The sequence below is a fragment of the Epinephelus lanceolatus genome, chromosome 21, assembly GCF_041903045.1.
Source record: "Epinephelus lanceolatus isolate andai-2023 chromosome 21, ASM4190304v1, whole genome shotgun sequence".
In the NCBI taxonomy this organism is placed as follows: Eukaryota; Metazoa; Chordata; class Actinopteri; order Perciformes; family Serranidae; genus Epinephelus; species Epinephelus lanceolatus.
The window spans coordinates 11,260,194-11,472,063 of NC_135754.1; the positions used below are offsets into that span (position 1 = coordinate 11,260,194).

General features: G+C 40.7%; 2 protein-coding genes across 2 annotated transcripts; one reads left to right on the plus strand and one right to left on the minus strand.

The window, feature by feature from the left end:
• Positions 1-64,460: 64,460 nt before the first annotated feature.
• rab26 (RAB26, member RAS oncogene family) lies at positions 64,461-203,906 on the minus strand. Its single transcript, XM_033612291.2, has 9 exons — positions 203,460-203,906; positions 197,908-198,018; positions 143,713-143,754; positions 140,603-140,669; positions 115,887-115,939; positions 75,083-75,148; positions 71,973-72,029; positions 71,243-71,319; positions 64,461-64,869 (listed from the first exon to the last, which is right to left on the minus strand). The coding sequence occupies exons 1-9, from the start codon at positions 203,634-203,636 to the stop codon at positions 64,767-64,769; spliced, it is 753 nt and encodes a 250-aa protein (XP_033468182.2). The 5' UTR covers positions 203,637-203,906; the 3' UTR covers positions 64,461-64,766.
• LOC117247679 (uncharacterized) lies at positions 84,581-90,492 on the plus strand. The gene is made up of 3 exons (XM_033612290.2): positions 84,581-84,705; positions 85,412-86,508; positions 88,857-90,492. The coding sequence occupies exon 2, from the start codon at positions 85,468-85,470 to the stop codon at positions 86,491-86,493; it is 1,026 nt and encodes a 341-aa protein (XP_033468181.1). The 5' UTR covers positions 84,581-84,705; positions 85,412-85,467; the 3' UTR covers positions 86,494-86,508; positions 88,857-90,492.
• Positions 203,907-211,870: the final 7,964 nt, after the last annotated feature.

Consider the following 211,870-nt stretch of genomic DNA (forward strand, 5'->3'; position numbering starts at 1 on the left):
TACACTGTATGTCCTTGAAAAGAGTTCAGTATAAAATCGATATCACTTGTAAAGATTACATACTAAGAGTAAACAAGTGGTGGCAGAATGTGACCGGAGGAAATAGTTGTATAACAGCAGAGTCAGACATGGGCAACTGGGGGACAGAACTTCTTTCAAAGTATAAATATAGTATGAATACATTCAAAGCACTTATAAACTTTATTTTCCATATCAACAATGGATCCTTGTATGTGAAAGCTGTAGCCTGCACTGACATATCCACTGAAATTATCAGTAGTTCTCGGTTCCCCTCAGCTCTACAAATGGTTAGTATTTTTCAGCTCATTCAGTTCACACACACCATGCATTTTGAACTTTTGCAAAGCAAACTGTAACACGGGTTGGAAAGACAGGATTGAGATTTGCATGTAATAGTCTTCTTACCATTATAGTTGGTCCATGCTTGCTTTTTGGACAGAAAACAAATATCTGTGATAACAGAGCAAGACTTACAGGTAATAAATGTGGTCTGCCAACACAATAAAGCCCCCTGTTTGTGACACATCCTTGATTACAACAGTTCAGCTCAAAAAAGGTGGAAATGTGAGCCACTTTTCTTGATCTCAACAAGGTTTCAAGAAACCTAATCGGAACTGGTTCAAGAACCAGACCTTATTTGGTGGAAAGGGGGTACAAGTCTACTGGAGGAAGATACGGAACCCCAAACTGCTCCTGTTGGCTGTGCAATTGGTGTGTGAGTGTGCGTGAATATTTAACTGTGTAGCAGGTGGCACCTTGTATAGTAGACTCAGTGACCAGTGTGTGAATGGGTGAATGTGACAAGTGGTGACAAGTAGTGTAAAAAGCGCTTTGAGTGGTGCTAAACAAAAGCAAGTCCATTTACCATTCAATTACTTCATTGAAGTGTCTGTTTGGCATCAGCAGCGTGGTAGCTCTTGCCTCAGTCATTACATCCCTATTGCACAACATAACTATTTCATTACATTCAGGTGGCACAAATGGAATATGCAGGATGAGTAGAGATGGGAAAAAAGGATGCATCAAAGAAAGACCAGCATAAGAATGTATGTACATTATATGACAGCTGACAAAGGAAATCATTGTTGATTATGCAATTGCAGTAACTGCTTGCATCACCCTCGCTCTATAAACGTGCGCCTGGAAATGAATTTTTGATGCTGTTTTTTCAAAGAGAATTATTTGTAGAGAGGCCGGTACATCCTGAATTGCATGCTTCATTGCTATTTGGTGCAAGGATGACTGGAGACATCATTCCTGACATCTGACCCTCTCTGTGCACTTGCTTCTGGGGTGGTAGTTAGTGTGATGGATCAAGAGGGAGAAAATTCTGCCTTGGATGAGCCCATGTTCTTTTAAAAAAAGTAGATCTGAATCATTCTTTGATGTATAAAACAATAAAGGTGAGCATTTGTTAGACAAACAACACACACACACACACACACACACACACACACACAGAGTTACATACAGTGTGTCTGTTCAGTTTGCAGGACACACAAATGCACCTATTTCCACATACAGTATGGTTAAACATTCACACAGCTGACTGTGTTTACTTTTCCGTGGATTAGACAAGAGGACCGTGTGTGTCATGTTTTCATTCACACTATCAAACACACACACACACACACACACACACACGCACACGCACACACACACACACAGGGTCATTATGGAGTATAATTGCACACACTGTTGATATATTATTGCACTAGAGAAGGTAGAGGAGGGAAATAAAAGACAGAATGGCAGAATAGGACTGTTGATCCCTCATGTGCATCTTTCTCTGCGCTACAAACACAGTTGAGCTGTTGCCAAAGTGCTCTCAAGGGTAATCATCTCTTACGCAGTGCAACTGGATTCTGGATTTTAGATGGAGTTTGCGAACAGTAGATTAACTATGAGGTAGGAGGACCCACCTGTGCACAGATCATGTCACCAGCACAGCAGGTTGATCATCAAACTGATTCATCTGAGACACGTGCAGAGGAAAGAGTATATAACGGCCGAGCTCTTGTGTGTGTATGCCTGGAAGGCTGCTGGGTGATTCTCAAGATATGACGTCAATAACAATGCACCAATGGTATGAAATGGTATACGCTTCCTGTCTCCTAAGTGGGTGCAGTCACCTCTCTCCCCCATCCCCTCACCTCATTTTGAAGTTCTGTGAACATTGTGTAGATGGATGAAAGCTGCTTCAAAGCAATACAGAACTGGATACAGTACAAATGTTTGTGCCTTAACGTTAAAGCTATTCAAGGATAAGATGTTTGCAACATCAACGTTAGTTGGTTTTAAACTAACAGCCACTTATCAAAGATTAAACAAAGCTCTAACTAGCATTTAACAAATATTTGTCTTGAACTGTTGAATTCAAATCTGAGGGTTAGCAAGACGATTGCTTTCTGACTTCCCTCAAATCCTTACTGTTTTATTGTTAGGTGTTATTCAGACCTCTAAAAACTATGGGATGCCTATTAAAAAGCTGTTATCTGCGGTTATAAGGCTCATAGATATGGGTCAGCAGGGGTCTGCAACACTTACTGATTGCATTTACAAGTTGCCCCAGTTATATAAAATGGTACTGACTTCCTTTCTCCTAAGTGGGTGCAGTCACATCCCCCATCCCCATCTACCCTGTTGGATTTCTTTAAGTAACTGGCAAATATGGCAGTAAGCAGTGAACTACAAGATTCAGAAATGGGTCCAGGATGTCACAGATAGACTGCAGATAGTTGCAGAAATAATAAAATAAAACATAACAATAAACTAATGTCATAATAAGTACACATGTTGTATAAAAAGTCACCAATGAACAAACTCGTTCTGTTCTTTTGAGACCAAACACAAACCCACACACACCCGCAAGGCCACACACACACACATACACACACACACACACACGCACGCACACGCATGTGGTGTTCAGCACAGGTAAACACTGTCTATCAAAACAGCAGCTCGGCGACATCATTTCCTCCAGCTTCCTCTCTTGTTTACGGTCAGACACAGAAGAGGCAGAGGGAAAAAACAACCAGCGGAAGGCTCTACGTTTGCTTTCCCACAATGCCTCCGTTCCCAGAGAAAGCATTGAATCATCGAGCACATTTAAAAAAACATGACGTGATTCAAAACACATGAGCTCTCACGAAAGCACGTGAGAGAATGGTGAATTCTTATGGGTCATAACACAGTGCACATGCAGACTCACATTTAAACCCATTTCCTTTAGAGTTTGGGCACCAGAAAAAAAGAGAATTACATTTGATTAGTGACTCAGTATCTGCTGTGTATATAGGCCAGTGTTTGCTAACACATTTGTTATATCATAATATGTATAGCCTACAATCTGTCAATGTCATTCTCACAGCTTGTTGTACTGCCCCCCAGAGGCCAAACAGTTTGCTAACGCTGTTTTAAATTCATTCAGATTCAAAATTGTGACATTAAAGATATTCAAGGTTAATATGTTGGCAACATCAAAGTCAGTCTATTGATTTTAGACCATCTGCAACTCACAAAGATTTAATACAGTTTTAACCATTGTTTGACAAATACTGGACTCCACTTGTTGAATTCAAATCTGAGGGGTGGCAAGGTGATTGTTTTTCTGACTTTTCTGAAATCGTTGCCATTTTTTTGTGGATAATTTCTACCCATTCAGGCCTCTAAAAGCTATGAGATGTTAGTCCACTAAATGACCATTTTCTGTGGTTATAAGCCTCATAGTTATGGGTGAGCAGGGGCCTGCTTTACCTACTGGTAGTTTCAGAAGGCTGTTATCAGCCCATCCAATGGCAGTTACCACTTTGTGGGGTTTCACTCTCCTGAGGTTAGGTGCTAAAACGAGGCGGTTAGGTTTAGAAAAAGATCATAAACATTGGTTTCACATGGGACTCAAACCCCTGTCTCACTGGTAAAAGCCCTGTATATAACCAATTCACCACTCTTTCTTCTCTACCGTCTGCCCTTTATGCAGACTTTCCCATGAAATCCTTATCATGGGAAAACCCTTTATGGCAGAACATTTCATTTCATGGCTTGAACTAACCCTCTTATGCTAATATGTAGTGTAGCAGGATGCGACTGACCCATATCTATGACGCTTATCACCAATGATCACGACCATCTAAAGGCCTGATAAAAGTCAAATCGGCTGAAAAATATTCAAATGAAACAACCCTAGAAAGGCACGAAATTCGAAGGGCTTGCAACTCATAAACACAATACAACTTGTAAAGAGGATTGGTGAGCAAACACTGTTTCACCCTAAAGGGCCACAAGCTAACAAGGTCAGGTGCAATCGATGCCATAAATGTCTAGAGCCACTCTAAGACTGGAGCAGTTAATTGTGTGTTCACAGCTCCTGTCTAAGATCCTCCTACTGAAAGCAAGTCAGCAAGTGTGATACATATGATACTGCGATGTGACAGTGATTGAGTTCATATAAAGCTGCTTTGGGCCGCCGATGATTTTGGTTAAATAGACTAAGTCAAAATGTGGGTGTTGGGGACAGACAAATGAGCGATGGATGCATTTTAAAAAAGGAGGCCATATTTCTATTAAAAGTAATCATCTGATGACGCGACTGAAACATTCATGGTCAAAGAATCCATTAGTGATAATGTGCTCGCTCTTGTCTTTAAATACATGCGATGTCCTCACCTTCACTCAGTTTACCTGCTTGTCTTTTTCCAGTGTTAATTCTGGTCGGCCTGTCATACAGCAGACAGTCAGCAGGTTCATTAAAATCAGGAGAGCCAAGGAGAACAAAGCTGTTGCGCTGTCTGTAGTGGCAGGTACAGATAGGAGAAGGCTGAGAGGGTATTAATGTAATCATGCATTAGATATCTTTGCCCTCAACAAAAGACAAAGAAGAAATTACACTTAACTCTGGCAATGGAAGTAGACTTTTTTTTTTTAAATTGATGTGCATTAGTCAATTTCGATGGAAAATGATCAAATCAACAAAATCTGACAGTCTACCAAATCAGGCAGGCAATTCATCTGCAGATACGCAAGTTCAAAATGAGACCAAACTTTTCTATAGATGTCAGAGTTTGAGCTGTGACAAAGGCTAGAATGTGTCCTGCAACAGATGGTAAGGCTCGTTCTTTTAAGCTGAGACGTCTTCCGGAAAACTTGTGGCCCCTACCGGCCTTTGAAGACAAGTGAAGAGTCAGCAGTAAATAAATAGTATAAAACAGGATTTTCAACCATCATGAATCACCACAACCAAGAGAGATCCTTGCACATACAGTCATAAATGTGCACACAAAAATATGAGGTTAATTGGTCCAGTAGTTTGTGAGATTTGGGGCTCTAGTTTCCCGGTGCAGCGCAGGGTGGCGCAGGGTGGCGAACCCCGCACAGAGCTAGTTTCGAGCAGCGCAACCCGAGGTGCGCTCAGTTTGGTAGTTTGGCAGACCGAGGTGCGCTGAGATGGGTGTGGCGGCGCAGCAGGGGGAGATGTCGACAGATCCAGCTTGGCGCAGTGACAGTTTCGTGCCAAAAGGCTTCGCCGAAGGTGTGCTAAAAGCTCGCCAACTGAAACCAGGTCTACTGTCAGCGCAGGCAGGGCGCAGCCGGTGTAAGCTGAAGTTTGGCTGACCGGCAAACAGTGCGCACATGTCACCAAAACCTCACAGGCAGGTTTCCAGAATATCAGGCACATTAACAATGCAATAAATAGCCACAAAAACACTATTCAATGCAACTATCTGCAATCAGCACATAAATGTATCTCTATATCGACTGTCCCGTCACATCTGATGTCAGATCAAAGGGGATTGGCACCGTTTGGCACGTTTGGCACGCGTAATGGAAACCCAACCTGATTTGATTAACACAGCCTGCAAACTAATGAGTTCACATCCCTCTCAGCCAACCACAAACAGCCACAGCATCAGATAGGGAGTATATATTCAGCATCTGTCATCTTAGAAAAGCCAAAAGAAAACAAACAGAGTGAGACTGCGAGAGAGAAAGAGAGAGAGCGCCTGCGCATGAGAGAAACGCAACATTGTGGTGACCTCCTCCCAGGCTACCTTTGCATCATCAGCCTGTGGAGGTCTGCTCGCAGTTCTGTATATTCGGACACTGCGAGCTTGGACCTCCCGGACCAAAACATCAGTTCCCTCCTGGGAGAAATTTGGCTGTCTGACGCTGCTGCCATGGCAAATTGAGTAAACTCTCATTACGCCTTCGCGCGGCGCATTTAAGGGCGAGGAGAGAGGCTCATTTGATTGGTGTGATGTGTGTAAAACCCACTCCACGCCTTCTCTCCTCCCTCTTTGCGATTTGCGCCGGTAGGAGGGACGGAGGTGGGATAGAGGAGTAGCTGCGCCAGGGCACACGGTGTGCCAAACTTACAAAATCCGCTTGGCCACACACCTAGTTGGCGAAACGCACGTGTGCTGCGCCTCCGCCGCGCCCGGTCTGCGAAACTAGAGCCCTTGCTGTGAACAGGCAGATTCACACACTCACACCAGCACACACAAGACCAAATGCATGATTCCAGCAAGGATTGAGTTGCAGTAGTAGAGGTGTGGTAGATGACAGGAGCCTGGACCGGTATGGAGACCAGTATGAATCTGCAGGAATGTGTTGATGCAGAGATGTCAGCAGCAAAGGCAACTGGTCATCAAGTGTTACACCAGGGTTCCTCACAGTCCAAGTTGGGGACACCACAGAGTTCTCATTGTAGAAATGCCAACCTATCTAATATTCTTTGGCATGAAAACTAAAATAATTTGTTTTGATTTGGAAATACACATTTTTAGCATTTAAGGAAAAATATAAGTGTGTTCTTTTGTTCTGAGGAAAACCAACCTTTGGAGTTCACTCCACCTTTATTTCTACTTGGCATCTTTCAGCTGTAAAATCTTGTAATTAATTATATGAAATAAACTCTTTCTTTGTCATTAACGCAATGTAAATAAATAGGTTTATCAGCTCTAAATCATTTCAGAACATTTAATCATAAGCTCAAACTTGGGTTGGGGTTGAAATGCAGCACCCTGAAAAGCGCTCCAAGGGGCACGGGCTCTTGGGGAGTGGTAGTATGGGATCTACTTAAAAATGTCCCTTTATGATTCCCACTAGGGGTTGGAAGAGCCCCATGAACATTACAATAATTTCAAATTTTGGATAAAATCTGAGGGTACTGGGCCACTGCACATGTGGGCCAACAGGAACTTTGTTATTTATTAACAGTACTGCTGTCCCCCAGGGTCTCTGGAGAAATAACCTGGTGAAACCGTTGTTCTTTGACACTGACACTGAGGTTTGACATGAACCAAAAGCTTATTTCTGCTCCCAGAGCTTGACCTCCTAAGAAAAATATAACTAGGGTTCTGTTGTGCACAGAAGCCAACTGTGCAGCACAAAGGAAATCAGCCCTTCCATTCATCAGCCATATTTAGCATCGTAAATCAATTTTCCAGCTCCCTATCCATCCATCCCTCCATTTACCCTGCTGCCAATGATCCATTCATCCACCCATTCACTCATCTATCCATCCATCCCTTCATCTGCAACCAGTTATAAAAGCTGATCTGAGCTGAGCCACATTTTATTTCTAGTCTCTGTTCCCATTTCTATTACGAGCCTTGGCTTGTTGAGCTGGTCACTGTCGGGCAGTTCTTTGCACAGTGTCACACCACTGAAATACATCTCAGTAGTGTGGAATCACATAACACAGGACAGGAAATTGATAAGCATAGCAAATTTATCAAAGGAAGCAGTGAAGATGATCGTCTTGTTTATGTCTCAGATAGCTCCGCTGCTGTCGTCAGCTCAACTGAATTAGCACGGCTGATGATGTGTGATCCTAAAAGTCATCACATTTTGGTAGTACAACTCATTCACCAATTTGATGTCACTCCAGCAGTAAAATTACGCAAAGCATCATTTACACCAATTAACTCACGCAAAGAACACACTGATCCCCACACTGGGTGACTATAACTTACAGTAATATTTGCTAACGTAATATTTGCCAACAAGATGTACTGATAGTGTATGTACTCAGGGGTTTCTTGTAATCCAGGAGGAAGGTCGTCATCGGGTTAAGCAAATCAAGCTTATGATGTGTAGTAACTGATGTTGTTGTTTTGATACAGGGGAGGATGCACGTGCTGCCGCCTCATCCTCCTCCCTGTTGGCAAGTAAACAAACAGAAAGCTTCAATAAAACACTGCTGCTGCAGTGGTGTAGTGACGGCTGAATTGGTTTCTTTATTTGTGAAGTGTTTAATCAGTTTTAGCCCAAACCTTTTCCCCATAAAAGTGGAAATAAAGAGCAAATTGACATGGAAGTCACGTTAGGAGCACGGCATGTGCATCAACAGATAAATAAAGACAACAAACAGTCATTTGCATATAAAGGACATGAGTGGAAAACTAATGTGATAACAACATCAGCAACAAAACAAAATGACGTTTAAAGACATAATTAAAGGGGCAGTGATCAAAGTCTCCACATGTGTATGTCAGCCTACACTGTATGAGCAATAGGTAAATAAAGGTCAAGGAAATAAGACATGATTTTCACCACCTCTTTGGGGGAGAGTGTCTTCTTGCTTTTTTATGTCTACATAATCCTTCTGATACACATGCATTATAGTCAGAGTGGTAAAATGATCGTCACTATCATTTGTCTTTGTTACGTAAGACATTATACAATGTTACCACTCTCCCTTTTCTAAAAATAAATAAATAAATATTGCATTTATTTATTCTCTGGCATTTTACCTTTTCCCGTAAGAGACAATATTTTACAATGGATCTTATCAACCCATTCCCAGCAGCAGGAGCAGGCAGCAGAGAGCTCTGATAAACCCACAGTACACTACCTGCTCTACAACAAACAGCAGACTGACACAGGTAGAGACTAGGTGGTGGACATTTCAGATGATTATGGTGTTCGTTTCCACAAGAACCCTTTAGAGTGAGTAGCTGGCTAGAATCATAAATGTATTATAATAAGTAGATACAGGACGCCAAAATGACGCCTACTCAGAACAGATTTTAGCTTCCGAATTTACATTGCAGACTTTTTTTAATCGTTTATCTCAGATAGAGGAAAGTTTTACAAATATATAACCTCCATGGATAAAAATTCATATTAAAAAGTGTTATAATAAGCCTTGTTCAAAGTTTGAGGTGTCCTGTCAACTGTTTTACAAACGTCTCTTTTACAGTGGTGGTCTATAGGCCCGTTTCCACCGCAGGAACTTTGGGGTAATTTTACGGGGCCGGGGCCATTGGTGCGTGTCTCCACCGCAGGAACCACCCCCGAAGGACAGAGTTCCGGAACTTTTACGGGGGCTAAACAAGTCCCTGCCTCGGAGTAGGTACTCAGAACGGCCCCGAAAGACTCCTGGCTGGGGCTTGGGGATTACTTGGTGCTGATTGGATATACTCAAGGAGGGATGTGACGACAAAAGAAAGCAACAAAATAGCCGGCATTTTTAAAACTCAGCAGACGAGGGTTAGCTCGTTCATATAGCTTCCGCCGCCATGTAAAAAAAACTCACTAAATGGCCCGTGAAAAAAATATTTTTTTCCAGCGGATATCTTAGTTACAACATGATTGAGCTAGCAAAGCAGTTTTGTGTTGCTATGTGTGGTATTTATTCAGTTTTGGGAAATCACGATGTCTAGAAAGCATCAGTGGCTGCAGCTGACAGGGACAGCTAACAGCAGCATCAAAGCTAACATCAGGATGTCATCTGTTAAAAGCCTCCCATTGTCGGATACGACATGAAACTACTCCATTTAGCTCAATCATGGTGTAACTAAGACATCCGCTGGAAAAAATATTTTTTTCACGGGCCATTTAGTGAGTTATTACAGACACCGCTAAGGGCTATCAGCTAACGGCGTCCCTACGTCGCCCCTGTAAATGGTCGCGCAACGATTACGTCACATCCAGAGCCCGTAACTTTACAGGAACCTTCCTCGTACTCCGCTCTCTCAGTGGAGACACGGCAGCCAAAAAGCTTTATTTGTCCATTCTGTAGTGCAGAGACAGGGTTGAATGAAGCATGGTAGCAGTGGAAACAACTCAGAGAGGACAGAGCAGAAACAATCAGACTTTTATTGTGCAAGCTAACTAGCTCGCAAACAGGCCAACACGGAAATTGCTGGAGCTGAAGGTGACACTTCAGTCGGTCTGCTGGAAAAGATAGAAGGTTGAAACCTCTTAAACAGACATAGTGGAGCATTTAACAGCTAAGTCAGATATTTCTCCCAGGAGTTGGTGGAGACCATCGACTGTATATAAGGACAGATGACAAGTCTCCACTTATACCCACTGTACAGAAGTGAAGCTAAGATATCCATAATACGGCCACTGCCATGTTGCTCTGGTGACCTTATTTGAAGAGTCTGTGCAGTAGCGACCTCCAGGGTATCAAGTTTCCTGCCATATACCCGCCTGGCCAATCACAAGCATCACTGCTAAATACAAGCCCACCAATTGGCTTCAACAGTTGTCAATCGTGTTGTAAATCCCCCATTTTATAGCACTAAATAAACCCATTAAATTGGGAAACTGCGGCTCAGAGGTAAAGCAGGTCATCCACTAAGCCGAAGATCAGCGGCTCGATCCCCAGCTCCTCCAGCCTGCATGATGAAGCATCCTTGAGCAAGACACTGAACCCCGAATTGCTCCTGATGGCCTTTCAGTGTGTGAGTGTGTTAAAAAAACAACAAAAAAACAACAACAACTGAGTAGCAGGTGGCACCTTGTATGGTAGCCTCTGCCACCAGTGTATGAATGTCTTTGTGAATGAGTGAATGTGACTCGTAGTGAAAAAAGCTCTTTTAGTGGTCGGATGACTAGAAAGGCACTACACAAGTGCAGTCCATTTACCATTAACCATTTAATTGGCTCACACAGTTGTCAATCACATTATAACCCCCCCTTTTTCATAGCACTAAATAACTAATTAAATCCAAACTTAGCAGAAAAATTAACACTTACACATACAGTCGCATGAAAAACTACCTTAAGTGACAGAAACCATCTTTGGAAAACAATTATTTATTATTGAGATGTTTCGGCTTCACTTTTGGGGCGCTGTCATGTTGTCCATCTTTACATACAGTCTATGGTGGAGACCATAAAAGAGCTAAAAGAGAGTGAACACTGGAGAAAAAACATGCTAATGTTGCTCTGTGTCTGCTGAATATAATTAATTGGGGTTTTTTTGTGTGTTCATCTTTTCAATCAAGGTAATCACACTAGGCTATACAGTACAACAGCTATGTTTTAAAAGATACCTTGTGGTTTCATTCTCACTTAAATAGCACAAGTTACTGCTGAAATACAATCGAGCACAGTTGCGACATGTCATGTAGGCGGGGCAGAGCAGGAATTTTTACCCACTACACAGACTTGGTTGTGTGCCAGCTCACCATGTGCATATTGAATTTTGCCAAGTGACAATGCAGTTGGTTATGCAGGGTTTGGAAGTGTAGGTTATATTAAATGGTACTGCATAAATTACCTGGATTGTTTCATCTACATGAATGCATGCTATTTTCTTTGGTGGTGTAGTAATGTTGGGAATAGAATGATGTTATGTGTTTTACTATAAGTTGTGTTTCACTATATAAGTTTTAGATGTGTGAACAATGAGAATACTGAGATGATTTCAGCTGATCTGAATGTGTTTGCTTTGCAGAAGTGGAGAAGTACAGGAGAGGAAGAGACATGAAGTCTGAGGAGCACATACCGCAATGCTTAGATAATTAGTTTCATATATGGTAAAAAGAATAGAAAGTGATATACAGATAGTAAGGTACAGCACGTGTAGGGAGTTGTGTTGTTCTCTTGTCTTTCAAAACAGGAACCACGCCCCCACCGCCAGCGGGAAGGAGTCAGATTAACACGAGGCAGGGGCGTGGTGTGGTGAAGGAGGAAGTGGAACTGCCAATGAGAAGAGGACAACGCCTTGCGTGCACAATGACACTCTGTTACGCTCAAATATACTGGGTCAGGGAAAGGACAGGAGGTCAGACTTCGTGAACTGACACACCTTTGTTGTTCGTCAGGGACGTGAAGTTGAGACCCAGAGCTCTGTAATTTTATTCCTTTACTGCTTAATAAACTACATTAACTGAGACCGAATATCTTCTCCTATTGCTTCATTAAAGAACACGCAGGACTGAGCTCACACATAGCACATTGGAGAGTAGGATGAGACTCTTAGTCCATCAGTAACTTGAGTTGATTAAACCAGTTGAGCTCTGCTGCTGGCATGCTGCGTTCATGCCCCATGTATTTCAGCCTATGTACATAGCTGTATTGATTAATATAAAAGCGTCCAATAATCAAACCAACTTTACGCAGCAGTTGGCCAGGGTTTGTATTTCTATTTCAACCACACTTTTTTCATTCTTCACACAAATACCTTAGTCACCTTTAGACAGACAGACAACCTATGACCCAATTCATTTGAAGCATACTGACACAATTCGTCATCATCCATTTCCTCCACTTTCCCTCTCATTACAAAAATCACATCATTTCACTTCTCTTCCCCCCTCCTAATCTCTTTCCATCTTTCCCTCCATAAACTCTCCCCTTCCCCTCGATCCTCACCCCCTCCCTCCCCCGCCATTACCGTGTTAATGAGGCGAGCCGCGATTGAGCTCTGTATGTAAACAAAGAGTCGTCCTGTCAGTGTGGATCGATACAGCTGATGACTGCCGCGTGATTGTAGCAGCAGATTGATGGGAAATGACAGAAATGGGACCTTCTGCACACATCCAGGCTCATGGGGGATCATTAACATGAAGGGGAAAAAATGCCTGCATGCGTCAGCCATAGGCCGATGCTCAAATGGCCCCTTCCATCAAATGTGAGCAGGAAGTCAATGTAGCAGTCTTCTGCATTTTTAATAAAGTGTGATTCAGCCATTAATGAACTATGAATAGATTTTGGAGTGCAGTTATTATTACTGCAGTCCTTGTTAAAAAAATGACAGCTTAAGGAAGTCTTGACATTTAACAAAGATACTGCTTCACTGAATATAGTTAAGGTGACACCTTACAGGCACACCCCATTGAATATATCCTCCCATTAAGACTGAGTGTGAGAGAAGAAGAGGCTTCAACTTCTAATATTTTCCAACATTGTCACCAGGAAACATGCGTCACCTCTCTGTGGGAGACTCTCTTCAGTCCACCCAGGGAAGGAGATTAACATGGTTTTCTAATTTGATCATAGTAATTTTATAAGTCTGTCAACAAGAGGCTTCTGTAGCAGTGACGGAGGTTGTTCGCAAAGTGGTCTTTAATTTTGGCTGCCAGTCTGAGAAAGAGAATGAGTCACAGCGAGCGCAGAGCGGCAGCGTTTGATCAGCTGGCTGTCAGGTCTCTGATGAAGGAGTAAGCACAGTCCTTGATACACAAACACTAAAATAAACTCGTCAAAAATGCATTTCCCTTCCAATTATGCCTCAATATCCCAGTCATGCCTTTATTTCCGTACCCCATTTTACTGTCAGTACACTCTCACTCTCTCACCCACTGATTCAGTTGCTGACCTTATGACTTTTACATTCTCTTGCTGATGTTTTTACTCAGCCACTCACTCACTCACTCACTCACTCACTCACTCAATCATTCTATCATTCAATCACTCATTGATTCAGCTGTTCCCTTAATGGCTTTTATATTCACTCTCTGATCTTTCACTCAGTGGCTCACTCTCTCACTGACTTTTACATTATCTTTTTACTCACTTACTCAGTCAGTCACTTACTCAGTCAGTCACTTACTCAGTCAGTTAGCCAGTCAGTCAATCACTCACTCACTCACACACTCACTCACTCACTCACTCACTCACTCACTCACCCATTGATTCATATGCCGACTTTATAACTTTTACATTCTTTTGCTGACTTTTTTTCTTACTCAGTAACTCAATCACTCACTCATTGATTCAGTTGCTCACTTTACAACTTTTAAATTCTATTGCAGACTTTTTAACTCACTCAGTCACTCATTGATTCAGTTGCTCACTTTATGACTTTTACATTCTCTTGCTGACTTTTTTACTCAGTCACTCATTAACTCAGTAACTCACTCACTCACTCATTCATTCATTGATTCAGTTGCTTACTTTACGGCTTTTACATTGTCTTGCTGACTTTTTTACTCAGTCACTCACTCACTCACTCACTCACTCATTGATTCAGTTGCTCACTTTATGACTTTTACATTCTCTTGCTGACTTTTTTACTCACTCACTCATTAACTCATTAACTCACTCACTCACTCACTCACTCACTCCCTGATTCAGTTGCTCACTTTACAACTTACATTCTCTTGCTGACTTTTTTACTCACTCACTCACTCACTCACAGTTGCTCACTTAATGACTTTTACATTGTCTTGCTGACCTTTTCACTCGCTCGCTCAGTCACACATTGATTCAGTTGCTCACTTTATGACTTTTACATTCTCTTGCTGACTTTTTTACTCAGTCACTCAGTAACTCACTCACTCACTTACTCACTCACTCACTCACTCATTCATTGATTCAGTTGCTCACTTTATGACTTTTACATTCTCTTGCTGACTTTTTTACTCAGTCACTCAGTAACTCACTCACTCACTTACTCACTCACTCACTCACTCATTCATTGATTCAGTTGCTCACTTAATGACTTTTACATTGTCTTGCTGACTTTTTTACTCACTCACTCACTTTAGCCAGCCAGTGACTTCACATCTCTCTTCCTCCTGTGACCTCCCTCCTCTCTTTTTCTAGCACACATTACAAAATAAACTCACTGACTCCCATGGACCTGTAAATGAACTGGGCATAAATCTACACCCCATGGACACACACACACACACACACACACACAAACACACACACACACACACACTGACACACACGTGCAACACACACCTCAGGCCGAGACACACTGTGAAATTCACATACAAACAAACACTTTGTCCAGATTATGCAAAGACATTACGTAAACTGTATAAAATAGCTGAAAGCAAAACGTATGGTGCTTACCTACGTCAGTATCAGTTTAGTAAATATGTGGCTAAGGAGTGGCAGCAGTCCATGTTGACTGAGGAACCACATTTCTGCTGGGAAAAAGAACCGTATGGAGCTGTTACTGTGCTCTTGCATAGTGTGGAATGTGTAAACAAGACCCATATACAGAATATAGCGCTGCAATCATACAGCAACACAACAACCAACATACATACTGTCTGTTACTGAAAATAACTATCACTACACACAGTTGGATATCATTTCATGTCAGTAATGGCTGTTTCTGTGTATTTCTGCTTGTCTTGCTTCACCATTTCTCTTTAAACCAGCTGCTCGCTTATTTGCACTTGCTTTTATCTATTTGGTATGCAAGATATGTAACATTATATATTATATTTGTGGCTCGAGTGTGAGGGCAAAACTGTGTTTGGAATATACTGAGCATCCTGATGAACAGTGGAGAGGTAAATTATGCTGCGAAATTGTTTGAGGCAATTTCCTGGATGTTTGGCTACTTTTTTATTTTTCTCAGTCCAAGTGGGTCAGGCTGGGAATTAATTATAAGTGATGTGAATCCAAACTGGCATACTCTGTAAAAGAGTAAGCTACAAACTTTTCTCATCCGCCTTAAAAGCCCAGAAGGTGTGACAGAATGGCTACACATGCTTTGAACTCAAAGTTCATCACAGAATGTACATGCATTGAATTGATATTGTAGGAAAAATACAGACCAGAAATAGACCCTTTTAGGGCTGACGTCAAAATGACGTCAGTTTGTTCGCTGGAGGCAAAACACGACTGGCCTCCACAGGGCTGTAGGCTACATGTGGGCTCCACACTAAAATTGAGAGCCCTGTTGGCCGAAGACGCGGAGCATTAGATTCCTACATGAATTAACGAACGGTGTAGTTAATCACACATTCACTCCGCTCCATGCTCTGCTGCTCTGCTGCTCCGTCTCCCCTCACAGGGTTGGGTGCTCTGGATAACTGAATTGTACAGTGCTCCACATTTACAAACAGTTCGGAATGAGTATTTCTGAATGAAGCACTTGCATCATCTTCCTTCATTGTCTAAAACAAGCCAACAGAACTTGCTAGCTAGTGCTAATGAATTTCTGTGAAGAATTGTTTTGCCTCCAGCTATGCCTCACCCATCAAAAAACATCATACTTTATACTAACAGTAAAAGGGTCTATAGTATCAACAACTCGGTTTGATTTCATGAAAATCTTAAAGATTACAAGTAACAAGCTCACTCAGTGCAACAGCTTTTATACAAAACACATGGCACCACAATTTCATTTTTGTCATATAACAGCCACCAGAACTTACCAATCATATTCTTCACAGTGGTCATCCGTGGCCATGTAGCTCCTTCTTTGCTACTTTCCTGTGTGGAAAATTACATTGGCTCTTGAGGAAACGTGTGGGAGCCTTTGTGACAATTTGGATTCAAATTCAGAATGCTGATTCATCTTCTCAGCATGGAGACCTATTCAGAAAGGAGCAAATTCAACAAGCTGAAATCCATCCAAAGAAGCAAAGGATAACGAATGACATGTGCAGCATTTGTAAGGATCATTGTATGCAAGCTCGCTCCAGACTTCTCGGGGCTACTATTATGTTGTGTCACTTTCTAAATCCAGAGATAATCTTTGGGATTTAGTCAGCGGATTTAAATGAAACAGACATTGTTAATCATCTCCAAAACCTGAATGTAACACAGAAGTCAGGGGGTAAATTGTTAAATGACACGCTGTCTCTCATACTGGCAGTTGTCGTAACAGGAAGGGAACTAAGTGAATTTTTCATCACATTTAACTTTGTTCAACAGTTCCCTATGCTACAATGGCTTTTAGCTGCTTCCTGCCTGTACCAATCACCTTATCTATCAACAGCCTTTATTGTTAACCTTCTTATTGTCACTGTTTTCTCTATTGTTTTTTCTTAAAGAACTTGCTGTAGGTGGTGTTCATACAGAACACCCACAAGATGTTCAACTCACTGGACAAAGGGTGCAACAATGTGAGTCCTGGATAAATACAAGAGAATCAAAAGAAAATAAAACAAGAAAAGTCAAAAGGAGGAAAAATGCCTTTACATAACTTGACGAGACATATTCCATCCTGACTTGTTACTTAACAGATGTCTGAATCACAAGTAGACTAACATTACTGTGCATTAGACCTTGAGGGAACACTGGATGATACTATAGCCATCACTATCGAGCTCCTGTTGCATAACACAAAGTTAATCACAGTGCTGCTGACAGAGAGAACGCCCACATCTGCCAGGTGAATGGTCTGTTTCTGGTGCTTAATGATGTACTCTCATTAATTGCAAAGTTTGGAAAGTACAATCAACAAGGCTCTCACTGTAGCCAAGTGCTTCCATACAAAATCTGTTTGAACAGAAATCATGCAAAGTACAAATCTAAAGTCAAACTGAAACTAAAATTCATTCTAAATGGTATATTCTATATAGTTTAATTTATTTAACTTTTATTTATATTTCTGCAGTAATTGGGGCCCCTACATTAGCATCTCCAGGGGACATGAATTGTGGACGGGCACTGAATATAGTTTGTATGCATAAATATATACTGTATACATGCATAGATTCCTGTGATTCTCTGAAGTGTAGGCACTGTAGATAATTGACTCCAGCCCAGGTATGGCGGACTCCGCCACTAGCAATGGAAACTACTGTATAGAGGGGGATTTATAGAACGTAAATACACTGAATTGATATTGTAGAAAAAATGTAGACCATAAATAGTATTGAAAATTTTGCTTAATTTAATGAAAATCTTAAGAATTATAGCTTTAAAGTAACAGGCCCACTCATCATTGTACAGGATTGTGCTGGATTTAACAACTTTAACTTGAATGTTTCATCCAGACCGTCAAAAAGTGAGGAATCTATTCAAATATATATCACATTGTAATTCTTTCCTACGCAGTCTCTCCCAGTCTGACTTTCACCCCTTTAACTTACATTGTTGGCCGCAAATCATGCCAACACAAAAGGATAGCTTTTTTCATTGGTGTCTTGATGCCGGAAGTCACTGCCAAAGTGCCGATTTTTGACAGCTTTGGAGCGAGATTTTTTTCTGTATCTCTCATGTCATTCAAATGTTTGAGGACTTTTCTATTGAAACTAATTCAGTAAAGTGATAAAATGCTTCTTCTACTGATGACATCACTAATATGCAAATGAGTGTAGAACTTCATCTGCCAACTTTTAATGTCTTGGAAGTCATGCTAGCGACTTTCACTGGAAAAGAGTTGGCAACACTGGTCTCATTTGAGCACTCCCTACGTTAGCCCGTTACTTTGTTTTGTGATTCGTAATCATGTGTAGCCCACTACCAATGAAAGAGCGACAGCTAATGCAAGCTAGACCCCCTACTTTCTTTAACATGGCACATTAAGGCCCAATCCCAATACCCCCCCTTGTCCACTACCCCTTAGCCCTTGGCCCTAGCCCTTGCCCACTACCACTTGGCCCTTGAAATGAAGCAACAAGGGCTAGGGGTTGAAATCTTTCCCTAGGAATTGGGACACCACTCACTACGTCACCGCATCAGTTACGTTCACGGACACATAACTATTTTAAACAGGAAGTTGCGAGCCATTTACATTTCCAACCGGCATCTACAATGGAGTCTCCGGTTGAGCTTATCTTGCTTATCGCGTTTGCCGCATTCATCATGCTTCATTTGATGAACGACAGACGACAGGGGACTTCTGTTAGCTAGCTAGCTATCTTGGCCCTTGGGACAGGCCCTAAATGTGCAGGACTCAGCAGGTGTGTTAAAATAAAAACCAATGGAGAGCAGTGTCTTGTGGAAATCACTATTAATGCTAGGCTAAGTAGTGTCTACTTTTCAAGGGGAGGTTAATTACCCCAGCTTGCTAGCTTCCACTTTGGGGATAGAATTACAATCTTAACAGCGTGGCGGGTCCTCTCAAATGCTGACCATTGTAAAGGGGGCAACACGTTCTTACTACACCCTTAATCAAATGCAGCAGGTTGATCATTGGCCCTACACTTCAAATTATGATGCTCTATATCTAGGTAGGTAGATACCCCATAGCATCAGTTCTGGACAGTCAAGTGGCATGTCACATGCATAGTGTCTTTTCAAAATAAGGGTATGTGTTGTTCACAGGAAACATGATTTGGATTGTATGTATGTTTGTGACGTAACTTGAGTTCTTTAACACGTGTGGTAATGTAGCCTATGTCATGTGATACACATGTTATGTGGCATTAACTATGTGACATAATTTAAAAAAAAACAAAAAACAATGTTTTACAGGGGACACAAATAGCAGTTCCCTGGGTGCTGTTTGTTTGATCCATACACAAACCCTCCCTCCCTTTCCAGACTTTCCCGCTCTTTTTTCTACACGATTGCAATGGATGGGTTTTACTGTGGACTTAGCTGAAAGCCTTGTACATCCCACACCGACACTAAAGTGTACCTTGCATGGAAATCATGCCGACGGCTGACTTAGCTGCCATGTTTGATGCCCTGGGAATGAGAACGGGCTTAAAGACGCAGATGGCATTAATTGCTCAGGGTCACCTACATGACTGATGCTATGTGTACTTGTTGACAAAGGGGATAAAGTGTCTTTTGCTTTTAAACAAGAAAGTGCAATACATAAGCCATGGAGGTTGAAAGCATGTTAACCAGCAAGACTGGCCCTCAACTATCTGTCAAGTGCTGCCACCACACAGCCTCTGAGTATAGAGATTGTTTCCAGTTTATACCATCTTAAGTATCAGTATAGTCAAATTGTACTTACACGCAACAAATTTCAGCTTGACTTTAATGTTGTTTAGTTACTGATAAATTATTTAAATTTCTAGTTCTAATTTGGGATTAAGGTGCAAAAATGCTATGCTAAATGATGCTAAATGATTTCATCTTATTTAAACCCACAGGCTTAGCCACAAACAGATCATTTCCTCCCATCGACAAACAACGGAAGAGATTATTGCAAAGAAATTTGTTTTTGTGTTTTGATAAATAGATCAACTCCGCTATAACATATACAGTGGCTGTCATGCATGCAATATTAGGTACGCTACGTCAGCTGTTGAATTTATTTAGCATCTTCATTTTCATTATTTTCATTGCTCGGGCAAGCATTTGCAATAACCGGACCCTGGGAACTCATCTCTCATTTCCTTCGCAAGCGTGATCTCATTTTCCCACGGTGGCCTCGAGGCTCGGAAACGCTCTTACAGCTTAAAGACAACAGGAGAACAATTACTAAGTTCTACAAAACATCGCTGGGCTGGTATGCTGTGTGTGGTGTCTGTTTATCATCCATGATGTAGTCGTGACAGTGTTTATGCATGTCTGTCTATCTTGAAGCTGTGCTTTGGACCAGAGCCATCAATTACTGTCTCTTACCATAATCTACAGAGCCCGCAGCTCAGCATCTGTCCTGCTGTGAAGTCTGAGGATGGAGTGAAACAACAAGTCAATCATTCTGTTTTCCTTCAGCAGGAAAAAAAACAAAACAACACCAATAAATGCTGTGTGATAGTCCTTGATGTCGGCTTCCTGGTTGAGATGGCTCTCTTCTTCATCAGTCGAAACACTTAGCATCATGTCAGCTCCAGGTAAGTGTGTCGATAGCAGTGCAATAAAAGCGGCCCTAAAATACTTAGAGCCATGAAATTAACTTTTATTATACCACACCGGGATTCTTTTGTAATTTAAACGGAAACATAAACACAGAAAAACACGACAAGCTCTTTCCAGGTGAAAGGTACTCACTACCTTGTTTTTGTCATGAATTATACAATTATATATATATATATATATATATATATATATATATAATACAACAAAAAAAAGAAAAAAAAAGATTTAATAATAGCAGCACTGAATTGCAAATGATAGCGATTATGTCCCACAGAGAATGTGAGGGGGAGGGTGCAAAGAAAAAATAAGAAAATGCAAATACACAGCTATTTATGTGATATAGTAAGTAAAGTAAGCATTTAACTTCTGAACTACTTAGAGTTTGCACTGTGAATAGCATTTGTGATAATCAATTTAATTTTTGGATTTTAAAAAGGGAGGTTCATGACCCCACTAAAATACTTATAAATGTGAATCCAACATAATATTGGTGAAGATAAACTTGCCTTTTCATAGACTGAATTTAATTTACAGTACACATTATTGACTGGCAATCTTGCTAGCTAATGCTAAATCACTGTGTTGCACCCTGTTTTCACATGTTGGCCAATTAGCTATATTATTACTGGTATGTCAAGTGTATGGACATTCTTGTGAGCCACCATGGATTGTTTGGTAACTTTTTTGAGCAAGAGACTCACAGTCCGTCTCAGAAACCAACAGCAATAGTGTAGAGGGTAAAGCTAATGCACGCATAATAACAGCTACCGGCAAGTACAAACAAGAGAAGACCAAAAAAGTGTTCGGAGCATTATCTTTTTGTTCTAGCCGTAGAGCAAAACATCTCTTAAGCTTGTGTTTACCAAAAACCCATTAAAAAATCTTCATAGAGTTCAAGACAAGGGAACTGGGATTGCAAAAGCACTAACTCATTTTTGGGTGTTAGGACTCATTCCTGTGGCACTCAAATCTGACTCGGCAGGGCAGGCCTTCAGATTTCTTAACATGCCAGAGCGGTGTGCTCCGGGATCAGGCCCCCCAGGAACATTGTTCAGCCTTGCAACCAATTATTCCAAGTGGCCACTTGTGCCAAAAAATCTCCTGTGGCCCAAAAATGCATTTATAAAAGAGACATCTGTAAAACTATTGACAGGATACGTCAAGTCTAACTCAAGAGCAGGGCCATTGGGAGATACAATACTGCACATATTTAGCGAGCCACATTTCAAACACGTAAACCCAAAAGCTAGAGGCATATGCACCAGGCAAGCAACTCCTTTGAAATGAATAGGCACCATCTTGACACCAAGTATCTAGGTATTGTTAAAAGAATATACGATAGGGTTGTAAGACACTAAATAAGAGGGTGGCTTTTTTTCTGTTTCTAGAATGTCCAAAACAAAATACACAAATTATACAAAATTAATTGGGTTGATCACTGTATTTGCCTTTTATTTGCCTTTTTTAATTTCATTTTTTTTATGCAAACCACAAGTGTTAGCATGCCCAGCTAACTAGCTTGTGACCGACAGAACTGACCTATTGCTACTTTCAAAGCCAACAACTATATCATTAACAAACATTTGGGGGCTACAGGCTATTAATCCCTGGGCAACCTCTGTGTGGCTTTTAGGACAGAACACACAAGGAACACACGAACAATGCTAATCCTTATTTCCATGTCCTCCACGTGGACCAACACTTTTGCTATTGCTTGGGACATGTAGCTTTAGCCTCCATTTTTTAGCATTTTGCCATGTTGGTTGACATCATGTGCATGTTTAAAGCCCCCCTTCAGCTGATTTTACGTCCTGTTTAACGGTTAACATTCTTTCTTAAACAGAGATTTGGGTGTGGTTGATAATCATACATAGCATTAATCCATAACTATAGCAATGAGACTGCAGCTATAGCAGTTTGGAAATAAGCAAAATGGCACTTCAGAGCACTAATGAGATAACAATTAGCACAACACACCAATTCTGTTACTTTTACTCATTCACCTCCGGGGAGCCACACTGCTGCATGCCAGCCACAGTACACCGAAGGAAGCATAGACTTGTTGCTGAGGTCTGTTATTTCAAACAGAGTTATGGGACATCTTGGCGGTGCATCAGCCGCTCGTTTTTTGTTGTTCTAAAGTGACTTTTCAGCTTTTTGACTGAAAGTTGTGTATTTCTCAGTGTCTGCTCGGGGCTGTGGCTGCTGGTAGACGGCGCAAACTTTCATCACGTTCTAAAACTGCATTTCAGATGGTGGACCTTGGTGCGCTGTGGCTGAAAGACAGAAAAGAGCAAGTGAGAGAGATGGTCGCCATGTTGTTTTATTTCTGATGGTGGGATTTGGTGTAATTCACTGTATTGATTGCAGCTGTTCACTGCACATCGGCTACAAATGCCATTATGAAAATAAACAACACACTAAACTAAGGTCGAGGACACAGCTACACAGAGACTTTTCTATATGATGCTACGTTTATGGTAAAATACAAGATAAGTTGACTGGCTATCTTACAATGATGTTTATGATGGTTCTAACAGTACACCTGCGCAAGCTTAGAGGATGACGTATGACATGCAGATTCTGCTATATGTCTTCCTGTTTTAGCAGCAACCTTCTTTTTTTTAACTTAACTTAAACTTAACTCAAAAAATATTTGGTGAACAGTGAAGGGATGCCAATACACTGGAGGAGGGCTTTAAAACCCCTGTACATTGGTCATGTGACAGTGTTTTCAATCAATACACACAGCTAGCAATAGTTAGCTAGCCAGCTACAGTTGATAAAATTATAATAGTTTTATTTCAATAAAATTGAGTTGAATTGATCAAATTCACTGGCAAGCTATAACTTTCAGCTATAAAACCTCTGCCAGGGGAAAGGAAAGGCGATTGCTAATCCAGGAGGAGGTGCATGCAGAAGTGGAAGAGGTTCGCTTCAGCAGAATGGTGGTCATGGGCAAGCAGGGGGCTTGGACCAAGTTGGAGCACACTGCTGGCTGAAAAATCGCCTAGACGAAACTGTGGAAAATGGAGCCACACCAATTCAAGTTCCTGGTCCAGTTCACCTGGGGCCTGCCGGACTCACCTGCTTGCCAACTCTGCCAGACGACGGGGTCATTGGAGCACATTCGCTGCTGCTGCTGCCCAAAGGCCTTGGGAGAAGGTGGTACCAGTGGTGCCATGACCAGTAGCAGACACCATCTGCACTGGCATCAGCTCCAGCAAGCGGCGGCACTCTTTAAAGTGCCCCATCTCTTTTGTGCATGCCGGGAAGAAGCCTCAACCCCAAGCAAAGGCCCTGGGAGGAAGAGACACCATCACAGCCACCACACTCAGGCCTGACTGTAGTCATTGATGATTATAGTCATCAGCAAAACCAGAGACCCTACTTTCGTTTACTTGGGTGTGAATTCAAAGAATCATTGGTTATGACTCATAATGAATTTCAAGCAATGACTCAGCCACCACTATCGCTGTCAACTGCATACGTGCTGAGAATGGAAAGCATTGCTCTTCAACAGTGAAATAAATCTATATACAAATAGAACACAGCAATACTGGTATACTAGGTTTACACACTGCACAATGGAACAGCAGATTGGAAGAAGGTCATGGTTACTTTCCTTTAACAAAAGTTAACAGAACATTGAAAATGGTATGGCATGGATGTGAGTTGGTTTTATATCACAGTTGTTCACACAGAGTATTTTCATGGCCTATACAGACTTTAGGAGGGCATATAAACCATCTCACAAGGTCCAGAAGGAGATGTTGTTCACATAATGATGATGTAAACACGACTTAATAGGTTTGGTATCAAAACTATCTATCTAGCTGAGGTCTTTAGAAAAAAAGATTACTAAATCATAGCACAAATGAGTCTCATTGTTAATATTGAGCGACATTTGGGCAAACAATCTCAACTCTTTGTGGTGCCAATTTATTGTTTATAAAAACTATACCAAGGCTGTCCAGTAATAAAAGAATAAAAGAAGTCAACTAAACAAAACTTTGATAGCATGAACTTCATAGAACTGAACTGACCTCAGGAAGATACAAAGGTAAGCATATAATGGTGCATCAGACCATATTTGTAACACAGACAAATACTAATATCTGAACTACAACTAACAAGATAATCCTGTGTAGACCCTTTCAGGGCTGACGTCATGATGATGTCATTTTATTAGCTGGAGGCAAAACACAACTCACCACCACAGGGCTGTACGCTACACAGTAGTCTTAAAATGTCGTCTTGTTATGTTATTGGGAGCCAGAATAGAAGGAGTCAGGCCTCAAGAAGTTCGTCACATACCGGCCCCCACTGCCCGTCAACAAAAATGAAGTCAACTATGGTTAAATGCAATAAGAGGAAAGCACTGGATGGAGGCAATCATCAAAAATGCTCTTATGTGCAGTGCACACTATTGTTATCATGTCCACCTAATCTGAAATTGGGGAGGTATCAAGAAGAATATTGGATTTCTCGGTAACGCTAACTTTTTTTGTGCATTAGCTACTGTTAGCTTTGATAGCAAAACAAACTGGAGGAAACCATTCAAGAGTTGTCCTCCTTTGTAAGATTGGCATAGTAATAAACCACAAAGCCGGCCATCCCACCTTCAACAATCCTATCATAATCCATCCACTCAGTGAGAGCGTACGGTTCAGCCAGCTTGGTCCTGTTGGTCAGTGTTTACTTATTTTAGTAACACTCAGGGTCCCGCAGAGTGAGTTACCTGACATGATGCGTTCGTAAATTTAGTCTGACGCTCTATACTAAAATGACCGTTGATTGAAGAAACGTAGCATTATATTTCTACATCAATTAACGAATGGTCACGTTAATCACATACTTATTCCACTCAGTGCTCTGTCAGTCTGAGAGTGCCTGGACAACTGGACGGTACATTCAGACAGTGCTCTGAATTTATGAACGTTCCAGTTTGTGCCACTCCAGCACTCAGAATGAATATTTCTGAATGCACCACTCGCATCTTCTTCCTCCTCTGTCGAAAAAAGCCAACAGAACTCGCTAGCTAGCGTTAGCTAATGTCTGTTGAGAATTGTTTTGCCTCCAGCTATGTCCCGCCCACCAAAAAACATCATATAAAGGGTCTATATAACTGGACTTGGCGGAATTGAATTAGAGCGGAATGGACTGCACTGGACTGGTCTATACCAGACTGAATTGGGATAAATTGGACTGGATTAGTCTAGACTGAATTAGGTTTTACTGGACCATGATTGGGTTGGGTTAGATTAGATTTGCTGGACTTTACAGGACCAGAATGGATTAGGTCAGAATGGACAGGACTATATTGGATTGTAAAGGATTGGATTGGTCTGGACATGACTGGAATTGCTTGGAATGGTTTTGACTGTTCTTAACTGGACTGGATTTTAATAGGTTATAATGACTTAGGTAGGATTGGATTATATCAGAAAGGACTGGATGGAACTGAGTGGACTGAATTTGTAGACAAACAGACTGTTCAACAGAAAAAAGGGATACAAAGATGGATACAAAGACAAAAGAGATACAGATGTTCAAGTATTATAATAGTTTGGTTTCAGTGTAATCCATGACATTTATTGGATAGAGTATAATAAAACCTTCCTCTCTAATTTACAGTATATGACTCCTCTTGGATTACAGAAATATTGTGGCCCTTCTGTTGTCACAGTGCATCGATTCTGACGCTTCCGCTGGTTCTTTGTATTGTTGCTGATGTGGGAAATGTCTTCCAGTATTTGTATCCAAAGCTTAATGGCCTCATTCAAAGTTGATTGATATTCAATACAGGAAATAAACATTTCCTCAGTCTTTACTGGTTATGTGACTGGGCTGATGGTAATGGGTGTGTTGCAGTTGTCATTTGCACATGTGACTGGGGCAACATGAGTTTCCATACTTGTGTGCGCGCATGCGTGGTTTGTGTTGTGGAGCCTTCCAGCTATGCAGGCACATTAAGATAAGCCTCCTCTCCATTCAGCCGAAGAACATTAACAAACAGAGAGTAAAATCTCCTGCTGCGACACACACACATATTACACACACAGGCTCTGCTTGGTGTGTTTACTTTCCTGTGGAGTAGTCAGGATGGGCCACGTGTATCTACTGTATGTGTTCATCCACAGACTCCACCCTCGCTGACGTTTACCTGATAAGATGAGACAACAAATGAAGAGGAGGAGGAGGCACGGAATGGCGCACAGCAAATGCTCTAAGTAATATAATGTGGAGGAGGTATTTTATGTGGTCATCTTAATATTTATAAAGGTATTTATTATAAAAAATATATTGTTATTTGTTAATGAATGATGGGGGCAAGGCGTGCATGAGGAGCAAGGTGAGAGAGAAGCATGACGGCGAGAGGAAAACATGTTACGACATACAAAATTTCCTCCCACCCAACCCCTGCCTCTATCCATGTGACAGTGAATCACACAAAATACACAAATGATGCAAGTACCTTACAATTGTTACATTGAATACACAAGAGCAGCAACAAAAAAATAAAATAAAACCCAAAGATACAATTATACAAGTTAGATCATGGCTTAAAGGGCATTGCGTCAACAAATGGAAAGTTCAGTAAATTGTAAGAAATGCCAATTCAATAAGCAATCAGAACATCTAAAACATTCAGGAAGTAATTGAATTGGCATAATTCTTTTCTGCCCCCATCCTGTTATAATAAGTTAACACAGTTTATTCAAAAGACGTATTTGTACCATCAACTGTCTCCAGTCTGCAAGCCATGTATGCTCTGAGCTGCTCTCAGGTCATCCCAGGTTGTATGAAACACATTAGCAACACAGCTAATGAGGGATGAAAGTGTCATCTGTTGCACTGACTCTCGTAGGTCAGCACTATCATGACAATGCTGATGATGAGCCAGTAATTTGTGCATTACCCATATATTTTGAAAGGCTGTAATCATGTAACCGTTGACAGAAGTTGTCCCGCACCGTCAAGTTAGCAGGCAAGTTGGGGCAGGGGATGGGTCACAAAACACAGGACTTTTCCCCCTAGACTTTCCTCAGGAGATGGGTCATCAGAGCCATGTGAACTTTGAGTGAATTTTGAGTCATATTAAGGTACGTCCTAACCCTAACTCTAACCCTAACTCGTCTTTTCCTAAACCTAACCACAGCAACTCTACTTGCCTAAATCTACCCTTCGTAACTTTACATTAATTACGTATTGTTACATTATTCGTGAGCTGCTAATTTGTAGGATATTATATCAACTGTTGTGTGCAAGAAATATCAGCTTAAAAACAACCTTCCCCATATATTATTAGGGGTGGACACATGGGACCACTGAATATCTTGGGGTGGCACATCAAAACCAAAGCCATTAGTCTCAGGAATTGAATAATGCTGTTGTATATACCCCAGCTGAAAACTGTGTGAATATGGCGAGTTAAGGAATCGCACATAGTTTCTTATTTTACATATTACTAATTATCTAATGTGCATAGCCAGTACTGGTAAAGTCATCATTTTGAGTTCCATCACAGTCCTGTTTAATGTGTTATGAATCTATACATGTTAGGAAATTCATTGTTCTTCAAATAACAAAACATTTTTACTGGGAACAAGTTTTCTCAAGTTTAGAGGATACTTGTAGGTACTCATTTAAACACATTTTCATTCGGAGATTAAGGGACCCTTTTGAATATTTAGCTGACTTTGGGGCGTTATATAGCCCCCTCCCAGACAAGCTATACTGAGATGGTTGGTACCAATATATGGACTGCACTTGTATAGTGCTTTGCTCGTCTTCTGACCACCCAAAGTGCCTTTACACAACACACATTCACACACACATTCATACACTGTTGACCGAGGCTACCATAAATGGTGCAATTCACACGCTCTTAACACCGATGGAACAGCCATCGGGAGCAATCCTGGGTTCGGTATCTTGCCCAGTTGCGCATAAAACTGCAAACAAAGTCAAATACAACTCCATGTATTGTGAATTATTAAGTTGTACTATTTTTGAAAATTCATAGAAAGTCTTGCATTTGCATTGGGCTGCATGATACAGAAAAAACACACAAAGCTAAAAAACCCTTCTGTCCTATTCCCTTGGCATGACATTTTCTTACAGTTACAATTAATAGATTTTGCTCTGGACCATGTTGTGTTGTGGTACAACCTCTCCTTGCTGATTCGTTTGGGATGCCTTTCAATATAACGACACATTTTGGAGAGACAATAGAGCAGAGGTAGAACTGAGTGATAGATGGACTGAGACAAAAGCATCCTGTAAAATGCTGGACACAAGTTTAGGTTTGTTTCTTCATTGAGCTTGAACTGCAGCTGAATCAAATGTTCCCACTGTGGTTTTGTGGACTGGGCTGATGTGTCTACAGCACTTACTGTCAAGTGTGGATTGCATCAAGTGTGAAGAGGCACTGGGCCTCAAACTTTTGGTGTATTTATGTTTGGCGAAGCTGTGTGTGAGGCCGTTGACACCTCATAACAGTCACTGCAACAGCAACAGTGGAATCAGCTGCCAAGCTAAATGTAAAATAGACAAGCTAATGAAAAAAATAAATAAATTGGGGCTGCATTCATTTTTCTACATCTTCAACACCAGTGGAGGATTACTTTTACTGAATGTAGGTAACCTCATCTTCAGGCAGAAAAGTGCCAAAGCGTGTATGTGCTGGAGCTGGAAAAGGTGAGGGACAATACAATAGGAAGAAATAATGGGTCCTGCCTTACAGTTAATTGTTGTAATCACATATAGACATGCTGCTGCCCTGCATTTCAAATCAACTCCAGAAATGAGCTCCCATCAGCCCCTTTCACACCTTCTCAGGACCTGTATGCCATGGAGAGAGGCATTCAGTATGCCTGCTGTTTTTAACGGATGCTTAGACTGATTGGGTTTATTTTTACCATGTCCACTTACCGCTGCTCCTCTTACAGCCCGCTGCTCTAAAAGAAGGGTAGCATGAGTATGGGAGCAGGTTTTCGGGTGATTGTGCCATTATGGGGCCTCAATCCTGTGGTAAATCCAGAGAGGAAAGTGCGTTTCCTCAGTGCAGATTTAATGGCGTCTGATTCCATGGACAGTATTTTAGCCCTGTGTTGCATATGCATTTGTGGGTTGATTTGGTCCCTTGATGTCCATGGAGTCATGATGCATCTTTATGTGTATCTGATGAGGGAGCAGGTGGAGGAGTGATGGCTGCGGGGTGCTGGTGCATCTATTGGGTGAAAAAATGACTCAGAAAAGATAATACCAAATAGATGTATTGTTTCTTTCTGTTGCTTTGTAACAAGAACACGCTTGATCCACTTTTCTTTGATTCCGGTCCCTTTCATTTCATTCCTTCACAGTCTTTGTCAGAATGACCCAGATATGCTGTTTATCTTCCTTTGTCTGGTTATTTTAAGACATAATCGTGTTCCTCTTTGCTATTCCTTGACTTCTCCAAAACGTTGGTGAGAGCTTGGGCACTACATATCAACAGGGAGTTTGACACCTCTAATGTTTGAAGCTATTGGAACAAAACAAAACTAAAAAGAAAGAAAATGGCTCCCATAGTTATATTAAGGGCACAGCCTAACATAACACAATTTTTTAAGTGGTTACAAAGGATCGATCCTTTTGTTCTTCCGTCCAGTTGACCACAGTCCCACCAAACAGTGACCCGCAAAATTCTACAGAGATTTGACGTATTTCAGCAGAGTTCAGTGACAAAGAGTGTTTTTGGCAGTAAATTTCTTTGTCATAGTTGATTTTTGATAACTGAGCTTTCTGTGTAAGTCACCGAATTCAACCATATATCATCCTAATAACTGTCTTATTGCCTAAAACATAGCACTGTTTCAAACTATGTAACCATGAGGGTTAAGGTTAGCCTTGGCCTGTAATCCATCCTCACCTCCTCCATCACCATCCCGTAAACCTACTTGGCAATAAACCATTTCTGAATCTTTTGTTTGTTTTATTATGCCACCCTATACGCCTTTGATGCTTGCATGATTAAGATATTTGCTTTATATTTCATTATTTCTGCTTAATAAACTACCACCTAAATTGAATTGGTCCGATATTGTCCTTAATATGGTTTATTATCTACTGTAATGACCTCAATATCACAGATGGATGATATGTAACAGTCTGAGGGTGGACTTAAGATATTTCCCAACGGCAGGAAGTGAAACTGCGAGCCCTCTTTACCTGCTTTCCAAAGGCCAAGTCATCGAAACAATGAGAGACTCACGACTCAGCGGCTAAAGTTAGACCTGGAGAAACTCTCAGGGGAATGCAGTATGGAGCAATACCTTACAGTCGTGTACAGGCAAGTTAGTTGCATCCCTCATGCACAGTGCTGCTAAAGTTAGATGTGGACACAGCCTCGGGACTGTGTTGGACTATGAGTCACAGACTGGAATAAGTTGCTGTTTGCAGGTATGCAGACTAGAATCTCATCAGCAAAGGTCCCCTGGGGCCTTTTACCTCATTAATCACCTCTGAACAGATTCCCAGAGGAGTGTACAGGAAGCTGTCCCACATCAATACAAACACCGCCAGTTCCAAAGCACAGCAAATGCAGTTTGAATTTGGCTAGAATATGCCGTGGCATTATTATTATTACACTTTGAAATGTATATTTTGGAGTCATGAGGTTTATATTATCTTGTCTATATTATCACGGAGCTGTGGTAGGAGCAATGCTCCAAAAACCAAAAACACAAGCAAAAGTCTAAATGGATTTAAAAGTGTGTGTTTCTGTGCTAATGTTTGCTGTAAGAGTTAGCATGTCTGGCTAATTAGATTAGTTCCTACAGCATAGTTCCAAGACCAAGGAGAATATCATTAGCTAATTAAATCATTTGTTGGGTTACAGGTTAGATTATCATCCTTATCAACAAAGACTTGTAAACAACCCAGTTGCCAAAGTAAATGTTAGCATTGTACATTTCTTCAGACCACGGATGTTACATTTGCATGTTTCATATGAGGCAAATCTGTCGAAACTTTACATTTCTTTACGTTTTGTTAATGTGTGATTATGCTCAGGCACAAAAATCACTTGGTTATGGTTAGGCAAAGATCATGTTTTGTTGACAAAAATTCTGCTGGAAATAGGGCTGCCACCGACTAAGAGTTTTCCTAGTCAACCAATATCATTTACAGCCATTAGTCGACTAGTCGCCCGCATGTTTACGATTAATTTAATTATTAAATGATATATTTTGGGCGGGGCAACACAATGGTTTGAGTTGAAGGTGTGAGAAAGAATAGTATCAGTAACACTGTTAACACTGTGCTACATTACAGAGAGATACAAACCGTACTAATGAACCTTCATTAATATAGGCCTATATTTTATCTACAAGTGCACGTCACACACTAAGCCTGTAAATGACGCTGTCGGCAAAGCAGTAATGATTTTGCTAAGTGGCTAATAATGGGCATGTAGCTACTTACATGTTTCAGATGACATGTCATGTTTGTAGTCGATTAATGATAGGCAAATGTTTGCCCGCAGAATTTACATATCACTTTGGGTTCGTCCTGCACCTTCTCAAAATGATCCCACACTTTGGATTTCCTGCCCGACATGTTATTAATTAGCCTGTAAATTAACGTGACTCCTGTCTGACTGCTGAGTGTGGCCACTTCCTGTGTCTGTCCTTTCAAATTAAATTCCCACATAGTCCAGTCATATAGGTTTTGATTTATTTTGACAAGTCGCAGCTCCCAATAGAGTTTAACGATTTTTGTGTTTGTTTGTTTGTTTGTTTGTTTGTTTTCTGTGACTAAGCAACCAATGAAATCTCTCTAACATTTGGTAGACTCTTTCGGGCAGCACTAGCAAGAATTGTTGTGATGTCAATAAAAAGCAACCGGTTTTGTTGTCTTTTCTGGACTTCATGCCATCCATGATTTCCTTTTTCTCCCAATGACAAAGTCAGCTGGCTACAGTTTTCTTTTTGAATAATCTTCTTTAATTGACACTGACATGATAAGACAGTATATACCCAACCTCTCAGGGTTTACCCACTGCGACACTGTGACAGACTTTCGTTTGTAAAAGTAAATTTACAAATAATAATGTATTCTAACATGTGTATTGCTTGTTAATGACACTGACTTTTTCCTGGGACATGTAGCTTCATCATTAGTTGATTAATTATTTAGTTGCATTAATAGAACATTAATTAGCAGCTGTTTTGATGGTCAGTTAATTCAATAACTTTTCAAGCAAAAATGCTGGTGCCAGCCTCTGTAATGTAAGGATTTGCTGGTTTTCTTTGCCATTTATGGTAGAAAACAATAAACAATACAATGTTACATTCTAATAATAAGGTACAGAACATTCATCTGTGAAAACATGCTGAAACTTTGCTCTCAAGAATGCAGTCTTCCTTAGGCAGCAACGTCTGTACACAATGTATGTTTGAGTGTGAAGCAGGGTGCTGTCGAACAAGAGAAAGGATTGTATGTTCTTCAACCTCTCGTGGATGAACAGCAGTTGAAGGGAGACTCTGCGGGTGAAGTCCCACCTCAGGGTGCAGGTCTGAACATGTGGAAAATCATCTGAGGTGAGAGAAAGTCTGGCAATGCTGTGAATCACTTCACACAGACAGGACGACTGCATATGTCTGGTAATCATACAGTGTTAGTTGTCCTCCTCAATCTCCTGCCCAGATCCAGCCTTAGGTATAGACAGTTGTCATGGCAACATCTGTACAGATGGCTAGAAATGTCCATGGGTATCAATCTGGCAATCACACTGCTGAAGATGTGCGATTCCCCTTTTCTTTCATCTCCCTCTTCTCCTTCTTTTCCCCTGTCCTCTTCCTCCTCCTCTTCTACTGCTTTGTGTTTAGCAGGCAGTCAAGGATAATAGATACCATGTGAATGGGTGAATACACAAATATATTATGTAATATTTCCATTCACTTCAGAAAATGCGTAAAGCTGTGACAGGACAGGTCTATTTTAATAGTACCTTTGCTGGATTGGTCTCAACCCCCTCTTCTCAGTTGATATGCTTTTTGAATTGGTAGTAGTAATCATGCTGAGAACCTATACATTTATATGCTCCTCTAATGTGCCATCAAAATGTGAGCTTTCCACTGTTAACACTACATTATGTGGTGGTGGCACTGACACGTGCACAGCCCAGTTCAGACCAAAGATTTGCGACGAAACAAAACCGTTTTAGAATGCTACAGAGAAAAGGTGCAGTGGTGTGAACTAGCTGGTGTGAGCTCAACTCAAGCCGGCTGATGGTGTCACTTGCAACTCCGCTGGTCAAATCTCCAGCAGCTGGCTTTAGAACATAAAGCATGTCACCTGTTTCAATAGCCAGTCGGCTTGTAGTTAAGTCCACTGGTCAAGTCAAAATGACTGCAGACGGTGTGTTCGCTTGCTGCAGCAGTTGCTTCAACCCCACCAAGCCCTCTGTTTCTGTCCTCACAGTGTGCCGATGTCGGATGATGGGTTCACTGCTATGACTTGGTCTTGAGGACATCTATATATGAATTATGACGACAGGACATTGACACAACTCTTTGTGACACTAACTCATATTCACACTCTCACACAGTGTCGATGTCACAGTTCTCCCCAGTAACCTGAGTCATGGAGGGATTACCCTGTGAGAACACAGCAAACCTGTTAACCCAGAAAACAACACTGCAGTGATTCATGTATCCATCACCCCACTGAATATAAAGCACATTTCTTCTGTTGAGTTTCCAGCAGTCAGCCATTGCATCATGGCAGAGTCTGGTTTTAAAAGATCACTGGGTACAGAACACTCGAAGAAGAAAGTGATCCTTTTCCTCCATCCATTTCTGCATCTGCTGGACTTATGAATATAATGAATCAACCTGGCTGGCTCACTCGGCCTGATAGGGAAACAGGTTTACGTTTTAAAAATGTTGAACAAGCCGGTATTCTTTAAACCAAAGCCCAACTACACACAATAAATACAATAATAGTTCTCACTTTAACAATTAAATGTGATGTCTATTATTTAGGAACTGTGAATTTTGTAGCAAATATACTTGCTCAGGCAAAGACTTATGATGTCAAAAAATAAATCCCTATCCTATCATTCAGGGTCATATTACAATACAACCACAGTAGTAAAGAGCCTCAGATACCCCACACAATGATACTTTGTATATCTTGTGAGAACAAGACGTAAACTTGTGGGAATAAATCCACATATGTTGACAGATCTTGTTGGCACATTACAAGGATTTTGTTCATAGAAGTTAAAGCTGCTCTAATCAGTATTGTTTATATGAGCAATGGATAAAGTGACTATGTGAGAGGTGACACTCATTGTGACGCGCCCATAACGAATTATCATTCAACTCTGAAGTCTTTCTTTTTTTTTTAGGTATATCTTTCGGGCATTTTTTGCCTTTAATGGATAGGACAAATGTAGTGTGAAGGGGGGATGACGCACAGCAGGAGGCTGCTAGCTGGAGTTGAACCCAGGCTGCGGCAACAAGGACAGAGCCTTTGTAAATGGGGTGCCTGCTCTAACCACTAAGCCAACTCTGCAGTTGCTTAAAGCATTTTAGGGTCTTTCAGCTCATTGTTCTGGTGTTAAGATCTGCAACTTTTGATTCCCTCTCCCTGCTCTCATTAGTGCAGATTTTAGTCACAGCAGGCTCCTGTTTTCAGCAATAAAATCTATAAAAGCCCTCTGTAAGCTACCAACCCAGCAGCAAACAGCAACAGTGTTTCAGACAATGACTGACAACTTCGGAGCCTTCACAGTTTATGTAAGTATTTAAAGCTCTACTTTGAACTGATGTTAGGTAAATTTAAATACACTGTGCTAATAATGCCTCTTGTGAATGCAACACTGACTTTAACTTTTGCTGTGCGCTGTAAGCAGTTTTACTCAAAGGATAACTTTGGCATTTTTCAACTTGGACACTATTTCCCTGTGTAAATTGATCAAAAACACTGATGTGCGCTACAGTTTTTTAAAACTGGTCCAGTATTGAGGGAGTCGGCAGCGTCTGGCAGCAGTGGAATGAGCTGCAAGGGAAGCAGACAGGGCAACTAAACATTTTCACTGTATATCCATTGAAAGTGGTTATTTTTGGACACAGAGCGGCTCAGATTGTTCTTTTAAGTGTCTGAAGTGTCTCTTTACCTTAAGCAGAAGTGTCTTTCTGAAATATTACGAGATGTGTATGTGAAATTTGAAGAGAGTATAATAACTGGAGCAGTTTATAGAGAGTGCATTTTAGTGTTGTCTAAAAGATCTTCGATATCATGGATGATTATTTAACTGATTTCAAATGTCTGATTTCTCTGTCGTGGTGAAAAGGGAGCAAAGCTTTCAATTTACTGGTCCATCTATGTCCCAACCCTCACCTATGGTCATGAACTCTGGGTAGTGACCGAAAGAGTGAGATCGTGGATACAAGCTGCCGAAATGAGTTTCCTCCATGGGGTGGCTGGGCTCAGCCTCAGAGATAGGGTAAGGAGCTTGGACATCCAGAGGGAGCTCGGAGTAGAGCCGCTGCTCCTTTGTGTTGAAAGGGGTCAGTTGAGGTGGTTCAGGCATCTGATCAGGATGCCTCCTGGGCGCCTCCCGCTGGAGGTGTCCCGGGCACGTCCCACTGGTAGGAGGCCCCGCAGCAGACCTAGAACACGCTGGAGGGATTACATATCTCGTCTGGCCTGGTACCACCTTGGGATCCCCCAGAAGGAACTGGAAAGTGTTGCTGGGAAGAGGGATGTCTGGGGTGCTCTGCGTGACCTGCTGCCCCCGCGACCCGGCCCTGGATAAGTGGATGAAAATGGATGGATGGATGGATGGATGGATGGATGGATGGATTTCAAATGTGGCTCAAGCCTTTGAATTCTGTCGCTGCCATATTTATCTGTGATGGAGGCATGAAAAATGGACAAGGAGAGAGAGAAAAAGTTGCCTGTAGCCTGTTGCGCAGCTGCCAGCTGCTGTCAGCTTGCTCAATCCTGGACCAATTACAAAAACTAATGCTCACATCAGTGTCTTTGATCAATTTACATGGGTATATAGAGTCCAGGTTGAAAACTGCCAAAGTTGTGTTTTAAGAATAAAGTTATGGGGTACTTCTTCTACAGCTGGCAGCAACTAACCAACACTCCCAGTTAGAGAAAGGGGAAAAATAAAGCAAGGCAATGCCCCAGGCCCCCAAAAGACTAAATCAGGCTCTGCTAACAATAAAAGCACAGCACAGAGTGGCCGGATAAGACACAGAGTGATGTGTCATTGTATTTATAAAGAAGTCCATCGAAAATTAGAAAAAGTAGTTTGTGGAAGTCTTGCGCTGTGTTGTCAGTCTGCTCCAATTGATCAATCGATCAATTGCTCAGGCATCTTAAGACTGTGTGCTGCTCTTAATCAATGCACTTTCCCTTACTGAATCACTACAAGACACCTGGCCAAGCCAAGCTCAAATATTGGTATCAAATATTCTGCCCTCCCAAATTATTGTTAGGGACATGCAAACCTACGTCCTTGTGGTGGCTTTAACTGGAGAACCAGGTTTTATTACCATTGCATACAGTACAGGCTCATAACGGAACTAGCTAGCGAGCTCTAGACAGTGCAACATTAAGGGTGTCTCTCTCCAGGTGTTCATTTTAGTCTCTCTGTTCTTTTCCCTCCCGCTATCTTTCACCCTCTCCCCCTTTTTAAACCTGACCTATCCAGCTGAACTAGGGGCACCATCTTCCCCTATGAACTGCCCATGAGTCTCCTCCATGTTAGTCCTGCAGGGTGGCTATAATATGTTCATCTTTTCAGGTGCAAAGTTTGTTACAATAGTTAATGTTGGCTTATTAACGGTTTATGTAATTAACAAGAAAACACCTTTAAAGCACAGTGGTACATGTATATTTAAAAGTTCCAGTGCTGTTGTACTCTGTACCAACACTCATGGAATGCCTCTTGTCTAGTCATAACACTTGGTCAGAACTAACTCTTACATAATACCCTTTAAAAGTGAAATTATGTAACCTTAGTAAAGGACATTGAATCCTCTGAACAGGATATTGAATCTTATCCACAATTACAGTTTTCTCCCTCGTTTTTTTTTACAGTAGACCACCTCAGAAACTAATTTTTGATCAACAGTGGCCTTGGTCCAACAAATTTCCGGTTAGACTTTGATGGTCAGGATCAGCTCACAATATATACCTACTGAAGCAGGTTTGCTGAGATATGACAATTGAGTTTTAAATCAGATTTCCTTAATTTGTGGTTTTATTCCAGTACAGTCCATCACTGTCATACAATCACCAGAATTAAACCAAACTGAACTGATTCTGAAGCAGTCTTTGACCGAACATCGTGACTTTTTCTGTAAAGGGGCAAAAAGCGAAATCGTTTCACTGCTAGGTTGGCTGTTGTGTACTGCCTGTAGACCAAAACAAAGTGTGTCATGAGCCAGACCTCCCTCTACCTCTGCTCTCCACCCCCCCCCCCCCCCCCCCCCACTTGCCTCGTCTGTGTAGCTGAGCAGCATCTCCACAGACTATTACATCCAGACGGTCCCGGTGTTTCTTCCGCAGGCTCCACTTCACTCAGCTTCACTCAGCTGCCCGATACCGCTGCTTCTTCCCACATTAACCTGAATAACAAACCAGGGCTCGGTGCTCCAGTTGGATCCAAACGGAGAGCCAGGGCTAACGTTAGCAGGGAGGCTAGCGGAGGCTAACTGGCTGTGTTGGCAGCTGAGTGAAGTGTAGCTAGAGGGGGTCCATGTCATTGGTTCAACAGCCCATTGGTTCGACATCCCATTAGTCCGACTGTCCGCGGTGCTCAACGGTTCGCGGCGGGCGTATGGTGCGCCGCGACCGGCTTGAGGCGGAGCAGGCTCACGGCTTATGTGTTTGTCACTTTCTTTTTCATTTTAACTCACACCATGATTTTTTCCTGACCCTAACCAAGTGGTTTTTGTGCCTAAACCTAACCAGACCTTAACCACAGGGCATCATGATGATTTCGGAACGGACTTAGGAACAATGAGTTTAATATGGTCGGAACAATGGGATGTCGAACCAATGGGCAGTTCCCGCTGGAGGAAGAAGCACCGGTTAGCCCCAGTTTCACTGCAGGCAGATTCACTCGCCACAGGGGCGAGGAAATAAAACCTAAACAGCCAACTTAATTTGGCTTAGTTTAGCAGTTAGCGATGTCTTTCACTCACTCTCAGTCTCTGCTGTGTTTAGCTATTTCCCTGCTTTCCTGTTAGCCTTAGCACTAGTCGGCTGCCACGCTAACGTCCCTACTCTTCTCCGTGAGCCGGAGAGTAGGGACGTTAGCGTTAGCACTAGTCAGCTGCCAGGCTAACATTCCTACTCTTCGTGAGCCCGCGGCTCATGGCTCTGGCTCACACAGAGTAGGGACGTTAGCGTTAGCTCCTGGAGTTAGCACTAGAGCTACTACGGCTAATGGAGTAACTTACAGCTATGGAGCACTTCTACCAGCTCTTCTAGTCACTGAGCCTCGCCTCCATTTCAGCAAATATATTGCATTTATTACAGGTACCATCATCACTGAAGTAGGCAGGGGAATAGCTAAACACAGCCCGCCAGGCTGTCCGCCAGGCTACATTTTACAATGCTAATTGCAAATGTTAGCTGGGCTGCCGGGCTACTCACCTAACACAACAGTAACGCCTGACCCATTGCTGGGACAGAGCCGCTAATAACTCAAGCTCCGGACATTAACCCATGCTACGATTGTAACATTAAATTTAACTGAATCGACATAGTGACATGTGCCTAATGTTACTTTAATACTAATTAAAACAGATATTTGACTCTGCCATTTCACTTCAAAAATATGTGCTGCCATTGCTCACTGGCTGTAGCCTTCTATAGGCAGGTAGGGCCAAGGGCTCCGAGAGGGGAGGGGGATTCACATGAACGTACATGAACGCACAGCTGGACCGGCTTGTAAACAATGGGCTGGAGATCAACACAGAGAGAGGGTGTGTGAGGTCATGCTATACTCCAGATGAAATTACACCTCTAGTTCTTCACATAGCAATTTTTTAATTCCTTCAATCTAGAAATGATGAATTTTGCTTATTGCTCCTTTAAAAGCCAAACATCACTGTCCTCAACAGAGTCATCGCTATGGCCACCACTTCCATGGCAACGGGGTATATATCGCTAAAGCAACATGACCTCATTAAAGATGAAGACCGAATGTGAGCATGAGCTACTTACAATTCATGTGATGACTAAATGTGTGCATCCGTGCCGACCTCTTTCTACCTCACTCTTTCCATTGCACACTCTAACTCCGTAATAGCTCTCGGAAGTATGGTAAGAAATGATGGGGAGGATATGCAGGGCAGCCGGTTCATCTTACTGTCATATTGCCTATTATCTCAAAATTTCTAGAGTTCTAGAGTGTGATATCTTTCTCACTGACGGACACTTGGTCTGATAACTTGCTTGCAAGCAGATCATGGATAATGCTTTTCTAATCACGTACTTGCGTGCAAATAAGGCTAATGTGGTGTCATCGTGTATTATGAGTTGCCTGTGTTGCCAACAGCCATAAAGCATGGCTGAGCCGATGATGATTGCATGGGGGATAGCCAGGTGGGATCTTTCCTGTGGGTCTAATGTACTTGTGCCCTGTATGGACCTTTAGTTCCCTCTGCTGTGGCTCATGCAGTGCAGATTGACCCTTTGGGGATCATAGATATGTGGTAGCGGAAGCAAGAACTGCTTATGAGCTGGATACCCACCTCTGTGGTGTACATGCTGTTCTTTCTGTGATGGTGAGACAGACAAGACCATTTGTACCTGCAGGCCAGAATGTTGTGGCTCACTGTTTATCTGCTTGTAGTGTCTCCTCACTTCTACAGAACTCTTTTCCTCCGCACTGTTAGGTCTTATTGGATCATTTTTTTTTGCTCAAATTATTTTTAAGCTTAAAGTTACCTGAACTGACTCTGGTTAAGACTGTCCTCACCTGAAAAAACAGCGTTGTTTATTTCTTCAAACACCAATTATTACTGACATTTTCACAATCAGTGGCTTCCAGTGGTTTTGTGAATAATGCCTGTGCTCTCTTAGAAAAAAAAGTGAAATACCTGGGGTCACAATCCTGGCTGGAAAAGAGATGTCTCTGTAAAATACTAACAAAGCTCAGTGTAAGTTCAACCAGGAAGACTTGCTTTATGCTATGTTCATTTACACTTTTGTGGGCAACTATTGCCGTTCCTTTTCCCAGTTATCCAATCAAACTTCGCCACGATCTCCCTCACCCATTCACGTTGCTACTGCCAAACTTTAAATCTGTTCTCCTCTCTGCTCCTGTCAGCTCTCATTTTAGGTGGAATCGTCATGCTCTCCTCCACCCCATTCACCTCCAGTCACCTTATCCAGAGCCTAGGACAAGCTCATCAAAATCCCCCACCTCTTCACATCCAGATCCTGAGCTCCCTCATCTCATTTCATCACCACCACCACCAGCGTCTAGACTAGTATGTAATGTCTTTACCACTCACCTGAAATATATGACATCACAATGGGGTCTAATCGCCAAAAACTTCACATTTCTCATACCTAAGTGCACATGTAAATAGACATTCTTTTCTCTCAGAATAAGTCTCTCCTGATTGAACTGCTTTTCTTGCCTAAAAAGAAGCTGGAAACACAGTGACCGGTCGCCAGAAAACACAGGTTTCGTGCCTAAAAAGCCGCTGAAAACACAGCAATGACTTGCCAAATCTTAACTGATTTTGTTGTTTGTTGATCTTGAACAGTGGTCTGCAGCTTGGCAAGGGTCTCGCCTAGGTGTTGTGCTATTCGCCTCCCCCTCCACCTCCAGATGGCAAAGTCAGCTCATATACATTTACTTTACTTTAGAAATGCTGATATGATACATATGAAGCATGCACATGTATTGGTGGTTTTCAGAAACGTACAATGCCAGCATTTTCTTCCGGCAACTCTGCTACTTCAAATTTTGTTTAATGTCCATACAAAAGCAAACTTAATCACTGTGGCCACAACTGCTTATTACAAGATAATGACTTATTGAATATGCTTTAGTTTAACGTGATTCTCATGACCCAGTTGCTTTAAATATGCCTTTATTAGGTGATCTGAATGAGCTAAAATGTAGTTTAACTGTAGCTCAAGTAAAGAAGAGTCATAAAGTATATATAATATAGCAACTTTGCTAAGATTAGCCACCATAAGCTACTGGTCAGACCAGACCCCTCAAAACCCCTGAGTAATTCTGTCCTTTATGTTTGAGTACTTAAGTTATACATCAAGCAGCTGTAATTCTGTTAATAAAATATAAACTTTCCCTGGTAAAACTTCAGACCTTCGAGACTCGCATCAAAGTCTGTATTATGTTTCTCAACAAAAACTCCTCTGCTTGCACACCCCCTCACATTTTCAACTGCACAATGATGGAGGACAGTCACACAAAGATGTGTCCGTCATCACAGCAAAAGAGCTCTTGAGAAACCCAGGTGACAAGGAAGTATTTCTGAATGAGGAAATGTCTGAATGAGAGACAGGAAAGGGAAGTGAAGACAGACTGTTGATTACAAACATGTGAATTTTCTACAGAATTAACAGCCAATACAGTGAGATAAAGTCAACGATGCAATAAAAAGGAAAGAACAAGTGTAGTGCAGAAAGACATATAAAGATGCCAAAATGAAAATGTCAAGCTGAGTAAGCACGTGCTAAATACCCAGTTCATTATAATCTTGCTGATGCTGAGAGATAGAAATACATGTGCACATGGAACATCACAGTATTCTGCATCCCACCCACACAAAAATGCATGTCCAAACATAAAAATACAACCACACAGTGAGTGACTTCATTCTGTTTTCTCTTAATGTCCTTTTTGTTAGCTGAAATTAAACTCAGGGTTCCCACAATGATGTAGACAGAAAGAAGTGCAGACCATGATTTTTGAAAATAATAATAATAGAACGTCTGGTGAGTAAATGCAGCACTGAATGTAGATCTGTACGATAGTGTTTTTGTACTGGGGCTGTCAGAATTCCACTGTAGAGTCAGAGTCTTTCAACATTTAAAAACCATGAAGCTGTCAAGATGCAGCTACAGTTTACATCCATATCTGAAAAAACATGGATGTGTCTCTCTCATCTTCCCCACTGTAGCACAGATTTACACAATCAGCACAGTTTCAAGGTGGACACCCAAAATTACTGTCACCAATTCAGTATCTGACCAAATGTCTCCCCTTCTGTTCCTGAATTACGAAGTTGAGTAATGGCCAGAAAAGTGATTTTGCAGAACACTCTGATGTCACAGTGAAGTTGTCCTTTGACCTTTTGGATGTGTCATCACTTTATCATTTTATCCTATTAGACATTTGTGTGAAACTTTGTCATAATTAGCGTATAAATTCTTGAAATGGCCAAAAACATGTTTTGCCAGGTCACAGTAGTCTTGACCTTTGACCTTCAACCATCAAATCAGTTTATTCTTCAGTCCAAGAAGATGTTTGTGCCAAATGTGAGGAAATTCCATCAAGGTGTTTTTGAGATACCAGTTTCACAAGAATGTGATGGGTGAGGTCACAATGACCTTGACCTTTGACCACCAAATTATTAATCACTGGACGTGTGTCCCAAATTTGAGGAAATTCCCAAAAGGCCTTCCTGCAATATTGCAAATTTATGACTTATGGCCAAAAACCTGTTTTGTTAGGGCACAGTCACCTTGACCTTTGACCTTCAATCACCTAATTCTAATCAGTTATTTCTTCAGTCCAAACAGATGTTTGTGCTAAAAGTGAAGAAATTCGCTCAAGGTTTTCTTGAGATACCACATTCGCAAGAATGCAACTTTGACCACAATGACTTTAACCTTCAACCACCAAAATTGAATCAGTTCATTGTTGAGTCCAAGTGACGTTTGTGCCAAATTTGAAGAAATTTCCTCAAGGGGTTCTTGAGATATTGCATTCACATGGGATTGACAGATGGACAGACGTACAAAAAAATATAATGCCTCTTGCCACTGTTAAATACCTGGAGACAGTAATCATGCATGCCACAGTGCACCTGTAGTATTGAAGTCTGACAAATGCATAAGCCCTCCAATTTTGATTAAAATAGCAGACTGTAATGGCAGACAGCAAATATGTCACACATGTTGGGAATCCTGTCGTGCTTGTTGCTTCTGCTGTGGTTGTAAGGCCAGAGTCATGACGGCAGCAAATACATAAGAAAGACGAAAAACCAATCTGTTCGTGAACAACACAGACAGGATGCACAATGTATCGAAGGCAAACCAAAGTTAGACAGGAAATGCCACTAGCCGGGAATATGGGCCCTATTGTGGTCTGTCGGCAAAGTTTCATTGTTGGAAGGATAGGCATCTGGCATCAAAGATGGAAAAGGACTGACAGCACAGTCCTGTAGAAAAACAGAAAAAATGGTGCACTCATTTGCATGAACTAATACTCTGCCTAACATCATACACTACAAGAAAAAAAACTTTACATTTTACATTCAGTATTTGCAGGAGCCAAGACTAAAATCTTTCAATAACATTCAACACATTTGATTTTGTCAGAATATTAAGACAGGAAACAGACTAACTTAAGACAGCCTGCAATGAGTTTTACAACCATGGGAAATCACCTGAAAGGTCACTTTGTGTAAGACTAGTTTAACATAACTTAAGGGGAAGACACAAGACACCAGACAAGGGTATGAAAAGAGACAACATGCCCTGGTCGAGCCAGAGGCTGCCATAAAGACAGAAATAGATATCATTAGATTCCCTTCCTGTCTGTGCCAATGTTTGTTTTCCCTCCTTGCTCATCCCTATAGTAGATGATTGCATTGGAATAGAACATTAACACTGCCATCCAGAAATGGGAATGTAATCATAGGGAACATGGAGAAATTAACAAATCCAAAAATCAGGCAAGTCAACAAGGATTACAAACATCTAATAAAACCTATTTACTGTATACCTTGATAAAATCCCTATTGGGTTTTAAAGATTCAGTATTGTAGCCTGTTTCCAGACCATAGACCCCGCCCACTCAACTGAGTAGGCTTGCATCTCTGGTCTGGCATACTTCAGTGAATTTGCGATTTATCTCGTCCAAACGATGGACAGACCAATGAACGCCGGGGGTGTGGGCGGGACTAGCGATTAGCCAATCAGCGCCACGCTAATGGTGACCGCTGCAGATCCTACAGACCACATTAACGATGCTATCGAGGTATTTCGCCACTACTCGCGTTAATGGAGGACCAAATTAAGGAAGCTGCTAAACTGGATTTAACATCGATGCAGCTGGGCGTGCACGACGACGGAGACATTTTAAATGGGCAATGCTCGCTTGTTTTCGGCACCCCCGAGACATGGATACTAATGACGTCAGATCCTGGGTGAGTCATTGATCTCAACTGATTGGTTAGGGAAAAAATCAAATTCCCTCCCCCTTGTAAATCACCTTCAGTGGAGGCGATGTCAGACTGAAGGTTCTGGGCGCTTCAGTCTGACACTCAGGCTATCAGTATTGTGGATAGAATATGAAATAGTAAGTATGTCTTTTTAGAGTATAAATCACCTGAAAATAAGAATCATTGTGTTTTAGTTACCTTCGAATGAGCACTTTATTTTTGCATAGTGAGCAGGTCCTCGTTTATGGAGATCGCCATGTTCATCGCTTTGTTTCTACAGTAGCCCAGAAAGGACAAACCAAATACTGGCTCTTGATAGGGCCATTTGCAGTTAGTTAGGGCCAGTTAGAGGTGCATCTGCTATGAGCAGCAGCAGGAACACTGATTTGTAACATGAAACTGTTTCATTCAGTGTATCTACTGGTTTGAATCACCTGCTCTGTATGTTTTGGAGAGGAAGAGACCTCTACGGATAATTCGGCTCCTGGTTAAAACCTCCTGACTCTCTGGACAATGTCTGGAACAGAAAAAAGGCAAGCCCATAACAGCATGTGGTGGGCAAGCCAACCGTCTCAAGCCAAACAGTGTTGAAGAAACACTGATTAACATAAAACTGCTTTATTCAGTGTTAGTAGAGGTTTCAATCACTTGGTCCATTGTGTTTGAGAGGAAGAGACCTCTGTGGACAATTCGGCTCCAGGTGAACGCCCCATGAATGATAAACACTGAAGGAATTCTAATTGGGAGAAGTGTCAGCTGGTTGCAATATGCAGTCCTCACCGCTAAATCTTACAAATGTAACCTTTAAATCATGACTCATTGTTTTTCTAATGAGCTTTGGAAAGCTTTGATGAGTGCAGTGGGACAGAGAGGCTGAAAAGATGTTTGCATTGTCCAAACCACTGATACTGTACATTTGTACCTTATTTTAAAGCGGATTCACATGTGCATCCTGAGTTCAGGTGATTGCTACTGGAGTGTGATGTTTCAGTCAAAGGGTTTAGCAAGTAACACACACCGGCTTTCAGTTTTGAATGGTATGTCTAATGTAGAGTGTGTTTGGTGTTTTGCAAAACACTGAAAGTAGTGTTTTGCAAAAAAGTGTGAGGCTGAGAATGTGTGTATAGTTGTGCAAATTTGGACGTTTTGCTCCTTGTGTGACGAGTTTCACTAACTGTGTATTATTTTTAATTTTAGTGTGTAAGCAATGGTAAAAAAAAAAAAAAAAAAAAAAAAACTACCAACGCTGAGGTGAGGGTGTGATAGGTTTAGGCACAAAAACCACTTGGTTATGGTTGGGAAAAGATAATGGCTTTAACACCCATATTTGGTTTGGTCCGATACCACAAACACTAGTGGAAACACTGGGAAGGGTCACCAAAAAACAACTGGGGTTGTTGTTTGTTGGTCTCTACAGTCCCCTCCACCTCCTGATTATAAAATCAGCTCATATACTACATCACTTTAGAAACTTCAGTGTGCAACAACACATTCTCACTCCGACTCTGACTTTCCACATCCACATAAGACGTGCAAGGCACCTTGGGTGTGTTGCCTTTTGATGTTCTGGGACACCTTGTTAAGTTCTCTTCTTCCAAGACACACTTCTGTTTCACAGGAAATTCAATGTTTACACAGTCTCTCCCAAATTGGCTTTTTTCCCCCATCAACAACAAACACACTTGGTTAGGTTTAGGTAGCAAAAACACATGCTTAGGTTTAGGCAACAAAATCGACGTGGTTAGGTTTAGGCAACAAAAGCACGTGTTTAGGTGCAGGTAAAAAGAACAGAGTTTGGCTTTAGAATCTTACAGGACGCAAACACCTGTCTCTCGGGTAAAAGTCATTTTTTTGTTGGACCCATCCACCACTGCTCCCACCCACCCCACTCGGACTTTCGCCGTCTCAACTTTTGTCCTTGTCCCACCATGTTTCCCCCTGAAGCCGCTGTCGTAGCCGGCCACAGATAAACTTTAATAGAAACCATTATATGCTGATGTTAAAAGACCTCTTTTTTGTTGGTTTCTGATGTTGCAAGTCACTGTCTACGCTCTGGATTTCGATGACTTTGGAGTGGGACCGTGCTTGCTACATATGAAAGGTACAAATGTAGCGTATCCATGGTTTGCAGAAATGTACATTTGGAGAATATTTTTTTCTGGCCACTAGGGTGTACAGTATATGATTTTGAGAATGAATAAGCGAAGAAGCAGCACCGCATCTAAGGAGTCAAAGAACCAGCTACCATGACCCCCCACATTTTGTTAAAAGTAATCTCAATAAAATAACTTACAGTAGCCGAGGCTCGATTACAACATACCTCCAGATGCTGCTCTGGGGGGTCATGGTAGCTGGTTCTTTGGCTCCTTAGATGCGGTGCTAGCCTCTCTAGAAGGACATAAGTCTACTTTCACATTGCTGCCACTACAAATATTTTTGATGAGAAAAATTTTCAGGCGCGTGTTTCACATTTACAAATTCATGCAATTAATTTGCGTGTCGGTATATTTTTTCAAACTGTTGTTTTTGTCATGTGTACTTTCACACAGTGAGAATATTACCTAGCAAAAAAATTTCACGCCACAAATACAGGCATTACTTGGTCATATAGTGTGAAAAGACAGCAACATGGAGCTCAAACCAACAAACCAAGATAGCAAACTAAATTACACCTTTGAACCTCACAAGAGCAGCTCATACCAGATGCACTGCCTCCACTTTTACCTTTTACAATAAAAGGCCTAGACATGTACACTGTGTAACTGTTTGCTAGAGGAAACTCAAATTCACTCACAGCATTTTGTTAAAAGTAATCTCAATAAAATAACTTACAGTAGCCGAGGCTCGATTACAACATACCTCCAGATGCTGCTCTGGGGGGTCATGGTAGCTGGTTCTTTGACTCCTTAGATGCGGTGCTAGCCTCTCTAGAAGGACATAAGTCTACTTTCACATTGCTGCCACTACAAATATTTTTGATCTGAAAAATTTGCAGGCGCGTATTTCACATTTGGGGCAGCACAGTGGTGAAAGGTTCAAATCCACTGTCCAGGCAGGGGCCTTCTGTGTGGAGTTTGCATGTTCTCCCCATGTCAGTATGGGTTTTCTCTGGCCTCCTTCCACAATCCAAAGACATGTAGGTTGAGTTAATAGGTGACTCTAAATTGCCTGTAAGTGTAAATGTGAGCATGAATGGTCGTCTCCAGCACCCCAGTGACCCTGTACCAGGATAAGTGGTTCCGAAAAATTACTGATGTTAAAACGGAACGCTTGAAACAATCCTCAACCCCTTGTGACTCACAAAGCATTGATAATCTAGTGGATAGTAATGAATCAGTTCTGTACCTAAGCCACATTGAATTTAAGATTTCTTTTCACGCTTTCCCTGTAAGTTCTTATTTGATCTCAGACCATGGTTTGATTAAGTCTCAAAAGCCTCAAAACAAGCTTGTGTAAACTTTATGCAATCATTGGAGTAAAAGAGGTCAGAAGGAAGGCATGTTATAAAACACTTCACTTTGAACTTCAGTTTATTACATTTCTATATCTTCATCTTATCTAACATATCAGATTATAGCTTCCTGTATAGTACCACTATTTACGCCTCTTTATCAAGGCATAGTGTCCTTGGATTGTCCGTAACTGATCCACTTACAAATATGTACTCTACAGCTGCACATAAGGAAGTCAGTAAATACATACTGCAGACAAATTCAGTTTAGTTTGGGGACATACAGTGTGATGTACAATGGTGGCCATTCAAAGGCCCCTCTGTTACTTCATGGTGTATTTTAAGTGCAATAGGGATGTAGGGATAGGGATAAAACACGTTTTTAAACAATTTTTTGACATGCCTACAAATTTACATACATCAGAATTTTATTGAAGACCCAGACACACCAAACCAACATGCTGCATCTCCTGACGTCGCCGTGTCTTGGCCAAAAACACCGCAAAGACAGTCAACACGTTCTTCACCTGTGTGAGAGGAAATCACTCTCCACACCAGCAGATGGCGATAGTCTGTAATCCTTATTCAAAACGGGAAACCAGAAGACCACCTTGATGCTAGTTAGCCAGTTAGCACATTAACAACACAACACAGTGCTGAAAGAACAAAGCATATTTACAGTTCACCAGTGAACAATAACACAAACCATCACGAAAAATTTTTGCTAAAGAGCTTGGTGGCAAAAAAAAAAAAAAAAAAAAGTATCTTACCCCATGTATCAAGTTTGTTTTGGTCTATTCCCTCTGGACTTTAGCTCTTTGTTTATTCTCCTCACTTCTGTTTTTCTTGCTGTGCACTGCGCTCCACCAGTTCAACATGCGTAATGGCCAAAAAAAAGCAGATAGGGGCCAACGAGTACAACGGTACAGGGCACAAAACCCAGACAAAGGAGGCTAATGCTCTCCAACGGTTCAACTTTGACCAATGGCTGACCATAAAGCAAGATGAAGTCGGCGGCACCTTCATAATAGCCTACACCAAGCATGATTGGCTGGAAGGAGGTCCCATGAAACAAGATATGTAAACAGACATAGGATCTATATTTTGCTATTCTGATCACATCAGGAAATTAATTAAAATGAGACAAGGTGAAATCAACCAGTAAGTGTAAGCAACCCAAAGTTGTTTAATTATTGTCCTTTATGGCACTTGTGTCATTATTGATGGTACATTGTACAGAGGGCAAAATAACCATACAATTATTGTACGTCTGGTAATGCTGGTGGTATTTCTCTTTATTCCTATTGCCTGGAAAGCCAATGTGTCATCTGCAGTCACCCTAGATTTAACTTAAGCATACCATCTTTGCCATAAAATTAACTAATTATTGTAAGCAACACAAAATTGCTTATTATTGTACGTTATGGCACTTTTGGCATTATTGATCGTACATTACACAGAGGGCAAATTATCACACACAAATGACAGTTATCATGCATCTGGCAATGTTCTTGGCTGGCTTGTTTTTTCTTGTTGCCTGAAAAGGTTCTTATATCTGCTGCACTCACCCTACATTTACCTTCCACAAATCATCTATGGCCTTTTCATAGACTGTTCAAGCTCTTTCAAGAGGACATCCACTTTCATATATAGCTTTCACTTGAACACTATGTAAGAGTCCTTTTAGAGTGTCAGAGACCTTGGACCACATTATGACTCCCTTATGGAAAAGATAAGATGAGAAACCGCAAATCCCTGATCCCTCTTCCTCAACTCTCCACATCACCCAGGCTTTCTTATTTCATGTCACTGAAATAACTAAATTGTTCAATGACGTTGGACCACAGATGATTCTTCCCTTACCTCAGAATGTAACAATCACAAACAGTCAGTCCACATTAGTCTTCTTAAAGATCCTTTATGGTATTGGATATTGGATACACACCCAGAAGTGAAATTGTGGATCTTATCATCTCATATCTGTAAAATGATGTTTACTTACTTACTGCTAAACTAAGATATGATAAGCATGATGGGTGACTGTGGCTGTTGTTCAAGAAACTCATAGAGATTGTCACTTTGTTTAATCGCATCCAATCGCATCCAGTCGTTCTAATATAGTTTATTTAAATCTAATCCAAGTTTATCTCCTATGCATATCAGTTTATTTTAATTTAATCCAATCCAGGTTAGCCCACATGAGTCCAATCAAGTCCATTCCAACCTAGTCTACCAATCCCGTCCAGCTAAATTTGATGAAGTCAGTCTGGTGTATTCCAGTCCGATCTAATTCAGCTTTACAGTCTAGTTGTATCGGAGCCAATCTAGTGATGTATTATTCGATCGCTCTTGGTCTTGAGACCGGTCTTTAGACCACTTTTTGAAGATCTTGGTCTCATCTCGGACTCAGTTGCATTTCTGCTAGGTCTTGTCCAGGTCTCAGACAAATAGGACTCTGGATTTTATTTCAAGACTGGTCAAGACCATAATTGTGGGGACATCACTTAATTGCCTGTGTAAAAAAATGAATAAAGATAGTTAAGTTGATATCAGGTCCTCAGTGTTTGTTCAATTTTGTTTACTCATAGAAAACAAGGGGAAATTCCCACACATAGGATTAGCCTTTGTAATGCCTTTTGATTGTTTTATCTAGACATTTATCACAGTACACGTACACAAATATATATTGTATGGCAATAAAAGAGGTGAATGATGAGGAATTCTTTATATTTTTTGCGTGGGTGTTTTTATGGAAATGTGGATCTTACAGACCAATTCAAGGAGTGCCTATGGTGCATGTTCCACATTATATCGTAAGTGTGTCAACAGTGTGGGACTTGCACTGGTCTGGTCTTGATCTTAATTTGGTCTCGACCTCTCAAAATCCTGGTATTGTCTTGATCTTGATATACTCTGGTCTTGGTCACGACTTGGTCTTGGTTTAGGTGGTCCTCATTCAATCTAAACTTCTCCAGTCCAATGAATTCCAATCACATTTCAGTATAGTCTAGTTTAGTCTAATTCATTCCAATCTAATCCAATTTCATCAAATCAGGACCGGTTTAATGCAATACAGTTAAGTCCAGTCCAATCCAGCATGATCAAATCAGTACGTTTACATGGGCAGTTTAATTCCCTTTTCATTCGGAATGAAAGTTCATTCCTATTAAAAGTGATCTTTAAACAGCTCATTCGAAATGAAAATAGCCAATGCGATTGAAAATTCATTCCGATGTAAGGGGCTGGAATATTCCGTTTCTAATTCCGAATGAAAGAATTTCTCGCACTTGTATACACTCATTCCTCTTTAAGTTCATCCCAGTCTTTCTGCACATGCTCGTTTCCTTACCTTTCTGGCGTGATGATGTATATAGCATGCGCATCACAAGATGGCAGTTTCTAAAACCAAGAGTGGTCCCGAGCGGTCTTCTATCTCTCTTCATCTTCTACCTCCCTTCTCCTCCTCAACAGACGAAGCATTAGCAGAACAAGGTTGTTGTCATACTGCTGCTTCAAGAATATAAGCAAAACAAACCCGAAAAAGGCACTAAGAATGACGGCGTCAAGGATCTTGTTATCTGGAGCGAGGACTACAGTGTTTTCTTCTGGTAAACGTAAACACGTAACATCCGCCCCACCCCCTATAAAATCAGAAACCTTCCCTGCCCCAAACCTTGCGCGGACCCAAATAAAGGCGATTAAAAGGCGATTAAACTGATCTCCCGTGTAAACCCTCATTCGGAATGAATATTTCCCATGTAAACTACCTGGAAAGACTTAAATTCCGAATGATTTCATTCAGATTTATTTCATTCCGAATGTGAAGCCATCATGTAACCGCACCCAGTGTAGTTTAGTCCAGTCCATTCTTTTCCAGTCTGATCTGTAACATGATGTGATGCCAGGTGATTTCAAACATGATTGGGAAAAAAACAGGTTGAAAATACAGCAAATGAACAGTGGTTCGTATGATATCTTTCGCATTAGTGCCCCACAAATGACTTCACCTACTTAACCTACAGATACATAGGTTAGGTTTAGTAAGAGAAACATGGTGATTACCTGCTTTAAAATAACACCACTCAAAGTTCACATCTATCTCCTGGAGGAAAGTCCTATGTTTAATGACCCATCCACCACCTCAACCTGCCTCCTTATAGGGACTACTTCCTTCCCTACTCCCATCAGCGCACATGATTGCAGTCTTGCCAAATCCACAGGTTATACACAAAGTACTGGCTCATGATTATGTGGGTTTTGTATCAATTTTTTTTGCATTACTTTAGGAAAACGTACAAACAGTGCATGAGAACAGCCTGTTAGAATTACTAAAATTAAGAAAATTCAGTAATAAGTTAAATGCACTGACCACGACAGACATTCCCTGACATATTGTGTAACAACATACAGTCTCTATTATATACAGTGTATAGATAGAGACAACTATGGAAATGAACCTGGGCATTAGTGTTTTTAATTGTCAAGGGATACAGTGCTTCTTGTTAGTGTAGATGGTGTTTATGCTTCTCAGTGTTAATGCAACAAGGTCGAGTGAGTCACAAGGAGACAGAGATAGACACAGACAACAACAACAACAACAACAACAACAACAACAATAAACCCTGATGAAGAACAAAAAAACCACCCACCTCCTCGCTTTCCTCATTCTCTGATCACTGTCTTGTCCTATAAATAACCCAGAGCTTTGTCTGGTGGTGTTAAATGTAGTGTTATTGCTCCAGGCCATCGCACTCATTGTGAGCAAGGATCATTTAAGACAGCACAGGTGTAGGCTGCTGTGTGTGTATGGTGAGTGTGCACATTCAGGACGTATGATTTAAGGGTTTTTCCAGAAAGCGATAATGCCTTCCAGACCAAACTGAAGCTAAAGAAACCAGCATTGCTACACACACACACACACACACACACTTTCACACACACATAAATACACACACCACATGGCTTTGTTTGGGGTTCTCGGTCATTTTAGCGCAGTGGAGTGGACTGCTTGGCAACTAGTGACGGATGAGCACACACATACACACAAGCAGACACATGTACACTGACCACTACAGGAGAGCCATCGGGGTTATGGTGCCCTCAGGTAGGGTTAATGACACGGAGAGCAACTGGTGCAACAGATGGCCCTCACTAAGTCATATGAGCAAGTGCCATGGCTATGACTGTCTATTATTTACTTATTCACGCCATTGCACACATTTACACACATATTCAGGCAGCATGGCCACTCCTGGACCCATTCTTTGTCTTCTGCCTGCCTCTCTTTTTCTGTAGATGGAAATACAAATTGTGGAGCATTTATGTTCCTTCAGTTAGGATCTTTGTATGAATAACAAAATGTTTTGGTGAACCGAGACTATTAGCAGGAAGACTGATAAGACTGAGTCAGTATGGGACCTGCTGGCGTGCTTTATGCATGGTGGGGATCACGGGAAGAAAACGGTTGTATCCCTATTGAACCCTCTAGATCTTCCACCCTCTGAGCATTATAGATGTACCCTGTCATCAAGTTTCCATACCATATAGTTCACACAGCTGACTATACATAGCAGAGTCATTATTTGCCCTGAACAAAGAGACCAATCACTGTTCCTCTGCTGGAATAATGGTTCCCAGCATCACACTCTCTGTGTCAGTTTGATTGTGATAATTTCTTTAATCACAGCATTATTTCTGAAAACACAAAAAAGTTCTTTAACTACATATTGTTATAGGGCCTGCATATGACAGTGGTCCCCAACCCCTGTGGCTTATGATGCCCCCCAAAAAAAGCCTTGTCTGCTTGTAACCCCTTATCATTACATAAACATAACCTGACAGGTTGAGAACCATTGCTCTGTAATACAGGGCAACAATAGTAGGTAATGCAGGATCTCAACCCAGCTGGTACTGTATGGTAATAGTATAAATGTTATAACGCGTTTGCAATTATTGAAATGACCAAGCCTTAAACAGAGAGCAGTAGCAGCTCACCCCTACCCCTAACCCTACCCCTAACCCTGTTATACGTTCTTCTTTGCAACATGGCTTCAGCTGTTTTCAGAAAAAAATATATATTAAAAATTTCAAACTCAGTCCAAAAGTTGAATGTACCTTGAGTCCTTGTTCATGAAATCTTTTCCTTTTACCTTTTTTACATTCGTTCGGCCATCAATGAACAATCAGCAGTGAGCAGATATTTAGCAAATCTGTAATACAACCCTGACCCCTGCTGGGCATAATAGGCATTACAGCTTGCCCCGCCTTGGTTACAGAGGGTCACTGTCAACTTGATCATGAGACAAACAAGTGTGAAATCTTGACATCTAATTCTGTTTTGCATTCTGGAAAATGTGATAAAGTCAGTGTGTATAGATGTTGGGGTATGTGCTATGGCAGCCCATTTCCACCAATGTGATGAAAAAAAATGGTTGTGTAATTTACTTTACTGAGAAACTTTCACAAAATAATGATTATCTCAAAATGATGAGAAGCTTTCTCAAAATGATGACTTAAGTATCTTAGAATTATGATATGGTATCTCAGTATAATAAGAAACAATACTAGCACATCATTTTGAGAGTTTCTCATTATTTTGAGATGCTATTTATCACTATTTAGAAATGCTGAGTTATTATCTGAGATATCAAGCCAAGACTTCAAGATACTGAGTCATTATTTTAAGACACTTACTCATTATTTTGAGATATCAAGTCATTATTTTGAAGTGCTAAGTCTTTAATTTGAGATATCAAGCCACTATTTTGAGATGCTGAGTCATTATTTTGAGACACTTACTCATTATTTTGAAATATCAAGTCATTATTTTGAGAAGCTTTCTCATTACTTTTAAATACTAACTAATTCTTTTGAGATATTAAGTCTTTATTTTGAGAAGGTTTCTCATAATAGGACTTAGATCTTTTCTCATCACTCTGGCAGAAATGGGCTTTCATGTATTTCAAACACACATTTTGCAAATTTATGAGACAGTACTGCAACATTAAACATAAACTACACACTACTTTTGTTGCATAAAAGAGTTCTTTCGGAGCTTGAAAACAGCGTGGAAAATGTGAATAATGAAATCAATGATTAACCATTCACACTTGAAAGAATTCAAATTTAGTAAAAGTTGCAGTGCAGGTGCCACTGAAAACCAGGTCAGCATGTCTGTCATTTCCATCTAAATAAAATCATGTCACATAACACAATATGTGACAAAACATTTCAGGTCATATCATCAGGTCAGCATGTGCTTCATGTCGCCCACCTTACAACTTATATCATATTTCTGGGTACCATTGCCCCAGACTGGGACGTTTTAAGGAAACTGGAATAACTATTAGTCAGAGTCTGAGTCACAGCCTGTCTCAGTACACGCTGTTGGAAACGTTTTTTCCACTCGCAAAGAGGGACACAATAACAGAAAGAGAGAACACTAGATGGGGGCGGCAGTAGCTCAGTCCATAGGGACTTGGGTTGGGAACCGGAGTCCCCGTCCAGACCAAAATATGGAGCGTGGACTGGTGGCTGGAGAGGTGCCAGTTCACCTCCTGGGCACTGCCGAGGTGCCCTTGAGCAAGGCACCGAACTCCCCAACCGCTCACGGCGCCTCACCAAGGGCAGCCCCCTCACTCTGACATCTCCCTCTACTTTGTGCATGTATAGGTCCTGTTTGTGCATGTGTGTGTCTTTCAGACCTGTGTGTTAATGACAAGCAAGAGTGAAAACATTGAATTTCCCCTCAGGGGGAGTAATAAAGTAAATAACCTTAAACCTTAGATTAACCAAAAGTGTACAGAACACAATGGAGATTAATTCTGTCTCCATTATTTATATCAGCAGCAGCGAGAGTCAAACTGGTCCAAACTGAGAGCCTGAAGAAAATTCATTATTATTAATGAATTTAAATATAATACAAAGTATAATAATAATAAAATATAATATAAAGCCTCTACTTCTGCAGCAGTCAGTTTGAATAAACAGATCACTGACACATTAAGAAATAGCTGATTTAAGTTGAGTACAATAGACCAAACACAGATTTCAACCTCAACTGAAGACACAGCCAGGTGTTGAAGTTCAGATAAGAAATTATTAAAGTGGAGCAAATGATCTATTGTGTGTCAGTGTCTTAAAGACCTTTAATTTCAAAAGTGTGAAAGAATATATTCATTTGAACACAAGTTTCACTGACTGATGGAAATGCACTGCTCAGAAAATGTTAACATTTAAATCACACATCAGGTCTTAATGAACAAAGAATTCATGTTGAAAATCTTTACTGATGTACATTGTATAATTTGTTGAGAACAGAATGACATAACAACGGTCAGTGGAAACCAAAATCATCAACCCACTGAGGGCTGGATTCCAAATTACATAAAAAAACTGAAATCACAGGCTAATCCAACTTGTGTCAATCTTACCACTGCAACTCATAACGTGTCTCAGTGGTGTGTATGGTGCCCGCGTCCCTGTATGCACTCCCAACAACGTCTGGGCATGCTCGGTCGGTGGATGGTGTCCTGGGGGATCTTCTCCCAGACCTGGATCAGGGCATCAGTGAGCTCCTGGACAGTCTGTGGCGGTACTTGGTGGCGTCAGATGCAGTAATACATAGTGTCCCAAAGGTGCCAAGTTGGATTTAGGTCAGGGGAACGAGAGAGCCAGTCAATGGCATCAGTGCCTTCGTCATCCAGGAACTGCCTACACACTCTGGCCACGTGAGGCAAGCATTGTCCTGCACCAGGAGGAAACCAGATTCCACTGCACCAGAGTAACGTCTGACAATCAATCAATCAATCAATTTTATTCATAAAGCCCAATATCACAAATCACAATTTGCCTCACAGGGCTTTACAGCATATGACATCCCTCTGTCCTTAGGACCCTTGCAGTGGATAAGGAAAAACTCCCCCCAAAAAAACCTTTAACGGGGAAAAAAAGATAGAAACCTCAGGAAGAGCAGCTGACAATCACTCTAAGGATATCATCCCGGTACCTACAGCAGTCAGGGTACTGTCGGCTATGACATGGAGGTCTTTGTGACCCTTCAAGGATATGCCTGCATGGACAATTGTGTTAAAGCAAATGAGAAAAATGGTAATGCAATTCTGTTTTGGGTCCAATATCTTAAAGTTGTGGAGTTTAAGTTCGCAGCTTACTTGTTTTATGCCAGTGAAGTGTAATGGAATTAATTTCAGCACCATGCACTTGTGACACCACCACAAGGGTGAGAGGAGAGACATGTACAGGAAGGTTAGAAAATAGAACAGCCTACGAATATACTCTCATTGTGTCTTGCAGTGTCTCCCTCTCACCCCTGCTTCGTCTTGTTGCCACCTATTAGTTAACTGTATAAAAATATGGGGATTGACTCGCTAAAGAAGCCAACCCCAAGTGGCCATTCAAGATACTGCAGTTTTTGGCTCTTTGTTGCTGGCCTCATTTTTCAGCCCTGGAGGTTGCTGCTTGCTTTTACACTATTTTTCACGCTCAGTACCACATCACGTAAGATTAGGCAGCTAAATTTGTGTTTACTTTTCTTTATTCGCTGTTTCAAACCACCAATTAATGCATGCCTTCAGGTTTCTCTTTTGAATTTTTTTGTAGCCTTGAAGTTCATCCATGTTAAATTACACCCAGAATCTGCTGCATTTCAAACACAACATCATATACACTGTACTTAAAAACTTGTTATACCCCCTTTCTTCAAGGTTTTGCTCCATCAATGAATACATCTGCACAACTCAGTGTTTCTAAACTGTTTTTTTTTTTTTTTGGTCCACTTTCTTTCACATTTACATTTTATAGTGCCAGAATGTTTGTTATATGCATCATATTCTAATCATTTAATAACCTAATAGGTCTTAATAGCTGTTCTGTTCTTAATACTGGATTGCTATATTGTTGAAATTTATTAATCATTTGCAGAAAAGTTGGTTTGTTTTCTGACCATTTTTTATGAATATGACATGTATCATAAGTTGTAGTCATAAACATGTTATTTCCAGTCTTATCTTGACTAAAATACAGAAAACATTACATCAGACAAATTTATTTCAACATTTATCTTAAGTTTCTTTTTTACAAAGTTGGCAACAGCAATCCAAAAATCCTGGTGTATACAGTGAAAAATAAATGAGAAATACTAATCCATTTTCAGCTTGAATCTTTCTAACACAAGATTTACAGATTCAATTCTATGCAATATCTTGAACTTTCTTAAGTATGTTATTTGTATCGCATTTATCAAAAATCTTCCATGTTCCATTTTTTTGTACCAGATCTGACTAGCAAGATAAAAGCAAGATCACACCTAAATAGAAACACAAATATCTACAAATCCTGTAATCTTACCTGTACCTATACCCTGAAATGTAATTTACTTGCTCTGTGGTAACTATTCAGTGAGATCCTTCCTGCCTCAGTGAGTGTTTATGATACCTGAAACTTCACTGTGCAAGGAGGTGGGAGGGAGAGCAGACACTTTGAGGCCAGGCTGAATTAACCTGGAAGTATGATGTGTAATAGTGTGGGTGTGGAACATTGCTAAACCCTGTCTTTCAGTGGTAGAACACTGCAGTGAAAGTGCAGGGACATTTTAACCTGAGAGCTTCTCTTTATCAGCCAATACTGAGCTTGTCTTTAATTGGTCTAAAACTGTCTGATGCCATGACATTCTGTTACAGCGTAGAAAAGAGTGAAAGGGAATGGAAGATTGAGGAGGAGGAAGTGAGGAGACAAAGTGACCAGTAGAAGGGAGCAGGTCAACATTACTTAGTACGAGACGCACAAATGTCATACAGGTAATCAGAACATCATGACCTGCCGCAGGAAATGAAAACAGAAATACAATTTTTAAGAACTATTTTCACCACTGAAATATGCCTTTGCAGATGAAAATTCTTCCAATCTCCTGCACATTCACAGCACCCACTTCATGCTGAGAAGCTGAGAATGGGAAAGAATCTTTAAGTGGGGATTCACACCCTCACTAAGGTTTGAAATCCCCAAAATGTCATTGTGTTCTAGCCACACTAGCATCATTGTAAAGACACCTGTGGTGCCCAAAAGATATATCATAATTACTTTGGTGATCCTCTCACTCTCCCCTACATTACTCTAAAGTTCATGGTTTTCAGTGAAATGACTCTATTGGATGGATTGCCATAAAATTTGATGCAGACACCCATGTGCCCCTCAGGATGAACTGTAATAACTTTGATAATCTTTCGACTTTCATCTAGTGCCATGGTCAAAATGTCAAATTGTTCAAATTTTGATTTATCATTAAACTCTTGCCAAACACATAGAAACCTTAGCATGATTTTTTATGTATCTACTGCAGATAACAATGTACATGGCTCATTTACGCCAAGGGTAGGGGTGTCCCAATTCCTTTTTGCGTGTAGGGGTAGGGGGCATTACGAGGGGTAGTGGGTATGAAACTAGCCCTTTGGAGTGAGGGTTTTCAGATGCTGACTTGCCAGTGAGGGGTAGACGTTGCCATGGCTACCACCGAGCAAGAGACGGGGAAAAAGTTCATAAATGTACGTATAATTTCGCAAATAAACATGGCACTTTTGTAAAAACGTTTTCGAATAACTGTGTATTTGTGTAGAGAACAGTATAACAGTTTTTTTTATTGCTATTCACGATGTCTAGATTAGTTGACAGAGAGCTAACAAGCTAGCTAACGTAACCGTTGTCAGGTTGCTTGTTAGCTAGCTAGCTAGCTCGCACTATCTGGCTAAGTCATCTTTCCTGTTCTACAAAATTGTCGTATTTTTCACATTACAACAACACACCAGCTATTATAACTATGCTGCCTCGTAATGTTAGCTGGTTAGCTAGCAGAAGTCCCCTGTCAAAAGAAGCATGATGAATACAGCAAACGCAATTGGTAGGATGAACTCAACTGGAGACTCCATTGTAGATGCCAGTTGGAAATGTAGATGGCTCGCAGCTTCCTGTTTAAAATAGTTACGTATGCGTGAACGTAACCAATACCATGACGTAGTGAGCGGTGTCCCAATTCCTAGGGAAAGATTTCTACCCCTACCCTTCGTTGCTTCCTTTCGATGCATTGGGATTGGGCCTTAATCTTGGTTAGAGGGGCTAGACAAAATAAAGGACCTGACTCCGGCTCCCTACTGACACCAGCAGAAGAACGTACTAAAGGAGACCTAAATAGACTCAAACATGATTTATCTATATATTATTCCCCTCACCAAATGAAAATACAGGAGCAAAAAAAAAGTAGGGAAAAAGGTAATCGGAGGAATGTCCCATTTAATAATTATTTCCTTCATCCAACTTAAGGTAATTCCAGTGATGAACAAAGGTCCAATGTCCATTATTCAAAATGACAAAACAGGTACAAGGAAAAAACAATGCATTGCAAAAAAGTAGAAAAATATCCTAAAAAAGGGAATCAAACTCACCAGGGTGGAATTTAAAAAAGAAAAGCAATGCGGTCCTACTTGTTTGTTGGCTCAGTCAGTTTGGTCAAGCAATCACCAAACACAAGAGTCCATTGAAGTTCATTCTCCTTCCAATGCAGGCTGTCCACTCTCCATTACCATTCTGCTTTCCTCTTTGTCCAACAAAATGTAAAAAAAAAAAGAAGAAAAACCTTCCCGAACAATTACCTGCCCCTTTTTTCCTCAACGGCCACGCCCCTTTACCTGTGTGCACCCAATTAAGTATAAAAGACATCTGCACACACAAGATAAATTACTTATTTCCTCTGCTTTTAATATACTCATGACTTTCTTTTAAGAAAATGAATTATGGCTTGTTATGCCCCATCATAAAACAGTGTCAATTATGTAAAAAGAAAATGATTAAAAAAGGCATGCAGTAAATACTACTTAAGTTTTATTTTTCTGATCTTTTTATCTTAAATCTGTGGATACTGCTGGAAGATGTGAATTTCCCTCGGGATGAATAAGGTATCTATCTATCTATCTGTCTGGTCTGGCCGGTCGGTCGGTGCATCTATCTAAATGCATTCATACCCACCAACATCTGTATTCCTGTCCCACTGCTGATGGAGAGACGTGTGTTGCCAGTTAAAGCCATTCTTTTGTTCGCTGCTGATTCTGAGTCAGTGTAGTTTGTATTTCAATGCGTCCAGCACAGAGTTTTCAAGTTAAAATTATTCAGGGCCCGAGAGTACAAAGGAGTATGAGAGCTGGGACAAAGATTTAAGAAGGTGAGGGCAACAAAGCAGGGCATATGTCAAGTGTGTGTCACGTAACTGTAAAAGCACCACAACAGGTTTCATAACATTTTACAAACTGGCTTAAGAGAGGATTTGATGTTCCAGTGCACTGTAAAGATAAGGTGCCATCAGATATTATTGGACTGTGTTGCAGAGACACATCAAATTCAGTCAATGCTGTAATAACACAACTCTACCAGATGGTGGTGGTGTAGATCCATGAATGAGTTTCATCAGCGCTCTTCCTCAGGTAAGAACAACTCATTCCCTGTTGATTGATTCTTTATTGTGAACACTGGAGATTGATACGATACAAATCATTTCAGTTAAGATACAGTATACAGATTACAAGTTCACAATAAATTAACGACTTCTGATTTATACTGAAAATCTATTGAAAAATCTGTATATCAAGATTCTGGGTAACCATTTGATGTAAGCAAATTAAATCTGTATTTAAAGTATTTCATGAGAGAATTTAGAGTATCTTTTAACATATGCAGACAGCAGTATGAAACCATCTTTGAGAAAACATCTTACAGAAAAAAATAAAAATGACTGAAATGCCATAGTTGAACAAATAACTAACAACAATGGCCACAGTGCTACCAAACAACAGGTACTAGAAAACCTCAGGCTGGAAAAACAAGTCAAAATAGGTTCAGTTAAACCTTCTAGGTTTCAGTTTTCTAGGAGAATAACTGATCTATATTTCATGACCTTAACTGAAAAGTACAAGACTGGCACTTATCTGATGTTGTAATGTTTATCTTATCTTGTTTGGGAATTTTTATGCATTGAATAATGAAGATGTCTGGTGTAGCAGTTTAAACATTTATACAATATTCTCTTAACTTTAAAATTTACTGTGTACGTACAAAAAATAGAGAATAATAGATCCTCTGTCCTCTATATAACCTCTATCTTTACCCAGTAATATTCAACTTGGACATGAAATAAATATCTTAAGATATAAGACTTAATAGCTTTTATCTAGAGCTTTCAACCACATATAGTCTTAATCTGAGGATGGAGTAGATCTGTTGATGTTTATGTTAAGTTTTTGTTAAAGCTGATGGAGTTGATACAGTATTCATTAGTAGATTGATTCTATGTACTGGAGTGAAGAAAGTTAGATGTGTTGGAAAGCTCCAAAAGAAGCTAGCACTGTAAGTGGACCCCCCCCCCCCCCCCCCCCAACCTCTGTTGTTTCCAACTTCACACTCAATGTTTACCTTTTTTAAAATCCCAGTAAAGAGAATCCTCTCCTAACTTTGCCAGAAAAAAAAATTAATAAGGTGTCCAAGCTTAGGAGTGATTTAGGAAAGCTCTAAGAGGAACTTTGAGCACGGAGGGGACAGAAACTTTTACCCTAATGAGGAGGTGTGGTTGACCCCATTGCTAGGTATGATGCATTCTTTGCAGATGTGATTGGTTGTCACAGACACGCCCTTTTGTGAGCCTGCAAGGTGTGGACACCCAGTGGAAATGAAATTAACTGCTGACTGTGAAAGTGTGGAAGGTTGGGACAGACCCAAGTAATCACTGCTGCACTGTTACATTTTTCCAGTTTTCCAAATATCTTAGTGTTGTGATCATTTAATTTCTGGTGTTATAGCGTTAGGTGGCAGATGTGTGTGTATCCCTAAGGGATCAGCCACACATATTATCCCTGCATTATCTAATCTGTAGCATTTCATTTTACTCACTGTTTTTCAGCTTTTGGAGACTATTTCCTTGACCTCTTTTAGTTTCCACCATTTCCTCCTCGGCTTAGCAAACTCTTAAGTCCTCCTCTCTGCTCCTAACAACTTTTTACCATAGGAGCTCTTTTAAAGTCTAAGATGCTCTGTGAATAACTTCTACCTTTACAAGGACCTAATCTTAACTGTAAGGGCAATTCTAAGAAAATGTCAGAATTCTAAAAATGTTCTTAGAATTTCATCACTAGGAGCAACTCTTTGTACTAGGAGGCTTTGCAAATGCCAGATATTACAAGAACCCTGCTGCTTTGTCTCATAAAACAAAGTTTGTCCCTGTCTCTGACATTTTTCTTTTCCTTGAGTAAAAAGCATTCTTCTATGGAGGAATGACAACCTCCTCTTGTTTTGTGCAATAAAGAATTATAACTGTTTTTCCCAAATCTGTAAAAAGCAGAGTAGAGTCCGTTTCTTTGCTGATGATATTGTTTTTTACATTGAATATGGTCTAGTTATTACCAGAAGATTTCTTTGTGTTAAAATGCATCATATAACACCTTTAAACTGAACAATCTGTGTATAAAAGATAAAGACCTTAAACTAAATGCCACGGACACATCAGTATAATGATAGTCATGATCACAAGTATTAAAAACAGTTATTGAATGATATCCTGTACATAAACAGCACACAGTGCCATTTGGCAGCTTACATTAGGTGCAATAGTGTATCTGTACAAATGTGTTTCAGATCTACTCATTGATTTAATATTTAACATATTTGTGTCTATGTTTCAACAAGACAGGCATTTACAAACTACAAAGCTTCAAGGGCACAAAATTAAAATTACATTTAAAATATGTACATCACATTTATGGAAAAAAAAATGGATTGAACGGGCTGTAGAGTTAGTTACAAACATAGCTGTATGTGTGTGTGTCTGTGTGTGTGTACATGCATGTGTATGTGCAAGCATGTAGATAGGAGTTATATTACATTCACAGTTGCAGAAGATAGGTGGGTTGGGAGAGAGAGCATGTTGGCCATATCACCACTGACAGAAATGTTACAAACACTGAGAATTTCATGATAATTCCCAGGCACAGCAGATTAATTACTACTCTAACAGAATGTACCTGTTCTCTCGCTCTCTCTCTCTCGCACACACACATACACGTGTATACACACACATAGGATTGGGTCTATGAGCGGCAGCAGCCTGCGGTCCTCATTTCTTTGTTGACGTACTCCTGCAGTTGAAACTTTGGCTCATCTTGCTCTTTCATGGTCCTGTGCTTCAGTTCTCTAAGAAAAAAGACAAGATAAACATGAGGCTATGCTAACTCTGCTACCAGTAGGTGGCGACTGAGCAGAGCAGTATACTGACCTGCAGTATTACAGAGTAGTACAATGGCATGTTCACTATTGTTACAATGTGTCATGGCCGTGGCTTTAAAATACTTCAAGTAATGTATCAGTGCATGTTTCAGACAAAGACTGAGCCCATTCATCTACACTGAGGGCATGTTAAGCAGAATATCTTTTCAAATCAGGGTTTAGCTCAATAATGTGAAATTCCATGCAGCCAGTTTTCCCTAAATTTCCATAACCTTTGAAAACTGATTTGAAGCTCTTTGGAAAATGGTTAAGACAGTTACTGTATCAATGTGTAAACATTCAGCTGCAGATAGCGAGATGGAACTCAAAACTGTAAATTTTTAATTGTATAGGTGTTGCTGTCCTGCCATTGGCTTCAAAGAAGTGACTCAATAATTGTTTGACAAGTTGCTAAGTGTTTCATGACATATGAAAAAAGTTCCAGATATGAAATACAGCTCTACCCTGGATGTTTGCCTTAAGGGGCTGTGCACATGCTGTGTTTTTTTGCGCCTAAAATTCATTGTCTTTAATGTAGACGCATGTCAGGCATGGTCAAACGTCAGAGTGAGACAGACATAGCGCATATGTGTTCGCAAGCAACTACTTTTCACTGTGCCATGGCTGCAGCCTGAGAAACTCAGTTCAAATTTTGGAACGCAACAGTGCACACCACATGTCATGTGACGAGGATCAACAAATCACAGTCGACAGACATTTTCATCTGTAAATATTGGTCGCTGATAAATATGGAGAAGTTGATTATTTTATTGCAGGGCAGCCAGAGCTTTACATCTGTCCCACAAATACTAGGCCTATACAGAAACAGTGCCTGGAAGAGTAGCACCCAGCGTCTGACCTTGCGTTTTCCAGGCAGTTAAAGAAACGGCATGTGTACAGCCCCTGTAATAGTGGTGCAGAAATGAGTTTGCATTTTTGAACTTCTGGTTCCCTCATCTCAAAGTCAATGGTTTTTTGAATGGGTTTTTGGTTAGAGGCCTGCAATAAGGTCTGTGGTTAACACAAGCTTAAGAGACTCTCACATTTTATTTCACAACCCAAAATACGTCAGTAAATACTGTCTTAAAAAGGGGGGTTGCTAGCAGAAGACAATAAGACTCCAGAACGTCATCCCACTTAACACAGCTTCACAGCCTTGTTGCAGTGGTGATACTGGGATCATGCAAATGTGGTGTAGTTCATTTATGGCCTAAGGTTAGTGTTTTACTCCAGGCAGTTGGATACAGGCTTCAGAAATCTGCCACAAAGTTAATTTTCCACAATAATTCAAAATCCAGTGGAGAGATCCCATTGAGTTTTTGTCAAGGGAACCAGGGCAATGTTAACTTCTGGGCTGGTATACATACAATGGTCATCCCTGCACCATTCAATGTGAGTCATACAACCCCATAGACTGGCCACTAGGCCCAAAATTCAAAGTTGCCAAAGGTACAAAAATCTAAATTTGGTGAAAGTTGTATAAAATTATACAAAATATGTCCAGTGAATTCTATTCAATTAAATGGTGCAGCCACAAAAACAAACAAACAAAAAAAACCAACTAACTAACTAAATGTGAAATTCGAAATATACATACATCAGAACATTTATGATACAGCCAGACATATAGATATTTTCTTTCCACTTAAAAGTTATAGTTTGGCATTTTAGGAGATAAAGTGGTTGACCTTCTTGTCCAAAGATCAGCTAAGATAAGATGACAGGATCAAACCACTTTCATATCTGTCTATTAAATAAGAAGCCACAGCCAGGAGGCCTCATAGAACTTTTCATTTTAAGTGACGTAAGGAGAAAGAAAGGGTGTCATACTGTATTTATCACAATTTCTATGTGACTCATGTTTTTACCTGTTTTTTAGTTGCTCTTACTTCGAGCAGTTGCATGTTTTATGCAAATTAAGCACTCTCAAAGTGAAATGAACCAAAACATGACAGGGTGTAAGTGTGACAGAGTGTAAGAGTGACAGATGAGAGGTGATGGAAAAGTTTGGAATAAGCAAAAAAAACAGAAAGGGAACAGAGAAAGAGAAAAGTAAAAACTGAAAAGGTGTTAACATGAACTGGAAGACAGCAACAAAAAAGGAGCTGGTCTCAGATTCTGTATCTGCATGGTGGTGTGTGCCAGACTGTCATGCTATTCCTGGCAACACCCCACAATGCCAGCCTGTTACCATAACGAGGCTATAAATGTAAAACTACTCCCACACAAACTGTCCGACACTACACATTTAAATGAGACACAGTGAAAATAGCATCATCATTATTAAGAAACAAAAGACAGGCAGAGCTATTTTGTGTTGCTGTCAAGACAAACTTTCTGTTGAGATACTGATGTCATATTAACAGCTGAATTTCTAATGCGTGTCCTTGTCTAATTGAACATTTAAGTCTGACATTTTCCATTATCATACCATGACCGTAGGGAACAAATGCTAATGTACGTCAAAAAATAAATCTTAATAACCCTCCTCTCCCCTATAATTATCACACTGCTCTTGTTTTTTAAAGATAAGAACATCGGCTATGTTGCTCTCAGCTTTTAAACTTCATCATACTCTATGTGGTAGGTGTTGCAAAAGTCCTCCATGTGCGCCTGCCCTACATTAGCAATGCAGCGCTATTGAATCTGAATATAAAAGACTTCAAATGGTTTTACACAGAAATGTAATGCCTGCTCAGAAGTCACAAGGCTAGAGCAACACTACAGCAGTAGTTCAGCTGATCAGACCTCTACAATGGTCCCCCTGTGCACCTAATAAAGCCATTGTTCTGTACTCTTAGCACTGATAGCTCAGCTGGGTATTTTCTACCAGATACATGCTGTAAGACGAGAGGTATTCCGTCCTCACCAAGAGCAGTTGTAAAGATTAAAAAAAGTTGTACTGCTGCACATCCAATGTGTTGCCTTCTGGTTGTTGTGCTTTCATCCTTATTATTAAAAAGTACTTTTCCCCACAGCAGCAGTTCATTTCATTATGATTATTCCTCAGACTGTTTGAGTTACTCTCCTGCTTCAGAAAAAAAGAAGTTCCAAAAAATGTAACACATTGAGTCATGTTTATTTTGTTGTAATATAATACATTACTTCTGAGTTTCGCTTCTAATTCTTAAATGAGACAAGATATCTTTTGCTCAGCAATGACCACAGGTGGCAAATATTCCTCCCAAATCCTCATTTATTTTTGCTATGCCTGTAAAGTTTTCCATTCTAACACTGTCAGTGATAATAGGTCTTTGATTTAAACAAAAGCAGGATTTTTATTTCCAATACATGATTGGATTTGTCTGCTAAAATGACGACAGTTGGATTTTATCGGCTGTAGCTAGCTACTGTGAGATAATGCTTACGCTAACAGCACAGTCAGGAAACAATCTCCTGTCTGGTGAGACAGTGGGGGACTAAAGCTGTCTGAGGGGCAGGGGCGCAAAAAAATAAAAAGAGCAACAGCTGCATGCAGTGGGGCACCTTTGTGCAGAAAGGTTTCTACAGGTAATCCTGAATGAAAGGTCACACTTGAGAGCACTTCATCATGCTTTCTCCACTGGAAGGGGACTCTAGAGGGCACTTTATCATGTTTTCTCCACTGCAAGGACACCAAATAGGGCACTTCATCATGATTTTGCTATTGAAAGGGTACCCTAGAGAGCAAGGTATCACAATTTTGCTACTGTAAGGGCACCCTAGAGGGCAATGTATCACATTTTCTCCAATGGAGCATCCTAGAAGGCACTTCAATATGCTGTCTCTGCTGGAAAGGCAACCTGTAGGGTATTGTGTCACACTTTCTTCATTCGAAGGGCACCCTAAAGGGCACTTCATCATGCTTTCTCTACTAAAAGAGCATCCCAGAGGGTACTTTGGCACACTTTCTCTACTGTCAAGGGACCCTAAAGGACACTTCATTGTGCTTTCTCCACTAGAAGGGCTCCCTATAGGACACTTCATCAAGCTTTTTCATTGGAAGGGCACCCTAAAGGGCACTTCATCACGCTTTCCCCACTAGAAGGGCACTCTAAAGGGCACTTCATCACACTTTCCCCACTAGAAGGACATCGTAGAGGGCATTTCATCACGATTTGGCTACGGAAAGGCCACCCTAGAAAGAACTTTATCATGCTTTCTCCACTGCAAGGGCATTGTAGACAGCACCTCATCACAATTTCGCTATGGAAAGTGCACCCTAGAGGGCAATGTATGAAATTTTCTCCAGTGGCAGGGCACCATTCAAGGCACTTCATCACAATTTCTCCAATAGAGGGGCATCCTAGGGGGCACTTCATCACAATTTCACTACTGAAAGGGCACCCTAGCTTCTCTAACTCTGCCAGGACGCCGACGTCCTCGCTCCCCTCCTCCTCTGTTAAATGGTATCTCCCAGGCACACTACATCATCAAACCATGTGATGTTTGGTATTGCCGGATTCAGGAAGCTCTCGACTTTTCAAAAATAACATCGTTTTTCTTTTATTTACTATGTATTTCGCACCAGAGCAGCCTAAACACACATAGTCCAAAATCACGATGAGTGGTGACAAGTCATGTCATGCCATTTTTTGCGATGGGTAAAGTTAAAGGATTACACGCGACCTTATGTGGAGCCGTTCGCAGAGACTTAGCTGGTTTATAAAAGGTAAGAGTCTCACTCCTACCACTATTTTTGGCTGAGATATACCGTCTAGAAAGTGGGATCATAACTTTCACATTTAATGTGGCTTTATTCTGGTGATGTTTTATGGTGTTCCTGTGTCAAAAACAAGATCAGCTATCATAACCACACCTGATTTCAATCATTACAATGTTAGAAGCTGGCTGAATGTTGTTTGATCACTGACAGTACTGTTTTGAAGCAGAGTGATCGTCTTTTGGAGCTCCGGTGCATCTTTTCATGGAAAAAACACTGTAGAATGGTCATACTTTGAGTAATCTTCTTCAAATTTAAAATAAATGTTCATTGATAGTGTGCCTACAGCGCCACAGTGCCATTTACCTGCTCAGATGAAGCCACAGACAGTTATTCATCCTGAAAAACATTTTTTATTTTAATTTAGGCAAAATCCTCAACTTTTTACTCACTTCACAGGCCCATTACTCTGTCTCTGTATCACCTGGAGTGTTTCTGACACTTTCACAAGAAACTTCAGGGAGTTTTCTTTCTGGCAAGACCTCATGCATGCATGTAGTCAGAGCGGTTCACAAGCTACAGTCATTTTAATTTGGGTATGTCATTTTAGGTGTTTTTTTGCTACAAAATGGGGGTGGAGTGCAAGAGGCTAGAAAGAACTTTATCATGCTCTCTCCACTGGAAGGGGACCCTAAAGGGCACCTCGTCATGCTTTCCCCACTAGAAGGGCACCCTAGAGGGCACTTCATCATGCTTTCTCCACTGGAAGGGCACCCCAAAAGGCACCTCATCATGCTTTCCCCACAAGAAGAACATCGTAGAGGGCACTTCATCATGAGTTCGTTACTGAAAGGGCACCCTAGAAAGAACTTTATCATGCTGTCTCCACTGGCAGGGCATTGTAGACAGCACCTTATCACAATTTCAATTGTCAAATTTTCTCCAATAGAGGGGCACCCTTTAAGGCACTTCATCACACTTTCTCCACTAGAGGGGCATCCTAGGGGCACATCATCACAATTTCACTATTTAAAGGGCACCCTTGAGGGCGATGTAACACATTTTCTCCAATGGAAGGTCACCCTAGAGGGCCCTTTATCATGTTTTCTCAATTTAGGGGAACCTAGAGGACACTTTGTCACATTTTCTTTACTGGAAGGGCACCCAAGAGGGCACTTAATGTGAAGTGAGGTGAGGTATGGTGTGATTACTTCATGTTTTACTTACGTGATAAAACCATTGAAATGTTTATCTGTGGTGCGCTAAAAGTAGCAAAAGTATAGAATTGTCATACTGACTAAGAAATGTTACATATCAATTTCTAAAGTTTGCAAATATTGGTCTACATTAGCCACAATAAGCTACTGGTTGAGCAAAATCAGGTAAGACTACAGGGGTGTACTGAACACAGAAAGAGCGTGCTTTAATGCTCAAATGTTTGTAAGAGGAGAATTGTATAACTGCTTCTGTAAAAAGTAGCATATTCTATAACACAATGCTTTTTGTCCGTGGATCATGTAACACCAGAGCTAGTGACGTACAGGGGACAGTACTGTTCCAGTTCTCATCACATAGATGTTAGATATTTAGAAACTTTGTGTGCTTCACTATTGTGTGTTTCTTCATACTGTGGTGTGGTGTTGTGTGTTTGTGACTCACTTGGCCACAGCAGTGAAGGCCAGCTCCACATTCAGTCCAGATTTAGCACTTGTCTCCATGAAGGGCACTCCAAACTCCTGCACAGAGAAACATTTGTTATTAGGTGTGAGTGTTTGTGATTTGGACTTGGTACTCCCGTATGTCTTGTCTCTGACAAAAAAAATAGGTTCAAGATTCATTTTCGGTTGAGGAGTGGAGGATTAAAGTACCAGGAGAGAGATGAGAGGGTTGCTAATCAATACTAATAATTCAACACTAATTTTTAAGGTGCTGAGATCTCTGGCTTTCAAATATTAATTTTCTCCCCTCTTTGTTGTAGCCTGTATGAAAGAAAATGAACACAGTGTGTAGTCGATGAAAGGTGCTCCCAGGTATCGTAATCTCATTCTGTGTATGTGTGTACATGTCAATATTCTCACCATGAGTGTCTCTACCTTGACAGCTGCAGTGCTCCCTACCACTTCTGCTCGTATTTACTCTAACACGCCTCTCAGAGCTTATCTGAGCGAAACGGCCTGGAAAATTAAGTTAGCAAGCCCCCGTCATTTATTCCAAACAATAACAACATTATGTGCCTCCATGAATACGTAATTACACACACTAATCAAGACACAGCAGCTACATGGGGGGGAGAGTTTTGGGGTCCACGTGGCTGTGTGGGCAGAGCACAGCTTGTCTTTTATCCTTGTTACATGTGTCAAATTGAATGCGTGTGTGTCATGAAGCTCACCTTTGCCAGTTTCTCTCCCTCCTCTCGCTTCACCATCCTGTCATGTGTGGAGTCAACCTGGAGCACATTGGACACACAATATTAAATTAGAAACTGTCGCTCACATTAAGCCCTGGCTGTCACAGTGTCTGAAGAGCGGTTAATGAGGGAATTCACAGCGGTTTGTTGTCCATGTTTGACAAACGCAGGGCCACATTAGGCTACTTTTCCTGTCTTTGGCATTCATTTCAATGCATAATTATTTTCCATTGTTACCAGTTATTTCTGTTTCCCAGCTGCTTTAACATTGTTTGTAATTTTTGGTCTGGTTTCATCACCACCACTTCTCTGGAAAAAAATACAAGCATGGATATGTCTTGTAATGTCACAGAAAAAAGATGTTAATTAAAAGCTTTTCACGTTTACTTAAAGCAGTGGAGCTCCATAACAAGCTAAACACAACACCTGCCATTTTATTGCCTAGAATGTTGCTATGGCTAACTAGCAAAAAGTTGCCTATTACCCCTTTCACCAGACATGGAGCAAGAAGAAATTAATCTGTAGTCTTGTTACTTGCTACCTGAAGAATATAAGGTAGCCATAGTCAATATTCTGTCCCTGTTTTGGTCTCCACCAACCAGCTGGCTACTAACTTTGCCTATCTTCTGTTTGATGTTGGGCAGGTAGTGTAACGTCAGTTAACAGAATCTTTCATTAAAAAAAAACAAAACAGCTGTGTCTGGAAACAATTTAGAGAGCAGGGTCTGTAAGCCATAAACCAAATTAACTAAAAGGGGCTACAATTTTTTAAAGTTGATATAGCTGACATGTTAGCAAACATTGCCTATTTCCACATCCAGTAGCGTCAGAGCAACAGCATTCATTTTTAGCCCTTTAGTTTTGTTTTGGTTCTGTTTTTTTCTCGGATCACTTGCTGTATTGCAGTGAACAAATCCCCTGCACCCCCAAAGGCTGTTTCCATATAGACCACCATAAAAAAAGATGACTGTAAAACTGTAACAGGACATGCTGAACTGCAAATAAGGTCAATTATGATTTTTTTATATCATATTTTTTGATGGAGGTTTTATATTGGTAAAACCTTTCTTCTACCAAGAGAAGCATTTTAAAAATCTGTGATGTCTTCATAATGAGTGCGTTTACATGGACAGTTTAATTCCCTTTCCATTCCTATTAAAAGTGATCTTGTAAACACCTAATTCGGAATGAAAATGGCCAATGTGATTGAAAATTCAATCCGATGTAAGGGGCTGGAATATTCCGTTTCTAATTCCGAATGAAAGAATTTCTCGCGCTTGTATACACTCATTCCTCTTTAAGTTCATTCCGGTCTTTCTGTGCATGCTTGTTTCCTTGCCCTTCTGGCACGATGACGTATATAGCGCGCATAGCAACAGGCTGAGATAGAGCAGTCGGACTCATTGCACTAACCGGTTTCCATTCGCCAAAGCACGGTCATCTATCTCCCTTCTTCGACCTTCTACCTCTCTTCTCCTCCTCAACAGACGAAGCATTAGCAGAACAAGGTTGTTGTCGTACTGCTGCTTCAAGAATATAAGCAAAACAAGCCCGAAAAAGGCACTAAGAACGGCGTCGTCAAGCATCTTGTTACCTGGAACGAGGACTACAGTGTTTTTTTTCCAGTAAACATAAACACATAACATCCACCCCGCCCCATATCCAATCAGAAACCTTGCCTGCCCCAAACCTTGCGCAGACCCAAATAAAGGCAATTAAACTGATCTTCTGTGTAAACCCTCATTCAGAATGAATATTTACCTGGAAAAACTTCTGAATGATTTCATTCAGATTTATTTAATTCCGAATGAGAAGCCATCATGTAACCGCATGATGTAAAGTCAATGAGAGGGTACTTGTGGGTGGGGCCACAATGGGCTGCATAACCCAGTGGTAAACGTGGAAGCTAGCAACTTCTTTGGTGTATGCACTAGGGCTGGACGATATAGATCAAAAAATCATATCTCTGTATTTTCAGGCAGAATGGTGATACATGACATATATATCAATATTTTCTACTAAATCAAAGCATTACTGTAAGTTTTGGCCATTTTTCTAGCCGTCTTAAAGGGACATTCCACCCCAAAATCAAAAATACATATTTTTCCTCTCATTCTTAGTGCTATTTATGAATGTAGATTGTTTTGGTGTGAGTTGCAGAGTGCAGAGAGTGCAGAGATATCGGCAGTTTAAGAGCAGTAAGAGCCTTTTGTCTGCAGCTCTACATCAGCATCTCACTGTGGCTGTTTCTGCTTTTACTCTTCCTCCCTGTTGTTTTAGTAGATTTGTCTTTGTTTAAGAGAAACTGCTACTAAAGATCTGCTTATTCAGTGATAGACATTATTTCATTTCCTATAGATTCTTCACAGTAAAAGTCCCCGGTTATTTTGTTATGTAAAAACTTTTATTGTGAAGCAGCAAAATGAGGAAATCTTGAATTTTCGAGCAGCAACTTCACGCAACTTGTTATACTGCTGATGGTGAACATGACACAGTAAAAAAAAAAAAAACTTCTGTTAGAAGCTACAATAGTACTGAGAGCTGAACACACAAAGACTTTTAAAAACGCCTTTCTCTCTGGTCTCCTGCAGACAGAGGTGGGGAGAGTCTCGCATCACACACAGCTTATTCAAGAGGGAGAAGTTGGGTTGTCAGGTGTTGGCTGTGGTTGGAACCGAGGTCGATGAGCACAAGAAGAGTAAACCAAAACAGTGCAGTTGAAAATTGAAAACTTAAAGTTGCTAAACTCCAAAGACCTGAGTGGAACTGGGTGATAATTCTCTGTGGGTGGGCTTTGCTCCATCACACAGTCATGTGGTACATTGTTACCATGAAATGTCATAGATTAGTTAAGCTTTGATATTTTGATCTAATTGTTACCTTTCTAACAAGATGTTAAGATGACTATTAAACTATACCAAGACATGTGGGACATTTCAAAATCCAGTCTGCAATACACATAAAGTACATCCTTCCCCTGCTTCCAGACATCCGGAAATCCGTCCTTACACTCCAACTCCCTCTATGATCCCTCCCTCCCTCTATGAGTCCATCTGTCCATCCATCTCCCAGTGTTGGCAACAAGGTCTCACCTTGTTGCCCAGCAGCATGACGACCACGTCCTGCTGGGCGTACTCATGGATCTCTGTCAGCCATGCCTGGAGATGGAAAAAGAGCACAGAGTGGTGAGGAAATCCAAAACGGGAAAGGAAAGAAGGGAAAGGGGAGAGTACAGAGGAGATCGGCCTGATACATGGGAGGGATAGGAGATAGATAGTGGTGACAGAGGAGATGGATGGATCCACAGCGAATGAGAGAGGGAGAAAGACAAAAGATTCATTTATTGTTCACTGGCTGCAGTCCATCTTGTCCTCCCCACCTCCCTCTAGATTCACACTTCTTCCCTCCTCCTGCATCTATATCCATCCATCTTCTTCCAATTACAGGCCAGTAGTTTCTCGGCTCTCTGTTACCTGCCTTGCTTAAGAAGCACTTAATGTCTCTGGGGGTCTTTGATACTCTGATACTCTCCTCGTATGCACTTTCCTCAGAGATCTCGCCTTACAGCGTAGGGTTACTACAGCACTCGTGCAGCACATGGAAATAGAAGAGTGTTTACATCCCACTTTCAGACAACTTTTATGCAAACTTTTGAAATGCCCAGTGACAAGTAATGTCACTGGGCAGCAAAGAAACCTTCTTACACAAGATGATGAATGTAGCCGAGGGGAAAAAAACAATACATAAATAAACAAACAGAGCAAGAGAGGGTTTGCAGTCCTTCCAGACTGGATTAGTGTTGGACAAGTCAGTCTTTACTGTCAGCTAATATTTTATTCAATTTCATCCATAGAAAACAAAAACAAATAAATGCACTTGGCAATATTCCAGTACACTGACTAAAGTTAATACAGTCACGACGGGCTCTGTGTGTATGTGGGAACAAGATGTAGATGTGACATTTTTGGACGGCTGTGATGGACAGATATTGTGCATAAACAATACTTACTGCACAATGAGCAATCAATCTGATACTATTGGTTGATATAAGCTTATTACAGATTTAACAAATATTGTTGAAGCTGTCAATTCTTCAACTTTTTGAACTGCTGTTCTTGGCCCCCTTGCCACACTATGTCCCACTGTTTATGCTTACAACCCTGCCCACACTACTTCCTGTCTGGCCTGCTCTTTGCAGCATCACACAAGTAAGTTTCATTTGGCCAAATGTGGTCTGACTGCATCTTCAGGCTGGGGTTCGGACCAATTTTTGCTTTGCAGCAGCTGGGCCAACGCAGAGAGCTCCAACAAAACAATGCATAAAAGATGAACATTGCTGGACTTTTGCTGCCACGTTGCTACGAGCTGGCAGGGGCGATTACTTCGTAACATGAACGCTGTATTCTCACCTTGTGATCATCAGGACAAAAGATAAAATAGGTGTCACAGTAATAACTTTCCACCATTGTACAGTGTAAAATCACAAAGTTAATTTTGATGACTGCTCTGAGGGCCCTATCTTACGCCCAGTGCTAGGCCACACAGCACAGCGCAACTTCCATTGCTAGTTTCAGACCAATGCAGTTGTCATTTTCAAGGCCAGCATCTACATTGTGTAAGTACTTGCACCCATCTGGGCATCTATTGTCTTAAAATGAGGTGTGATTAGGGGGCTGCCTTGTTCAGGCGCCCCAAGCGGTTGGGTGTTCAGTGCCTTGCTCAAGGAGGTGAACTGACACCTCTCCAGCTACCACTTCACGCTCCATATTTGGTCCTGACGGGGACTCACCTACACAGGTGAGTTCACCATGATCACTCACTCACACTGGGTTGTGGGTGAAATAATACATCATCAATAAGGAAAATTAAAATATTTGTTCCATTTTGTAAATGTAAACATAGCAGAGACCAGAGCAGAGTTGCTGTCTGACTCCCCATTAAGAAAGAGGCTCTGCACATTTACACACGAGGAGCAGGGTAACGTTATTTTGTTTATTATTATTTCAGAAGCCAAAGTGTTGTTCAAGTTTATCACTAAAGTTTTTAGCTTTGCTGCTGAAATTTTCCACAATGTGTACTGCATTACTCTCAGCAGAAAACCGCTCACCTCTCCCATTTACCAAATGTGCCATGTGAAGAGCAACACACCAGGTGCAGGCACACTTGGCTTTTAAAGGGAATGGGAGATGACATTGTTTGAATTCATCTTATGCCCAAAACACACACACACCACACACACCACACACACACACACACAATTAAATAAGGGACTAAATGCAACCCTTTTGTGCCTTAATTCAAGTTAAAGTTAAAAGTGGATATGTTCTAAATGCAGTTGTGCCATGCACTTTCGTAAATGAGTAACTCATGAGAATATGCTGAGTAAAAAGGATTGGTAAAATAAGCTTTAGCTTCAGCCTACACCTTTTCGGTCTAAATTCTTTGATTTCCTTTTTATTTTGTTTATTTGTGTTAATTTAATGCCTTGATGTTATTTATTCTTTATTATGTGCATTACTCTTGGAAAGTTGTTAACGAGGACTGAAACAAATTACCACGACTACTACAACCATGTGCTATAGATCATTTAAATAGGGCCCTAAGTGTAAAAGCCTCTATAATGAACACTAAAACTTTCCACCAGACTGATAAAATTCATTAAAGTTATAATTTGCTTAATTCAGTTAAGAATACAAAAAGTGAAAGGCCTGAGTACATGTGGGGAAAAAAACTCTTTTGGTTTCTACCAGAAACAGCATTTACATCTTATTTATTTAGCTCCAATCCCCCACAGAAAACATGCAGTTTAAAACTGTGCCCTTGTCTTGTGAAAATGACCATGTGTCAGTAGTGAAATATGATTATTAATGCATGCTGCAGTCATTTACATTAACACTGAGCGAGTAGCTGCCCTACTTTCATGTTTCAAATTAGCCTCGATGGTTATGGAAATAATTTCAGTTATGGTAATTACTGTCCCTTAACATTCTCAGAGCAGATACTGTATTGTGTGTGTGTGTGTGTGTGTGTGTGATTAAATCTAAATTCAATTTTACACTTACCCGTTATACATTAAAACATCCCTGAAAAGTTGTCATTTTTTTGGCAGTAAAAGGGATTTTCAGATAGTGAGGATTCTAAATAATGAGCCACAGAGGATGACAGGATTTGTATTAACGTTCCAGCTGGCCTAATTTTTTTGTTCACAGGATATCACTTAGGACGGAGATTCAGCTACTAAGCCTGGATAAGAGGAAGTGGAAGATGGAGGTAGGTGTAATGAAATGGAGAGCTTATGCAACAGTGAAGTTGCAAGGTTCAAGGTTGTGTTAGAGTACCTCTGTTGTTTGAGAGAGGAGAACAGGAAGGTTGAGCTGTTTTGACAGAGCACAATGGGCCTGTTTTCATCAGGTTCATCATTTCATTATTGTGAATGTGGCAAAAAGTTGTCCCTCACAAAAATGTATCAAACTTTTTTTGGCTGTTTTTCCTTGAGATCACTTAACCGTCTTTGTAAGAAAGTCACACTTGACATTCTATTCAGCTGTGTTTGCTTTATAGACACATGAGTTTTCACATGGGAATGTGAAGTTCACCTTTTTACCCTTCATGCTATCACTTAACTTCTTGAAACAAAAGGTTATATTAGATTATTAAGGCTAGTACACACAATTTGAAAAACAGGGAGTAGAACTGGGCTTATGATGTAAATGACAAGTAGGTGGAGGTCCTATCACTGATAATTTAGCTAAATCAGTGGAGTGAAGTGACATAAACCACTTTGTTTCCAGTAGATAAAAATAAAAAGCAATGAATGCAAAATGCACAACAACAATGAATTAAAAAAAAAAAAAATGTACGGGCTCTGATATCTCAAAGCCATTAAAGCCTCTAACTTCACAAACCGATGCAGGTAGTAGCAGTAATGGATGATGCGGACGAGTCATTATTGTAAGTTTTAACCATGTAATCAGGCATTTTTCTAGCAGTCTTAAAGGGACAGTCCACCCCAAAATCAAAAATACATATTTTTTTCTCTCACCCTTAGCGCTATTTATGAATCTAGATTGTCGGTGTGAGCTGCCGGGTATTGGAGATATCGGCCGTAGAGATGTCTGCCATCTCTTGAATACAGTGGAATTAGATGGCACTCGGCTTGTGGTGCTCAAAGCGCCATAAATAAATACATTTGAAAAACTCTACAGCAATGTCTCAATTCGGAAATCATGACCTCGTTACTCAAGATGATTTACAGATGTTGTTGTGAGCAGTTTTATGTAGGAACAATTTTCTGTTTTACGTAACTACAACTGCCAACTGTATTACCGCGCAGAAGGAAGTGTGCATCTACTCATGGATGAGAGGCTCGTGCTTGTGACAGTGTGGTCTCAGTGGTGCTGAGTGAGCTAGCTATTCTTGCAGTATGTTTTGCAATATGTATTTATGATTTATAGACGAACTGCCCCTTTAAAGTTTGGGATAGGGTTGAAATGCATATAGAGAGCTGTAAATCGTACCTTCATTAAATACACTTCCACTTCCAGGAATCGTCCAAATCCTAAGAGTGTGACTAGCTGTTTTACTTGGATCTCTGATTCCTTCCAAAAACTTCCAAAGAGTTTCTTTTGTCATTTTGCTGGCAAACCTGAGGGATCAGGCTTCAAATCTCTCCATTTACCACAGAGATATACAGTAGATCTCTGCTGAGCCAGTCTCTGTGCTCTCCCTTTGTGAACAAAACTCTCTGTCACTGTCAGATAAAAAAAATATTTGAAATCATCCTCCTGGTCCTCTCACTCCATCTCACTTGATTTCTGAAATGTTGTATTACTTTAGACCTCGTATTTTTTCCATTATTAACAATTTCCCTTCCTTCTACAGTCGGGCTTGGTATCAACAGTCTACACATTTAAGGTATCAACTGAAATAACCCAGTGCCGATAAGTACATTTCCAATCAAACTGTAATTGCATTCGATCCTTTTTAGTACCCAGATCTAGAGAAAAATTACTATTTGCTTTGCACAGAGCCAATCACAGCAAGCGTTCTTCAATTTATTGAAACATGTGATTGGCCCACTACCACAGCAGCTACAACCTGTACAGTCTGTGGTGTGCTGAAGTAGAGTATGGTGCATTTGACAAAGCTGGCAGGTCATAATGTCAAGCTGCTGTTCGAAAGTATGGCTATACCACATATCTGGGCGTCTGGTGGCATCTTATGGCACTAAATGCTTCCATTCACATGATGGGTATCGAATGAAGTACTCCATAGTGTAAAAGTACTAGTACTACTATCTCAATTTTTTAAATAATTTAAAATAATAATACATCATTAATGGGGAAAATATTTGTTCCATTTTGTAAATGTGAACATAACAGAGACCAGAGCAGAGCTGCTGTCCAACTACCCATTAAGAGAGACACTGCACATTTACACACGAGGAGCAGCGTAACGTTATTGATTATTTCAAAAGCTTTATGACTAAGTTTGTGACTAGAGCTTTTAGTTTTGCTGCTTAAATGTTCCATGATATGTACTGCATTGACATTACTGCTCTTTCTGCATTACTCTGAGCAGAAAACAGAAAGACATTCTCTAAACCCTCAGCACAAGTTTTAACAGTAATGTGATGTACAGAGGAAATATAACCCCAAAACATAAGATAAGTAGAGACGGCCAGCTGGGCACACAGCTGCTGTTAACATGTCAAACATCAATAAGCACATATTGATCAATTCTGACTGGCCGTAGGAAAAGAAAAAATTTATTACTATCGATTGAAACAGTGAGAGAAAGGTCAGGTCTCACACACACACACACACACACACACACACACACACACTTTACAGTACACACATTTCCTCCCGCCTCCCTCCATCTCTTTGTGAGTGTATCATCAGACGAATACCGCTCGGATCAGCGGTAATCCCCCTCTTGTCTACAGGTTTACAGTATTCTGCGCACCCTCCCCGGGGGTTTCATTACACAGAGATTAATGTACCGAGCCCTCACCAAGCAGCCCCAACTCTCGACAACATGCGAACCTGCCAATTACTCACACAGCCTTGAAAGATCTCGGCGCCTGTGGGTGGATTAGGAGGAGGTGAAAGCAGGAATGCAGCTTCTGTGCTGAAAGTGATCAAACTTCAAAAGGCTCGCTGTCAACATTGAGCGTTAGAAGTCGTACGGTACGTGGGAGCATGCGAGGAGGATACGTGTATGTGTTGGTCCACATGTGATAGTTTGTGACATGCAGTCAGGTTTACAGCTTTGGTGCAGCTTTCGGCTGACACTGACCTTGACAACCACGTTTTGTACAAAGGCGGACAGACGAGAGAGGCCGAAAGTTGTGGATGTGGGCTTTAAGGGCAAACTGCAGAGTCACATTATCACTTGGCTTAGTGCTTATTTTTAGCCATTATCCAAACAACTGAGAGGGAGTGCTAAGAAAAAAGTTCTATCGAACCAATTATCGACAGTGTTTGCAGCGGTCACCAGAAGTCACCAGAAAATGATGCATCCTAATTTGCATAGTTGCTACAGCTTTCTGAACTTTCTGAAGAGGAGAGTGTAAATCAGTTGTAAGCTTCTAACATATCTCAAAATGCCCCAGAAGTCAAAAAATCAACTTTGCTGCCACTGATTTAAAAAGTTTTAAAAAAGAAGTTCTCAAGAAGTAATGTCACGAGGGTGGGCTACAAATTCATAAAATTAAAAGAGAAGATTCATTTTACATTTTCAGTTTTAAATTTCAGATTGGCTGAACAGAATATATAAAATGAACCAACAGCCATTTTGTCATCAGTACAGCACTTATGGCCCCTTATCTTTCAAAATGTTCTCATGGCATACATTTTTGGGAAAATTTGATAATCCTGATGAAAATAGCACTCTGAGTCACCAGAGTCAGACATTTTTAAATCCGTCAAATAGCAGCTTTAGGTCAGAATGATGGCTTCGCTTTCATCTTTGAAAACAAGATGACACTTTAACATTTTCCAATTGGAGAGTGCAGTTACATTCTCCTTGCTCCCTGCACAGACTTTATAGCAAGAACGCATTAGCAGAAGAGCAGCTTCAGTCCTCCCTCTGTGTCTATACATGATGCGTTCAGAGACAGTTGGTCACTCATGTTTGGGCAGCACAAAGAGCCCAACACACAGTCACTGTAGATATGTGTGTAAAATGGAAGAAAATAGACTTGAACAGCATGCATTTGCACATAACATGAGTGAAACATGACCATTACAAGGACAGCCATAATGACTGAAATGGAAACATATCTGTTCCATCAGACTCATATGAAACAGACGACTAAAAAATATGGCTGAAACGGGTCCTGTCTAGATAAGCATGCAGAGCAAGTGGTTCTTTTAGGCTATAGCCTACATAGTTTGTGCTCCAAGCTAGATGCAAACATCAGCATGCTAACAATAACAATGTTAACATATTGATGTTTACCTTGTTAACCAACTTAGTTTTGTGTGCTAGCCTGCTAACATTTGCTAATTAGCACTTAACAAAACAAATGTCTGTACAAAGTTTCCGGGCAATTCACCCCAGTTGTTAAGACAGTTCGCTCAAATCCACAACCTAATGGTGATGCCACAGGCATCTCTGAAGTAATCAGGGAATATCATCTGGGCACCGTGAATGTCTGTGTTAAATTCTGTGCCAATCTGTCCAGATGATGTTGACGTTTTTTACTGAGTGAGTGAAATATTTGAGCTGTTGGTAGCACTTGAGGAAAAGTGAGAGGATCACCAGAGTAATTAGGATTAATCCTCTGGGAACCATGAATATCAGGACAAAATATACTGCAAGTCCATTCAAAAGGAGTTTCAGTTCAGGACCTTACACAGCTGTAAATTAATCGTCAATAATTTGTCTTAAGTGTAATAATGATGATTAGAATATCACAGCGAAGATGGTTCACACGTACACGTGATAGTGGTACAGGCGCTGATAATAGCCTCAGCTGTGGGTAATGGCTGCATGTAATTACAGCTGTTCTGTGTAATGACAGACTGTCCCTTAAGTGGCAGTTGTAATGCGTGGTAAAGCGTGCACACATATTGATAAGCAAACAAATTTTAGGGTGCCTCTGCATCAATTCATAGCTCACAGTGGGAGTGGAAACAAGGTCCAGTACCACAATGACTATGTAAAACAGAACCAGGTGCACATGAGGATTTATAAATCCATAAACTTTGTGGTTTCAACACCGCCCCTCGCATAATTTTATCACGCAGCAGTCATTCAGCGGGTCAGTGAGCATGCTAACAGTGGTCCTGCGCGTCAGAGTCTCCATAAACAAGGCAACAATGATGCTGAGTGACAGACCTGTCATTATGTGTCATCCTCTTCTGCAAATTCTGATTTAATATGAATCCACTATGTCTCGTGAAACTCTTTTGGTTTGACAGCCTATTGTTCACATCATTCCAAGCATGTGAAAACAGCAGCAGGGTGTGCACAGAAATACAGGACAAACTCCGCCCGCATTGATTCAATAAGGGATGGTACATTTTATTTTTCAATACAGGACAATCCCGTATTACACATGACAGGTGGCAACCCTACCACTATGTAAGTGACACTGCAATCCCTAGAGCCACATTGCTGGTGATGCTAAAAATGTTTTCCCCTGCATCTAAAGGAAGCAGAAAGTGTATTATTATGGTGTACCTTAAAAAAGGGCTGTAATTGGGTTATTTGTGAGTAGGTAGCACTAGATTTAAGGCACCATGATGAAGAGGCAGTCTCAATGCAACGCATCATTACTGCACCTAATCAAGCATCCAAAATGTCATTACTCTAAAAACACACCAAGCAGCAGCGAAGTGTGGCTGCAAAAATGACATCTTTCTGCAGCTGGGCGGTGCGTTCATGTGATTCGGGAGGGATGAAATTCTTTGTAACAGAGGTCAAAATGTCAAAGCACTCTGTTTACTGATTGGCTGTGGATAGTCTCTTGCCATAATTTGCCACCAAAGGTTGAAATATCCCTGACTTTTTATTTGGCTGCACATGTGCAGAATCAGCTAGACATGTGTATGCTTTAGGTGTTACACTTTTGCTATCTCACAAAAACAAATAGAAAAGAATTGGATTTCATTTGTGCCACTCGTAGAAAACATACTGTTGAAAAAGAAACTCAAAATTCAACAGCAAAGTTTCTTCAAAGACACAATGTTGTAATTACTCAGACCTCAGGTTTCACTCTGAGGCTAAATGTGTCCTTGATCAAAGATAGGGTGAACTGGGAAAATATATTCTTTTATAATTTGATGAACTGACCGATTAGTAAACTGACTATAGGTTAAATCATCACTTTTCATATCAGGTAATGATAGGGAAGAGAAAAACACACACTACAAGGGTAGTAGGCCATAGACCTGTTTAAGTCTTTGGATTTTCACAGATGTGTTTCCCATGAACAAATATCTACTTTCCCATACTGTTCTTGCTTCACGCTATTATGAAAACGGCCGTTAATCAACTGTGTGTGTGTGTGTGTGTGTGTGTGTGTGTGTGTGCGCGCGCGCGCGCGTGTATGGACTGTGGGTTTCTGGGCGTTAGTTTGAGGAAGTTGTGGTCAAAAGTGAGTAGGTTGCTGGGTGGGGAAACAGAGAGAGTGGTATTAAGAACGAGATGTGAGAAAGAGATTAGTCCAGATTGGATGAGACCTAGGATCAACATAGCTCTGCAGGTAAACAATATTTTGCATTTGCATTTTGGACACTGGTTTTTAAATTAAAAGCATGTCAGCGTTCATTCTTAAGTCTTAAGACCATTTTATGTTTAGTTATTTAGCTAGCATGTGTATGGTGCAAAACGGTAAAAGTGTTTCTTTATTTAAATGTATTACTATGTCATTTTTGACAGAAGAAATAGCACAATCTTTCTCTTATCACTGAAAATCTAAATTCATAGGTAATAAAATGCAATACACTCAGGGGTTATGTTGCCACAGCCGTACTTGGTCTGGTATGCTTAGCTTATGTGTGCTAATGCTATCTAACGTTAGCAAGCTTAAGGATATTATAAAGCTGTATTAATCAAGTACATGATTGAGTCCGTTTGCTAAATCTCTTCCCTATTTATGCTACAGCTACAATAGCTTAGCATTTAAGCTAAAAGCTAAAGAGAAGTTTAGCATTCATTTGTATAGCTATATAAATGTCATAATTGCCTTTTCAAATTAAAACAGCTGGTCTTAAGTTGATCGACGTTACTGCAAACATTCACACGACTTTTGGGTGTTGACATAACAGTTAGTGTCTCTGTTGTGAAAATGTATTGGCTGTGAAACTTCATTTGAGAACTTGTAATGGGCGTCTTCTGTTCCTCTTTTCAACATTCTCATCCTGACCCTCCCCTCCGTCCTCTCACTTTCAATGTGTTTTTCTTCACAGTGTTTTTTATGCTCACCAGACTTGACAAACACTGAGGTCCCACCCCTTCACGCAAGATGAAAAAAATTTCTGTTGCTATTAATAGCACTTCAAGCCCAGCCCGTGTCAGTGGTAGCTATGCTAAGTGTGGCCAGATGAGTAAAAGAGAGTCTGAAGCTAATCATGTGAGAGTACAGAATAGAAATTGCAAGAACAGACAAGGAGCAGGACATGTCACAACACACAGCCAGGAGCCCAGGGAGCGCCCTTTCTCAGCAGTCATCACCTCTAATGGAGCCACACATTCTCATCAGCGACAGTGGTCAGGTGAATTCTGCAAGAGTGTGACCTCGCCCGTCATTACTGTGAAGAAGAACAAGAAGGAACCACAGCCTCCTCAGCGTGAAGTATCCCTCCTCCGACCTCACGCAGCGTCCCATCATTCATGCAAACGCTACTCCTGCCCCCCCATGGGGGCCTTTAGCTCAGCATCCTCTTCTTCAGCCTCATCATCCACTTCTTCCTGCTCCTCTCCTCCTCCTGTGCAGACATCTGTCATCACCGGCCCTGACCCTCTAGGCTGGAAGTTGCGTACAAAGTCCAGTTCCACCTCCCGCCAGGCTCGTACAAACAGGCTGTCTCTGCAGATTCCACTCCCTGTCATCTCTCCTGAACCCAAATCTAATTCTGCACCTAACTCTCTATCAGACACCCCTAACCCAGGTCTCTCTCCTGAAACCAAACCACCTCCCAAACCATCCCGTCGCCGCCACTCTGACTCCTCAGCCTTCCTCAGATCCCTGCCAACCCCTCAACCTGCTTTGACAGTTGAGGAGCTCTGCGCTGTGAATCTCCGCCCGCTCACCCTTTTGGATGAGTCTGACGATGTCTTCAGTGAAGAGGAGGTGAACGTGATGACGAAGCCACGCAAAATACCACCGCCTGTTCCAGAAAAAACTTTCATGGCAAGACAGATAGCACAACTGATGGCTCATTCACGCCAAGGCTGTAAGCCTGTGGCAGCTAATAAGGAAATCATTTACAGCACTGTCATAAAGCCAAAGCCCAAACATTCACACAAGACTGAGACCACTGCAGCCTGAATGCCAGAACAACTGGTAAGCATACGTGACAATTTTAAAATATTATCTTGTGAAAGAAATACAATGTTGGACCAACACCTCAGCAAAACTACAAAACACACTGCACTTCTAACTACGGTTAGTTAAAGAGATGATCCAACAATAGAACTGCACTACTATAACGTAGAAGAAAGTTAACTAGTGAGAGACACATAGAGGGTTTTGGAACACTCTCCATAGGGTTGGGTACCATTCACATTTGAAACTATATCGGTCACAGTACCTTGAAGTGACGTAGTAGGCCTAGACCCTCTCGCTTCCTCTCAATACTCCACCCTGGTCAACAAGCATGCTGTTCCTCTGCTATAGTCTAATTACAAGTCTGTCTGTGTGTGTTTGTCTGTTGTGTCTGCTCATCGCTCTTGCTCTCTGTTTAGACATAACTGACAATATATGGAACAGTACGTAATCAATCACAATCCCAAACAGCAGTGACACTTTATAATATGAAATAGAGAACAAAATGCACCAGATGTTGAAACTATTGCTGCAGATAGGCACTGCAACAATAGTTTCAGCTTGCCAGGAAGCCGACGGGGCTTCATGGGCAGCTTCCCTGCCCCTGGCGGCTTCTGTTTCCTGAACCCGGCAGCTCCGTAGAGCTAACTGCCAGCCACAGAGCATCGTGGGCACCTTCCTGGTGCTTTTGCCTCCTGTGTGAAGAAACCAGCTGTTTTGCAGACCTCCATTGCTGGTGGAGCTCAGAGGCTTTCAGGATTCTCTGCCTCCTGTCTAAACCCAGATGCACCCTCAGGCACTGAAATTAGGCATGAATTTTTTTAACATGACTTGTTATTTGGTAGTACCGACACAATTCAGTCAGTACCAAGTGGCAATCTCCGTGGCTGACGAATTAAGCCAACATGGAATTGCCAAGCTGCAGTTCCTAGAACAGCCACTGGAGGTTGGCCCCAAACAGTCTGCTGCAAAAGACAGTTTTGGTCTCTATAGCAAATTTTAAGATTCGTGACAACTGTACCATGACTTTTTATATACTTATATTCTATTAAATATATGCTTAAAGTTATGAGTAATCAAGGGCAGGGCCGCTTGAGTGACAGGCTGTCTGCCAATAGTGTCCTCGGCTACTCAGTCAGATCCAGCCCTCATTCCAACACAGCTCCAGCCTTTCGTCCAACTATGGTCACTTCTGACTCCAAGAAACCAAGATGACGACGACCAAAATGCCGACCTTGAGGCTTCAAAACAGGAGCCCACAAACCAATGAGTGATGTCATTGTAGCTACGTCCATTAATTTTTTACAGTGTATACTCAGTATACATAAAAGCACAGGTTTGCCACCCAACCCTAATTTTCCAATGTGCAGATTTTGACACCATTTACTCATATATCTTGGTATTGCACTACAGTGGCACTGTTCTGGACCAAAATACAAATACAAAGGCAGAATTAGACATGCAGACTATTTTCATGGCTGATATAACAAGTGTAAACCCAGTAGAGCTGAGCATGACCATTCTCATGGAAGATATTTATTTTCAACATAAACATAAAGCATAACATAAGACGTAAACGTCACGGTACAGTGGAAATATTAATTGTACAAGTATAAGACATATGCCGCTGGGGTTGGTGATAAAGTGATGGAATCAACTGAAATAATTAACATACTTGAACGTGCGTTTGTGGAGGCTTGCTCTTTTGTTCATTATTACTGAAGCATTACATTTCAATTATTTTAATTATTTAGGTTTAGAGGCAGGATTAGGGTAGAGGAGAAGTTGAGAAATTGAGTTTTCAAAACAATAGTTGTGAAAGAAGAAGACGACTGTCCTCCAATGAGGAGGTGGAGATAGGGAAAGAAAAAAAAAACGTGTGAGAGTCAGATTCAAACAAAGAAAGGTCACAACTGATGCAGCAGAGGCTGAGATTTACTGTAGTCCCCAGCTTGAATCAAGCTCTAAGTTTCTATTGGTTAAGACTCTCCCTGCTTGGTAAATACCCACATCTTTCAAAACCCACTTGTAAAGCATTCTGTTAGAAATGTGTCCTCTAGCTCAGGCCAAGGTACCCCTTGAGACATCATCACAGGTATTGTCTAACACCAGTAAATTCTTCTGTGGCAATGGTTGGTGTTCCTCTTTACACAAACAATAACAACATGTTTATAAGAATGGAATTTGTTCCATTTGAAGATGATGCTCAACACTGTCTTTAATGTTTGCAGAAGATCTAACTGCAGATGCCTGAGTGCCTTTCACCCTGATTAGCTTTTGATTGATTTCCTTTACGATGTGCTGAGAGGAGAGAAGGGGCGTTACAGTGTTGGTCAATAGTAACAGCATTTTCTGTGCTTCTGCAGGGCTGTGTGTGGGTACCAGCTGCGACTGGGAGAGGTCCACTCTGCACTTCCCTGGCTGAGGACACTGAGGGGAAAACTGAGACTCCTTTGACCTCCAAAGCCACCTCTACTAGGAACAGTTTTACAGATTACAGTACAGTTTCCAGTATGTCCTGGGGATGAGGCATCATGGTATTTTTGCCTCATTTGAAATGTTGTACTCAAAGGTCTTATTTCTGGAGTGTAAAACACACTTTTCTCACCGCCCTGCAACACAAATGACTGTTATTACTTCAGCATAGCCTGATATTTCACTTCTCTGCCATACATTGCTGTTGTAACTCAGCTGTAGATATTTGGCAAACTTGTCGCTGTTGGAGAAATATAACTTTTAAATGAATCTTTGTGTAAGTTCAGGCAAATGTTACTTTAGGGCATGTGGTGTGGCTTGTGGAGAGAGGAACAAACCCCGCAGATGATGCAGTTCCTGCTGGTTTCTAATAGAGACGATAAATCACTCAGTTTCCCTTTAAGGTATTGTTGTGTATTTGCTTGTACAGTTTATGAAATTTGCCTGATGTTCTCTGTTGAAAGAAGGCTACTTATGATATTCTTTAGAGGTGATATTCTGTATAGTGCAATTCAATGTATCCTCAGCCTACAGGGCTAAAAAATGACGCTAATGCAGAAGTGCCAAAAACTGCAGTTCCTCAAATGGCCACTTGAGGCTGGCTCAGAGAACAAGTCAGTCCCCATAGACCCCCATGTTAAAATGCCCAACTTGACAGCTGGAATACACATTTACGCCCTAGAACAAAAAACATTTTGGTACCTATAGCTAATTTCTACATTCATGACAACTGTGAAGGGGGTGAAATTTTTATCTAACTCACTTGTTTACATGTTATTAAAACCCAAAGTTACACATATTTAAGGGCGTGGTCACTTGAGTGACAGGCTTTCTGCGAGGCGTTGCACCAGTCTATGAGTCAGCTTTAATCTTTTGTCCAAATATGCTCAGTGATGGCACTAAAAAACCAAGATGTCTACAGTCAAAATGCCAAAATCCAGGCTTCAAATTGTGAGTCCACAAACCAGTGGCTGACATCACGGTGACTATGTTATTTGTACAGTCTACAATGATAACTTACGACAAGGTTTGCTTACAGTTTGTGTGATATCTTATCTCAACAAAATATTTGTATGTGTGGCATCTACGGGGCGTCTATAGGGCTATGTAAAATTACATGGTGATGTGACATTATATATGTATGTAGCTTTAAATAACGTTGACTTATGACACTGTATATAGTGCATTACTTTTTGTATGTATAGGCACCACCAACAGTAAATGAGGACAGCCCGTTAAATTAAAACATTTTAACTTAAAGGAAAGAGCACTGATATTAATTAGATTAATCAATAAATAGATTAATTGACTGACAGTATATAAACTCTTTACAACCTAACATTGTTTTGTTTTGTTTTTTTGAGTTAATATTTTAAGTTGGGGGACCCTTGTCAAATATAAGTCCTCTTCCTAACTGTCAAATAAAAGCAAAAAGAGTGTGATGATTTGAGTGACATTAGTTGAATACAATATTGTTAATAAAGCTTTTAAACTACTGGTCAAATAAAGCAAACCATTTCAATACAATGCTTTGGCCTCTCGTAATATATGAATGTTGTTATTTGTAATATTTCATAGTTTTAACCTGTTAAAATATGATCACAGCCCTATAGTGATTGAAGCCGAGAAGTGTAGGAATAGAATTATTTTTTTCAAAAATTTTGTGAAGAATACCTGCTTCTTTTGTTTGTTTGTTTTATCAGCAATTCCCATGGTCGGATGTCTCCAACACTCTGCCAGTAGACAAATTTCTGCTGCTCTGCTCTAGCTCAGGCTCTGCAGGCCCTCGCTTCATGCAGTACAATGGTGTATTTGCCTGACAGATGCACACACACACTCACAATGTGCAGCAGCAAAATCTATCTTGCTTGTGGCTGTAATGTGACTGGAATAGTACGTGGACTTCACACAGGTGGAAAGTGCTGAGAATCTTGCTTATCTGGACAGTCAAATAAAAATGGGCTCAAGACAGCGAAAAGCTTCGAGTTTACAGAAGGTCTAATCACAAAGGAACAGCTGCTTAAGGGGAAATCACGGGGAAACACAACTATGTTATCACTGTAGAAATGCTGGTTACAACTACAAACAATAGTCTTGCAAATGCCAAGTAATGCTCATTAGACACGTGGTGTGTTTTACAGCAACCACAGCAGGGGCACATTTGCAATTAGGACGAGTGAGAGGATCCAAGAGGAAATGTTCAAATGACAGAACATCTGTTGAAATCCAGTAAGTAGCAGCCAAAGGCAAACACTTGTTTAACTTCTGTTGCCTCTGTCCAGGATATCAACCAGTGACACACCTGGATTAATAAGATCAGACAGACTTAAGTGTTGCAGGAAACTGAAACAATGGGTAACAATTCATTTTACGGCTCACAAAGTTTCCTGTTCTTCTCCTAGAAAGGAACTGACCGGGTAATTGGTAAGGTTCCTGGAAAGTATGTAATTCGGTTTAAAGGGAAATGGAGACAGTGCACACTTCAGTACACTTCCAATTATTTATTTCTAATTAATTGCTGGTGTAACTTTTTTTTACATTTTAATTGTTTTGGGGGGCATTTTGCCATTATTCTTCAGCGAAAGCTTAAGAGAGACAAGAAAAGTCTCTTGCCTCTGTCCAGCTTATCAACCAATGACACACCTACACGAATAAGGGGGAGAGACAAAGGGGATGATATGCAGCAAACGGCCGCCTAGAGCCAAACATGGGCTGCTGTGATAAGGACTAAGATTTAGTGGTATGCGCTGTATCAGATGAGCTCTGGGGTTACACCTGTGATTTATCATTGCTTTCTCATAAAGTTCGGGAACTCACAAGAGACAGATAAAAAAAAAACAACGGTCAAAACTGGAGCGGCAGAGGCCAAGGTGTCCTGACAGTCGCTTATATGGTTCAAGCACCAAAAACACCAGATCCAACATGTCACATTATGCAACTCTATACTACCCACTTCTTTCAAACCCCACACACTTCCAGCTTGTCATGCAGGCTTTCAGTTAAAATCTCTTAAGTCTCAAGCCAAACCAAGATAACATTACCTTACTATTACATCATGACTGTTTTAACATTTGAAAGCTCTCCCCAGAGCCAGATGTCTGATTCCACAGTATGGGTATATACTCCTCCTGACAAGAGAGAGTCTTTTTCTGTCCATCCATACCTAATCTCGCAAACTACTGGACCAATCAGCCTTATTTTTTGTGTGCACATTTATGACTGTATGCTCAATGACCTTTTGTGGTTCCAGTGAAGGCTCTAAGTTTTCAGGAAATTGGATTGGCTAAAAACAACAAGCTTTCCTGTCTGTTACAGGGCACATTATGGTCTCCACCCTGGCTAAAAAACTGATATTCATAGAAAAGGTCTCATTTTGAACTGGAGCATCTGCAGATAAATAACAGACCCAATATGTTATGATCCATTAAAGTTACATATCTTACGTTTTGAATGAATCCCCATTTTTGTTATCTTCGCCTCCATCTTGGTTGCATCTTGGTTCCAGCTGCGTAGCTGTGATTGAAGTTTTGTTCCTTTGTCCACATGCAGTTGTAACACACCGGGAGCATTTCGGAGGGGATTGTTTAACCTGCCCCTTTTCTAGACTTGCAGATTTTGTTGATTTCCTTGATATTTGTGTTTCTATTGAAAGTAGGTACGTAATTAGGCTCTGTAGTCGAATGGTTTCCTTTTCAGTCTATATAAATTGTGTTTTTTGTTGTTATTTAACATTATGTTGTGCTGTTGTGCTCCGGACAAAGTTAATACCATTGAAAGTCTTGTTAGAAATGACATACATCAAAGATTTGTGGCTGCTTTTCAGTTATTAAAATACATTTATTCTCATAATTACATATATTTCACATACAGTGCCTTTTAGCAGGCAAACTTGTTCTGCTCTGTGCAAGATGCTGCAGCTCTGTGAAAAACAGACAAGGAGTTTATTTTTGTTAGCTTCTGGGATGCTTCGGAATTGCACTGCAGCGCATCTGCTGGAATTAGACAACAATTGTGTGGAATGGCCATGATCAGTTCAGGCAGTCGCCATGCAGAGATATGCACTCTACGCAGTGCACTTTTCTAGTTTAGAACATGTATTCTGTTAAACAACTGCTGATAGGCTCTATCTCACTTCAGCTCTAACAGTATTAGTGTTTTGAGCACGGAATGTAATTATTTGCCTTGGGATAAAATAAAATAAAATAAAATAAAATGAAATAAAAATTAAAGCTACAAGCAGCAATGAACAGGCCCTTGCACCTCTGCACAATTCGGAGGTCCTGGCAGGACACCGCCTGATGCAGTTGTTCTTTTCTCTGAAAGTCAGACACTGCATGCAGTGAGTGAGATGGTGTTTCTGCATTGAGTTTTAGTGGTGGAAAGACCTATTTCACATCAATTGGATCTAATCTGTAGGAGGAGTCTGTTAAAGAATGACCCATAAAAATGACCAAAAATGCACCAAAATGACACATTCAATTCAAAATGGCCGACTTCCTGGTGGGTTTAGGGTATTGTCCCAAGAGACAATTTTTTACATTTTGGGGTGTTACATGTGCCTACCAAGTTTTGTACATGTTGGTGAAACCAGCTTTGGGGTCTGTTTCTAGAACTTTTGTGGGGGGCACTACTGAGGCATTTTATGACACCTGTTACATTGACCTAGTGAAAATATGACCTTCACTGTGAAATATTTGGTAATATTTCAGCAGGATATTGTGAAGAAATCAATAGGTGTTCCAGTGTAAGTGAAAGGTAAAAGATGCAGACAGAGAAGTTTGGATGGAGTCAGTTGAGTGAATCTGGGTTTGGTCTGCTGAGATGAGCTGCTGGGTGTCGAGGCGAGTAGAGAGAGATCTGCAGTGTAAGCTGGGAGCAATGCTGCAGGCAGGTAAGCATAGGGACTACAGATCATGATACATACACATCAACACATGCAGACATCCCACACCCATACACACACTCTATCGCACACTCTTCGCATGCAAATAGGAAGCTGCAGCATCTCATATTTCCTCATTGGGTCACTTTACATTTGCCAAAATACAAATGAGTGAGGAAAAGTTGTGTTTGCATGAATCACAGTGGAATTTCTTTGTTAATCTAAATCTAATCCCAGTCTTAGTCGGAAATGTAAACTTACACTGAACTCTTTAAGAAGGGAGAAGCAGCAAAGAGGAATTGTGCCATAAAAAGATCTACATTCTTAAGGTCTAAAACTAGATAAAAGTAACTGGATAAAGGCACAAAAATACACATCACACAATGACATACACTGCACTTCAAGCACTTACAACTGTGCAAAGAGGTCTTTCTTCTTACTTTTACCTGCATCAGCTACTGGATCTAAACTCATCGCATTGAGACAATCACCATGACAATACACACAGTATGATCACACCTATAGTTTGTTAACTTCAGTTCAAACTGGAATGGAGAAGTTCACTTCTATGTATATTTGTATTTGTTTTGTATCAGACAGTCAAGGTCCAGGAGTATAATGATTCATTTCTCCTTTGGAGAAGACTTCCAACAAGACGGTTCTCCCCAGAAAACCAGCGGCATCGGTCATTTATTCAAACACTTTAAATAGGCAAAAACAAACTTGTGTTTTGGTTATCCCGACAAGTGTCTTATGATATTTATATATAATGAGGGAAGTCAAATGTGACTCCTAAGGAGCATAGCTGTGGAAATCCTCCAATCACTGATTCTGAAATTCTGTTTTCTGTACCTGCTGTGCAGAGAAGTTTGAAGTTGAGTTTCGGAGAACTTTGTGAATAATGTCATCATTCCCCTTTGGAATTTTAATTGTTTGAGCACTTTGGCTGCAATAAAGAGCATTACATCATTTGATGCCCTAAGCCCAAAATGGATGCACTGTACAGTAGCTGGGATATGTCAATCTAAGAAGTGACTGTGACAAAACTGCAGCTTTTCTGATGTCAAAACTGGGAAAGAAGGACAATGGTTTTAATGCAGTGATGCATCCTGAAGTCACCAGTGTGCTGCCACAAATATGAAACAAAAGGGAACCACTGCTGTGATTATGGACGTATTAGGAGAGCTGGATAATGTGTTCTAAGATATTGTGCCATTAATCCCGATGTAAGATGCTCACTTGATGCATATGGCAGAGCTGTTGCAGAGCAGAGTCCTTGTCTGGCAACCCAGTCGGCAGAATAAATGTTGGCATTGTACATTTTTGTAAACCCTGGATGAACCCTGTTACATTTGTACGTTTTATATGTAGCAGATACGTTGAAGCATTACATTTCTTTACGTTTTTGTTGTGATGACATTGTGGCTAACATGTGGTAAGGTTTAGGCACAAAAACCACTTGGTTAGGGATAGGGAAAGATCATTTTTTGGCTTAAAATACCCGCTGTTGTCACTACAAACACAGATAGAAATGTCCTGACCTCTCATTAAAAAATACCAGCTTTTTGTTGGTCTCAAACATGCTGGCGACTGGGCTGCTTCTGGGTGAGAGGATACTCGCGGGAGACTTCCTCTGGCTTATCCTACTGACTTCTGCTGGCTCCCTGACAACATGGATGGCATGAAATGAGCTATAATTACAGCATCACGGTTGTATGCCTCACCAACCAGTCAAGTTGCAATTTACATCCATGTCTAACCTGACTCATATGTAGCCATGAAAGTATACAATATGTTATAAACATTACAATCTTTTACACTTCCCACTGGTAAGCTTCTGCTGCTAGTAATAGCAGTTACTGGTTGTAATTTCAGTACGAGAACTGCAAGGAGAGGAAGAGGGAGGGAGACTGTGAAAGATGTGACCAGATTACCATAGTTCAGAACTGGAATTACCGCCTCACAGTTTTATGTCTCTGCCAATCAGTCAAGTTGCAGTTACAGTTTACATCCATGTCTGTGCAGACTCATATGTAGACATGACAGCAGACAGTACTTCACATATGGATGTTGCTGCAAGGAAGCTACACATTCTAAAACATGGATGCTTCACACACATCTAGAGAAGATCTGTACAATCCCTTCTCTCCCCTTCTGTACCTGAGTTATAATGCTGAATAATGGTCAGAAAACACTTTTGTCATAATGAGTATGGGAATTCTGGAGTTATGGCCAAAAACATATTTTGTGTGGTCACAATGACCGTGAACCGTTAACCACCAAAATCAGTTCATCCCTGAGCCCAGGTGGACATTTGTGCCAAATTTGAGGAAGTGGCTTTTTTGAGTTATGGTGATCAAGAGAATGAGACTGTCCTAGGGCACAGTGACCTTTCACCACCAAATCTAATCGGTTCATTGTGAGGTCCAAGTGGACGTTTGTACCAAATTTGAAGAAATTCCCCAGACTCAGGATGAGAATGGGACCCTTACAACAAACCACAGCTCTGTCTTTTTAAGGCATCTTTGTGGTTTTATTTGAAGCCACCTGAGCTTAAAAGACATGCTCCCACCCTGCCAAATAAACTCAGCTAAAGGATCAAACGCTCCAAACATGCTTGGTGTGAATAAACCTTAGATATAAGCTTTCCCTCAAACTGATTAATAAGTGAAGCTTGAAGGGGGAAAAAGGAGCACAATTCTCAGGAGTCGAAATGAGACGGTGGGATGCACTCATAAGAGGAGGAAAGATGAAAAGGCAGAGAAGAAGAGATCTTTTTTCACCTTCAGAGGGAGGCTGAAGACTGACACTTATTAGCCTGTTACTCTATGTGTGTGTTTGTGTGTGTTTGGGGCAGTGTCAGGTTGTGTGAGTAGCATGTGTATCAGTGTGGTTTTATGTGTGTGTGTTTAAGTGTACATGTCAGTGTGTGTTTGAGTTGTGTGAGTTGTGTGAGTTGAGATGTGTGTTGTGGCGACCCCTGTTGCTGTCGTGCAGCAGTGTCCGTGCACTGTGTGTCACTGTTCGGCACAATGTCAATTAGTGCCTCCTGGTAACACCTGGACCTGATGTTGCCAGCCTGTGTAAGAGAGTTCTGGCTACTCTCCCAGTCTCCCAGTGTCTTGCTCTCTTGCTGCTTGCTCACTTGACTCATACTCCTTCTCCCTCTTCTCTCCTGAAAGTACTGCCCATTGTGTGAGGAGGGCAGCATTAGCTCAGCTGTCTTTTGGTTCCTTTTTGTACAACTTACTTACACTCGCTTACCAACTTATCCCTCATGTACACATTACACTACTGATACTCACACTCCATGTTTTGTTTATGTTAAGTAATTCATTAAATTAATTTGCTTTTGTAACTTCAGTATTTCCTAACCTGGACCCCATTTGCTTATTTATTTGTGTCTGATTCCCCTTTTGCACCAACATCGAACCAGTTTCGTTCCGGTTCCCACACCAAATTTTGAACTGTTACGAGCATTTCAACCAAAAATAAAGTGGTTCACAACCTGAAAAGTTGGTTCTCAGCTAGAACCAAAAAATAGCATGTAATCCTTAAATCGAAGTGTGGACTGTGACGACATCAGTGGCCATGTCATATTCTACAGGTAGGAAGGAGAGGATGGAGAGGGCAACAATGGAGACCTCAAGTGAGAAATAATTAGACAAAAATGAGTGTGCAGTGGGGTCATTTATACTGTAGTTGGTTCATGCTTATTTTTCGGGTAAAAACAAATATCTGCAATAACAGAACAAAAGTCTACAGGTAGTCAGTGTAATCCACGATTTTGCTGCTACCGTTTACGTCAGTTGTGCACTGTGCAATGCCTTCCATTGACGACACATGATTACAATAGTTCCATGCAACACTGGTGAAAACACGGGCTGGTTTGCTAGATAGTACCAAGGTTTTAAGAATGCTAAACAGAAGCAGTTCAAGAACCAAAGCTAATTTGGTGGAAAAGGGGTACAAGTGACTGATGGGAAGGGTGTTTGAAACTGGTCCAGTATGAAGTGAAAGTGCTGCAGCCACATGTAGCAGCAGTGAAACAGGCTGCGATGTGACCATTTGGGGCATATTCACACAGTCAATTTAAGTCCATTAAAAGCTCTTGTCTTGTCTGACAACATTACAAAATGGGTTACTACAGTGACAGCTTTTTATGAAAAATGATGATTCCTTTTGTTGACCCAGAAACAGTCCTGTTTTTTTTTTTTTTTTTGTGTGTGCAAAAAAGTCTGAATAGCAGTCAAGGATAAAAGGATATGCACACAGGTGACACTCTCTGTACAGCTGCTTTTTTTTTTTAATAAGCACATTTTATGGCATGCTAACCATCGATTTTCATTCTTCAGAGTACAGTTTTCACAATTTATACCACTGCAATCATGGTAGGATTCTTTTTTCATAATGTTTTCAGACACTTATAAGTCAGTGCCAAAGACAAGCACTTTTAGTGGATGTACATTCAGCCGTGCATATGCCCCAAGTGGTTACACTGCAGTCTTTTTCATGGCTGCCGGTTACAGCCCTGTCACTAAATACCAAACCAGTTTAAAAAAGTGTTTTTCACATTTGTAACTTACACACAGATACACTGGGTCCAGGTTGGAAAAATACCAAAATTACACTTTAAATAAATCACTTTTCTCAGACACTTGAAAATGGTGTGTCTATATTTGCCATGGCTCATGAGCCTGTTTGTAACAGTGTGAATGTATGTGTTTGTGAATTTGCATTATACGAGTGGTATGGGCCCCAGTTAAATAAGCAAGTTAAACTTCAATGCATTAGATATAGCAGGTTCAGGTTACCTTAACATCACTCTAGAGAAGCTGATAACATCTTCGGTATGAACCCCTCAGGCTAGAACTTCAAACATTTACACATCTTTACTGCATAATTACAATATTAACATTCCCCTTAAACAAGTGCAGCTTTTTTACCATATACCTGTGTTCTCTCTAGTGTGGAGGAGCCTCAGTGCAAAGTACTGTAAAGAAACTCAGCAACTAGCCTGCAAGACTACATTTGGGGAAAGAAAACCCATTCCTACATATATGAGTAGTGTTGTGTTTTCACACTTGATTCTGTGTGTTAATTGGTGTGTGTCTGTGAATGTCACTGTGTGAGTGTGAGCTAGCGTTTAGGGCAAGAGCATAAGTGTGAATGTGTGTGTGCACTCTTTCCTGGTCCTTCACATACTGCAATAAGCCACCTACAGATGGAACCATTAAAGTTTCTGTCAAATCCCCTGAAAAGACTAAATAAACAATTAGTACTCAACTACCACAAGGCTTCCACATCTTAATCCCATGCTCCTTATCTCCTACATATTCATGACACACACACGTTGGCCCTTTCAAGCTGTTTGCTAACTCCTGTCTGATAAGCCATGGCGACATGCGGATGTTTTTAAGTCAATTGACTATAAATGAAAAAGAAATGCCTTTGTTAGCATTGGATAGGAGGGTGGAAATCTACCTTGGTTTAAAAGATATGCAGCCTTGACAGAAGGGAGGAAGATGAAAAATAAACAGAGGAAGGAAAAGTGAGAAGAAGTGTGAGGGCTGGCGGGATGTCGCGGGGTAGATGGAGGAAATAAACAAATATGCTCATGAGTTTGTGCGAGAGAGACAGGCAGAAAGGCAGTGAGAGGAGGGAGCTGGAAGGACAAACATTATTTGATTTAGTTCAATAAACAGGCAGAGAGCTGGGGAGTGTTTTTGCATCGTTGATTTACTGCTTGGAAAGGACCTCGATGAGCAGAGCATCACCAATCTCTCCTGCCAATCAACTGTGTTCTTTATTTATTTATTCTGTTGTTCACCCCAAATCTGTGGTGTCCCTGCAGCTCAATTAGGCAAACTGGCACTGAGATTCATTCACGTCTATGTTGGTGTTAGAGAGGCTGTGCTGTGCTCGAAAATAATTGTTTTTCTTTTCTTTTTTTTCCAGTGTTTTTCAGTGTTGTAGTGTTTAGTAGGTGTGGTTAACTGTGTCTGAACACACAGATGATAAATATTACATTCATTCATTTGTTAAAGGCTACATTTATCAAATGCATCTTAAAAGAACAATACCATGTTGATACACATGTTTAGGGTGCTTTTAGTTAGTTAGTAGCTGATTGCTCCTGCTGTCAATACCCATTAGTACAACTATGCTTTAGGGAAAATAACATCCACAGTCCTTGTTTGTCAGAAAAAGAAATTTTACGATCAGCTGAAGCGAATATAAGGCCTCACTCAGTCTCAGTTGGACTGATCAAGTGGCAATATAATTGACATGAGTGGCTGATGTGCAATACTGTTACGTGTAGTATATGTTTTTATGTTATTTTTATGGTGTTTGTTTTTATTTCCTCTGGACTATTATTGTAAGGCAGTAATACTTGTGCAGCTCCTGAGTCCAAGGCAAATTATAGCTACTGTACAGCAATGGTCGGGCCGGGCAATTTTAGGCAAAATGAAAGTTCCAAAGCTGTAGCGCATATGGTTCATTTGTTATGAATTTTCAAAGTTTTGAAATTTAGAGGCTTGCTGTAGCGCCACCATCAGGGCTACTGTCTTGTGTTTCCAGTTGAGGACATCTGGCATGGGACCGGACCTTTATGAAAAGTTTGGGTAGATTTCTCATATGGAAATGTTGCATGAGCTGAGGCTTGAACTCACAATCTTCAACACTAAGAACCATCCTCTGTCTCACTGAGCTGATTGGCAAATGGAAATGTCACATGTAGCTTCACAAATTGACTAAGCCAGTCACCTGTGTGCAAGACAGCAGCTGTTCGTGTGTAAAGGCAGATTTCAAACAGCTGTCAAAAATTCAGTTATTAAGACAAAAATCCAAAAATACACAAATTGCATCTAGACAGCATGGAGATGTTGGTAATTTGTTTTTAACAATGATTGATTTGCTCCATAAGTGAAAAACTGATGTTTAAAAATGCCATTTTTGCATTGACTCCAATTGTTCGCATGAGAGCAAAATTCAAAATGCTGTAAAAAATTCAGTTTTTGAGATAAAATTATGATATTTTTCAAACATCACCTACCATGAAATTTTGTCATTTTTTTAATGAACATTGAAAATGTATTTAGCAAGAATTTGCAAGTATACGTTTACAGTCAAACATTTTGATGCACTGTAGGCTCAATTTTTGATAAATCAAAAATCTGTGTGGATGGTTTTTGTAGGACAGTCTGAAGATGCTCTGTAGCAAGTTTGGTGTCAACAGAGCAAAAATTGTGGGAGGAGATAGGTTTAAGAAGTTTTACAGTTTTTGAAAAAAAAAAACAGAGTGATGGACTTCATAATTTGCAATAGGTTTAAATGTACAAAAGTTTCTTCAGTATTGGGGCTACATTTTGGTGAAAGTTGCAAATCTGTAGCACATATGGTTGATTTGTTGTGAATTTTCAAAATTTTGAACTTTAGATGCTTGCTGTAGTGCCACCATCAGGACTATTGGCCTGTTTTTGCAGCTGAGGCAATCTGGCATGGGACTGGACCTTTGTGCAAAGTTTGGTGATTTTTCGCGCATGGGAAGTAGGATTTCCTCGGAAGAAGAAGAAGAAGAAGAAGAAGAAGAAGAAGAAGAAGAACATGCAGGATAACAACAGTAATTACACTACAGGGACAATAAAGTATATTGTATCGTATCGTATCGTAATGTATTTTTGAGAGTTTTTAGTTCAGATTGCTCTCTTCTCACTTGTACTGTAGGTTTGTGGCCGGATCTTAAAGATATACTTTACAGGATTTTTTCTAAACTAGAATTATTGCGTCTTGGATTTATGCTTTCGCACACCAGTCACATTTCTCTTACAGTTTACACCCATCTCCATAAAAGCATGGATACTTCACACACACATCTTCCCCCCGGCAGCACAGAAGATCTAAACAATCAGCACAGTTTCAAGGTGGACACCCAAGATTAGTGTCAGCGGTTCAGTATCTCACCAAATGTCTTCCCTTCTGTTCCTGAGTTATGACAATGGATTTACATACATTTGGATGTATAATGTCATTGCTTCAATATTATTCCTATAGTGTGAAATTTTGTCATTATTAGTGTATGAATTCCTTGGTCATGGCCAAAATCATGTGTTGTGAGGTCACAGTGACCTTGACCTTTCAACTACCAAATTTTAATCATTTCTTTCCTGAGTCCCAGTGGACGTTTGTGTCAAATTTGAGGAAACTCCCTCAAGGTCTTCTTGAGATAGCTCCTTCACAAGAATGAGACAGATGCAAGATCATGCTGACCTTGACCTTTGACCACCAAAATCTAATCAGTTCATCACTAAGTCAAAGTGGACATTTGTGCTGAATTTGAAGAAATTCCCTCAAGGCTTTCTTGAGATATTGTGTTCACAAGAATTGGATGAAGGGACACACAGACAAACAACTCAACAAAACATTATGCCTCCAGCTAAGGCTACCACCAGGGCAGAGGCATAAAAAAATGTATTTACACCTACAGAAGTGATCCATCTCAATCATCACTTAAAACCCAGTGTGTGGTGGTGTATTTTTCTGCAGACACTCTGTCCTCTGCCTGTATTTGCTTGTCTTATCCTTATTTCTGTGTACAGGATGTTTATGGGCATGAACCCCCACAGCACTAAGATGAGGTCGGGACTTTATAAAAAGGCAGAGAACAGGAGCCAGAACATATGCAGCAGGCATCCAACAGAAATGGTGCCAATAAAAAGCAGATATAGCGAGGCAACACAGCAAACGAGAGTGAATCTGGGATTGGTTTTTACTGTCACTTTCGCCGGCGAGTGTGTTCACAGACAGTAACCGACAATCCTGCATGGTATACCTTTAAGCTGGGCATACACTGTGCGATTTGAGGCCGTTTCTGACCTGAATTTCAGCTTCCTCAGACGTCAATTGCCATGCAGTGTACAAGGGTGGCGAAAACCAATCATGTACGTGTGTGAGAGAAAGAGAGAGAGAAAATCAAAACCTGGACTGACCAGTTTTTACTTTTGAGCTCTTTTTGGGATGTCTTTTACAAAATTCTCCCTGTCCCTGACAGCTGTTAATAGCCAGAACAATGTACAGAGGCCAATGGTCCATTTTATTGCCTTTTTTACACACACATTGTGAGCACTCAAGTCGATCGAACTGTACAGTGTGAGCACAAAAATCTCAAGCTTTGGCTTTACAACACAGGCAATTTACTTGTACAATGGGAGTTGGAATTAAAGAACAACATTCCTAAGAATGGCTCAAAATACAGTGTATGCCCAGCTTTACTCAAGTCAGACCTCTTATTCAGGTCAGACCTCTTCCTTTATCCACAAATCCTACCACAAGAGTGTGCAGTCTGTGTTTATTTCTTTTACACAGATTACATTAACATCTACATATCCGTCTCTACACGTTGCATTAACACACACCTTTTGAACTATTATCTCTATACACTGCACATATTTTATTTATACTTCATGATGTGAATTTTTGAACACCACCTGGACATTATTTTGCATGTTGTCAGCTCTTTCATTTTAAAACAGATTTACTGTTCATATTTTTCAAATTTTTATTGTATTGTTGTCTATTCAGTGTTTCTTGGCTTTTATAATACGTGCTTTTTATTTTTATTTGTCTTCCTATGTTTATTGTTATGCACCAATACAATTTTGCAGAAATGGCCGGTCAGTCAATCAATCAATTTTATTTAGCCCAATATCACAAATCACAGTTTGCCTCAGAGGGCTTTACAGTCATGTGTGACTTTAGTCATGTGAGTTGACGTGACTAATGTCAACCGAAATCTTGGTCTCTTGATCTTGATCTCTGACTAACGAGTGACTAACAACTCATGTGACTAATGATTGATGGGACAAAATAAGACAAAGTTCTAGTTTAGTGGCTGACGGGTGCTTTCAGACTTGGTTCGTGTTCTCACTGCAGCACTGACAAGCAAACCAGATAAAATGCCTTGCGCGAGAAATGTGCTCTTGAGTGGTCAGAATTTCCATGCAAGAAAAATCCAGGAAGTAAACAAAACGTTGATGAAGAGTACACTTGCAAGATAAATGTGACACTTTCTAATGTCACAATGGAGGGACATCTACACAGGTTGATTTTAGCGCTGTACTATATTGATTGCATTGTTCATTTTAGTCAAACCATACAGTTTGAAAACGAGGCGCAGCTCCAACTAGAAAACAATGTTTTGATGCACTGGATGAGCTGAATGTGCATATTAAGGCAGTACAGGAGGAGGCGCACATTAATAACCCTCTGGGACTGTAATATGCTCATGTTTATGCGACTGCAATTGGTTGGATCGAGGTCGGAAACTACAAACGAACCGCACCAGAGTTAGTTCGTGACAGGACTGAGACCATGTCTTCAAGAAGGTCTCACTCTGGTTGTTTAGGTGTGCACCTGAGTGTGATTGCTGTGTTCACACCTGCCCAAACGAACTGCACTTAGGGGGCAAATGAACTTCAGTTTGATTAAACCAAACTAAACAGGGCAGGTGTGAAGCACCCTAAGAATAAACTATGTGTCCAGCTGTTTCCCTAATTTTCCTCCTGTCTTTTAGGACATAGGTTTGGTTTCAGGTATATGAAAGTTCAAGTTCAAACCCTGTGTACATGGCTGTGTTATTAATACACTCAGCCAATTAAAAATCACATTAAAAGAGAACTCATACTACATCAGTAACGTATTACCATCTTTACTAAAGAGAGATCTGCCTTTTACTGCCTTATATTTGATCGATGCCTTTAAGAAGAAAATTTTATGCATTATTAAAAGCATTAAGTTAAAGTTATTAAAGCCTGGAAAACATACAAAGGGTTTGCAGTATATTTTCAAGACCTTTTTAGTTCAGGAGCAGCATGTGGTAAATTCAACAGATTACATAAAAAGAAAAAAAAATCCACTGATCATATTTGCACAACCATGTTATAATTCTGCCCTCTGTGGTCTGCTCCATTTCTTCACCCTATCCACACATTTAGCTGGCCATGTGCCAGCTGACACAGGGTGTACATCAAATTGATTTTTACTTTACTTGTTGTGGGAATCTTTTGAACAACAAAGCCTCCATGCTGTGAGAAGGCTTTCAGTGATTTAATGATTTAACGATTTTTCCCTGTGGCCTCTGCTGCTGAGCATGCCGGTCAATACCAATAAAATCTGTCTGTGTGAGTGCCGCAGCATGTATTCATGTGTGCGAGTGTGCAACTGCAACTGAGGAGTGTCTTGAGCCAACATGGCGCATGGTGCCAACATAGCAGTTGTAAAGCCCTGATATGAGGTTGCAGAGGATCAACACGTTCTCACTCTCAGCTCGTCAGTTTAGTCAGTGGCCTTACACTTTGAACTATGACATTCTAAGTACCTCTCTAGTGGTGCTGTCGCAATAAAAGCAATATTGCAATACAGTGTTTTTGACAAGCCATCCGCAGGGGATAGCAAGCAACTGCCACAACTGCTAAGTTCATGTTTTTTCTTTTTTCATTGGAGCACCCTGTATTTACACTCAAATGCGGGCAGCGTGATGAGGGGAGTGCCGCATGTTTGCTGTTTTGTCACTGAAAGTTGAAAAATATTCAACATACTTTTTACTCAGCTGTCTAGTCATAGTGGAGGAGGGTTGGGACAAATTGTTTACTACAAAGACCAACGGTCACATCGCTGAACAACAATGGAAGAGAAATTAATACTGAACCCACACAAACCGGCAGGTCTGTCCTGTCTGCCTACATGCTTCAGCATTCCCTTCATCAAGAGCAAGTACTCTACCTTGTATCATAGCAACCAGACGCAACCAAAGTATCTCAGCTGTAAAACACTGCGCCCCTTATTGCGCCCCATTGCCTGCCTTTGTTCTGAATTTACCAATATTTAATTGTTTTTTAAGCAAAAACAACCAAAAAAGACCCCAACAAAAAATGGCGGTAATACTGCATAGTGTGCTGTTGAGCCACCCTTAATCATCACAGGGGAAATTCCTTCACCCCAACAGCCCTACCCTCTAGCGTCACTTTTGGATGCTCAGAGAACAGCGCATCAATATCCACTCATTACATGTATAGTTATTTTTTTAAATAAATTTCCACGTGCACATTAAACGTAGGTTTCCTCACCAAAACTATTTCTGGTTTAGAAAACAGCCTCATGGTTAACAGTCATGTCGTAATGTAGTTTTGAAGAATTCAACATTTCACACTGAACATGAACACCATTCACCTGAGTGAAAGTCCTGTGTGTGTTTGACCCATCCACCACCCCTTCCTCTCCCAGTGCATACTGACTTTCTCTCTCTTTATATTATGTCACTGTCACAGAAAGGTTTACACTGGAGTTACCGTGACGCGTCTCATACAGATGCTAAAGGGTGCCTTGTACGTCAGAATCTAATGCCTATGGCCTCTGACCAAGCTGCTGTATTTGACACCTTGGGGATCAGAACTGAAACAATTCAAGGGTTTATCGGCATCAGGCTCCTGAGACATTACAACTATATTTACATCATGTCTAAAAATCACATTATCAATTTTTGAAGGTTTCGGGCTCTTCTCGGACTTGATGGATTTAATTTCAAGTCCACTCAAGATCACAACTGTCTTTATTTCTATTTGTTTGCTCATAGAAAATATGGGGACATACCCATACATAAAATTCACCTCTGCAATTCTATTTGATTATTTTGTTAAGACATTTCTCATGGTACACTGATACCAGCACACATATAAACAGTATGGCAATAAAAGAGACAAATTAAGAGGAATCTTCATTTGTTTTCTGGGGGGGTTTATGGGAATGTATCTTTGTTAGAACCTAATTTGAAACTGACTCAATCAAGGTCCAATCAAAACTGTTGAAGATGATGGTGGAAAACAATCACTGCATTAATGGTAAAAACTCACCAAAAAAAAAGACATATCATGCAATCATGAAGTGGTTGCCATGGCAACCGGTACATCGCTAAGTTCTCATCAACATGTCCTTGACCAATGAGGGACCTGAATGAAATTAGAGATTGCGTAATCATGTAGGGCATTATGTTTTACTACTTGCATCACAATAGTAATGTGTGTATGTTCGTATGTAAGCAGTGTGGCCATGACATGTTCACAGTGTGCTGCTCTATACATGTATGAAGGTTTCCATTTTTCTTTGTTATGACAGGAAAACATTACTGTCACATGAAAAGAGGCTGAGATACAGACCTTGTCACGTTAAGACCTTCATGTATTGCAGAAAGCATGCTCAAGGCTATCTGCTGTACTGACCAGCATGAAGATTCATTCTCTTTACTGCTAGCAATGTTACAAATTGAACATTGGATGTGCATGATGTAATTGAAAGTGTCATTGTGACCACGTAAAAGTCATCAAGGCCCTACTCATACATAAGACCTACATGTTAAATTGCCAGCACATTTATGTAACCAGGTATATGCATACATTTTAGTGCCCTCCTTACTTTTACAATGACAATACACATTTATCAGAATTACTGCAAATGGACTGGTCTATAAAAGCTAGAATGTTAAGCAAAAAAACTCCCGGCTGCTGAAACAGAAAGGCAGCAGGAGTTATATATGAAGTTAAATGGAGGCAGACAAGAGGGGGTAGAAATCAGCAGTGGCTGTGGTCATGGTTACAGATGGTATGGAGAGTGAAGAGAGAAGTGAAAGAGCAAAAGAAACACATGGGAGACGGAACAAGAGAGCGTGAGTGATAGAAAGTACTGGGCACAGTGTCTCCATCTCTTTCGCATCCAAATGCTCTCCAGCCTTCACCCTGAGGCTCTGCTGCTAATGGATTTACACTATGGGAGACATCAGTGTTGTACAGCATGCTGCAGTATAGCCTTCAATGCACATGTAGCCTATATGGTGAGAACTGTATGTGCCATGTGTGCAGTATATACACTCATCTGGAGTTAAGCTCAAATGATAATCTGCAATCTTTTTCAAATAAGTATGAGTAGTTATTCATACATGAGTGAAAGTAAAGGTGTGTTCTGACCAAACGTGAGCATGATGTGAATTTATTGCAGTGTGATTACATACAAAATAAATGCAAAGACACATACTGCTGTATCGCAAAAGACTATCAGTGCTGAGATTCTCTCACAGAGAATCGCATCTAGGGGACGAACTTATTGGCCCACTGTCTGTGGGCACCAAAAGCATCATCTCAATGTCAGTACTGAGAGCTAGAAAGAGAGTGAGCTATGACTACATGGTAAGTTCTGAAAATACAAATATTTGTTACTTGATCCTTGATATCTGTTCTACTTTACAATAGTGAAATGAGTCTTTTTGCAAGGGCTGTGACGTTTAAAAAAAAAAAAATCATCAACTAATTTACACAGGACTCAAAAACAATACAAGTCAATGGGAAAACATCTTTAGGGGCCCAATGTCATCACATGGTGGACCTGGAAGTTGTGTTATCACTTTTGGCCATTATGTAAAATTGGCCTTTATATCCAGCACTGTTCCTAGGGATTTGATACACATAAGGTTACAAACCCCCATTTAATAAGATTTCCCATCAGGAACCTCCATCCAACAGATTTTGGTTGTTAGATACTATTAAGACCAGAACCCTACTGCTTTCAACTGCAGCAGAGGAGGCAACATTGGAGGAAGTAAAACCTATCAGAATAGTCACTCTTATGACTCACATTGGGCTCACTTCTATAGTAAATAAAATATAATAAAAACAAGCTATTCCCCCATTTTTTGGGGACCCCCACCCAAAACTCCCTCAAGGACCTCTTATAATGTGGTTTACAGGTAAAGTCAATGTAAAGATGTGATCTGATGTTAATTCCCGCTGGCACGATGGATGCGACACAAATGACACGAAATAGGCAAATCAAGCGGCGGGAATGAAGCGAGCAGAGTGATTCTGCATTACATGCTTATTCCCGAGAGTTGAAAAATCTCAGCTTTAGCGACCAATTTACACTGTTTAGCCAATCAGCATTCAGATCCTCTGGAGGCGAGTGACGCAGAGGAGGTACCGACAGAAGTTTTTTCATCAATTAAAAAATTTCACGCACGTATGACGTGAATTATTCATGCATATGAAGCAAAGCAACACAATATATTCTAGCGCTCCAACACACAGTGTAAAACCACAAATTGTTGATTTTTGCACAGCTGAGGATACAACATGTTATTTGGTGAGCTACAGAGCTGCTGCTAGGCAGACTGTCAGGACCCAGCTAGCTGTTTCCCCCTGTTTCAAGTCCTTATGCAAAGCTATGCTAACTGGCAGGTGGAAATAATGTCATAGTTACTGTACAAACATAAGAGTGGTTGCCTATCAAACCTATCATCTAACTTTTGATGCAAATACGGTAAGCACATTTCCAAAAATGTCAAACTATCAGCAGAGTAAAAAGTATATGTCAATTAAGCACAGTACTTGAGTACATTAACTGAGTTGTATTCCACCACCACACACAACATCCAATATATGTGTGATTTTGGAAAGGTCTACTTTGTTGTACACACTGAAGTGACAAAAATGATACAAAATATGTGTTTACAGGTGAGTGGGGGGAAGCACAACATGCAGTGAATCTTGACACCATAACATCAGAGTCCTCCTGCAACACTGTGCTTTTCCTGCCACTGCGACTCATGACAAGCCACCAAATGTATCAGACAGGTGACAGTGAAGAAGAAAACAGGTTGCTACATCTCAGGAAAAAGCTCCATCTCACACAATGTACCCATATAAAAGTGTGTGTGTGTGTGTGTGTGTGTGTGTGTGTGTGTGTGTGTGCTAATGCTGCATTAGGCCTGCACAAGCTGCACTTCAGTTGTAATTAGAATTGATTAACATTAACAAGCTCAAATTGTGTGTCTCCAAGGTTGCAGTTCAGCGATGTGCTGAACAGGTGTGCTCTCTCAGCCCTCCGAAGGGATTACTGTATATTCACCACACACATACACACACACACACACACTGTCCACTAGCCTCCTACTGTGTTGCATCTGCTTTGGAGAACTAGAACAGTTCTTGTACTCATGGTGTCAGGTTTGTAACTTTGTAAGTACGAATAGGCGAGCATCCTCATACACGGAGAAATCTTTACTACAGTAAGTGGAGCAGGGTGGATGATTTATATATGTAGAGGATATGATATATACCACATGTAATAAAGACAAATGATCAAAGGGACATTGGAAAAGAAAAATCATATCAGGTTAAGGAAGATTTATCATCTGAGTCCAAGTAATATGTGGTACTAATATCGCAGAGAGTGCCACTGCTTCATAATTTCAAATTAAGCAAAAAATCAATAAGTAAACAGCCTGTGTGCAACAGGTACATGCTCCAGCTTATATAGCCTCTCATTGCTCAATCCCCAGTTCAACTTTTACAAGCTTTCTGAATTCAAATTATCGACACTCTTCCTCTTCCTGTTCTCTGATTGCTCCAAGAATACTAACAAGCAAAGACCCATGACCTGTTTGTGCCATTTGTGGCTGTGGGACAAAGTGTGCCACCCTTTTTAGAGTCATTCCATACAGCAAAGCAGCAAGCTCATAATACTGGGGAACAAGGTGGGCATAGTGCACCCAGGCCAAGAATACATTACTGAAATGTTAAAGAGGAGGTCATAGGACAATTTGATGCTCCATTCAGTGAGTGACAAACTGTCTAGACCAAAGGACAAGCTTGTTCTATTATAACTTTATTTATTCAATCTATGTTTAGCAGCAATACAGGCAGCGTTTTACAACTCACCCATCTCAGGTGGGAAAGCCTTGTATTTTATGTCTGCAGCTAAGAGTGGGCCATCATGTAATGACCTAGCTCCAAATGTGCTAGATACGGCACTAATTATGGCATAACCAGCGCCAGACCTAACACATTCGGCACCCAAGCAGACATATCCTGCAACCCCCTCTGCAACTGATCCTTTGCTAATTTCTGCCACTCGCATGAAGACTGGCCAATCATGGCGTGGAATCAACCGGGTCCAAAAACAACAACAACAACATTGCTGTGTTTCAAAGACTCTCATGCAATCATATCAGATTTTCTTCATTTTCAGGTTGGTTTTGTGGATTCAGATCGGGGTTCAGCAACCCTTACTACTAGAAGAGCCATTTTTGGTCTAAAAAAATGAATTAAATCTGTCTGAAGCCACAAAATATATTTGAGCCTTATAATAAAGATAACACAGCCTTATTAGGTCTAAATTAGCTTGTCAACATGACTAATAGGTGTAATCATTAATACATTTACCATCAGGTGGCTACTCTGCTGTAAGGTATTTATGAATATTCAGTACCTTGTAGTGAAAGTAAACAAATCTGTCTGTGCACTATTAAATTCAATATTTCCCTCCAGGACTTTTCCTTTCTGGATTTGGAATCCACAGCTAGCTTCGCTAAGGAGACTGAATACAAGCCAACGCTCTTGATGTTTGGCAAAATTTAGAGAAAAGGCGCCAGGCTGTAGACGTAGCTATGACTCACATTTCAGTTGACGAAATGTTAAAACATTTTTTTAAATTTGTTGTAGGCCTACAGGTTACACATTTTTACAATTGGATGATGTAAGAATCACTTTAGGCCTACAGTAATGATATATTAAAATATAAATGTTCAAAAAAAACTGATTCATTTTCATGTAGCCTCATTTTTGGTTTTAGATCTAAAGTTTGCTGCATGTGTAATAGTGACACTCATCACCTGGCGAGGTTGGAAAGAGATACATGTTTTTTTATCCCCTCCTGGGTAATGTAGTGTAAAGAGTTAAGTCCTAATCAAGTAGAATGGTTATACTGCATAAGTTGATTAAGAAACAAAGCCATATGACCATCATATAACCATGTTTTATGCATAAGTTCTTATAAAACGGAGTGAGATGCATCTATATGTGTTAAAACACTGTCATACATGTCAAGGTATACACATTATGAGTTCACATTGTATCCATACACTAAAGAACACACACATTCAAATATAACCTATCGTGCTCTGTATAATGATAACACACATACTCAAATGCTTGTATTACCTGATGCACATTAAAGGATCACATTGCATGAAGGCACAAGGGACCTTATAGAAATAGTCCCTAAGTTCCATATGTTTTTTAAAAATAGTGTAAACCCGGGTTCCAACCTAATGGTGGGAGAGTTTGGGGATTTCCAGGCCGGGGAAAAAAGATACATCATTAAGACATGTCTGGGCATGTTCGGGCATGTCTGGACAAAGGCGAACAGGCCTGCCACCAATAGGTTTGGGCTCAGGTAGGAAGGGCTAAAAGAAAGAGGGTGGAGATTCTCTTGAATCTTCACCAGCATAAAAGGGAGAGCTCAGAAAGTGAAACTTCAGTCCAGCTCCGGGGCTTGACTCGATGAGTCGTATGTGTTAAGCTTGTAAACACATTAAACTCGATTGCATCGGACTCTGCCTGTTTCCAGTGTTTCATTGAGCGCTGATTAACTGAGTCCAAGGTACCAGATCGACATCTGAGGACAATTGTGAAGCACCGTTGAGGACAAGGTCGGGAGCCTACAGGCCCACTTCCAGGCACCGTTGTTTTTGCCTCTTCAGTAACACTGAATAAAGACCTACCCTGCTTTACAAGAAGAGATATTCAACCAGCTATGTGTCTTCATGGTGTGCACAGGTGAACGTTGTTTGGCTTCCCCTTGGGGCTCGACAGAGGTCCAGGCACTGACAGCATGAAGTGAAGCAAAACACAGTTCATCTACGCACACTGTGATGACAGATAGCTGGTTGAAAAACTGCAGAGTTTTCCTTTATTTTCATTGACTTCTGTCTCTATTGCCAGTCTGGTGAGAGTTTGACATCCTTGATATGTCCTTCAGCTGCATATTATAGACCCTTCTGTCTGCTTCTCTCTGAAATCGCTTTTTTGTCTTTCCAAAAAATTTGATAATGTCTCTTCAAGGAGTGCAGGTAGTTACAGTGTGGGCTCCAAGCTCACTCTGACAGCTTCATAGACCATCACAAAGAGGCAGGGCTTAGCAAAGGCTCAATGAGGTGTAAAAAATATGTGCATATACAGGTATCGGCCATCAGCCAAAACGAGTTGGAAAATATTACCATATTAGATATCAGCAAAAATCCAATATAGTACATCCCTCTATGGCAAATGATAAGACTAGTAATGATCAATATAAACTGTTGAAGAGACGGGAAGCAACCTTGGACCCAAACTTGATCAGGACAATGTAGCTGAAAATGTTTAGTGAATAAAGCACAGTGGAGAAAAGATGTGCCACATATTTTAATTTTAGATGCACTTGCATTGAAGCTCCCAGTGGTCTGTCTACCTGTCTGTCCTCTGTTATCCATCCCCATTAGATCCGAGGCTTTAAATACCTGATATTAAAAGCATAATGATGGTAACCAGCTGTTTGTAGAGAAGCCGAGCTGTGTCTGTGTCTCCCTAGGGAATATTCTCCGTCCTCTGTTAATGAAAGCATCTGCGCACCTACACACACACACACACCTGAGCGCACATGCACATTCAGGTTACACTAGCACCCCACACAGGCAAAACTCATGAACACACACTGACAAAATCCACCCACACACAGCACATAGTCTCCAGATGTAAATGTATTAAACCTGACAGATGGCTATGGAGCCAGCCCTCTCATTGATGTGCACACTTTTATAATGGCCATATTTTGTTCTGCGTTAATCAAAGGAGACTAATGCACCTACAGGGGATAAGGGGAGTGGCATCAAATGAGGCCGGAGATGGCTGGAAAATCAGTTGGAGCTGAGCTCAGAGGAGAGACATGCTGCGACTACAAAGAGATAGCTGCATTTGGGGAAAAAGTGAGCTCTATTCCAATCATTTGTTGCCGCTGTGGTCATCCTCAGTCACTGTCCTCATCGTTCATCATCCGATCCCTGCCATGAGCATGAACACACGGGCACCTGTGCACATTACTAATACTATACAGTGAAACAAACTAGTATTACCACCTCTGGATTGTATGCCTCCATGAACCAGTCACGTTACAGTTTACATCCATGTCTGATCAGACTCATATGTAGCCATGACAGCAGACAATGCTTCAAATATGGATGTTGCTGCAAAGAAGCCACAAACTCTGAACTGTGGATGCTTCACACACATCTTTCATTTGGAAGCAAGGAAGATCTATACATTCTGCACAGTTTCAAGATTAGTGTCACCAATTCAGTATCTGTTACAACGTTGAGTAGTGGCCAGAAAAGTGTTTTCACATAACATAATGAAGTCACAGTGAAGCTGACCTTTGACCTTTTGGATATAATATATCATTATTACATCATTTTATTGTATTAGAAATTTGTGAGAATTTTTCCCCCGCATAATTAGCATATGAATTCTTGAGTTATGGGCAAAAACATGTTTTGTGAGGTCACAGTGACCTTGGAATACCTAATTCTAATCAGTTCATACTTGAATCCAAATTGATGTTTGTGCCAAATTTGAGGAAATTCCTTCTAGGTGTTGTTGAGATATCATGTTCACCATAATGTGATAGAGGCAAGGTCACGGTGACCTTGACCTTTGGCCACTAAAATCTAATCAGTTCATTGTTGAGTCCAAGTAGATGTTTGTACCAAATTTGAGGAAATCCCGCAAAGTGTTATTTTGATATTACATTTATAAACATGAGACAGACGAGGTCATGGTGACCTTGACATTTGATCTTTGAATACAAAAATATAATCAATTCATACTTGAATCCAAATTGATGTTTGTGCCAAATTTGAGGAAATTCCTTTTAGGTGTTATTGAGATATCATGTTCTTCGAAAATGTGATAGAGGCAAGGTCACGGTGACCTTGACCTTTGGTCACTAAATCTAATTAGTTCATTGTTGAGTCCAAGTAGACGTTTGTGCCAAATCTCCAGGCACTCTTGAGGAATTGCGTTCACAAGGGTGGTACAGGCAACCCAAAAACATCAAGCCTCTTGCAATACCTGTCACTGCCGCAGAGGTATAAAAAACATCCTGTGAGCACTAACTTGTGCATTTGAATATAACATTTCATTTTTGTTTACATGAAGGGTAAGTATATTTCCATTTGATACTCATTTGTGCCATAATCTAAGGTAAAAATTCATGCAAAATCCCAATTTACATGTCCAAAAAGCTATGCCAACCCACACAGTCATTTGTGACACACTTCTACAGAACTCTCAAACAGGCAGCACTATTCAGCGGCACCTTTTAAAGGGAGAGTGATTATGGTGATTCCACCAAGCAGCATTAACTTTGTTCCTCCAGAGGGATCAGCAGTGATTTCAAGCATTCGTGAATCATTACACTGCTTTAATTCAGGCAACCATTATATGTATTACTGGTATACAGAGTGAAATCAGGGTGCAATTCCTGAATCTTGTTAATGTATGAATTACCATTTCATTCAATTTTCCGCCTCTTATCTGAGTCGTCCAGACGTCCCTCTCCCCAGCAACATGTTCCCAAACCAGATGAGATATATAATCCCTGCAGCGCACCCTTATCACGTGCGCGAACCACCTCAACTTGCACATTTCGACGTGAAGGAGCAGCAGTCCTCCTGCGAGTTACCTCTGCATGTCTGAACTCCTCACCCTATCGCTGAAGCTGAGGCCAGCCACCCTAGGGAGGAAACTCATTTCAGCCACTGGATCCACAATCTTATTCTCTCAGTCACTTTCCAAAGCTCACGACCATCAGTTTAGGGATGAGGGGTGAGGTACAGCTCCGACATTATAGTTGAGTCCATACCAACTCATCTGTCGACCTCATGCTCCATTTTACCCTCACTCATGGACAGAACTCCAAGATATTCCGTCACTTGGGGCAGTATCTCGCTCCCATCCTGGCAGTGTGGCATAAATTAATCAAATTCAACAGCTGCCAATTTTTTCAGGAACCATTTTTTGGGGACTGACACAAGATAAAACTGACAGCAGCGAGTTATATCAAAGACAGAAAGAAAAGGGGGAATAGTTGGAAGGCAGAGAAGTCAGAGTTTGGCAGTTCTTACCCGGATGTTGTCGAAGGATGCTTTGTTGGTGACGTCATACAGAAGAAGGAGAGCTGAGAAGAGACAGAAAAAAATCACGTGAAATTCTCCTATATCTGTATACTGTTCTCACAAACCAAATCAGCTAAGTGAGTCACTCTGGTACTAAAGAGAAAGATAATTAATTAATTAGAATGTTCAGGTAAAACATGCTGGTGATTATCAGTCCGCACATTAGAGCATCATATCACAAGCATGCATTCTCATATAGCCACAGTAGCCGTTCACTAATGTGCCGGGGAAAATTGCTATCAAAAATTTGCTGCAGTGGTCGTGTCAGTGCATCCAGTGACTAACCAAATCAATGCTGATCATGAACAGTGTCAGTGCCACAGTGCTGTGGGAAATACATGAGGCAAAGAAGAAGAGGGGAGGAAGATGAGGACAGAAGAACAATATGGAAAACATGTACAGCATCATATTGACACAGTTCATAGCTGTGATGAATCATACCATGACACAACAAATCAAGTGAAGCTGTGTCATAGTCAAGGAGACCCCCGCCCCTCTGCTCCACTGGGGTTCTTTGCAGATAAAACACCTTCTGCTCTGTTGTGCTGTTACAAAATCTTCATTAGATACGGAGATTCTTCTAATATTTATTTATATTTATTTATCCTTCACCACATCATGTGCTTCTTATATCAGCCACACAGCTTTTTTTTCTTCATAAAATGCTCTATAACTGTTTTCATCTCTGACATTGTTTGTCATAAACAACAGCAAACCCGCGAATCACTTTCTCTCAAGTCTCCTTGTAATTTCATGAATAGCTTTTGATCTAGTAACAGTTATTCATCAGCAATGATTAAACTGTCTAATTCACATCGACAGCTGCTTCTATTTCTCACTTAAAACATCAATGAACCTACACAGTTAAGTTACCTGCATAACAAAACAATAATGACTTAATTAAATAAGCACTGTTGAGTTTAATTCAATTTTGCTAACAAATAATTCTCTTGGATACATATGGTAAGTACTGCAGTACTGGGACTGTGATGGCATGTCCTCTCTCATATGAAAGGATGCTCTACAATGCAAGGTCAGTAGCTACAGAGGAGCAAACGTTTCTGTGATTTTTTTGTTGGTGTTGTTGTTGATGTTAGCTGTTAGCTGTCTGTGCATTTGTCTGACGATTGCTATCCATCAGCAGCTATAGAGGTCTGGTAAACTCACTTCTTTCTAACTCAGTGCCCCCCGGGTTATTCTTCTTTTTTAAATTTGTAGTCTTCAGTCCAGAATGACGCTGAGTCATATGACATCACTTGAGTCCACCTATCAGTTTTCATGCAGCTCTCTCTTGAGCCATGAGATGTTTTATACAATGCTTTTTCACATATGTAAAAGTACTCTTCAACACCTGACTGACTCTGATGTATAAATTTGGTCGAGTTCCCCTTTAACTTCATGGTAATGTTTTCCTTGCAAGCAATATCTTGTAGTTGTTAAAATAATAACTGCTCTCCTTAAGAAGCAAAGGTGGAAGCAATACTGACGTTGCTTTCGCACTGCAATACATCTTAGCGTCTAGGTCAGAGTTAGGCATCTAAATGCATCCTGCCTCCTGCCAACTGTCAGCACTGGTTTCTTTTAACCATCACCATGACCTTTCCCAATCTAAGTAGTTAAGGCTGCTGAATTGACCTTGTGAAGAGACTGTTTTGCAATTGCTGTCTTAAAGGTCAAGAATGGACTTTCAATCTTAACTTTTAAGCAAACACGGACAAGAAGTCCTTGAAGTGCTCAGGGGAATGGAAGTGAGCATCTACAATCCAATGACAAATGGACAAACTTCTGCTGGTGATGAAGATTGTGTGATCCAATAGAAAGCTCCAGAACAATTACTGCATGGAGTTTGTGGTAAGACTGTTGCTGTTAGTCATTTAATTGGCTTAAACCAAACCAAAGCTTAACCACAGAGGCGACAGATCAGTAATCCCTCATGTGAATAATTGCTGCAGTGTTCATTTGTGACGGTTAAGGAAGGCACTGACCAACATGTTTGTCATTTAGAGTTGTGGACTGTCTGGTTTCTGGTGCAGATTTGGATCCTAGTACAGACTCAAGAATTCTTAACATTGTAAGACACGTGTATCCTATGATTGTCAATCACTTGGCCTACGTGTAAGTTGATGCAGATTTAGAGCTTGTGCTTCGTTGAAGACGGTATCCCCTGATCTGTTAAATTTCTGTCACAACAAAATCATGTTTTGTCCAGAAGTTAGCCACTATATAGTAGCACCTATAGCTGTGTGTAAAGGCTTGTTTCCATCAAGCAGTCTGGTTCAGTTCAGTTAAAAAAACATTCCTTCCTGTTTTTTTTTTGTTACCATTGTGTCACGGATCTAGCACACTGATATGATATTAAAGGCCCTGACCCACCAAGCTGAAAGTCAGTCGTCAGTCAAAGTTGGGCCATTGGTGAGTGTCTGTCGTTTTTGTAGGTGCAGCCATTGCACCATTGGAACCCGTCGACACTAGTTGGCCGTTTTTCCACCAAGGCAGAATGTTGAAATGGCACTAGCACAGCAGTGGCCTGATTGGCAGTTCAGCTCAGTGCAGGAGAAGAGAAAGGGATGTGAGGAATGTCAACAAAGAGCGAAATCTTACAAAGAGTGAGATCAAAACAAACTTGTTAGGTGAGGTAAGATTATTTTTCTGTAGCCATTGAGCTCTTTAGCAGAAACGTTTTGTGATGGTTTGCGTTATTGTTCACTGGTGCACAATATGCTTTGTTCTTTCAACCTTTGATTTTGTTGTTAATGTGCTAACACGCTAACTAGCGTTGAGATGGTCATCCGGTTTCCTTCTTTGAAGGACAATTACAGACAACCGCCATCTGCTGGTATAGAGGGGTATGTCCTCTCAGGCATAGAACGTCACAAGAGTGCTTTTTGGCCGTTGGTTTGATGTGTTCATGTGCAACTTTTTGGCTGAGACATGGGGATGAGAAGCAACGCAACAGGGGGCTCTCGTGGCTGCCAGTTCACCAATGTTGGTTTGGTGTGTCTGGGGCCTAAAGCCTCATTTATGCTCAACGTTAAATATGGATCCGGATACGGACGGAGCCTTTTGTCCGTGCTCCGCGTTCATTTCGTCCGTATTTCTGCACGTTTCTATAAAGCTTACGGATACGGGCCAAACAGAGCAGTACCACCGGGAACCGTGGGGGCAGTGTTGCTGTCACTACCCGATACATAGCTCTACTAAGACACGAAGAAGAAATAACAATTCAATTTCTCTCATCGGCAGTACAAGAGAAAAGAATTCTCCGTCCTCCAGTCGCGATGTATTTAATGGCCTCACCGACCACCGCCTCCTACAACGCTGTCCCTGTTTTTATCTTTTATGCAAGAGGTACATTATCAATATCTCCTCCACAGTCGCCATGTTTGTTTTTGAGTCTGTTGTTGTCATAAACTTTTGACGCTGGGCTGCCTCCTGGTGGATATATTGGCTAACATCCATGCCAACGTAAAGGGCGCATGGAAGTATGTGGGCAGTGACGGTAACATCGTTTGAAATGGACGTATACATTTTCGTACGTAAAGGGAGCATAAATGAGCCCTTAAAAGGTGCAGCAAGAAACACTGCAGTCCATTGATTGGTCAATGAAGAACTGACACTCAAGAACTCAATGCACAAACCACAAAACCTGTTATTTTTAGATATCCCATAGATTGTGACAGACTCTAAACACACCGGCCTGTTCGTTTTTGTCGTGCAACCCTGTTTCATGGACAATAAGCAAAGTGCAGACATTTGACTGCATTGTATGTAAAGAGGAAATACAATGAGAGCTGGATGGAGCAGTGATGCAGCTATTGCCATCTGATAATGACCCCGTTTAAGGGTTCTGTCTGTGGTGGAAACACAGCTCAACAGTTAAGGTACATATCCGTACAGGTTATGTATGGGTCTGAGGATACTATACCATAAGTGTTTGGTTGAAAATGTGTTAAATAATTCTAAAGCACATCATGTTCTGTAGTTTGACCTTTAAGAAACAAGCAACTTTGTAAAGCACCACAGGAAATATCACACGTATTCAACTATTCCCTGCTTTAGAATTCATGTGCGATTTATTTTAGACTTCTACCTTTCACCACAGCATTAGTATTACACCTGACACGTAACCACGCATGTGAATTCTAATTACCTCCAACTGCACCATGCTGCCATGCAAGATAATATCACCTCAGGTATTTTTGAGCACAAGCTGGAGGGTGTGCATTATAAAGCTCTGTCAGAAAGAAAAAGTCATTACACCTACGAGGGCAATTGTAACTCATTTTCTCAGCTGGATCAACTTTCACTCGGAATAATTAGCCTAAGCTAATTACCTCCACAGCACTTCTCCTCCTTGAACTGCATGTAATCCCTCTAACTGTCTTCTTTACAGTACTTGCTTAAAACACACTCCATCCTCACTCCTTCACTCTTTCCTAAACCATACCTCCTTTTCCCTGTCTGTCCCAGAACCCTCCACGACTCAACTGTGGCCGCATTTTTCACCAATCTATTTTGGATTAAGTCCTCTATTTGTTTATTCCAGCCAGACAAGGCCGTGAAGGGTGTTTAATGAGTTGTAATCACCGTGAGCGTTGCTTGGCTCTGTTTAACTGAGAAAACACAGAGAGGGGGAGAGAAAAAGGGAGGCGTAAAGAACAAGAGAAAGAAGGAGAGAGGGATGACCTGCCTTGCGAGTTAATTTCTTCTCGCGTGGCTCCTGTGTTTATCAGCCACCCGAAAACCAGAGTAAACCACAAGGAGTTGCTTTCCTTCACCCTCCCCTAATCCAATTACATCTTGCCAAGCACACAAGACAGACGAAGCTAGAGAACTTTCTCATAGCAGTAGAGACGCAGAGAGTTTTGTGATCGCTGGCAGTTACATTATAGTTGCAAAATAGTATACACACGACAGAAATAAGAACTTTAAAAAATGGGCAAGTCAAGGTAAAGGGCAGAGGAAGAGAGGAAAAAATGATGTTGGGAATAGTGAGAGAAGAAGGGTATGACATTAAAGCAAGCAGAGAGGAAAAGGTGAGTAAGACTAACCATGGAAAGGCAGAAAGACATATTGACGGATCGACCTATAACCTCACCAAGAAACTGAGAGACCACGATGAAAAGACAAATGTGCTAATGACAGAGGCTGACGTAGAATATAAAGTGCAATCCTCTAGCTTTTAGCAATGGTGTTGTAAGAAGTAATGTGAAAATGCACACTGGGTTCATGGGACGATTAAGCTATTACGCAAGCTTAGAGAAAAATGAAAACGGTACCATCTGCTGACCAAAAACAGCACTGCAACAAACAAGAAACATTTAGGATAGTAATTATGAAACTATACCCGCAATAAAACCAGCAGTAGTGGTCTAAAACAAGACCTCTTTTCTTGACAAGCAACCCCTTGTGGTTCGTCAATAAGGGCTGCTCTGTGATAGGCAAAGGCGGGGGAGGCAAAACTCCTTAAGGCTAGAGCTGTGGCTACCAACTGGTCCAGAATTTTCCTTTGTCATTAGTTCAAGGTCCACACAGTTTAATACATTCAGCGTCATACTTGCATTTGGCCATTTTGTCATGCTAGATGGCTGTCCATTATTAACTAACTCTACAGCACTCCAAAATAAAAGCGCTGTGCTGGAGATTCATTGTACTTCTAAATAAAGTGTGTTTTTTAGAAACTTGACAAGATTGTGAATCACATTCAGAATGGACCCCTCACCCACTTTTAGACTGCGACCCACCAGTTGAGAACCACTGGCTAGTGTATCCCGAAAATTTAGGGTTCACATTTACAGTTCACACAAATTGACCGTAAGATTGAAGTTTCAACAACTGTTCCGATTGGCTGCACCTGAAGATGGGGCAGTTGTGTGGCAGCACACACCTGGCAAATCACTGCGGTCATGCTTGGACGCAGCCCCTCCAGTTCCAATGTTGGGTTTCAGGCGCCTTTCAATGATCCAACAAGTAGTTGTTTTTTTTTAACATTCTGGCCCCCCATACTGACCATGATACTTTTAAACAAGTATCAGGTGCTTCACCTAACGATGTCCCAGAACCTTACCTAAACTTAGCCAATGCTACCGGCATGGCTTGAGGCAGTGTTTATCTGTCCACCAGTTTGATCCAGAATTAAATATTACAACAACTCTTGGACTGATTGCCATGACATTTTGAGGAGACATCCATGGCTCCTGGGGGGTAAGCCAAGCCACAACCACAGGGGCTGAAAAATGGAGCCAATTAATGCGTAAGTACAAAAACTGCAGCTCCTCTAATGGCCAGTTGAGGCTATTGCTCCAAAAGCAAGTCAATACTCATGGACCCTTATAATAAAATGCCCAACTTTATAGCAGACATAAATGGTTTGGCCTGGTGTAAAAAAACAGTTTGGTCTACAGCCAATAGCTACTTTTCCCATTCACGACAACTGTATGTGGGGTGAATTTTTATATAATTCACCCATTTAAATGTCAGTTAAGCTTAAGTTATCATAGCCAAGAACATGGCCACTGAGCGACAGGTGGGTATCCTCCATCGACAAGTTGCTACCTCTGTGACAACAATGGTTAGGTCACGTAACCATGGCATAACTCCAGTGTCATTAAGTATAGCATAGCCATATTTACCATTATTCCAGTGTGTTTTCAGTTCATTAAAGTTAACTGTAACATTTTGGTGGTTTAAAAAACAGTCCTGTTCATTATTTGGTAGTATTAAAAGACCCACTAAGGGGTCAGATGTTTTGTTTTCTCTGTAAGTATATTTCCCACAGACTGTAAATGCACCATGCTAACCAAACTAGCAGCTAGTGTTAGGGTTAGGGACACCCTCTCATCCCAATATGGTCACTTTTTATCACTTCTGGCACAAAAATCCAAGGTGGCAGCAGTCAAAATGCCAACCTCAAGGCTTCAAAACATGAGTCCACAAACCAATGGGTGATGTCGCAGTGTCTACATCACCCACTGGTTTGTTGACTCATGTTTTGAAGCCTGTTTTTATTCAGTACATGGGTGAATCCTACTGATGTTGTTGAACACCAGCAGGTCATACATTTCAGTCATCCTGTGTAATATCTCAGATACAGATATCCTATTTTTTTTCATGTAAGCCTAGGTATTATGATTTCAGAGGGTTGTAGGCAATTTCAGAAAATTCTGTTTAAATATTTTTTGTTTGATACAGTGTTTTATGCTAATATCTGCTTGATAACAGAACAATGCCTGTTCATGCTCCCTGCATGACCCAAATGCAACCCACCAGCATGCCAATATTACACACAATAGCAACTATCAGACTTTGTGAGCCGCTACCAGCATGACTATCAAAGTTCCTGCAGGAAACCCTGAGCAGGAAGGGATGGAGTTTGATGGAGTGAAGTGATCTATAATGAGCACAGCCATCCATCATCTTTCAGATTGTAATCTGCGTCAGTAATCACAGGCTGACCTTGGCCACTCTCCTTCCCTTGAATAAGTTGCATAAACAAGTGATGCACGCAGACATATGCATACAAATGCAAATACCCATGGGCCTGCAATACACTATGGGTTGCTCTTTTGTTTGGTGAATCTTAGGTTTAGCTAGTAGTGACTCTGGAATTAATGTCCATAACTACTTAAATACAACACACAGCATCAACCAGTTTAGTATTTAATAAGTAATGTTGGAGTCATATAGTGTGCATCCCTAACCACTCAACAATAGGTTGCCCAAATATCATTAAAAAAAGGAGCAAAACAATAAAAAAGAAAATATGACAGCTAAATATGAAATTCCACTAAATTTGGTTCATTATACAGTTATTGCAATTGTATGTGCTGCCTTATACTTTTTTATTTTCAGGAATATTGTTTTTCACATCCTACTTTTTAATATTTCCACACATTGAAAGACTATTTGGTGGCACGGTGGAGTGGTGGTTAGCACTGTCGCCTCACAGCAAGAGGGTTGCCGGTTCGATCCCGGGTGTGGGAGCCCTTCTGTGCGGAGTTTGCATGTTCTCCCCATGTCAGCGTGGGTTCTCTCCAGGCACTCCGGCTTCCTCCCACAGTCCAAAGACATGCAGATTGGGGATTAGGTTAATTGATAACTCTAAACTGTCCATAGGTGTGAATGTGAGCGTGAGTGGTTGTCTGTCTCTATGTGTCAGCCCTGCAATAGTCTGGCGACCTGTCCAGGGTGTACCCTGCCTCTCGCCCAATGTCAGCTGGGATAGGCTCCAGCGCCCCCGCAACCCTCAAGAGGATGAAGCGGTGAGAAGATGAATGAATGAATGAATGAATCAATCAATCAATCAATCAATCAATGCATGAAAGACTATTTTTTTCATTTCATACTTGAACTTTCGCATATTTTTGGGAAAAACTCTTATAAAATTGTTTTCTTGCTGACAGTTAGGTAAGGGCACTGATGCCACTTTCATCTCTGTATACTTAATATAACACTGAAACCAAGAGATGGTTAGCTTGGCTTAGCATAAAAACTGAAAGTAGAGGAAAACAGCTGTACTGGCTCTGACCGAAGATAAACATATTCACCTATCAGCACCTGTAGAGCAAACCATCCTGACAACGTGTGTGCAACATTCTGTTTCACTCTGTATCAGTTTGGACTTGCCACCACAAACACTTTCCAGAAATCAAAATCTAATCGGGCCAATCAGGGATGCGTACTGTAGCTGACAACATAAGCAGCCAATCAAGGACTGCGTTGTAATCAATGACGTAAAAAGCAGGCCGTAGCTTGCAGAACTGTAATGGCGGCTTCTGTAGCAACAGGTATAACTGTAACGTTGGCGGAGTAAACATAGCAATAAGTTAAGTTAATGCAGAAATAGAGTCAATAACACCAATTAAACAAGAACGAGAGTATGCATTCACATTTTTTGCTGGTCTTCTGACTAGACTTGGCAAGAGCTTGTTTTATCAACTGGCTCTGTTGGTGATGATGGAGTATGTTATTCTCCTGTGTTTTGTTATGCTGATTGACTATAGGAGTTTGTCTGTCTGTCTGTCAAGTACTCCTACCCACTGATAATGGTTGGGGTGGTTCTGTATCAGACTGATACAGAGGTCGAAACACAAATTTGAGCTCACATCACTAGGATGGTCATACCAGACAACTGTGAAGCTAACTAATTAACATGTTGTATGTTGTTCAACACAAAAAAAAAAATTGTAAAAATGCCATGTTTTAAATTTTACGGTGGGCTTTGTGTGGCACTATTTCTTGGCCGGGTGTAGTGACTTCCTGGAGTCTTGTCATCACTGTGAGTTGGCCAGGTAACCAGCTGGGACTCCAGGACACTAGCACAGCCAAAACAATAGTTCCAACACGTAACTGCTTGTAAAAATGTTTTTTTTTTAAAAGCATAGCTTATTGTTTTTAACACACAGAGCCAGGCTAGCTGCTATGCTAATCGTGGGCTAGCATTAGCATTAACCTCATATTCAGCATATAGTATTAAGTCTCATATAAACCAATTTATCCAACATGTCTTCACACAGTGGTTTGTGTTATATCTTAGAAAATGCACATACAATGGTTTATTGATAACTAATGACATTAGCACCCTCTAATGGCATCATCACGTTATGTACTTAAAGCAAACTTACATTGGCTACTTAGCAATGTTTTGTAGGTGACGTTTAGGCAAGTAAAGTTACGCAGGTTAGGTTTTGGAAAAGGAACAAGATTGGGTGTCGACATGTTACATACTTACACATTATTAAGTACAAAGTTATGTGCTTAAAGTAAAGTTACGCAGGTTAGGTTAGAACTCAAAGTTCACATGGTTTCACACAAGACACAAACAACGGTTTCCTGGAGGAAAGTCCTGTGTTTGTTTGGCCCATTCACCACCCCAACCTGCCTCGTAACGCTGATATTTGCTCTTTACACTCCTTCTTGACTGCCATCAGCACATTGGTAACATAATAGCACCCTTCCCGATTACATGGGTAACATACAAATTCTGGTGCTTTACTTTTCATAGGTATATACACCAACAGTGAGACCAACCTGAATAAGCATATCTCCCAAAATGTCAACTAAGTGTTACTGTAAGGCTATTAAGGTGACAGTACTTATGTACTTTTACTTTAGTAAAATATTAAATACAGCACTTGTTAGGAAGCATGTCTTCAGGGTAGTATTTAAACTGTATTTAAAAGTAAAGCATCTGTGTGTTCTCTATTGTGACAAAAATAGTTTGGGTTTCAGAGGTGACTTTCACAAATTGACTTACATGCACATTAGAAATGACAGAATATTTCCATCAAAATGCAAATGGAAGCTAAGTACCAATAGTTCCTCTCCTGCTCCATTACTGCCTTGAAAATTAAAAGCACACCTATGATTGCTCCACAGTACATCTCCTAATGAAAAACCAGTGTGTGTGTTTGTGTGTATGTGTGTGATATCAGACTGATGAGTTTCACTTTATTCCCTCAGGCAAGTTGCTGCACTGGCATTGATGTTACTGTACGACAAAATGAGTGTGAGCGTCTGAAATTGCTACTAGCATCCCCTCCTTCCATCACCTTCATTATTCCTGTGACAGTTCCGGCAGCCGTTGTCATTTCTACCTCTTCTCCTAGCTAAGCACAGCCCACGGGGCTCCATTCTACGGTCTCCATTTTAGGAAGGGGTGGATCAATCACAGCGACAAGCGATTACTAAATTCCCCAGGCGTAGTGACAGCTGAATCCATTAATATTTGAATCCCATCTTTTCGGATAAATGTTAAAGAGAAATGAACAGGTAAACCTTGTGGAATATGATAGCTGGATCAATGTTTAAAGACAAGATATTATAGCGTGTAGACAATAAGCTTAATGGAGAGTATAAGCAGGGAGATACTTATGTGTGAACACACATACACACACACTTTCCAGCTTTCTCTCAACTCACTTCACACAGATGCCCAAGAATGAAGCCTCAAAGGTGCCTTTGACTGTGACCTTGCACATCTGGTTTAATATGCAAGAAGCTAAAGTGTGTGTGTGTGTGTGTGTGTGTGTGTGTGTGTGTGTGTGTAAGAAAAAGACACAGAGACAGCTCGATGATGGATCACACAGCTCATGGCTCACCCTATAGCGGAGCAATAGCTTCAACGTTTTGTTCCAAATTGCCGTTTCCCTCTTCTCCAGCAGTTTCCCTCCTCCCCTTTCCTTTCCTCTACATCTTTTCTCTTCTATCATTTCCCTCGATCCCTTCGTACTTTCTCCGCTCAGCTCTTGATCAGCGTTCCCTTTGCCGCTGTCCATCCTCCTGCCTCATATGGGACACGCTTCGCCCCCACAAGCTGCTGCTGACTGAGGCCTCCAGTCGCTCATTAGCGATGAAAGTAGTGACCCAAGAAGACGGAATAGATGGAATAAAAAATGATGCAGGCAGGACGGGATGAGGCAGAGCAGAGCGGCGACATAATGGGGTAATGACACTGATTTAATATGCAATAGATCTCGTCATTGTGGGTCCTACAGTTGTCATTTATCACAAGTTTTTATGTTCTTGCATCCTTTCTGTTACAGCTCACAGAATCACGAACAGGTCGAACTAAAAGACGAACAAGAAACTAAATGTTATTTCATTTTGACTTTGTTTATCATTAAAGGTTATAAAGTAGTAAAACACATCTTGCAAAAAACAGACTCAGTGGTGAGTAATTATATTGGAGAGCACTCTCCCATTACATGTGAAGGACCTGGAGTCAGCACCATATTGTTTCAAGACAGTGGCTATTCACCTGTGGTCAGTATAAAATAGACCAGGGACTTTAATGTCTGACACTCCTGTCACCAAGACAAAACTACAGTTGAAATGATGCTTTGTGGGATGTTATCAGGAAGTACAATTGCCAAGTATATAATGAGTTAGGCGTGGACTACAACTTAATCCCTGTTCAGTTGTCTCTCAATTAAATTAATAACAAAAGACAAATCATTGTTGTCATTGCAATCAGTTTTTCCCAGTGACGATTCCTTCAGTGTTCATTGCTCGGGAAATTTTTACCACGGGCTGAATTATCTGCAGATGCCTCCTGCTCTTCAGAACAAACAGACCAGGTGAATAAAACCAGTGAAGAAAACACTGAATATAACAGTTTTGTGTTGAAAAACAATATTTTTCCATGCTGTTCGGTCTGACAGGGCTGACATGGACTGACATGGACTGTCTCTTTCATTAAAAGTACTTGATTACAATTTATATGGGCTTGAGCATTGTTGGAAACGTTAATTGGTCTAGTCATTTTTGAAATCTCAATGCAGAAAAATAAATATTGTATCTTAAAGTCTATAAGTCTTTAAGTCTTTCTTTACATTTTAAGCAATTATGCACTATTGAAAGTATGCCGAAATCAGCTATTAGTACCTCCTGTTTGCAATGCACAGACAACAATTGCTGGATTGCTTTGATACTGAAGAAAATATAACTAGAATTTGTGCTTTGTGGTTGTATGCCACTCTGAACCAATCAAGTTGCACTTACAGTTTAAATCAATGGCAGTAAAAACATAAATGCTTCACACACATCTTTAACGGGGCAGCAAAGAAGATCTATACAATCAGCACAGTTTCAAGGTGGGCACCCAAGATTAGAGTCAGCATTTCAGTTATCTGATCAAATGTTTCCTCTTCTGTTCCTGAGTTATGGTGTTCAATAATGACCAGAAAAGGGTTTTTGCAGAACATTATGATGTCACAGTGAAGTTTACCTTTCACCTTTTGGGTGTAAAATGGCATCACTTCATCATTTTATCCTGTAAGATTTCGTCATAATTAGCATGTAAACTCCTGAGTTATGGCCAAAAAAGATGTTTTGTGAGGTCACAGTGACCTTGACCTTTGAGCTTTTACCACCAAATTCTAATAAAATAAGATTCTTCCCAAAGCAGGGAAATTTGCAGCAGTGGGGAAATTTGTCATGGGAAAATTGGGTCATTGTTGAGTCCAAGTGAACGTTCGTGCCAAATTTAAAGAAATTCCTTCAATGTGTTATGAGATAGTATGTTTATGAATGAGATGGGTGTAAGTTTACAGCAACCCTTGACCTTTGACCAGCAAACTCTGATCAGTTCATTGTTGAGTCCAAGTGGACGTTTGTGCCAAATTTGAAGAAATTCTCTCAAGGCGTTCCTGAGATATTGCATTCACAAGAACGGGACATACAGACATATGGACGTACAGACATGCGGATGGACAGATGGACAGACAACCCAGAGTAATGAAGAGTGTCATTTTTCTGTAATTCCAAAGTAGCTGTATGGATTTTGTTTTGCAATGGACATTGGAGATAATGATATCCTTGGAAAATATAAGTCATAATAAATCACAAAATGTGTGTATCATGTGTTAATTCAGATTTGCCTGAGTTATGATTCACAGATGGTGTGTGCTTTTGATGCAACCCGCAGCAATCTGTGCTACAGGTTTAAAACTACCTTAATTGCCTCCATCAGCTGTGTGTCAGCCCTTTGACCTCCAGACTGTGTTGTCAGAAGGTCAAATCACTGGGCCAAACTACAGTTACTGTTATTTTTAGAACACCGTCATGCACCTGTTCCTTTCACCTTTGTTCCCTTTTGCCTCACGTCTCTCCGACAAGCCTCCTCTTCAGCTATCCTAAACACCCCTGGGTATACGCGCCTCACAGTTTGAATACCTCTGAAATAGACCAATTAATTAGACACTGAAATATTAAACACCACTGCTCTTCCCATTTTTATGACTTCCTTATTCAATAAATCATCATTGCATTTCTTTTAAGAAATCTGTGTTAAGAGCACCACAATGATTTTTTGTAGCAGATATTATAAATAATATATACAGATTTTATCACCACGCTGTTACCTCACTCAATATCTCGTTCACAGCCCTATCTGACCGGTTACACGTCACAAGCAATAACTTATCAACGCTGAAGGCTCCTGTGCCACAGATGGCAAACACAGAGACTGGAGCTGCTTCAGTGACCACACGGACTCAGTGCTGTGTGCAGAAAATAAGACAGCAGATATTACTTCGGTAGCAAAAAACACTGTTAACATTCTGCTGTTATTGATGGTAGTCACTGGATGTACCTTCCATTGTTTGAGTATGAGAACTGCGAGAGGAAGAATCAAGACTGTGTCTGGATGCCGGCTAGAGACATGACCAGATTACAATAGTTTATGACTAGAATTACTGCCTCACAGTTGTATGCCTCCGCCAACCAGTCATGTTGCAGTTAAGGTTTACATCCATGTCTGTGTAGTCATATGTAGCCCTGACAGTAGACAATGCTTCAAATATAGATATACTGTAAAAAAAAAGCTTCTAAACCATGGATGCTTTACACACATCTTCGATCTGGCAGCACAGAAGATCTATACAATCAGCACAGTTTCAAGGTGGGCACCAAAGATTAGTGTCACTAATTCAGTATCTGACAAAATGTCTCCCCTTCCGTTCCTGAGTTATGATGTAGAATAATGGCCAGTAAAAATGATGATGTCACAGTGAAGTTTACCTTTGACCTTCTGGATGTAGAATGACATCGCTTCACCACTTAATCCTACTAGACATTTGTGTGAAGATTTGACATACTACTGAATGAATTATTGAGTTTTGTGAGGTAATAGTGACCTTGACCTTTGACTACCACTAATCAGTTCATCCTTGATGTTTGTGCCGGATGTATTGAAATTTCCTCAAGGCCTTCTTGAGCATGTTCAGACTGGGACGTATGTATGAACAGCAAACCTGAAAGCGTAAAACCTCCTGCCACAGCTGTTGCTGAAATGGTGGTGTAAAAATGCAATGCCATACAGACATTTCATACACCAGACATATACTCATACATACTCCCCAGCCATTTTATTAGGTACACCTTGCTAATACCAGGTTAGACTCCCTTTTGCCTTTAGAACTGCCTCAGTTCGTCGTGGCACTGATTCAACAAGGTGTTGGAAACATTCCTCCAAGATTTTGGTCCATATTGACATGACAGCAACGGATTTATCAGCTGCACATCCATGATGCGAATCCCCCGTTCCACCACAAAGGTGCTCTATTGGATTGAGATCTGGTGACTGTGGAGGCCATTGGAGTACAGTGAACTCATTGTCATGTTCAAGAAACCAGTTTGAGATGATTTGAGCTTTGTGACATGGTGCGTTATCCTGCTGGAAGTAGCCATCAGAAGATGGGTACACTGTGGTCATAAAGGGATGGACACAGTCAGCAACAATACTCTGGTAGGCTGTGGTGTTTAAACCATGTTCAGTTGGTACTAAGGGACCCAAAATGTGCCAAGAAAATATGCCCCACACCATTACACCACCAGCAGCAGCCTGGACCGTTGATACAAGGCAGGATGGATCCATGCTTTCATGTTGTTTACTCCAAATTCTGACCCTACCATCTGAATGTCACAGCAGAAATCAAGACTCTTCAGACCAGGCAACGTTTTTCCAGTCTTCCATTGTCCAAGTTTGGTGAGCCTGTGTGAATTATAGCCTCAGTTTCCTGTTCTTATCACAGGATTGGCACCTGGTGGGGTCTTCTGCTGCTGTAGCCCATCTGCTTCAAAGTTCGACGTGCTGTTCGTTCAGAGATGGTCTTCTACCTTGGTTGGTTTAATCTTGAACCAGTCTGGCCATTCTCCTCTGACCTCTGGCATCAACAAGGCATTTTCACCCAGAGAACTGCCGCTCACTGGATATTTTGTCTTGTTCGGACCATCCTCTGTAAACCCTAGAGATGGTTGTGTGTGAAAATCCCAGGAGATCAGCAGTTCTGAAATACTCAGACCAGCCTGTCTGGCACCAACAACCATGCCACATCCAAAGTTACTTAAATCACCTTGCTTCCCCATTCTGATGCTCAGGTTGAACTTCAGCAGGTTGTCTTGACCATGTCTACATGCCGAGTGCTGCCACGTGATTGGATCAATAGCCATTTGCGTTAACGAGCAGTCGAGCAGGTGTACTTAATAAAGTAGCTGGTGAGTGTATAAAACGGACCTGCCAATGTGCATTCAACCCATATTGGATCATTCATACGAGTTGGCTGTCCTGTCACTGTGTTTCTCATCTGCAGTATTGTTCATATACTTCACTGATAAACCAGAAAGTTACACAGTAACATTCATGATGCACATGTGCATAGCGTTCTGTGTGTAGGGCACCAAATGCCTGCGAGGGAACTGTAAAGTCCAACAACAACTAAGACTCATTTCTAGGGGCCAGCAGCAAGAGGAGGAGGCATTGGCGGTTAATGGCAAAACAGTAGATACGTTGCTTTTTCACTGTGATAGGAAAAAAATCCATATTGTTACAGCCCCTCTTCTAAATACTACATGAGTCTTAGCCACTGGCACATTGTTAAAACCTCATGGGAGCTGTAGTTGTAGAATAGTTACTTGTTGTTTTTTTTATCCTGGTCTAAGAAAGGGTTGGATATTTCAACAATGTCACTACTAATTTTACTAAAAATGTAACGATGCGGCAATAGAAATTCTTTGGACAGGATGACTTTTTTTGTGTAAGATTTCATCTCAAGAAAAGGCGATGAAGGCCATTACAGGAAAATAGTGCAGCCAATGCTCCTCGTTCTGAGCAATAAAGCCCAAACAACCTCTTTAATCATATACCCACCATTTGGAGCAGTCATGTGTAAAACAGCCGTTACCTGTGCTATGAAATGTATTAACACTGTCGCTCTGTTTCTTTAAATTCATCATGGTGGGACTTTTCCTGCAATAAGGTAATGGCGAAGGACATTGGAGGAGTTTCATTTCAAGCGGAAATGTCCATCATTTGAAAATGTGACATATATGTTACAAAGTGACTGATCACACAGAGTTAATGGTAGTGACAGGGCTTTCACTAGTGATTCCTTTAGGAATATAATAATTTCACAACTGCATTAAGTAATGACGTGCCTGCACATCATTTGTCATAAAGGGTAAGTGCATGAAGGGGCTGGAATAAAGTGCTTATTCTCCCCCATTACCTGAGCACTCCTGACAACCTTGAATTCCATTCTTCTCTAATTCCGTTGTACTCTTTATAGGGCTCTGCCTTTTTATTGAGGCATAATGCCACTTTATTATAGGACAAGCTTCTATTGAAGGCTCTTTAATGATTTCTCTCCACCTTGTCATTCATCCTGCTCTCTTTCTCTACATTAGCTGCTACGTGCCTGATGCTTTTTATCTACACAGTGCCTCTAGCCTCAGCCAGCCTGGAGAATTTTGAAGACTGGTTATTTGCTTATTTGAACTGGTCTGACTAAATGAAGTTTCTTACCAAATATTTCTCAATCTTACACCCTCCCCCACTCACGCCTACATTAGGTCTGAATCTCTCAATATCTTCTCTCAATATCCTTTACATCTCTATCTCTCCCTTTCACCTCGTTACTTGTCTCCCCCACTGAGTCTGCTTTTCAACTTCTTTACCTCCCTGTGGTTTCGCTCCATGCTGTGGGAATGACAAACTATCAGCTCCACCGGGCGAAAGGGAAGAAAAAAAGTCTGCGGCTGGTTTCTGGACCCAGCTGGACTTTTGCGGCGCCCTCTACACCAGATGGCAGATTGCACTGGGCCCACTCCAACCACCAGCTCATTTGCACTGATTGTCTGGGTCTTCTTGCTCTCTCATTAAAGGTGTAATGACAGCTAAGATTGGGGCCAAAGCTGAATAAAATAATCAATAGCTGTCTGGGGGCAAAGTGTCACTTAGAGACATGCTCTAGTCTTTCACAGCAACTACTGAGAAGTCATTGGGCAAGGCATTTTTGCTGCATTTCAGCCCTAAATGCCACAGTATTTTTAGCCAAGCTAGCTGTGTGGCTGTGGGGATGGCAGTGTTAGTCTGTCTGTCCATTACTTTGTTCCAGACTGAAATATCAGCTATTGGACAGATTGGCATTAAATTTGGTACAGCATGTCCATGGTCTCCAGAGGATGAATCTTGATGTCTTTGTTAATACACTCACTTTTCATCTAGCGCCATCTGCATGTCATAATTTTCACCCATCCAGTTAAATGTCTCAGCATCTAAGTAATAAATTGGCACAAACCTTTGTACAGACATCCATGGTTTCCAAACCATGCATTTTGATGACTTTTCCTCTTGCGCCATCATAAGCAATGGTGTACAGTTAATGAGGTGCATATACTACTATGTAGATGGGTAAGTTATCAAAGAGGAAGGGGGTATACTCTCCTATATATTCCAATAGATTTTTGGCTGATAAGTGGGTACTCCCCTATACCCGCGTAAACCCTTCACTATGCCACTGGCCATAAGGTTGGCATTGTGGTTTTGAGTAAAATGTCTCAACAACTACTTTAACCATATTAAGTATTTTAATATTTTAGTATTAAGTATTTTGCTACAAACAAATCCATGTTCCACTCAAGATAATTGTAATTACTTAATAACCTTAAAGGCCCTGTATATAACTCCTGAGCTTCCTAGAATTCCCTAGTCGTCAAATACCAACACTTCAGGTTGGTGGTTCGGTCCGACTACTGAATCAAAGCGTTGGTATTTGCCAAACTGGAAATGAGTCTTGACAATCAACCACCTTTTTTCCAGAGTTACATACAGCAGCTTTAAAGTGGAACACCACCTAAATTAATAATTTTTAATTAAGTTTTCTTTTTTTTTCACAGACCACCACTGCAAGAAAGATGCCCATAAAACTGTTGGCAGGGCACCTCGAAACATAAACAAGGTCAATTATGACTTTCTCTATTATGATTTTTTATCTATGGAGGTTCTGTATTTGTAAGACTTTCCTTGAGCCAAGAAAAACGATTTAAAAGTCTGTGACATCATCACAATGTAGCTGTGCAAGTATATCTACTGATGCTTCTGGACACATCTTCAGTGATGTTCCTGGAATCAGCGGGTGTTTCGGGTCTTTCAACATCATACACCCTCCTCCAGGTGACCCAGCTGAGGCTGATCAGACCTCCTTTTCTAGGTATTCTGACCCCATGGATCTCCTCTCTTGAGCCAGAGCAATCTTGAGGCTTTTTCTGCCGCTTCGGTGGTGTTGCAGATGGATCTCCTTTTCCTCACTCCATCGATGCCCAACAAACTGTCCAGGCCCTGCCCTGTCCCTGTCCAGGCTCTGGACAGGGATTGGGCTGCAAAGCCCCTGCATCCAACTTTTATTGGGAGACACCTCACTCTCCAAACGGCTTGTCCACACTTGCTGTCCAGTTCCTTGTACTTGGCAAGCTTCCTTTCAAAGGCCTCCTCCAAGCGGTCTTCCCAAGGGACTGTTAACTCCAGCAGAAGCACCTGTTTGGTGGACTCAGACAGGAGAACAACATCTGGTCTTAGGGTGGTGGTCGCAATGTGGTTGGGGAACTTCAGTTGCTGCTCAAGGTCCACCAACAACTACCAGTCTCTTGCAGAGGCCAGGATGCCTGCAGATGCTTTTGCAGCTGGTCTTGGCTGCTCCCCAGCTCTGATAAAGGTGATGGCTTGCTTGGAGGGGCGGGAACGTTTGGCTCACTCAACTCCTGCGCCGATGGCTTCAGCAATGGCCTTCAGGACCTTGTCATGCCTCCATTTGTACCTTCCCTCTCCTAATGCCTTTGAGCAGCTGCTCAGAATGTGCTCTAGGGTTCCACACCTGGAGCACAGTGGACATGCTAGTGACTCCACTTTGCCCCAGAGGTGTAGGTTTGATGGGCTGGGAAGCACATCATAAACCGCCTGGATGAGAAACTTGATCCGCTGTGGCTCAGCCTTCTACATCTCGGCCCAAGTCACCTTCCTTGCGATTGCGCTCTCCCACCTTGTCCAAGCGCTTTGTTGCCACATTCCCACTGTCCTGCAAGACCTCTCCTCCTCGACCTTGCTCTCACCTCCTCCTGGACTAGGCAGCGCATCTCCTTCCCTTTAGCGGTGTCAATGCGGGGAGTTGAAAAGGAACCTAGTCCAGCCCTGCCTCTTGTGACCACTCCCACCAGCCTATTGTGATGCAGTCTTGACTCTGCTTGTCAAACAGCCACCTCTGCCCTCCACTTCCGACCAGTCCTCACTTCAATCCCAGCTTTCGCCACCTTTGGATCACGTGATTCTCTGTATTGCAACCCTTCCCTGGCTCTCGTCACCTTGAACTCCTCTTCCAAAGACTTGAGTGGCAGTTGCAGTTTGTTGTGGTGTCCATAGAGTGCGATATTGTTGAGACTCCTTGGTAGTCCCAGCCATCTTCTGAGGTGGCTGCTGACCTTCCTCTCTAAGGTCTCAACTGTCGAGTTTGGCACTTCATAGACAAGGAGTGGCCACAGGATTATAGGAAGAATGCCATGCTGGTATAGCCAAGCTTTTTACTTTTTGAACATGGTGACAGTTTTAGCAAATATGACAAAGAAGCTATTTTTTATTAAAGTGACCAACTACAGCTTTAAAGGAAAGCTGTGGTTGACATGTTTAGAGTAATATTTTATTGTTTTGCCCTTCATTTCAATCAGTTGACATGACATCACTGTACCATTGTGGTGATATTGCTATGTCAAATCCAATCATGAGAAATCAGTCGATCAGATAGATTGTTAAAAAAGACAGCAACTTAGCTAGATTCACTCAAGCCCAACTAAAAGAGAATACACTTGAATGACTGACTTGCTTGCCACATCTGACCTCTTTATAGAGATGTCCATTATCATATCTGAGAAATGAACAGGTTGTGCACAGTGGCAATAATACAAACAGAAATGATAGCCAAAACAAGGACCAGGATTTAGTGAAATGTCCTAAAATGGAAAATTAATTCTTTCATATTGTCTCCATCTTTGCTGCCAGGCATCAGATGATTCATGCCAGGTATGGCTTATTAAATACAGGGAGATGGTGGTAATACATGGGCTCCAACAGAGAGAAACAGCCCACAAAGCAGACATTGATTCACAAAGAAATGACAATGGATTGCGACTCATGTGTTGTACAGTCATTTGTTTGAGCTTGAGTAGCAATATAAACCGGCAGTCTGGAGATGTTGCTGGCAGGCTGTTCACACGACATTTTCATTGAGACTTGTGGACACTTTTCAGTTTAGCACCTTATGTGCTCAAATCTTTTTCTTAACTAATAGCAGATGGCAGCGGAGCTGTTCGGTGGCACAAAACTTTGGCTATAGTGAGAAGCTCCAAAGAAATATCTCTAACTGAGAGAACAGAGCATATGTGCTTGGCTACTGTTTCATGTGGAGATGAAAAAGAATAAGAAATGCTAGAAAGCAAAATGTAAATCTACATAATCAGTGATTCTGAGGCAATAAACACACCATGCTACTCACTGATTTTATGGATTAATGAATAATTTATTAAAGTCCCCCTCCACTCAAAAATGTTTTTTCCTCTATGTTTATGTCCCCTAAAGTGTTTGACCCTCACTATACTGATTTGTATCTGTGCAAAGTTATTCAGTGGAGAGGTGTTTTCAAATTCCTGTTCTGAGGGGGGCGATGTCTGTGCACTTCCCTGAAATCTGAGTTTTGCTCAGCAATATAATCTGATTTTTGGAGTGTCAATGCAATCGCCATAAGCAATAAGCTAATGTTAAGCTATAAACAAACTACGCAATGCTATACAACAAATGTCACCACCACAATGGGGCTGTAAATCCATGTTCAGCATATTAACATTTGATGACATAGGCTCACTTAGCCACTTGTCAGCAACTGCCTTTTTTAAGCCACACAAAAGCTTCAAAATTGAAGAGTTGGGTATTAACTGACATACTTTATATCGCAGAACAAAACATGAAAGTGGCTTAAGCTTGTGTTCTTATTTTAGGCATCTTACCAACAACCTATATCATCCCATTGACTTCAAGATGAGTGGTAAAATGCTAACTCATTTTCAGGTTTTAGGACTCATTCCTGCACCTATTCAAAAATACAAAAGTAGATCACTGTCTAATACAGGAAACTCATATCAATGGGGGAACAGACTTCAACACAACAGAGATAAAGAAACCTGAAACCTCAGCCCAGAGCGGACTTTTCAGTAAAGAGAGCAAGAGTTAGCATTAGCATAGTCAAAGGTTTGACAGTAAAGTGGCAGAGTGTGCAGTTTTTGGATGTAAACTGGACCCTGGAGTTTCCTTCCACTAACTACCAAAAAACCTCATTATAGTAGCATTATTGTATGTTTCACAAACTCTAACGCTGTGTCAGCTGCTGCCGGTTAGCCTACAAGCTAAAAAACAACATTAATAAAAGGTGCTAACTACACTTACTAATGTTCTACATCTGCTAGTCCCAGATTTTGGTGCTCAATAGAGTCCTTATCTGAGTCTAGGTATTATTGTGGCTCAAACATGTATAGCTGAATCCCTTCAATGTTTTCTTTAATGCAAATGCTAGCCACCTTGGTGAACACTGCACCGGTCAAACTAGCGCAAACAGCACTGGAGAAAGCGGAAGGAGAAAACAAAAATTTTTCAATAATCCACAACCACTTATCCTGGTTCGTGGGGGGGCTGGAGCCTATCCCAGCTGACATTGGGCAAGAAGCGAGGTATACCTTGGTCAGATTGCCAGACTATCACAGGGCTGACACACAAAGACAAACAACCATTCACACTCATATTCAGACCTATGGGCAATTTAGAGTCACCAGTTACCCTGCATGCCTTTGGACTGTGGGAGGAAGCTGGAGAACAGAGAGGAATCCCACACTGACACTGTGACAGTGTGCAAACTCCACACAGAAGGGTCCTAGGTGGCCAGTGGATTCAAACCCAGGACCTTTTTGCTGTGAGGCAACAGTGCTACCCACTATACTACCGTACCACCCGGAAGCAAAATTTACTGCAAGTAAATTTTTCAACTGGGGAGAAAGGATGGATCTTCCATCCCCTTTTCAGAGTTTTTTAATTATTATGTGGGAAAACAATGTTAAACAAAATATTGCAAATTGTAAATTAATATTAGCATTACTTTATACTTTAATAGGGCTGACCCAGTGGGTCAAAGCTTCAAAGCCATGGTAATCGATGTCCAAATTAGTATTCCAATGCTCCGTTTTTCTATACTGTTGTACCCCAAAAATCCCAAATTGCCCATAAATTAAGAAATATTAATCCAACATAGTTCAATATGCATCAACTTTAATTGTTCGTAGATATTTTTTTCTTCATTATTTTTAGACAAGGACATTAAAACTTTGTGAGAGGCCTGATTTTGTAACTATGACAGTTTGACTATCCATGACAGGTTTTTAGCTACGTGAGCATTTTGATGAAAAAGTCAAGCGTCTGGGATAGGTTGAAAATTTACAAAGATGACCCCCCCAAAAAGTCAAGTGCCAGATATGCCAAAGGAAACTGGCATATCATGACTCTTTAACCAGCTTGGCAAACACCTGAAAACTGAAGCTTGAAGTCACAACTTAGCCGTCGTGCAGTATTTCTCACTGAAGCTTCAACGCCCCACAAACCAGTATGCAGTACAATCACGGACTTTTATAACTTCTACTTCACCCTCCATACAAGTTTTTGAATGATGAACTTTTGGCAGTGTTTGTCTCTGAAAATGAATGTGTCATACTTTGGAATATTGATCTAAAGTCAAGGCACTCTAATTGTCGAGTCTTCTTTTAGACATCGGACTTGCTCACTTCTGTCAATGCTCAGAAACGAGGCAGGCAGAGCCCTCAAACCATCGGATCTTTACATTTCAAAGTCTGAGTCACGGCAAAAACTATCCATTAGCTCACAGGAATTGACAGCTTTCCTGACAGCTGCATTAGGGCTGCTTCCTCTCCCCTGGTCCTGCCCGTCAGACTGAATGAGCTTTATTTAAAAGTCAGTAACGGACGTGCAACTCCGAGGCTCCCTGGGTGCCTTGTTAAAGATCAGCGAGGGTAAACTGTTGCACCGGCTGATCCGAGTGAAACCGGGCAACTGGCCAGCCATGCACTCACACACAGGGCTGTTGCAGATAACGTGAACACACATGCAAATCCATACATGTACATACTCATTAAAAACTCATCCACGCAAACCTGTACACAGATGCAATCACACCCAGCTCATACATAAAGATACAACAGGATCACAGTCACAGCAACCACCTATTACGATGCTACTTTGTATGCAGCTGAATGGATTCATGTTTGAGATAATTCCCGTACAGCAGAGTGTGTGTGTCCTTGTGTTCCACAACACCTGTTCATTCAGGTTGGCCTGAGGCAATCTGCTATCTGTACTCGGTGGGGTTGTTTCGAGATATAACTGCTACACACACACACACACAAACTCAGAAGCACACAAGGGAATAGCTCATAGCTGTCCCACCCCCAGCTGTGTGAGAGGCAGGCTCATTTTCCCACCCAGTGGTTAGCCTCTCGCTTAAGGGAACCTGCACATCACAGAGCCTGCAGCGAACGCCTGCACACACACACACAATACACACATCAGTCTATCAAATCAGCTGCAACTTGAGTGTTTTTTTTTTCGCTATCCCAACAGGACAGGGCAACAGGGAGACTGTCGATGTCAATCACACGTTTGAAGAAAACAAGGGCAATGAAACATCAGTCAGAGCAGTTTGGCTGTCAGGGGGAAATAAAAAGGTAGAGGGGAGGATGTCAGTCACAATCAAACAGGCACGCACTGACAAAACACAGAGGAATCTTACCGTTAGCATCGCGGTAGTAAGCATGTGTGACGCTCCGGAAACGCTCCTGTCCAGCAGTGTCCCAAATCTAAAAGAGAAAGAACAAGAAGACAACTTTGTCATTATCATCACTACCATTTACCATTATATTGAGCATATCTCTCTAAAATAACTTGAATGAGAGAATGAATGGGAGTATAGTTAGAGCAACTCATTTAATCTGGAGGATGTTAACTATTTTTAGCCTTTCAGAATGAAAAGGTTAAAATATGGGGAATGAATTTAACAATGTGGGTTGGAAATATGAACAAGAATGTATGCCAAGCAGCCAAACAGGTTTTGTTAGACCAAAATAACAGTCTGACCTTACATGTTTTTGTTATTGTACTCACAATATAATACTGGGACTAAACCTGTGCTCTGTATTGCATGGTATCATAGTGGCAGAGTCATTACAAAGATAATGACACCCTGACAATGGTGAATAGTATCATAAAGGGCATTTGCACCTTTATCTGACCCCATGTTCTTCCTTTAGGCTACAAGCTGTGGGAACTATGGTGCACTCTCTCTGTCATTGTTTTCCTGCTTAATTATTCCGCTTTCCCTTCGCCATTCCTTCAGGCTCTTTGTCACATTTACATCGAAGTTCAATTAATTTGTACTAATGTGAAAAACAATTAGAAAGAGGCATCCTGTGTGATTGAAATACAACCTTACAGGTAATTAACAAAGTCAGAAACACAGGGGAAAAGATAGTGTGTTTTTGTGCAAGTGTGTTATAGGGTAAAAAAAGACTTGCCCCCACAGAAGGTGCGCCTAATTAGAGAGTTCATTGGCAAGAAGCGTCATCTCCTCAGATTTAAATTACAATCAGACTGGCACTGCCGCAGTGGCATCTTGCTGGGTCAAATTTCAGTGTAAAGATACATATCAATCCAAAGCATATACTAAAATAATTTCAACATTTGTTTAATCTGCTCTAATCCGTACTTTTAAACCACAAATGGATGTAATTACTATCTGTAATGTGAAAGCACTAGCTTGTAGTGATAAACTATCATGTAACTCTCCAGTTTCCCTCAGCTCTGGCTCATTGCTTTGGTTTTACAGCCCTCACTTTTAATGTTTAATCCAGTCTCAGTGCTCTCATTAGTTTCCATAAGAAATCAGGCCACTGAAAATGTTCTGTTAAATTCACTGCATGCTACTGGCCCAGCACTTAACAGCAAGCGGACAAAGTTAGCGACTAGCTGGTGAGCACAGTGGAGCATTTAGTGACTAAAGAGACAAGTATTTCCCTCGGGAGTTGGTGGAGACCAAATATGGAGCAAAAAGAAGAGTGAACACTGGACTTTCAGATTTCACGTGGCCAGAGACATGACTTGTTTGCCAACACATTACTAAAAAAGTAACATTATAAGGGGAACATGACTCAGTGTAGTGTTTATAGCACCCACATTTTTAGATGATCTGGCATCATCTTATCATATCTTACTACATAATGACAAAAACTCCACGTTTTTCCTCACTGACTTGGGCAATCAATGTGAAATTTGGCACAGTGGTAGAGGGTCATGGGAGGATGCGAATGAAGCAATATTACATTAATTGGCCATAGGGGGGTGCTATAGCAACCGACTGAAATTGCAAACTTTGAATGGGCATATCTCATGCCCCGTATGTCGTAGAGACAAGAAACTTTGCACAGAGATGCCTCTCCTCATGAGGAACAAATTTGCCTCAAGAACCCATAACTTCCGGTTATATAGATTTTCCACCATTTTGAATTTTTTGAAAAACACTTAAAATCGATCTCTTCCTAGGAAGTTTGACCGATCTGCATGAAACTCGGTGAACATAATCTAGGGGCCAATATCTAAAGTTCCCTCTTGGCAAAAGTTGGAAAACTTACTAAAACTGAGCTTCTATAAGGCAATGAATATTGCGGAGGGCGTGGCTCATTATATAAAGTTGTATAACATCTCAAGGGTTTCACCGATCACCACGCAACTTTGTAGGCATATGACCACACATAATCTGAGGGGACCCCTCCATTACTGACCCCATCAAACAAAATGGGGGCGCTAGAGAGCTAATTTCTTATCTAGGCCTAACTGGCTGAATGTTTGGGTTTTTCTAATTTTTGGTATGACTAAGTCATGGTATGGTATGCTGTATATAATCACGGAAACTGTCAGTGTGTCATTCTGTCAGTCAGTCATTCTGTCTGTCCCATGTTTTTCTACTCACTGACGTGGTCAATCTATGTGAAACTGCACATAGGCATTGAGGATTGGCATAGGTAGAAGGTGACAAAGCTACCAATGGCTACATACTAGTTTGATTAATTCTGAAAAAGTTTAATCTTAGAACGTGCTTCCTACCACCACTCCTTTATTCTTTCATCATGCACCCATCTCAATATAATGTAAGTAGTTTTTAGTTGCACGTCAAACCAATTCAAACATGCAGAATTATTGTAAGGGTTGTTAAAATGGGAGCAGCATGTCCAAGACAATAAAACAACACCGTGACAGATCATACTGTGATGCTGTTACTAATTTAACCATTCAATTTTACAAGTTTTAAGAAGTTGTGTATATGCCAGCAACTTTCATTAAACCCATTCCTGGGTAATTACCTGAAATATCACATGTGACAGCTGACTGATGGATGAACACAGATCCATTAAAGATCAAAAAGATGGCGGAAGAGAGAGCGTGGGTGTTGTGTAATTGAGGTGAAAAACTCATCAGACAGTATCTAATGCTGTTTTTGAACGGCGAGGATCCATGGGCATCTCTGTCTGTCTCTCGCTGATAACTTCCAGGCTTGATAATCTGATGGAAAACTCTGTTATTCCCTCTAGTGTCTTCACTCAGGCAGAGCAGCAGGCTAATTGACTGATAGAGATTAACTAAGGCCTCATTAAGTCATCGTTTGGGCATTTTCGCCCTCCCACAGCAGGCAATGAAGATATATGGGAGGTATGTGTGCCATGAAAAAAAGTAGCTGCTGGTTTGTTATTAAAAAAGAACACATATGTATCTTCACTTTGACTGAATGAAAGTAGACTCTGAAGCATTTCAATAGAGACTAAAAGATTCTTTAGTATGAACTGGTCTTACCTGCAGTTTGACCTTCACAGCATCAATAGTCATTACTTTATTCTGAAAGACAGAAGAAAAAATAATTAAACATAATTGCAAACCTGCAAACACTGAAAGCAAGGCAACAGAAACAGAGAGGTGATGAAGACACTTGACACAAGTGAGTAAAAACAGCAGGCATCAGAACCAGACTAAACGATGCTTTCAGGGGCTGCCAAGGCGGAATGCTCTTTTCTTAATGGAAACAGTTGTGAAAGCAAGTCCGGTAGCGTATAGCTGTATTGTATGGTTGGCTTTTTGTGACCACAGTCGGCGTACAAAGGGCTTAGCCTCTACCGCAAGGCTCTCTTTTATCACTGTGATGCAAATGTACACACACACACACACACACACACACACCTTTTGCTATGATAAAGAACTTTGTTTCAGGGAGTTGCATCATTTACCAACACCGCAGCTGCCAAGCAGTATAGCAGAGTGCGCACACACACAATGGCTTTCTAATACCTCCACAATATCTGTTCATGAGGAAAATAATTGGTTGTGGGGATCTTTTCAAAATGTCACCAAGTTTACGGTCACCAATTGAAACAGCTCCTGCATTATTTTCAACTAATCTACCAGACAGACTGCAGATCTAACTTTGCCATCTATCATAACACAGGATGCGATTCGATTGGTGAACAAGAGAGAAGAGCACGCAGTCTTGGTCAGGCCCCTGTGGGAATATCAACAACCCTGACAAATGTGTTTCATGGAAATACAGGTTTCAGACTGATGCAAGTGCAAAACTTGTCTGCATTTTAAACATGTCGCGTTTTCCTTTTGTAAAATGTTTGAAATCCAACACACATCACCGTCTCATTGCTTGCTCGGATGTTATGTCTGTGTCAGTGTGATGATTCCTGGACAGGTTATACATTTGCTTCATCCTGACAGTCATCCAATATCTGCCTGTTAGGATAAAGTGGGACAGGATGGAAGGATTTCAAGGTGCATATTGTCTAATGTTTCTTGGATGAGTAAACTACTGAATCTGTAATCCAGTCACAAGCTTAGGTCTCTGTGGGGTGAAAGATGAGGACCTGGGAGAGGTCTCCTACTGCAGGGGCAGAATCAGCTGTTTTTGCTGCAGAAGGAAAAACCCAACAAAAGCAGTTTAGACAGTGAATCAGAGAGCCTTGAGTCACTTCTAGTAGGAACAACGGCTTTAAGAAGTAGTAGAGCGAAATCTGACAGTACAAGAAGACCATTCACTAAACCCCTTCCCCAGATAGTGATTGTCCAGTCAGCTTGGCAACTGTAGGCACAGCTTTGGATTTCTCCACACATTTAAACAGTATGCATAGGGTTTTAGTAAGAGCTATACTCGCCATCATAACAGTTTGGAGCGTGTCTTTTTTGTCTAGCCAGCTGAAATCAAAACACGAGAGCAAAAGGGTAAGGAATGGATTACACAAAGTGTTTATTTGCTCAAATCTGTAGTTGGGTTTCTATTCAAATGTAACACAAATTTTAAACAAATTTTCAGATAATCAGCAACATGAAATGCAAATTTATGTGCTTTTCCATCTATTTTTGTTAAGTACTGGGAGATAAGCAGTAGGTGGAAAAAATTCTCCAGTCAGGTGCCACTACAGAAAAGCGCATGAGATGATGTCATTCAAACAGTACCTCAAATGAAGGAAAACATGGACATATAATAATGGGGAACACACTGGAACATGGAAATACAGAGTTTTTAACAACTAATATTATAGCTCTGTGATAGAAACTTTAATTCCCCCCTCTCTCCAGCAATAACCCGCTGCCACAAAACACCATCTGTCTCGGTCCAAGCAGCGCTCGAATGTCATTCAACATTATTTGGCACAGAGTTTGAAAGAGAGAATGACAAAGAAGCAACCGCCATAGCATTTTTGCTGGGCTCCATGCTGCTTTTCACTGTTTACTAACCCCCCTTTTTTTGGCACGTTTGTGACTCCGACCTTGGCACAACAGTGAAAACACAGAAAGCCATACACATCTACTGCAAGGCTGTGTACATAACTCTGGTCTACTGACATGGGAAAGGAGTCTATCAACAGTTTTTAGTGGGTTTTCCATGTTTAAAAAATGGAATATACGCACTAATTTTGGTGGGAAAAGGGTAAAATCCTCCTGAGACCCTGTGTCCTCATTTGAGGACATTACATTTTGGGTTTTCTATTTTTTAACCACAATACACTAATCAATGTAAAAACCAGATGGCAGCCATGTCTACCAAGTCAGTCTGCAGGTGACCCTGCCACAAAAGTAGACAAGGTACAAACGTGATCAAATGTAAAGGTTGAAACTTGTTTATTTATGATTAAAAACATTTGTAGTTTGATATGTCATGCAAACTTTACCAATTTTAGCAATGATAACATGCTAAGACGTTTTCTAATTAGAAAGTTCTAGTTTAAAGACACTGGTACTTTATTATTGTGACAATGTTTAGTTTTTTATACTTATCAGGTCCTGCTAATCTCAAATAGTTAGGAGAAATGAAAAATGCATACCACACAACAGTCGGATCTAAGGAGGATAGCGTCGTGTAGAGCCATAGTATTGACCAGTATTCCAGTTACTGTGGATGTTCGAGTACATTTCAGGGCCAAGACATGAGCAGGAAAAGAAAACAGCAACCAAGTCATTTTCTTACAGTGGACATGGGAAGAGCCTGACACGACAAGAAAGATGATTGTGACAGGAAAAAAATAGCAGTTCACTCTGACCAAAATACATGGTTGGTCAGACAACTGCATCACACTCCCGGATGAAGACCTAAAGGACAGATCATTTGAGCTCCAGAAAAACAGGAATGAAGTCAGCAACAGAAAACGGCAGGTTTTTTGGCCCAGCCTCAACAGAGAAATTGAAGTTATGATTGCCTTTCACTCACAGATGAAAAAACCTTTTTCATTGAGGCGGCATCTCCAGACTCTCAAACACAACTTAGCACAGTGCCCAGGTTAGAAGGTCAAACAACAAGAAGACCTCCCTAATATTGAAAGAAAGCAGCTGAATATACAACAGCAAGATGAGCAATCAGTTGTAAAAAGCATATCAACATGCACACACATAACACACAAAATTGCTTTCCATAAAACTGTACTGAATATCTGCCGGCTAGGTTGGAGTGGTTTGTACTGTGAAACTGTGTAACAAATCACAGGCTGGAGCGACCCTGCAGGCAAGTGGCTCAGCAAAGAGTGTGTGTGAAAATAAACTAATCACAAAAGCAAATAAAAACCTAATTTATTTGGTCACTCTGCTTAACGCTGCATCGCCGGCACCGAAAGTTCCTTTTGGTTTGCATCCACTTCTCTGCTTCATAGTTCAACTTCCAGAGGCTGTGTCGGTGGGCTTGAAGCCTTGAGCAACTGGCCCGCTCTCCAACAACATACTTTCCCTCATTCTTAATGCATTTCATCCATATTGCATGGGGTATTGTGAGTTATAGTTAGTTTACCTTACAAATGGGAAACACTTAACATTTTCTAACCCTCATTTGCTGCATATTTACTGCAGTATACACCTGGAAAGAGTAACGCTCGGGGGCATCCTCTGGAAAAAAACAATAGGTTTTGCATTGCAGAATAGGGGGTTACAGATTATAACATTAGGTCCAAATCTAAAAGACTCTTTAGGTTTGCTCACTCATTCCCACAGAGCAGCTCACTGACATTTACATTTATATTTTACATGTAAGAACGGACCTATCACTGTCTCCTGGCACCAGCTCTATAAATGGCTACTATATCCCAACCCAGCACCAAAACATATGCACTGAGTTACAATGCATAACCATTGTTCAGTTTCTCCTATAAGCCTCAGGCCACTGTCAGACAGCCCTGCAAGAAAAATCGCGCCCCCCTCATTCATATGTTCATATACAAGACCTCATGCAGCTTTAGGGATTATAAACAACACATTCTTATTCCCAATTTATCATATACAGACCCTTGGTCAGTGGCATTATGCTTCAAACTATGATGTCCTACATACCCCTTTAGGGTCAGTTTTGGATGCTCAGGGACAGCATGTCAATTTCCACTTACATACATACAGTCTGTTTTTAAAATAACCTCTAACCAATGTAGATTTACTATATTTTTAGTTTAAGGCAACAAAAGTACTTGGTTAGGTTTAGTAAAAAGATTGTGGTTTGGGTTAAAATAAATATGTTTGCAAAATGACATATATCATGTGACATACTATGTTACATAGTTAAACTAACTCAACTTTGACTTTTGGTTTCACACAGGACAAGAACACCGGACTCCTGGGTGAAAGTCCTGTTGACCCATCCGCCCCTCCCTCCCACCCTACGTGGACTCTCTTGCTCTCTTTAGTACATCAGTTGCTCAAAGCTTCTAATAATGACGAAGCCCAGTGCGTCTCATACAGACTCTAGAGGGTGCCTTGGTGCATTGGTATTCAAGGCCACTGAGAACGCTCTGATTATGACTGGAGCAAAGGAGGTAGTATGTTAACGTTATTGAAAAGCAACAAAGTCCGTGTGTGGGGAGGAGGTGGAGGGGGATACTTTGCTCAACAAAATACTGAATTTTAACACAGAAGACCATGATTACGTTTGTCCCATAATTTTATAACCATAACCATGATTTGGCACCTGATAAACCTTCACATTCACAGACTGCTACTAAAACTGGACAATCTAGATCATTTCACAATGTCTCGATGGTACCCTGAAGCAACACAACCCCAACAACACGGCCCCTTGAATTTCTTCTAACACAGGGCTGCTATGGGTTCTGAACACCCACTTAGAGATTCAAGTGGGTGTTCAGACAAAGTAAGGACCACACAGTGCACCACAAACAGGTCCACACAACACCCCATACCCCATAGAGGGACGATGTGTCTGGAAGAAATGTCTGAATTGAGAACAGGCTGGGAAAAAAAGACCCACAAACACCTTAAAGGAATTACTCCATGGTGAACAAAGAACCCAGGACTGTGAAAAGTTTTGATGAATTGAAGTCATATGGGTCAGTGTGTAACAACAGTAACTCTACCTCGATGAACAGGGGAGGTGCTGGTCTATCACTGCCTTGAATGTGTGACTTTGGTGAATCCAAAGCAGCAAACCAGAGTCACACAATAGCACAAACAAACTAACTGATGGAGGCAGCTGTAGACCACATTGTTCACTGCGGTTAAATTATTGTTTTTGTCAGTGGGGTCTGGCTTTGAAGAGGCATACAAGAGAAAAAATTCTTCAGAAATACAACACAAATACAAATTCAATACAAATGGTCATTTAGAGAGTGAAGTGATGATGGCTGATTAAATATTATCATTTTATTTTCTCATTTAATTTCTAAAACTAGAAATAATAACCATGTTGCTGAACTGCACCAAACAAGCAGCAATGTGTTTCTCCTCTATATGTAATAGAAAAGGAGGAAGTTGAATAAAAATTACACAGTGAGTGAGTTGTTCAGGTGCAGCTAATTCAAATCCATTTGCTGCTGCACTTTGGCTCCACCATCACCACCACTTTATTCAGCTGCCAAGAGCAGATGTTTCAGGGCTTTCAACCATTACAAGTAACCAGTAATGGTTATGTGGAGCCACTGGAGGTTTGCTGCAATATGCAGTTTGTTTGGTTCTTTTATGCAGGAGCCACAACTGAAATGGCCGGGTTAATGCCTGATGGTTGCAGGACTAACAGGGACTGAAGCTGGAGTGATACTGTGCCACAAAGTGTTACTAATGTTTTACTTTACACCTTAGGAAGGATGTTAGCGGTACTGTGTGTGGGCTGGGTGTTTATATAACTGTGAGTCCTCAGCACCATCCGGCAGAATGTTTCAGCTTTGATGTGTAATCTGTCAGCTTCCTGTGATGAGCAAATGTGGTTATGTCGAGCAGGTTTTCAGTAGGAACTAAAGAATTACAGGAAATGTGTTGTATTTTCTTGTCATACTGGAGGAGATAAACGACATAAGAGATCAAGTTGTTTTGACCTTGCCAATAAAACAGATCATCAATACCACCTTTAAAGCTATCTTGTTCTATGTTGTAAGTGAGTATTTCAGTCATTACTCTTCTACAGGCAAAAAAATGAAATGGTTACATTAAAAAAACAATGTTCTCCAGCTTTATTTGGCACTTACACTAAATCCAAAGTGTCATATCTGCTGTGTTGCTGACCTGGAAAGACAAACAGAAGCTGGGCATTTGTTTTATGGCTGTGTGACATACAAGGACACATATGTGAACCAACACACCTGCACTCATGCAGACACAAAGGCAAACTAACACACACAAAACAAAGACTTGGACCTGTATTTGTCAACTGTCTCAGAGTCAGTCCTAAATGGCCAAATAACGCCAGAGTAAAAGCATGTTATTCATTTTCTTAACCTAGAGATCTTGTTCTCGTTGCAATATTGATGATTGTGTCATTACTGACAATTTGGCCAGTAAAGGTCTATCTGTATCTGTATCTGCATCGCAGGATCCTATCATTTCTACATGATGCATTCATACAAGTCATACTTTAAATATTTATTTATTTATTTATTAAAGTACTGATGGCAGAGCAAAAATACTTGAAAGATGTGAAGCTTTACAAAAGTTCAGTCAGGAAGACTCTTTATGCTCTCTAACAGTCACTTGTCAAAATAGATGCAACCCTCCTCCGCACCATTCACCTCCAGTCCTCAGCACATCCACTGCCCAGCCCTGCTCCACATCCCATCATCTTCGTCCTCCAGTCATCCCTCTCCTCATCTCCACCACCAGTGTCTAGACTCCATTTGGTGGAATATTCCTACCATATCACAATATTTTGCGTGATGATATTGTATCGATACACAGACGCCAAGTATCGATCTTTTGTTATATACATTATTGATTTTTGCAAATACACATTTTAATACAACTTTTGGTACTAGAATATTAAAATCAATTGCTTTGTCAATCCACTAGATGGTGCTGTTGTTTTTTTCCAGATGAGGTCAGCAGAGTTCTCAGTCTGAGTCATTTGGCAGGAAGTTCATCAAAACAAAGATGGAGGCACCGGAAAAAGAGTTGAACGGGGGTCACAGACAGGAATACGGTGGTCAAATAGCCTACGGTGGCTCCACGGTACAACATGACAGCTTACTGGCGACAGAGAAGTCCGACTCCAGGTCCAGTAGCCTAATTTCCTCTTTCGTTGGCGTCATGACTGCACAGTAGTACCTGGACAGCCGAGTCGTGGCAGCACACAGGTATGTGGCGTGTCAGAGGAGAAATGAGCCGTTCACATTACTCTCTTTGTGGCAGGTAACGGTCCACAAACCTCACCGCACTTTAGGGACTGTTCGTTACTTATGGAAGGGTGGATGGGAGGAGGGTGGCTGGTTGATTTTTATTTTATTTATTTATTTTATTTCAATCCCCCCTATGTTAATCACTTATTGATGTTGTTTTTGTATGAATAAGTCAATAAGTAATTTATTCCATTGAAATATCATTGATGTATTATAGAAAAGTGATTTATCTTTTTATAAATGACAAAAGGCACATCTGCCTCATTTTTGCCGTGGTATCGTGATACTACTCAGAACCGTGATACTTTCACTGGTATCGTACCGTGGATCCCAATTTTGGTACCGTGACAACACTAGATGTCACAACCATTCCATTCGCAGTTGCGCAGTGAGGCGGCTCGGGTGCTGCTTAAAAAAGTGTTCCCCCACTTTTGGGAGTGGGGGAACACTGCTCTCTCAGAGGCCCAAATTAAGCACTGGCTAATGCTAAATCCACCAGAAAATCAACCAACATTGGAAACACTTAGCTTGACAGAACTACCATCCAACTCTGAGAGAGCTAAGAAAATAACACAGTCCATCACCTACTTCATGTGCAAAGATCTGCGTCCAAACAGCGCTGTTGAAAACGAAGGCTTTTGTTACGTGCTGAAACACTCCATCAGCATGTGACTCCATCCTGAAGGAGTGTTACCAATGCAACCATTCCCAACCTCTACAGAGAAGTGAAGCATAAAGTCAAGGAATCTTTGAGTACAGCAGGAAGGGTGGCGTTAACTTGTGATGCCTGGACTTCAAGGGCAGCAGATGTATATGTGATGAAAATGGCACATTATCTCACAGAGGACTGGCGACTGCTGTCTCACATTCTCCAAACTAGAGCAGGACACTAATGTCACACCGGAGCAAACATCACAGACCTCCCGCAAAATGCAGCACAAGAATGGGGGACTGGTTGTACCAGAAGGCCTCTAACATGGGTGTTGCCATTCAGTTAGTGGGATGCCTGCATGTAGAGTGTTTTGCTCACGTGCTTAATCTGGCCTCCCAGAGGGCATGAAATCTGCCAACAGTTCAGTTTGTCAGGTGTAAGCAGCATTTCTGACAGGTTTTTTTTAAGTCTTAATGTAACTTTCAGCCCAAATCTGAGACTGATTCTGAGATGCTTGATATATAAGGGTCCAGGTCCCGCAATTTGTTATGTGCTTCTGAAAAGGGTTCACCAATCTTGCAAAAACATCAGGAAATTTTCTTGATCACAACACTGTCTATGTAAATACTGCAGCTACAAATCCAAGTATTACCCTTGTTAACATATAAAAGCATTAATATGTATGAAGTAGCAGATGTTGTTGGTGTTACAGGCATTGTTTCTCAAGGTTTAAAGTAATTGTTCCCAATGATGACATTATCTTCTGAAGTCATGAACCAAATACTAACTGTAATCCTAATCAAGGTTCATTACACCTAAACCAAAGTATTGAAAAAACATCCTCACTGTGTAGACCCAAACTCCTAACTGGATGTACCACACACACACATACATACACTTCTGTCTTCTCTCTTTCTCAGTCTCTTGCCCTCTCATATAAACAACAATCTGCATGGCTGCACTGGTAATGGTTTTTCAATAACCAGAGGCTTTAATTCCATCTCGTCTTCTTTTCTATTCCTGCTTTTTCTCATTGTCCCCTTGACCTCCTCACGTACTGTCTCTGTTTTATACTCTCAATCCTTTTACCCTCTCCTGTTTCGATCGTCTTATATTATGATGAGGTCTGCCAGAGCTGCTCAATAACCAAAGTAATGAAAGCTAAGACCAGCCGACCAGCAGAGAGAAAGAAGTCTGAGGAGGAGTGGAAAAGTTCAAAGACATTTAAAGGTTCAAAATAAAGAGTTTACTGTGTGCGACCACGAGAGCTTGCCTTTCTTTTTCTCTGCGTGTACAAAAATTTCTCAATAGCCATCTGCTAGAGCAGAAAACTACAGTCTCCCAGGGTCACTTTTGGAAGAACATCCACACAACTCAAATGATAAGAAGCCCTGCGGTCAGACAAAAAACACAGAGTCAAGTGTGAGCTCAAGGATGACTGTGGTCCAGCATACAGGCACCTTGAACCACATCCAAATCAGATTGCATTGATGTGGGTCATAGCAAGCCAGCTCATTAGAATAAAGAGAGCTGTGTTACTGGATTCATTGAGGATTTTTGCATGTTGTTATTGCCTCAATATGCCCTTCTGAGGCATGTAACTAAGTAAATGTACTTCACTAAAACTTTGAGGTACTTGTACTTTAGTTGATTGTCTCCATTTACTGTTATATTTTATTACATTTCTTAATTACATGTAACCACTATACTCAGTAGTTTAATACTATACTGTAGTTAAAAAATACATGTTAGTCTTATTAAGTGTAATGCACTGTTTAAGATTAAACTAACCAATAGCATTATTAGAAGTCTACCCCAACCAGCTACAGCATTAAATTGCTGCTTTATGTTAATGCTTCAGTAATAATAATCCAGCAATATAAAATATAAATATAACAATGTAACACCTACACAAGCAATTCTGCTGCTACACAAGTACTTTTACATTTATAATTTAAAGATACTTAAAACATGGTTTTAAATGCTAAGTCTTTCTTTATATAATTGAAGATGTATTACTAAAGGTTAAAGGTAAACTTCGCCCAGAAAATTAATTATTTGGATATCAGTTACTCACCTCATGTTTTGTTGAATTTGTGAGAAAAAAAACTTTGTTTATCTTGCATGCTTCCATGGTGAACAAAGAATCCAAAACTAGAGAAAATTCTTGATGAAATGAAGTCATAGGGGGCCGCCTCTAATGACAGCAAAACAATATCAACATGTACACTTACGGGGCATTGGTGGATTAGTGGATAGAGCGGGCGCCCCATGTACAAGGCTGTTGCCGCAGCAGCCCAGGTTCGACTCCAGCATGTGGCCCTTTGCTGCATGTCATTACTCCTCTCTCTCCCCCCTCACGCTCAACTGTCCTGTCTATAAAAGCAAAAGTGCCCCAAAAAATATCTAATTAAAAAAAAAAAACATACACTTACAAATTCTCACACAACTTGTCCAGTATTAGTCAGTACAGTGCCATGCCACTGTTCCATCAGCCCAAAATTCTGAAGCCCCATGTCCCATTACACCAAAAGCCCATTTCTCCGACAGCCAGTTATCTACGAAACAGACGGTCATTGCCCCAAAGTCCTCAATCTCGGGTGGTTTTACTGCCCCTCTGAGGCAGTGTCCAGGGCCATTTAAGCCACTGAACCCAAGTCTGTTTCACCGACCCTCCCTGCTTCTCTTTTGTGCCACCAAACATGGGCTTTTAAGCAGTTACATGATCTTTTCCTAACCTTAACTAAGTGTTTTTTGTGCCTAACCCTAACCACACAATCATCACAATGTTGCTGATAAAGGTAACATATCCATGACTTACAGAGACAGTCAAAGCAAACATTTTTTTTTTTGGTGATTGGGTTGTCTAACAGCAGGAAGTGTGTATTTTTGGACAAACCAAACTTCTGAGCATTGGGCGTTAGTTTTTGGGTTAGCGGCTGTAAGGAAAATGGGCTTTTGCCCGGATGGGACATTTTTAAGACTAACGGGGCATCCGAATTTGGGCAGTCACTCAGTACTTCCCCAACTCAGGCATTTTCACTTAAACGCCACTATTTCAAGTTTCCACATTGTCTCCCACAAGGTAAAGTAGCGTCCTTGGCAATTTAATGCAAAGCATCAGCAGAATTCAAACACACGCTTGCCCAGGATCATGGTAGTGCTTTACAAAGTAATGTTTTCGTCACAGTGCATGTGTTTAAGAAATACTGAGCATATGACTGAATGAATGAAACTTGGATTAAACTGCATGAGTTGTTTAAGAGTTTGTAAAGGACGTTTCAATATAGTTTTGCTGTTGTTTAAGGTGGTCCCCTTTAACTCTATTACTCTACTTCATTTCTGTTTTTGTAATCCTCAGTCACCGTGGAGGCATGCGAGACACGGGATGAGTCACTAATATAAAAATGGTCAATTTGTGGGTGAAGAATTCCATTTAAGTTCAAGAAAGAAATGTACAACACCTACAACATTAAGCTCATTTGCGTAATCAGTCCTGTGTGGGAGTGGTTTGATCAGATTTGATTGACAGCACAACCTACCTGGCTTTCATCATAGTTTGATTCAAACATTGATAATACAGTATGTGACATTAGCTTTTTCAAAATAAGCCCTGCCCACTACAAACCAGTTAGAAGAGTACAGATGAAACCACAAATAGAAAAAGCCTCTCACATGAATTAATCAAACTGTTCAGACTTTGCCAAAAAAAAAAAAAAAAACAGAAAGGAAAAACTACCTTGTATCCATGCAGTGTTGCTTTAACTAAAACGTCAGATTTTCTATACAGTTTGGCCATTTCCCTTTGACACCTCATCCCAAAATTAGACTAAGAAGGTTCAATAGTAAGATGAGGAAATCAATGTTAGAAGTTGACACAAAGAAGTCTTAAGTCATATTTTTAAAGGTGTGCGTGTTCGCTGATAAGCACGGCAGCAGTAAAGTGACAGATTGTGGAATGGGCTTTGACAGACTGACAATTTTTTTGTGGGCCGTGCAGACACCCACACATCGCCATACACACACACACACACAAATGTACATGCAAACAACAGTAAGTAAGGACGACCAACACATACATATTAGACAACAGCAACACATACTGAACAATTATTAAAACACGAAGTGAAAACACACTGACGGTTACAAAGATAACACACACACACACACACACACACACACGGGCCAAGAATAAACACACAAACACCTACACACAATGCTGAGTTATTGACAAATGACCATTAATATTCATCAGCAGCCCTGAGAATCAGACAGCTCTAAGCTATGTGTCAATCAAGCTGCCAGCCTGACCAGCACTTACTTTGAATATATATGAGTAATCAGTTCCTCCAACTCAGAAACTTACCTGAAACTGTGACGACATAGTCTTATTATTCTATCTGTAACATGCTTTGGATAACAGTAAAGGGCAGTAGCATTGGCACAGTTGCTGCACCAGTGTTAGGTGTTCATTTTTTTGACATGCAGTCTCTATTGGCCGCCATGTAAAACCGTACCAAAACACTGCCACCAGAAGAAAGTTATTGCAGCAGGGTTTCCCCACTCAACTGTGCTCCTTTGTTTGCCCTGCCGTTAAAAAAATGCTGTCAAGTTTCATTAATTCATTTGAATCACTCACTGTTTTTATTTCCAGTGCCAGCTGCGAGGTTTGAACGCCAGAAATTTCAACAAGCTACCAAGTAATAACAGTTGACTCGCTGGTATTGATCAATTCATTTCACATGCTACACTATCACTGTGGCTCTTTCCTGGAAGATATTGCATTTCTGTCACATCTGATGTGTTGCAACAACAAAAACAATACAATGACAGAAAAACATCTTAAGGTTCGGAACAGTTCGGCAGTGACACCTTGTCTATAGTGGCTGCAGAGCAAAAGCGTGAGGTTGCCAAGCAACTAGTGAATACCCAGGAAGGGGACCTTTGTTAAATGGCAACATGTCATTTTTACACTTTGGATTTGTAGGTACCGAATAAAATGAGATACAATACATTAATTAGTGAGTTTTAGAGGTGCTAAGGTGGGTTTTGTCATCTCTGGACAGAGGTAGGCTAGCTTTTTACCCGTGTTTCATGATATTATAGTGCTAAAATTTTTCTTATCTAACTCTTAGGAAGCAAGTGAATAAGAGTATTTCTTTTATTCTTTTATTCTCCATCAGCATCTAGATTGGATGTGTTCATCCACAGGACTGCTGTGCATGAGAAGCAGCTCACACAGCCCAATACAATATGAATTCAACTGCAACTAATAATTATGTTTATTATCAATTTATCTGCTGGTTAACCATTAATGAAGTAAGTGGTCTATAATCTATCTACACTGTTACTATTTATTTTCTGCTGATTCATCAATCAAATAAAGGGAAACTTTGCCGATTTTCAACAAGTTCTTTGTCATCAGAGTGTGTGCAGATGAACAGTTTTAGCCTTCACCAAAACTGCCAGCTGCCAGTGTCCAGAGTTCCCTGCTCATTTGCTGGCAAAACTTGGCTGGGTGAAACAACTGTCCTCCTCAATGACACGTTCTGCATCACCCTGCTACTTTGATAACATGTTTTGCATTACCTGGCAGATTTTTGCTAGTGGAAAAGCTGTTCGTCTGCACACACTGAGATGACAAAGAAATGGTTCAAAATCAGCAACATTTCAGTTTAACTGCTGAATATTTTCAGCTGTAAAATCAATCCAGTGATGTAGCAATATAGACTGCATCAAAATAGACATGAAGCATTAAAACTGTCACCATGAGAGACATAAAGCGTAGATGATGCTCTCTGCATTACGCAGCCAGTGTGTAGACAGCTGATTGATTTAAACTGAAGCATATCTGTTAAGTCAGATGGATAGATGAATGACTATTGCCATGTTCACACTGGGCGCAGGAGCACCCTGATATGTCAGTTGTCATGCAGCCACCAGTCATCAGTTGTCTGGTCGTTCTCTCTAACTCTGTTTAGACACAACTGACAAATATGTAGAAGTATTGGAAGCCTATTTTATCATTTATTATGATCAGATCATTAATTTCATATCTAATACATCATTTATATAATTCAGAATCAGTTTGGGTTTTTGTCAGATTTTCCCACAGCTCACAGAAAAAAACAGACCAGATGCCGAAGCTGACGGTTTACAGATTGCGAGTCAGCCGCTAAGCTTGGGACTGTGGCACATCCTTTGTAAACAGCCCAACTGGGGTACATAGGCACCAAAAGAAAGGAGGCAGCTCTCTATGGAAAATTGGCACTCTTTACTGCACTACTGCATCCAGTGTGATCCGTGTAAGAGTGAAATAGGCAGCTGAAACTCACCTGGTACAGACAGCTCTATTTGTATATTCATATGTTTTATCCGCAAACAAATTAATTGGGAAAGTAACTAGTAATAACAGCTGTCAAATAAATCACATGTACAATATTTCCCTCTGAAATGGAGAATAGAAGTAGGAAGTGGCATTAGAGAAAAATGCTCAAGTAAAGTACGAGCACCCCTCTCATGTTCTTAAGTACTAAACCTGAGTAAATGTACTCAGATACATTCCAACACTGCGTTCCAAGATCTCAGCAAATAACTACAGATACACTATGAGCAAAATCAAATTAAGTTTATAGTTAAGCAGCCAAACAGATATTTAGAGTAGAAAAACAGCAAGGTGCTTCTCTGGCAAAGTAGTAGATCAGACAAACTTTACAGACACAAACAAACTGTCAGCATTTGGCTTCAGCTGGTGTTAATTTCCTCCCTGGCTTCTACTTCACTTTCAGGAGGTAAACAATGAAACTGCCAGCAAACTCTATCAAAAAGATTTTACAACAAACACACACACACAGGTGCACACACACATATGCATTACCCATGCATGTCTCAACTGCACTCTGTCTAATTAGCCCTGACTTAATGAGAGTTCATTATTTTAGTTTGCTGGCTCCTCAAGTTTTCCGGAGAAAATGGTAGCTCACGTAAAGACAAATTAAGAGAAAACCCTGAGTGGTTCTGCGAGAGATGAATACAGGAACTACTGTGGGCACTCATTTGACAAAGACAGATGTGCTCTATAGCAGTTACTGAAATCAAAAGTTCAGAAATAAAAAGAAATAAAAGAAAGTAATTTCCTCTCGCTGGCCTTAGGTTCAAGTAAAGCACTGTAGCATGAACACCCACTTCGCCCCTCTGTCAGAGAGACTGGTCCTGACAAAGGCTGCACAGAAAAACTGTTAATGAAGGAGCTATTTCACTGACGAGAGAAAAATTAAATCAATGAATCCCTGCTCTCTAACACACTTTAATCAGCATAATACGCCCTGCTGATTTTGACTGAGAATTTTGTTCGTTTAACTTCTTTAAGGTCAAACCAAAGTTCATAAAAATAAAATACTACCTTATCTTCATTTGCCACCAGTTATTTGCAGATTCAAAACCAGATGGTAAAACTTTCTCTTCGGACTCAGAAGTGGTGGTTGCAATCTGAAGTGCAACACATTAACGACGTGAGACAAGACAACAAAAGTACAACTTTGTTGTCAAGTAGCAAAGTACTGTTTTACAACGGAAGCCTGCAAACTGTCTTACATCAGCGCAAAGTGATGTCTTCTTACTGCTCAGAAGCAGTGAAACAAACTACAAATACAACGCTGACATCACTTTGTAAAGTGTTCGTGTCAAGCGGCAACATCAGGGACTGAAAACTGAAGCCAACACAGTGCCAAAAACTGCAGTTCTTTGAATGGCCACTTGAGGTCACTTCTGGCTCATAAAAACCAAACTGACGATGGCCGAAATGCCAAACATGGTAGCTACCTCCATTATTTTTATAGTCTGCAGTTCACATACATGTTGGCAAATAGTTGCCTATATACAACTTATGCAGACACAAAGCAACATCAGCTTGCATTTGTAGTTGTGTATTTCCAGCTGCCAGATGGATTTCCATCCAATATCCACTCTCTTTTAAGCTTTGTTTCAGCCACCACCAACTCCTGAGGGAAATATCAGGCTCTTTACCTGCTAAATGCTCCACCATGTCCATCAGTTGCTACCTTTTTCTGTTTATGTGTTGATGCTTGACAGGTAATGTACACTGGGTTTATTAGAGCTTTGTTGAAGATTCATGATGTTGATGAGGCAGGCCTAAAAAACAAAACAATGGGCTTAAAGATGCTTAAAAGCTCAATGGAGCTGAGCAGTTTGAGAAAACTCTTTGAAATACAAAGTACAAATAGTCATTGGATCCCTCATTAATAATAAAAACATTGATTACTGCAGTTCTAATGTAGCTTTAAAAAAAACAATTTAAAAAACATTAAAAAACAAAAGAATGCTATACCATACAATAGGCAATCATTTTTCTAAGTAACTGAGAGTTTAAAAGTTAGATTGAATGTAATTGGTAAGTGAAAGTAAGGCAGCTACTGATACTACTCTACTGTCGTTTTAATGAAAAACTTTGAGAGAAATGGTAACCATTATGGAAAGGAATATAAATTGTTTTCATGTTTCAGCTACACTGTCTGCATACCATGCTTTGCTACTATATTTTCTTAAGGCCTATTTGAAAACAATATGATCTGAACTGCTCTCACCACTGGGTTCAGCGCACAGCGCAACACTGTGTCCAAAGTGTAACCAGGCTGAAGTTTGGGCACAGCGTGCCCCTTTAATCCACTGAAAGCAGTGAAAAGCCATTGTGGTGTGGAGCAAACCAGTGGAAATAGGGGTTTTCAGAGCCAAGGCTGGGTATCGTTTAAAAAAATTAAGATACCAGAACCTTTAAAGTGATGCTGATACCAAAAGAGTACTTCATTCAGTACCCATAATGTGAATGGATTGGCGTGTAGTATAAAGCCATACTTTCAAACGCTTTGGTGGCAAATTGCCGTGCTCAACAGCCAACTCGGTCAATACACCATGCTCGCCTCCACCACAGACTGTATGGGTTGTAACTGCTGCTGCGTGAGTGTAAGCCCTGCTCAAGGAGCAGAGAGTCTGTCCACACACACAAAGTAAAAGGGCTAAGTTTTAGCATCACAGACTTCGAAGACTTTGGCAAAGAAATGTTTATTGGGCCTGTCAAATGGCTCTGTGATGGATGAAAACCTCTGCTGCTGTGTTAGCTCATGCTAAGCAGGCAGACAATGAACTGACCATTTGGCAAGGAGAGCTGCTCCAGAGACAGCAACGGAAAGTTTGCAGGGATTCAGGACGCTCTGATATCAGACCCACGGGCAGAAAGGATCAAAAGCAGGTATTGTTTGACTGAAGACATCTCGATACCACTCAGTACTGAGTTATTTATTTAGTAAGATATCAAATACCGATACCCAGCCTATCCAGAACGCAGAAGTGTCACTGTCACATTGTGACTCAGAGGGGCTTCAGAATCATAGTAAGTCTGCACTTTCATTTTTGCATATTTTAGTACCCAAGTATGATACAACATCCTTTATAGGCACACCACATACAGTATATCAACCAAATCATAACTTATTGTCTTCCAATCAACCTATAAAATCCTCAACATGCCCCGTTGCTTGTGTTTGTATCTAATCGTGATTCCTCACCTTGTTTGACTCTGGCCACAAGCACACACACATACACACACATCTTAAGTGAGCTTCACAAACACTAGGAACACCCTGCCATGTTAGCTTAGCAGTCTAGAGGAAATGGACATTTGTTCTTGATAAAAAGCCAAAGCAGCCATTAAGAGTCCATAAGAAGGCACATTCAGACGAAATGTGCTGCATGAAAAGACACAGACGCATGTATGTTTGTTTTCTGGTTTATCATTAACAGGTAGCTTGTGGATAGCAGTGCAACAACTGACAAGGTTAAAGTAATTTCCCATTCTGTTGATACCTACTAGGCTTTACTGAGACACTTTTGAACAGCACTCTCAGAGATCATCAATCAGTCAAATGCTCTGAGTGGTATATGGATGTTTTTCTCCTGGACTTCCTGTAGATTTAGCTGTTGTCTGTAGGTGGCACACTTTTCTTTATCAATGCAGCATGGCGGTCATCACTGGTCATGTTATCCATCCACTTTTTTTTTAAACAACATACATCATTCCAGTTGATATTTTTCAACAAAACCTTGAGTCTAGGGATGGCACTGTGGGTTGGCTGGTCAGTTGGTCTGTTCACCACTTTCGGTCCAGACTGAAATATATATATAAACAAAATACTGGATGGATTGCCATGAAAATTTGTACAGACATTGGTAGTTCTATGAAAATAAATTGTACTAATAATGTTGATCCATAAACTTTCCATGTAGCGTCATCATCATGGCTAAATTTTACCTCATCCAATACCTGCAATGGGAATGTCCTTAATGATGAAGCAAATGTTAGCATGTCAACTAATATGGTAAACATAATACCTGCTAATCATTTAGCATGTTAACAAAGCTCTGTGAGCCTGTTGCCATGCTGATGTTAGCATTTAGCTCCAGATACCAGGGTTTACTTCAACATGATGTAATGGCATCTAGCCCTTGTTCCTATGGAGCATGAATGCACTTCTACTGAGAGCACACACCAAGCAACAGCAAAGTGCAGCTCTGCGCAATAATTACATTTTTCTATGCCCAGGAGAAGTGTTCATGTTTTTGGAGCGAAGAACACAGCTTTGTAACATAGCTCAACATGCTACAGGCCCCCAGGAAGTGCACTGGACTCTAAAGCCAATTTTCATAGTGGCCAAATAGTGGAATTACATCATCACCTGATGCCCTGTGACCCAAAGAGACTTCTTCCCATAGACTTGTATGGCACAAAGTCACCTGCAAATTGGTGGATCCATTTTTTTGAGCTTCACAACTCCAGCTAAATGACTCGTTTCATTATGAGAATTTGATCCATTCTAGAGGAGCCGCACAATTGAATCATTTTATCCCCATTCAAGTTTGCTGAGCATTAAACTGGAAGTAGCCTGCTCCACTGGCAGAAGTCTCTCATGCGTCTGCTTTAAGGGCTGCACAGTGCAGAGGCAGTGCCAATCATTCGGGTAATTTTCTGGGTGGCAGTTGAGCTTCCTTGATTTCATGCGCTACTGAGCAACTTCCAAAGGAATGAATGGATCCCACCCTCCAATGCTATATCCAGTTCTCGTTATACATCCATGGTCGTAGGATTGTTACTGATTGGCTGCAGGTATTCTCTGATGGCACATCACCACTATAAGTTAAATCATGCCCACCCTTTCATATGCCCACACTGCGCCGCAGAATAAAATGGCCACAGCTTGGAGTGGCCAATGCAGCTTTTCATTGACATTTGTATGGCAGTTCACAGCAAGCTGCACTTTGCAGCTGCTTGGTGTGTTTTCAGGTTTATACGTCACCTTGGCTGAAAGCTTCAAGAGCAGCTTTACAAAGTGGCTAGCATGGCTGTAGACTCTTAGTATTGTTCCAAGGTTAACTCTCCTGAGCAGACTGAATAGTGTATAGAAAAGAAAATGTGAAGGTTTTAAGCTCTGAGGTTAATTGAAAATAAAAACTAAGGCAGCCAAGTAAGTGGTGCATTTGTATAATTAGATTAAAGAGAGCATTTATTTATTGTCTGTTGTCCAGATTAACAGCCAACACTTATGTGAAAACTGGCAAAAGGCTGATCCAACAGACTATGAATCAATACCAGTTAGCACAATTGACATCTCACCTAACTCTGGTAAATACATAGCTACTGAGCCTGCCTAAACTAGGACGTTGTCTTCTTTATCTGACTTCCTCTCCTCTCCTCTCCTCTCCTCTTCAACTTCACTTACATTGCAGTGGTTTGGCACAGAATTGCTCACACCCTGCATCTGGCAATAAGACCAGCTAATCCTGGATTTGTCACCCTCTGAAGCCCCCTTTCTTTCCCACTTTTTTCTCATTTTCCATCTATTTCTTTACTGTTTGTGCCTTTTTATTTGGCTTTACATTGCCCCCAGCCTCCCTTTCAAACCTCCATCTTTCCTGCTCAGCCTCTTTTCTTCCACCCACTCCCGCCCTCCCTAGATTCTTGTTTCCTCATGCTGTGCTCTGGCCTGACCTCTGTGATTCCTGTGCCGCTCCATCTGTCGATCAAGTCTTGAAATCTTTAACCTTGTGCTCCTTTTTTGCACATTAAACTCCTGAGACAACATTCTCCCCTTTCCGTTTCCTTCATCCTTCTCTTCCAGTATTACAATCCATGTCTTACCCCTCCTTACGCAGACTATTCCCTCAGTAGACTACCTAATATGAGATATGTATCTCTGGTTGTCTCTAAGAAGTCTGGCTTAAGGTTTGGATAGGCACAGACCCAAAGGAACTCTCTCCTTCTCCTTCCTTTCCCTCTCCCTTACTGTCACAAATCTCAGCATAGATTTAGAATCGAGGGCAGCCAAGCATGGTGAGTTTGACTTGTCCACTTTAAAGCTTGGTGTGTGCCGCTTGTCTTCTCTTTCCGTCTCAGGAGAGAGCATTAACATTCCCCTAACCTCTGCTTTTACACAGGTTCCCAGTGGAAATCACTTTCCTGCTGCAGTGAAAGAATATAAGAAGACTTATATCATGGTGTTTCATCCAAGCTAATTTCATTGAAGCACAGTTGTAGCCTATTTTATGGGCCTCCATTACAAGCGATATGGAAATTACAAAGTCAGCAGTCTTTCTCTTTCATGTCTTTGTTGCTCATATATGCAGGAGTTACTGATCATGTAACCCCTATGATTTAGATAATAAGAAAAAGCTTCTAAGTATGACCTTGTATGTCTTTCCCACAGAACAGGAGCAGTGCAAACACAACACTGACATACCAGCAGCATTCGAAATACAGGGGAGCTACGGAGAGATTGGGTCCCCTAAAAGATAGATAAGCTCCCAGAAATAGTCATGAGAAATTTAGGGGAACCTGTGTAAAAGCATATTTCCTGTATATGTGTTTTAAACATATGGTGTTTCAATCCTTCATGTGTTGGGTAGTGGCACAGTTTGATGCATGCAAGAGTACTGTGGCTGCTGTAAGGAATGGCGTAGCGCATAGTGTAAGCATAGCCAGCGAGAGTGACAATGGATGTGCTCAGAGAAGACAGGTGTTGGCAACTGAAGCAGAGAAGAATTAGCTGGAAAGTTCTTAAGTGGTAGTAAATGTATGGTGTAGATATCAGTTTGCCAATGACAAAATCCTGCAGCTCCTCAGTGACCATGTAAAGTTCCCACATCTTGCTTCCCAACTGCTTAGTAAAGTGAAGCTGGTTAGGCCTAAAGTGAGCGTCAACTTAGGTCGTGATGGCAAAGTAAATAGTGCCGGACCTAGCACATTCTGTTCCCGTGGCAGCTAATGAAATCAACACAAATAAACAATTTAGCTATCAAACAATAATAAATAACAAGCAATTAGAGAACACCATATGTGCACATTTGCAAATTTTGTCTTCTCCTTGTTTTGTTCCTTCACCTCAGATGGCTTATGCCTTTTCATTTTCTCTTCTTGTAATGCTCTCCACATACACTCCAGTCCACTATTCCCCTAACGTTTGTTTTTTTCAATGTAAAAAAATATATATTTAAATATGAATCTATATGTCCTCCACCATTTCGTGGTGGAAACAATTTTTTAAAAAACATTGCAGTGACAAATATTTTTCTTTTTATTTGTTGTCCCAGGCTTCTCTGTATGAATTGAAATGTATTCATAGAATATTTTTGCACAGTAAGGTCCGGTCCATTTATGTATGCACATGCATGTGAACACAATACCTCCCACTTACTACCCCAGAAAGCCATGGTGTAATTCAAAACAGTGCTCTAAAGCGTAAACTGCTCTAAATGCTCCATTATGTAGGCTACAGCAGCTTGTTTTAAACTTTGTCCGTCTGTCATTGAGGCAGGTAGTGATCAGTCAGTGAGTGAGTACGTTGCTAAAAAAAACAGCTCAATTGTTGCAATTGGAAACAAGATCGATGAGAGCAGTGAGATTACATCACCACAGTGAAGTTGCGTGCCGTAAAACCAAAACAATGAGCTGAAAGACGCATAAACATTCCCAAGAACTGAGGGAAACTGCAGAGTCAGATGATAATTATCTGTGGGTTAAGCACCATCAATGACAACTTTCACATTACACAGCCATTTTCTCATTGTTTATATGAACATATGTGCATCTTTACAAGTTAGAGACAATCATGCAGCAGGATAAGGCAGTTGTTCAATAGTGGGCTAAACATCTGTAAGGTTATCTGGAATATTTTTTTCTACAAGGTACTGTAATACCCCTTTTCAACAGTCATGGGCTCGTTTAGCCTGGCTTGGTTTGGTTTGGCCCATCAGCAGGGATTTGCATTTCCACTACAACAGGGTTACCACTTGAAGGTGCATCTTCAACTGATGATGGCTTGTCTAGGGTGATAAGGTTTAAAACAGCTTAAGTCCCCTGTTATTTTTGCTGCATGTGTTTTTCCACAGCAGGGCAGGTAAAAGAAGTAAAGTTAAAACAGGTAGCATGAGAAAAAACTAAAATCCAAACCACAGAGATTCAGTTGGAAGCTACAAAAACACTGAAAGCTGAACACACAGAGACTTTTAAAAACGTCTTTCTCTCTGGTCTTCTGCAGACAGAGGTGAGTAGAGTCTCGCAACACACACGCCTCTTTGAAGGGGAAATGCAGGGCTGTCGGGGTTTAGCTGCAGTCAGCGAGACATCACTGCTACCCTCTTGAGGACAGATGGCTCGGCTTTTGGACCTACTCCAGAGAAGGTCCATCTCTGGCGCAGTTCGGCGTGTTACGCCGCATCTTAACCGATAATGGAAGCACAAATCGGCGCAGTATGGTTTGACTCGACGCGGCCAAAAGTGACAGTGGAAAAGGCCCACAAGGTATTTACTGACTGTGTCTGGGCGGAATGACAACCCCTTACTTTCGGTGTACAGCATGTAATGCCCCTATAAACTATTTAATCCTTGCCCAGCCATGATAGTATAATCCAAACAATAGGCTGGAAATCCTATTAGGGCATGCTGCATTTTTCCAATAAGTCTTACTGGGCTTTAAAACTTCTGGTTAAGCCCAAGTGTTATCTCTCCGAATTGAAAGGACGCAGTGTGCAAGCTCTTTCAGTTAAAGTATTCTTGGAGCACTTTGTGATATTGCAGCTTTTTTTGGAAGCTTTGATATTGTTAAGTAAAATGAAGTAGGGGCTGACAGCTTGATGAATAGTCACTGTGTATCTCTGTGGTTTGACGAAGATGAGGGACTTTTCTAGAGGCTGCTGTTTCCTAGATGCAGTCCTGCTTGGCCTGTATGTGTAGGAGGGAGAGTGTTTGTGCCTGATAATCAAAAGCTGGAGAGTAAATTAGTTTTACCAAACAGTACATCTTGGTAGTTGTTGCCCTGCTTTATCATCTCTGCCTTTTATTTTCTTGGAGACTAGAGTTTGATTATTGTGATTACCAAGCAGGGCTGACATTTGTCATCTCACTTTCAGCAAAATGGAACAAGGAAACAATGGGACTGGAGATGGACAGAAAGAGAGATACGGTGTAAAAGATGTGTGTCTGTGTGTGTGTGTGTCTGTGTGTGTGTGTCTGTGTGTTGGGGGTGTACAAAGGAAAATGACTTAAAGGAAGTAAAGATATGAAAGGACAGAAATTGTGTCTTGGGCATCAGAAAATCTTTATTCTGTACGTGCAGTCATGCAGTTCATTGCTTTCCTGATTACTTGTGTGCATGTGTGTGTGTGTATGTGTGTGTGTGTGAGGTGCTGCCCCCCACCCCTCGGCTCTGCTGTTCATCCCTCACTCTCTGGGGTCAAAAGTGAGAGGCAGTGTTAGACTGTGATAAAGGAGTAGCCAGAATACCATTACACAGTCGACACACATGCACACTATGTGTTATACAAGTACTGCTTATGCAGATTCCCAGGATCGGTGCAGTATTATGCTTTTTAAAATATACGGGGTCCACCTGGAGTTCATCTGAAATTAGTTATTTTCTTTAAATAGGACTCCAATATGTTTTGAAAAGCCATGTGGGTTTCTGAAGTCTTTATAAAGGAGTTCAACAAGGAACCTCCTGAGGTCCTCATACAGTAATTCAAACGAGCCTTTGGAACTTCAGTGTCTGTTTTGTCCTTGGTCACTAATCCAGGCCCTACTCTCTGCGTATACTAATGTGGTTTCATTCAAGCTGTGTTAGGGTAAGGATGGCCAGATAATTTAAAGGAAAGTTTGACATTTTTAAGGTGAAAACGTCGTTGAGAGGTTATTCACCAGATTATTTCTTAGTCAGAACCAGTTTCCTGGCCAAACAGCCAAAAATTCAGGGAGTCACTGGCACAAAGGGCAATTCACATGAAATGAGGATGCGATGCGACATAGATTGGTTTTACTATTTGCAGTAAGTATATCAAAATATAGCAAATGTAAGAAATTCAGTAAATACTCAACATGATCTCATCCATTTGTAATGTTTGGGTGTTGTAATAAGGACGCCCTGAGCAGCCATTTGCTTTGTATCTTGAAGCCATAGGGGTCAGTGGTAAGCCACGAGACGACTCATGATTAAGAAAGGGTCGTGGTTAGGTTTAGACGAGAAAACTACTTGGTTAGGGTTAGAAAAAGGTCGTGGTTGACGTTAATCAAGCAAGTCAGCTCACGTGACTAATGATTGACATGACAACAAAATTTATTGTTGACTTTTTGTTTCACATGGGACACAAACACCGGTCTTCTGGGTCAAAGTCCTGTGCTATTTCGATCCATCCACCACACTTCCTGTTCAGCCTAAGCAGACTTTTGCACTCTTTACACTATATCCATTGCTCTGAACGTCTGTACTGACACAGATTGGTTTACACTGGAGTTGTTGGTGCTCATACAGATGCTGAAGGGTGCTGATGCAAGGGGCACTGCCCAAGCAGCACATTTTGACACCCTGGGAGTGTGACCATGCTGAATTACTCAAAATGATGTTCGATGCAATGAACTGTTTTGAAGTGTCAGACAAAACAGACAAGGTCTTCACACATGTGAAACAAGACTTCAATTAAATGTACTCCTTTACTCTCTAATTAAATTGTGCTCAAAATTATTAAGGTGGATTACCTAACTTTGTGAACTGGTTATGTTCATATAATCTGGTACAATTGCACAGAAGGTCAAGAAAGAATTAGGGCTGTGATTTAAAATTATTTTTGTTATTTTAACATCATTATGCAGGTATGTTTATCTGTCAGTTACAATTTTCAAGGAACCCGGCAACATCTTCAAATAGCTTTTGTCTGATCAACACACAAATTATTAAATTTACAATGATGTAAAAGAGGAAAAATCAGTAAATACTTACATTTGACAAGGTGGAACAATTAAATGTCCAAAAAACATTACTAAGGAAAATTGCCAAATTATTATCAAAATAGGAGGCAACTCTGTTTCCACATTTATGGCAATATGTAATTATGGCCCAACCATACTTTTGGTAAATTTTTGCTGAACCACTATTACTTGGTGCTCAGATGTATGAAAAAGAAATCTAAGTTTAACTCGCCCTTTATTTTTGTGAATTTACAAAAACAAACAAAAACAAAGTTAGCTTAAAAAAATGTTTACATTGACGTTGTGGTTCAGCTACATACAGTAGTATTCAGGACATATATTCTTGTAGCCCTGTTGTCTAGGTTCTACATGTCTGCTGTGGTCAGTGATGTAGGGTTTTTTGATATTAAATTATAATGATACTTGCCTGATATCAGACAGAATTGTCAACTCATTCCACTCCGTATCCACCATGAGTCCATTATTGTGTTTACTATAACCGATTTCCATGGAAATGGGGGTTTCGATTTTCCCTAACCAATCATTAGACCCAACGAATCAGATGTTATCCATTGTCATAATAAGTCCACACTAGTGCGTAGCCATGCCAACATACCTGTTTTTTTTTCAGGGTTTTAAGAGCAGAGTGAAGTAAAATAAACTACAATGTTGGCCAATACTGAGAAGACATGTTGATGTTAACAGCCATGATAGCAGCGTCTAGCTTGTCCATAGTCTTCATGTTATTACTCCTTATTGGGTCTGCCGAACAGCTTGACAATCCTTGACAACAGCTTGACAATGGCATTCGTCCTGCCCATAGCGCTGATTGGCTAATTATAGTCTCCATAAGAAACTCATTGGATTGTTTTTTATTTCAGCAGAGACAACACTGTTTCATGCCACAATGCCAGACAAATCAGTCAACTCCGTGGCATGGGCGTATTCCAAAGTCTGGACCCAGGCAGACTTGTGCCATGACTTTCTGGGGACAGCATCCAGCTTATCTTCACTTACTCACAGTGCTAACTGCACAATATTATGAAGTTCAAGCCTAAATGAATGTTTTCCTATAGGCAAGAATATAAATTAAAGGTACAGAGGATGTTGCTATAAACACAGAGGATAGAAACAGTGATTTGGCAGAGTTCTGTGTTGGATTAGCCTTGAAATAGCAAAGCACAAAGCAAACTATTTTCAGCAGTATGTTGATATGCTTGTCAGAGCTTTGAGCTCCAGTCCTCATTATTGAGATCAAATACCTTTTCCTCCTTTTCCTGTGTCCTTGATTTCCATTCATCCATAGTAGCTGTGAAAACATACTTGCTAATGTTGCCATGGGAGGTCTATATCCTTGTTTACAAGGCCACATTACCATGTTTGCATACAATTTAGGGATACAATGTTTGCACCCTTTTCCCCCTGACAAAACAATAGTCGATTTCTGTGCTATGGGAGACTGATGTGATTATAATATAGAGACAAGGATAATGTTATAGAATACCACACCCAGCATTACATAGACTACAAAATGTCTTCCTATGTGTGAGAGGAAGAGGCAATAATGTCTTTTCATCTTTCCAACATGCTGTTCTGATCCTGGTAATCAATGTCAACTACTCTTCATACATTCTGTGAGAGGCTATTTCCTGCTACCTGATACCTTTATTTTAGGATCATAACCTTGAGGGACATCATATCCTGACATGGTGGTCTTAAAGGTAATAACGAATAAATTTGCTCTTAGAGCAACAGCTTAAAATTCAATAAAAAAAGAAATTCTTATGAAGCCATAAATAAAACGTCGGTTTTCCACTGAATGCCTATAACAACAGTGATCCAGCCTGCTGTTTACTCAGTTTATGAAAACTGAGACACAAGCTGTAGCGAACACATTGTGTGTGGTTCTTCTTATGAATCTTAATAACCTAAACAAAAACGAATGTCCACATATAGTAGATCCTAACTGTGCTGTTGGAACACATATACACACAGCGTTATTTTATCAGAGGAAAAATATTCTATATTAACCTTTCTTACCAGTACAATAACCTGTCTAGGACTAAAAAACACCTTGCATTTTAATGGCATGACGTGTCAGTGATGTTAACTAAAGTTTATGGTCCTGTTAAAGTAAAAAGAGCCAGATGGACTTTATGGACTACATTCATGTACAGTACCACTTAAAATAAAACATGATTCTGGAACAAAACACCTGGGACAAACCATAAAAACATGCAGGCCAGCAAGCTGACATTTACAAATAAGATTTACTGCCTCTGCAAACCAGTCAAGTTGCAGTTACAGTTGAAATCCATGTCTGTAAAATCATGGATGCTTCACACGCATCTTCCTCCCCACAGCTGAGAAGATCTATACAATCAGCACAGTTTCAAGGTGGGCACCCACGATTAGTGTCACCAACTCAATATCTCACCAAATGTCTCCCATTCTGCTCCTGAGATATGACGTTGAGTAATGGCCAGAAGAGTGTTTATGCAGAACATTATGATGTCACAGTGAAGCTGACCTTTGACCTTTTGGATATAAAATGTCATCCCTTCATCATTTTATCCTATCAGACATTTGTGTAAAATATTGTCATAATTATGCATGAATTTTTGAGTTTCTACCAAAAACATGTTTTGTGAGGTCACAGTGACCTTGACTTTTGACCTTTAGCTACCAAATTTTAATCTTTTCATTCTTGAGTCTGAGTTGACATATGCACCAAAGTTAAAGAAATTCCCTCAAGCTGCTCTTGAGATATCGCGTTCACGAGAATGAGATGGACACATAGTCACAGTGACCTCAATCTGGAAATCCATCGGTAAAAAAAAAAAAAATTCTTCCTTTACCTCTGGAGGCACTGCCTGTAGTTTTTCGACTAACGGAAGTGCAGGGACCTCGGGGATCACTCACCCCCTTCACTTCCAGCGGTGCCCCCAGGGAATTGCCTTGTTGTTTACAAATACTTCCAGGTAGAAAACCAGCAGAGTTTAGCTATATATGTATATATATATATATATATGTATATATATATATATATACACATATATGTATCACATTTTTCACATCACTATATCACCGTTTAGACTAATCTGATGTTTGTAAGGTCTATAAACACAGTGATTGAACAAACATTACTATTTCTGTGTGCACGTTTTGTAATTAATAAAATGGTTATCATAGATTAGCTGGGCTAACCATTAGCTGTTAGCCCCGTTAGCGGTGTCTGTAATAACTCAGTAACTCAATAAACGGTCTGTGAAAAAAATATTTTTTCCAGCGAATATCTTAGTTATAATATGATTGAGCTAGCAAAGTAGTTTTGTGTTGCTATGTGTGGTATTTATTCAGTTTTGGGAAATCACGATGTCTAGAACGCATCAGTGGCTGCAGCTGACAGGGACAGTTAGCAAAGCTAACATCAGGACGTCATCTGTTAAAAGCCTCCCGTTGTCGGATACGACATGAAACTACTCCAGTTAGCTCAATCATGTTGTAACTAAGACATCCGCTGGAAAAAATATTTTTTTCACATTAACAAGACAGCGTTTTCGGTGGAGCAGTCGTTATGGATGCGGAGTTTGCTGTTTCTGTAGGTACACATTTCCTGGGGACATCTGCACATCTCGGCCCCGCCCCCTCCATTGTGACTGGCTAAAGCGCAGCATTGTTCAAACTCAAAGCCCCCCCCCCTCCGTAGTTGTCTTTCACACAGGGCTGCTGACAGATTCTACAATGTAAATTGCAGAATCTGTCTTGAGAGATTACAGTGACCTCAACCTTAAATGACCAAATTCTCATCAGATAATCCCTAACTACTGTACAGTACTACTGTTACTGAAATATTACATTCACCAGAATGAGACTGATGCAAGGTCACAGTGACTTTGACCTTTGACTACTGAGATCTAATCAGCTTTTCATTGAGTCCAAGTGCATGTTTGTGCTAAATTTGCTGAAATTTGTTGCTTTCATGAGAATGGGATGGACAGACAGACAACCCAACAACATAATGCCTTAGGCCACGGCTGTCTCCAGTGGCATAAGCTAACACTGACGTAGATTTTGGGGGTGAAGCTAACATCACATTATATTGACTGTTTTTTGTATTTGTAGGATTGTGTTCAGGATTAAAGTAGACTGTTCATCTTTCCCTGGATTTTCTCTTGGGGGCTATCATTGTTTAATTAAACGTTTTACCACTCGAAACACCAAGCTGGCATGCTAACATTGTTAAAAGGCAGGCTAATGTTAACGTAACTGCACTGTGGAGATAAAATTATTCATACTTGAAACTAAAAGTACATCCCCTGCATGTTCCCGAAAGGAATATTATTGTTAGCCGACATTTTAGCTACTCTAGCCGAGCTAGACCTACAGAAAAAACTATGTAGCCACGGTAACTGTAGGCTACACATCAAAGAGGGCCACAGTTGTAGCCTCAGAATACCTAAAAGACATAAAACTTAAAACTATTTCACTAATAAAATAGACTCAAATGGCTTTATCATTTGTATTTGTTGAATAAAACAATAATTAAATTACTAAAATGTAATGAAAATGAATAAATATTTCTACACAAGACAAAAAAGTTAACACTGCATGAATGATTGCTCATAAAAAAGTAGGCTTCAACACACACCACACACTAGATTGAATATTTATCTTGTTTTCCTCATAATGAATTTTGCATTTGTGTGTTTGTATGTGTGTAAAGGGTATACACTGTGCTCTTCTAAAGCAGTAGACTAAAATTAAATAATTAAATCTGTGCCAACTTCAGAATCACCTTTACATTAAAAAAGAAATACATCCCCACTGTAGTCGTCAGCAGAGCTTGTCCACTGCTGTGATTTGTGAATATCATTGTTGTGGTATTACAGTTGATTCATTATGGTTAGCAGAGAGGTGACTACATTATTTTCACAGGAGATGCCTCGCAGGAGCATTAATTGATCACCTACCACCTTGCCCTTCCGCCATGTTAATAATAGGGATTTAATACGAGGGAGTTATCTATGACATGAAAAGGGCAGGAGTGAGATAACACACTCTGTATATAAATAAGTGTTAATACAGGCTGATTTTAGTTTATCTACTCCCTCCTCCCTTCCTCAGTACACAGTGCTTCATGGTGGTGACCTTAATCCCAGCAAACTATATATTTTGTGCCTAATTAATCAGTGGATACTGTGGCCGCTGTATAATAAAGCTTTCCATGCAGGAGTTTGCTGATTGATGAAACTACATACCTGCTTTTCTTAATTTTAAAGCTTCAAACATCTGCTTCAGAGAGTCTATGAATATGCATGATCAGATGCTTGCTTATAGGTCTGCTGGTGTATTCTGTGTTACTTAAAATGCAGTACTCACCTTTGGGGTTAGCCAAGGTAATCCCCAAAATCTTAATGTTATAGCTTCAAGAAATGTAAAGTTCCCCATTTAAGGAGTTCTCCTGAGACATGTCTAATGGTTCCTCTGAATTAGTAATCAGAAGAATCCCTGTGTTTCTGCTCAACTAGGCCACCAATCAACTGGCTGGGTAAATGAGATGTACTGTGATTGTTGTACCTGATTGTGGACCGTGATGAACTCCTCTAACAAATCTTCTTCATGACCAGTAGGGGTTTTCTCCCAGCTTTGAATACATGACTTAATGTGTATTGACAAGGCTTTGCACCAGTCTATATATCTGACACTAAAATTTCAGTTGGGTGAATAGGATAAATTTCCATTGGTTTTTGGAGGTCCGTAAACATGGTGCAGGTGGAACCCTGTATGTTTTCCACAGCAGTTTGTTGAGTTTGAGTCACAGGGTGGAGAATTGATTGGTCAATCCATTTGTTGTTGGATCAAGGGACAACCTCCAGGGCTGAACAATGAAGCCAACATGCAAGGACAGAAAACTGCAGTTCTGTGAGCAGCCACTTGAGGCCTGCTCCATAAGTTAGTCAATTTTCAGTGACCCCCATGTTAAAATGCCCAACTTTACAGCAGCAATAAAAGTGTTTCCAGCCTGTTACAAAAATGCTTTTGGTCTCCATAGACTGTACAGGGGTGAATTTTTATATAACTCACCTGTTTACATTTTGTAAAGGCTTAAGGGCAGGCAACTCTGAGTGACAGGCTGCCAATAGTGTCCTCGGCTTTTCAGTCAGATCCATCCCTTGCTCCTCCACAGCACCAGCCTCTCACCCAAATATGGTCACTTCAAGATGGCGATTGCCGAAATGCCGAACTCAAGGCTTCAAAGTGTCCATAAATCAAGAGGTGACGTCAATCTGGATTGATCAGAGCCGATCAGATCAGATAGATGAGACTGATGGATTAGAGGAGCAGCTGCTGCAGAGGCAAGTGAAATCAAACTTTTAGACCCACAGCAGAACGGTGGGGTGCATGATTATCATGACAATGCAGCCGGTTTCTTCTACAGTAGGTTGGAAAAATGACGGATTACACTAAAATGAGTTATCCGATGCAATAGAGTGTTTTATTTTTTTATATGAATAAATGAACCATGCTGCTTTAATGGCATGCTGCTGCTCTTTCTGTGCCCAGAGTATGCTCTGTGCTCTGAGAGTGTGGTGCTCTGAATAACGATATTCCAACAGCGCCAAAAATAGAAAATCAGTAGGCTACGTGGTAGCAAATACTGATGGTGGGCCGCCACTAATAAAAAAAATGTGCAGAAAACCCTAAAAAAATAGCAGTTACCAATGGTTACAAGCATTTTCAGCAAAGAAAAAAATTAATCGGACACATATTGATATTTGAGAATTTATTGATATTAAACCACATAATGAGGAGTTGCTTGATAGACAATTCTTGATCAATTCGGAGTCTTCTGTGGTGCAAACCAATGCTGGTTCAAACTTTTTTTAAACAACACCGTCATCTCAGCCGGTAGTGATGGCTGGGATGTATCAGCATTTCTTTGAGCTCTGTTTACCATGTCTAATCTTTTCTAATCTTATCTCCGACGGTCACTAATTTTCTCACTGCTGAGCTCCTGAAAAACTCCTGAGCCAGGAAATGTGTTGTCTTACTATAAAAACCACCAACTGTGAATTGTCATGTCGTTAGCTGCAGCAGAACTGCATATTAAACACTTCTTATTACAATGATTTTGGATATTAATTGCTTCCTTTCTTTTCTGCTGTTCTGACATGTTTGAAAACAATATAAAATGCAGTTCATTTAAATGGTTTTTTTGTGATTTTCTGATTTTTTATTTTTTTAAGTGTGGTGACACCTTATTAAGAAGGTACACATTTCCGTCCGAAATGTTTGGCTTTAGTCATTTTTGTTGAGGAAGCTTCTTTGCCAGGGCTGATTTCGGCTGTTTTTCTCCTGTGTGTGATTTTTACTGTTAAACTTTAATGTTAATGTTAGCCTGAAGTGTGCACTTTTACTACAATGTGACTATTAAAAAATACTCTCTTATCTCTAATGTTAGGCCTTTCTTAAAAAGCCACCTAGATATATCTATTAAATCTTGTTTCCTATTTAAAATTTAATTGAACTTCTTCCCTATGGACAGAGATGAGGGATTTCTTTGTTTTGAATGGGAGGAAATGTGATACACTTTGCCACTCATGTCCCCGGAACCCTCTGTAACCACTTTCCCAAATATTCTGGGACAGTTTGAAGTGTTAAGTCTGTGTAAAGAATTTGAAAAGCTGTGCATCTGTGTGCCGAAGCGACAAAAATTCAGACGAGATCAACCCAGATGGAGAGAACAGAAGTGAATGCAGCTGTGTTGTGATTCCTCCTAACTGTGTGAAATTACAGACTGAGACAAATTCTTTCCTCACATAGTTTTAAATGACGGAGTTTGTTAACAACATTTTCTGTCCATCCATCTTTCACTAATTCACTCACACAAACACACACACACAAACATCATCTGTCATCTCTGAGCAGAACAAGTGCCAGACAATACAATGCACTCACATTCTTGTTGTTACATTGGAAAGCAGTTCTTTTGATTTGTTTTCCAACACCACCCCCTGACTTTAAAATGTCTAATTATACATCATCTTCGCCAGTGACGACAGTAACCTGAGGGGCAGCGACAGACTTCTCAAAGTCATATTTATTTATAAAAACTTATTTTAACAACTTGATCAAAGGCCACACGAAGCCAATACAAATATAAACTCATAGGGGCATGAAAGACTGCCAGTTGGCAGTTTGTATACTTACACTGGCAAGGAAAAGGTGGATGGGAGAGTGAACGAGCAGTGCGGTCCCCTGCTTCAACAATTCAACAGTTGTGGTGCACTTTAGCAACGCCTGAATGTGTGTAATTGAATTGGGCAGCAACCAGATGCGCATTTTTCTAACTCTATGAGGGAGCCGGATAATTCTCAGACATATGTTTGCCCTCCTAAGTGGCAACTTTTGTGCTAATGCAGGGAACTGTTTTTTATTGTACAGAAAAAAGAGTGGGAAGGTTGGGCTGGTGGATAGGCGTAGTTTTGTCTAAAATAGTATTTAGGGTTTCTTCTAGAACATATTTACATGCTTTAATGGTCAAATAACACTTCATTCTCCTTTAACAATCTGTGCTAGAACACACACACACAGCACATTCACCCTCTGTCTGACATGCTCCCTTTTAGAACCTGTCTCTTGACGCCCTATAATTGAGCATTAAACACCTAAAGGAACATTTTAGCTCAAGAGTTAGTGGAGACCAAATTAGAGCTAATACAAGCACGAATATTGCTCTTAAATGCATTAGGTGGACACAAACGCAACTCCAAATAAATGCTGTTTGACCACCAAAATCTAATCAGTTTGTCATTGAGTCCAAGTGAACATTTGTGCCAAATTTGGAGAAATTCCCTCAAGCTTTACTTGAGATATCACGTTCAGAAGAATGAGACAGATGAGGTCACATAGACTTCACCTCTGACCTGTGACCACCAAAATGGCATGAACATGGACATTTGTGCCAAATTTAAAGAAATTCACTCAAGGTGTTCTTGAGATATCGTGTTCATGAGTATGTGACAGACAAGGTCACAGAGACCTTGACCTCTGACTTTCGATTAACAAAAATTAATCACTTCCTTGCTGAGTTCAAGTGGACATTTGGGCCAAATTTGAAAAAATTCCCTTGGAGCATTCTCAAGATACTGTGCTCACAAGGATAGGGCAGATGGACGGACGAATCGAGGTATGTGTATTGACGTATGGACATATGGACGGTGTACGGACATACAAACAACCCAAAAATATTATGCCTCCACCCATGGCTATCGCTGGTGCAGAGGCATAAAAATCAAGTCAAACCATATAAAACTTACATGTATATGTCCCTACCCCTATCTTACATTTCTTTTAACTTGTATATTATTTCAACAAATTCCCAAATTTATTCACAACTAACATGCAACTATCCCCAGTCTATTTATCACCCAATTAAATAAATTATTAATATACCCAGTGTATTTAGAGTCCAAGCACCACCCAGTGCTACAACATACATACATAAAACAAAGCCATACCAAAGCGTTCCAAGTAAGATATTAGGCTGGTAACTTCGAGAAACATTGAGCACAATAGTCCACCTTCCACCTTTTCTTACCCTCTCTCTTTCTGTGTCTCTCTTTTTCTCTCAAACACACACACACACATACCTTGGAAAGCGTAGCAGTGCTTCTTGTCTCCGTCCTCAACTCATGTCTTGTGTTCTCACTGGCTGTACAGCTGTAGCTCACCAACAGAGTCCCAACAGATCCAGATATTTAGCATGCTAGATATCCAGGAAGCATCTGCGATGCATCAGCAAGCCTCTTGGCTCACATCTTTCAACAGTTTATAAATAGCGCTCTAAAAACTGCTGGCGAGTGGAAAATCAGGGCTGAGGTCACATAGAGTAAACAAGCCGTTATTTACACAGCAAGACTTAAAGACAGTGCTCCTAGGGGCAGTGGCGGAGATGGGTCAAGCTCACCTGCGGGCACATGTCATAAGCATGTCATAACAGTATTTGTGTTATTACTCTCACAGCCAGGGTGACAAAAGTCTGCACTCCTTTAAGCTTTAAGAATATCTACTTTATCACAATCAACCAACATGAACAACTTGTGTGTAACTGTGGAATGTAAACTGTTGCCCTAATATCACCAACCAACCTATCACGCTGTGTGCAAGCAATAATTTGCTTGTCATAGAAAGAAACCTGCTCTCCATGTGAAGTCATGTGTGGTGCACAGATCAACACTTTAACCCTGACTGGCTCCAGTGGAGCTGTTCTGTGGCCTTCAGTGAACGACTGTGATTAAACTGGAATTTTCCCAATTCTGAGCGCAATGTGTAACTGTGAAGCCGAGCAATGCTGTGCCGTGAATGAACACTGGCTAAAAACCCATCTGTAAATTTGTCACCACATGCAGACTTTGGTCATGGCTTGCTCCGTGTCTGCAGCAACAACTAAACCTTCCCCGTCCCCGGCTGAAGACCTCAGTCAACCTTGAAGCTCAGAAAAACCATGAAAAGCCATCTGCCAGCCAAACGAGCAGAATCTGGTAGAGGCTGTCTCCACGCATTCATTGCTTTGCATCGTTGTCATGGTTACTGGTCCGTAACAACCGTCTCCTGGGAACTCAACAAGCTCTTCAGGAGTCATGTGACGCAAAGGAAAAAAGGTACAACCAAGCAGACCAACATGCCTCCTTCCATAGGTGCTTTTGTCAACTGTATATCTGTCAGCAGGTCTTCAGGTCTGCTGGGCCACTTCCGTACTAACAAACCTGATTAATATTGCATAACAAGACTTATGTTCTAAGCTCAAAAAGAAGAGCAAAGTGAATGTAAATGAAACCCTACAGCAGAGAGGATTAGGAATGAAGGGAAAAGGAAGTAGAATGATGGCTTATATAAGAGTGAAGAAGATGTGGCTTTGACTTTGTACTGTTCCTGGTGTTGTTTGTCCCGTGGCGGCTTATTAGCATGAGTGAGTTTCATCATTTTGCTTATTCATGAATACTGAAGTGCATCTGCATATGGCTTATTTTCAGCCGACACCGCAGGAGAAGTGCAGACAATGTGGTGCAGACCGACAGGAAGCTTTTGGCAGCGACGATGATGACGATCCATTCTGCACTTTTGTTTGTTTGGTGGTTTTTAAGTGATGTTTGATTGTCATTTCATCTTATTTTCACTTCAGAGCATTTTGAGGATTTCATCATGTGTGTCAAATTCAAGTGAAGGAAAATAATAATGATGATGGATAAAATCCTAGAACTACCAACACTGAACAGTTCTCCAACTTTCTATTACAACTATCACTTAAATTCTTATGTAGACTGGCATCATGAGCCTCCTTACTGTACTGTACACACTGATTTGGATTTTTTTTTTCTTTTTTTTAATCACAATAAAATTCCAAATCAAGCAAGACCCTATTACCAGCTTTATGATAAGTTTTCCCACTACGATGAATAGAAATGTGTCTTATGACTTTCAAAATATCCTGTTGAGTACTATAAAATGCAACGGTGGGGAAGTGTATTCAGGTATCAACACATTATCAGATGTCAGTTACCAGCAGTTTATCATAACATTACCTATGTAGCTGTTTTCAATATTCAACGCTACTTTTGAAGGTCATTATTACATATCAGTTTCATTGAGTAATGTCTTGCATACTACTAATGTAACATCTTTTTCGGTCTACTACATACGTTTAGCTGCAAAATAAGACTCAAATAAGAGGAACAGAAAGAAAACTTTCAGCTGAAAACAGGTGATAAAATGTAATTTATCGCAATGTGTTTTATTGCAATACTCAGCATATTGCAACATATTTAAAATCGCAATAATATTGTATCATGACTAAAGTATCGTGATAATGTAATATCCTGGAGCCTCTGGTGATTCCCTGCCCTAATAGAGACCTATATTTACGCCTCTCTAATTGACCAGTTTAAGAGCAAAAAGCATCCTGGGAGGACCTAACAAAACAAAACAGCAGCATTATTTTGTGTGATTTTTAAAATGCAAATCAATACTGTAAGTGTGTGATTATGTTTGGTACAATCACATCTTGTTTAATACCATGTAGTAGTAATAGTTGTAGTTGTAGGTTCACGTAGCCAGACCTATCTCCACAGTGCTGTACGAATAAGAAATGTAAAATTTTGCTCGGGTTCTGCCCACTTGACATGGTGCTGTGTTGTGCTACAGCCTATTCAAGTGCTGGAATTTATTACAACACCTGAACACAACACAGGCTCCGCTCCAACTGAGTGTGTGTACAGTGCTGCGCTGCTGTGTTTGACTATGCGTAACAGCAACCTTTTGATGGTCATTTACACACTGTCCATAACAATAACTATGTCAGGTAACAAACTGCAGCGGGCTCAGGTCAGGACCCCGTGTGCTCATTGGGGCGGAGCTCCGCCATGCGCAATACAAATGGGTGTCCCCCCAATATAATGGTAGGGGAAACACTGTCTTAAAATGGCTAATTCTCTGCAAAAGAAAGTGCCACGGAAAACAGTAATAGACCTGTGTCAACTGTGTGATTCAATATTTACCGATAGAAGAAAATAAACATAATTTGATAATGCCCTAGTGGTGAAGCCTGACCAAACTTTAGCTCTGGAGGAACTCTCCCGGTAGATAGCGGGGCTTGCTTCAAACTTGGTTAAATCCACAGACAATTTGCTAGCTGTATGTAGCTCCTGCAGAACATTATTATGATGCTATCACAGAAGCTTGTGTGAATTGAACTGAAGTCAATTGAATTCAACTGAATTCAATTGAATTGCTACTTGGTGAAGTCACTGTCACTGGTGCATGCTGCTGCCAGGGTAAAAAGAAGTAGCAAAATCAACTCAAACTCAAAAGATATTTTCCTCCAATGGTTCAGCCCTATCCAGTAATCATAGGGTTGGTGGTTGGATCTCCAGTTGGTCCCTATGGAATGCCCTTGAGCAAGACACTGAACCCCAAACAGGTCCCAATGGTTGGGCCAGAGTACCATAAAAGCTACAATATGGCAGTTTATTTGCAGAATAGCACTGTCTTCCTGCTATTTTTTGAAAAACAAATGTAAAGGTAAGTTTATTTAAATAACATTGATTTGGAGACCATCATCCTCATCACCATTATCTTCTCAGAGAGCCCTGTTTCACATCGCCCTGTGTTGTCTAACACACAGCCATTGCCATCTCCCAGCACTGATGAGAGCTCACACAGTGTTACATAAACTAACAAAGTGTCCTTCTGTCAGAAGTGCTGCTGTGTGAGTAGATCCTGCTTAAATCAGGTCATAGACATCTGTACACAATGCCAAAGATACATTTACATAAAACATGGATGTACAGTGAGGCCCTGGAGATGCAATGATTCATCCTACACTAACAAATAAACCAGTGAAACAATATGGAGCTGATGACAGAGGTAGGAATAACAAAGCCAATCTGTGTCTGCTGATGTGCATATGTGTGTGTGGATGTCTGTGCCGGTGCATGCATAATGTAAACTGCCTTTCACCCTGTTCATATTGTGGACAGAAAATTGCCTTTAGTGTACCTGTGCAATGTTACTATGACAACCTGTGTTGTCCAGTGTGGTCGGCGGTAAATTACAAAGCGGACAGTCGAGCACAAAGATGTTTGTAAGAGATCATTACATGTGGCTGCAGCCTGAGCATAGCTACAGTCTTCATCAGGGGAATTAAGATTCACAGCCACAAAAAAAGGCGTTCCAGGATCAATGGACGACGTCTGGGAGCCTGAAGAGCCACTGAGGGACTGCAATCATCATCAGTCGTCTGCTGGCCGATTATAGTCTGTCAATATGGATACCAAGGCTGCCCCATTCTAACAGGCATACACGTGCTACATTTGCATAAGAGGGCACAGAAGAAAAACACTGAAAACATGATTCCTATTATATTATGTGATTTATCATAATCAAGTACAGCTTAACTAATATGCAATAAATGAAAGCTCCACTATCCATAAATTAGACATGCAGCACAACATAACCTCGAACATATATTCTGATTACTGCCTTGTAGGCGTGGGCCATATCATCTCGTTCACGATAATATGATGGTATGATTTTTAATATTATGCGAGAAATGTATATTGTGATACTTCCAATATTTCAACTTGTCGACATATTGACGTCATACTGTTACCAACAGCAACAACAAACATGGCCGAAAGTGAAATTATTACAGACTCCACGGTGGTCCCAAAAAGAGGAGCAGTTTCAGTATTGTAGAATAAACTGTGGCATCATTAAGGCCTGGGCGTCCTGAAAGTTTTATGACCAGTCGTGGACTTCTCAGACTCTTTTAGCGACATACAGAGGGAACTCATTCATTGGCTCCTCTGGCAGCAGCACAGCATCTCTCCCTGTCCTGTTTCACCATGCGCACGATACCACTTTTTCCATCCCGATACCGATTCCGATCCCTGACCCTTAGATATCTGCCGATACCAAGTACCGATCCGATACCAGCGCATAAAATAAAAATGGATGGGATATGAATTGTTGTATGTCTCAACTCCTAAAACTCTATGTAAAATATTACGAAATAAATACATAATAGTAGAACGAATACCGTAAAACTTTTCTTTATTATTATTATCCAGTGTTGACACAGATCAAGACACAGGTTAAAGTGCAGCCACACAATTTGATAAAAAAGACATTTGGCATGAATGCTGTTTTAAACTTGAAACTCTCCCTGTCCTGTTTCACCATGCGCACGGAAGTCGGTGCCTTCAAGCCATTTTGTCATAAAACTTTGGCAATGTAAACCTACATATGTGAATGTGCAACAGTTATGGCAGCATAACAGCCTGTCGCAGGTTACAGCGTGATGGCTAGAGGAGAAATGGCAGAGCATAAAGGTCCAGGTGGAAAAAAACAACTCAATAATTTAGGATTTTTGCTACAAGAGAAGGAAATCACCTGGTGACTTATATATATATATATATATATATATATATATATATATATATATATATATATATATATATATATATATAGATCCCAGGGCACATTTTTTGGATTTGGGAGATGTTTAAATGTGGAATTGGTGGTAGATTTAATTTAATTTTGTTGTACTATTAATATTGTATACAGAATCTGAATCTCACTCTGAGTTACTGTTGTTGTCTACAAACTAAAGAAATGAGAGATCATTTTTGTTTAGTTTTTACTGAATATGTGAAGGCAAACTTTTGGGTTGACATGTAAAACTCTAACTAATACCCTGAAATATCATGATATTATTTTGGGGCCATACCGCCCACCCCTACTGCCTTGCTGCTTTGGTACAATGAGTGACACAGTTCAGTCTGCACTTGACTTACCTTCATCTTAATGTGTGTGGAGGAAAAGAAAAAAAGTTATATAAGCAGAGTGCACATAGTTGAGATACATATTTATAAAAATCTCATTAACTGATTTAATTACTGAGACCATGGCCAGGACAAGCTGCTTCTATCTCACACCAGCAACACTGCCAGCTCTAAAATTAACACATTGCCTATGATTTCTTCCCAGTCTTGTAAAGCAAGAGAAAATCTCACAAGCTCCATGTTCACTGCAACATTTTAGACTTTAAAATATGATAATCCACTGGAGCCAGCAGCCAGACTAATCAAGGAGCTATGGGGAACAGTTTAGATGATGACAGGCAACTGAATTCACGACTTCTCAAATCTCACGAATCTCATCATAAACTGCTAAAACTCCAACTAATTGTGGCCTTTTCAGTGCCTCGACATTTTCAGAAAACCATTTCAGTAGGGAAGGTCAGGAAAAAAAATGTGACATTTTCAGATCATTTCCAGAGCAGCCTGCCACTAAGAGTTTTTCCTCTTTGTCTTTACCTAAGAGAATAAACATGTTGAAAGTGATTTCTTTATTATCCTTTTGCTCCTTCCACCATCTGCCATCACCACCAACTCTGACAGTTTCAGCTCCATTTGCTCTGGAGGAACAGAGCCTCTGTCATTTTTGTGCCATAAAGCAACACAGCATATTTTTATCCAAATCTAACCTTGTGGCTCACAAAGTAAAATGCATTATAGAGGCTGACTGACTTGTCTCAGATTTCTCAGAGGACTATTTTGGTGATTAGTTTAGGGGGGATGTTTGCAGTTTGATAAGTCTGATGCACACCCAGGGCCCATATTGCTTTAAAAGTTATCAATTTTTTCCATTAGTCATTTGAAGAGGATAAATACGTTCTGACTTGCCATACATGACATTCTCTTAGTTAACCATGTACATTTCCGCTCACTCTGCCTCTCCACCACACCCACCTGCCAGCCTATTACCTGTCAACACATCCCCTGCTCCTGCCGGTCAACCACACCACCTCATCAAGCCAACTGCTCTCACCTGTGCCTCACTGCTCCTCACCACTATAGATACTCCAGTTTCACAGACTCTCATTGTCAGATTGTTCTTTGTCATTCAATCAAGACTTTCCAGCGTGTGTTCCCAAAATGCTTTCTCGTTGCCGACTACACCTGCCTCTGACTCTCCTGCTTCGCCTGCTCCCTGGTAAACCACTCAGCCTTCTGTCCCCGACCAAGAGCTCTGCTTCCACTTTCCTGTTTTCTGTTCACCTGTTCCCGGTGGCTGTTTGGAGAAACCATCACCAAGCTCTCCATAGTAGAGATGTACTGATACCACTTTTTCTATCCCGATACCGATTCCAATCCCTGAACCTTAGATATCTGCCGATACCGAGTACCGATCCGATACCAGCGCATAAAATAAAAATGGATGGGATATGATTTGTTGTATGTCTCAACTCCTAAAACTCTATGTAAAATATTAAGAAATAAATACATAATAGTAGAATGAATACCATAAAACTGGTATTACGTGGTATCGGATTGGTCATAGGCTGTACTCGCCGATACCCGATACCACATTTTAGGCAGTATCGGATCAGAGGCATTTCCGATACTGGTATTGGTACAACTCTACTCCATAGTGAGTTCACCTGTTTACCCTCCTTACGACTATGGTACTGTGGATTGCTCCACCAGATGGCTGCACCTTTCACCCTTGTGTGTGCCTTGGATCCTACTTATCATTGTCACTGGCAATACCCCCCCTCTGTCTATAGTCAGCTTCGCACAGGTGTGTGAGCTTCTTCCGTGAGTGCTCCTGGTCCTGGATCCCCTACTCATCTGACATCAGTGTGTGTGAATCTGGCGGACACTGGCTACTCGCATGTTTTCGGCTTCGACGCTCTATGCCAAGAGCCCTGGACTGAACCTGCTTCTAAGAAAGCTCTGAATCTGGACACTGACACTCCCAGTAGTTTCTCCAGTTTGCTACCTCTGTATTTATTAAGAGATAAATTAGAGCTGATTATAAACTGCTCTGCCTGTCACTGGTTCTGCTGTTGGGTCAAAACCACACACATTACAAAACCCTCCTCCTGACAAGCTGGCCTGGCATAGTTGGTACCAATGGACACATTACACTTTCTTATTTCACAAGTTACCACTACCTCCGTGCTAAAAATGAGCTTACTACAACCTCTCAAAGACAATAATGTAAGCCTCCAAATTATTTTTGCCAGGAGGGCCAGTGGAAAGGAGCAGAAATTATATCAGTGTGGCCATGGTCCCCCTGGCCCCGCCTTGAGGGCACCACTGACCCAGTGACCTACAAGGTTGAGATTGTAAAAAGTACTCAGTTCAGGTATTAAGTTGTGATTATTATGTATAGTGTGAATATATAGTTGGTGTAAATTCATTGATGTTTAAATCAACACGTGCAACAAGTTATAGTGCCTTCACAGCCAAGAGGAAATTACAAAAAAAAAAACAATAAAAATGTAAATATATTAGCAGCAAAATTCACAAGCTGCATTCAAGATCTGGTCAGTTAGAATTTTTCAATATTCCAAGTGAAGATGTAGGTAAATGTGACTCCAGCCAGCTGTATTACACAGCTGTTCCTCCTGACAGAGTTAGGCGCCAGTGGTTGCACATAAAAAATCACATACACAAACCGTGTCACATGGCAATTAGCTCTAAAGGGCAGTGAGGGTGGTCAATATGATCCTCCTGTCATGCTCTGGCAGGCTGTTGCTCCAGCCAGACCGCGCACACGCACACACACACACACACACACACACACACACACAAACACAAAACCATCTGCGTCAGTGCGAGCTGTGCAGCCGTTTGTTTAATGATTAACCGGTCCGGTGCTGTGCTGCATCATTTCAAGGAGACTGAATAGGTGGTGAAAGGGAGAAAAGCTGTACTATGGAAATGAGAGGTAGCATATAATTAAATGCTTACACACACACACACACACACACACATACTGGGCAGTAGGGAATAAAAACAGAAATACACCCTGCTATTCTGATAAAGGCCCCTACAGAGAAATCTCATAAGCAATTCTAAAAAACAGAAAGTTGAGAGTCTGAAAGCAGAGTTTCAAGCTTGATTTCAACTCATCATTTCACTCTGTCAGGACAAATAAACAGATGGAGAAAAGCAGGATGAAGTTTAGCCCAAAAACTTTTATTTTCCACGGGGCGCCGACTCCTATTCCTCATTATCTCAAGTGTAAAAGGTCACAGTGCTGCACATTCCTGACGTTGCGAAAGATGCAGGTTTTTAACGCTGCTGCACTCACAACAACAGTATCTCGACTTTAAGCTAAAAAGCTGCACATTACAGCTTCTTTTTCAGCCTCTCTGTCTCGGTCTCTGCTCAGTGCTGCTATTTTAAAAAAGAAGAGGTGTCTGATGGACACAAAGGCTGCAGCAATTAAGGTTGACCCCACATCCACGCTGTGAGAAACATCAAATCAGGATGGAGATGCCTTTATTTTCTACAAGGCTGAACGGTTGGGTAATTTGGCGGATGTGCGAGCGGATAACAAGCTTGTTTTTTTCCCTTTCTGATATGATTTTGTATTCTCTGATTTTTTTTTTGTAGCTCTAGCTTCTCACGCTGCCCACAAACAAAGAACATAACAACTGTAGACCAAGTGGAAGAGCAAAGTGAACTGTCCAAACTTTGGAAAACTATAGTTAAACGCACATCCTGATTAACGTAATTGTTTTCTGCAACTTGGGCAAACACCTTGAAGCAACAAATTATCTTTTCTTTGATGTCGACTTTGTAACATATCATCCATATCTGCATCAACATTTCACCTCAGATAAAAAGACTTTTTTCTCCATTTCAATTAAGCCCAGTGTTAGTGGAAATGACCTCTGCTTCATTGTGTCAGCTGCACACCACAAATGCTCCGCCAAAAATTAATTACAGCTCTTCAAATATCACTTAACAGAGTGAGTTATAGGAACTCATTTAGCTTTTGGGGTATCTGCCATCTAGTCAAGCGCCTGTGAAGTTTAAAGAACAGAGACATCAAAATCATCCACGTGTCCCTGGTAGATAACTGACATGAGTAGTTAATTCTAATGTGAATAATAAATGACAAGCGCTGTCTAAAGTAGAAGTCTCCACATTTAAATTGTTTAAAATCAAATGTCATTAACTCAACTCAAGCTTTTTTTAAATCAAAATTAACCAACAAAACTAATGTATCCAGGTTTATTGTACAAAGATGAGACGCCACATTCGCTGTATGGTGATATTTAGTAGAGTTGTTCCGATATCAGTTTTAGAAAAGCCTCAGATACTGCCCAAAATGCTGGATTGGGTATCAATGAGCACACACGTCTATGTACCCCAATAAACAAAAACAACTACTGCAAACAACTGTTCATGGTTGATGGCTGTAAAGCCATGTTTAGCATGGTGACAATCTGTAGTCTCATTTAAAAGCTCCAAAATTCACGAGTGGGATATGTACTGACATATTTTATGTCATACAACAAAATGTCAAAGCTTGTGTTAACCACAGACATTATTTCAGGCATCAAACTAAAACCCATTTAAAAAAACACTTACTTTAGACAAGGTACACTGGAGTGCAAAAATGCTAACTCCTTATGGATTTTAGGACTCATTCCTGGTGCACTCTATTCTGTATTGGCTGTTGCGCAATTTCAGGGAGGAAAAATGGTATTGAACAACTTATTTTAGATGCATGCTGATGGTCAAAGTTTCCAACACACATAGTCTTTCTCAAGGCAGGAAACGTACCACAAGAATAACAAAATATCAATATTACAAAGTCATTCAAAGAAGCTGTCTATGCACCTTGGAACACTCATTACAGCAAGTAATTTAACACTATGCACTGATCATGAAGAGTTATCATCCACTGCCTTTTGTTCACTTAAAGGGAAATTTCAGTTTATTTCAGCCTGTCTCCTATCATCCTAAATTTGTTTCAAGTGACTAGTGACATAGAAATAATAGTTAGCATGTTAGCCGTTAGCCTAGAAACAGCCGTAGCGTCAGACCTTTTAAAACTTAATTGAACGGGCATCCTTTCAAGTGCAAAGTTAGTCCACTAAACAAGCTTTTTCTCCACAAAGACCGCCTCATATCGTTAGGATAAATGTCAGAGAACGTATGTAAACGTGTTGTCTTACCTTACCGGTGTGGTGCCATGTTTGTTGTTTACCATTTAGCTAAGGCTGCAACCGGTCCCATTCCTTGCAACAGAGGTATTCCTCTTCTGTGGGCACTGGGGTACAGCATTCACAGGTAACGTTACACCACCAATCTCCAGAGCTAAAGCCTTGCAGCAGCCATTCCTCCTCTGTCGTCCTCTAACGTTACCTCTTGTGCCTCTCTCTCTCTCTCCTCCTCCATTCTTCAGTTTCACAAAGCTCTTCGTCAGTGTATTCTGGTTCAAATAAATAAGGGCGGCCATCGCCTCTCGATGTGGAAAGCCTATATCTTAACATTCCACATTTAGGTGGTCTTCAGAGTTGTTGTCTTACCTTACCGTGTGTTTACCGTTTACCTCTGCTTCCCAAAGCGCAGCCGAAATAACGCGAGAACAAGCAGCGATCTCATACCGTGTCTGAAATCTTGCGAGAACACGCCGCAGCAGCTGCAAGGCAGAACCGGACAGTAGCCTGAAAGGTTCATTCATTTATTTTATGAAAGATTTATAGAATAATGGCTGACTTTTTGCCAGACTTCGACTTTGTGGAGGAGGAATTTGATTTTGCAGAGTTTTATGGCCGCCCTTATTTATTTGAGCCAGAATACACTGACGAAGAGCTTCGTGAAATTGAAGAACGGAGGAGGAGGAGAGAGAGAGGCGCAACAGGTAGAGGACGACAGAGGAGGAATGGCTGCTGGAAGGCTTTAGCTCTGGAGATTGGTGGTGTAACGTTACCTGTGAATGCTGTGCCCCAGTGCCCACAGAAGAGGAATGCCTCTGTTGCAAGGAATGGGACCAGTTGCAGCCTTAGCTAAATGGTAAACAACAAACATGGCACCACACCGGTAAGGTAAGACAACACATTTACATGTCGTTTTCTATATGTTTTCTGACATTTATCCTAATGATATGAGGCGGTCTTTGTGGAGAAAAAGCTTGTTTAGTGGACTAACTTTGCACTTGAAAGGATGCCCGTTCAATTACGTTTTAACAGGTCTGATGCTACGGCTGTATCTAGGCTAATGGCTAACATGCTAACTATTATTTCTATGTCACTAGTGACTTGAAACAAATTTAGGATGATAGGAGACAGGTTGAAATAAACTGAAATTTCCCTTTAAGACACAGAGAAGTGGGTTCTGCTATTCAAAAATGCCATCATGTAACATTCACTGTAAGCCTTTAGAAAAAAAACATGCCCAATATTATTATTACAATAAGAAAGTGCATACTGAAGTCTTATTTTCATGTATATGTACATAATTTCCTTATAATATATTAAGTGAGGTGATGAAGGAGACGGATTTCAAGAGACTGCAAGTGTTCGTCAGTCTGTATAACCCAGATATTCTTGTTTCTAAAAATAAAACTCTTAAAACCAACAGATCTGTTACAAAGTGTTCCAGACATCAGAAATATACATATACAAAGCAGGAGATTAAAGAGAAGCGAGACTGAGTGAGCACAGTGGGACTGTGTATGTGATCACTCTTGTATGTCTCTCTATTTGAGAACCTCATTTCAAGGAACGTCCTAACCATTTTTTTCTAACCTAACCTACGTAACTTTAACCTAACCTACATAACTTTAAGTACGTAATGTCATTCCCAGGGCTCTGATTTGTAGGATACCATAGGATATTAAAGTTCAGTCAGAAACACTTAAGTCAAAGAAAACTCATTATATTTGCAATATTATATGTGGCGGTATGGTTTTATTCTGGAGCTCCTCTGCCCTTCCTCAGGCCTACGCAGAAAGCCTCTTCCATGTACCTACGTAGAAAGCATAAGGCGGAGAGAGCACACCTCTATGCCCTTCCACACGCAAATGAGGAAAGCCTGAGGCAGACAGGCAAACTTCCCTGCCCTTCCATGCGCCTACATGGAAAGCCTAAGGCAGGGAGAGCAGCAGCTGATGTAGCTAGGATTTGAGCTGAGCTTGACATCGTGTCCTGCCTGAGCTAACGCCATGCTCAATTTTCGCTAACACATGCAAGGAGGCTGCCCTTCTGACGGTTTAATTATGTGTAAACTAACATCAGTTTGTCACGGTCAGCCATGTTTTTTGTTTACATTTGGCTTTGTGTACCAACTGGAAAAATTCCAACCTCCAACACTGACTGGAACCCAGCATTAGAATTAGGTTTAGGCTGTGCTTAGGGTTAGGGTAAAGGTTGTTACGATGGTTGTAGTAAGGGTTTGAGACTCAGGAATGCATTATGTCAAAAAGGGTTCTTACAGGTATGGAGTACAAATTTGTGTACATGAGTTCTGATGTGAGTGTACACAGGACAGCAGAGAAAAAGAAAAGAAACTGTGTGAATACAGTTATGTATTTTAAATAGCCTGGCTTTAAAATGACCAATAAATGACTGATCATAATAATAATAATAATAATAATAATAATAATAATATGCTCAAACTGTCACCTTTCAGTACCAGAGTAGACAGCCCCATGGTAATCTGTAGCCGTGATAATGAGGGCAGAAACAGATGAAGCAGTCGCACATTGTACCAATAGCTTCCAACAAATTTAATGAAGTCATCGCCTTTCATCCAGATGCTGTTAAAGTTTCTGGATGTGCACGCTCAATATATTCTGTTTGTTTATGGAAGTGATAATGACCTGTTCTTCCTGGAAAGTCTGCAAAGACTTTCCTTCACGGATACAGATAAAAGACTTTTTTTTTTTTGTTTATTTTTACCTCTTGCCTGTGGTACTTCTTGTGAAAAGAATGTTCTGTTTTCTTTAGTCCAAAACACAGCTGTGGCTGTATCATGCTGTAGCCAACACCGCTGTCCTATTTTCCAGTTAGTGCCGCAGGAAAGCAGCATTTGCTTCAAAGTTGCTCCCTTGCTTGGAACATCCTGCTGATTGTACTTTTACCTCCACTGTTAGCTGATATTGCTGAAGAGACTGGCTTCCCAAGTAAGGAATCTGCTTAACTAACAACCAAAAGACTCCAAATCCCATGGCAGAACATCAAATTATGTTGCATGCTTTATATGCAGTGTGGTCCTGTTAACGTACCATGTTGCGGTGCTATCTATTTTTGCGCCACAGGTGTAAATTGACACACTTCTTTAACGTTGTGTTTTCAGCCCTTGCACTTCTCCCTGCGAGAGTTAATACCCTGGAATTTAACCTCTTTTTTCTCTTACACTTGTTCCCAGTGTAAGTCGCTGTGGTTGACTATATCAGTAAAACAGGGCTGAGAATGCATCCTACGGGAAGGTTTTTCTAAACAGCTGTGTCAGACTCTGCAGTTATGGGGAACTTGCTTGGGGGAGCAACAAGACAGTAAAAGACTGAAAGGGTCGCTGCTTCTGGTCGATTGCGGTGACACTTAGAGCAAGGCTGTTCTTTACTGCCACTGTAACCCTCGACTGCGATTTCCCCCCCTGGGCACAATAGGCAGAAAATGGGTTAGCCATTAGCAGTAAAATAAGGATTAGAGTGTCAATGAATAACCTCGATTTAAATTACCTTTTTAATTTAGCTTAATTCAGTTCAAATGTGTTCAGTCCCAAAGGGGAGATCTGGGGTAGATGGTAGAGTTTAAACACCTTGCAAGTCACCTCCTTATAACATCTAGCACTGAGAACAAAGGAACAGAGCCAGAGTTAAACTTTTAAAGCTGGGTTGTTACAGCTGCATGACATCTTTTAAGGGAAATTGCCTGCATCTTATCAGAGTAGAAATGCACCCATCTCATCCACTAAATCAGTCTCTTAATGACCAACAGAAAGTGTTCAAACAGCAGTTACTGAACACTACGGTTGGGTGATAAATTAAAATTTTCCAACTGGCCCAACAGCCAGCAATTGCGCTTTATTTGCACAAGTGTGTGTATGTTCTCTTGGCTTTTAGTATAATACATAAAGTATATAAACTCACAAAATGTCGGTATGGGAAATAACCATCTATGTTCCTTATTAAACAGAAGAATACAACGTTATATCCTCTGAACTCAAGTTTCTTTTTCACCATACTAAGTAGGGATAGACCGATATGGATTTTTTAGGGCCGATGCCGATACCGATTTTTTTCCATCACCCTTAGCCGATGACCGATTATGGACTGCCGATTTTCTTGAGCCGATATCTGGGGCCAATACTGCTTTTGCTCCCTCAATTTACATAAAAAAATGACACAATGATAACAAATATTACAGGTCTCAAGTTTAAAATAAGAAACATTTACTGAACAGTAAAAAATACTAAAACAAGATGGAAAGTTGAGGTAGAACAGGTAGAATATTATTTTTATTATTATACATTCAAATAAAAAAGAGTTCAGTGCTCTTAAATCTTCCAGTAATGTCTTTATAAAATAAACAAATATTTAAGCTGAAGCATAAATAAAACAACAGCTACTGTACACAGTAGGATTCAACGGCTTTGTTCAACTTAACCACAAACTTTCAAATGAAAAAAAGTGCCAGGGAAAAATAAATCTGCGAACCCATGCGCGTATCGGCCGATGCCGATACAAGTAAAAAACTCAAATATCGGCCCAATATATCGGCCGGCCGATGTATCGGTCTATCCTTAATACTAAGACTTGCTTAATCCCCTCATCGTAACTCGTACGTCATTCTCAGCAGAAACAAAATAAACCTCACCAAAACAGTCTTGGTTAAAGAAAAGAAAGCGCTGGCTCTACATGCTGCTTTTCCTCTCTGTCTTGCTCTGCCTGCTGAGCAGCAGCTATAATGCATTCTTCGGAGGCCGGCCATTAAATTAGGAAGTTAATGTACTTGTCTGATGTTGTCCATTTATTTATTTATTTATTTGTGCTTCAGAGAATGACATACTGTACCAAAAACCAATTCCGCCAGCCTTGGTCCTTTAGTAAAAGACAATGACATTCTGACACATTCAAGTATCTGCTTCTTCTATATTTGTGCAGATTGAGGGTATAACATGTGTTTTCACTTAGAGGCAGTTAGCAAACCAGTGTAAACAGAGCTTTTAAACAAAGAAAATTTTCCCAACAGGAAGTTGGATCAACCAAGCAGCTTGTTCAGTACACAGGTCCACACTATCATTCATTCCAATACTCAAATTTGCAAATCCTAGGATAGCAAAGGAATGGCCCGTCTTATTCTGCCTTACTCCCTGCCTTACTACCTCCGATTGGCTTACCCTGCAACCAGGTCTCACTCCGAAGTCAAAATCCAGCACTTAGGCAGTGACTTGCGGCATCAGACACTGACGAACAAAGCTGTCCTTTAACATCCGCATGATACGTGGCCAGTCACCGTTGTAGTTCAACAGTGCTCTGCAGCATCAGGGGGAAATGCAGTGGGACATGAGCGAAAGTTAAGGCGATGAAAGTCCAAGTGGGGCAGGTGGGAGTGTTAGTGGATGGGTCAAACAAACACTGACTTTCACCCGAGAGGGCAGTGTTTGTGTCCCTAGAAAAAACGTCAATTCACTGTGTTGTACTGATGTAGTGCTTTTATTTTTAAAGAGTATGTAAACGGTAAATTTCCTGGGAAAACACAAGTGTATTTTGGAAGAAGACAATGCATGTAACAGGCAGAACTTGACAGAACAACCAATATGCCCAGGGTACCTTGTACGTCGTATGTGGACGTAAAAAGTCCAAGACCAAATGTCGATATGTGACGAGGTCAGAGTGAGAATGTGTAGTACCCTGATGTTCTTACCCTAACTCTAACTAATTCCACTCCTCTTGGTCTAAAGCTAACCAATCCATCCAATGAAGGCAACAGGTACTAGCCAATCGTCATTCCTTCGCTATCCAAGGATTTGCAAATTTGCTTCCAATACCAATACTACCATGCTATTCAGGATACAAGAATAAGACTGTATCCCAAAGTATGTCCAAATACATAGTATGTCAAATGCAGTATGCCAGAAATATCAGGATGTCCTACAGCATACAGTTGCATTTTGCAGTATGCAGGCCAGTAAGCTTCTCTGGCTATTCTGACCCACAGTCCTCTGCGCAGCGGAAGATACGTCACATTGAGTCAAAGTCAGATTACAGCTCACTGACAGCTGATAAAAGCTGCATTGACTATAATCAGTCAAGCATTCACAAACAATCTGCAATGAATGCAGTTTTATCTTAAAATTTAAAACTACATACATTGTATAGTAGCAACAGTAGAGTCCTCCGGGCTGACCTCCGTCACTGGCGAGTTTTGCAAATGGTGTTTCGTTGTATCTCCAAGGTAACGTCTGCTGTGTTCCAAATCGCACCTTTTTTTCTTTTTACTTTTTACTTTTACTTTTTACTACAGTACGCACTGTGATGTGCAGTACAGGCCAAAAGTTTGGACACACCTTCTCATTCAATGCGTTTTCTTTATTTTCATGACTATTTACATTGTAGATTCTCACTGAAGGCATCAAAACTATGAATGAACACATGTGGAGTTATGTACTTAACAAAAAAAGGTGAAATAACTGAAAACATGTTTTATATTCTAGTTTCTTCAAAATAGCCACCCTTTGCTCTGATTACTGCTTTGCACACTCTTGGCATTCTCTCCATGAGCTTCAAGAGGTAGTCACCTGAAATGGTTTCCACTTCACAGGTGTGCCTTATCAGGGTTAATTAGTGGAATTTCTTGCTTTATCAATGGGGTTGGGACCATCAGTTGTGTTGTGTAGAAGTCAGGTTAATACACAGCCGACAGCCCTATTGGACAACTGTTAAAATTCATATTATGGCAAGAACCAATCAGCTAACTAAAGAAAAACGAGTGGCCATCATTACTTTAAGAAATGAAGGTCAGTCAGTCCGGAAAATTGCAAAAACTTTAAATGTGTCCCCAAGTGGAGTCACAAAAACCATCAAGCGCTACAACGAAAATGGCACACATGAGGACCGACCCAGGAAAGGAAGACCAAGAGTCACCTCTGCTTCTGAGGATAAGTTCATCCGAGTCACCAGCCTCAGAAATCGCAAGTTAACAGCAGCTCAGATCAGAGACCAGATGAATGCCACACAGAGTTCTAGCAGCAGACCCATCTCTAGAAAAACTGTTAAGAGGAGACTGCGCCAATCAGGCCTTCATGGTCAAATAGCTGCTAGGAAACCACTGCTAAGGAGAGGCAACAAGCAGAAGAGATTTGTTTGGGCCAAGAAACACAAGGAATGGACATTAGACCAGTGGAAATCTGTGCTTTGGTCTGATGAGTCCAAATTTGAGATCTTTGGTTCCAACCGCCGTGTCTTTGTGAGACGCAGAAAAGGTGAACGGATGGATTCCACATGCCTGGTTCCCACTGTGAAGCATGGAGGAGGAGGTGTGATGGTGTGGGGGTGTTTTGCTGGTGACACTGTTGGGGATTTATTCAAAATTGAAGGCACACTGAACCAGCATGGCTACCACAGCATCCTGCAGCGACATGCCATCCCATCCGGTTTGCGTTTAGTTGGACGATCATTTATTTTTCAACAGGACAATGACCCCAAACACACCTCCAGGCTGTGTAAGGGCTATTTGACCAAGAAGGAGAGTGATGGAGTGCTGCGGCAGATGACCTGGCCTCCACAGTCACCGGACCTGAACCCAATCGAGATGGTTTGGGGTGAGCTGGACCGCAGAGTGAAGGCAAAGGGGCCAACAAGTGCTAAACACCTCTGGGAACTCCTTCAAGACTGTTGGAAAACCATTTCAGGTGACTACCTCTTGAAGCTCATGGAGAGAATGCCAAGAGTGTGCAAAGCAGTAATCAGAGCAAAGGGTGGCTATTTTGAAGAAACTAGAATATAAAACATGTTTTCAGTTATTTCACCTTTTTTTGTTAAGTACATAACTCCACATGTGTTCATTCATAGTTTTGATGCCTTCAGTGAGAATCTACAATGTAAATAGTCATGAAAATAAAGAAAACACATTGAATGAGAAGGTGTGTCCAAACTTTTGGCCTGTACTGTATACTGTATATGAGCAAGAAAGTCAAAGCTCAAGGCACAACGTTATGATTGAGTAGTATCTCCCAGCTGTATGCATACTCCATGTAACAGTGCATACTGTGTAAGGGCAGCTGAAAAGAAAAACTTCCAGAGACTTTTAATTGTATCACTGCAAAAACCCAAATCCAGCTTTCAGGATAAAGTTAGCAGGTCTGCCATGCTCTTAATTAAATTTGTAGAAGTTTACACTCCAACACAAAAGTGGTAAATCTGTCATAGCAATCATTGTAAACTGCTTATGTGCCGGACAAGAGCAGAAAGCTTAGTGAAGAGTCAGTAATGGGTGTCAAAGTTTCAAGATCTCAGTTACCTTGAGCTTCAACTTTGGGCCAATAAAGCACAATGTTGGCCAGAACATTCATACACCTCAATCCTGTACTTTGTACACTTATCCTTCGGAGCGTGTCTGTGCTTACCCTGAAGTCGATGCCCACAGTGGAGATGAAGCTCCCGGCTAGAAAGGCTCCATCTTTGAAGCGGACCAGCAGACAGGTCTTCCCAACACCTGAATCCCCGACCAGCATCACCTGAGACACAGACAGAAGGAGAACGGGCTCGGATGATACATGACAAGTGTGCGGGTGTGTGTGTGTGTTTGAGGAAACAGCTCAGGTGAAAACGTATCTACAAATACACAGGAGTTTAGGTAAGGCAACACAACACTCACAGACATATACGCACTCCCTATACTCCCATCTACAGAGGAAACAGTGCGTCACAGTCACTCCAGTGGGGGAAAGCAGATTGTACAGACCAATGGGACAGAGACAGAGAGAGGTGGGACCCAGAGTTTGTTTGTTTCTGTTTTTCCCCATCAGACAACACAAGACGCTGTTCACTCGTGCATCATTTCATGTTGGTGTATCTATTTATAGCATAAGCAGCAATATACTCTGATATGTAAGTTCATTGTGTTGCAGGGAGCAGGGCTGATTTGTGTGACACTGAGGTGTTCCGTGAATTACACAAAGTCAAAGTTAAGCACGGAGCAGTGATTCTGGCAGGCCTGTCACAGGAACGCTGGTTAATCAGGGCGCAGAATTAATACCAGCTGCCACCCACATGATGAGAATTTAGATTTGCATATGCTCAATGCAGATTATCCTTAGTCTTTATCATCTCCATCTCACACTTTCTTAATTATATTCAATGTGTCAGTTAGGCTGCAACTAATGGCTATTTTCATTTTTGATTCATCTGTTGATTAAGTTCTTCACTTTCAATCATTTAGTCTCTGAAAAGCACTGAAAAAAATTATTATAATATTCCTGCAGAGACACAGGGTGTATTCCAAACAAACTCATGACTAATGAACAGGATACATTTCTGATTTGGGATAGATGCTCATACATTTTATGAGTATACAGCATTCTAACCTCATCACTTTTAGTCACATTGACCCTGAGACACATTTGACTTTTATACACTGTTGGAAAGAGAAGATTCCTAGCTTCCTTATGATATCAGTACTGTTTTTGTACCCCACATATTTAGCAAAATACATCACATTACATGGCTCTCTCTGAGCCGTGACTTCAAGAAAAAGGCCTTCAAAGTTTGAGGTATGGTGGCCTCAAAGACACATGACAAAGCCAGAGCTCATTGGCCTTACAAACAGAGAGTACATGCTGTTCTCTGGGTGCTGTCCCTGGATGGAAAATACACAGAAAAGCTCAGGAACACTTATTTTGAGGCCAGAAAGCTGACGAAAACAAGCATACTCAATACGGTGCAGGAAGCAGAGAAAATATTGTTTATGTCGATAGAACCACGGTCCATTTGACGAATGACGTTAGTATACACAGTCAGCAATGGACTTCACATGATATTTGCAACTTGGATTACTTTGTATGAAAAACTGTTTAAATTTTTTCGATCAGAGGACTCTTAACGGACTTAAGAAATATTAAGTAATGGAGGAATGGACACATATTCAGACTTTCTGGCTGCTTCAACAGGGGTCCATGTCATTGGTCCAACGTCCCGTTGTTCTGATATGTGATTATACTAGGCTATACTGTATTTGTGTACCATAGAGGATCAGCAAACACAACAAAAGTAGGTTACTGGTCGAGATACAAATGTCATAGAGAGGAGAGACTGAAACACCATAACCTCCTGTTATTAACTCTGGGGTCCGGGTTGTGTGGGGAGCTCTCCGCAGTGATGAACGGCTCCCGGCGGCTCCGTGACCGGCTCTGGGTCAGCTGGGAAAGGCTTGAGGCGAAGCTTTTCCTAACCCTAACCAAGTGGTTTTTGTGCCTAAACCTAACCACACCTTAACCACAGGGCAGACTTTAACCAACAGTAGGGAGTCAGCACTTGTTCCTGTCTCTTGTTTACCACGCCAGTAAATCTGAATGAATTCTACTTTGGTACTCATAGTTTCCATTAAATTAGCTGAGCAGTTGAACTGTGGCGAATCTAATCGAGCTAATGCTGTGTAGCATGTCCATAGTAACAAAGGTTGAACATTAAATGTAATGTTAATCCTAGAAACTAGTTTGAGCATATGGCAACCAGGTGGGTTTTAATGATATTCTGAAGGCAAAGTCTTTGTTTATTTGAAATTAGCTTTTTATTCACTGAGTAGGACTAGAGTGTGGTTGACAAGTGTTTTCAGCTTGTCATCATGTCTTCACAAGCTTCAAAATTGTATTTATCGTCTGACTTTGGCAAGAAGATTTCACATTATCAAAGTCAAGACTTTGTTTATTAAAAATCAAACCAAACCCCAACAAAACAAAAATCGAGATGATGATAGGTATCAACGATGATCAAGAAATTTATAGTTAATAAAGTATAGTATATAAATATAGTAAATTTTATAGTTAAAAAAAGCAGCCAGATGTATTTTTCATCATTTCCACCACTGCTAAACTAAAAGCCTCCTCTGTGCTGCTGGTAATTGATCTCATACATAACAGAAACTCCTCCCCATGTTATTGCACTGGACTATAGCTGTGGCACACACCACTTAATGGCTCTGCTGGCCAATATAATGTAGTTCCTAAACTTTTACATTTGCAGGGACCAGAGTAGAAACAGTGGATATAACTTGTTGTTTTTCATACATGCCAGAGGAGTTACACAGCTGGGGACAAAACAATCTACTTTATAATGCATTGTGGGACTGTGCCATCTGTGGGATATGATGGTGAAATTAACAGTTTTTTGCAAGTCTGCAGAAAAAGACACAAAATATTGACCAATTATCCGCACAGTACTGCACAGGCACATGTATGGAAGCACATTAATGCCAAGAGGAAAAAAAAGAAAAAGAAAAGGTATGCACAACAAAGAATAAATACTCATGCTAAAGCTGTGGTTGGTAACTTAAAAAAAACATATTCTTCTGTTGCCTAGTGGTGCTTCTGATGGCATTACCACATGTGAACAAAAACAACCAATCAGAGCTTAAGAGTCTCAAATGAGGCTGTCAGTCATGTCAATCGTGGCTAATGAGCTGTGGTCAAACTGTCAAACTAGGCAGCACTCATCAAATTTGAATTAAGATTCTGTTACTGCATCGACTATTTCTCACCTTAAATGTTTTCAGAAACATATTTTAGTGTACTGTTTAGCTGTAAAAAAAGAAAGGCTGGTGGACGGTGTTTGGTAGCTCGGTGGACTATTTCCAACATGATTACTGGGTCACAAACTTTATTATTCTAGAGCCAAACATTACACTGAAAACATACTGAAGCAAGAAATGGACAATGCAGTAACAGAATCTTGGTTCATATTCAACTGTCGCTGCCTAGTTTAACAGTTTGACCACACAAGCTGAGACTGACATGATTGACAGCTGCGTTACAGTCCTCGGCTGCCATGAGAAGCAGTAGGGAGAGAGGGAGCAACACGATTTTTTTCAGAGATTATCTGATATCTTTAGAATCTAGTGACAGTTTTAATATCATAGAAAGCTATTTTCAAAAGTTACCAACTATAGCTTTAAAGGTCTAGTGTGTAGGATTTAGGGGCATCTTGTAGTGAGGCTGCAGATCGCAATCAACTAAAACTAGAATGTAGAATTACAGTCTAGGGGTGGGCAATATGGCCCTAAAATAATATCACAATATTTCACGATATTCTTGACAATATGACAAATTAGGAAGAAAAAATTCCCAACAGTTCCCAAGTAAAAAGAAAATATGTACCCTATATATATATATATATATATAAATCAACCTTCTCTTTTAGCAAAATCCTAAATGACTTAATCCACCTGGACCTTTACGCTCTGCCATTTCTCCTCTCATCATCACGCTGTAACCTCTGACAGGCTGTTACACTACCATAAACATTATACATTCACATATATCTAGTTTTTTGTCGAGCTGCAAGCAGCACATAGGTTTACATTACCAAAGGTTTATGACAAAATCACTTGCGACACAAGAGATGCGAGAGAGGAGAGGGGGAGACGCTGTGCTGCTGCCAGAGGAGCCGCTGAATAAGTTCCCTCTGAGCGGAAACTCGCTAAAAGAGTCTGAGAAGTCCGGGGCTGTTCATAAAACATTCAAGACACGAGGGTCTAATGAACCCACAGTTTATTCCACACAACTGAAGCTGCTCCTCTTTTTGGAACCACCACAGAATTGCGAGTATCACGATGTGAATTTTACATATCATACTAAAGATTATACCGGTATTATAGTGAACAAGATGATAAAACACTTCTAACGGTGACCGACTTAAAGTAACGTGAAAGGCCCTATCTAGAGCCAGTAGCTATGTTTCCATCCAAAAGTGATTCGAATCATTGGGAAATGCGCATTAAAAGAAATACGAATCCTGTGTGTTTCCATTAAATGTACGGACTTAAGTGAAAAATACAAACTCGCGTGAGTTTTCTGCAGAACTGGAAACAAAACAAGTCTCGCATTCCTCTTCTTCTGCGTTTTCTGGCGGTTGGCAACCAGCTTATAAATGCATTACCGCCTTCCCGACCCGGAGTGTGGATATCACCATGGAGTGAGGTGCGCTACGTCAGACTTAATTCGAACATAACTGTTTCCATCCCCCGTTTTGCGAATCAACATTTTTTCAAATCAACCAAAACCCGGCTAAAGCGAGCGTATTTTAGTTTGTGCGAATCAGGGGATTTTAATTCGAATTTTGACGTTTCCATCATAATTTTCCGATGCGATACTTCTAGATGTGCATCTGAACAGGCTGATGGAAACATGGCTAGTGTTTGGTTTCTAGACTACTTTAAAAAAACAAAATGGCAGACTCCATAGAAAGGGACCCGCCCTATATGTAGATATAAACAGCTAATTCACAATTCTGAGTGTTGGGTGATTATAAACTAATGAAAACATAATTATGAAGATTATATTCCATTTCTCCCAATATAACCCCCTAAATCCTACACAGACAGAATCTTTAACTCAAATAAAGTCACAATATCAGTCAAAAATAAATTAGTCAAAGTGAGTCAAAATTGTAAAATACTGAATCACAATTTTATCTTACTATGTCAGAACTATAATAATAATAAAGTCAAAACTTTAATTTTCTCTGTCAAAATTATGAGATACTAACTCTTGCAAGCACGCTAAAGTTTTCATGTAACTAGGCATTTTTCGTCTTTTCTTAGCAGAAATGGACACACCCGTCCTGCAAGCCCCTGAAAACGTTTCTAAAATCTTCTACAGAGGCACTAAATACTGAACTAAACACACTTTCATTTCATAAAAAGACATTTTAAATGTCCATGCTGCTGCTTTCTAGTGCAAACCATCTTTCATTTGTCGTTTCCTCACACATTGGCTTCTGTTTCTTAGAAAATCTTGGAAGGACACAGCAAACAAGCAGAACTTTGAGAAAGATGGGATTTAACTCAAATTTAAAAGTGAGAACTAAAAGGTGTTTTGATTGGCTCGCACCTGCGGTCAGCTCCTAACTGATTGCTTGATTGAATATAAGCTTAGAGAACCTCTCGCCCGTCTCGTCAACTCACCTTGAAGGCGATGTCATAAAACTCTCCGCTGTTGCTGATGGACGGTCTGCTGGGATAAACCAGTCCGGAGGACGGAGCGGCAGCGGCGGCCAGACCCTTCCCCGTCCTCCCGCTGCTCGGCGACGCCTTGGGGCTCTTGGAGCTCCCTTTGCCTTTCACTGCCTTCTTCCTGGACATGGCTCTGACAACCTATTCAGCTCCGAGCAATTCACACAGGAAGATGAGGAGGAGAGTTTAAAATGTGGGTTTTCTTTCCAGTCTCAAACACTTTTCCTTGTGGAGTGAGTTGTGGTCGAGGCGCGTTGAGGCGAAATAAGTTCACCTGTGCGTCAAAATCATGACTGTGCGTAAAGCGTCAATTGGAAAGGTTTTTTTTAAATGGACAAAAACTGGCTATAAAGCGAGACAGCTGTTGTCCCTGTGGTGTAGCTGGATGACTATAAATCTGAGACCTGCTTCACAATGTAAACAGCTCTCACTCCTCCCTCTCTCGTATTGTGATGTTGGGAGCGCATGAAGGCATGGTTGTTCCAGTGCGTTTAGAGGAAAAATCCACACTAAAACGGAAATAATATGCTTTTCCAATGATGTTTGACGTAAGTTAATGCAAGCAAATGCAGTCCCATTAAGCTGAGAACACTCCACAAACTGATGATGTGATGCTTCTCACATTTTTTGATAATTTGCTTGACGACTCTTGACTTAAAATAATTTTAAATACTCAGTTTAAATCAGTTGAATGCAGGGTCACATCACTGCAAATTCCCACTGTACTATTCATTTTAAAAAGACATTAAGTCCTACTTGTAATGCAAAATCTGAGTTTTAGTGTAGTAGAAATGAAATTCTGATTTAGGGTGTATTTTTCTTTTAAAGGTGCAGGTCTGTATGACAGCTTGTAATAGGATGCTTCACATTTTCTCCACAGACACTTTAAATTTCCACTCTGGTGTCCAATATCCAAACCGCTCCTTCTGGGCGCACAAGTGAATCAGACATTCAGCAGGCAGGCTGTAAAATGTGTGACTTTAGGGCTGCCCAGAGTGTGTTTTCACGCTGTGGCCAGCAGGTGCATGTTTTACATAAAGCATTTGGGATTCAGAGTTGCTCTCAAAGCAGAAAAAAAATGTCATTGGTTAAGCCCCAGTGGCTCCAGGTGATGTGACTGGAGCCCAGTAGAAAAAGTCTTCTTTTATCAAATGAATAAGGGGAGTAGGGTTTGGTCACACTCCACAGAACTAGAGGGCAGTGGGGGAGCATTGAAAACTGGGACAGAAGCCAGTTGGCATCAAAATATAGCACAAATTTAAGGCTTAGGTTTCAGCAGAGCAAAAGAAGGTTTTCACATTTGTTATGTCTATTTAAACCATTTTATCCACCCTCCACTGTACAGAATGGAAAACTAAAGTTTGGCAAACAGCAGGGTAAAGCCTGAGAGGAAATGAGGTGAAATCAAGTGGCAACCTGCGGGGCTGAACAATGAAACCAGCACAGAAGAACAAAAAACTGCAGTTCCTCAAATGGCCACTTGAGGCTGGCTCCAAAAGCCAATCAATCTAGATAGACCCCCAAGTTAAAATCATGGATGAATACAGAGACATCGACACAGCGTTGGAGGCGAGGCCCCTCTTCATTTTTATGAAAGTTGCTCAGTGGCACCTGAAGCCAAAGAAGTTTAATTTCCATGGAATGAATGTTCCCAGATCTACAGCATCATGGACATATAGAGGAGGCACACTTGAGACTTACAGCGGCTAAGTAGCTAACTTTTAGTGCAGCACTCTGCTAACTTTAACGGAGATAAAATAATTTCATCTTGTGGCTCTTCTAGACTGTCCGACTTTTAAAATGTTATCGGATTGAATGGATCAATTCCTGATGGTGAAACAAGTCATTTTGCTGTGCTTGTGACATTAAAAAAATATCCACTGATTTACAGAAGTCTGTTTTACATTATATGGCATCACATGACAGACCCAGATGTTTTGGTTCCACATTAGGCCACTATGTAAAATTTGGCTTCAGAGTCTGGTGCTTAACTGCGAGCCCAGTCTCACTCCAAAGTCATCAACCCGTTGCTTGGGCAGTGACTTGTGTCGTCAGAAATCAACGAAAAAAGGTGCCCTTTAACGTTGGCATGTTATGCTGCCAGTTGGTGTTATAGTTTAACGTCGCCCGGTGGCATCAGGTGAAAACACGTTGGGACAAGGACAAAAGATAAGGCGGTGAAAGTCCAGAGAGCAGGTGTTCTAAAGTCAAACCCTGTTTCTTTTTCTGAAACCTAACCATGTGTTTTTGTAGTTGAAGGGAAAAAAAGTCAATTCTCAGTGTTCTACTGACATAGTATGTTTATTTTGAAAGAGACTGTATGTAAACATTAAATTTCCTGTGAAAATGGAAGTATATTTTGAAAGAAGACAATGCATGTACCAGGCAGAACTTGACACAGTGTCCCAGGACATCAACAACCAACGCACCCAGGGTACGTTGGCTTCATGACAGCTGTACGGGGATGAATTTTTATATCACTCACTCATTTACATTTTGTTAAGACTTTAAGTTTAGTGTAATTACAGACTGAGAAATTGCTTGCGGGGTGTCATGACCATCTATGAGGCTGATTCACCACTCGCTTCTCCACAGCTCCACCCTCTCATCCAAATATGGTCACTTCATCTCCAAAGAAATCCAAGATGGCAATGACCAAAATGCTAAACTTATTTGTATCTGGTCTATCAGTGGCATAAGTACACAAAAACTAGCATGAAACCATAAAACACTGGTCAATGGTATGCTAATACGTAGCACGTCTTTTAACTCATTGTTTTGGTTTCCAAGTTGCAACTTTAGTGCTTTGGTTTACCCTCACCACTGTTATCAGCATTGTTATTGGCTGCAGGAGGCAGCAAAAAAGATATAAACCCCACTGCAGACTCATTGCCCAGCACCAAACAGCCAACAGACAGAGTAAGCAACAAGTTTGTGAACAAAGTGGAGCATTTAGCAGCTAAAAGGCTAGATATTTTAAACAGAGCTGAGGGAAGATCGAATATTGGCCTTAAACTCAACAGGTGGCCAGAAACATGACTGCAAATGAATCTTAATGTTCTTCTGTGTCTGCCGGATGTGTAACAGAAAACTGCTTGCTAACAGATTCACTATATTAACTTCCAAGGTACTAATATGTCAGTGTAGTGTTTAAAGCTGGTTTCTGCTGCCCCCAAGTGGCCAAAAAAGTTAGTTATTGCAGGTTTAAAAGATTTTTTTTTTTTAAAGATTAGATGCTAACTTCCTGTTGGAGGCATTTATTGACTTTACATTTTAAAAGTATAGCTGAGATTTTTCTCATCAATATCAATACTTCTAATGGAGCCAGCATCTAGTGGCCATTAGAGGAACTGCGTAAGGCAACTACACATAAACTTGAAGGGGTTGCAGCTTGTTTCAGCTATGTGATTACGTGCAAGGTTATCAAACCATTCTGGGTTGACATAGCAGCAGTATGTGTGTCATGGTCATAAATTAAGAGCAAAAATGTGTGTACAGGAGAAAGTCTCTGCTATATGTAGCTACCAAACACCATGACTCACTCCTTATGTTCAGCAGAGCTCTATACCTATCAGCAAGCAGTCATTTCCCTACATCCACTGTGACGATACATACCCCAAAAAGTGTTTTACGTAACCACGAACAGAGGATGATCCACTGCACCGGTGACTCACTTGAGACTCTTCTTTTGCAACAGTCTACTTTAGTTTGACACACCTGAGAGCTGCCCAGTTCAACCAGTAGCCATAGGTCAGGACGGCTGTGATGTGACTCACTTCTACCATCCAGACTTTCCCAGCAGGGAATCGAACCGACAACAAACACCCTTTTTTTGGTCCAAACCAGTCTTTGAGCATCACTGCCGCCCCCACTTTAATATTATATCAGAGGACAACAGGGAAATTGGCATGAGCCAAACTGGAGCTGTAGAAATGAGACAGAGACATGTCCCTGCTGTCTGTTACACAATCAGAGCACACACACACACAAAAAAAATGGACGGCCAATCTGTAAGTTAACCATCAAAGTCACATAAAACTGCAAGAAAAGCTGCAAAAGCGATTCTGCGGGGAAATTTATTTGCAGAGCGAAGGCGGGGAACGCGACAAACAGGATGCAGATACGTTTGATGAGGAGGCTATTAAAAACGCCCATGCTGTGCGAGTGGTGCATCGTCAAAACCAATGAGCTGTGAACAACAGGAGGAGCGCACACACCCCTCCACCACTGATGTTATAATCGAGTTCCCTTTGAATAATTTGTCACTTCATATCACCCAAAGCACATATTTATGGTGTTCGATATCAACAAACTGTGTTAATTACAACCAATAAATTGTGAAATAACTAAATCAATAGTTAAAACTCATCCTTGTTCTTAGCAAATGTTATTTAATCATTCTTTAAAAAAAAAAAAAAACAGTTTTATTTAAGTTTGCTTCTCTAGTCATATCTCACAGATGCTTTAATCTTTCATTCCAGTTTTCAAGACTTTTACAAGACTGTCAATCAATTGGTTCTCAATGACTTCATATCATTGTTTTCTCTTTCTTTCTTAATTTGTGCTTTTTAAAAGTACCAATGTGTTGGGGTCCTGGGGGGCCCCAGTCAAAAGTACCCAATTCCGCCTGTGCAGTTTAAATAGATGGAACTATTTACTGAGTTCAGACACAGATGCAGCACACACAGATTTGATAATACAATGTCTTGTGACTATCAAATTCTATCGAACAATACAAGGAAAACTCAGCCTGCTGCTGTGGACATCCAACACTAGATGAGAAATGTACTTGAAAATGGTGTTGCTTTTGCTCCTGAAACACAGACAGGAAGATGGAAAATGTTTGCTCCCCTGTCACATGCCAGTACGCCCAAAGCATGGCATGAGCCAAATGGTGTGCTGTAACTGCCTGTGGCGTGTGGTGTTCACAGTCCCGTGTAAACACCATTCATTTTATGAATTACATTTATTCAACCTTTGTTTTGACAGGGGGTAATGCTGAAACCAAGGTCTCATTTACTTTTACTTTAAAGACAAAGAAAATGACCCCGCCTTCAGCATATAAATATAACACTATCAACACAAATACAACATACTGAAAACAAAGTGATAACAGAAACCAGGGTTCCCCCACACATTTTCATGGAGACCCCCCCCCCCCCCCATGAATTAAATTCAATTCAATTCATTACAATACAATACAATACAGTTCAATTCAATTCAATTTTATTTTGCCCTACTCGCCCATAATTGCAATTTCAGCTAGCTTCAAAGCAAGCAAGCGTCAAATATCGACACACATGAGTGTGTTTTATAATACATTGGCAGCTTCAGAATATAAATCTACCAGTAAATTCCATTACAAAGACAGTTATCAACGGCAGACTACTTTAACAACGTCACTTCACGCAACAAAATTCCATGACTTTTCCAAAACTTTCAATAACTTTTACCAATTCCAGGATTTTTTCAGGCCTGGAAAATGTGATTATGCAATTCCATGACTTTTCCAGGTTTTCCATGACTTTAGGAACCCTGAGAATCAAAGGACGGTGGATAGGCTTTTTAAGTACTAATGTGGATTGTACTTGGGATAAAAGCTGCAATTAGTAATAAAAAAAAGTTAATATTGTTTGTTTTACACAATATGCAAAATAACTGCAACTTTCCTAAAATAATAATAATCTGTTTGGCATTTTGTCAGATGACATTATTTATGTAACTAATGATGTTTTGAAAAGAATTAAGTTACATTTTGCTATGATGGTAATACAGATTATTCTTGGAGACTTCTCAGTCAAACATTTGTGTATGTTAAATGTGTTGGTAGGATGCAAGCAAGATGGACTATTGCCCGGACACTTAGCTCCTGTTTGCTAGAGTCGTGACTCTCAAATGGGGGTATGGGTACCTAGAGGGGTACTTTGGAATACTGCAGGGGTACATGAGTTTTTTAATGTTAATTTTAAAAATATATGTCATGCCTCATTCCTAAAATAATTATACCATAATAGGTTCAAAACAATACATAAATATAAATGTAAGTGCAATAAACCACATTTTATATCAGATATTCATACATACTCATTGTCAGTGCAATTGTTGACTGCTGGAAACTGTAAACTGCCCAGAGTCAAAAGGAAGATTTTCTTTTCTTTCTATCTACTTTTCTTCTTTTTAACTATTTCTATTGGATTTAGGTTTTTGTTTCCTTAATTCTTCCAAGAAGTTTTATTTATTTATCTTATTTTATTTTCATTTTTTATATGTGGTGGTATTGATACATTGTCCCTTTATGTGTGTGTGTGTGTGTGTGTATATATATATATATATATATATATATATATATATATATGTATATCCCTGGACCTTGGACCTTATGTAATAAAAAATAAGAATAAAAAAAGACAAATAACAGGGAAAAAATACTGCCACAACAAATGCAAGCATTTCAGGTTTATGTTTGTTCACTCTGTGGTTTTACCAACCCTATTTTGTGCTGGTCAGGGGGTACTTGGCTGAAAGAATATTTCAAAGGAGGTACATTATTGAAAAAAAGTCTGAGAAGCACTGAGCTTCAGCAACAGTGTCAAAGCAATTTTGACTCAGCTGTGAGCCTTCTGTTGAAAATAAACAACAAACCTCTCCTTTATTTGTCTTAACAAGACAGTGCGACTGCTCATTCTTCAAAAAGACAGATGCACTGTGTCACACAAACACAAACAAATCACCAGGTTCATTTTTTGGTATTATCAGTGGAGACAGATGGTTTGCTGGGCCGACACTCTCACGGCTGGTTGTGGATTATTTTACTGGAGCCAACAATAATGACTTTGCTGAATGTTTTTGCATCTGCCGTTTCAACTGGACCATGAGGAGGTCAATAAATGTCTCCCTCTCTCTTTGTGCTGCATGATGGGTGGCACAAGAGACATGAAAGGAACTGGGCGACGACTAGAATAATTAATATTTGAGATGCGCCGCACGTACTGAATAGGTGTGTGTTTCAGGCAGCTCTTTGAAAAATATCTTCATCAGATGGGCAGCGTCCAAAAACAGGCTCAATTAATCAAAGACATGCAGCAGTCAGAGGAGGCGTTGATGAATTAGGATGAAAAATAATCAATATATATATAAGAATTCATTTTTGCAGACACAACATTTGGCCAAAAAAGGGTTATTGTCACTGATAAAGATGAATGGCATCAGTGGCCAGCTGAAAATGCATCAGCTCTGATCAGACTTGCTGTGTTGCTGTGTTTTTGAATTCTTCTGGCACAGCAGGAGGGTAAAAAGGCCGACACAGGGGATGTCTGTCACTCAAAAACCACATCAAACATGCACCTGACACACACCTCGGGGCACACTTTGAGGAAAAGGCTCCTGTAGTGGTGAATGTGGGAAGGAGAACCACAAAGCCTAGAGATGTAGTCTGAATCACCTGGAGAACAGCACCATCTAGTGGCCGCTTTATGTTACTGTCACTCCAACCAGAGAGCCATAATGACAAACTTGTGTTCAGCTACTGTCATATCCAGTGTCAACATGTCTTCATATTTAGGAAAACATTTTGATTTATTTTCATTTTCTCATGTACTTGTCTGTCAAATAGTATTTTCTGATGCGTTCACATTACACAGGATGAAAGCAGAGATGAAAAGATGTCAACTTGTGAGAGATCATGGCATCAAAGTGGTTGTATGATTACAGAGTTGGTCATGCAAGGATCAAAATACTGTGCATTAACAATATAAAACCATATCAATTACATAAGGGTTTAATTATACTGAAAGATGGCTGATATGAGGCATTGACATTTGTTTTCCAGGCACTTCCGAATTATTAAATGCGAAATCTGACACAATGGAACTTGTATAAAAATCAGTCTTAATTCCAACAAAGTTGATCTGAACACAACTCAGATATAATATAACAAATACAGGAGAACAGAGGCAGGATGCTACATTGGCACAGTGGACGATATGGCAACAGATATGCCCAGGAAGAGAGGCCAGTGTACTGTATCTACGCTGGGGTTAAGGAGGGATAGTCGAGGCTGGATCATTGTTTATGGGCTTAAAGTGAGAATGAGGAAGAGATCGGATGACTTGAAAAGGCTGGACAGACCCAAAACATCAGGTGGACAGGTGAAGAAAGTCAATGAATGGAAAGCTCATTGAATTAGCATTGCACTCCTGAAACATTATCAGAATCACGATGGACAGTTTAAAATAGAATTTAAAAAAATTAAAAGATTGTCTTTCTTATTCCACACACTCTTCTTCCTTGTCAAAAACTGGTGCCTACATTCCCCACAATGCAACTCGATTGAAGACAATTTGGGCGTGTCATGCTCGTTGTGA

Coding starts and splice junctions, on each gene's coding strand:
- LOC117247679 (XM_033612290.2), top strand. CDS start 85,468: ATGAAAAAAATTTCTGTTGCTATTAATAGCACTTCAAGCCCAGCCCGT.
- rab26 (XM_033612291.2), bottom strand. CDS start 203,636: ATGTCCAGGAAGAAGGCAGTGAAAGGCAAAGGGAGCTCCAAGAGCCCC. Junction 198,019..203,459: donor TTTATGACATCGCCTTCAAG/GTGAGTTGACGA, acceptor TCTGTGTCTCAG/GTGATGCTGGTCGGGGATTC. Junction 143,755..197,907: donor CTGTGGGCATCGACTTCAGG/GTAAGCACAGAC, acceptor TCTGTCTTTCAG/AATAAAGTAATGACTATTGA.